We start from the raw sequence: 241,581 nt of genomic DNA on the forward strand, positions 1-241,581 counted from the left end.
CCCATTGGCCTTTACCAATCATGGCCTCCTAATAATCCCCATCTATGAATTGGTTTCATTACTCTACTCTCCTCCCCACTGATAGCTGATGTGTGGTGAGTGTTCTGGCACACTATGGCTGCCGTCGCATCATCCAGGTGGGGCTGCACACTGGTGGTGGTGGTGGAGGGGAGTCCCCATTACCTGTAAAGCGCTTTGAGTGGAGTGTCCAGAAAAGCGCTATAGAAGTGTAAGCAATTATTAATTATTATTAATTATTATTATTATTATTATTATTATTATTAAAAGAAGATTGGTATTTGCATCACTGCAAAGTAGTGTGTTCGATTGGGGGTGCCCATTTTGTACTCTAGGCAGGAGTTGATTCACAGCACATTCTAAAGGTAGTACAGACTCCGCAGGCTGTGCATTTGAGTGTTGGAGCCAAAGAGGTCTAGAGATCAGCGATCCCAACCACAATGCCAACCACAATACCCCAGGTCCCGGAGAGCCCAGTGCTGGCCTGCATGACTCATTCCTCAGTGCACATGTCACTCTCTCTGCTGTATAGAGAGCACAAGGGGGAGTAGCCACAACATTACACCAAACAGCACACTGACTGCCAAACACACAACAGAACTTGGCCTGCGTATCAGACATGCGCTTCAGCAGCAGTTGCACATACTCACACATTACCGCATGACACATACTGCGCTAAGTCTCGTGAGCATTGGAAGTAAATAAAAATGTTCAATAACCATGTATACACACGTTTCTAGATTTTTACATTTAGATTTCTTGGGTCCTTCCCCAACTCAACACACTTTTTGTTCTCTGAATATTGACCTTTGGATACTCACGCTCAAATTCATAAACAGCCACTGCTTTGAGCATAAGAAAAGTTACAAAACAGAAGGAGCTATTTGTCCCATCTTGGTTGCTATATTCCTCACAATCCAATAATTCAGCTTTGGGTGATGTTCAATTCTGGCTTAACATTCGACCCGCATGTGCAGCATATTGTCAAAATATATTTTTTTCACCTCAGAAATATCGTTGGACTATGCCCTATGTTATCACTAACTGTGGCTGAAAAGCTGATCAACATATTTGTGTTCTTCCGAGTTGACTACTGTAATGGTCTACTCGCTAGGGTATCTAAATCTACTTTGAACAAACTGCAATATGTCCAAAAGTCAGCAGCCAGGATCCTGACCAGGTCTAGTGCAAGTGATCACATTACTCCTGTCCTGGAGTCTTTGCATTGGCTTCCTGTCAAATTCCGTGTGGACTTTAAAATCCTCGTGCTCACCTATGAGGCTCTACATGGCTTGGCACCATAGTACCCTGTCTAAACTATTATCGCCCTACTCCCCACCTCGCAACCTTCCCTCTTCTAATTCTGGTCTTCTAACTGTCCCCCATGCCCGTCTACATTGTATGGGTGACAGGGCCTTCTCCTGTTATGCCCCCAAGCTCTGGAACGCTCTCCCCAAGGATATCAGAGAGTTGCCTTCTCTAAACTCCTTCAATCCAGACTCAAAACCTTCTTCTTTAGAAGAGCCTTTACTAAACTGGTTCCATTCTTTACCCATCTGCTCCTACTATACTTAGTACCACCATCCACGGTCTCCTCTGTGTATATTTTAATTGTGTTTTATCTTGTGTATTCTTTTATTTATTGTTGTTATCATTCTGTAAAGAGCTTTGAGAAGCTGCTTTTAAAGGCACTATATAAAATAAAGTTAATTATTATTATTTATTAATTCTTCCAAGCTGCTTATTAAAGGACTCCATAGTGTCAGCTTCAACAATGCATCCTAATTTTCATATAACCTTAACAAAACAGCCAAGCTGTGCCATTATAGTTCTAGCTTTTTATATGAGTACTAGATATCTCTGGTGTCAGAAAAAAATAATACTTAATATGCAGATTCTAGAAAGTTTTATGTCTGCAGGATACTACAAAAATTCTGCCAATACTCATTACAAGGATTTACTTTCACAAATAAAAGAAAAACAATGTCTGTATTTTACAATGTGGTGTCATGCAAATGTAAGTCTTCAGTGCTGTCTCTCCTTACAGCATGGAGCCTGATCTGATTATGAATGTGCAGAAGAAGCTGGCGAGACAGCCTCTCTCGATGGCTTGATCTCTGTATTCAGCTGACAGAGAACTGTCTGCCCGCAGGATGACAGGGTCACAGGTTTGATAAACACATAAAGCCCTGAAATTACAGCATGAAGCCCCTGGCTGCCCTTGGCCACCCCAACATGGCTGCAGGCTCTTCATTCCCACACCCTCTCTGCCGGTCATCCGGACCGGACAGTTCCCATGGAAACAGACTGTCACTCATGACTGTTTCGCATTCTGATGACAGTGTAGGCCTGGCTATCCAGAGGAGACTCTCTCCACTTTATCTCTCTCTCTTTCTCCCCCCTCCAAGTCTCCAATTCCTCCCCCTTCCACCATCACATTCATCCTGCCACCAGTGTGGACACGCCCCTACCCTGAGGAACCAGGGTGAAAATACACAATCAAAGTCTTGACAGCTCCATGAATGGAGTGCTCCAAGAGGTCACTGAGGGTCATAGCCGGAGCAAATTCATTCATTGACAATGTTCATGCAAATGAAGGCTGCAGGAACAGGAACAGCAGTCCTGGTAGTGAAGTTGTCAGGCTTTGTAAGAAGGTTTGGAAAATGTATGCACAAAAATGAAATTATCACTATTCCTATGTTTTACAATGGAATGTTAGTCAATCATAGAAGACAAAAACAGCCATCCACACTAAAATGACTGCATTATAATATTAATAATAATAATAATAATAATAATAATAATAATAATAATAATTGTGTACACTTATATAGCCCTTTTTTGGACACTCTACTCAATGCGCTTTACAGGTAATGGGGACTCCTCCACCACCACCAATGTGCAGCTCCACCTGGATGATGTGATGGCAGCCATAGTGCACCAGAACATTCACCACACACCAGCTATTAGTGGGGAGGAGAACAGAGTAATGAAGCCAATTCAGAGATGGGGATTATTAGGAGGCCATGATCAGTAAGGGCCAATGTGCTTTGTAAGAGCAGGTCTGTGAAACATTCTTCACTATATTAAATTTACCATGCTTTTTTAAAGTTACATAATCAAAATGAAACATTAGAAATTGTAGACTAAAGTTGGACTGCAAAATTAGGATCTTTAGAGATCATAGTCACACTTTATATCTTTGAATTTTTCATTGTCTTACTAAGAAATAGTAGTACAAGGATGTAAACTTATTGTGATGTTTCAGGTTTAGTCAATTTGGCACTCAGTCGATGCTTGGTCTTGTTTTTGAAAGCCTAGTTTTTACTGATGCATTTTACAGAAAGTTCAGAGGTTCCCTGAATAAGGACACTGGAAATGTTGCTTAATATTACCAGAAGTGTGAAATCTATTACATTTTTAACCATTGGATCTCAGGCAAAACAGTGTTCCAGCCAGGAGCTGGAACAGTCAAAAAGAAAATCTTTTCAACAGAATTTTCTAATGAAGCCAGATTGTACAACACACTGACTACTCAGCCTTACTATTGCACGGCTTGTTTGTAATCCAAGGCCAAATCCCTCTTGGGAACACGCTCTTTCCTGGAATTTTCTCCTGTCGATCCTGTGCCACTTAGTTTGGCCGTCGGGATCAAGTCGTGTGTTGTTGGAGGAGGAGGAGTTCGGCTCTCCCAAGCACCCCCAGCTCTCACTTGGCCTGAGGAGTCAGGCTCCTGAATGACCTTCCCTAATTAGCTGAGGTATTGTCCCACCTCAGCCTCTTTCCAGATGGCAGAACCAAAAGAAACAAAAATATTTATCTCCCATACACATTTACTCTGTATTTACTAATCAATATGATACCTTAAAAACTGATTTAAAAACCAATTGAAAATTCCACCTCTCTTTTCCACATCTATGGTGAATCTTGATCAATATTCACTTGTAAACACTGCATTTGTGATAAGAAATCTGTAAAGCAGCTTGTGTCATTACAACATCATGGACACAGTGACTTGAAAATCATTTCATTATTTACATTCACCACCTAAAAAGGTGCAAAGGCACATTTAAAGTAAAATACACTCAAATCCCTCAGATGTGCGAAGCTCAGCTGAATAGAAACAATCTTTTTATTTTACTTTTAATATTTTATATTAGAAACTGGGGGGCAGAGACAGAATATTCCCTACTGTGGTCAATAGGAATAATATTCTTAAATAAAGGCAGAATGGGATAACTTTGATTTTTATTGGTGCTACTGATTTTAAAACTCTTTCTTTGCATTGGCATTTGGCACATGAAAATATATTTTGGTCTACATAAAATAATAATACATATATGCATTTTTTGTGTACAGTAATTCAATACTGTGTAAAATAGTCAACGGCTCAGTTCTAGAGGGCAGACAGAAAAAATAATGCAAATGCCAGGTACATTTTTTTGGAAATACCTGCTAGATTGCTAGATGTTTCCCTCCAGAGAACTTTCATCTATGTTTAGAAAATGGAAACACCTGTTTCCATAGATGCTGATAGGACTGAGGAGGAAGACCTGAATGCAGATTTGTTTAGTAGAAAGGCCCAGTTGTTGCTGTCCTCTTGCACATGTCTTATCCAAGTGTGTAACACAAAGGGAGGAGGCAGCCTGGCTGAGGCTTGGGACAATTAGAAAGTTTACTGTGTTACGGTTATGGTGACATGAATGCAGCTTTTGAGAGTGTGTTATTGTTGGAGGTGAGCCTACAGCAGCGTGGGAACTTCAGCATTAAAATGAGAATGCTCTTAGATCTGAAGCCTGTTAATAAACTGTAGGTGAACAGGCAGAGACAGGGCTAGCCAAATCATGTGTTAGAAGCCCTGTGTTGCAATTCCTATACGAGATCTGAAAACATGTTCACAACTAAGCAAAACGGCTGCCAAGAAGTTCAGCAGTGCTAGAGTGTTGTCCGGCAGTGAAACAATTACATGTATCTTAACTAGGGTTAATCTAGATCTGTGGGTTTAAAAAGTGCCATCTTCAGCTGGCATGCCAAACGGGTAAAGAGCAAACAGTGAATGCAAGCTAGCAGTTCTATTGAACTTCAAAACACAGACATTCACGACTTGAAGGACTTGATTTCACCTGTGAAGAGCTGGCTAACATTCGCCTGCTTTCAACTTGGCAGTTGAAAGTGAAAGGTTTATTATTCAAAATCAGATTCAGAAGCAGGGACAACTGTCTCACCCGAGCAGTCAGAAGTCTGCTGACTTACAGTGTTTCTTCATGCCAGGCACAGTGGAGATTTGTTTGCATTACATGACTAATTCAAGCCCACATCATCCAGGAACAGAGTTCGGCTTGTAACAACGATCTTCACCCCCAACTCTGAGCTTTGACTAACTTGCCCACCATGCAGCAATGTGTGAGCAATGAGACATATCTAAACACAAATGAATAAATAAAAGTATTGAGAATTAGAAGAAATACAATATAGGGGTAGGGGCTGGGAGAGTGTATTTAAACCGAATTACATTTGGACAGTCTTCAGTACATTAAACTGACTATTGGAAAATTTAAGACAAAAAATAAAATATCAAATTAAAAAGGATGTGAAAATTCTGGAAGCTAAAGGAAAAAAATAGAAAAAAGTCCAAGAAAGCATTTTTTCCTGTGGAAAAAAGTTAGGAACTGTAAATGCACATCAAGGCAATGGTCAGTCGAATTTCTTTGACAAAGGAAATCCATCTGTCAGGTCTGGTATATTATTCTTAATCTTCAAGCCTGGCAGATGACCTTCTCCTAAACATTAAAAATGCATTTGCTCTTAATGTGGTGGTACGCTTAAGCCTGATCACAAACCTCATGCCATATGCAACAATCAAATTTTGCCACAACATTTTTTAAGTCCATTAAACTTTTCTTTAAATTATCAGAATCATAATGTGACCAAACCAGTGTGTTTGTAGCATGATAAATTCTTGTAAAATTATTTGGCTCTATTTTCAAACTGTTTTCCGCCAAATGTAACAAGAGCTTCAGCCAATGCTTCTTTTTCCTGAAATAAAAAAATACAGAATCTGCATTTAATTTGCATGGCAGTCCTTTCCTGGTCTTATGTTTTGCTAATTCAGCAAGTACTGTAGCCAAGCCAAAGGACTGTGGCTTGTGATACTTCATGCAGAGAATCAGGAATAATTTTAAAATTCCCCCTGCCAGCAAATTCATCACAACAAGCTCCTCAGTAAACTGCTCAAATCACACTTCTAATTTTAACCTTCACTCAAGACCCACGTCTCACCTGACACCAATTTGTCCTGATTTAATGATCCTTAAAAACCATTGCTATTAATTTTTGTGTGTCGGACACCAGCTTGATGAGATCTTAGTTATAGCAACCAAATAGTCAAAAGGCACCATATGGATCCATTTTGTTTGGAATCTTTCTTCTGTTCCTATTATAGTATCAGTCAGATTCAGAATGACCTTCACCAGCTTTCCTCCCTGTCTATATTGTACTGTCATTTTTTAGTGGCACACACTTGCTCTGTTTTTGCCTTATAATGTCTTCCAATTCTCTGTAGAACGCAATGTGCATCTTATTATTATGTGTCTCTTGTCTCTTTCCCTCAATCTAGTCTAAGCTACACCCTGTGTTTCTGCTTAGGAGTACTTTATCTGCATAGCTTAGTGCACAGCATGCAAGCATGAAGTTAGTCCAGCAGTAACTTCTATTTGCAAAATAACTGCAACAGCTCACACAAGCTCATGTGCTCTGGATTACAGGGATTCCATAACAGATAAAAAAACAAAACCTAGATGATATTCTAGGATCAATTATTTTTAGATTCTTACTAATAACCATATGATCAAGATTAATTAATTTATTACCTTTCCTATGTTCTGTGTTGAGAGAAATGGCAAACTATCCCATGTAAAATTAGGTTTAAAACCTTGTTGACATACTCAGACACCCAGGTTTGCCTGAGAGTGGTGTGATGAATTGGCTACATGGTCTTCTTCTGATCACCTAAACAATCGATGCACCTACTGTTTTTTCTGCTAGCAGTCCTTCTCTGCATCACCTTTCTTAATTCCTTTTGTGTAATTTGCTTTAGAGACGAGGCTGTGTACTCTCCTCTCAGGACTGTGCTAAGGTTTGTTCTGTCATGAGCCTGGGGTTCCTTGTAGTTTTCAGCTTCTTTTCTCCAGCTGTGAGTAACCATGTGAAATCCACAAATAAAAACAATATTTGTCTTTCTAAGCGTTTCTGCAAATTACTCAGAGCAAAAGTTGTAATTACTGGGTTGGCATGTAATCTGCTGTGGCCGTCACAGTGGGCTGTAAAACTGCAATTGTTCTTTTGCCCTTGAAAACAGCTCCTTAAAAAGCTTAGGAGTTAGAAAGTGTATTTGCTATAAAACAAAACGTCTTAAAACATGACACACCATTTAAGCCCTCTATAGGTTTTATAATTACAGTGCTTTAAATACAATGATGTAACACTGAGTTTAAAATATTTTACATTTTGTGGAGCTAATCAGGAATGGCAGCTCCACAGCTCCAGGCTGTCTTGGGCGTGCGAGCAGAGAGACACAATGTGTGACCTGTCTCGGCAGGAAAGGCCTACATTGCTCTCAGTCGTGTATACTGTACTGAAGTCCCTGGCAGTGATTATGTCAGCATGTCTGCTGCTTGGCTAACTGAGCTCCAGCTGTCGTAGCTCCACAGACAGACATTGACAATCCCAGGTTGATTCCCTTTATCTTGAATCAGGACTCTGTATCATTCTCACACCCAAATATCTCATTTAAGAGAGTTTTGTACTACATATAATGCAAAGGCAAACATTGCACATTTAAGTGTGATTTCAAGTCAGACTAGGGATGACATCAGCTTTCTTGGGAAATACTGACAAAAGATGAATGAACTCCTATATGCATATTGTATATGGAGGTTTCATTCTTGAAATAAGTTCAAAATTCAAATGTGAAAATTCAATGGAAACATTCAGTTGAATTCCCTTGAGCTGTCCTTTTTTTGCCATGTCTCTTTACTATAAAATTTAGTTTAATCCAGGCTGGGTTTAAATTTCATTGATCAATCAATCAATTAATAAAACTGCAACTTCAGAGCTGTATGTGAAGGTATGTGAGTCCCTTCTGGTAATAACACCTCTTGCTGCTGATTCAAACTGACTTATTAATCCGGCTATTATCCCTCTCTGAGTATCTACTGTATATACACCAGGACAGAGAGGGAATCCCACAATGCCTTCTGAAATTCTGCCAAGCTTCTCCCTAGGTAGACCCCAACTCACCACGTCACCATGACAACAGCCTGGCACACAGCCACACTCTCACAATCAGTGGCATACAGGGATCTATTGGATTATATTTTCTGTTAAATACATATCATATGACTTTTTGGTTTAGTTATTAAAACTATAAATAATACCCATAATGACAGCCTTTAATAAATGCAGTAAATGAAAACTATTTGCAAATCAGAAGATTCAAGAATGATTTTTAATTTGGACATTTTTGTACTCTGAATAATTAGGATCACCAGTTCAAAATCACTGTAGTTTTACAACTACTGTATAATCCTTTTACTGGTATGGGATGGAGGAAGACCAGGAGCTGCCCCAAAATGTGTGCTGTTATAATTCTCTGCCATTTCTCATAGTGTCAGTCACACAGAGTTAAATTTGATTTGAAAAGGAACACAGCTCTCACTAATGACACCATAACCTCATGAATGTCCAGCAAAGTCACATGATTGTTGGATTGTTGTTAAATGACAACCTGAAGATGAGTTGGCCAGTTCCTCTACTGTACAGGCCAGTTGGTCACCACTGCCTGAGTAATCCTAATCATTGTCAGCATTTGTGTAGTGCTGTTTCTGGCTGTCCCCTTCCTGTCATGAGACATCACTGGTGCTGTTTTCTGTGGTTTGCAGTGGCCAGACCAAACCAGCTTCTTTGTTGCACATTTTGATAAACTTTTAAAAAGGAATTAGGGTTCACTAATGAATGTGTAGTGTGTGCAATGTACACAGCTATCGTTCCATGAGTAACAGCAGTAGTTTATCATGATGAAAATGATGGCCGGATTAAAATAAAAAAATATATAATAGGAATGAACACTCAAGGTTTTTTAAGTATTTAAAAGATTACATTTATGCCATAAAATACAGTAGAAACAACTGCCATGGATTGTCAGCAGACTGTCACTGTCCAGCATTCTTCAGGCTCTGTGATGCTCAGGGCTGAACAGCTGAGGGAACAGGCCAATATTATTCCTCTGTCTTCAGACAGCATTGTTCAACTCTTCAGCCATCTTACACGATTTCAAATAACATTATTGGAGGTCAGAGCTATCTTCTTCTTGGACCAAGACAAACAGTGTCCTGGGCAGTCACTGTATTTTGTGAGAAAGGTTCACAGGTTAGTCAGTGTGTGGTGCAGCACATTGCGATGTGACTTTGTGTTTCTGTTTCAACCATTTGAAGTATGCCCTTCATTGCCAGTTTAAACTAGCATAAACAACCTTGCTTGTAAGTGGGTGCCAAGGTGAAGTCTCCAAGCCCCTTGAAATTCAGAACAAAGGACTAACACATTAGAATCAAACGATGTCTGCTTTTTTTATTATTTTGCTTGAGGCAGAAAGTAAACGTTGTTACATTGCTATTAGAATGAAAGTTATACAGAAAAGGAAGAATGTGAAACAGATTAGGTACTGATGTTTTTCCAGGTGTTGTTAATTCATCTGAAATTAACTCTGTTACTGCTTTTATATTTAATACAATATCTGAGGCAAAAAGGAGATGGCTGTGCTGTTGTGTGTGTAGTGTTGATTTTAGCGTTTTTTTCTTTTTCAAAACTCCTTTCACAGACTGTCCATAAAATCCATAAAAACAGTATGTTTTATGTTGATTCATATACAATTTGGACACTCAAAGTGGTAGGTGATCTACACTTTCCCAAGAATCTATCAAGATTGCTAACTTTTAAAGAGAATTAAAAGACACACAACATTACTGATTTATTAGGAGCCAGCTGAGAAGCAGTGTGTACAGAATTGTGGTGCTTCAGCATTTGGAAACATGCAGATGGCACTAGATGGAGGTTTGCTGAAAAAAGAAAAAATGACCGAGAGATTTCAAGAACTTGTTGGCTTGCTTGTTTAATGTCTAAACAGCTCTATTAAATATCTGTTTTCAAATTAATTATTATGGCCTGTCTCACTTTTCAAAAGTACGGTTTTCTGGTTAAAGGTTTTGACTGATAAATAAATAAGCAATTGCCTCTGTCTTGAGCAATGGCATCACTATATGGAGACCCAGTTATTCCCTTTGCTCTGATCTTGCATGTCAGAGATTAAGTGCCTGTGATTTTCTGGTATAACCCTCAATGAAGCGCTGCTCATTCATCAGCAGACTTTGATGTTATTAACCCAGCTGTGTCTGCCTAGCATGCACTGAGGTAAGGAAGGAAATGGAGTGGTACTGCACAAAAGTGTCTCAAATTCACTTATTACACAGTTACTCATAGTCATTGTACAATACACACACACAATGCTTTCTTAGTTCCTACACAAGTATGCTATTCTTAAAATCTTTTTGTAGCCAAAATTAAATCCAGGTACAAAAGTGTTCACTGAGTACAGTAGATATGTGATGATATGAGTTACAATAATATGAACTACATTCTGAAGCTTGTCAGCAGTATTCTGTACTGCACACAATGCACTATTTTCTTAACATCCCTCAGTGCTATAAGTTTTGTCCTTTCTGTGACCACTCCACCCGACTGGCAGGAATGTAAGAAGAGAATTCTTAGTGCTGGAGCCCCAGAAAGCCAGAATAAAACCATATTCTTACAATATAAAGGAACTTGTTATTTCTGCATTGCAGTCATTTCATTTACCATCATCTGAAGGAACCATTGGCATTTCCATTACTTCCACAAAGCAATTTTCATCCTTAAATGGAAACTATCCAAGTAAAACACCCCTGCTTTAAAGAAGCAATCAATTCTCAGTGGTAGAAAGCGGTTTTATTTAATCAAAACATATTTGCAATACTATACATTTGAGTACAGGAGATCAGGTCCGAGTTTCTTTTTGTTGAACATAAATGCAGGCTATCTTCATTACATTACACACAATTCTATTTCAAAGCCAAACCCACTGCCTGTGTTTTCCATTTAAAAAATTGCCCTAAGAAAACACAGAAAAAGTTGTGGAATTTTGATTTCAAGGGGATAAAATGACAATTTCAAAAGATTGGATTTTGATGGAAAAAGTAGGATTACAAAATGCAAAAAAAATGCACAGCACCAGTTTACCATATCTGTATTTGATATACAACTAATGTATCACTGAAGGCTAATTATATCAAACAACATAATCCCGATATGTCAACACTTTTTGTGTGCTATAATGTTAAGCACTTTATAATAATGTTATTTTACTTCTAGTTTGATTGCGGGTGTAGACAATACTCAAGGTTGGCAAGAAATTCTTCAGTCCTGTATGACACCTTATACAGTGTTTTCTTTCAGACATTGCCTGTGATTAATAACAAAGCCTCGTCTGTTTCTTCATACTGCTACATGTATATAGAACAGCTGTGTCACTCCTTACTGCCTCCGGTCCACACTGCTGTTCAAATGGTTTCATAGGTCATTTTCTGTGTTCACATTAGTACAGAGTGAGTTTCCTAAACAAAACACATATCAGCACACAGAGTACACTTTTTCTGAAGAAAAAGAGTATATGTTAATCAACACAAAAAAAAAACAATGCTACAAATACGATCAAAATTCTGCAGTTGGTCTCCTGCAGGTTCACTCGAAACTCTGAGGAGCTGGGGATCGTGGCACAACAACAGGGGCAGCCTGGCAGGGAGATGTGTGCCAACTTTCCCAATGAGAGCGGGAAGATGGCAGATGTCGGCCAGTTCAAAAGACGAGAGCTTTGATCTTTAAAAGGCTTTTTAATGACTTATATGAAGCAGCGATCTATGCACAACACTCTCTGGGATGGTGGGGCGGGATGTTCTCTCTTTGAGGATGCTCTGCAACAAACGGCACAGAATCATTTTTCAGCAGGCCTCAGTAGCTGCACCATGGTTTCCAAGCTGAAAGGATTCAAAGGGAAGAGAAGCCTTCCTTTCCATAGCTTGAAAAAAGATTCTTTGTACGCTTCCAACACGAAATTTGGCCAACAAAGTTATCTCCCTCTAATAAAACCCCATCTCCTCTAAAGGGGGCTTGCAGCATATTGAATCGCAGGTAGTTTTCCTGCAGGATGCCGCACTCTGCTAGGTAGAATACTTCTATAGAGCCCTCCATCCCTGAGGGCAATACAATTCAGAAAAAGCCTTTGATGCCAGGCTTGTATCTTGAAAGCGATATCGAAGAATAGCTATACATTCGCATCACTAGCCAGCATTGAAGTACAAAAAAGCCCCTCAAGGGCCTACTTTTAGATGAGAAGAAATACAGCAGCGTCTTTTTCATAAACCCGCCAAAGCAGACAATTAGGAAAAGTCTTTTTTCCTCCTGTTCATTAGGCACCAAGGCCTTGTTTGTCCATAGTCCCGTCAGTGTGACACCGTCATCATCAGTGTGGAAATGAAGGGCCGACAAAAACCCAAGCCTGCTCCTTCACTTCAGTCCCACAGATTCCATTAGTCTACATAAACACAGTTTCTGAAAGTCATCAGACTCTTTGGCACCAAAACCCACAAGTCCTCGCTGCACTTTTATTTCATTTTACATCTTTAAAGAGACTTGGGAACAAATTAAAATATGATGGATTGCAAAATACCCATGACGTGTTATGAAAACTGGAGCTATCATTAGACACAGAAGATAATTTGGATTGTATTGGCAGTGCAAGATAATGGATCCATCAAGTTACTAGAAATTCAAAGCACTAACAAAAGAAAACAATGATTAATTAACGTGACAACAGAAAATTAAATGATGGCACTCCTCATTTTCCCTCATTTTAGAACGAAAAGTATATATTATATATGGTAAGTGTAATCCCCAGGCTGTGTACAAAAGATCTTGCGTTTCCTGCTGCCCTTTGCATTTCCTATGACGTTATTAGGGTTCGCATGGGTGCCAGTACAAACACGCACATATACACTGTAAGAAAGGAAAATACACAAGTACTACATACTGTGCACAGATTGTCAGCCTTTAAATCTCTATGTATTCTCCAAACCAGGGAGAACCCAACAGGGGGAAACACAAGGCAAGAAAATGGATGAAAGAAAGAAGAATGTTGTTTTAGGATTTGAGTGGAGCATTTCTGTAATCTTGTCACTATGGTTTATGAGAGTTTTGGAAGAATGGGATTGTACATTCTTTACCTCTTCTTGCTTCTAAAAGGTATTTGTAAAAGAGTTGTAGATTAATGACCACATAGCACTAAAAATGCATCTAAAACTGAATTTTGGTGTTCAAATTAAAAACCATGAGCTAGACTTCATAAGTAGATAATTGAACTCTTTTTTTTCCAGATAAAAAATGCAGTGCAAGCTACATATGGGAGCAGAAGCTGAAGTAAATGGAGGCTCTGGAGTGTTAATGTCGTGCCTCACTGTTTAGTCAAGTGCAGCTAAAGCAATGAGACCGCAGGCTGAAAGGAAGTTCACTTTGAGGTTCAGTTAGCCTTGCACAGACCTGTCCTACCTTCCTGGGAAACTTGACTAGATTCTGCACCAATGTCCTTGCAATGTCACAATGTGGACCAAATTACTTGATAGTAACATTTCTTTGCTCTTAAATAGATGGCTTAAAAACAAAAACAACAGAAACTGCAGCAATTTCAAAAAAGAGAGGTTGAAATCGTAATGTACATCTGTACTTTGTCTGACAGGCTTTATGGTTCTTGGAGGACCCCTGCCAAAGCAAGAGACAGTCTGGAATGCACTGCACAGAATATAAAGTAAACTCTAGTACAATATTTGTACAGGAAAAGCAGATATATTTTTACTCTGAAGCCAAAGGCTTTATAGAAAGGATTTACAAAGACCATTATTAAAAATAAACTTCTAAAAACAGCAATTCATTTTCCCCTTTCAGAATCAGAATCACTTTATTTGCCAAGTACGTTACATGTACAATTAACAGTATTGTCTTGCCATTGATTTGGTTTGTGCCGTGCTCCTAAATATACAGACTTTTCCACATAATTAATTGCAAGGCTTTATGTTAGCCAGCATCTCAGTAATTCAAATGACTTTTAATGCTTCTAATTAAATTGCAGTCAAGTGATGCATTTGTCAGGGCTGTAGAGTGCTGGGTTGGTATGCAGAAGGACAGCAGGTGAGCTTGAGTGGATCAGATACAACAATCAAACTACCATTTAAAGCTGCAGCAGATATTCTATTAATATATAATATAATAACACATGTAATGGAGAATGGGTTTACTTTTCCTATGCATTCTCAAAAGAATGCAGAAGGACAGTTTCCAGAAGAATATTAAAATACTGTATAAAGAACCATAAAAATGTGAGAGATACCCAAGGAAGTATCTTACGGACAAAGACATAATGGGAGCTTACTATTGAGTACAGTGAACACAGAACACAAGACGCAGTGCTCTGACAATGTGGATTTTATTATGTAGCATATGGACATCGAGATGTACACAAGACAAAGAAAAAAACTGAAACAGAAAATTGAGGGCATTAATTGAGCACTGTGCCATTTCTTTTAACTGATTTAATATATTTGTGACTTTGGATACTCAAATGAAATATGATGAATTCCACAAAAAAAAGCTTTCTTGTTTTTAAGAAGTGCTATAAATTCCTCAATGAAGACAGTCTAAGCCATTGAACGCCTAGTGAGTCACATGCTGTATAGATTTCTTTGGTATCTTGGCTCCTTCTCTAATGTATAATGGCCAAGGACATCAAAGCCGCTTCAGTATTTTACCAGCTGGAGGTAAAATCCCTCTGTAATCTTCTTTTTATAACTTTTTTGTGTTCCATCCTCAGCTAAATCTTTCAACTTCTTTAAAATACCAACAAATGATCCTCTCTTTTTAATACAGAAATAAGTCTTAAAACAAAATTTGAGTTTTTCTTTAAGCAAAAATGAAGCAATTTTAGAAAAGCCTCTCCAGATTTGAAATATACATATACAGTATGGTGTCACCTACTCTGTATCACCATGGGTCTGGTCTGGTGAGGACATCTGGCACATATTCTGGGTGTACGAGGAGAATGATTTTCAGTCTGTCATATAAACACCTCCAACCTCCTTGTATGTAAGTAGTTCAGCACAGAGCATGTACTCTACTGGATGGTTTTCACTCCAGGCAGGTAAGTGGACAGCCTTTCTACCCAGCTCAATAGGTAGCTCAATAGCTACAGTAGGTGGGACAGCAGCTCCAAAACTAGAAGAGCACACAAACATTCTAGAAGGTACAGTGCCCTGCCATATTAAAATCATGTATTAGAAAAGGAGACAATGTTATTGGAGCACAGAATGTAGTGAATATAAACAAGTACCTGGTGAATAGGCTTTGTACACCACACAGAAAGGATGGATTCACAACATGGGTGTAATGTCAGTTTGTTTTTAGGATAAATAAGGATGCTCTTTTAAATTAGTTTAGCTCTGAATGGGTTTATCTGTCATGTATAAGGCTGGCACCTCCATCTGGTTGTGCCCTAGTCTTGTTCTAAACACTTAACTGCACTAATTACTACTTGATTTAGGGGAAGGTACAGGTACTGGCATCATTTAGCTTGAAATGGAAGGGGTACTTTTATAGCTCTTTATGGGCTTTATTCCTGCTGAATTAAACATTCTAACAAAACAGTCCTGAGCTGAACACTTCTTAAAGACTAGAATTTTCAAATTTTCATTTTTTTGGGACCACACTACATCAAAAGAGAGGCTGGCAAGCATTCAAACACTGAAACAGCTAATTAACCACCAGCACTGTCTCATCTGGAGCTTTCAGAAAAACCATCAGCTTCACTTTTTGGGGTAAAAACATTCTGAAGCTAGTTCTGAGCCAATTCTACTGGCTCCTGAAAAATGCTTTTTCATTTGAATTTAATTAAACTTATAGTCACAATTACTAAAGGTCTGGTAATTCGGCAGCTCACATTGAGTATCAATGATGGTTTCTTTGATCCTGAGCTTTTATGTGCAGTCTTTAAATCCAATGCACAGAAGCAGAGCATGTTCAAAGAACTAATGTGTGCTCCGACAGTTCTGACATATCAGGATATGCAAATTAGAATTGATATTTTCATATTAAAGAAGTTATCTTTAAAACGGTGTATTTGTTAATTGCTCTTACAGGAACAAATCTTCGACATGAGGATTACTACGAAAAGGTTACAAAACATTTTTTGTAACTCTAAAACACTGGAGATGCTAATGCAGCTTTGAACATGAAAAATTCTCGTCTAAAGTAAAAACAAAACCTGGAAGTATTTGAGAAAATATCTCAGTTATTCTTTAGGTATTTATGAAAACACAATTTGCCCTGCATCCATAATGTGGTGTTGGGAGAAAAAATAGCACTGTTGAGCTCTCTGCTTTTGGAAGGGTGTAGTGGACACTCAATGAATGACAGAGGAGGTCTCATTATAAAACCAGCAGTTCCACATAAACTTCTCCAGATGGACCACCTGAGAGGAACAGCAGTAGGTCTTGCTCGTCTGTAGGATGTGTGCTGGCTACTGGGATGTCATTGTCCTGCACTGACAGGCAGGGGTGCTCAAGGCCAGGCTGCATGAAAACCTGCTCCAGCTCTGCTCGTTTGCAACACCAGTTTAATTCGGCACTGTGACAGAAAACTTCCATCATGTTTACTTAAGCTTCCCTATGACTGCATTTGTTACACAGAAATTAACACAGTTGTAAAACAGCATCTCCTCCCTCATTTAGTTTCAGCCACTGAGAAAAACACCAATAAATACAAAACAAGAACCTAGGCCGGATCTGAATGTCTTTATAGAACTGACATTGTGCATCACTCAGACTTATGCAGCTAGAAGATGTCCTTTGACTGAAGCCTCTCTGATTTTAAACTAGCGTAAAGATGACCCACACACCAAATCAGTCGAAATCAAACATTCACTGTCCACGGGCGCTTTCTTTTGTATTTCTGGAATTGGTTCTCTCAACTATTATTCTTTCAAAATTATTTCCTTTTTCCATAAAAAATAACAAAAGGGAAAGCTAACAATATACCTTTAAAAAGCTATGTTCCCAAAGGAGGAAAAACAGTATTAACTGCTCCATAGTTTAAGAAGTGTTCTTTGCTCAAAATGATGCATTTTTTCATGTTTATACACTACTTATACTGTGCAGAAGACAAGTATTTTGAAACACAGTGGCACCAGGTAATGCATGTTCAGACACCTTGATTTAACATGCAGTAGTCTGCTTTAGATTCATGTGATAGAGGTGCAAGCAGCATTTGTGTCCCAGCAGGGAGTGGGTCACTCAAATAAAAAAAAAACACAGATGGGTGACTGATGAGGAAAAAGGTGAAACCCTAAGGAGTTTCCACAGCTGAGATCAAGCTCAAAAAGGTTAACAAAAGCTCAAGTGCCAGCAGGCTGCCCTGTACTTGCCTGGGTCTGTGTGAACACAGCTGCCTGACTGAACCAGCTCCCCACTGACCAGGCTCACAGTAAGACTAGCAACACTTGAATCAATAGCTTGACCTATATGCATCATCAGAAGGAAAACATCATAATACTCATTGCAGAAACTATAGAAATCAAATTATTCTCTGATAAAAAGATGTGGGTCCATTAATTGTGAGTTGCTAAATTGGAACTGTGTTTCTTTATTACTTGTAAGGTGAGATCACTGAAGGACGGGTTCGTGTGTCTATATATCTGCGAGTGATGATGTGGTCCGGGTGTGTGGAGGTGCTGGCAGAGACCGAGAGAGAATGCAGTACATATTGGTGATGTACATGCAATACAATCCGTGTGCCTTCTTGTACAGGTGACAGACAATCGTGTGGCTTCCTCCTTGCCGTCCCTATGCCCTGTAGAGCAGAATCCTCTCTGCGCAGACCTGTCCCACCAGCCCAGCATACTGCTGCACATCCTTCTCGTCACTGGGGCCCTTGCGTTTCCTGGCATAGACAGCGTAAGGCATGACGGTCCTGCGGTGGAGCACCAGTGTCCGGCCCAGGTCCCTCAGAGCCCTCTCATCCACTGCAACACAAACAGTGCCCCGTCAGCAGTGCTGCAGCTCCATTCACACTCCTCGCTGTACCACATCAAGTACCCACTTGGTGGTAGCACCTTATAAAAGCTATTTAAAAAAAAAAATCTATTTTAGAAATTTTTGTAGCAGCTCTGAAAGCTGAATTCTATTTCCATTCCCCCATTTGGCTGAATACCACCCAATTCCATTTTTTTGTCACCCCTGTCCCTAAATATTCCACACACCTGAGTAGACAGTTTGTTAAAGTAGCATGGCAGAGAAAGCCATTGGGATTATCATGTGAAGAAATATTTCTTAACTTCACATGATATGATACAATAATACTTTATTGTTTCATTTCTCTGAAATTTGTTGCGCCTCCAAGTAGCTATGTTTTACACACAGAGAGACTTACAAAAACATACAAACAGTACATATAAACATTACTTTAAAAATAAATATAACATTACATAAAATACATCAACCCATTCAAAGTCATGATGTACCACTCCTACGCCACACAGGAATTCACACAGGTTGCCAGGACCAGTAAGATTACTTTCCCACAGTCACCCTAAGCCCTTATAAATGCACCTACCCCATCATTTATGCACCACTAATTGCACATGCTCATGAACCATTACTCCTTTATCGTGAAATCATTTGTAGAGTAGTTTGATCGACTGTGGAATAAAGGAGTTCCTCATTTTGTTGTGTCTGCAGTGAGGACTATAAAATGTCTTTTTGAAGGCATCTGTTGGTATTCTTCATGAATAACATGAGAGGGGTTAGATGAGAAAATAACAGCTAGTCTCAACACACTCTTAATGTAAGCAATTTGAAAGCTCTGCTTAAGTGGCTGCTCCAGCTATCTCAGAACACATCCCCAAGAGTCTGGCCTTTTGTTGCACAGAAAAACTATTATGGCAGACATTCCATACTGCAGGGCACTTTGTACCACAGAACTGAAAGACATGGATAGACTCTGACTACTGGCACCAAAAACCCATTACCTGGAAAGAAAGTAGATTCACAGTTGTACTTTATTACAAATAAAGTCAACAGGTGCCAAGACAGATCTTGCCAGATATTTATAGGATGTAACTTGATTAATGAACTTATTATGAATTAGGACTGGGGAAGGATATTCATCCTGTTCAAAACGAAAGAAGATAATTTATTCTGTTTTTCATCCACTTCTGTATTTCCATTTGTTCATTTGTTGAAAAACAGAGTCTTTACAGACTCCGCATCATAGGATTAGGACCTGAACCATCTTTACATGCAGTTGATCACCATTTCAGACTTGTCATCGAAGGATTTTGTTTTCAAAGGCTGATGTTGTTGATGACTTGTCTTATTATTAATTAACCCATTTATCTTTTCTTTATTAAAGAATACTGAAGCTCTGCACCTCCCCAAGCAGACTTCACTAAGGGGCGAACAGAGGACAAGAAACCGCAGCAGAGCCACAGAAACCGTGCAGCATCAATCTAACATGTTACATGTTTAATAAACGCACACGTCAAAGTTTAATTAAAAAGCAAGAGAAAAACGGGAAGTCTGATGCAGTTAATTTAAAATAACATGGATGGCAAAAAGGTACAGTCATGCCTGAATAATCTGCTCATAATTTTGCTCACATAGTTTGTCTGATGCTACATCCCACACTGTTCTCTAACTCTCCAGGGTCAAAGAGAACAACCTTCTACATAAATTATAGTTTCATGCTGAACAGAAGACAAAACTGATACCATAATGTAACAAAAACAAGCTGGGTGTCTATCCATTCTGAAAATCACCCACTGTTCTTCAAATATATACATTTCCTGAAATTGCTGTTGTGAATCTAAAAAATCTCACTTAGTAGTTTCTCCCAGTCAGATGCCTGTAAAACTCATTTCACTGATCAAACAGGTTGCTAAACTATTAATTGCTTTGCTAGGGTGTACAATGTGACATGTGCTCCCTACTTGAATCCGACAGTCAGAGCCCTGCCACCCTAGAATCAATAAACTAGATGTGTATCTATCTAAACCACACATCAGACCTAGTCATGAAATTAGAAAAGTCACAATAAAAATTATTCATGTCAACATTTCAAAATACAAAATGCAGGACTGTCGAATATTACTGCTGGATCAAGTAGATTCTGAGGTCAACCACTGTGTGTTTTGTCATTGTACAACTCACAATTTAAGAAAAAAAATGTCAAGTTGGAGGTATTGAAATACAAAATGCTGTCACTTCTACAAATGAAAGCTGCTTGCATATGACACAAGTGCTTCACACTTAGGTACAATGAATACAAACAGAAGGATCATCCATCTTTGCTATTGAGGACAACCAGTGCTCCTCCAGACTGCAGCAGTGAGATACAGTTACAGCTCACAGACAGCAAGTAAGACAAATGAGAAACAATGAAATATGATGCAAAACAAAGCAAAGAAGAACAAATGACAAAAAACAGTCTGCCTACATCACAGTTGCTGTGCAGCTGTAAACAAATGGTACTATAGTGGAGAGCCAATTTTAAAGATGTTCTTTTTCAACATGGATTTTCTTTTGGGGGGTAAACACAGTACACTGCCACTTTCATTCCTTTCTGATGTAAACGAGACGCCAGCTACACTTGATATGATTATATGCAGTGCTTACAATCCTCCTTTGACAGCTTGGAAAACCAACGTTCCACATGGTTTTCAAAATCCTGAAGAGCACAGTGCATATTTATTTATCTGTTCTTTGTTTTCCAACTAATTCCACAGCGGTTTGTGGCAACATCAGAGAACAGAACATTGGCAGGGCTGAAAAAATAATCTGGAGAATGCGGTGATCCTTCCTGAGTTTCCAGTGCGTGCTTTTCCACTGCAAATAACACACGAAAGGCAAAAGTGTACAGTGCTCGTCTCCAAACTGATCACAGTGAGGATCTGTGATTTCGCCACACTGCAGTGAGAGACATAAAAGGGTAAACAGATAAGTGAACCCATGCAACCCATTTCACTGGAGGAAACTGGCACTTAACTGGCACTTGAGAATTGATGTCATTAAAGAACTGTTTAGTATTAAGGCTGTGGCAGGGAATTGTAAATTATGGTAATGGATGGCTCCTTATTTAAAACTACTGCAAAGAACTAAAATTAAACGTGTGCACCTGTGACTAACAAATGCTCCTTAGAGCTCTTCAAAGATATCCTAAGTCAAAAGTAAAAAACACAGTATGTTAATTAACACCATTAATATTACAGCACTACTGCAGTGCTGCAGGCACAGAGCTTGCAAATAAAGTTGATAACCAGTTGAAAGAATGAGAATGTGCATAATCCAGTTGGGAATTAGTTTTTCTGGGGGAAATTCTGGATTCTAAAACCTGAAGCTAAGTTTGTAATCCACTGTTCCAGTGTTCCTTAAAAAAATCAGCATGGTAAAACTGCTTTATTGATGCTAGCCTTTTAAAATTATACTAAATCCTGGTATTTTTTGCAGTGTCTACTGTATTAAATCATAGCGGTAAACATGCACATGGGCATCAATCAAATTAAATGTGCATGAAGTGTATGGGGGGAAAACACAGCACAATCTCATAATTATGTGGTAAATTCTCTAAAAGGGCTCCATCCATAGGAAGAATAAGGCTTAGCTTCAGAATAGCATAGAGACTTGGAAAGGACTGGCAATAGATACTCACTGGCACATAATGGCTGTATGGTGTTGCAGTGGCAGTGGACAAATATTCATAAGCAACAAAATAATGAAACAGCACAGGAGGGTGCATAAATCAGGAACACAAGAGCCTATCCCTCTCCATTTTATAGCATTCATTAGGATTGTACAGGATATCGCAAGAATCAGAATTGTACAAGACATGCCCCATCCGTGCAGAGTGGTTCTGGGATACATTCCATGGTGCCTGGAGTCTTACCAGGAATAAGCAGCTTTCTGGTAATGGATGCCTGGATATACTGCTTTTTGTTTCTGTAAAGGTGTTGATTTCTTAATAGACATAATAGAAAAATGGCCGTCTCCAGCACAAAAAATAAGCATTTTTATTACTTCTTACATGATTATAGTTTTAATGCATGTTTTTCCATTGTAGTGACCTTAACCTTGCCTTCTGATTACAGCTCTTAGTGAAAAGAGCCTAATAATATAACTGTGCCAAGTCTCTTTTTCTGTACCTTTTCTTTTTTTAATCCTCCAAGTTACAGGAATATGGGACTCCAGGGAAGTCCTCGGGAGAAGGTTTTCTAAATTTATTGTTAACTGATTGAGAGAATGTATGATACATTCAGCACAATGACTCCATTAAGCCTACAGGGTGGTTTAGAGGTCTTGTTCCTGGCTAAAACACTGTATTCAAGTCCTCATTAGCACTCAGTAAAAACAAAGCTTAACTCCCTTAGGATAACTAAATAAGTATTTGCAGCACAACGCAAACTTTATTTACGCAATTTAAAATGAATCACACAAAAGCTAATGGTGTTTTCACCCTCAAGAAAAGCAGGCGTTTGACTGCAGACAGAGCCTTCTTTTCCCAAAGATGGACAGCAGATAGACCAAGTGCCAATACACACCGACCCGTGCTTCTCAATAGACAGTGTAGCTTATATAGTTACCAGCTTGCACCTCTAACTTCTCCAAACTACACATATTTTGTTGAATACCTACATTTTCTGTACTATCTAGACTAGCAGTACCAAATTTGTACAGTATTTTTTTCCACGTTCCTGGAGGCACGACTGGGGTGGCTTTTAGTCTGTAGGCTCATACAACCTCCCACTCATCACAGTTCCTGACCTGATGCCTCTGCCATATAAGATGCAGGGCAATTGTAGGGGCCATTTTTGAGGGGGAATATGAATTTTCTACACCAGCAATTACATTGTATATCTACATGAAACTGATGATGAAATATAATGTACATCCATAGTTCAAATAAGCACTCCCAAACACTGTATTTGTCCAATTTTCTCTTCCAAACAAGACATATCTGTGTTGTAAATGTCAGTAGTTCAAGGAGGGAGCTGTGTCACCATGCCTAGGCTGCATAGGAACAAGTAAAGGTTTACTCTATGCTGAAAAGAGAAGAAAAACACAATGTTTCGGCTGTGGAGCCTTCTTCGGGTGTCAGCCTTTGCCCTCTCTGAATCATACACAGGGCCCAGGCAGTGAATTTCATTCCTGTTCATTCTGCACTTAGTTTGTTATTGCTATTCTGTGTCTATCACTACTGCTTGCCTTTATAAGAGTAATTAGAGATTAAGCAATAGGCAATTCAGTAATTATGAAAAAAATCATGACAGCACAGAAATGCAACTGGAGATTATGTTTCAGATGCATTTTTAAATATAAATTCCTGTTTTCTCTGTTTAGATTTCACTGAATGCAACTGTGCAGCCACATCTATCCTACACACCATGGTCCAGAGCACCCAGATGCCTGCTGGCTTGGGATGTAGAGGCGATCAGAGCTGCCACAGGTGAATGTCCACCTTGCTGCTTGCTAATAATTTAAAAACAAAGTATTTCAAGAAAGGCAAAACAAAAACAGATTGGGGCACTGAGCTCAGAAGAGGAATCAAATTATTATTGTTATGATTAGTGGGCTCCCTGTGAAGAGCCCATCTGGAGTCCAGCTGAGAGGACGACGATATAGACAATTTACTCTCTATCAAACACAGGGGGTCAAACTTCATTTACCATTCTTCAAATAGATCATTAACGCCTCCACACTCCCCTTTCGTTTTCAGGAAGGGCCGGCCACATGGACACCGAGCCCCCTTTTCCTTCCGGGCTTTCACTGAGCCATAATTGGCCAGCTGCATTCGTTTTCAGCCCAGCGCTGTAAACTGTAGAAAACCAAAGCACTCCATCAAAATCACATTAATACAAATTCTGAAATACTGGGGGAGGAGGGGAAAGTCACGCAGTTGGGAAAGCAAACCTGTCTGGGGTGTTTTTCTTAATCTGCAGCAAAATATTTTGCTCTACAAAGTTTCCATTGCCCTGCGAAAGGAAGCTGCTTGAAAGCCCTGAACGCTTTCTTTACTCTCTCGTGTTTTCCTCCTTACACGTCTCCATCCCCTGATGAATTCCCAGAGCTCCGCAGCATGTTTTATTAAAGTTTCCCAATCAGCCCACAGCAGTTAATCTGTCACCTTTTTGATAAATTATTTCTTAACCCATTTATGAAGTTTATGGAGATTCTAAATGTGAAATTTAGAATCTTTTCTGTAGAATTTAACCTGCCAGCTCTGCACTCCAGGATCATCAATACTTGAAACATATGGGGCAGTATGAGGAAACTATAAATAACCACTTCACACAACACATGCTTGGGGGCGCTTGTAATACAGGCTGGGTAGGTGGGGATGAATCGGAAAGGAATCTTCAGGGAATTCCCTTCGGAGCAAGGCTTGTGCACCACCTCACACAGCACAGCAGGAATTTGTTGGTGCACATTAGGCCAACGTGCAGAAGGAAAATAATATGGTGTGGATCCCAACCATTGTATCTCTGTGTAAAACTGAGTGACTCTGGCAATATTTTGTTTTTGTTGAGTATGAAATTGATGACTTGTTTGTATGAAGTAGATCAAAGCACATTCCTATCCACTCTTGGCAAAGAAGCGGCACGCATTTCTCTTATACCATACACAGCATGATGAAGTTAATGTTCTGGTTTATTTACAAATCAGCTTACTAAGCATGTATCTTTGTGAGAGTGGGTTTCTTTTTTGTTTCTCACTGAAAGGTGTAATCACTTTCTGAGCACGACGCATGTTTCAGGTCAGACCAGGCATGTGGAGCTGTGGTGCAGACAGGGCCAACCCATACAGGATGTTTTCAAACCTCTCTCAGTCTCACTTCTTCCTCCAATGCAATGGGTTTCTCAGTCACAGCTCTCCAACCATTAAAAATATTCCAGTTTATAAATAAAATCAACCAAGTAAACCTGAGTATATTTCTAACCTACTATTTATAGCAGGTATTAATGAAACCCTGAAAGTCAGGGTTTCAGAGTGTCAGAGTGTCAGCCATACATTCTACTTTGTTCCCTTAAAAATATGCAAGGGCTCTCTACTGTTTTTTTATTTTGTAAATCTAAAGCTATGCGTGCTGGCATTTGGCTTTTGAACAGACACATGGCACAGAGAGCATGGCAAGGAAAGATTACTCCCACCCCAACATGTTTTACATGGTAGCTGGTCTTTACAGGTCTGCCAATTAAAAACAAAAATACTGGTTTAAACAGCTCTGATAACTTTGACCAAAAGCTTTTAGCTGCCCAATTAACTCTGCTGATAAGACAGAACAGGAGCAACAGAGGCAGAGCTCTGGTGAACACAAACATCCGCTCATAATATAAACGCTCTCATTCACCTCGGGCTCCAGGGGGCGGGCTGCCCTGCAACTCCATGACAACACCTCCTGCTTGTCTGCAGCTAAGGGGTAAGGACCCATGTCTGCTGGATGAAGTCTAGCAGGCCTGCAGGGCAATGAATGAAGGCTTTCAAAGCACATAGGCCTCAGAGAAGACCCTTACAACCACACCATAGATCCAATGAATTTGATGATGTACAGAAAATAAATGCCTCCTATTTGAAATAGACAGCTAGCGTTACGTTCTTTTGCTCCGTGGTAAGAGAAGTGAGGTATTCTGCTGTTCCTCCACAAGCTACCAGGAAGACCGAAACATCAGAGAAGATTGCCTTTTTAATTACAGGGGCTTAAATCTGCAGCACTCATGGTGTTTACTGGGGATGTGTCTGACTCTGTGTGGAAGGGGGATATAATGGTTAAATCACACCCAGCAATTTTGTCATTACATAGAAGCAAACTGTCTGCTTAGGGTTTAAATTTAATGTGCTTCATTTCACATGTAGCAATTGTGATTAGGTTTGAGTTAGTAAATGTCTAACCTACTGCTCAATTTCAAACACATATACCTGGTCTAGAGAGCGGTTCCAGACTATTATCTCTCACTTATGAAGGGATGACAAGAGGAATGAATTGTGGCAATCGGATATTCTGACTGACACGCTGTGCTGCAGGCACACAGCACAGTCAGGCCAGATTCAGACAATGACAGGGAAAAGGCTAACTATGGGAGGACAAAAATTGGTTTTATCATGACATAAAGACTCCTGAGGGAAGAGCCATCAATGCTGTAAAGTACAAGTGAGGAGCCTTCAGTGCACTTCAAGATAGTAGTGAGTTCAGATCTAAACTAAACTTTATAATGAGCAAATACATAAATACATCCATTATTAGAAACCTTCTTTTACTGGTGAGGTTTACAGCAACCTGCTGAATATCCTGGATGGATATGGTGTAAGGTGACACTGAGAGCTGCGAAGTCCACTGCAAATCAACACAGAGAGGTGTAATTTAGAAAAGCCTAAAAAAGCCTATCCAGTCTTATTAGATTGATTAAATACTATGTGATTAATACTAAATAGGAAAATATCAAATGTTCTTTCTACAAGGTTCAAGTGCAAATGTAAAGAGATATTTAATAGCCATTAAAGCTAGTTAAAAAGAAGACTCTTGCAAAGGTTTCGGCCGCAGTTATTTAAGAAACCCTGATTTTTTCCCTGCCTGCCTGACGCAAGTTTCAGATTTCTTTTTTGACTCTGACAAAATAGTCACACTAATCTGCTCAAGCTGAGTATCACTTCATTATAACTGCGGTAGGAAGTGTTACTGGCGTGGCACCCTAAAAATGACACTGCTTTAATACATACATGTATAATATATTGGAGTCCTTCCCTGAGCCTCAGCTTGTGGTTATAAGCTAAAGTCTTGTTGTCCTTCTCCCTTTTTTACTTCCCAACCCCTTCTGGTTGCATTTCTCCTCTGTAGTTGAATATAAGCAGCTCTGGAAAGGAAAGTCGCAGCTGGGGTCTGACGAGTTAATACAGCCCTACAAAGACTGTTTGTCGAAAGAAGCACTCCCAGAGAAGGTCCCCCACGGAGCCTCTTTTCAGCCAACACTGACATTGTCCAGTGCCACCTCCTGTCCTTTTCCCTCCAACAGCAGCTCGGCCCATTCTGAGAGCCTAATCACGCAGAAAACCGCCTGACAGAGGCTTAGCACACAATCCCTCCACTCACCCAGGTCCATGAGCAATCCTTCTCTTTTTGTTAAAATGTGCTTTTTTCTCCAGCAGAAAAAAAACATATGCAGCTTTCCTTCAGGGAATTATAACTAGTAACAAGGGGAAAGGCAGACTAAAAACTGCAAAACTGTTGTTCCATGCCATCCCACTGTTGAATCAGTTGGGTCACTACAAGGGAGCATTAAGATAATTTTGACTAAAAGTGTATAACATGAATAACAATGATAATAAAAGTGAATACTGACAACATAAACATCAAGTGTTGCCTGTAGTACTGATGGTATGTGTAACTACTTTGACGAAACATTCTGCAAGCTATAGGCCTCAAAAGACCTTGGTGATAATTGATGCAAAGGGTAAGCAGAGCTCCCTGCATGTTGAGGCTGGATGATGGCCAGCCACAGCCAATCGCCTGTACTGGAGACCTCAAGCTTGTTGTTTTAGATAAATCCGAGTAGAGAAGTATTGAGTTAATTATTTAAAACTACATACAGTATTTACCTTCAGCAGTACAAATTGTTCCAGAACCTGCATCTTGTAAAGCCTGAAATAGATCGATCTGTCAGACTCTAGGCTTTATTTCCATTCCGAGGTTGTTCTCCTTTCAGAATGTAGCGAGTTCAGTTCATTCACCGCCTTTGGCTGCAGATGATTAGAGGGTCATAGAACCAATGACTCCACCAGGCACCAGGCACTAACTCCTTCACAGCTATACATCTACTAAAAACAAACAAACCACTACAAATGGTTCCCTCTGACTGGCAGCCTCTGTGCCCAAGCCACAGAACTGCGAGCTAATCCCACCTCTTTCATCTCCTGAACATTAAGTCTGCAGATTTCAGCAGAATACCAAAAATGCCTCCATGCATACTTGAGCTCCAAGAATAACAAACACAACACAGGCACCCAGAGAGAATAACAAAACTCAGACCACGTATTTGCAAGCAGAGCTGCCAGTTCCAAGCCAAGTGAGACCCCAGGTCTTCCGAGCCTGGCATTCCCAGACTCCTTTAGAAAATACTGTATCTCTTTATGAACTGAAGTACAAACACTGAACTTTATAATGTCGTCCACAGCATTAAGAAACGATGATGAAGTAGATCTGTAGTACCTCTCCTGAGGTGGTTTGAAAAACCCTGCATGGAACATGTTCTTTATATTATACCTAAACTGTGGTTTTCTGTGATGGCAAATGCCAAGACTAGTACTGCGCTGCACTGAATTATCTACCAGCTGTTTTTGCTTTCACCCATTTTCTGGCACACGTCAAAGATAAGCTTTTCCATCCACTTGTTTTATATAAGGCTAAGTAAAGAAAAATGGACCAGTGCACTTCACTTTATTGCTATAAAACACAACAAGAACAAGAAAAAGGAGTAAAAAGAGAAAGCTAAGGAGCAGCAGGGGCCATCCTTTATTCTTTGAGTTCCATTTAATAAAGTGCTCTTCTTGGGCTGTTTACCTTTAAGAGGCACTACCTCCAACTATGATCTCATGATGATGAACTTTGAAGAATCACTGATTAATGCTTTTCAAGATTTCAGCATTTACAAGGACCTTTGTAGTGTGAATCAGCTCTCACATCTATTGTTAAAATCACTGATCCCGACTTAGGATGCAAACATTGATGTTAATGAAAGAAGCTACTATAGTAAATCGCCAAAAGGATCAATCACAATCTATTGGTCAGCAAATAAGCAAGAGCTAACTGGACAGAAAGCAAATATTCTGATCACCATTCTTCTGTAAAGGCTGTTTCACATGCACAGTGAATTTAATTACATGCAGCTGTGTATTGTATGATTACAGTTACTGATAATCAATCCATCTATTTTCAATAAACACTATGTCCAATAAAGGATAACAGGGAGCTGGAGGCAGACAACAGGCACATGGCAGATATATACTATGGATGGGACAAGAGCAAATTGCAGGGCGGGCATACACACATGCTTACAGAACAGAATTTAGAGAGACAAGTACCAAAGACAGCATGTCTTTGTATTATGGGAGGAAACTGGAACACAAAACCCCTTCATTCACGGGGCAGAAATCGCACCCAAGTCTGGAATTGAACCCAGGACCAAAGAGCTGTGAGGTAGTAGAGCTAAGTATCACACTACTGTGTTGTCCCTTAATAACAATAATATTGAAAACTTATGCTCATCCTGAACTGTTAGAAAACAAAGATCAGCATTCCTTCTCTCAGAACCTAATTGTGCTAGACAGCAAAATGTGCAAGCTCAAAATCTAATTTTTACCTCTAGTTTTCAGTATTACTGAATGAGATGGCTACATTTTGATGAAAGTACTGAATCCTCACCTCTGACTTTATGTTTCCTTAAATGAAGAACATCCTTCCTGAACCTCCATCAGAACACTGAATCTAAAGGGTTTAGTTGTGGAAGCCAGTCAACCGATAATGGGCTAGGCATTTAAGCCACACAGAGAGTGGTACAATCGGGATGAAAAGTCATTTGGTCCGGATTACATAACAAAGCAAGGTGCAGTCATGATCACAGTATGCTTTAAACACATCTGACTCATCATTACCAAATACTGTACTTAAGTATTAGGCTACACTTCTCTCAGAGACAACCTACAATCTGCCTGAACCCGAAAAGCATGTAGCCAATTCACTCTCTCTAATCCCTTAAAACCACTTTAGTCATGCAGGGAAAACCCTAATCTACAGTGAAGGCAGAGACCTGGGGCTGACAATGCCATAGTACAGTGGAGATGTGAAGCATTAAGAGTGAAATGGCTCTCTCCAGTGTTGGCTAGAAACTGCATCAAAATGTATTTTTAGACCTGTATTTTTAGATTTTTAGAAAACAAAATATATAAAGTCATCATAACCTTGCCTAACATTGCTGTACAATTTACTCTATTGTTCACATAAAGACAAATCAGCAAGGACACTGAAAAAAATAGGCTAGACTGCAGCAAGAGGACTGACCTACAGAACAGGCAGAAGTGTACGTAACTTTAGTTTACGACAAAAGGTGAATTTAGGGAGGCTTCAATGAAGCCTTAATTCTCTGGTGCTCTGTCAACACTCTCCAATACTCGCCACAATAAGAATGTCAACCATTCCATCCTTACTTGAACAACATGCCTCCATGTCCACTGTAAAACTGTTTCAGCTCAGACAACACCGTGATATAAACCCACTACACCTTAGAAAAGTTCTTTTGATTTGTAAGACAAAGATCTGAAAAATAATAATGCATTGTTACCACCTTATACACCTCTATTTTGCTGCAGTGTAATATGATAAACACTCTAGTACTAACAGAGATAGCATCCCTTTTGAGATGCAATCTTTCATCTACCCATATCCATTTATAGAGTGTTAACATCTCGAAGAATGAAGGCTAAATAGTAACTTTGCTGTCAGCCAGGGTGCCCTTAAAAAAAGAGAGTTACTTTTCAGAGGCCTTCCATGATAACACCCTGAGTTTCAAATCTGCAATATCTGGTCAACCTGTTTCATTAATACATACCTAATAAAGACGTGGACTACAAGTCTGTCCTTCCCAAAAACTTCACTTTTCAAAATGAATGTTTCCTTTTCAATGAGTCCAAGTCCAGAGTGCATAAGCATGGTTACCTTGTGGGTGTGGGTACAGACATTAAAAATCTAAAGATACCTGAGCCAAGACAGAGGATGCTGAAGCACACCAAGCCAAGGTTTTCACTTTTTGTTCAAAACATCCTGACACTCGTGAAGCCGTGCCAGTAGTGCCACTCACCAAGATTCTCCAGAAGACAGTGGCATAATGACACAGCCCAGACTCTAGAATTCCAGGCTGCATCCTAAAAGCTGACTGCAGGTCATTACAGTATGAGTCACTGCTTGATCTCCATGTCCAGCAGACTGGATTCTGATCTTGAAGACACAGCAACAGCTTGTGGAGCAGCCATAACACATCATAGCAAAGTATTGTCTTCAACTTTAGTACACAGCCAAAAATAAACACAAGAGCACTAAACAGTTGACACACGCATTATTGTATATATTGTGTAAGACCCATCTGACAAAGAGGATTGAGTTCTGATTTATGCAGTTTAGCTATTTCCAGGATTCTCCTTACAACTTTCGGACAGCAGGCTGCAAACAATCAGCCATCATAATTGGGTTTGCGCAAACAATCATATTGAACTTGGAATTGAACTTCGGTTTCCATATGTGAATCATGGCTATTTCCTACTGTGCCATCCACTTCCCAGAACTTATATTAAAAGAAGGAAAAAAAAATGAAAGAAAATCCATAATAAACAGTATTGAGTTTTCATTCACTACATTTTTTCTTTTACACATCCGACTTCAATCAACCCACCTATTGGCAATTGTTCTTTCTGAACTTCAGAAACAATTATGAGACTGTATTTACCATCAGATTAAGGTTTTTCTGTTTAGACTACATGTAACTGCAGAAATGTAAAGATATACGTTACTTACATAACATCCACAAACAGATCTACAACACACACAGGGCATGATAAGGCTTGGCGCTGGCAGGAAAGTAGACTTGTGTTCAGAAATGGAAAAGTGGTTTTCTAAAAGCCAAACATCCGATCTCTGAGGCCTTAACCCAAGTCTTTCTCAATCCAATTCCCTGGGATGCCTCTGCCTTCTGGTTTTATGTTCTAGCAGTTCTGTTAAGTTTCTTAACTTTCACTTTTTAGTTAAGAAATTTCAAAGTTAACTACATTAAGTTATACTGTTATGGAGAAATCAGCAGAATTATAGGAGCTAAACACTATATGATGTTCAATTTAAAGAGGCAGGAGTTAAGACAGTTCAGTTGGAAAGAGAAAACAGAAGGGCCAGGACTGAGAATCCCAATCTGAAATCCAGTGTCAAGCAGGGTCCCCACTGAGAGCCAGGCATAGTACCTGGGTCCACAAGTCAAAAGGTTTCTCAGCCGAGGGATTTCTGACAGTGTTGTCAGTGTTGCTTCTGTTTTCTAACAGAGCTATTAAACAGTGTTGTCTCCGTGGCAGCTCGGTCAAAGGAGGAGAGGTTCCGATGAAAGAATATGGAAGGGGTTGTACCTCCCGACCTTCTTTTCCACCTTCACTCCCATCCTCAATCCCCATACCCCCCATGCGAATGGCGACTACAGACAGGCACTTCCAAAATTCGCAGTCTTCAAGGCTATAAGGTACTTTTCAATTAGCAACAGGTTAAGACCTAAACACAAAGGTGATTTAACATCATAACCAAATGATTTCAATTAAGTAATTAGGATCAGATGTGAAATGAAAACCAGTGCACCCTGAGGCCCTCGAGGAGACAAGCTGCCACTCACCCTTCCCTTTCCCCACCTTTCTCTTTCCTTACATCCTTTCCTTTTCTCTTTTAGTGTCCTCTCTGCCTCCCATCCGACTTCGACCCCTCTAGCCCCCAGCATATCCTCCCTCCCAGATTCCCCCTTTTGCCACACTACCACCCAGCTGCCCCTCCGTGCGAGGCTCCGAAAGATACCTGCTGCGGGGTCTTCGTGGAAACGGCTGTATCGGCTGTGATCCAGCCTGGGCAGACAGCGCTCGATGGGGACCCAGACGAACGTCTCTGGACACAGCAAGTCAGAGGGCCGGTACTGACCCTGAGATGGAGAGACAGACGGGAAGGTTAAACAACAGCATGCTGGACTGCAGGGGCCCCTGAGCCTGCGCTGGGCAAGGAACTGGATTCAATCACCAATCTAAACAAAACCAAGCCAGAATGATTATACTGTAAACACTAAATGACCTTGGCAGGCATTTCTGCACCATTTCAGAAATATAAGTAGGTTCAGCCTGTAAGGATCTGAAAACGGAATATGAGACTGTTGCTAAACTGTTAAAGATGTAGCAGTGCTCCTCTTGGGCTGACCCCTCCCCCACAAACCTACTAAAGATTTTGTCTATATTTAAATGATTTAAATGGGGTTCAGGCATAAGGCCACAAATCGAGGGAAAAAACAGGTTAAATAATTCTGTTTGGATAAACATTTTCTTTGCCTGGTGGAAACTGCATCATTTACTTCATCATTAACATCAAGTGTGTAAATAAAACTTATTATAATATATATGACACCCGAAGAAAGCTCCACAGCCGAAACGTTGTTTCCCTTCTTCTCTTTTCAGCATGGAATAAGCCTTTAAGTTGTTCCCTTGCTTCCTACGCATGCTGACGCAGCTACCTACAGTACTTGAACTATTATTTTTTAAATATAGTTTATTAATATTCATATATCTTTAAAAAATATTATAGATACTGCAAAAAAGTTCTGGTATTAGAAAGAAGCCTAGGTGCACCCTTAACCAGAGATTAGGTGTTTGAAATAGTCTTCTAGGCTTTACACCAAAAATAACTATGCTGAGACCTTCTTAAATTATAACAAAACCCATCAGACAAAAATGAACAAAGAACTTAGACCTTTGAAATAAGCCACCCTTTCTAAAATATACTGTAAAGTCCTGTGCCCTGTTTCTCTGTGATAATACAAACTTTTGATTTCTGTTTGGACTGACAGAAAACATGAAAAACTCAAAAAAGCACATGGTCCTCAGTCTGCTTCTCAAGCTCATCATTGCAGCTGAAGGTACTTCACAATTAAAACAGAGGATCACCATTAAGGAAACTCCAGTGTTTACTGGCACAGCTCACTCCCATTCCACAGACATACACAAGAGTTACAGTGCGTCAATTTATTTTCAAATCACATGTAATCGTGTTTATTTCACAAGCAAATCTGAGAATTTCAGCACCAACAGCATGACTACAAAGAAAAAAATGTGTCAAACACAAGCAACATACTTGTGATGAGAAATGCAGACCTTAGCTCTCCATGTGGAACATTTGGGACAGTGTAACCAGTAACCAGTAACCAAGGTTGAACTTTTTTCTTCTGTATTAACAAATGTTCATACCTGTTTAAGAGATTTATGATTGAGTATGTGAACCAGCAACATTTTCTTTCATACTAGAATTTAAAGAGTGATTAAGAAAGTTTAACTTAAATATTTTAACTTCATTTTTTATGATGCAATGAAATCATAGCACTTTCAATTTGTCACTACCCTCCAATGAAAATATAAACACTCTCTGTTTATATAACAAGCATGATGTAACAGAACTCGTTAAGAAATGGATCAGAAATATAAAATTTAACTTCAAAAACATAGGAAAACATGATAAAAACACCAGCAAGTGAGGTGGAATTTGTGTACATGCAGATAAGATAAGATACTGGTAATATGAACAGGATAGAGAAATAGAAAATTACTCTTTAGAAAGAATCTCTTTTACTCACCAAAAGCTACTTTTGCATTTCTCCCCTTAGGGGATATATAAAATGTATAAAACTAAAAGCATGGATAAAATTTTAAAGAAAGAAAATACATTATATATTAGTATTGCATGGTTTAGCCCCTTTAACCTTAAAAAAATAATCTATAATTTGTGAATAATAAATATTATTTCATGACTGGAAAATGCTGTAATGTGATGTGATGCTGACAGGGCAGTGAAAGGTGGAATCGTTAACACAATGTAAAAACAAGGAGGCGAAAAATAGCTTTTTAGGGTTTGATGAGAGAAAAGGACTGAGCTAGCCTTCTCCGAACACCATGTCACTCAGGACTGCAGTAACGGGTTGGGGCTTCACTCAACATCTGGGAGCTGTGCAGGAGTTTAACACCCTGGAACCAAACCACAGCCTCACTGAAGCAGCCTGTCCAGGATCTTCATTTCAGATTAGATAATAGGCGCTGTCGCAACTCAGGACCCCTGATCTGGTGGTTCATTGGTTTGTATAGGGAAAATAAAACCCTCAAAAAACATGAAACAAAATGTAAAGCCCTTTCCTCATGTGAATAATCCTTCCCTCACTTTGTCCATGGTCAGACAGACACTGTCCACGTGAATGATGGGCCAACTGGCTGCTGATCGCAAGCCTCATTTTGTGTGGTGTTGCAGAAGAACTTCTGAAAGAGCACAGATTCATGCCGACACCTTGGTACAGATAGGAAGGGTGTAGCGCAGTAAATCTGATTACTGTTAAATGGTATCTGATGTCCTATCTACACCTACACTGTCTTCGAAAGCACCCGCATTTGAACAGAGGGCCATGCCTACCTGTTGCCGAATTAAATATAGTGCGACCCTCGCCTCTTTCTTACCTCCTCAGACACAGCCCCAAGGCAACATGCTTCTCCCCTTTCCAGTTCATGTAAAAGCAATTAGTTAAGAGCATAAATTGTAGCTATGTTGAAGAGCTGGAATCCCATGAAAACGAACACCTAGTTTTTTTACACTCTTAAAATTCTTGTTTGTGCAGACGTAGTGTACCTCCTTCTTGAGAGTTTATAGCTCGATAAACAAAACCTTGAATGCCCAGGCCAATTAGAAAAAGCAGAAAAATGGTAAAATGTAGAATACGGGGGGTAGCCAAAATGGAATACATATTAAGGAAAGTGATAGTTTTGCTTTACTGAGACCTTGTTAAAATGATCTGGGTTATCCATAATGATAGCATTAAATAGGACATTCCAATGTATCTGCTCCAGAGTTTTCAGCATGAGTGGTAATTAGTGTACTCGGGAGACTGTGGCTCCATGTAAAATAACTCTGGTGCTGCACTGCTTCCAGGAGTTTTATCAGCGTGCTGGAGCCACAGGCTTGGAATTTGACAGTCTGCTGCATTGCAGCTATTCCCTCTCTTTCACAACTTCCTCACTTATCTCCCATCCTGTGGCTGTAACTGCAGGCCAGTGCTCCAGCATTAACCCAGCTTTAACTGTGGTTACATGGATGCAGCTAAACCAGGCTCAAGGCACAAAACCCATTTAGCTTATTAAAGAGGGGAAACCTCAACTGACTGACCAGTGACCTGACTTATAATGAGTCACTGAGCTCTGTAACAACACTTATTGACAATAAGGCGAATGGAAAGGCTGTTGTTCAGGAGAACAATTTAGATCAAGAATATTTGTAATAAGTAAAACATTAAAACAGTATGAACAGGACAGAGAAATGTCTTTCTTAAAAAAAGAAATGTGTTAAACGGGTCTACACAATGGTCAGTTACTGGTGACAGAAAGGGAATTCGGAACAGCTCTGAAATGAATGAAAGTGCAGTAACTGCATAAACAAACACTCTAACATGGGACAGAGGTTTCTAGCAGACATTAAAGTTCTTCATCGTTCAGCCTTCACCCTTGGTATGTGTATTTGTTCCTATGTATCTCACAAACACTTGGGTAGGTGATTTTCTTGTACACAGCAAATGTACAATTTTTGTAAGTGCATAAATCTTTTAAAGACTGAGTACATGCTTCAATGCCATGTTTTAAATTCTGCTTAAGAAAACATTCCAACTAGCAGATCTGATCAATCTTTCAGAGGCCTTTCAAGCAGAAAACAAGGATAAAAAAGCAGGATCGTATCTGGTCTTCTGGGTCCGGGGGTGAACAGGGTCAGGCATGATTCACTTTCACACCAGCGCTGTCAAGGAGCAAGGCCACATTTCTGCTCTGACAGAGTAATAAACAAGTTCAGTTTATTTAGTCTCCTCTTACAGGGCCATGTTTTTCTTCATCTAGCATCAGAGCTTGTGTTGATGGACCAAGTGAGTTTATAAGCTCAGACACAGTAGAGTTTATTGAGGGTCTAAGAGAAGCCCCAGTAACAGACATGAACAGGACAAACATACTAAAATAGGCAGACATTAATGTGCACAAACAGACAGAGACACATACACTGATTCAAAACACACAATGAACAATAGCATGTTCATAGCAAAAGAAATATCTACACAGTCTGGGAATTGTTCTGGCCAGGGAAGGTGATGGAAGTCAATCTCATGATCTTGAAATAATCTACATATCCACTGTTCCTAATATTGTGGCCAGTAAGTGATTATGAATATATGTACATTTTTTCCCCAATATACACACTAGTACTGACATTTCACCTTTATTTTCCAAAACATATGGGATTGTTTCAGCTGAATCACTAACACGTTAATTATGTACAAATATTTTTATTGTGTCATGTTACACTATTACACTTGAATTACAGGTCAACATTAAAGAAAGCCTTTATTTTTTTCTCAAAGCCTAAAAAAAGCCCTGATATAGTCAAAGAATAGAAAAAGACACAACCAAATCTTGAAGAAATAGAGCTGAAACCCTGTATGCAATGTGATATAGGGAACTACACCTCCCCAACCTCCCCTGCTCACCACAACCGTCAGGGGCCAGAACACCAGATGTTTACCCAGTTGTGAGGAGTCCTGATGGCTTTTAATTGTTTATTTAAAACAGACAGCAAGGAGAAATTAAAATCAAACAAATACTATTTCTCCAAACATTGCACTGTAGGTGGTCTTGTCCAGTAAAAACAAATTGTGCAGAACTATTTCTGTCAAGTTCTGGTGCAAAGGGGAAATATTTATTTAAGTTATAATTTTCAGAAACTGAAATTATGGGATGCTTGATAGCCAGACTGGTGTTTACAGTCACTGACAGTTCAAAAAGTTTATGTGAATGTGTTAATACACACGGGATGTGAACAATAGCTCATTAATACTAATGGGAAACAATCAAGCTGCTGATGTCTCAGGAAGAGAGAAGATCTTTGTGCATAGCAAGGCTCCTTACAAAGCTCAATTCACTTTGCTTTCTTGTTCTTACAAGCCAACGAGCTACAGACTTATCTGATGTTGCAGGGTTATATGACCTTACAGGATCAGCGAAGTATGCAAAGAAAAAAGTATGCTTTTTAAAGACGTCATTTTCAAAACATGCTATAAAAATGATGACAGATTTAAATAAACAATATTTTTTGCCCTCCTTTTTTTAAAAGCAAGGCTTTTCATTTAATGTTTTAATTTATCTTGCATGCTGGCTGCAGTCTCTCACTGCAGTGTCTTCTCCCTGCAGTAATGGAAGAGCTCCTGTGCGCAGATGTACATCTACTTGACCTGGAACATGCCTTTTGCAAATGAACCTATTAGGAAAATTTATTTTTTTAAAATGTATACAGCATTAAAGAATTCGAATATTGTAACCCTGTGTCTGGAAAATTCAAGACAAAATCAACACCACCAGTTGTTGGGCTGTTACACCAGTTCTATTAGCTTAGATGCCTAACAAGTCTTCCTGTTTTCACCTCCTGGTGAGTTCTTAATTACCCAATAATACCAATTGTTTGGTTAACTTAGTTTTTTAAGGCTGTAGAGATGTGATGTTTTTAGGGGAATCCAGGGCCAGAGAGCTGTATGTGTACTGATGGCATGAATCCCTGGTCATGAGAAGTCCTTTTATCTTGCTAGTCAGAATTCGGAATGTGGCTAAGCCTCTTTGATCATGCAAGGACTTTGCCCATGAGTTGCTGAAGTATGTTGTGGGGTAATCCCCTACTGGCTAGATATCTCTTAACAAGAAGTGTCTCCTTGGCTCACTGGATCTTATGAAGCTGCCTGCAAACTAAAAATTCAATATCTAGTGCTCTGTAACTTCTCTGCGTCTGTGATTAAAGGGTTTTGACTCTCTATGTAGATCGGAAGGACCTCCTCTAGAGGAAACATGGACTTCTGTAAAATAGTCCTTTTGTGCATTATTTGAAAAAGAGGACAAAAATGACAAACTCTTATTAATGAAACACGGCCCAAATCTCTCACTGTTCTGCAATATCTGTCAATGGTAATACATAGCTGTAGTATTAACCTTCAGGAATTCTTTGTTACATAAATGTGGGCAAGCTGCAGCTTCATGCAAGTCTGGTGAGGAGACAGCCTGAATAGCTGCGTCATGTGTATCCAGTCAGAGATGCCAAGCACCCTGCTAGCAACAACCAAGACACCAAGCTGGCTGGGATAACCATGCTCCAAAATCAAAAAGAATGTCAGGGCTTGGAAGCCATAGGTGCATCCCAGGCACTACTGCTTAGTGTCACGGCCAACATCACAAGGCTCTCTCACAATGCCTGACTGAGCCTCTTTCTGCACCATGCCCTCTCACAGCATCTAAGGCTAAGGCCTTTGGATTACTTGCCATATAGTCTACATTCTGCTTACACCTGCATTGTAACTACCTAAAAAATCCCAGTTCAAACAATGAGAGGGCAAGAAAGTCTGGAAAAAAAGTTCAACAAAAAGAGTCATTCTAAGCTGCAACAACCACCCACCTAACACAGAGCAAGTCTAATCCTGAACTTGCTGTACGGTTCCTCACAAGTTTTTACCTGCCACTAAGGCTCCAGCAAATACCTGAAGATTTGTACAAGAAAGGCACCGTTGTGAGAAACAAGTTGGCAGTACAAACTATCACAACACAGCCCCAGTCATGCTTTGTAACAAGCTCAATTTGCTCAGAAACACTGCTGACAGGGGCATTATCGTGGCGCCTCAGTGACTTAAATCACATTATTATGTACTTGTCATGTTGTGAAAACAAGGCCGTACCCTAAATTATTCCCAGCTTCCCAAACTTGATTCACAGATGATGGATAATGTGCTATCATGATAGATATGTCACAGGCTAAGAATTGCTCTCTCGCATCAATTAACGGTATAGTCCACAGGAATGTGTCAGGCCAATCTGCTTGCCCAGAGGAAAAACAAGATCTAATCTTTCTTTATTTTTGTCTTATTTCAGTGTTAAACCCTCTTTTGCTCCCCTGGCTGGAGAGGCTGGTTCCAAAAAGGCCTAGCCAGGGGGTAGAGAAAAGAGCCAGAGACCACTGTGTGTCCTCACACTACCCGCAGAGAGGAGGTGAAGTTTGAATACTTATCCCATGAACAAAACACTAACCCAGAAAATATAAAGTGATAAAGCATTCCAGCTTCTAGTTTGTCCTGCACTTCACCCACTCACTGCTGTGCCAGGTGCGTGTCAGAGGTTGGTCACTTCCCTGTGAATTCCGGTGGTAGGAAAATGTGAAGATTCTGGGTCCAACACCATCAAACACCTGGCAAAAGTTCCAGAAAGAATCTCTCTTGCTCTGCAACATGTCAGGCCCTGCTGCAATGATTTTTCTAAAGACTTTTAGACTAGTCCAAAGAAGGGGTGCAACAGGCATACTCTTTAAGAATAAGGGAATATAGGACAAAGCAAGACGTGAAACACCTTTCTCATGTGGCTGTTGTCTTATCAGTTGAAGACTCTTATCTGGTGCTTTTTTAAGAATCTCAACGAATCTGCACTGTATATTTTTATTCAGATATTCTTGATTCTTGATGTTACCAGGGAAATGAGAATCTGGCATATAACTACGGATGAGTGACTTTGAAATTTATTCTAATGAACACATACGAGTTGAATTTCCAGCACCTTAAATTAAAGTCTTTAAGCCATTAATAATAAATACTGTTTCCATTGTTTTGTTTTATTTTGTTCTAGCCTCAGGTACCTTGTCAATGCTTATCAAAACAGGTAGAGCTTCAATTAAATTATTTAGAATAGCCTGATGCTTCCCCATTCCTGAACGTTTACTCAATCGATTTCAGAAAAAAAGTATACTCAAGCTGAACAGATAAATCATAAGTTCTACTTCTGTAGTTTAGGGACAAAAAACTGTTCATTTTCTGGAACCACTGTAGAATTCAGAATATGCTGAGTGCTGAAAATCAGAAACACGTCTCTTAAAGATTTCAAGTTGTCAAACACAACACAGTAACATCACGAGCTTTGGAAGAATGGAGAATTAAAGGCTTTGTGAATAATAAATGCCCAGGAACTAACATCATAAGTGAAGAATCCTACTGCAGTCCTCTTCCCCTCTTTTTAAACAACAACAGTCAAGAATCCCCTGTGCTCAATGAAGAAGAGATTTGTAAATCATAGTCTCATTATATTTATTTTGCTGGTAAGCAACATACTGCTCTCACCGGGTAAAAGCATTGTTTTATTCTAAGCAACTGGATCAAATAGGATTTATGAAAAACTAGGAGCTCTCGCACTCAGAGCTAGAGCTCATCTGATCCTCGCACTGTATATTCACAGCAGGCACCCTGCTCCCCAGAGCCCTGATCTCAAACACCTTGTGGTGCTCCAGTGCAAAAACTGTAAACTATAGGCATGCTGCATACTGTTGAAACAGGGTAGCAAAGAATCGAGAGTGAACTTACACAAGATGGCACTGTGAAGACATTTTTTCTTTGGAAAATGGTTCATTTAACCTTTGACTGATGGTTTTTGGCAAAACATACCAATACTATTTGACACCAGTAAAGGTATGATTGCAGGGAATTCAATTAAATTACTGGGGCATTATTTCTGAATTATGCAAGCCATTTAACACTTTCAGATTCTGTGTTAAAACTCACTTTTATAATCTACCTTTTAATTGTTCAATTGACTTGATTAGTTTATATCCATCTCTACTGTTTTAATTTAAAGCACCTAAAGAGGATACCTCACGAAAGGCACTAAATAAAATAAAGATTTCAGAAGAATATAAGGAAAAAAAGCTACAAAGGCAGCTATTGGGATTGACATCTCCCAGATCATCATTTAAAACTCCAGTTACTTTAAAGCTCATTGTACTCCCTGTCTCACTACAGCCTCCTATACCTAAAAAAACAGACCTCCAAAATACTACAGCAAAACCAAGTTCTAGTTGAATGTTATCAGGCACTTTCTTTCGCACACCGTTTTTTTGGGTTATAATCACAATAAGGCATAAAGACTGGCTTAGCTGCTGGGGCACTGCTGGTGATAAAACACTTTCTCATATTGCTGGCACTAACTGTATAATAATAATAATAATAATAATAATAATAATAATAATAATAATAATAAATAAGGACACCCTTTCCTGTAACTAGACTATTGGTTTAAATGTGTCACACTTTGAACAACACCTTTAAATCCCCCTGGAGTCCTTATAGGTAGAACTGAGGGGAAGTTCATCAGGTGTTTTATGTAATTGGCCATCAAGAATCCATAAAGCTACCTATTTAACTTTTCTTTGCATTTATGAGAAGTTTGATAGTAATTATTTTTTCACATAATACATTCCTTAAGTAGAAAGCAGTTTCCCTGTCTCCAGTTTTCAAATATCATTTACTCCTTATTTGTGTAATAAGAACACTTACTGGGTAATGATGAGAAACAGATCCTTCTGTAAATCAGTTACTTCTCTTAGGAAAACTAGACGTTGAAAAGCAACCTAAAGGTGCTTCTCACCACAGAGTTAATAGGGTTTGAAAAGCCACACCTTCCACCTGCAGGTTCCTGTAATCTGTTGTCTTTCATATTAGCTCCACTTTCCTTCCAAAGGGAGCACATGCACTAACTGCACACCTGGCAATGAGGGGAGGCTAATGTGACAGTTTGAGTTAATCACCTAGTGAGAATGACATGCCTGACAACCGTTTCCAAAAGCAACATAAACACAGCAGCATTTTCTGCTAGTAAATCCAAATGTGGAACTCAACGGTTGATAAAAGCCTTATTTATTTCAGTAGGCACTCAATCGCTGAAACACTGCATTAAAAATCAGGGCTGTGCTTCTATCTTTACCCTGAGCTAAAATTGCTCCAATAAATCAACTTCAACACATCGCCAGCTTGCAGAGGCAGAATGTGATATTCTTTTAACATTATTTTTAACTGTTTTTCCAATAGTGTTGATGTGCACAACTCTTAGTGAACTAAATGTCTTTAAACGAACTGAATTCATTTGAATCACCTTTTAAACAGGGTAGTTTCAGTAACGCTAAACAAAACATTGGCCAGATTGTGTCTGCACAAATGTTTTACTGTCAAAGAGGAAAATACCGTGGATATACTGTACTGTATATACAGATATATCTGCACAAGCATTAATGTAAATATCCACATGATGGGTAACAAAGCTGAAGAAACTAAATTGTTGACAAGCAGTAAGTAGAGGTAAAATCCTGCTTTACTCTAAGAACACTTTAAATGCTTCTGAGCTAGAATATGTTCTTCTGCCTCAGAGATCAATCTGGACTAAATTAGTGCCTGGTTTTCTAAAACTTCCCACATTTAAGATGCACCAAAATAATTAGAGGAAAGATGTGGGGAAGCTGACAGCAACCAGAAATAGACCAGACACACTTCAGAGCCACAGAGTTCTAGGAGAAGCTTGTAAAAACCATTAGCATCCAAAAAATATTACCAAGTCATTAGACCATGAACCTAGACAAGTGATTTGGTTTTTGATTACATCACTTTACCAGTAAAACCTAAATTAATATAACATCTCAATGAGAAATCCCAGGCATCATTTGTCTTCATCAGCCCAGATGCAGAAAGGAATATTCTTATTTCAATTTTTGTAAAACACAAACCACAAAATATGTAGTCCAAACAACCTGAGCATGGTGAGTCCTCTGTTGAACTGTGCTTTTATTAAATATTAAATATGTTATACATCCTATGTAGGGAATTTTACAATCTAGTGTTTGTGTATGTTAATAAGACATATGCAAAAATTAAAAGAGCACAGCTCATTAATATAAGGTGACGAATCATTTACAGAAATCATAGATAATTATAGCACAATGGAAAATGGTTCAACGTTCAATGAATTTCTTTTGAAGATGTGACTTCCCAGTCTCGAGAGGGTTTTTCTAGGTTCATTACACTTGACTAAGCCGTTTCAGGGTACTGCTACCCCTGCAGGACACTGGAAACATCTGCCCCTGCAGCCTGCTCACCTCGCCCTTGCTCCCAGTTTAACAGCTGCAAGATGAGACACTACAGCATGCAGGCTAGCAGCCTACCAGCTATTGACTGAAAATGTGCTTGATTTTGCCTCTTCAAGCCCAGAATTGCAATCTTCAATTTAAGGATTTACAACTAACAAAGGACTTTGGTCAGCAGTGATTTTCATTTTAATTCTACATTTCTAAAGTACCTGAATACAGTTGGTTTAATTCAAGGAAGTGCGATTGTTCCAGGTATTTTGAACATTTGGTGGAGTTGAACATCCTTTTTACTGCACATAATCTCTATGGATTCAGAATAGCATCCTGACCGACCAAGCTACCCCCAATATGTACAGATAAACTACTGCAATAGGTATATACATCTAGAGGAAGATGACATCTATTGTTATGGTTTGGATAATTTTTGAAGAGCTACTGTGATCTCAAAACAAACAAAAACAATCTTATTTCAGTCACGGCATTTTTCCACAAGTACCAGAGTAGGTCCTCGTATCTCGGTGCAGATTCTGCATCTGCAGCCTGTCTCTATGATCACTGGCGGAACGTGTAGCTCCAGACTCTTATGAATCAAATGTCTGATGTCTGGCCTGGGGTCCTTGCTTGGAAGAAAAGGCCTTGTAAACCTGGACTGATCAAAGTCCGGACAAGTTTTTTAAGCACTGCTTTATTAGCTCCGAAGCCTATTATGCATACCAACTGGACTAGTTTTCCGAAGCAAGATTTGCACAGGTTTCCAAGAGTTAGGAAAAAATCAACTTCAAAGAATGGTTCTGCTCTTTTGCCCAGTAAAAAAAAATAAAAAGCCAAATGTATAGCAGAACCCATTAAACATTTCAGATCTCATAGCCAAAGAGATACCATATCAGGGGGCTTCCTCCGGCCTGTGGAATACCACTCGCACCGTGACAGAAAAACACAGGTTTACAGCCCCGCTCCGCGAGACAGAAAGTCATGCTGAACAGTGGAACAGCTCCAAGAGGGGCGGTGCTGAGAACAGTGTCTCTCCAGACACCGAGGCTGTGTGTGAGAGACACCCACACACACCCCCCGGCCCCCCCAGCCTGGGGACTGTGCCAGCTGCCACGGGGGTGCAGCCAACTTTCTCAGCTCATAAAACCCCTCCGTCCCACCTACAGCTGTCTGTGCTGGGGCCTAACTCCGCTGCACAGGAGGGTGAGACAGGGTCAGAGTAAGGCTAACTGAAACTACACCCATATATTCGCTTTAACAAGACAGGCTGCATCTTTATTTATTTATTTATTCATTATTAGATGACTAAACATGCCATTCATACTACTCAGAGCCTTAAGCACTTCTTGGCACAACAGCACACTCCTATATTCAGCCCAACTTGTGTACTGCAGATTAGGGAAAAAAACAACAACATTAACACATTTACTATATATATTTTACCCTAGTTTTTAAGATTACTTGGGTTATGACCTCAATTTATTCAGCTTTATTCCCTATCACTCAGTAATCTGAGTTATTCTGGGGAAATAAAAGTTCTGCCAAAAAAATGGGAAAAAAAGGCTCTGGGTGTGAGCAGGGAGTTTCGGAAGATATCAATGTAAACTGACTAGATAGCCTTTAACAAATACTGCACACCATGCCCTTACAGCATATAACCCAGCATTCTTGACTAGGACTGGTTCTTCAGGTACCAACAAGGAGCTGCCATGTTTCTGTGATACTAGTACACAGTTATAATGTGCTTCTAGCTCAAGATAGTCTATTTAGTCTTAAATGTTTTTTTCAGTTATAGCACTGCTTACTCAGCCATACCCAGAATGAAACAAAACTGGACGCAATGCGTTACTCTTAAACTCCAGTAGAGGTCTCCTTTTCAAGAGACCAAGTTCATATTTGTAAGAATCCATCTTAATACTGTACATCCTAATTTACAGGCAAAAACAAAAACAGGAGATAAACATTTCTGTCTAAGCAAGACCAGCACTTCAAGTGGCACAGAAGGGATTCATAATTTTAATAATAGGTACATCTCAGGGATCCCCAATTCTATTCCTGGATGGATGGTGTATCAAATGGTTTTCATTGGCTCATTATTGGCTTAATTAGAGCAGTTTAATAGCTTCCCTCTCAGCTGCTAGTGCTTTGCAGACACACCAGCCCTCAAGGACTAGGCCTGGAGTTATCCTAGTATGAAATATACATACATGGGAGAGTTAAGACTGGTGTTTTTTGTAGCATGATGAAGAAACTTCATTGTTTGAAAATACAGACATATAAAATGGATAATTATTCCAGTTTTTAATTCAATTGGTAAGCTTTTTTTTTTCTCATGAGAGAAAGAACTGTTTAGGAGATCAGTTAGAGTGTGATTTCTGCCCTACTGCAAACAAAAGTCTCAGAATCAATGCCTTTTAAAACCTGCTTCTCACTAGGGTGGGGTCAATCCAGAATTTTTGAATTTACTTCAATTCAATTCTCAAATGGGAATTTGATTTGAATTAATCCCAAGGACAGAGATTGGAATTGGAATAAACGTAGAATTTGATTCCATAATATTCAAAGAAATTCCATTCTTAAAACATGACTACTTCACTTATTTTGATAGATGTGTCTCAGCCAACTTCCAAAAAACATCTGTTATTCATCACTGCAAACAATATTGATTTTCAATATCATTCATACATATTAATCTACAGCATTCCAAACATTACCTTAATTAAAGCTTAAAGATTTCAAAACATTGTAATTGTATTTTGGTTTTAAATGTTAAAAGCACTACTGTGGTTCAGTATCAATTGTTTTCTTAGCTCGTTTCTCACATAATTGTTTACTTATTCACTCCTCAAGGACCATAATACCCAGTGTCAAATCACAAATAACCACAATATAAAATGTTTTTAGAAACATTGTTAGACCTTAAAATAATTTAAAACATTTCAATCAAAAGCTAACTTGAATTTAATTTATATTGTTTGCTTTATTTTAAATGCAACTTGCTTTATTTAAAGTTGTCAGTGTTCAATTCTTTTCACCACAAGTTCCTCAAATCTGTTATTTTAATTACATCTATGTGGCCTGAACAAACTTCCTAGCACGCTGAAAATTTGCTCTATGAGGGCAGATGATGGCAGAGTGCTTGCACACAACGTGTGCAAAGTTAGGTCAGCTGCTTTGGTTTTCTTTTCAGTTGACAATCAGTATCCTCTTGCATGGTAAGATGAAGTTGGCACTTCATGCAAATCTGGAACCATGAACCTTTGACAGCCATCAAATGGTTGTCATCTTTGGAAATAAAGAGGTGAGCTTATCTGTTAATTATGTGATTCTTGCACCAGCTATGCACCTGTCCAGTTTGAAAAATGGATCACGGGTGGCAGTCATTTGGACCTCTTCATGTTTACAAACACCTGGTGAGGTGTTTTTCTGTTGAGGTGATTCTATTGTTTGCTACTGCAGGTCACCCTTAATTCTTCCACAGCATGTCAAAGACTGCAAACACATGCAATAACATAACTACCTTTGACGAATTTCTCAGCCTGATGTTAATCTGGGTTCCTCAAAAAGCTCCAGTGCCTCTAAGAGTTTCATCTCATAGTGCAAGGGAGTGCTGCCATGACTACATTAGAGGATCATCTTCAACTGGCTATGCCAACAGGTGTCATTTTCCAGCTCGAGTATAAAACCTCCTCCAAGAGTTCATGGGGTTTCGGAGATGTGTGACAAAATGTCACAAATTTTGGGGATCATTACCATCAAGGACTTGATAGGGCCTGCTTCTTCAATTGCATCCTGGACAACAAGCAGTACTGTATGCATGAAATATGGGCTCTGTTCAAAGACAGCTGCCTCATCTCATCAGTTTCACAACCTGGGACCTCTAATGGGGAAAACAGAACAAACGCCTGCACCATGTTGGCGACATTATTAGTCTTGGTCACTGATACTGTCGTGCAGTGTATGCTGCAGCTTGCAACAGTCTGCTCATACACTACAGATGTTTTCTGCTGTATGTTTGTCTTTGAAGCACTGACATGTCAGTGGGAAACTTTGAAGAGAAATCTAGAATGAAGTAGCCTGTGATTCCAAAAAATGAGCTCATGTCCCTGCTTGACAACAGAGCTTCAGAAAAGGCAGATGTCTTCAGCTTTTTGCATTGTATCCCTCATATCATCCTATTTTTAATTTCTGGACATTTGACAGAAAATCATTTTTAAAAATCAAACATTTTAACCATGTTTCAGACATTGTCGGGAAAATATGAAATTGCAATTACAATCAATCAGCATTGTTTCTTGTGATGTCTAAAAACAAATAAGGCATTCATGTTTTTAAAACAAGTCGATTTTCATTGAATTTCATGGAATTAATTCAATTTCTTTCATTCCATTTCAAATTCTCATGTTGTATCCTTGAGACTATTTCAAATCAAATTCCAAGTCAAGAACTTAATTGGAATGCATAACCAATTTTCAGTTTAATCCAGCACTGACTGTGCTCTGCTTTCCACTATACAGTTTGGGAAAAAAAGCTGCTAGCTTGCCTTGATTACTTACCTATACTGTACATTTAAGTGTTCTAAGCTATAAGACCTAATAAAGACTCTTGTAGAATGCTGAGAATTATAAATATATAGTATATGATATCCAGTCTAGTTAGACACTAAACACATGGGAATCAGGTGGAAAGGTTGGATGATGCCATGACAGTGACTACAGTTATACTGGGCACACTGAATGGAATTCACTTATATAAATATACTTTCCAATCCTGTGTCATATCTTGGTAGATTTGTAACTATAAAAAATGAAAAGTACTTTTCTGTAACCAGGGAAAAAAACTTTTTTTCTGGAACAAAAGTCTTTGAAATATGCCAGACAAGATTATAACCACATGGTCCATTAGTGTCAGCATGTCACAAATAAAAACCCAGGTCTTCACTATTATAGTAAACCCTCAACATATATTATCAGAGTCCAATAATAGGCAGTTTAAACAAAGTGGTTAGACTGGATGAACAAATCAGAAACCACACAGAAGTCTGATGTTTTTTTTCTGGTGTTTAAGAGTTAGAGGCTGCTGCATGATGTCGGAAAAAACATTACACGTTTCTGAATTAGAGCAAATTTAAATGAAGAATTATGAATGGAAACGGGATGAGAATCTCTTGACAGTACCTTGGCCTGCAGATTCATAGCTATCCGAGAATAACTTATTCATCAATCTGCCCTGGGTCTAATTGCATAGATCAAGAGTTGTTTATTTTTGTTAGGACATTTTGTTTTCAGAGGAGTAAATTCAAAAGGCAAAGTCACAAGTTTTTGATGGATGCATTATTGGTTGAAGAATACCATCTGTCCCAAAATCTCATCAGATATCCTTTGTGAGTATGATCAAATTGTAGATGCATAATTCAGGTCCATATAAACACTCGCTAGCGCAGCATTTATGCCAGATTTTACCATTCATAATCATAGATAGTGTGAGGGTGTCAGTCATTCTGCCTGAGCAAGCAGAGGGCTGCTGCCCATGTGAACGTGTCACTGTGTTGAGGGAGACTGTCTCTCTGATAGATGAGAGCTCATGGTCACTGTGCCTGAGCACACTCTACAGACTCTCCTCGGATGAACTCACAGTTCACCAGCTCTCTATTAATGAAGAGAAAAGAGAAATCTGACATCAGTGTAAAAAGCCAAGAGAGAAGAGAAAAAATATTGACTTTAAAGTTTCATCCTTTCATTCTGTGCCTGGTTTTAAGAAAGGTCTGGATGAGCTATAGTGAAAGAAAAAGGTTCCGTGTTCGTCACACGTAATATCACCCACCCATATATTTAGCCTGAAAGGAATTTCTGGACAAAATCTGTTTTGTTTTTTTACATTTGGCTACCTGTCATTATAAATAAATTCTCTTGAGTGTTGTGTTACAAAACAGCAAATACAGTTACAAAATACAGCAGGTAGCTCTAAATAAATCAATTCATCAGTACTGACTTCACTTTTAATCAGCTGATAGAAGGCATTTATATACCAATGATCCACAAAACACATGGCAATGATGTAAGAAACCTAGAAGATAACACTTTTTAAGAGGCAATGGATCACTGAACAGAGCGTATCTGTATTGCATGGGAAACGCAGCCCTTATCAGTCTAATAGATGGAGAGTAAGGACACAGCTCTGGCAGTCTCAGCATTTCAGCCGAAAAAGATCAGCTGTTCTACTTCCAGTGTTAGAATAAATGCCTTTCTTTCCCTTCAGTTCATTTTCTCTATAGGAACCACAATGAATTAAGAAGACTAATATCTACTTTTACTTAACTGAACCCCCGTAAGTCTTTTCCATTTAAATTAAAGAGTGAAATACTACTCAGGAGGGCATGAACTGCTCCAGATGAGACGTGAACCCATGAACACTAATGTTTAAGACAGTAATGTGGCAAACAGAGTCTTTCTGGTGGCAAGAGGTCACAAATTAGACAGGATTAACGTCCCCCTTGTGTACCATTCTGCGGGTAGCTGGTCTCAGCAGGCTGTGATCTTGAATTAATCTTGCTGGCAGCTCTCCTCAAAACTGGTTGTCAAATTAGCCTCCAAACTCTGCGGCACAAAATCCCCCCCAAATGGGAACAGACCCATCACAACACAGCGGAATACTGAGGCTCAACTCCGTTCCCTGACCGGAACATTGAGAGTGCCCACCCTCGGGAAAAAAGGCATTCAAGAACAGCAATGTCCTTTCCTGGACAGTTTCACATACTGAGACACTTCAAAAGCACAGTGAGATGTAGCAGAAGTTGTACAGCCTGAGGAATTTCATCCCTTTCAGTACCAAAGCGCCACAGGGCAAGCAATAAAAGTGGATTGTTTTACAAAACCTTCATAAGCTATAAGTCATGAGGCTCCTGGGAGTTTCACTCAGGCTAGTGAAGTTATATGTCAGTAATGGCAGTATTTAAGGGTTTCAGGGCAGACAACGGGACTGATCAATAGCATAAGTGCAGACAGCAGGAGTCACAGGCTGACCAGAGCAAAGAAGCTGTTTACAGCTGTCACTGTTCTGCTAAGTTTGTTCATGACATAACCTTCATTCACATAGAGCTTGGCAAAAATAACACAGATGACCCTAATACATACCGTATAATACAAACTGGATAATTTCTTTTAGCATATTTGGGCTGTTTGTGTTCTGGTGAGTGGTGACATATACATATATACATGCATTTAATTTTCCCAGTACTAGTGATAATAATAATGTTTATTTTTTCACCAACATCTAGACACACAGTACCAGCCTTACAAGCTCATTTAATAGGGCAGGGCCTTATACATTTGGACATACATTCATGGATACATAAATTAAATAACTTATACCCCAAAATTTCTCTACTCTTGCTTCCTGCTTTCCTAACTTTAGACACATTCACAGAAGAGAAATTATCCCCAGAAATGTAACTGTGGCCGAATTATTTCTCCATACATATCTCCACCTCCATATGATTTATGGCCCATAACAAGCTGGGACAACATAGCACAAAGCTGCATGACTGTGTTTAAAAGGAGATTTCTACTGACACAGTGTGCTGGTGAGCCAGTGATTAATGAATTCTTGCTGATCCAACACACAGGAGACCAGTTGCATAATGCCAGGCTCAGCACAGTACTATAAAGCTCTAGCCTGGCCTACATTCTGACAATCCCTTCAAGACCAGCGAGATACCAGCTGTTTGTGAGGTCTGTCTAAAGACCAATGTCAGTGTAAATGGAAAATGGCCCCTTCAGCTGCTCTGAAAGCTACTGCTTTACTATTACGCCTTCAATCTTCCATTCTGATGTTTGTCAGCATTGCACTTTGAAGTGTAAGCACATTAGAGAGAGTCATGGACAAAAAAAACTACAATATAATATACCATAATATATCATTCAATCCTCAGCTAGCTGGCAAAAACGCGCTCCGTTCTGAACACATTTACAAATGTTACAAATGGTTAGAGAAACAAGGGTGAAGTTTAGTTCTTTCTAAGCAATTAACCCATTATTCTAAGCAATGATTCAGCCACCTATAAAAGCTTCTTGTTGCTGACAATAACTTTGAAGTAAAAATGAAGATTCACCCCATACTCCACTAAAAGAACAGACGTTTTTTCCCTTGCTGAAGTGTTGCAGCTGTTGGGTAGATGCAGTGGCCTCACTACACAGGTATCTAACCTTTTCTGTCTACAGGCTGTGTACCCAGCAAAGCACTGGAATTGCATTCAGAAACATTTAGCTAAATGACCATGAAATAAGTATGTACACAGACACTTGACAGCGCAATGCCCAAGTAACTCCGGTCAGTAATCCCAAATGCTCGTGCCATATAAAAACCATCTGGAACGGCCTGAGAGTTAAGTTTTCCCAACAGCATTTGCCCGTGCTTGGATCTTGAGGAAACTGGGTTTGCTAATCACCTATTCCTCCCCATGGGATAAAGGGAAAGCAACAGATTTCAGAAAAACTGGATGTTTCTGAAGGCTTCATCAAAGATGATGACTGATTGACATCTGAGGCTTTATTTTGCTTGCCTCCATTTGTTTTTCTCTGATATTTATAATATATTTACAATTGGCTGCTCAGTTGTTTCTTGGCAAGGTCTAGAGTTGATTCTAGATGTGGCATTTGCATCTGGAGTCGGTTGCTGTTGTCTCTCAACAGGAGGCCCAACATGAGTCATTGTTTCATTTCAAACCCAATGTGCTGGAGTACAGAGCCAAAACAACAACAATTGTGTCACTGTCCACATACTTGCGGACTGCACTGTATGTATGCGTATTGTTGTTATTGTTGTCGTTTTTTGCCTTTTCCGCCTGTGTACCAACTGCTGCTGTAAAAACAAATTGCCCCCTCAGGTATAATAACAAGTCTCCCTCTCTCCCATTATATTTATTGAGAGGTATTAAAAATGCAACAGATGAGTATAGGAACCTGTGATAAACTTGCCTGTGGAAGCTCAAGGAAGTATCTCTAAGGTCATAAGGTACTAGGAAGATGGAAAAATTGTCAAAGCCAAATTGGTTAAGCAAAAAAACTCAGGCATACAGAGAAACACAGGTAAGAGAAAGTCTAAGCATTTAAAGCATTTCTCTAATGGACAGGGCAAGACTCCACTCACTTTAGCCCTTAAGAGTCTAAATCTGTAGCTGGCATTCATTAAACAAATAGGACTAGTACAAAACAATGCAATCGCAGACAGACAAAATAATAACAATACAACAAGCGATGCTGACAAACCAGAATGCTGTTACACAGGCAAGTAGAAACATGAGTGTGTATAGTAGGTATGTATGTAAGGGTGTGTGCACAGACAATGACCTTACAAAAGGTCAAGAGATGAAGACAAAATGTTATTATTCATAACAAAACCAATATGCAAGTACAACCAATGTGTAGCATTTTTAATTTGTCTCAGTACATTATCTGCATACAGAAATAAATGTGTGCTCCAGGCTCAGTCCGAAAGCCCCCTTTTCCTCACCCGGCTATCAGCAGCGGAAGCAGGGGTAGATATACTACCCAGCAACAGGATGCCCTGTGCTCCTCACCTCTGATGGTGAGAACTGTGTGACCTACCCTTCCCCATCACACTCTATCTAACCAGGGCCACAGAGGTGTTAAATACCAAAGACAGCACCGTCAGCAGTAGCGGTAACCAAAGATAAAAAATAAAAACCTTGTGCTTTCAGGGACACATCAGAGCAGCGTCCCTCGCCAACTCTGAACTCCAGCCTGACTCCCACAGCCCCTTTGTGTCCAGTTTTAATTATGCACTTATTAACAAATAAACAAAGGATCTCCTTTCTGCCTCCATGGCTAACAAAACAAGCAATACCATTCCCTGAGTGATAACTTTATTGAGCACCCCGGAGGAAAAAAAAAGCCCATTTAGAGCTCCAGTACAGTGAGACCCATAGAAGGATAGAAGGCATTGGGGGCAATGAATGGGCTATTTCCTGCCTGATGCTGCCATTGAGCAGGCTGTGACAGAACTGTGAAAAGTTTCCCCACTCTCCTCTCCATTATCCAGAGTCTGTTTCTGGCACAGCTGCAGAAGGGAAGGTAGTGTGGTGGGGGGAGGGGTGGTTGGGCATCAATCAAGGCGAATGGCAGCTAGAAGATGTCCGAGCTGTGCAAGCTGGCCACAGACAAGAAGCTTTGTTATCCTGTTAGCTCCTGGACTGGATGGCACAGCTATACAGAGGCAGCCTGCAGCTCCTGTCTCCTCTGCAATGTATTCTCTCTCATTGCATGGCTCTGTCACTGACCTTTCCCTCAACTATAAATTATTTCTCCAGCCTTGAGCCCCAGATGGCTTTTACATCAGTTATTTACATTCCTTTTCAATAAATCAGCTGGTCCCAATTCAAATATTCTCAAACGTGCTTTGTTCCTTAAATCCTCCATGACCCATCGTCATTCTTTAGCACGGTGATTGCTTTATCATTTACCTTGATGACTATATTGATGTTAATTGATTTAAAAAAAAACACAATACTATCCTCCTTAGCTATTACAAGGAATGCCCAATCCCCCCTATCTATAGACACACCAAAGCTGGGCTTATGTGATATTGTGATGTGATTTTACAGAGGCTGAAAGTTTTGCTTCTGCTTGGCAAGTCCATGCCACTCTCTGAAAATACTGGAAACAGATGGAAAATAAAACTGATTGGATCTAGAATGGAAGAGAAACAGCTTCTTATTCTGAAAGATTGTGCTGCTCATACAGTGAAAACAAAGGTCACGTTGCAGGCCCATCCAAGCTTGTTCTGGACACACACTTCTTGCTGAATTAGGAAGAGAAAACACTTTCACTCCCACCTCACTATCACATGCGGTTAAATAGAAATCTAAAACATTTCCAAATCAAACAGCCCTGATCTATTTCTTAAAGCGGGGATGTCTAATTCAACTCCTTAAGGGCCACTTTCCAGCAAATTTTATAGGTCTCTGTCTAAAGGGTATTTTTTTTACACTGGTCAGGTGTCATTTAAAGATTGTATCTTGAGATTTTATCCTTGGCACCATAACTTGACTCATTATACAATTTCAAATAGACATCTAACTCCACTGATAGGTCTACAATGGCTCCTTTTTGAGTTAAACCCGAGTAGGCCACAAATTAAAAACTATTTTTGTTTCTATTATTTATAAGACTGTTCTTGTGTTTTTATGCTGTTAAAGGAGTTCAATAATGAGCAGCGAACTGAAGCAATATATACTTTTTTTAGATGTCAAAAATATCAAAAGGTGCTTTCAGATGTCCCTACTGTTTATGCTGAGAGAAACTGGAATGTCTAAATCTGGAAATAGTTTCAAACGGTGGTAAAGCAAAAAGAGGCTAGATAAGCAAAGAGAAATGATTCTCAATACTTGAGCTCACACCAAGACAAGAAATTGTTTCCAAATGCAGATAATTACTATACAAAGAGGGCCCACCACATTTATTTATACCCCTGATGAAAAATAACAATAAACATCAAGTAATAAAGATTTACAGATCAGATAATGTTTCTGATATAAATGTTATATAGTAGTGCACAGAAATCTTAATAGCATTGCACATAGCAAAGTCATATGTGTCATAAATATTTTAAATCCAGAAAACACGAGGGTCACAATTATTCACAACCTTGTAGTCAGTGTTTTGTAAATTTCCTCTGGCAGGGATTACACAGACTAGACACTTCTGTAGTGATCTATGTGATTCTGGCATATTATATTTATGAAATTCCTCCACATAAAACTGTTCTATACTCTTCAGAGCCTTTGGTTACAATTAGTAAACTGCCACATTGAGTTAGAATAATGTTAACAACACTGATTCTGTGCACAGTTAACCATTCCTTTGTCAATTTTGATGTATGTCTTGGATCATTGTCATGCTGATAGGTCTACTTTCACCCAAGCCTGAGCTTCTTGGCAGAAATATCCAGGTGTCTGGCCAAAATCTCCTGATACGTGATGTAGTTAATTATTCCCACTATCTTAACAAGGGCTGCAGGACCCATAAAACAACCCCAAAACATAACATACGTACTGTAGTTTCAGCAATATTTCACCATGGGCATGAGTATTTTCTTAACATGAGCTTAATTTTTTTAAGCCACACATAATGCGGGTAAGTAGGTAAAAAAATCTAAATTTTCACGCACAAGGGCATTGTTTCAATAGTCATTCATATGATGTTTGCCATGTTTGAGCCATCTGCTGTCAGAAGACACTTTTTCCTTGAGATATAAGTTTAAATGACACATTCATGCAGGTGACTTTGAATGGTCATTTTTGATATTTTGTACCCTGATGAGGTTAGCTTTTGTTTCTAATCTCATGGTTGCATGACACACTTGTGTCCTGTTTTGCCACTATATCTGTGGCCTTAAATTCCTTAATAATAAAGTATTATTACCAGTAAAGTATTATCTACCAGTAAAAACTGGTAGATACTAACAGTCTAACATGTAACAGCCTCTAACATGTAAAACCTGACTCATTTCAACTGTGTGAAACTGGTGAACAACTTAAGTATCAAGTTTGGCCTATATCACGTAACATGAATGACTGTAATAATAATAATAAACTTTATTTTATATAGCGCCTTTAAAGGTGGCTTCTCAAAGCGCTTTACAGGATGACAATAACAATGAATAAGAAGACTACAACAATAAATAAGAACATTTCACAAGACAGGACACAATTAAAATTACAACAATATAACAATAACAATAGAGGAGACCGTGGAAGATGGTATTAAGAAGAGCAGAGGGGTGAAGAATGGAACCAGTTAAGTAAAGGCTTTTCTGAAAAGGAGGGTTTTGAGTCTGGATTTGAAGGAGTTTAGAGAAGGTGACTCTCTAATATCCTTGGGCAAAGAGTTCCAGAGCTTGGGGGCATAGCAGGAGAAGGCCCTGTCGCCCATACAATGTAGACGGGCTTGGGGGACAGTAAGGAGGGCAGAATTTGAAGAGCGGAGGTTGCGAGGTGGGGAGTAGGGCGATAAAAGTTCAGACAGGTATTGAGGTGCCAAGCCATGTAAAGCCTTGTAGGTGAGCATGAGGATTTTAATGAGAACTGTAGATTCAAAATCCCATTATGTGCATGAAGTTATTGTGATTTTGATGAACAGTAATAAAAAGTTAGGAATTGTTGCAAAATTGAAAAGCCTGATGCAGGTCTAGAAATATTTCTAATGTTTAGAAACCAAGGAGTCCTAACACTCAAGACAGCACTCTTACATATTTTTCCACATGTCAAGATGAATGGTGAATCCTTGTGTTTTACCTACTAAATTATCCCTGGAATACTGTGTCTTAAACTCGGACTTTTTGGGACATTTTGGGATGAAATAAATTTCAGTCGAAAGTGATACTTCTTACGAAGAACTGCCTCCATTACCACTTTTTTTACCTCCACGGAAAAAGATTAATAGAATTATGTTTACACCAGAAGTGGGTTATTACTTCCCTGGCTATATAAAATCCAAGAAACGCCTGAGCATAAACAAACAGAAATGCCATTGCTCAAGCCAAGACCAGGGCTATCTCCACATTGAGGAGACTAAAACAGGATTATTACCATGCAGACAGCTGACTCTCCATACCTTATATCTCATCTTAGGGCAAGAGTGAATGTAGAAGCCCAGGTAGTAATAACAGAGCTTGGGAGCCTTCTGATGGAGCTGTCGGGTGAAAGCGATTTCCCTGCACGAAGAGATAAGAAAAAAAGCACTTCAGTTTCAATAGGAACACATTCAGGTCTCCCCCCCCCACTTCGTTCTTTTTCTCACTCTCTCTATTCATTATAGGCTTTCTTCCCCTTAAAGCTAGCTGCACTGGAGAAAAACACTTCTAGGTCAAACCTTTGCCAAACTGCAGCCCGCGGAAAGGGCAGGTTTCAACATTCCCAGCCCCCCGACAAAAGCAGACGGAGAATTGAAATGAATATGAATGACGAGGGAGCAGATAGAGGTGAGGGGGCCATTCACAAATCCCTCTGCCCCCCCCATCACCACCTCCACTGGCTGAATGCTGAAGCCTCTATTATCCAGGCATCGCCTCTCATTAAGAGGCTGATCTGAAATTCAAACAGAACAATTATATACACCCTTTTAAGGTCTCTTGTTAATATTAATATGCACATAGGAGCCTTTTCTATTACAGACACCAGCCTTTGCAATGATGACCAGCTGGGCTGAAGACAACAGTACAACAGCACAAGCGCTATTTTAAGAAACATCCACCCCCCAGTTCTAAATCTTTCTCTTACTTCTGAAAACCCGTGAGAGGCACTTCATCTTCCTCACCAATTCATATGCAAATATAGCTGCTTGAGAGCAGAAGAGACGAGCAAAGAAGGGTACGAGGAGAGGAGCCCAAAGCCTATTCCGTAGCTGAAATGACCAAAATCCACCCTATCCCCAGGTAGAATGGTGTCACCTCAAAATCCCAGTGCACTGCCTTTTCACTCAATTTCAGATACAGCTAAACGCAGACTAGTAAACGGTGTTCGATTATATTTAGTTTTTATCAGGAACATAACCTTCCAAAAATACTTCATGGCTCTGAAGTGAGCTTCGCAATTTTCTATATGATTTAAAATGTAGATTGGTTTTGTCTTAACAAAAAATAATGCCCCACTAACAATATCGTAACAGATTTACAATCCAAGCCCTATGTGTTACTGGAAAATGAAAAGGGATAAAACACTTCCCAGGCTATTACATCTAAGAAATGGTCATGCTCTTTCTGGATTTGTGCTGGTTCAGCAGTGCCCACTTTTTAAACTGCACACAGTGATGGGGGTTTTAAAAGCAGCAGGTACAGCTGTTTAAAAGGACCTGAGCATGATTAAACTAAAAATCACTGTCTACAAACAACCTGAGAATATTTCGTCCTCTTTTTCATGACAGAATGGGACCTCTTGTGCATATACAGAGAAGAGATTTAGGTTTGTTTCTCTTGGACAGGACTGTAGGGCCTGAAGTTAAGTTTTTGATGACTTGAGCTAATTTTTTTTAAAGTTTGAAATCAGCATATTTATTCAGATTGTCTTAATCAGGATTCCTACTTGTTGGCACAGGCACACAGCTTCCTTTTATAAGCAAATTTAAAAGGTAGGGGAAACTGGTAACACATCCTGGGGAATAGCTGTAGAAACACTGAGAATATACAGCCTGAATCACCCACACATGCAGAAAAATAACTGAAAAGGCTTTTTCATGCTGTAAAGTTAGACTCTTGGAAAGTCATGCCAAGGGTAACTTTCTTTTAAGGTAACAGATTAAACAGGCTTATACAAGGGTCTTAAACTAATAGTTCAGCAGCAGTTTGACATCTGTTAAAAGAAATGTTAAGCCCCACATAAGAAAAGCAGTTATAACTAAGCATCCACAGACTATATAAACTGTAGAAAGGTAAGAATATGTTGCCTGGAGTATTTCCTTTTTTTAACATCCAAACATTGATCACTTTTCCCAATAAGAAAACCACTGCAGACTTGCCTAATCAAAACTTGAGCCTTTTACATAAAGTCACGACAAGGAATAACTGTCAAGCAATATAGAAATCACCACACAATAAGAGCACCCATTTTGTTTCCAGACAAGCGAGGACAGCTATGATATATAAACTTCATATTTCAAGGAGCTTGCTTAAAATTTTGTGCTAGCAAAAAAAGATAAAAAACTGGGATTTATCATGCATATATAATAGTGCTCTACAGTTCTGGTCATTAAGGATCCCTGCTAATCAGGTTTTATAGATTTCTTCAAATCATTACTTGTTTTACATCTAAGGTTAAAGTGGTTAAATGAAGCATATAATTAGACTATTAACCTAATTAAAAATTACAATGAAATGAAAACCAGAGGAAACCTGGGTTTCAAGGTCCGCATTTGTGGAATGGTATGAATACTACATTCATAAGTTGTAAGGAGTGCTTTTTTAACCGCAAACATACTGGAAATCATCAAATAAATCATCAACATACCTCAAACTGAGTAAGAACAGTTCTCTATTGAACAAAATCGGGTAACTGAAATGAACTGTATATAAATAATTGCAGAAGAAACTTAAAATGCAATGTCACATGGTATTTAAAATATCCATGCCATAAAATTAAAAACTAAGACATTTTGAAAAATGAGACATTTACAAAAAATAACTGTGAATTTGGCCTTGTATATGAACTATCAACAGTTTCCAGAAATTTAAATCCTGTTAATTTACCTGAATAAATCTGAATAAAGGCACATTGTTAAAATAATAATTAAATATTCTTCAGTATAATTATATACAACAGCTGGGAGTTTGTAACACCTGAAATGGATGAAACTATGCAATAGGAACTGGGAAGGAAATAGGAAAATAGGAAATAGGATCCTGGAAATTCTGCTGGTAGCTCATGTGAAGACGGGGGTTCCCAGCATACTGACGTGTAAGTGTTTAGGGGTGAAACGTCACCTGAGGGCAGTGTAGGACCCCAGAGACAGGCTGGAGAAGTCTGGGTCATAGTACAGGTACACTGAGGACACACTGGTAGGAAGGATGTCAATCACTCCCACTGCAATTATTCTGCCATCCAGCCAGTACTGCTGATGGAAGGAACCATAGCCACAATCTGGTCCGTCTGGGGCACTTTCAGCCTGGGGAGAGAAAAAAATGTGCTCTTAAATCATCAAAGCATTTGTCATAAGAATACAAGAAAAGATAAAGACTAAAACTATTAGCCAGCAGCCATATCACCCTGCAACTCACAATTGGCAGCCCACTGAAGCTAAACAGGTGTGAGCCTGGTCGGTACCTGGATGGGAGACCTCCTGGGAAAAACTAAGGTTGCTGCTGGAAGAGGTGTTAGTGGGGCTAGCAGAGGGTGCTCACCCTGCGGTTCATGTGGGTCCTAATGCCCCAGTATAGTGACGGGGACACTATACTGTAAATAGGCGTAAAACCGAGGTCCTGACTCTCTGTGGTCATTAAAAATCCCAGGGCATTTCACGAAAAGAGTAGGAGTGTAACCCCGGCGTCTGGGCCAAATTTCCCATTGGGCCTTACCAATCATGGCCTCCTAATAATCCCCGTCTATGAATTGGCTTCATTACCCTGCTCTCCTCCCCACTGATAGCTGATGTGTGGTGACTATGTCTAGGTGTCCAGGTGCAGCATCCACATGGACAGCATCCAGGTGGATGCTGCACATTGGTGGTGGTGGAGGGGAGTTCCCATTACCTGTAAAGCGCTTTGAGTGGAGTGTCCAGAAAAGCGCTATATAAGTGTAAGCAAGTATTATTATTATTAAAACTGACCATCCAGCTGAACAGAGTATCAATTTTTTCCCCCACTATCCGTCACCACGTGAAGAGTTGTTATAACATATCCCTCATGCCACCTTCCACAAATGGGCTTAGCAATTTACTGCTGGTAGAAAAAAACGTTTTAGCTTTGGGATATAAAAATGCTCTTACCACGCTCTGTTATCTGCGGTTTCATATTCTGCTTGTTGGTATACTAACCTTAACTTACTGTAATCATTAAACAATTCAACTATACAAATCTTATGGCATTTCTTGAAAGCACAAGCATTACCTTGAGATTCCATTCTAGAATACAGTTACAGAACATTTCTGTGCTTTGGAAGTATAGAGCAGGGCTTTACTGAAAGACACAGTATCAGAACAGAAGGTGGAAACAGAAAGTTAAATCACACGAGCCAGAGCACCAAAAGTGCAGACTTTCTGTAGCGATTCAAGTAAGACTGTTAAGATTAATGTGACTTTGTTGACCTTGAATTCTTCACAGCTCCAGAGCAAATTTTTGGAAAAGCAAAGGCCACTTTAGTGCATGCCATTAGAGGAGGCATCTGCTGGAGATAGCAGCACTTGAAAGCATTCACAAACAGGAAAGCAACCCAAAGTGTCAGCGTTTTAAAATGAGATATTAAAATGGGTGGAAAGCCCTAGTCTTTACATCCATTTGATTACATTAATTAAATAAAAAGAGCAAGAAAAGGCCAAAGGAGAGTAAGGCAGTGAAAAGTTACTACCCCTTGAGAGAGACGCCATGGCCCAGGGACAGATGGCTGTTATAAAGATGGCAAAAGACAGCAGTGATGGCAGTAAGTAGTTTAGAGGTTTAAAGTAAATACACAAAGTCCTTGCTGTACTCCACTTTTATTGTAGCTGCTGGCTGCATGCTGTCTGCTACCCAGAGGAAATAGATCACATACATACTGAAATCAGCAGTGATCTCTGAAAGATTCCAATAACACTATGAAATATCACAAGAAAATAAGGATTTAAGCCAGTTTTCTTATTTGTTTAAGTGACACATGGCTAAGAATACAAATTGTAATCACAAAGTTTAATTTCTTGAGATTTAAGACCCCTGTCTCTTCTCTGGGGCACAATGATAAATGGTTACCCTCTCTGCAAGACTAATGGCAGCTGCTCTCAAATTTCCTCTCTTGCGCATTTCCCCATCCTACACTGATAAGAGAGCAATACAGGAAATTAACTGTTAGAATTTTCCTAATAAAAAGATAATATAGAGAAAATACCAGAAATAGACAAGTCATCACTTCCAAAGCTTTTTTTTTTAACTTGAAATAAACTAATTCACAAATGATATTGTCAATTCTATATTGTTACTTCTTAAAGCTGAACCTTTCACTCTTTAGAACTGCTTTATGAATCCTCAACAAGCTACAGTGGACAGCTGCCTAGAGTAAACATTAGGAACGACACATTAAATGTCTCTACTGCCAGATGACTGAAACATTATAGTACAACAGTACCGGGGCTGTTTTCTTCTAGTTTATAGAGATGTGTAGCAAGGGAAATTGCTTTCAAGAAATGCAGGCCTTATTCCCAAGAGGGAGATTGCAGCAGATTATGTCGAAAACAGCTTGAAAAGATGGTGAGATACTTTTTTTTTTAATCTTTTCTTCAAACTTCTGGATGAAGTGATTTCTGTATTGTCTGTGTAAGCAATCTCTACAGGCTCTTCACACCATTCACGTCTGCTTATCCAGTGTTGAGGCAGTCTGACACTGATTCTCCCTGCCACTTTGCACCTGTGCTGAGATCGTTTCACATCAGGCTCTGATAAACTGAGACTACATCCCCTTCATTAAGTGCATGAGAAATGGACGAGCTCTAGACAGCCTTAAACCACCTCAGACAAGCCAAAGACGGACGGTTTTTAAATTCCACTAAATGTCACAAGAAGGTAATGTAATTATATATTAAGATTTTATTAAATACATGGAGTCTGGGCAGAAACAATCCTGTCTGAGCCATGATGTCTGCATCCTTTATTGAAAGTAACTGGTTCAGCGTTATTGCCTTATCTCTCCATTTGCAGTTTGAAAAAGGAGAGATAAGGCAAGCCCCTAACATAGTTTATCTGTTGCCAATGTTAGCATCTGACAGCTTTAGCACAAGGCTTCTCTGTCAAAGTGATACAGTAGCCTGAACACATATTAATGGTTCCCAAATGCAGGGGTAGTATCCACAATCAAAGGGAGTGTGTTTTCAACTTCAACATCCATGAGACTGGGATTTTATTAAAAAAGGTTGTAGAATCTACCTCTCCACTGTTGTGTCCTCCGACTCAAGCCAGGGGGCTGCAGTAATGGAATCCAGCCCCCTCTTACCTCAAAGCCCTTTATAAAACTCAAGTTAAACCATTGTGAAGCTCATGTTTCACAAAGCTTTCTCTCACTTCTTGTAAGGTTACCTTATGGGGCCGCATAACCACAACTTCAAACACTGAAGCTTAAACTACAGAAGAGACTAAAAGAAATTTGGTAACCATTGTTTGGTCACTCATCTGCTTTTAATTAGACCACTGTGGATGAAACTCGTTAGAAGACTGACAGTATTTTGATATTCAGGGTGTGAAATACAATACAGCTCCCTTACAGATCAAACACACTTAGTTTGAACCATTGGTCTGGCAGTAGTTCTACTGAAGAAGGTAACAGTTTTCCCTCAGCCTAGATTTCCTACTGTAGAACACCTCCTCCCAGATTGTACTACATCTTCCTCAATAAAACCTAATAACTGCCATGTTCCGAGAGCTCAGGACAGAAGGACCAGCAGCATTGTGGTACCTGCTCTTCACAGCAGCCTTAAAGAAGGAGCCACTGCCTGAGAACCAATACTTGAATGGCTTGCATGCTGCATGTGGACCATATCCATCTTTTCTATTTAAGTGTTAAGTCTACATTGCCAATTGTGTTTCTAAATGGCAAGATTCAATATGTATCACTGTTCCATTTTAAGGTCTTGGAATGAACCAAAGAAATGCAATGCAATGGAGAGTGACAGATCAGAATGGCATGGAGGTGAATTTACTGAAACACTTCAGAAACCCAACCAGTGACACCTGCAGATATAGCAGCCTTCCAGAGCTGGATCTGGGTATCCCTGTCTTGAGTGGTCTTTGCATTGGGAAATCCTGTTGCAGAGTTCATACACTGTACATAGATCAAGGGTGCTGGGTTGATCATGAATGCTTCTCATCAGATCGTAGTGCTGATGGAGCCTAGTAATCAACCTTGGTACCATAGCAATTTTGTGAAGGTCCCATGACCACCATTCACAGAGTACTTGCATTACTCTACAATTATTACCCTTGTTTTTTTCTAAACTTCACATCATTGCAGAGTAATCAAAACCAGCAAAGCTATGTCCTTGTAGGCATGTATAAGATCACACTAAAAGGCTAGTTGCTTTGTATAATACAATAATTATGGGTGAAAACTTATATTGCATTTCTGAAGCATTCAGTGTACCAACAAGCAATTTTCCTTTAGTTGGTTTTTAAATAGGACCCAGGGATTATTATGCTAATTTCTTCACTTTACGTACACAGGATCACTCAAGAGGCAGAGGAATGATTATATGGCACTTTGTACAAGCAGTTAATTCATACACTTAATACATGTTGAAGGAATACCCTCTAATTGCTTAATGAAAAGCATTTAAAGCCACTCAGTGGTATAAATTTAGAAGTTTGTGTGTTTTGATAATGTCTGAGTTACACTGAGCTGGTCCTTGCCTCGAACAATTCTGATCGAGACTAAAGAGATCTTTTTAAAAATCTTTGTCACTGCAATATAAGTAACCTGACCCCTGACACATACAATCACACACTCACACCTCTGTCTGTTCTCTGGCCCTCTCATCTGGTCCTAAACACTTGTCTAATGTAAAAAACGTGTCCTAAGGCTAATGCTGCACCATTGATTTTACCTTAGGACTTGTCAAGGATAATGGGAGACTTTGTGAGGTCAGGTCAGTATCAACATTATCAGTATCAGTTAAATATCAAGGATTTAACTCCTACTTTTTTTGAAAAACTCCTGCTTTTTTAAATTGATTTTAAATAAAAAATTATGCTATTGAAGTTGTACATCAATACAGTTTTCTCAGGTGTATTATATTGGAAAGTGCTGTGTGGCTCAATCTTCCAGGAAACGCTCAGAAGAAACCGACAATCCAAGAGATACTGTGTTGTAATGTAATGCTCAAGGATCTCTGTTCACAGTAGAGTGCAAAGGTCGGGTTTATAGCTGACAGGGAAGACTGCTGCTGGGACTATTTTCACCATACAGCAGCTGGAGATCAAACTTTCTATACTAACAGAATTTAAATGAGCCCATCTGTAAAGAACTGCAAACATACTTGACTGCTAGCACCTCTGCAGCCTCCTACTTCTGTTCCAAATCTCCTGTACAATGAAGGACAGTTTTATAGTAGAATCAGATTGACAGTGAACCCCCCTGGACAGCTCTGAGTGTATCACCAGGTTTTTCTAAAGATGCTAAAAGTAGCATTTAAAATTATTAATTTTCTGTATCTTTACAGAGTTGCGAGCAATTTTTGCCAAAATGGCATTAAAGGGGAACTACAGTCCCAATTTCTCAGAACGGTTATTTAATCTTGGTAACAAAATAAATGAATTGATGTTAAGCACAAAATCCTGAACTTTCTGAAAGTACTGGATAGTCGCCATATTTGCAAACCCCTGGTCTTGCCACGATAGAGAGGGAGAGTTTGTGAGAATTGCAACGTGGTGCTGCCCTTCCTGCTCACTAGTCACTGTACTGACTAATGCAATGTGATGTATGAGCAAGTAAGTACAGGTTGTGCAGCCGAGATATTTCACCACAGAAATGTTCCAATGTGATCTGCATGCAGAGTTAACAAGTAAGTGGTATTAGTCAGCAAAACCGTCTCGAAGTCGAGAGCGATATTTCTATTGGATTAAAATAGATAGATACTTTATTGATCCCGTGAGGGAAATTGCAGAATATAAAATATATGCATTCACAAGCCTGCTCTTTATGATATAATATGACCTCTTCGCATCACCAGAAGTTTTATTGTCTCAATCTCAATCATAGAATGTATACCTGGGAATTTAATCTATTTTGTGATGCAAATTGGAGGTTTTACAAGTTACTGTGTAACTTTTACTTTTATTGTGCTCTGAAATACACTCGGCAATGTATATTCTTTCCAGACCTGAAATATAAAAATAGCATTGCAGTTCCTCTTTAAACCTGCAATGTATTTTGTTTGTTTACTGCTTGCATAGGTATATACTTCAAAGAACAGCTGAGCGGCTAACTGCGTCATCAATTTTACTGAAGACTTCTCCTGTTCAGAGCACAGAAGACCAGAGTAAGACTGATTTGTAAGGTAAAGATGCAGAAGACGCATATAAAAAAACAAGCATACATGCATACCACCCTACTTCTCTCATTTGTCAGCAAAATAGAGTTCAGCTTCAACATCACAACTCTTCACAATATATAGTGATAGACCAAAACATTCAGATGAATTTAGCTACAAAGAAAAAAGTCAGATATTTTGGTTTCTTCACCATCAAGTGTAAACAGTGTCATTTTGTCATATCAGTCTGTGAATCGTGGCTTTCAATTCAACATCTGAGGTAACTCAAACGGACAGATACAGTTGCTGTCATTACACGAAAAAAAATATTTTTATTAGTTATTAAAGTTATTTAGTTAGGATTGAAAAATTAAATGGGTTGAATACTTCTGCAATTGAGAATCTTCTAAGTTTCTTTAGAAATATAATTTACATAATACCAGAATGTTTAGCTTTAATCTGTAGATTGTTTAGACTGAAAATATAAAGTCTTATTTGAACGCGCCATAACTGCAAACTCAGGCATCAACACAACAGAGAAATTTTGCAGGGGGGAGAATAATTTCACAAGGCACCATAAGTCATTCAACTTACAGGTCGAGGGCCTCCAGTAAAGGCTCTTGTTCTGGGCTCTATGATGGCAGGTTCAAGCCTGGGTCATGTAAGCATATCGCAAGCAGCAGATTACAATTGGCTGAGCGCTGCCATGAGTTGGGTGGAATTCATCTGCAAGGGTTCTCTTGGTTTTTACAGAATGTGGGCTCATGAATGCTTGCAGGACATTTGTGCTGTTGGCCAGGGACACACTTCTCCGGTCAGCACTGAACCTCTGGGTACGGTGGCTATGACATGTTAAAAGATTGGCTCAGAAGTGGAAAGGTCTGAGGAGTGCCTAAATTTCCTCATTCTGTCCCCGTGTGCGGTTACCAGGTTTGTAGCTGTGATCTGACACATGAAACACCACAGCAGACTTTTCCAAATCAGGTGAATATATGAAAAATAACTGGAATTTTTTTTTTAAATACATACATAGATAGAAAAAAGAAAACATGAACAGGCACCTCGGGATATTAAAACAAGAGGAAAGGGAGACATAAATAACGGGATTCCCTTTTTATGGCCTTTGGTGTAGTCATAAGTTCTACTGTATAACATATTGCTGTGATAATAAATATGAACTCCAGTGGTGAAGTCTTTGATTTTGCACACAAGACAAGGAACTCCTGTCTAGTTGTTCAGAAAGCCAATTTAAGCAGTTTTCTGTACTGTCTATAAAATCTGGTTTTGTGACATTTTAATGAATGCTTTTTCACTGCAAATTTTCCACTGCAACACTGCAACTCTCAGGCCACCCACTAATTGAATCCAAAATGAGAAAGTAAATAGAAACCTGCTTGAAACAAACGAATGTCCGAAAAAAATTGAAACATCTCACCTGCAGCTCAGACAGTAACATTTCCTCTGATACAGTGTCTAGACCTTATTTATGTACCCTTTTCACTGCTTTTACAAGTCTTTTAGGGTAAACAAATTCCCTGCTGGGATTAAGTAAATAAGTCCAAGCTTGCAAATTTTATAGTAATAAAATACAACTGAAAACCAAATCAATACAATAGCATGTGAAACATTTTCGCCCTTCACACAGCTACACCTTCTGATGATGGCATGTCTCTGGAAGAAATTGAAGACAGCCTCTATTTACACAGGCAGGCTGTGACCTTTCGGCTCAGCTGTGCCAGAGAAAAAGAAGACAGCAACTGACGTGAACCTGGACGACACAGCTGTATGTGATCTCAGACTGGTTTGTTATTGCAGCTCACAACTGCACCCCAACAAGACAAGCTAAATCGCATCATTACACATTTTCACAAGAAATTAAAATATCTGAGATGAAATGTCTGGGTAATGGTTGTTAATCGCCTTGGCTCTGAAAACACTGTCAGATGTTTTTTCCACCAGATAAAAGCAAGTCTGTTCTCGTCAGCAGGCGCACAGCCTATAACGTGTAAAGTATTTTGGAAGCGTTTTTCCAACAGTGAAATTGGACCATAATTTGTTTGGTAGAAGGGTCAAGGATGAGGGCTGTGCATCAATTAAGCTGGCCTGTGTCCTTTACATTCCTAGCCTTTGTGCGTTCATTGCACTTCATACTACATAACTAAAACATTTAACACAGATGGCTTGAATTAGCATTAGAAGGTTAAATGTCAGGGACGAAGAGAAATAGGGCAAGCATGTTTTCTTTTGATGTAAAGGGCTACTGGTGTAGTTAGATATCTGAAACCAAAAAAAAACTCTACAGCAGCCAGGAATAGTAAATGAGTTTTACAAAAACCACAAAGTAGGTGCTATAGTAAAAATCTTTCCATATCTCAGAGGAGATTTGAGCAAAGAATAAAACCACTATGCTATAACAGGTGCAACTTGTTATAAAGGTGCTTATAGTTTTGGAAGGTTCCCACTACATAACTGAAACAAAAACAAATGACAGTAGGTGTGGCATCCTGAAGTGTCATTGCTTGGGTGAGTTGAACAGTATTTCTTTATCCTACCTTTGTGGTCATTTGTGTCTCGAAAATTTACACATCTTGACATCTAGGACACTTTGTAATTAGAGGCATAAGAAGACAAAGGTTATAAACAAAAGGAGGATATTAGGGCTATCTGGGTTATTTGGTTGGTAGTAATTATTTTTCCAAGATTCTCAACATAATAGTTTCAAAACAAAATGAGGCTCATGAGTTACTGTTCACATAGCAATCAAGGCAAGATCCCCTCTGTACAGAGTGTAATTCCTTGATCACTGCAGAAGGTGAGACTATTCCTGATCGACTCAATGTGTTGAGTTGATGGACAGATGGTGTCTCTACCCATGACAGATTCAGCTCTCCTGTCTAGCACCTCAGCCCCCAGGGAAGATCAGTGGTCAGAGAAGCTAGCTAACATACAGTAGTTACACATAGCAACTCTGACTCTATCAATCACTAACTTTATGATAGGAAACTCACTAGTATGTAATCAAATGTAATAGAAAACGAATATATAGGTAAATTTTTTAGCTTAAACTTAAGAGAAAAAACATAGTTGTGCATCACATTTTAGTAAAACATTGCCAAGTTCTCCTCCCCACTTAACTAATATTTAAGTGCATGAAATAATAAATAAATGGTTTCTGAATGTAATTTAAGAATATGATTTTTAGGTAGTTCTTTATAGCACAGTTTTAAAAATGAAATGCAATACAAAAAACTCATTTCGGCACTTCAGCAGAAGTTTACTGGTCATTAACACAAGAAATAAGATACTCATTCTGGCTCATGGTCCGTGACACTGGATTCAGAGATCTCTAAACAGCTGACAAGGAGACTTTCATAATTACAGGAGTCAATGAAGGGCTTCTTTAAACAGTGCCTGTACAAAAGATGAGCCGCCTTACTGTGCAAAGGTCCATCCACTTGGCTTTGGAGTGTCATTAAAAGCCGGAAGGTATTGGGGCTAACTCCCTGGCGCGTGGCCCAGTCGGAGCTGAGCTGTCCACTGGAGTCTTCCAGCTCTTGGATGTTAGTGAAGGGGGGGAGAGTTGGTATGCTGCACCACAAAGTCATTTACTAGCTTCTCCATGCCGAATATGTGAAAACAGGATGCCGTCTCTGATTTGAATCAGATCATTCAGTGTAGTGTGCTCTCTGTATGGTATTGGATTTCACTGGCTCTAGGGCTGCTGCCCAGTACAATGATGCAGCATTGCATTTAAGAAGATTAAAATAAAATAGGGAACCCCCACATGATCCCCAATCCTCCGGCTACTTAAAACCTCAAAATAAGATACAGAACACAAGTCCTGTTGATTATTGATATCAAATTAAGATGTTCTTCATCATTACCACCAGTAAACATAACGAAAATTCTGTGCAAACTTATAAAGTTCTGCAAAATCTTTCACCTCCTAGCAACAGTGTCACATTTTAATGCATTCCAGGTAATATAAATATATACTGTATGTGTGTGAAAGGTGTGATGAAGTAGATTATCAGCAAAGCCTGCAAAGAAAAATCAAAGTTTTAAGTAAAATCTAAGTCAGTTTTCTAAGTCAGTACTAGGTAGAAGCAGCTTTGACTACTGTCAGTATTTTGGAAAGGTCTCTGCCAGCTGGTATAATCTTCTCCATCAGTCCAGGCAACATTGCTCCAGTCCTGACAAGTTTATGGGGGATAGCTGATGGACTACATCAAGCTTCACTATTCATCTTCTATTGAATTTAAGTCAAGACTTTCACTCAAGAACATTAAGTCTCTGCTTCTCAGACCACTTCAATGTGCCATTAGCTTTATGCTTCAAGTCACTGTACTGTTGAAGTGCAAAGTTTCAAACCAGTTTGCAAAACCTCTAGGATTTGCATGTGATGTGCACCATCCATTTCCTCTCAATCCTGACATGCTTGCCAAACCATTGATGAGAAGTAATCCCATAACACTACATGGGCACCACCATGCCACAACACTGGGATGGCGCTGACTGTTTGATGTGCCATGTTGGGTCAGTTATGATGGTTTGCATTTCATCCAAAAATATCTATTTTTGACCTTTCTCACGAGAAAACCTTCTGCCATGTCTACAGCATTATATGCTTTTACGCAAAATCTTTTTCAGTCATAGCTTTGTTCTTGCCACTCAAATATAAAAGCCAGTGTTGTGTAGGCACTGGGTTATTGTCTATGTATAAACAACTCAGACATGGAGCTACAAATCTTTTAATATTACTGTTAGGCTCACAGTGGCATCCCTAACCAGCTCCTCAGGTTGGAAGGGCACTCTCCTCTGTGATATGATGCACATTCTTAATAATTAGTGACTTTGAAATGTTCCTGTTACCTGCTCCTGATCTGTACTTGCCTAGCAGTTTTATCCCCAAGTTGTTTCAAAAGCTCCTTGATCTTCACAGTTGGTTTGTCAGAATCACTATAAGAGATGTGGTTTGAAACTTAGTGTCTGAGGGAATACAGACAGCAGTACACTAATTCTGTGACCTTTCAGACGAATCCTTTTGCATCAGAACTTATTTTGCTACAACAAAGAGGCTGAATAAGTATTCAATTGAGATTTTTGAAATTTTATTTTAAAGTCGAACTTATTTATGTACTATCAGCAATTTAAGCATTATCAGTTTAAATAATGTCCTGAAAATGCCACGATTGCAAGTTTAGATAGCAGCATGATGTAGACATTTTAGTGGGTGGTGAACACTCCGCAAGGCATTGTATCAAATGATATGTGTCTTATGTGAAAATGATTATGTGCCTCGCCGTGAAAATCAGGTTTGTTTGAAAACTGACCGATGTCCAGTATGCCAGAAAAGACAGAGCCTTCTGCAGGCTGTAGCTGGAAGCTGTGCTCTGTGGCTGCCATCATATCAAACAGAACACACGAGTCTTTACCACAAGGAGGTGTTCTCTTAGTGAACACAAAGTTAGAGCAGCTGGGTTCACTTGCCTCTCTCAGGCCGAGTGGAGAAACTGCAGGACTATTAACCGAAGGACAGCCTTGAGTTCACTCTGGTTACTGTATGTCAAGAAGACAGACTTGAATGACCTACTAAAAAAGCTGTTTGCATTGCTTTATATAGCAAAATAAATAAATATGCAACATTAAGGAACTTCTGCAATGTGCTCTCTAGATCTTCAGGCTTGCCCTATTAACAGCAATGTCTCAAACAAATTACATGAGAGAGTTTGCTTGTTGAAATTTAGATCTGGTTAATGTCCTTAAAAATCTTATTACAAAATGTTCCTCCAGACAGAAGGACATTAATGCAGTAACTAGAACAACACGTTAATTCCCACTGTAATTCCAGGAGCAACAGTGTTTCCTATCTGCCAGCAATCTGTATGAATGCTCTTTAATTTGTATCCAGTGCAGCTTTGCGTAAGCGTGAGGATTACTAATTCTCCATTAGAGCCTCCCCATTAATTGGGAGCAATGGCATGGCTAGTTTCAAAACCAATAAACACAACAAACAGATGCAACTTATTTTCCATGTAATACTGAGGCCCTATGTTTGCAGAAACCCAAGAGTTCCTCTGGCTGAGGATACGGATGCCTTTTTTGTTTAACTGCATCTAATTGGAGACATGTGGAAGTAAAGCCACACAAAATTGACTTCAGGCTTGGAAATGTCAATAAAAGATGGCGGGGAGAAGGCGCCCTGGCAGGGCCCCAGCGGGGGACAGGGGAGTTACATGGCCATCGCCACACAGGGCCGGGGCCAGTGCTGATTTGCTGCCCACTTTGACGAGGTGATAAAAGCCCATTTCCTATAAATCCTAATGAGCTCCATTAGTCATGAGCGTGCAGGAACGTGAAGGTACCAGGAGAGCCGAGGAACAGAACACATGTCTCTGTTCACGTAAAACGCAAAACACCAAATTACTGGTGTAATTGCCATGACCTGACAATTTCATTACAGTCCCCAAAGCCATTGTGGCTTTCTAGTTTTGTTTTTATTCCTTTTTTTAACAAAAAAACATGATGAACATAAATCAAAATGATCTAGTGCGATCCCCTACGTTAGAGATATACTGCATCTTCATTGGCTTTTGAGGTGTAATACTTTATTCCAGAAAAGATCAATCTACATGACACATGACAGTACATTTCTGTGCTATTTTGCACAAATATTTTTAAACACATCAGCACTGTAAGGATTATACTCCATACTCCATAGCCATTATACTTATTCAAGGCATGATGTGGGTCAACATTAGAATGTAATTTACAATTAGATATCTTATGATTATGGGACAGGTGTGCTTTGCACTACAAATTCTGTATAGTATAGTTTCCCAATTCTTAAGCAATCATAGGTAGGTGAAAGAACTGAATGTCTTTCACCATTACCTGATTCAAAAGTGATGCCAGAAGCCAGGATAGACAGAGGTAGTTATCAAAGTTCTTTGGGCTAGTTGGATGAGCTCTTGAGTAACAGGGCTCGATGCACCTCTCTATACAGGAAAGTTGTGACTGTGCAATCCAGGCGGAGAAAGGACATCGGAATATGACCAGAAAAACATCTTGCTACAGAAATAAAGTGGACCCAGTATCTCATTCCACAGGTTGATAGAACAAAACAAATCTGGATACCGTAGCATTCTTTATGAAAATTTCAAAGTACTACAAGCCCTTTGCAATCAATACATCCAAGGACAGGAAGCTGATGTGCTGCTGTAGGAGACTTATAACACAGGGAGAAGACCCCAGACCATCCCCATTTCCTTGAAGTTTCCAGACCTGTGCCCTACTTCAGTGATCCACCCACGCTACCTTTCACAGCCTAAGCCTGCAATTGAAGGAAAGCAGTTCTGTTTGTGAGGGTGCTAAACAGCTGAAGCCGCTTCCTAAACAAATCAGGCGTCGGCCAAACTCCTCACGGTGGGGTTCATGTTTCCCTTGTTGGCACACAGAGCCCTAATTCCTCTAACTGCCTTGCTGCACAGACCCCACATTTTCAATGCCCTGTTTGATTCCGGTGATGATCTGTTATAGCCATAATCACTACTACTCTTCATCACACACAAGTAAATATTTAAAGGAAGGATTGAGACTGCAGTGTGGGATTGGAGTTGAAAAACTAAGCAAGCAGAACATTTGCGACTCACACATCTTGCTGTCTGTTACATAATCATACAGACACAACATAGTCTGCTCATGTTTGTACATATGACTTACTCCTGTTAAACTACATGACTTTAATTTGTTAATATTTCTCATTAGAGAACATAGGACTCCAAACTTCATCTTTGAAGTTTTGCGATGGACTTGCTTCCTGTCAAGGGTGCAGTCCAGCTTTGCATCCTCGCCTTACAGGACAGTTTCTGGGTTGTTGAGACCCTCAGAAGAAATAAGCAGCTTTCTGGTTATGGATGAATATATCTTCAATGACGGTATGACACATACAGTCTAAAATCTGTTTGTAAGAATGCTTGACGGGAATCCTGTGAGGAATACCTTGTAGCCCTCTGCTCAAGTGTTCATTCTGATGCTGCGAGCTGCCAGCAAGCTTACAGTATATGTCAGCTTTGCATATCTTGTCACCAGTGTGTACTTTTTCTTGGGGTCAAATATTGTCTTGCACACATAAATCGGGAGTCGTTAGATCAGAAGCATGGAACAAATTAACAAAACACAAAAACCATACAGCAGGGTACATCATGAGCTGGTACAGCATGACATTCAGATAAGTACGATGGATTGATTGCCATAAACCTTTCACTTTGTTTTAAAAGTGTGTCATATCTTTTAACTGCAGTATTCCAAATTCATAAAGCATAATAGAATATAGAGGTTTCACAGGCAGCATTGTTATCTGGTTTTCTAGATGGCATGCATCATCTTGTGTCGGCAAAGCACTTTTAGCCATTCAAGACATAACTAAATTCATGATATCCAACTAAAGTGCTGCACGGTGCATTTTACTTCTGTATTCATACCTTTGGTTCAAATATCTGTCTTCTGCATGAGAATCTGCATTAAACCAAGCATGATTCACAGGGTCATGCTACTAGTCTCTGCTTATTTTTATCTAGTTGTGTTTTTATGTTATTTTTCAATACATCTTATACTCTAGTGCAAAAATCGAAACAAAAATCTTTATAGCATAAGCTTACCTGAAGTGGCGAATCACAGAGAAATCTCCTGAACTGTTGTCGTAAAGCACATGTCCAAAAAAAGAAAAAAGACAGGCACAGTTATTAATGGAAAATGCTTTGCATGCATAAAATCGGTTTCTGTATGAGATATCTCAACAGACCTGCTCTGAAATGATTTTAACACAATTCTTAAGGAATGAACATCAGCAATAAAGGACAATTTACAGAGCATATTTCACACATCTAACCACCTGCCACCCCTATCAAAAAAGAGCAACTGTTATATGTTATATATATAGATTCAGAAATGTTTTGGTAGTTTTATATACAGTTCTTGAAAACATCTCTTTGTGGTTAAGATGATCAGCTGAAATGTTCTGAGTCTGAGTGAGTCAGTTTCATGTTTGATGTTTTTATTTACCATTTTGTTAGATCCAAGGCATTCAAAACCACTGGCAAAAACCTACATTAAGTATGCTTTGATGGTTTTTCTTGTCCTGTGACGCTAATAAAATTCAAATTAAAAAGTCATTTTGGCAGCAAACCTGACACCATACAAGTGCTAGATTAAACAAAAAAAAACAAAGTTTTATAACCACAATGTGTACAGCAACTAGTCAGACAATATCACATTTTCTTGCAATGATAAATGCTGAGCCTGAATCGTTTAAACCAAAGCTTTTATACGTTTTTTTAAACAGAAAATTTAAACCTTTCTACAGAACTGTAATATAGACTGTAAATCAAACACTTACAGTGAATACACCAGTGGAAAGTATCTTTAGTCAAAGACTTGATTACTTACATTATAACTTAAGATATTAACAAATAAATGTAGGAAAACATAGTAACTAATTAGAAACAGAAGGACTTCTGGTTATTAATGTACACAAACCTCATGGGCCTGGAATCACTGCAATAAGACCTACTTTTTTCAAAGAAAGTTTCTTCAGATTATTTGTAATTAATTTCTGAGGAGAACCATCATTTGAAAATTCCTCAGCTGTGGCTACCTTTCCCAAAGCGAATCAAAATAAAACCATACAGGAGACAAGAAAGCCAGACAGTGTGGGGAGGGACAAATCTTAATTCCATAAAACAGGAAGTATTTATTTCTCAGTTTTAGTAAACGATTATTAGCCAAAGGTTGTAGTCATTACCATGGCTCTTTCAAACTCTCCACTCTACAGGTTTATTCAATAAACGTTTAAGAAATTCATTCCAGCCTTAGAAATAAGTGCTTCCTGGCTGGAGATTTCATGGTCTTTCTTCTCAGCATTTTGTTGTGTTGTTTTAACTTAAGTCACGGGATAGTACACTGGTCTATAATGAAGACCAGCAATGCGTTACTCCAGTCAGACACTGGGGGCACCTCATTGCACGAGATGACAGGAGGAAAAACAATATGACGTGAGACTGAAGGATTCTGTGTACACATGTGTGCGTCAATGTATAACGGTCACTGGAGGGGTCTCAGAGGGAACTATAATCAGAAAATACAACTAAAAGACTGACAACATACATCATATGACTTACAAGATTAGAAATAAAAATAAAAAAGTACCTGAAGGTTGACAAGCACAGCAATGACTGCTTGAGTGTCATATCTTTCTTAAATTTATAGTATCTTTCAGCTGTCTTTAAAGGAAAGAGTGCCTCCATGTAGCACACACTTGAAGAGAGATCTAAGTGTAGAGAGATCTACACTTCAAGTCCTGAAGCGGGGAGTATGGCTTATTTCAAACCTCTGAATCAATCATTTTAGCCAGTTAGCTATTTTTTGGAATCTCCTGGCGCCAGAGCAGTTGCAATGTGTTATTAATTTGATGTCAGGAGACCCCCAGGATTCTGCAGAGCCTTTTTGGCTTGAGTTCTAGCCTACAGGTCAGTGAACCAAGCCAGGCTACTGTGGAGACAGCTCTCCAGTCTTCTGAGGACAAGGATATCTCCTAAGCTGAAGAGCTGCCTGTCGGTCTTAGGACCCAAATTCAACAAATATTGACTTCAGAACCGTACAGAACAGTATGTTTTATGTAAAACAGTGAGTCAGGAATCCGTTACTTGGCCATTATTTCTTTCAGCTCTGGTAACTACAAAGAGGTAACTAACCCAAACAAGTATCTACTCTGCTGGAAAAGTACAGATTTCATCAAAAGCAGCTTAGCTGTACGCACATTAAAGCCATATGAAGATGCATTTGGTATTGCTTTTCTCCTGTTGTGCAGGAAAAACGGAAAGCAAAAACAAAAGGGAAAAGATCCCCCAGCTCTTGACAGGACACTTGGCTGGCCCCACAGAGCCTAAACCATATTTAATGGTTTGCTCTTTCTAATTCCAAAGTTTACAGTCCTGCAGGACTACAGTCCTGATTAAATGTCCCGTTTTGTAGAACAAGCACATACTGTATACATGGCTAACATTTGAGTATTTTATTTTCAAACTCTTAATGCAGAGCCCATGAAGCTATAATTTCAAACATGAGAAGCCTGTGTGCATTTCCTGGGTGGAACCCTTTGGCAAAAAGCAAGATTGCACTAAAAGCAATCCAGACACTGCATCTACTGTACTCAGAGGAAGTCATAACTATTTTGTGTTTGCACTGCTTAAAAATTGCCACTTACTGTTGGCTGAATGTTTTGCAGGCAAATGGTCAGTCTATTAATAACACTAATTAGAACTGCTCTAAATGTTAAGATGGAAATTATGTTTTGCTGGTTGGTAGGGTAACAAGAAAAATTTTTGAAAAAAAGAAAATCTGAGCTCACCACATTTTATACTTTATCAAAACACCCTTGCACTACACAAAAAAAAAAGAAATGGCGGGTTTTACTAGGAATTAAATCTTTCTTACTAAATTAAATTGCTTTGCTAGAAATCTTTTGTAGATAGTTGGGGTACATTACAAGACTACGTCAACTTAGAAAACCTGCTTGTTCAAACTACATGTATTGGAATAGGAGAACACTGCACAGTTGCAATTAGAAAAACAGCTAAACCACAAACCAACATCTAATTACTCTATGGAACCAAACAGCCCTGTAAAACACCTAAGTGCCTTCTGTATTGTTTAAGACAGAAACCAGCCTGTGACATTTGCAAACAATTTACTGCTGAAATACAACAGATTTAATTACTGTATTCAAGAGATTAATATAAATCCTCATCCATTATTTAGGTTTACAATATTTTATTCTTTTAAATTTGTTTTATACAACATTATGCAATAGCCCCCTGCCATGTACCACAAGCGCCTCTTCTCTATACTTCCTTCTGCTCTTTTAAGAAACCCATGCTATCCTGATCAACTGGAGATATCTGGCAGAGGCACTGTAGCCACAGCAGGATTTCCCTTCCTTTCCCTTCTCCTGTCAATCCTGTGCCTCCTGCTTGCTGCCAGGCAGAGGACTGTGAGCTAGTTCATTGTGGTAAGTCATGATCAGAGCACTGGGGCTCAAGTGTGCTGAAGCAGTTCCCCAGCTGATATTGGCATTTCATTCCTTTCAAATCAATAATTTGCCTTCTACTAGCATAACATCTCTGCCTTCCAAAGGTCTGGTGACATGGACACTATACTGTAAAAAAAAAAAGGTGCTATCTTTCAGATGAGACGTAAAACCGAGGTCCTCACTCTCTGTGGTCATTAAAAATGCCAGGGCGTTTCTTGAAAAGAGTAGGGGTGTAACCCCAGCATCCCGGCCAAACTTCCCATTGGCCCTTACCATTCATGGCCTCCTAATAATCCAATAATCCCCCTCTATGAATTGGCTTCACCACTCTGTTCTCCTCCCCACTGATAGCTGGTTTGTGGTGAGCGTTCTAGCATCCTGTGGCTTCCATCGCATCATCCAGATGGATTCTGCATTTGTTGGTAGTGGAGAGGAGTCCATATTACCTGTAAAGCACTTTGAGTGGAGTGCCCAGAAAAGTGCTGTATGAGTGTAAAGAATTATTAATATTATTAAAATATGGTTTATATGGGTTTTTAATATATGCAGACTGACTAATGAGCTGAAGTATTAATCTAGTTGAATGATGAGAACATGTGATCAGGGTGGTGTATGCTGTGCTTTACTTAAGATATAACCACTCAATAAAAGATACTCAGGTGCCCCCTGTCAGTCTCTGCAATAAGCTTACTAATAGTTCTTCATTTATAGGGGCAGGCTAGAAGATACCTCATTTACCATCTGAATCTGGTATAGGCTAATGGGGAGTTTCCAATCCCAATGGCTTCTCACACAGCAGGCCAATTAGAAACACATTCTGCAAAGCTCTCTTACAGAAAGCTGTGGGTTCAGTGACCACTCTCCCCTCCTGCTCTCAATTATCTGCGAACACAAGGCGACTGTTCCTCTGCGTTCTACGCTGGGCATCCTGTCAGCACTTGGCCAGACATCGCACTGCTCTACATCCACTATCCACTCGCCTTCAGAAATCCTGGCAGCCTGCACAAACCTCATCCTCCAAGACAATGTGGGTTATATCCAAACAACTCCAGGCTGACTAATGGAATCTAATAAAACAGGAAAGAGACTGAGGGGAGCAAGGCTGACACCACTCAGCAAGGCCACGACTCGGTACTGACATGATTTGTGCTAAACTAAGACATCCCTGCCTTGTAATTCTGAAATTAGGTTTGGAGTTGCCTTAATAAAGGCATTGAAGATAAAGTAATATTCTCCATTTTTTTTTTTAATTCCCAAGTGCACACTCCTCTCATGACCCTATTTCTCAACAGCTCATTAGCCCCATAGAGAATCCAATTATTGCCTTTTATTGTGGGATTCAAACTAAACCAACCATAAGCTTCCCCGCTTTCCATATCTGCATTATAGATGAACACAGAAGCATAGGCCGATGGTGGTCCAGATGGGCACCATTCAGCTTATTTTTCCTTTAATAATTTATAAAGAAAAAAACACTGGGAACCAGATTAAAGAAAAAACAAAATAAATAAAGGTTTCTGCACTATGGTTCAAAGACCTTAAAGAGATGGAGAAGTCCCAATCCCACTCCATTTAAATAAATATCGCTGGGCTGAATGAGAAATACCTGTAAGACTTCTAGGAAACATATTCTAGGGGTTTCCTAAAAAACAACACCTGAGTGCAGCAAAAGGACTGTGCTTAGTCAGTGTTGGTGAAAACCAGTTACTGTACCACTGACCTTGCAGATAGGAATTGCAGTGTTAACACTAAGAATAAATCCAAACACAAGCAAGTTCAGGCTAGATTAATACTGGAACGGAAGTGGAGACAAAAAAAAACACTTACTTGTTGGCACAGAAAGAAGACACCTAAATGTTTCAGGACTTGAAGTAATACTATCTCAAATCCTTTTTACATCTGTCAAGCTGTTTAACAATGCACCTGGGGGGATCAGACCAGCACAGTAAGTTCAGAGTCTCCTTCTGGGAAATACAGCCACCAGAGGCAAGACTGAAATTCTACACAGAAAAGGACAAATTAATTTTAATTAGCCTCCCTTCCTAGGCAGATGCACAAAAAAGAAAGCAATGACTCACTCAAAACACAAACAAAAAACAAGAGCACAACCACTGCCCTGGTCCGACAAAGGTGGGTATAAATGATAAAACTGGAATCCAACAGCAAAACACACAGATCGACAGGAGTGAGCGCTGAAGACTGAACTGGGGTGCTGCCAAAGGAGAGGGGCTGTAGTGACAGCAGGATCTGGAGCGATGTTCACTGCGGGCTGCACAGTTTACAGCCATTTCCATTGAATTGGATTAGCTGTAAAACATTTGACAAGTTTCATCAGCTAAATAGGTCGGAGCTCTTCTGTGGGTCACTAGCAGGGTGATGAGGCTCCCGGAAGCTGGTCTGGGTCTGGCAGCGTAATAATTCATATTAATAATAATAATAATAATAATAATAATAATAATTATTATATAGCACTTATATTACACTTATATAGCGCTTTTCTGGACACTCCACTCAAAGCGCTTTACAGGTAATGGGGATTCTCCTCCATCACCACCAATGTGCAGCATCCACCTGGATGATGCGACGGCAGCCATAGTGCGCCAGAACGCTCACCACACATCAGCCATCAGTGGGGAGGAGAGCAGAGTGATGAAGCCAATTCATAAAGGGTACTAGGGGTTATCCATCATTGCCAAATAGAAGAGAGCTGGGATGAGGAACTTAAGGAGAGTTCACTCTCTCACATTCTGGCACTGGATAAACCCACACAGGACCACTGAGCTCACCTAGCCAAGCTGAAAAGAGCACTACATCACCAACTAAAGCTAGGATGCCATAGCATTGCTTTATAATAAGCAACTATAACATTGTTTTTCCTGATAAACTGTTTAAAGAGTTTCTTTATATAATCATTAGGGGGACAGATTCAGACTTACAAGGAATTTCTAATTTGTTAAGAGAGAAAGATAGGTCATGATAATGTACATGTCCTGTACATTATTTAAGCCTCTACTATACAGGTATTTCATTCCCAATCTAAACAGATAAAGATTACAATGGGGTCATAATTCAAAACAATACTAGGACTTATCACATTAACAATATCAATCATCTCTTGAGCACAATACACAACTAAAATGTTACATGCCCTAGGTTTCTCTCACTCTACATTGGAACAACATTCTTCTTCATATAATTCAAGAAAAAGCAAGATCAGAAGTAAATTAAAGACTCCAAGGTCAACATTGGGTAGGAAGAGATCCTTGTTAAGGCCTGTTGTCTTCATTGTTGCGTCTATCTCACAGCTGTTTCCCTGACTGGTCGATTGCAATGCTGACGGAGGCTCACGCATTTTACTTGCAGTAAAACCATTAGATACTTTGTACCCGCAGGCCCTAGTAAAACGATACTGCCATTAAGAAAGTAAATGTGATTTTAACAAGATTTGTTTTGTTGCAAATTACTGCCACATGTTCAGGAACTTGACGTGCAGTCATAGCTCAAGTCCATCAGATGAGTGTGAGAAGGGGTGTAGTAACATGGTCACCAAGCAACACAGCAGTAAGTGGTCTTAACGCCACAAAATAATTTAACAGTCATACCTCATCTCAAAAGATCAGTGCCTTTCTAATCCTTTGCAATAGTTTGTTGAAATTAAGTTTGTGTTGTTCAGTGTTGTCTAACAAGAAAATCAAGAGCAATAATTCTGTTCAGCTAGTCACAGATTAATTGCGCCAAACTATGTGAGACAAGCTACCTTAAAAATGCATTCCCTTCACTTGTTTCTTGGGGAGTACTAAGACAAACATCTCCGCATCCAAAGTACACCCTCTTTCCTCTCCAGGGCAATGGTGCTGGCTTGATGGCACTGTGTGCTTACGATTTTGGTTTATTAATGACAGCTACGGTGTTCCCTGCCAAAGAGCTTCGAGCTATCTGGCAGTTTTTAACTGTTACCTGGCAGCTCTTTCCACTGTGCCCAGTAGGGGCCCCAGTGTAAACTGTTTGTTCTTTCTCAGAATGCTGCAACATTTACAAAATAATTATAGAAATAAATGATCACACTTCCTCATAATGATGGGCACATACCACAAATCTGAGATAACAGTTTTCAAAAATTTGCATTATCCTTTTTTGATCACCCTTTCAATGACAATGAGAACTTCCACATGGTGCAAGGTGAGCTGAAGCACTGCGGAAGGGGTCTCCCTCCTTCTCCCCCCTACCACCTTCTCTCACTGACTCACACACACAACCCTGCATACTGCGCAGGCGCTCCTCTTGCAAATACTGTGCATGACTATATCCTCAGAGCCCAATATATCTCTGCTCTCCCTGGCTCTTTACAGCTTTACTCTGGCAATAAGCTTGGTAAACTGGAGCTCTCTTGCGTGCTAATAGGCTATTTTGCTGAGAAAGCTGTATAGATAAAATAAACAAATGAATGAAATGAAAGTCAGAATGTATAAAATGGATTTTAATTGAGTTGCATTAAGGCACCATGGCTTATTCTTTATCCCATACCCCCTGCAGGACACCGTCCCTTTTCATTAAAGCGCTCTTTTTAAATTTTAAATAAATAATTTAATCATCTCTAGAATAATCTGCGAAGGATATTCAAGGCCACGAATGGTGAAACAGGACTTGAAGCTAGCCCAGAGCTCGCAGTTGCTGAATTCGTTTCCAAAACACAGAAACACATTCCTAGCAATCAGGAGCAATAATGCTAATGTTCAGGTATGAGCATTATATAACATCAGCATTTTAAACAAATTATTTTTTTACATTTTTTTGGGAAATCAGATAGGCTGTTTCAGGTTTATCAAAGCACCAAAGGAGCCAGAATGGTCTGGAATTACAGATTTCCATATTCAAGCCAAGCCTCACCTACTTCACAGACCTCTTTGAAACAATTGTGGTGTGCGGAAGTCTATCTTTCACTTCGGGACTGCAGGAAAACACTAGATTAATGTCCCGTCAGTCTGAACTGCCAGTTTATTAAACTTTGCAGTTCATTATAAATCCGTAAAATATTCAGTGGTTTCTAGTAAAAAAAAAGTTTTTCAGTTGTTTGAGTAGACCTCTGGGAATTTGATTGAAATTTCTATTACTAATGACGTACTGTAGCAGCCACCACCACTGGTACTGGTTTACACACAATCTGTAAGCTTCAACAACTCACCTACTGAGTTTACTAATAAGAAAAAAAGGCTTTTGAGCAATAGTTCATTCTGTTCATCCATCAGTGTTGAAATTAAAAGCATCAACGATGTTGTTCAACACAAGCCTCCGCTCTTGTGCCAGACGGTTGAGCTCTGTTTGATGTTCCTCACCAAGGGAGGGTCATGTTACTGTGAAACCCCAACAATGAGTCAGTGTGTGGGACTCGGTTATTACCACGTTCCATGAGCCCTTCTGTAAATCTGTCAGCCCTGAAATGGCTATAGCTTAACGCTCCACGACAGGAAGGACTATGTAAAGAAAAGCCTGTCTTGCAAGAGGCGTGAAAAAAAGCTTCATTTTCACTGTCAAATGTCTGCAAGAAGTCTTAATGCTCAGAGACATCAGAATAAGAATAGGGAATGCAGCATTGAAGTTTTCAAAGCATCGCAGCTGTGCAGTTTTAAACACAGGTTTTGAGAACACAGCCATAAAGGTTTATCCTTTCTCAGGCTACTGCGCAATGTCCCCGACAGACAACAGCACTTATTCTCCCCCTAGGACCAAACTGTGGGAAAGCTGCCCACTCAACAGTCAATGAATTAGGTGAGCAACCTACTTAAAGTTTTCTAACAGGGAAAACTTGCCTGCTCCTCCATGTTGTGTAGCCAGTGTTCAATAGAAGCTTTTCCATCACCTCAATCACTGATCTGCAAGAAAAATCTTGTTCTTACACTTCAGTCCCAAGCAATGGCTGAATCTAAGTCGTCTATAAATGTTCTGTATGGGTGCAAATTTGCCACTTTCACTAACCTTAGGTCTGCACTACATTTCTCCCAAATTTTGGCAAAACTGGTGGAATCTTTTAATGCCAGCAAAGGTCTTAATCCAAGGTGATAGAGTTTGACACCCAGGATTAATGCCACAAGCAGCATCAAAAGCTGATGTGCAAGGTGTAAACCACAACACAGGCAAGAATAATCTTTTTTTATTCCTTGCATTTTTTTCCCCACTCAGAAGGTCCCATGTCTTTCAAATGACTGACAGCCAAGGTCAATATTTAGCCAAGCAGCAGGTCAGGGCTGGGAAGGCGGCACTGAGATACCTTTATACAGGAAACACTAGGAGAGGCTATTTCTGTTCTGCACACAGGACCCCAAGCACATGTATCTAACCAAGTCTTTAAATGTCCCTCAATCAACCAGAGGCACTAAAACACCTGGCAAACATAGCTGTTGGTGGGGAAGAAGAAACTGCCTGGCTTACTGGGATTGTTTACAGACCAGTTTACAGCTCACACAAACTTTTAAGAGCTGTTACACCTGGCTACCCTTTCATTTTATATATTGAGGCTATACTTTACACAAGTAAACAACCTGTATCAACTTCCACTCATCTTAAACTCACAATATTTCCATCGCATTCTAGAATTAGCTTTTTTGGGTTTCTATTGTATTCATTATCTTCTCTTCTAACAAGCTCCAACAAGCGGAAACACAACTAGTATAAACAGACTGCATATACGAGGTGTGTATGACACTGTACAGTGTGTATATTGTACTCACATGTGCATTACAGACATTGACGACTAACAGATTTTTTTATCTTAAAGGCAGGCGATTCAGATTAGTCATGGAACGTAACTCATTTTGTTTGTCCTTCCTTGCAGGTCAGTACAATTTCTATTTGGCTTCACTAAAGATAACTACTTATAAGATTAATGTAATAATTACAGTGAAAGAAGCACTTATCATCCAATTGAGTCTTAAAGCTATGTAAGATGGAAATGTGGCATTCGCCCCAAATGTCATCCCAATATTAAAATCCATCTAATTTGATTTTTTTCACAAACAGATGCCTGTGCCTTGATGACATAGACAAACCTTAGCAGCAATGACTCACATGTTTATTTCAAGCAAGATAAACTGCATATAACATATTGCTGACAAAATAAGTGCCGTGCACTGGCATGCTAAATAAAAACAAAACAAAAAATTCACAGTTATACTCATTTCAATGTGCATATTAAAAACAGAAAGAATGGTTCTGGTATAATTACGTGATGGATTGCAGGGTAATCTTGAAGCTCATGGCCCATTCAATGACACGACATCTTCAAATTACCAGAGGAGGACTACAGCAAATACAAATGGAAACAGAGTCGAATGATGTTCTGAAGAGGATGTAGGAAGCATTTCATTATATCGATCTTTACATACGGATAATGTCTTTTACCAAGTGAAGCTATGCAAATTAAAATGTTCAAATGTTTGTCCAAACACAAATACATTTGACCCTTATCCAGCTCATGGGTTACATTTCTCCACACCAGCACGTTAGGTTACTAAACACCTCCTGTAGTAAACAGGGACACGTGAATGATTAATCCATTAATCCCTATTACACACTAATGAAGAGCTTTATCTACACTGAATTGTGTATGAAATGAAAACTATTGTAAAATAAAAGCATATTTACTTTTATTCCCCATATGTAACCATCATTATTAAACACTTCCTAATGGTAAAATTTGCATTTCACACAACTTAATCAGAATGTTTACTTTTTCTGCTGCTGTCATAACGTTACACTTTCAACTCCGCTTTTAGGGCTCTTGAGCTATGGTGCCATGCAGCCCCTTAAGGGTATTAGCCAAAAGATGAGTCCAAAAAAGGTCCAAATGGCAATCGCGTCTTCACAAACTTCTTGCAGTAACTGTGCGCAGGAGACAGAGAGGATGGCATATGGCGGTGTGGGAGTTTTGTGAACGCGCCGGTAAGATTATAAAGCATTCTCTGAAACTGTCCAATCATCCATCACGTGTCTTAATTGGAGTGCATCAGACCTCCCAAAATGTGTTTGTATAACATTTTCCCCTTGTGCTAGCCAAATAATTCTTACGCTGTCATCTGAGAGCAAAATCCAAAAAAAACAGTATATTTATGCAAGGGCAGCAGGTACAAAGGCTTTACCTTGAAAATCCCCATCTCTAGTAGTCGTATCGTGATACCTACTATACAGACCTAGTGCCTATAGAAGAATGTGCACTGGTGTATTTTTCCAATGTCCAAAGAAAAATACACCCCAGTCTTGCAGAATATTTTGCTGGTACTGTTTATTATGATCCTTAAAACTTGAGGCCTCTTGTAAATAAGCTCCTCTTTCAGCATAGACAAAATAGAGGTGTCAAAATTAAATGAGAAAAATACCAGTTTATATGGTGAATTTCAAAGGTATCACAAGGCACTCTAAGGTTAGACCTTCAGATAAATCAAGTTAAAAACATAGTATAAAATATTATAAATTCAATGGCAAACACGCCAATTTAAATCAGGACATCTCAAATTATATGGAATTTCTAATACTATTTGGTGGGGAATTCTGAAGTTGGGGTGCATTAACAGGCAGCACACTATCTGCCTGGAGTTTGGTACCACTAACAGGTCACACAAAGAGGAATGCAAATTCAATTCAAAAGACAAGTAATGTATGATCACAAGATTTAATTCTTCTAAGAATAACAACAGCTGTATTCCGAGCAGTGCTGTAAGAAGCCTCAAATGTGTCAAGCAGGCTGCAAAATGATGCAATGATGAAATCCAGTCTTGAGCATTGAAAATGCATGACTTAACCTTTCAGCAGCTAGCAGTGTCAAAAATGGACATTAACAGGCAAGATTACTCAGATTAAACAATCTGTCTAGAGATTAATCCATAGTAACACCACATATCTGAATTAGGACCTGATTTTATAAGTTACTGTGTCATGGGTATGTTGGAGAAATGACTCAGGTAGAGTTGCCAGCAGTTGCCAGAAGTCCTCTTTAGTGATGAATCAAGGTTTTATATAAGCTACCCTATACTGACATCACTAGGTGTGCAGAATACCCTAACTGATGGGTACTACAAAAAATTTAAGGGAGGTCCAGGTGTAATTATCTGGGACATCGATCAAGACTAGGGGCCTCACTTGCTGCCATTCCCTCAAACTCAATCCGACACATCAACATTCCAGCAGTATAACAAACACCTGCTTTGCAACATTAGCCTCCTTCCCAGATGAGAATAACCAACTGGATAACTAACTTTATGTTACAAAATATACCAGGAAACTTCTGGATGTTTTGGGACATCATGTAGCACCTAGAACCCAGGAGCAGGCACATGCTTGTTCGGGCTACACAAATAGAAGAGGACACAATCCCAAAAGACTGCAGCCTAGTGTAAACATGCGTCACAGACGTACAGAATGCTTTGATTCCAACAATGACCAAACAAGTGACTCACACCTGGCTGATCAACCCTGTGGATAAAATATGTTAATCAGCAGAACTGTTTACTATGTCATGTTTGTTTGTTAAAAGGGTCTGTGCACCTGCTACAAAAGATAGTCATTTGACCATGAAAACTGACTGGAAAAAAATATTTTCTGTGCATTTTCTGCCAATAAGTGATGTTTCTTTTGATGCACAGTATATGTGCCTTTTTATTGCTATAACTGAGCAGTAGTTGTGTATGCTTAGAACACAGTCATCACCGTGCCTTACCAACATCAGCTCATCTCCATGACCTGGCAGCAATTAGCCTAGCTGGGGGCACAACATGGAAATAAAAACAGCAAGCAAAAATTCTAATAATAGCCCCTTATGGCACCAGGAAAGAATCTGTGACTACTGCGACTGTAATTTTACAACTAGGAGAATTTATTTAGCTAAACCCCATTGGCAGTCACTGAAAGTTTCCAGACCTGAGGACAAAGGATTACACATTTACTGGGAACAGTCAGGAGCTGCAGTTTTGCTAAAGTTTTTCTCCTGCTCCAATGAGACATTAAATCTTACCACTTGAGTACAGGAGAGAAACAAATGCAGTAACATTTAAATTCTCACTGAAATAAGAAATCAACAAATATATGTATTTTTTTTAAGTAACAGGGTGTGAAAACAAAAATAGCACAGAAAAATCCCACAGAAAATGTATTCTGACATGAACAGCAGATGAACAGTTGTCTATAAAAGTTGTCTATAAATTACAGAGATTGAGAAATATACTTGTCTCTCCAACAATGTATTTAAATCACATAACCTTATGATTATTTAAGTCCTTATAATGCAGGCAAAGGTATCACTTTTGCTGTAGAATTGAAATAACTGGCAGACGTCAGTCTAGGAAGCACACCAAGATGGGTGCTTAGGACACCAACAAACGCAAGAAGAGAGCTCGTCAGTTTCCAGAGCTGGAACTGCATCAGTAGAATACAAACTGCCTGGGTAGTTACCAAGCTTCATTCTGGAAAAAGGACAAGAGAAAAATGGGCTGCCTCACATAAGGCACAGACCCACATTTAAAAATGAACAGACCCTAATTATGGCCACTCTTGAATGTAATTCTGTTAAACCACGATCCCTACTATTAAGAAAAGAAATAAAATTGTTCTTAAGGTAAGAAGAGACGGGCAAAGGCATTCAGCCTGTCTGCGGTCTCTCGCTCACACAAAGTCCTGGTGCCATTCTGTCCACAAGCAGCCTTCGGCCCCTTACTGGGAGAAAGAAATTAGTTTGAAATCCTGATATCTGAGCCCCTGCTCAGTTGGCTTGTGAAAAAGGACAGCTTTTTTAAACGGAAAGCAAGTCTGTTCGCAATATACAAAAACAAAACCGTTTCTACCCTTAAAAGAAACAAACAAGAGTTACAACGTGCTTTTACTTTTCACTCTGGAACCATAAAATCCAGTAAACTTTACCCCCATAAACTCCCCATTATTCTCCAAGATGATTAATAAGCAACAAATGTCTGGTAATCGGGTTTGGCAGAGTTACTGGTCTGATTAGTCTGCCTGTAGTAGAGGCACATAGCAAGTCTCATCAGCAAACTCTTTGCTGGCTTCAGACGTTCACGAGCTGTAAAGACAAACTGATGGCAAACTTGCAAGAGCCCTCCCCAGTTATCAGTCAGATGCAGTCAAACATATACAGTACTCATACTCAAAATACGTACAACATTATAAAGTATGTCCTGGCTGGCTGTTTAAGGAACATTTCCTTTACAAAAACATTAATGGTTCTATAATTTAAAAATATAACAATTCAATTTCATATTACAATAATAATACAATTTCATTTATGAGTGCTTTTCAGGAAACTCAAAGCACTGTTTTGTTAAGTATTGCTTTGAGCAAAAACACAGGGTCAAGGTAGAGACCTCTGCATTCCTTCACCCCCTAAACTCCAAGCAATAAAACTCACAGAGAGGTAAACAGATATGGGTACTCTGAAACTATCACACCAAGAAAACCCTTCCCCCACTGTCACTAGTTCTCAGCAAGAGAGCCTAGTCCTGACCTCTGAGGTGACCCTGCTGCCCTATGACTGGTCACTGGCAGAGGCAAGGCTGAGACTACACAGTGCCCTCCTGTGATTCCCAGCCTTCTGACATTTCATCAAACTAGGGCACCTCCATTGGACAGTGTCTTACCACGCTAAAGTAAAAAGCCTTGACACAGATTTTACACCTGCTCAAAACAGATGACTCGATGTCTCCAGTTCAAGGTTTGGCCACATCACTAGCTAACCAGGAGTGAGATTCCTCAAACAGTGGCAGATAACACATTTTTTCACCACATACCTCTGCTGTTTTGTCTTTTTATACTACCAATAGAATGGGGAAACAGTGCAGAGAACCTCTGGGGAACTTTGATCCTTAGAATATGACAGTAATGAAAAATACTTTAAAAACCTTACAGGTGAAGTCCATAACAAAGTTTCCATGTTTTAGAAAAGCAGACTATGATAGATATGGAATCAGTAAAATATGGGTGGCAGCAGCTTAAGGCTATACGTTTTGAAGCACAGAACAGAATTATGCCACAAATAATTCAGGCAAGCAGTGGTCCAAAATGCTAAATAAATCAAGAAGAATATAAAAAGAAAGAAAGCACTATATAAGCCTTCAGCAAAAAAAATACATTTAAAAGGTATAAAAAGTATAATGAAATGCAAGCAAAGGTGAAAAAGGATACTACAAAGGCCAAGAGTGTGAGATGGGGTAGGAATATCGTGATGAAAACTATATTTTTTAGAGTTATAATAGCTAAAGAACAGCAAAAACTGAAGGTGTGTCAGAAAACTTCAACATCACAGCAAGGTCAACGTACTTATATTTCACTCGGATATTTACCAAAGAGGGAACTAACAGCATGCCACAGGCTGTGGAAAGAAAGTTTCATATTCAATCATTTTTGCACAGAAGAAGCAGTTTGTAGGCACTAGAAGCACTTAAGACAACCATTGGTCCCTCGAGATTTGTTTTGCAGAAAAGATTCAGGTGGTAGGTTTTAAACTAATAGATATACAAAGAACACTGGATAACTGACAAAAAACAGGTTACAGTCAAGGGTAAATGCTCCAGTTGGGGTGATATAATTAGTGGGGGTACCTCTTAGATCTGTATTAGGACCACCGGTCATCCTAACTTACATCGAAGATCTTTATTTTAGCAGGCGCAGTAAACACTGTATAAGCGTAAAAAAAAAATAGAAAAAGATTTAGAATAAATTCAGAACAGAGCCAAGATCTGGAGATGATAGTTAACATAGACAACTAGAGGATGTTGCAAGCAGAAAAAAATATAAATTTTAAATATATAATAGGAAATGCTGAGCTTGAAGAGGCTACTTATAAAAAAGACTTGGATGTTTATGCAGACACATCATTTTCATCTTTCAGGCAATGTGGGGAAGCAATAAAAAAGGTAAACAGACAGTTAGTCTATATAGTTAAAAGTGCATAATCCAAATAAAGCTTGTGTTATGTTGTAATTGTACAATGTAGTACCCTTCACAGGGCACACACATTTGTTTGTAGCAAAGGAAACCCATGTGAGGGGAGAACATACAAACTCCACACAGATAACACCACGGTCAATATGCCATCATAACATAATAACAAACATAGCAGTATTAAGACCTTAATTAGGACGCTGTCTAATCACTGTTACAAAAAAATGACCTACATGGATAAGACTTAAAACATTCAGTTCTTTTAGCCTAAATAAAAAGACTATGATGGGGACATAATTCAGGTATTCATAATCCTAAAAGGCATTAACACATCACCCCTGTGGTATACTTCATAATTAGCACTGAGACACAAACCAGAGAACACAAGTAGAAACTATGCAGGAGCACATTCAAAACTAAGAACAGGAGGCACTTCTTTAGCCAAAAGGGTTGTGGGAATATAGAACAAGCTACCCTGCCTTGCTGCTGAAGATGATACCCTGGCTCCTTTCAAGAAATAGCTGGATGAGAACCTCACATGAATTAGCTACTAACTACTAAATGGGCTAGACGGGCTGAACAGCCTCCTCTTATTTATAAGCATTCATATGTTCTCACAATGGAACATGCCAGCAGGGCAGGAATGGAACTGGTCTCCTGTGAGATAGTGCTTCAAGAATGGTCAAGGACAAGTCGCTCTGCAGGTGGGCATAATGATGGAACACATCACATCTCTCATTCTCTCTTGAGTGGTATAGCAGTTGCAGCTATTTGGGATAGTCATTTACCATTGACAATTCCAAATTAATTGGGTATAAAGCCAAAAAATTCAATCCAATTCACCAAAGTAAGAGCACACGCAAACATACCCACAACTTGTTACATCGCTGTTGACACCCTAGGGTACTGTCATACTGTCGTAATACTTGACAGGTTCACAATTTCAGAGTACACGTGAGTCTGTGGCTCTGTATTTTAATTGTTTTCATAGCTTATGAAAAGAGTTAAAGGGTTTGGAGATCACACAACCAGAAACAAAAAGTAAAAGCTCCTGCCAAGTCTCTCAAGTCACCCAGTCTTTGTTATTTACTCACAGGTAAAGAGGAACAGACTCTGGACTTTTGGTAAACAGGAGACTGAATTCCAATAGTGCACTTTGCACAATTGGACTGCATTTCACTTGCTTACTGGAGGCAGGCACAGGACATCTACAGATTTTAGCCCTAATCACTATTGTGCATACTGCAGCTGTGAGGGGAATCTTCAGCTTAGACTCTGGGAGGGAGCTAACACAGTGATGTCAGCTCTGATTTAGTCACTTTATAAACAGGGGGAGTTAAACACCACACCTATCTATTCCACAGCAGGGTTTCAGACTTAACTAGTCCTTTGATTTCTTCATTAGCTCAATGTTATTTCAAGAACAAGGCTAAGCATCTTTCACTTGCAGAATCATGCACTGGGGTTGATAAGAAGGTGCAGCATTTCAACTGTCAGTTTTTCACTATGTGGGATAGACCACAGGTGAGTGTGGAGGTGAGCAGGCTGTGCCAAATACTCCGTGCACATGGAGAATCCCTTGAACACATGACAAAGATCAACTGAAGAAAAACAATTAAAATTAATAATAGAAGCTCTGAAGCTATTTGTAAGAAAAGCAATGATGATTAATGATGCATGCAATGAACTGTACCTCAGACTCAGAACATTCAGAGGGTGCGTCCTTGTGCACTGCCATCTGATACCTGGCGTACAAGGCCGCAGACTGGCTGTAGGACGCAGTGAACTCGGGGTCATCAAAGCAGACCGGCACTAGCTTCACCTTCAGGACAGCGGGGGAGTCAACAATATTGAAGAGGTTTAGACAACAATCCACACAAACCAACTGCTACACACTGAGGTGAAGCCAGTGCTCGGTCTCCCTCGCCCTCTCCAGGACAGAGCCCTAACAGGGACTGAGTTACAGCAGGTCTCTCCACCCCACACACCTATGCACTTTCTACAGTTGGAGCACCACAGAACAGTTTCGACCGTGCGCACAGATTCCTCGATTTAATGTCCTCAGATTTCCAGTCTACAAGAGTTTTTGTCTTTCATCCCAGGTGACTCAGGTGAGCATTCCTGGTTCTCACAATGAAACAGGCCTTTTCCAATTAACGAAGTTACTTCATTCATTCAGTTACTTCAAGTAAATAATGAAATATGGGATTTAAGCTATTACTCATTTCAGGATGAGTGCCAAGCACAAGTGTAGAGACGATGCTAAAGCAAACAACCCTACAGCACTATGTAGACTGTTATTCTTTTTAGATTTGGCAAGTGATTACCTATTCTTTTCCACAGTCATGTCAATGTGGCCAGATCTGCTGCATTTAAGTAAAATTTTCTAGTACATGACTCAGAGAATTTACCTGGAGTTCAGGCTCAAGGAGCGAGATCACTCCTCCGTACAACGGAATGGGGATGAATGCACTGTTCTGCAGGAGAGTGCATTAGAAATGAGCTAACAGTACACAGACCTTTTAGCGGAAATGGCACCAATGCAGGCCCCCTCTGGGGCGTGTGCAGGGTGGAAAAGGAAAACCCACCTCTGAAAATCATGTGCCAGACTGTGGCACCTGCTGTAAGTCATTCCAGTCTGCTTTGCACCTGCAGAATGTCTGCTTTATTGGCTTTAATTAAACCACTCACTCTCTCTCCACTCTAGTCTGTCTGTAAATGAGCTCCCCCATCTTCCTCATAAACCTCAGAAGCAGGGAGGGCCAGAGCAGGAGTGAGGTGGAGTAGATAGCATTACTCACCTGCTTGTCATTAGACAGTGGGAAGGGACTGCAAGCCCTCCCCTCCTCTGTCAGCCCTGCCCTAATCACTCCACCTCCCCCCCCACTCCGCTACGATAACAGCAGGCTGACCTGGCTTTCAGATGGCTTGTCAGGTGGGTCCTTGTGGATGGCCATCTGGTAGCGTTTATAGACTTGGTAAGACTCTTGGAAAGTGGATTTGAACTGGGAGCTGGGAGGGTTGGACCGCACTAGCCTCACCTTCAGGGGAAGTTAACACAAAGACCTGGTTGTTACCGTCAGCGCTATGCAATGTGAAAACACTTATCCATTCAAAAAAAAAAAAGGTGCAAACTTTTGACTGAGCTTCAGATTTCCACTGCCACTGGGCCCCTCTCGAATCTCTCATGGCAACATTGGATACAAGTTTCAGGTCAATTTTAAAGATGATCAATTAACACCAAGATGTGGTTTTAAAAAACAAGAAAAGTAGAGGCCCAGCTTGGTTTGAGCAATTCCAGCAGTATTGATGGGCAACAGATAAAATAAATATTTTCTTGGGAATGGGAGTAGGAGCAATCTTCCGTCACAGAATTTGGCCTGGGTGACAGCAAATGGGAAATTCCAGGCAATTTTAGATATAAATATGTTTCCAGGATCCCACTGCCCAGATTCTGGGGCTTAATTTCAAAGCTGGAATTTCTGATCAAGTTCGCCTACTGTACTTGGAAGAGATTCACCACTACAAATGAACATTGTGATGTTAATATTATTAAAGTATAAATTAAGTCAAGAAACTATTAATTATTACTTTACTACTTATAACTTATTTTATCTGTTGAATAAAGCTGTGTATTCATATTACATTCATATTTCTTTTTTATATGTGCAAAACAAAAGTTTTGTTCTTTCTTCCTATTAATGTTAATGCAGTGTTTATTATTCAGTCTATGAAGTTGTAACTAGTTAAATGCAATTAATGCTTCAAAGTGAAGCCAGTTTCAAGAAAATACATTTGCAAAGTTAAAGGGCCAATACAGGCCTTTTGCTTGATTCCAAAAACAAGAGAAAACAATAGATCTAGTTTTATCTAAATACACTGATTTCACAGTTAATGTGGGCTGCATGTTATGAATGCTGTATTTGCTGGATTGTTTTTACTCTAAACCAGATTTTTCCCCCGATTTAAACTGTGCAGAAAACAAGTCATAATTTAATAATGGAAACCGGAAGAAATGTATATTCCTTTGAAATGGTAAAACATTCATCTGCATTGTGGGGAGCTATACCTATAATGTTGCTCTCATACTGAGGTTGTCTCTGTGCCCACACTACCCTCTGCAGACCATCTGTGCACACTGCAGGGACATGACCAAGCCACATTTTCGTGCTTCTTTTTAAACAAGAGCTAACAATCATTTCCTGAAGAGGATAAACATATTTTTGTTATGTATGACATTTCAAACGTGTGCTCGAGATTATTTCACCATGACTTTGAAACTGATCTTCAAAATGTCTTCCCAGGGTTGCTCCATGTCTGGGCAAGACCTACTGTAGAATACAGGGAGCAACATGGGATGTGTGTTTGTGAGCCAACTGACCCGGAGAGAGACTGGCAGGTTTACCTCCACCTGATGAGTGGCATCTGTGGGCAAGGAGTCAGTGACGAGTTCCTCCAGGGTGCGGGGCTGACTGTTTTGCCGGGACTGTGGCAGATGCTGACCGTGGTCCACAGGACACCCCCCCTGCTGTCTCTGCAGCTCCTTCTGCAGCCTCCGCTCCCTGCGCAGCTCCTTCGCCTTGCGGCAGGGAGGCCTGTTGGGGTCCACTCCCAGCCCTGAGAGAGATGAGCAGCACAAGCTGGTTAATTATGGCAGCGACGCCCAAATAACGCTACTTGTCCAGTGGTATGAATACTGCACAAGTGTATAATTCACTCTGCTTCCCCCAACTCCAAATAAACTTCAGTGAATATTCCATACCTCATTTTAAGAGAAAAAAAAAAACATTTCTCTTTTCCCATCTTGCCACGGACTAGATTTTCCACTTTTACACTCCCTTTTGTTAAAACTGTAAGCATTTTTTATCTGGTGCACAGATCGCCCTGCATGTCTTTTTCGGGAGTTTAAAATACAAGAGTATGTCATATTTATTATAACAAGTATCCAAGGAAAGAACAACAATAAGGAACACAAACTATTTCAATAAAGAGCAATAGGAGGTCACCGTCTGAAGGACTGGTTTATTTAATGTACCACTATAATTCTTGCTCTCCACTGGACTGGAGTCTGTAAGGAGAGCTAAATACCCTTGGCTCTTGGGTTGTTTGGAGAACAGAATGTAATGGCATTTGTTTTCCAATATTTTGAAAGGATGAGTCACTTCTCAATTCTGTCTACAGAGTCCTGTTTAAAGAAATTAAGGTTCTACAGTGCTTTTGAAAAATTCCATTGTGTGCTAATGACCTCGTCTTCCAAACAAACCCAACAGAAGGGGTTGTGGTGAGCAGCCCCCTGCTGAAGACACAGGATCTGTCTGTTACTGACTGCCTGCTCTCATCAACAAGAGCACTCACTTACAAAGGCCAACAGTCTTGCACTGCAAGCCCTGGACTTGCACAATGTAAATATATTCCAAAACTCAGCATATACTTTAGGTATTTGACAATGTACAGCTGTGCCGTTCTAAATAAATCATTTTACAGTCAAACATAGAGGATGTGTTTCGAGCTTATGTTTCAACTGCCTCTTTAATTGCATGCGGATATGGTTTAAAACGTGGATCAAAAGGACCTTGGTATATAATCCTATACCCACATATCTGCTTTCTGTACATCAACCACAGTGGAAACATCTCCACAGCAAAGTATTAAAAAAAGGAAGCTCTTCTTTCCACCACAAGCACATATTCTTAGAAACAAAAACAAATGCTTTTCCAGAGAAAAAGGAACCAATCTGTACACTGATCTGAACAAATCTAGTGATGGGGAGCCTGTACAAGTCTGTCCAAAGAGGGTTGCTCCCTGAGAGATTCTGGCATTTAACCATCTCTGACAGGGGCTGCTACAGAACACCACTAAAATATAATATTTTCCAACCACCAGTCCATAATTTGGACCAGGAACATTCTTATGGTTACAAATAGCAAATACATTTTTTCCCCAAAGTTCTGTAATGGCAACGACAAAACATAATAATGCCTAACATACACTACATAATATCATAAATGATCATGAAATCATAAGGAACCAAAATCTGCATCACAATAACAGACTACTATTAATTCAGGTACTTTAACCCGAACCAAAACTGCTGTTTACAACAACACTTTATCATAAAACACACCACATGCTTTAGGTTTCATGTGACATGAATACCTACACAAAATGCAGAGATGTCAAAGGCAATGGATAGAAGCACAGTTGAAGAACGTAACCATTTCTACAAAACTATTTTAGTTGTGTTGACAGAATGCTGTAATTCATGATCAACAATTAGAAAGCAAATTCTACAGCCTTTAGGAATATTCAACAGTTCTGGCTACACATACTGAATGAATAACCAGTTTAGATTTCCCAGATTCATTTTGGGATTGCCTGTGTTTTGTAGCCAGAGAGCAGGGCAAGCCCATCAATGTCCAGCTCCTGCCTGCATCCCTGCAGCATATTGGCCTAGAAAAGGCAGCTTGCATAGCCAGAACACTATAGTTAACATTCCTTAGTCCAGATATAGAAAGACATTTCCTCCCTTTCACAGAGCTGGCCCCATTCCAGGCCCAAAGTGCTGGCATCCAATGTCAATAGTTTACACGGTTACATCCTGTTTGGTGCAATAAGGAAAAGGCTGCTATTTCCTGCATTTCTTCCTGACAGCACCACTAACAGGCTATTATGTGTGACCTGAGTGCTTGGACTGTACAGCTGGATGGAGAGCAACAGCAACCAGCAGAGAGGTACAGAGAGCTTGGGGAAGATCCATTTGTGCAGTGAGATCAGACTGAGATGTAAATAAGATATAAATATGTCAAATACATAACATAGAGATCTACAGATGCCAATAGTGCAGAGTGACACGGTTTCCTCCAAGATTCCAGCAGCCTACATCTGTAGAAAACTCCATATATCTCAAAGTTCAACCACATTCACAGAGAGAGCAGTCAGAAATGCATGGGCATCATCGTGTTGTAATTAACAGCACTGCTACTCAACATACCCTTCTTACAATCCACTCCAGTATATTAGTACATACAGCATTTCATGATCTTATTTATCAATGAAAGAAACAAGGTTCTAGGCATTAAAAAAAAATCTGAAAGAACAGATTGGATGGACAAAATGCTGCCCAGATATACAGGCTGAGTCACATCAGAAAAGTTTTCTGAAACTGCTTTGCACACAGCTATCATCATTAAAACTGTGACTTTGTAAGCACCTCACATGCAAGCTCAACTTCAGTGTGTATTCATAGCCTCACAGAAAGCACTATGCCTGTCAGTGTGGATCAGGGGGCAGTCTGGGTCTCTGCATTGTGAAACATTCTAAACAGGTAACCAGGACTCATTAGTCAGGAATCTCACTGCATTGAGCAACAAAACCATGGCTGGGAAAGTGGACTTCTCAGTACAATAACAAACATCTCTCAAATCACCACTACAAAACAACTTCCGAAAAATAACTAGTCTCTTTAATGTTGGATTGTATATCTTTCGTTCTCTTTTCCCTCTTAAAACCTATTTTTGATGACACAGCTTAAAATGGCTCTTATGTTTATGCTGAAAAAACACACAACAAAAAATATTTTTTTTCTTTTTCACTGTTTTTAATGTTCGCATGCGATACTTAAAAATGACTTCATTCAGGCATAAGCTCATCCTGTGCTTAAAGAACAGTAATCTTGTTAACATTTGCACAACTTTATTGCTCTCTAATGCACTTGTTTATACAAGAACCACATTGCTTCCACTGAAACAATGTATTACATATTGTCACATCAGTTTTATAACACAATCTGTCAGAACTTGCTCTGTCTTTGTCCACAAAATGTATGCACTGTTCATAGAGTGTTAACCCTTTGTGTGGGTTGTCTTACGGTAGACAATAACTTCTCATCCCATCAGAAAAGGACATCTCTGTCCTGAAGTCAGAGAATCAAAGTCTTCCAGGGAAATGAATTTGCACCTGTGATACACAAACGCTGTCAGTGGACAGAAACATCCATCTCTTTGTAAAACTCTAAAATGCATACAAAAAGGGCAGAACACAAGCACTGAAAATTAAACAAATAATGGTAAGAAATGCTAGCAAGTTTTGATTTCCTTTGTGACTACCTTGCAAAGTTCTGAGACAGCAGCACTGCAATGGAAATCACTGGAAACCCAGTGTTTAATTACACTCAGGAGAGGAATGCCACCTTTCTATTTCAATGTTACTCCTGGAATCATTAAACAAACAATACACAACCATGGCAGGAGCCAGACTGAGGAGTCAAACCACATTGCACCACCAAAGGGCTCGCAAAGTGGAAAGAGGGACTGCATCTCCTAGGAGGCTGCCAACATTGTGTTACGATCCTTCACTTTAAAAGTTTTTCCAAAGGCATAAATCAAAGACACTGGTCTGCATTACTATAGCTTCCAGGCTAAACACTTTCTGCACACCTTTTTACTGTGCAGACAGACATATATTTCAGCATGTCTGTGCAAGATCAGACATACTGTAACTCTCTGCTTTGGGACAAAATCTTCTGAACATACTGTCTCCCAGAGAGCACTTTCCACTAGTGAGAAAGTAAAGACAGGGATGCAGCTAAGAATGCCCTTTCAAAAGGGCATGGAAACAGTGAAAAACATATCCATTACATGGGTCACCTATCTAACTGTGATCCAAAATACAAAACCTTTTATCTTCAAGAACCAATAAATTGAAAGTAACTAAAGAAGGTCCTAAGATAGCAATTTGTCAGTTGTTTCTCATCTTAAAGAAATAATGTCATGCATTAAAATGGTAAACCAAAACCACAAAGGTTCAAGATTGTTATACTTGTCCACAGAGACAGAAACCCCTGCAGGCATTGTCGAGAAGGGGAAGCATGCATTCTGGCAATCAAAAGCCTCTTCAATAAATTCTGCATTATGATCTCGACACATACTAGGAAAGAAGCCGTCCGAGTAGCTGTGTGTGCTTCAGTTCTGTTGAAAACATCCTTGAACTGCAGGAAATTGCACAAGTGAAATACTAATCTCTCCACAAAAAAAAAGATTTCTGCCTCTGGCTTCAACCTTCTTTTTTTCTGTCTTTCTCAATTACCTCCAGGAAACAGCAGGTATAGTTTGGATCTGTTAATTGCACGTTAAGGACTACAAGTATTCACCCTCATATTTAAGATAATACACAGTTCTCAATGCTCCAGCACAAAAGTTCTGGTTTGCTATACTCTCTCAGGGAATTCCTCATTGAGACAGATTGGTTTAAAGTTGAAACAAGCCCTTATTTAAAAACAACTCCAGGTGTTTCATCAGATAAGATACAACAGTTGAAGACCGTGTTAAATTAGGTTTTCTTGTTTTCTTTCAGAAACTGCACTGATACTTTCTGTTTCTTCACACATTAGGAGATGACTTATTCCCACAAACTTCAACAGATTTACAGTATCTTGAGGTCAGTGCTATATGGGCCTCTTTTTCTAATCAATGTCCATGGCTCAGAAAAGCCTTCTGTTACCTCTGTCCTATTGGTTTTAGATAGTTAAGGATTTAAAGATGATTTATCTAGCAGTGGATGCAGACATCCAAGAAGTCTGTTAAGAACCTTTTTTAGGATTTCTTTCATACTGTAAGAAGAAGGACAAACAAACAATACAAATAGGTACATGAAGAAAAAGATCAACTAAGGGGGCACTTCTAACTTACTCTAAATCTCTACTGAAAGCTGACTTGCCAGAAAATAAGAAAACGTCTTCACACCCAGCTTTGCTTTACTATACGTCGAAATTACGTCCCTGGATCCGAGAGAAAAAGGAAAGGTCGAAAAAGAAACTCCTAAATGCCTATCTGATCTACAGTGTTAAGCCAGCTCTGTCAAACACTGACGCACTTAGTTTCCACAGTGTTTCAATTACTTCCTGTGTTTCAGGGAGTTGCTATTTGTGTATGTAACAGTGTCCCAGTATCTGTGTACAGACAGTACACTGTCAGTGATGAGGGGGAGAGGCAGAGTGCCCTTTCCCCCCAACTCCCTGACTACATCAACAACTGGAGACACTGATGCCCTCTCAGCATCAACAGCCCTCTCTGCAGGCAGAACACAGTAGCCCTCTGCTGACACCTGCTGTCTTCCCTGGGATCTGCAATGGAACGTGGCTACAAGGGGTTCCTGAAGCCAGCCAGCCTTTTTAAGGCTTCAGAGCTCAGGTGGCCAGCTCTGGCCCTTCAAAGCCAGGGGATACATTCAAGTATCAGGCTTAATCAGCCTGTATTTCTATCTGATCCACTTAATACGCAGTTAAAAAGTTGGACCCCCAACTGGATGAAGCAGTTAGACAATGGATGGATGGAAAATAATAACTCTATTCTGGCTGAACCACACCAGTAATCGGCATATATACAAGTTGATATTTTACATTTAAATTTAAATTGTGGTTTGTAAACTTCATCTGCATCCTCAGAATGGTGTAAGACAGCTTTGCACAGCAGGGATAGCCAACCCTGGTACAGGAGAGAAACAATTCAGCATGTTTTATGGCTCACCCTTAAATAATCAATCCCTTAACACTTGGATCAACTCTTGACCACAGAATCTGGTGATCTGGTCAGTTAAGTGACTGAAAATTTAGTAGCTCTCAATGACCACGGTTGACCATTTCTGACTTAAGTCAACAAATTAACTTTCTAAACTGATCAATCCTCACTTGTCCTGCATCTTTACAAACTGATTATTTAAGGGTGACCTATAAGATGGTGGACAGTGAATCTCCAAGACCAGGGTTGGACACTTCTTCTCCACAGGTTTTTGATGCTGTACCATCAACTTCTGACACCATTAAATCAGTCACTCGGGCTCAGTGATAGTAACCGACGTTAGCAGGTGTCACCTGGCTTGGGGCCTGCTCTGGTGGAGCTGGGTGCCGGCACTGGGGCCGGCTGCTCTGTCCTCTCCCGAGGCCGCTCGCCGGAGCCACCTGTTTGCAGCGGCTCAGACTTGGACACTTTTGAGGTGCCCTCCGGTGATGGCGTCTCTTGGTCAACCACCAGCGGTTCCTGGACAGACGCGCTGACCTCTCCCAGGCAGTCCACTGGGGTCTCTCGGGACCCCTCCTCATCACAGAGCGATTCCATTGGCTCACCTGAAGAGCAGCAACATGACATTTTACCACATCAAGTCCCTCTCAGCTCCTCTCTAATACGTTATTCAGTGTTGCATTTGGAAAAATTGTAGCAAATCTCATATTAAAAAAAAGGGCGGAGCATTGGCTCTGTGGCTAAGGATCTACGCTTGTGGCTGGAAGGCTGCCGGTTCAAATCCCGCGGCCGGCAGAGGAATCCTACTCCGTTGGGCCCCAGAGCAAGGCCCTTAACTCCAACTGCTCCAGGGGCGCTGCACAATGGCTGACCCTGCGCTCTGACCCCAGGCTTCTCTCTCCCTATCTGTTTGTCTGTGTATCATGGAGAGCAAGCTGGGGTATGCGAAAAAGATAAATTCCTAATGCAAGAAATTGTATAGGGCTAATAAAGTGATCTCTCTCTCATCTCAAATGAGCACAGAAGAACTGACTTTATAATTAAATCCATGCACTAATTATTGTTTTTTTCCCCAATACTTTACTAGTTTTTCTGGTATGCAAACACAATGGCTGTACTGGAAATAGTTTTTATAGTATCTCCAGTGCCGACTGTCAGAAAGACTGGCTAAAAGAAACACGAAAGGGAGCTGCTTTACTATTCACTCACGATCAAACTGGTATTCGAGTGCCTCTTGGTATGAACAGGCAAACTACCTACCACAAAAATAAACACGATATCCAGCATGAATTTCTCCAGTTACATACAGATGTAGATTTATAACTTTCAAATTTTATAAGAATGAAAGTATGTTGAATATGCAGAGCTAAACTGCTCATTCCCTCACCATCGCACTCTCTTGAAGGCATTTCACCTTTGGACAGGAATTTATTCATTTTCTTCAAGATCTTCTTGTGGGTTTTGGAGGGCTGAAAATGTAGGGCATGGCACCTTTAACAAAAACAGAGATAATGGCTTTACTCAAATAATTCAGGTTCTCAGGTTCAGATACGGTTAAAAAACGAAGTTAGGTCTACAACGTTTATGTAAACTGTATGTAGAAACAGTACCTTATAGTATACTGAGGACAGCAGGTCTTATTCATTATAGGTTTGTAAACATACTTCCCACTCCTGTGGAGAGAAAAAGCAATGTAAGTGTGGAACCCAGATGACAGATGCAGGAGAGTGAAATGCATTGGCACTGTGAAGTATTAATGTGTTTATGCTCCATGTTCGGGAATGTGGTCTCAAGTGTAAAAAAAGTCAGATAAGACACAGTTTACGTGTGAAAAAAGAATGGATTTTTCCTCACTTAAGCATTGCTTCTGTACATCATTCATATTTTATTTTAGGGATGGAAAAAGCAGGCAATCTATATAACAGTTACAAAATAATAAAAATAGAAACTATGTATAACTGATGTGCATTTTAAATCTCACCAGGGTATTTTCTTTGAGCCCACATAAAACCACGGAATGCTATAAGCAGGTCCTACTGAAAAGGGAAAAACGTTGACACCTTCTGCCAGGTGTCTGTCTGAGCAAAACGGATGCAGTGCAGGGCACAGTGCTATACCTTCTCCAGCCTCTGTCGATCAGGTCCTGGTAGTCCTGTACAGTCATCGTGTGAGACCACATTCCTGAAACAAAGCACATCAGAACAGTTACCACAAATAAGAGGAGGCCGTTCGAGTCATGTAGCCTGGAAATATATGCCAAAGAATAGAACAATACGTTAATACTTCACACTACTAAAAATAAAACAAAATAACAGACACTTTTCAGACATATTGAAGCACTTATGAATAGGAAGTTCAGATTTCCCAAAGGCTCTTTCTGCACTGTACCACTATTTTATTGTTTAGCTCTGCCGCAATAAAAAATAACACCACTAGAGGGTACAATTACAAAGTTTTCAATATTAAAGAGCCAGGGAATCTTTAAAAGGAAACCTTGAGTAGTGACCGGAGGGCGGTGAGGAACAAAGTGTTACCTCACCTACAGCTCCTGAGAGGATTGTTATTCGCAAGTAAGAGTATGGATGTTTACCCCAGTGCTAAATAATGCAGCCCTGCGTCACCCAGTTAGGTGCTGCTGCACTTTAAGGGGAACTTCAACGCTCTTTTTATATTTCGGGATTAGAAAGAATCGGCATTGATGAGTGCATTTCAATCCACAAAGAAAGTAAAATGTACACAGAAACGTGTAAAACCTCCAATTTCCATCACAAAATAGACAAGATTTCCAGGTTTGCACAGCGCCATACTGCCATCACTGCCTGATATTCAGAATGAGGCAAAAAAACCTCCAGTGAGGTGATGCGGCCCTATAACACCGTAAACAAACAGGCTTGTCTACACATCTCTTTTAATCCAATGCAAACACTACTCTCCACTTCAAGACAGTTTTGCCAACAAATACTATTATTTGTTAACTCTGCATGCAAATCATGTTGAAACTTTTCTACAGTGAAATATCTGCTGCACAACCTGCACTTACTTGCACATCACATTACATTAGTCATTACAGTGACTAGGAAGCAGGAAGGGCGCAACATATTGCAATTCTCATGAACTCTTGTTCTCGCCCGTGGCAAGACCAGGGCCTTTGAAGCAACATGGCGATGATCCAGTACTTTCACAAAGTTCACGATTGTGTTTAATTCGGAATTTGCAAACTTTTGTGATGCTGTCAATTAATTTATTTTGTCACCAAGATTTAATAACTTGTCCGAGGAGCTGGGACTGCAGTTCCCCTTTCAGTAGTGAATGAAGTGGTTTCCCTCCTATATGCAAAGCATTTGGGGATCCTTTCAGGTGAAAAGCACTATCTAAATAATAATTATTTATTCCAGTTTTAGTATGGATTATCAGACTGATATTCAGATACGGTTAAGTTTTCTTCTTGTACAAAATTTGCTCCAACCTTTCCTTTTCCAAAGCACAATCCCAACTAAAACTTCAAACTCATAAAACAGAAAAAACAGGGAAACACAAACCAGAACAAAAGCTTTGCTCTTGACATTTGCTTTGAACTTTGATCTTAAATTCTGCTGCTGATGTAAAAGCCACTGCATTCCTCGGAACTGTTTGCTCAAGGGATTTAGCTTAATAAAAAATAAAACTGTTGCTCAAAGAGACAAAGGTAGTGCTGAGTGTGAAAGGGTAACTGATATCAATCCCGAATACCTACTCATCAGAGAAAGAGGGGAATCGAGTATAATCTGCCCTGACAGTTAAAGATTTCAGACTGGCTCCTGTCTCTGATGCTCATAAGAGGCACAGAAATCTCTGTGTAGTAGACAGAGTCTGACCAAATGTCTTCCTGTTCCCACAGTCAGAGAGGCGACATTAACTCAGGCCACAAGTTCAACACCACCCCCTCGCCACCAGCAAGATACCAGACCTCAAGCCCACACTGCGCACAACCACACTGTGCAGCAGCTTACCAGCCACTGTGTGTGCAGGTGCCACAGTGTGACTGAGAAAAAACAGCAAGCACCTCTAACAACATACTAGGAGTCTGCTGACCATTCCCATTTGACTCACTTTATCAGACCATCTCAACCACTGAGGACATTCAGAGAAACAATCAACCAAAAATTCTGGCCCTTGTAACCTTTTTCAGGAAGGAGTTGGGATTTTCAAAAATGTATCATGACCTCCGATAGAAACTGTGATTTTTAAATGCTGTAAAAGTGCCTACAGACCGACGTTTAAGAAGTTATGTGTTGTTTCAAGTTAACTGCTAAATGACAGAAATTTAGAAAAATAACTGATAAATCCAAGAACTTGAGTTACATATGGTCCACCTTCATTTCCCTCACAGTATGGTGCACATACATAGACTGATCACCTTTTGTCTAAGTGTTTGGGAAATAATGGGGACATTCCATTAAAGGAATAATATGTGAAAGAGGGGTAAGGTTGGTGGGCAGACAGTGATAAACATTTTGTGATATACTGTAACAGAGGCAGAAAAGTCCCCCCCATGAAGAGAAGAGAGGAAAGGGTAGAGAACTGTCAAATGGATTGTACGCAGAGGGTAGACCATTAGGATTATAGACTAGAATTGAGACGGTCAGAAAAAGGTATGAAGGGATGAAAGGAGAAGACGAGAAGAAGAATGGAGGGACACTGGTCCAGAATGGAAGAAAAGACAGTACAGAGAGGAGAAACTGCTGAGAACTGAGCCAGCAAGGGAGAGTGGTCCACATTTCATTGCCTTAATGCACTACTGGGTGCATGTTTGGACTTCAGTTCGCCTGTTCCTCACACTAGGCTTCATAATTAAATAATTAAGTAATGCCGGACACACAGGGATTTACCAGGCAGAAATCACTTAAGATTAGGAACTGCATCTACACAGATTGTCCCTAATAAGACGGAAAACCAAATCACTATTTCTAGCCAATTAAGACAGTACACTGTACAGGCCTAAAAAAAACAGGCTTGTCCTCTAAATCGTAAAAGGCTATTCTTTGCAGATGTGGTTTATTAATGGTTTCAAGTATAGCATAATTGAAATTCTTATGAAAAACAACATATAATCTTAAAACTGTTGACAACATTTAAATATAGCACATAAATAATGAGACCTGATTGTGCTTTTTTTATTATGCAGCTTTTTACTGTTAAGTCATAATGTATTATGTGTCACTATTGAAGCCATCAGACTACAATCACTTCCTTCAATCCACACCTACCACCCAGACAAGTTTCCTTTTAAATGTCAGGTACTGAGCTCTAGACTCACATACTATAGGCATGATAAATGCAGTGCCATATATTTATTCTACCCACCTGCCTCCCCACATCACGCAAAGTTCAAAGTGGTCTGAACTGTTTAATATTGGACCAACTAATATTAAAATTCCTAAAGAGCTTCCTGTGACCCCAAACTTATCCTTCACACACATCTCTTTTTTACGATGCCAAAACTTTAACTTGTTTTCAGTAAATGTTTTACTAACATGGCCTACAGGGATCTGTCTTTTGTCAGTCAGCCTACATTTTTCATTTATCCTCTGCCCGTGCTCTAAAAGGAAGGGAGCTGCAGATATCACTTCATCAGCAATATACAGAACTGCAAGCACCGTGGCACACACCTGTCTGACTGCAGGTTCTGTAATCCCCTCTGAAGAAAGCCAGACCCTTTGGCACACCTGCTCAATACAGACCATGCACAGCCGAAGAACAACAGTGCAAGGCAGTTAGCCAGTCATTAGCTGAGATGAGAGATCTGTCAGGCTCCTTTTCAAAGAACCCTGCAGAGCAGCTGGTCTTCTATTCATGGACTCTTTCCATATTGTAAACCACTTAGCTAACCTATACTGCGTCCTCTGCTTTTCAGCAAACAGCCCCGAAAAGAGAGAGCAACTAATTAACTGGTAACTTAAATTCCTAAAGCGTGTGGTGTGATATTTCCCCTGTTTTCTTTACTTTCAACTCATGCATTTTCCACACCGCCAATAAACAATATCTCATCATAAATTAATGATGATAAATCCTAAGATGGTATAGCAAAAACGTCAAAGTCAACTACTTGATTGAAGGCACATCTCACAACTGTCATCAATGAAACAAAGAAATAAAATGCAGAAATAAAATACTCCGTTTACTCTTTCTTTTTGCCATTACTCCAGGTGATTCTGATGCAAGACACTAAGTTAAAGAAAACCAAAAGTAGATATTTTTGCTTTAAATAAACTGCTAACAGGACAGAGTCTAATTATATCACTGTGCCAAGTAGGCACTATTGCTGTGCCCTAGCCATAGGCTCCCAGGCCACTACACATTCATACACCACCGCGCAGTTCTGAAACAGTATACTGGGTGATAAAGCACCCGGGGAGAAAACACATGCCTCTCTAGCCGTCAGCACTGCAGCAGAAATATTCAGTCCTTATCCAGAACTGGTCACACAGTTCACTGCTACATGAGCAGTACAGTTAAGGGAAAAAGGGAAACAATTCATCTAGTGGAGCAAATCTGAGTGTTCTGTTCCGCAGCAAGACAAACCCAAAAGGAAGAAAACAGACGTCATGCAGTGTAGACTCTGCATGTACAGTAGATTCACAAAACACAATTAGTACCAATACATGACATGACAGCACGTATGTTTTTTTTTACTGCAAGAGGAAATCAAAGGGATAAATCAAGGGATCATTTAAAAGCTACTCCAGAATTTAAAGTGGAAATCTTTCAGAGATTAAAACAAGGTAACAACGCATTTATACAGTTCATAGGGCATAGATCTAATCACTATCTTGATAAAGGACTGGAACCCCAATCGTAATACTGACAACAACAGAGTGAACTTCTTCATGAGAGCGGGATTCCACGGCTCAAGCTGAGATTCAAAATAACTTTTCAAGAACAACTTTTACTTTCTCTCTCTGGTGTGGTAATGAACCTTGTCTGTTGTACTGCGGATAACAGCAACCCGGCTACAATGACCAGCCATTACGGCGATGTTTATATAAACCTAAACACATAAAGACAACATATCTTAAAATACTAGAACCATCAACACATCCGTTTGCTCTAGCACAGCATCTCAACTAACCGGCACTAAACAACTCCTTAGGGGCGAGAAAATGGTTATGAGCTGCAACTTGCACGTCCTGTACTCTATAATGAAAACACTTAACCAAAAAATATCCTAAAATGCACAGTAAGCATAATGGCAATGCACTAAAGTCCTGCATGTAATCTTTTACTTAAATCACAACGGAGCGGGTCGGGCGCAGCTATCATCAGGACCATAATAAATTGCATAAATAAATTACTCCTGTGTGCACATCTCTTTCTGCTCTGGTAGAGAAGCTACAGAACTAAACAGAAGAGAAAGTTAAGAGGGACGGCAAAGCTGCCTTACCATGGGAGAAGTTCCCATGCTCGTTCTTGCAGTAGCCGCACCGGTAGCCATCGTCCCCTCCGAAATACTCGACTATGGTGTAAGAACTGCCCGCTGCCATTTTAGCCGATTGTTAGCCGATTCTGACAACCCGGCGAACTTCCTTATGCGTAATGCTCGCTTACCTACAAATACCACAGACACCAAACCGAATAATTATCCTATTGGACTCATTAATATTTCCTGTAGCGCCATCTTCCGTTCCCTCCGCGTAAAGACTGCTGCGACCTGGGAAAATCTTAAAACGACAAGACTGGTTTTAAACTAGAGAAGCTCCTACAGCCCATGTTTCCGTTTTGTTTTCAGTAGTGAACTGAACCAAGTATCAGCTTCAACGGCATGGCTGGACAGCTCGCTCCATATTCCCATGACCCTCTGTGTTACAGAAATGCCCTCGGTGTTCTCAGTTTCAAGTGGACTTCCACAATTAAATTCCTTGGATTTTAATTGGAATTTAAAGTAGAAAAAGGAATTCCACTTTAAATTCCTTGTCATCCATATCACCGAGGACCTCACATGGTCTCTCAACACCACCTGTCTGATCAAGAAAGCGCAACAGCGCCTGTACTTCCTAAGACGGTTGAAGAAGGCTAAGATATGTCCCCAGATCCTCACTAACTTTTACAGATGCACAACAGAAAGCCCACTGTGTGTGGTATGGCAACTGCAGTGCTGCTGACCGCAAAGCCCTACAGCGGGTGGTGAAAACTGCCCAGTTCATCACTGGGGTTACCCCCCCATCTATCCAGGACATTTATGACAGACGGTGCTTGAGGAAAGCTCTAAGCATCATTAAAGACCCCACACACCCCAGCTACAGACCCTCTACCATCTGGAAAACGGTACCGGAGCATTCGGGCCCGGACTACCAGACTCAGAGACAGTTTTTACCCCCGCACTATCAAACTATTAAACTCCCAGCCTCTCTCACTCTCACCTCACCTCTCACCTATGATCTGAACCTCACAGTGCCTTTTCTTTCTTACCAAAATCCCAAACACACATTTAAAATATACCTCTATCATACATGTCAAAAGGTCACTCCCCATAATTTCTATCCTTTCATTCTGTTAATGAATGTTTTTGCACATAACCTGTTACCTTTTTGTTGTTTTGCACATTGCCTGTTGTCTCTGTCTTTCTTTTGTTATACAATTGAATTGTTGTTGTAGTTTTTTTTTCTTTGTACTACTTATGTCCGAGAGCTAGCTAAATAGCATTTCGTTATACCATATACCTGTATATGAGTATAATGACAATAAACTTGAACTTGTAACTTGAACTTGAACATAGCATCCTCTTGTGTCCTGTGTTCCGTGTTCTGCCATTGATCTTAAGGAGTCAATTGGATTAGATTTCCTTGGAGAAATTGTGAATGCCTGAATCAGGTCACCTCACAGCTTTCACTGTTCAAGAACAAAAAGGTGAAATAATTTTAGTCCGTGTATGACACTCCTTTGAAAGCAGGAATACATCTGATTGCTCTTTTCTGAACCGATTCCAGAGCAGCAATATTTGACTTGTACTGTGGTGTTGGTACAGTTTTCTAACTGAGATCTTAATAGTGCATTGGACGGTTTAGCACAAAATTCCTTGATTTAACTATTTAAAGGCTGCACAGCTACCTATAAAACCTAAAACATCTGTGTGACTTTGGGAATTCAACTTTTTCAGTGCATTTGCATAGACAATTTCAGTGTCACTTAAAAAAATATAATTTCTTTCAGTCTGATCTAAAATTGCGTGACAATGCAAGAAGGAGCCAGTAATCCAGACACACAGCCAGATGCTCCTGAATTTATCCACAAATATTGAAAGTCTCTGCATTGACAGAAACTACATACATTAAACCAACCCTTTCGTAGCAATTTTCAGCAAAGACCAAAATGCAGCAATTACGACTATCAACAAGGTCTTTTTTATTATTCAAACATCAGAATATGAAGTTCTACAGGAACCGTACACAGGAGTGTGACCCAGCACATCTAATCCATCTTATCTTTTTAAATATCTGACAGGACCAGCTCTTGTGTTTGAATTAATAGTAAATTTCAGTAGCATAATTACAGTACTGATTGTACCAAAGGCTAGTACATGAATGAGCTGAACGATCTAGTTTAGACCCCCATCTAAAGCTGTCCAGCCCTGGAGCGCTGCCTTTCTGCATCTTCGGGTCTTCATTCTGATATAACTCGCAGTTACTCATATAAATCCTCCCAAGGCTGGAGAGTTGAAAACAAAAAGAGAACCACTAAGTTCTCACTAAGATTACTGCTGGCTCAACTGGAAAATAAAGTGCACGGATACTGGGGTAGGCCAAGTTCAGCATTTGATTATAATAACTCTAATAATATTCACATTTCCCATGAGCTTTATGGGACGTTTTTGAATATTCAGGGAGACCGAATTTCCCCTGCATTTTATTCCTGAGATGGTGAGATGCGGCAGCGGATTAAGACTTGTAATTCCGCCTGTCTGTCGCCAGGTGGAGACAACGCTCCAGCGGAAGCTATAGCCTCTTCGGACTTCGGAGAGGGACCGGCGTTTGATCAGCTGATTCTTTGACTTGCAGAATATACAGGTAGTGGAAGTTATTGTCTCGCCATGTTTATTTTTGCATGACTGGAATTTAGCATAATTAGACAATATAAAAAACGTTCAGTCTTTTTATGGTACAGTACACCTACTGGTATTTGTATCGCACAATTCGGTGAATATACCACAGGTTTACTGTAACACTCAGGTCCCTTTTTTAATAGAACACACACCTTTATCAAAAGCAGCCCCATAAGAAATGAGTGATCGGGTTCAAAGAAATAACTAAACATAAATTAGATGTATTGTAACGGGACTGTTAATTAGCCACGAGTTATCAAACAACTGTGTTTGGTGTATTGTTTTCCACTGTACTCGGCTGCAACCACACGTACTGCGCATCATAGTTCGTCTGTACTTACTAAAAGAGACCTTGCCCTCACTGGAGCCGCAGTAGCCACAGCTGTAACCATCCCTCACTCCTCTGCTCTCTATGATTGAGCACATCCTCGCAGCCGCCCGCCGCCCAGACTGACCGTCCCGCTGCAGCCCAGACCCGCCGGCGAGCTTCCCCGACGCGCCCGTAGCCCATTGCTGAGCCACGCTCTTGCGACACAGTCTTGTAGTTTCCCAAGTAAACTTGTGTCAAGAAGCAGTCACATGGGGGCAATCAACTACAGTATCTGCAAGAAGCCTCCCTTGTTGAACTTTAATATAATTTAATGCGTTACGAAAACTGAACATCCAACAGGGAATTGTAATATTGGTTTAAATTATGTATTTTCTATAGATAAATTACTAGTAGTTTTCCAGAGTCCTTTGTGGACAGAAGTATAAATTACGATGAAGTGTATTTATAACTGATAACACGGGGCAATTCTAAAAGGTATGGCCGTGGGAGACGAACAAGTGACCAAGACAAAAACGTCCACTTGAGATCTGGGAAAATTACCTACTAAATACCCAACGGGTGGGATGGATGGATGCCCTCTTGCTCTTGTAATATTTCTTAAGGTTTTAATTTAGGAACCTCACTGAACGTGTTCATTTTTCCTGCTTTGAAGAGATTAAAGACGAGTTTCACTTACTTTGTTAACGTGAAAAGGAGTTCGAGTTATTTGCATGCTAGAAAATGAATGTAACGGCAATTGAAATATATAGATAAAACAGTATTTGAATGTGGAATGATTTTACGGTTAATAACGCATTCTGTTTTGCATCTTTTTTAGAAAACGGCGTTTTTATTTACATTTTGTGAAACGATTTTGGGGAAGTCATCTAAAATATGTATTACTGTTTCTGAGATAAAGACCAACTGTTGTCGTAAAATAGCAGTGTTATTACGTGGAATCACAACAATAAACATTTGAAAAGATAAAAACAAAACGATACATGCTAGTCTGTGAAACCATGTCATGCACAAGCAGGAACCCTTTACGGAGAAGAACAGGGGTTGTTCCGGACGATAACACGATCGCGTTTTACTTCCGGTTCAGCACATAGACGTCTACTTGAAAACATTGGCGGCTGGTGCACGAGAATAAACAAACCGAAAGTTTAAAAAAGTAAGTTTAATCTCATTGAGAATCCGGATAGGTGAAGATGACTGTAAAATCATAGAGATGTACTGTGTTGTGTGAAAGAAGCAGTGTGTCACGCCCTGTGGTTGCGCATTGTGTTGGTTACCTGTAGTCATGTATGACAGATCTTCAACACGTAACATTATATTGTAATGTAGTATTTATGTAAAAAAAGTTGATATTCTCACTATGGCGTTTTTTTACCACATTTTGAAAGGTGATACAAGGTTGTAATTTACCTAAGAGAGCAAGCGACAATCTAGATCTGTTTTGATTTCATATTTCGATTGTGATCAGATCGTTAAAATGTTTTGACTAATCACTAAAAAATTGGGATTTGTGTAAAATATATTAAATTGGTTAATGATGTCGTTCCTGTTCCAACAACATTTATCCAAGTGTAAATAATAGGTATTTACTAGATATATGCAGGCGCTGAATGTCCTCTAGCCTTATAACACGTCCCTTCATGTATTGAAGCAAAAACCCCACGCCGGTTTGTGTTGTGCACGTTTTGGAGATGAATCGCAGGATAAATAAAATAGTATTTCAAATTGAGTTAAAACTAAACCGTGAAGAGTCACGGTTTTAATCATAAGTAAGGATAGAAGGCAGACTTCCAAAGTTGTTTGATTGTTTTATATATATAGTTGGGCTAGTTTTAGGCTTTCGTGCACAACAAACTTTCGAGGGGAAAAACTGATTATTTTTAAGTAACTCCGTATAGTTTAACTCTAAATGTCTATGTAAGTATATTCATAATAAGATATGACTTACAATGAGAGAAATATCCTGTGTAAGAGGATAGCTTGTAATAGAAAGAGCAAGAGGGCTTAAAATCTGAATGGAAGTCTTTCATTTCATCCATAGTAGTAGGACCTGGATGATTTATGTTGCACTCATAGAGAATTTGAAATGCATGCAATATAATCTGTCTACACACCACCATGGCAGGACAATAATTGCGAGGGATAGTGTGAACACAGCCCATTGAGCCTGTCCAAAACAGATCTCACAGAATCAAACGAACAGGAGGAGACAGTGGATAAGGCAAAGTGGTTTTGTTTTTCCATAGTCCAGACTGCTCCGTGCTTTATTCTCTGTATTCTCCGTCTTGCACAAACTAAAAGATGACATCCTTTTTTTTTGCGCGACCAGGCTCATCTCTGTAGCCTTGAGGCGGGTTGTGGCTATTGAGGTGCCCCACAGGAGCCGGCAGAGATGTCTGAAGCAAGAAGAGCGAGCCACAGGTCACAGGAGGCCCCTGCGCCACCGCAAAATGGCGTTGGGGTTCAGAGGCGGGCTGGGGAGGACAGCAATGAGGAGGAGGGCTCTCGGCCAGGGGGCTCCAACATTCACGAGGAGGATGACCCGGCCACTCGCCGCCTCATCAGGCACCAGTACAGGGAGCTCATCAACAACGTGCAGCGTGAGTGCTGTGGGGCGGGAAAGTCAAGAATGAGCAGGAGCTGTCTTTGTGACCTTCCTGCGTTATTACAGGTGTTTTAATATGACAAAGTCCGATACAGTCAGGACACAGCTTCTCCTAGCCATCAAACCCAGAGTGGAGCACACACAACCACGTCAATATTTGAACACGGGGCTTGATGTGTCTGACATACAGATTGCCATAGGCGTGTACTGTAGGGCATTGGGAAAAGTTTGTTAATTTGCAAGTTTACCTTTTAATTTTGGGACACCTGAAAAGGGCTGGGAGGTGTTTTTTCTCTTGCCTGTATGACAGTAGTATATGTGTAATCCTTCTGAGTCTATTACTAGTTAGTCAGATTCATTTTTTTTTATTTTCAGAATTAAAAGCTCTTAAATAACACATGTACTATAGTCTTTACATGCTATTGGTGCATGTGCTTATTTGTTAGTAGTGGTAATATTGTGAACATTAGATGTTTAAAGTTCAAGTATTTTTAAGTTATATATGTAAATAGGGCATCACAGTGATCAGCATTGCTGCCTTGTAGCTTTAGAGCCCTGGGTTATGTTCTTGGGGTGCTATCTTTGTGGAGTTTGTTGCTTTTCCCCGTGTTTGTGTGCGTTCCCTCCAGCTTCTCCAGTTTCCTCCCATATTCCAAAGATACACTGGTAGGTTACTTTGCTTCTGTGAAAAATTGCCCCTGGCATGAGTGTGTTCATGTTTGTGACTATGTGCCCTGTGGTGAACTGGTGTTCTGCCCAGGGTGTACCCTGCCTTGTGCCCTTTGCTTGCTTGTCCTCCGGCTTCCCTGCTGCAGCCCTGTATTGGATAAAGCAGACAAAAATAGATGGCTGTATATATAATTCTGAGGGGAACATTTTGGGGCGGAGCGGTGGCTCTGTGGCTCAGGATCTGCGCCTGTGGCTGGAAGGTTGCTGGTTCAAATCGCGCAGCCGGCAGAGGAATCCTACTCCGTTGGGCTCCTGAGCAAGGCCCTTAACCCTAACTGCTCCAGGGGTGCTGTACAATGGCAGACCCTGCACTCTGACCCCAGGCTCTCTCCCTGTCTGTGTGTCTCATGGAGAGCAAGCTGGGGTATGCGAAAAGGTAATTCCTAATGCAAGAAATTGTAAAAGGTTAATGTTATTATTATTATTGAGGGGTAACTTTTTATATTTGTTTCTTATTAATGGAGTTTGTAAATTGTTGCTGTTTCTTCCAGAGAACCGAGAAGATATGCTGAGTCCCAACAACAACAAGCTCACTGAAGCTTTAGAGGAGGCCAATAAGCTTTTTGTAAATGGTAAGGTTCCCGACTTACAGGCACCTTTATATGTCTAATCATTAGGACATGCAGAGAGGTGGATTTGGTACCTTAAATACTTAGTTTCAGAGTCTCATATAAGCTAATTTAGAATTAAAAGGTTGCTTTTGCTTAATTACATTGATAATAAGAATTAATTTTTATTTCTTTAGGAGCAGACATGTACTTTACATGTTTTTAGTGTAAGAATATGATACTCCTGTTGTACTGAAACTGGCTGCAGGGGTGTGAAGGCTGCTGCTGTGGTCATTACTGCTCAACATCTGTCTAATCTCCCTTCTTTGCCATACACACCCAGTGTCCCGTGCCATCCAGACCTGTCCTGTCACTTTGTGTCCGCAGTCCGCCAGGCACGCGAGGCTGCCCTGGACTCACAGTTTCTGGTGTTGGCCACTGACCTGGGCAAGGAGAAGGCCAGCCAGCTGCACGCCGAGGGCACCATCTTCGACCCTTCTGCCTTCGCAGAGCACCTGGTGAGCACAAAGACTTCCTTGGGTTTTACTGCTTAGCACAGCTGATCTCAGATTGGCTTTGTACTTGTCAAAACATAGAGAGTATGAAAATGCTGTTATTGCGTAGCCTTTAGCTTCAGATGCCCAAAAGCAACTTTTATTAGTGTCTTATGAAGTTATTGTAGGATTAAAGGCAGAAAATCTTCTGTAAGCTAAATTGGAATAGATTTTAGTATACAACTCAACTCACTCCAAGTTGCTGTATTGACCTGGTCCTCAAAACCGGGTTGTATGGTGCAGGGAGTAATCTGCCAAGTTGAGGTGTGTTATGTGTCTTTCCAGTTGTCGTTCATGGGCCTGAACCGGCTGGAGGAGGAGGAGGATGACAGTGATGAGGAGGGGGTTGCTGGAGGCTTCCTTCCCCAAGACGCCTGGCACCAGCTGGGCAGGGAAGCAGAGAAGTGCTTCAGAACATCTCCTTCTTTCCATTTCATGTAAGGGACTCCTTGTTTCTTAACTGCCATTCATTTTAGTAGTGTGCTGCTGTGCGACTGGACCTTTGGACACTGAGCTGCAGTGTTTTTTTTATTGGCCTAGGGCTAATATGTGCACCGAGAGTCACAGAAGATGTCCTCAGAACAAAGTGCAGATCACTGTTTTAAAAAACACACCCTTGTGTCGTTTTGATCGTTCAAACATGCTCATCTGTACTGAGTGTAGAAACAGCCCTGAATACAGAAGGAGTAATGTTTGGGTTAAAGGCATTACCACCTCTTTAAATTTTTGTTGTGAAGTGAAGAATTCTAACGGCGTCGAGCACAAAGTGCTTTGTTACATACTGTGATATGAGGCTGAAATCCGTGGCCAGCAGTCAGCAGTGTAAAAAGATGAGGGCTGCTTGTTTGGGTGTTGAGGGTTGCGAGGTGAGTCGTGTCTTTGTGTCTTTGGCAGGTTTGGCTCCTTCCTTCCAGAGCCCCCTCCCCCTCGACAGCGAGTAGAAAGACAGAGAAGAGCTCCCACCAAGGATGTGCGCAGGATTATGCCCACACAGGTCTGCCAGGAAAACAACTGCCTTGTTTTCATGCTTTTTAAGTGTGCTTCTTTAAACAATTTTGTCAGAGGGGGGACGAAACAAGAAAACTGAAAGGAACGTGAAAGATAAAAGGAGAAGGTTGCTGATGGAGGAAATGACCGTGTAACACTTGTGCTTTCTGGGTAATCACCCCATAGTTTTTATTCATGGTCATTAATCCTAAAAAAAATAAATACGGAAATTATTTTTTACAGTTTCACACATAAGCAGAAACCAGTGGCTAAAATGTGTAGATGAGGAAGAACTAAACAGGTTTGAAATTTAGATTGAAACAGTGAAGAAATCTGGCGTTTCTCAACCTTTGCAATTACTCTACTGAATTATAGGTAGGTAGGTTAGGTCCCCTCCTCAGGCCATAAAGGCCCTTTTTCCTCAACCATCTGGCACTGGAGATGGAGGTGATGTGGTCGGCATCACGCTCCGGCCGGCCTATTACCCCAGAAAGATTAACCCCCAGTACTCATTTGGGAAGCAGGCTGGGTGCATCTGGAAGGAATTAGATGCCCCTACCTGGGATTGAACCCGGGACCTTCCAGTCAAGATCTAGACGCCCTTGCTGTCTGAGCTGCCACGGTTCCACTACTGAATTATATCAATATAAAACAATTCCAGCACACAGCATAGTATCCTTCTTAAAAAAACTGACAAATGACAGATAAAAACTGTAATTAGACAATAAATGATATCACAGATTTACTTAGAATCCTTTCTTTCCCGACCTATTGTTATATCCTTCTAATCCCAAAATAATTTTGCATTACATTTAACAGTGGGATGGAGTAAAAACATTTTGTTTTTCAAAGCTACTGTAGATGAGCTTTTATAAATTAGTGACTCATCCCAAAGAGCATTTTTTTTATCTGAAGGGTGCTTGTGTGGTGTCTGACAAATATGCTTTCAATGGGAAAAAGTGCCATTTTACCCACATTGTCATTACATATACTGCACTACAGTGAGTTACATCAGGTTTCAAAGAGTTGGGCATTAATGAATCATCTCCAACTCTGTGATGGTTCAATTAATATAAATAATTTCAATGCTATGTTACTGCCCTGAAAAGGTGGGGGGGTGAAGTAAAGTACAAAATATGTGTTTTTAAGTTTAAATTATGAAGCATACCTTCATTTTCTAGAATTATAGATTTACTCTGAAAATTCCTTTTTTTGTCGAATGCTCAGCCATTGAGTTCTGGATTTTTTCCTTTTATTTTAGCTGAAGAAAATGGAAGAATCCTACCAGGAAGCTACAGAAAAAGAGGTGGAGAGAATCCTTGGTTTTCTACAGAGCTACCATGACGACGATCGTAAGCACCTGAACTTACAGATGTTTGCTCTTAATGGGAACGTGAGGGATCTAGGACAACAGCGCTTAGATCCATTTGAAAACGGAACGTCTTCTGTAAAACGTGAAAAGGACATAGTGAATATTTTGTAGTACAAATTCTTATATCTGCTGTAGGATTGTCAGTATATTTCACAGGTCGGGTTGTTAAGGCAGCACTGTGGAGCAGTGGTTAGAGATCTGTACTTGTAAATGGAAGGTTGCAAGTTCAAAAACTCAGCTTGCTTCAGTAGGATGACATGATGACCAAATATAAGTTACTTTGAAACATCAGTTAAATACACTTAGAATTATAAACTTATTAGTTTCTTTTTTGTCTACTGATCTAGCTCCCTTTTATTTTAATGTCAAGGATTAGAGTCTGCAAAGTTGGAAAGAAATATTTTTTGAGTACTTATTTTTAATCACCTTTTTATCTTAATTTAAATGCATAAAATAAATTTCATAGGGTTCAGTATTTATCATAAGTATTAAAAAATGTCTGGCTACTGTTTTATATGTAATTATGACTTTCTTTTGTGCAAAGTAAGTTTTTTTTATTCCATCTTAAAATGGTCCATGTTTTATTTAATTTTTCAGCCACAGTTCCTATTTCTTACTTTGACTTTGTGATTGATCCCAAATCCTTTTCTCGCACTGTGGAAAACATCTTCCATGTGTCTTTTCTGGTCAGGGTAAGTGCTGTCCCTCTTATTGTCAGAAGATGTAAACTGGTTTCTCTAGTGTGTAAATGAAGCTGGGAGCTCCACTGCTGAAGGAAATGTTCTTCTCCCCTTCAGGATGGCCTGGCCAAGATCGAGCTGGACCAGTCCAGGCTCCCCATTATTGGTGAGAACCTTTGAACACAAAATATCCAGGAGTCAGATGGTCGGTGAGCCAATGTTGAGGTGGACCACACTACCGCGTCACAGTTCTTGAGTCTCTGGTTAGATGAATGGACTTGGAGCTGTAACTAGACTAATTAACTCAAAGTAGCTGAAGCAAGTTCACAAAATTGTCATTCAAAAAAAGATAAAACTGTTAGCTAAATTAATCAAATAATTGGCAAATAGCCTTGTTTTTATTCTTTGGGTTTCTTTTTTTACACTGTGTGCTGTATTTTACTAAAGTCCCTGAAGCAGTGTCTGTCAGTTCAACTTGCAATCCAGGGCCTTAACCAGTATTATATTTTAGATGGTGAATAGCTTGTTGCTAGTTTTGCACCAGTAGACTCGTACAGCTAAGTACAGAATTCATTTTTACAGACTGGCACACAGCAAACATGAATGAATGTATCTAATTTGTGAGATGTTGATTGTAAGGTAAATCATTTGGGAGTTGTGCTGCATTGTTTGGATTTTCTGTGATTGGTGAGTTTTCTTTGTTGTGTTAGATAGGGTATAGTGTATGTTCATTCATGTACATCTGTGACGAGTCAGTGACCCTTTGTGCAAAGTGATCAAAGTGGTTCTGTTCTTGCAGCTCCAGTAAAGGCTGAGGAGGATGCGGGCAGTGGGCCAGGGCGGCAGCAGTGTGTCATCTCCATCAGTCCTCGCAGCTGGAAGGTGAGCTGCCTGAACTGTTTACCTTACTTGCACTCTGCTATTCTGTTCTTGCCTTTACCCGCCCTCTACTCCTCTCCTGTCTCTGCCTTTACCCGCCCTCTGCTCCTCTCCTGTCTCTGTCTTTACCCTCCCTCTGCTCCTCTCCCGTCTCTGTCTTTACCCGCCCTCTACTCCTCTCCCGTCTCTATCTTTACCCGCCCTCTACTCCTCTCCCGTCGCGGTCTTTACCCCCCCCCCTGCTCCTCTCCCGTCTCTATCTTTACCCGCCCTCTGCTCCTCTCCCGTCACTGTCTTTACCCGCCCTCTACTCCTCTCCCGTCTCTATCTTTACCCGCCCTCTACTCCTCTCCCGTCGCGGTCTTTACCCCCACCCCCCCCCCCCACCCCCTGCTCCTCTCCCGTCTCTGCCTTTACCTGCCCTCCTCTCCCATCTCTGCCTTTACCTGCCCTCTGCTCCACTGAAAAGGTGAAAAGGATTTCATAGGACAGTGAGGACTCTCAGGAACTGAGTTTGAAGTCCGTGATGCACATCTCTTTTCCTGGCCCTCTCCTTTACTAGGGAAGCAGAGAGAACCTCCTAGATGTTTTGAGATTAATCTGCAATATCCAATGTCAGCCCTCAGCAAGCACTTGATATTTCAAGATAGGAGCGTTGTTTTTAATAAACTAGAATATATACAGTTTGAATTCAAAATAATGTGAAATATAATGCTAATAAACTATAAAGTTTGTGCAAGAAATCCTGGAACTAATAAATCCTGCAATACAAAATGTCATGCTACTTGAGTACCACCTGCTTCTCTACTTACTGAGTTTTGCTTTTGCTGTTTTTTAGGAAATAATTGAGACTTTTGAAATTAAAGAAGCCTTAATAACACCCCCGCCAACAGCTAAAGAAACTGAGTCTTGATAAGAAGAGACCAGAAGAATCCTAGAAATTAAAGGCTGACCATACTTTATGCCCAGAACTCCTTTGATAAGTTTGTTTTTTAAATACTTTATGCTTCAACTTTTGCACCACCAAAGAGCAAATGTTTGTCTCTTATCCTCAAACCTAATTGGATAACCATTTCTTAAAATATTTTCGAGTGACTTTGTAATGAAAAGTGTAAAAAATCTTTAAACAGCTGTCTTTATCTTAATTAACCTAAGCACACATCTGCTGAGCATGTGCTGAGGATGGTGACCGTGTTTCATAGCTTTAGTTATTGTCTTCAGACAGTTGTGTGACTCGTACTGGAGACCCTACAGTGCAAAGCCTTGCACCAGGGGTATTTAGCTTATATTTATTTTACAACCCGTTATTTGTTTGCAAAACGTGACATGGAAATGTGGGCCGTGGTCTAACACAGTTATTTTAACTCCAGAATATCCCCCCTTAATGTTTACATGTATGTTAGTAGTTGGTATTCTCTTGATTAGTTTAGAGACATACACAGTACTGTTTAAGTAAAGGGCTGGTTCAGCAGCTCTATCAGCATGATGACACTGAACAAGAGCCTACATGAGAAAAGGACATTTAGCATGTTTTATTTTGATTTAATTGATCTGTAAACTGACTAGCATAGAGGGTGAGGTGGTAAAACGTTGTATAATTGTACTGTTTTACATCTTCATTCTTCATCTGGTTAATACCTGATGTTCACGTGCCCCTGTGCACAGATGACACAGAGCCACAGATTTTAATTGGTTTTTATAGATTTGTTTTATGTATTAAAGTGCCTCGAAATAAGGGATGTCTCCAATAACTTTACATTTTTTTAAATATATTTTTCTTGTATTTTATTCATTCAGATTTGTAAAGAGTTTTGTTTTCCATTTGTACATTTTGATTAAATATTTGATTATATATTTACAATGTGTATTCATTTTTTCATTTTAATCTTAACTCATTGCATTTGAGGCCCCTCGAGACTCGGTACTCAGCCCTTCCTGTTAATGTTTGTCATGTCAACATCCTTCACCTGATATCTTATATAAGATTGCTTTTTATCTAGTATTACATTAATTTTATTGGCTCATGAGTGTCGATGATGGACTTGCCTTTTACATGAATGATACATTGTGATAGGTGCCTTTTTATCCATTCACCAGAGAAAGTATTACCTTGGAAAAGAGGAAAGGTTCTATGAGAAAAGACAGAAAACCACTTAATTTAGTAATGCAAAAACAGTGTTCTTAAGTTTTTGTGAACTGGCACTCATTGAAAAATATTTATTTTAACTGACATTTATTAGTTTTGCAGTTGCGTTGGAGTTTGATATCACTAGCTTTGAACACACTTTGTTGTGTTTCTTGTCAATCAAAAGAAGTGAAAAGGGCAGTGGTGCTTTCCTCAAACTCATAGTTTAGTGTTAGTCAAAAAGGTGTTACAGTGGCACAGTGTTGAGTAAGTTAAACCAAATATCCCTTTCCTCGTCAGAGAGTTACAATTTATCTTGGGGGATTCCCAGGTATTCTCAGATCAGATAAAATATATAATCTCTCTTCTATGTGACCTAAATTGTCCTGGGGATATCATTACCGAGTACCTGAATTATCTCAGTTTGTTTCTTTCAACAGTTATCTCAGTCAGTTCCATTGAGCAGTTTAACACTAAGGTTCTCCCCAGTGAACTCTAGCGTGTTCTGCAGGGGTGAGCCCATCAATCCAATGGAAAAATGTCATTGCAGTCTCTTGCCTTCAGTTTCTCCCTTTCAGTCATTACCCAGAGCCCATGACCATAGATGAGAATGGGAATACAAATTGTGTTGTAAACGTAGAACTTTGTCTGCACCTCGGTCCACAACTTCATAAATTTCAGAGCTGGTAGGACAGCAAATACTATACAAGTTCACAAGCCACTAAGGACAGGGCAATAGCTCTCTCCATCTCACCTGCTCTTTTCCAGGAGAGACAAATGACCTTGTATTTAGATCTTCTCTTCCTCGTCCCACTTCACACTCGCCATTGTGCATCGGAGGATATGGTAAGATAAGGTAAGTAAACGATTATTTGAAAGCAACAGATGTGCCACCTATATTAGACAGCAGGGTGTTCATAGGTTTACTGATGTCAGGAACTTCTACCCATTTGGGAATGAGTGTGAAATAAATTATTTTTGTCAAACTCACCTGCCAGAAGTAAATCCAATCCCAAGCTCCTGTATCGGATTCTATAGCTTGTCTGTTTTGTATGCATTATGGAGTTTCCCTTTAACCTTGAGACAGTGTTTAGGGCTTATTATACAGAAAATAAACACAATAAAAATGTCTTTGGAGGTTTAAAAAGTCATTTAGATTTTCAAGGGATGATTAAAATAAAATTTTAATGAAAGAAGGAGTGATGTTTTAATATTGCATGGTTGCATAATTTAACAAAATGTCACGTTTCTTCAATTTCTCATGGAGACATTGTGGAAGAATACTTGAAAAAGGGAAAATGAGAAATAGTTTGAGAGATTAGGTTTGACACAGTAATAAAAGCAATTCAGTAGCCAATTCCTCCGAGTACCAATTGTACAGTTTTAAAATAGGTTGACCGCACAAGATTTTTTAAAATCTATTTTTCTTGCACAGAATTTTGTGGATTGTGGGGTTGAAAGAAGGCCATATGCAGACAGATAACACAATCTGGGATTAAGAGGCCTCTCATTTTATCTGTGTGACACATGACGCTCCCTCAGGGATTGTCATCATCTCTCAGTCAGTCTAGACCATGGTGACTGCACTGCCTTAGGACAGGAGCCGGAGCAGCTGTCTTCAGGTCAGTAGGTTGCTCTGTGCGGGATATGCAGATTGTCATTTATCGTAGTTTCAAATTATTGCCATGTTTTTTTATTTTTACTTTTCTATTATAGTTTTGCCTTTCTTTGCCAATGCTTTTCTTTCTTCTGTATTATTTTTACTACGATTGAATGATATCAGTGTTTTACTGACCTGTATGGGAGAAAAACATTCAGTAACACTGTTAAGATGTAAGAGAATGGGCTGTTTTGTATAGAAAATACAATGTATTGAACAGATGAGGACTGAGACACCTAATAATGTCTTTATTAAGCTTTTAGCACAGAGGGAGGCAGTCTGAGACTAAGCAGTGTTTTTTTCTTAAACAGCTGTGAAATAGAGAAGAGAAATGTTTGTAGTACTCATGCTTGGACTTTAGTCCTAGCATTAGTCCACATCTGCTTAACGTTGCAGAATTTTAAAGATGCTGACTTCTGATCATTGCCTGTAATCCTATTTTATTCTTTTGGTGTTTGTGTTTGCAATTGAGCAGTCAGCGTTTAACACACACATGAAGGTGGATGGGATTTGCCATTTTTTGCACTACATTCCCATTTTAAACCTGTTACATTCTTTACAGTGTGTTATTTCCAGAACATGCTGGTTAAGCAGCATCATTTTGTTGCAGGAGTGTTCTGGAGAGGCTGTTGACATGACAATAACTTCTCAGGGCAATTCAGTAGTACAGTTTAATAGACATTTAAATTAACAAGACTTGTTCTGTTCTTTTTTCATTTCACATATGCATGTATACCCTGATATTATTTTAACTGGTTGAGTCTTTTTCGTCAGAAGAATGATGTCTGGTAAACAAGCACAATTGTGCCTGTAGATGCTGTGTGCACATAAATTGGCTTTATGATTACTGGCTCATAATAATGGCCTCACATCAGTCTTATCTCATCATGAGGTGCTTCACTCAGCCGTGTCGTATGGAAGTGCAGTCATGCGGGGAAGAGCCTTTCTTTTTTATTGTAGTTCAGTCTTATATAACAGCATTTCAACAAGTATGTTAGAGGCAGTAAGTGGGATACAGTGCTCATATATGTAACTGGTGCTGTGTTGCAGTAGTGACAAGCTATTAGTCACCCATCTGTGATATTATGGTCGATTTGTAATGCTGCATGTGGTACAGAATATTTCCAAATATCATTTGTTTACATCTAAGGAAGAAGGATGGAGCATGTTAAACAAACCAGCTATGCTGTTGTTTATAACCAGGTAAAGAACTGCAAGGGGCAGCATGTCTTTCAGTGCTTCCACTATGTCTAATTTCCGTTGTTGTCACAGGCTGTGAGGGCTGCAGGGGCTGGAATTTGTGAAAAAGTTCGCAGTACCAGGTATGTGAAATTGAAAATTGGGTCTGCAGTACCCATATTTGATGGTAAAAGAGCTAATGAAGATTTTTATGAAGGCATTAAATTGCGCAAAGTCTTTGAGTAAGCGATAAAAATCAAACTATTTCAAGGAAATATGAACCTGGCGGGCGTGTCAAATAGTTTCCTTAATCAGTGAGAAAGTAAATCAAGGTTTACTGGATAGAGCTGGCGAATAGGTACTGCCAGATAATTCTGCATGTTTCTTTTAAGCTACTGTATAAAAGAGCTTGCACTGTGTCATCACATAACAAACATCACTGACTGTTTTTGTTGCTTCTGACACTCACTGGTTCTTTGAGAATATGAATATTTACCTGGTAAGTCTGCTGTCTGCTGCAGTTTGCTATCTTTATTAATTACTATCTGTATTATATATCCGTTAAAATTCATGGCTTCTATTTAACTAGTTGTGTGGCACTGAAGGTTTGTTTTCATTTCCATTCCACATCTGTGCTATGCCAGGGGGTTTGGAGTCAGAAGGGAAGCCCAGTGTGGGCATTGCTGTGCTGTTTCCATGGTCCTGAGGCTCATGAGAAGGCTCTGTATGGGTCCTTGTGCTGCTTAGGGCTGTAGTTAAGGCGCCAGACCAGCAGTATGTGCTGATGAATGAGAGGAGGCCATTCGGCCCATCTAGGTCATTTGGTTGCTGGTGACAAATTGATCTGAGGCCATCATGCAGCACAGGTTTGCCACATAACCTTTCGATAAAAGAAGCCATGTTATCTGTATTTTCCTTACACTTTTGCGAAACATTTGGTTTGCTGATGTGGTTGTCTTTGGCATTCATCTTTGCTGTACTGCTTAGTGAACATCTTGTATTGGTTGATTTGGCTCTCCAGGTTTCATCAGATTGTAGACCAGGCTCATGCCAGTTTTGCAACAGCCAATTACTGCACCTGAATTACAAGAAAAAGGAAAATCAGAAATGAATAAGTTAATCTATAAGGCAATCTATTAACACTGCAGTGGGGCCGCTGTGCCCTTTGCTGCAGCAGGCCTGTTTTCCTGGCCCTGCCAGTTTGTTTACAGGGTTACCTAGAGCCTGTCAGCTCCAGCTGACTCCCAGCTATTCTGATCTGCCAAGGAAGTATTCCCACACAGTTTGACGCCATCCACTATGGCGGCCCCGACTTGAGTTCCCTGCCCCTCGAAGCCCCTCACGGAGGCTGCTGCACATTTATAGAACACCTTTCCTTTGCGCTATCCTCAGAGGAAAAGGACAGCACCCAGAATAAACATCATAATTGTAATCACACAAGCAGGAGTATTAACTGGACAGCTTTACCCTGAAGAGCAGTTCTGGAAGCAGGGAGAGCTAACTTTTCTCTACTTGAGCGATGTGCATCAGCAATTGGTGAGTGGATACCTTTTGGTCACTCGTTATGTAGCTGTTGAGCATTTTAATCTAGCTTAAACTGGTCGATTCCTTGAAATACACATGATGTTGGGTGATTATTTCGATTGTGGTTTGCCTCGTAACATTGTAATCAAAGGAGACCTTTCCTGCGACTGCAGTGATATTCTGTTAGTAGCCACACAGGGGCCCAGTGTCCCAGTAGTGGTCAGCAAACCCTGGTGAGGTACAGGTGTTTTAAATCCCCGTGTGCCCATCCTTTAGTGTGACAGGTGCAGTTGACATGGACCCATGTCTAACTGTACCTGATTCCCACAGAGGTTTAAGAGTGGCTCGGATAGACTTCCAAAGTCTAAGCAGTGATACAGAAAGAGAAGAAAGAATTCCAGTTTTTGAAATCAACAAGGATTCAGATCCCACTTCTTGCTGTCAGGAATGGACTTGAAAATATTAGTATTCAAAACAGTTTATATTGGTACCCATTTATACTTCTGTGCATTTTCCTGAAGCAGTTTTAGGTAAGTATCTTGGTCAAAGCAGCTCATTCACTTCACTCGTGTTCAAGTATATTGAATTATTTTATTGATTCAATTTATACTGTAGTTCTAGTGCATTTGAAGGTCATTCTGTTGTAAACCCTCCACACAGCCAGTCTAGTTGACATCCGAGCTGTTGTCCAACCTAGGACAGGGAGACATTATAATCTATTGTCCAATGTTTTGTGCATTTCATTTTGTTTTGTTTTTTGTCATTTTATGTTAGGACAGGGAGCTGAGGTACTGCTCACTCAAGATTCAGCTCAATGATCAGTACTTTGAATACTTCTGATATGGAAGTTACCAGAGACTGGCATATCTCATTCTCCGAAGGAATTTAACAGCAGTTCTGATTAAGTTTTTAACATTTAACATTAAAACTTCTCTATTTTAAAAAATATTGATAAGTTAGAGTAAACAGTTTTAGATTTTAAGTTCAACAACAGTATTGATAGTTGCTATAATACTAGAATTGATAGTATTCATATTATTATACACTATTCATATTAGTATGTAATACATACAGTAAAAACTATCAAATATATTTATATAAAAAGTAAATATAAATATGTAGCAATATTACATGAATGCCTTATTTTCCAAACGAAAACATAATACAAGTGACTAAGTAAGGTCTGACATCGCAACTGGTGCTGCAGTGATGAATTGGAAATCTATTTTTAAACATTTCATATTGAGGTCAGTGGATCTATCTCGCTGTTACATACTTATACCAATATGTCACCAGCCAATGCTGTCACATGAAAAATAAACACGCCATCAAAAGGTCTTTATTTCTAGCCTGTTTAATGGGTAAGACAGCAGTGATGGAAGCCTTTAGAAATCACCAACATTTATTTCCATTTTGTTAGTTCCCTTGCATTGATTTCAAAGAGCTGTGAACAACATAACAGCTCTGCCTGAACCCATGGTTGGTGGTGACAGAGAAATCCCTGGAGGATGGTACTGACAGTCTGAACAATGTGCCAAGCCACTGGCGTTAAAGAGGTCTCTCTAAAAGCTTTTAATGGCATTCTAGGAACAATGCCCTATGGAGCAATGCCACTCCAACCAAATTCCCTCCACTGTACATGTTCGTTCAAGTGCAGTTCCAGATTCTCCAATTTCAGTTTTTTTCAATCAAATAAGTCAATTCTAATTCAAATCTAATTCCCTGTCAATTTTTAATCTGGAATTTCAGTTCTCCCTCCTGTCCAATGAAATATTTTTTTTTCATTAAACGAATAGGGATGCTCACAACAATCATTTACATGTGCACACCTCAGAAAACACAAAATGAAGTGCACAAAACATTGGACTGTAATTATAATGTCTCAAAAAAGAACCAAGTCTTGGATTATCTTATTGGTTATAATTAAGGATAAACACACCAAAAAAATGAAATTCTAACTTTAATTTTTTAATCTAAAATGTAGACATTCATGATCTATATTCTAATGTAATAAAATCGGAGAAACTGTATGACAATGTAACTAGCTTTCATTCACACCGAGAGGACTGTCTTCATGTTTGCATATTACACCAGTTTCCCTCTTTGTCACCTTCACTGTGCTCTCAGTAATCAAAGACTGTAGATAAAATAGCAGAATAGTGTAGAAAGTCAGCCTTAGTTACAGGGCATATTTAAGTAGAATTTAAAGATATATTGAATATTCAACATTTGTTGGGTATTTTAGATATATTTATATATAATCATAAGTTACATTTTTAAAAGTAATTTTAAAGGTACTGTGGCACTTTACATAAAGACAACGTTTAATTTATAGGCCGAAGTTCAATGTCAAATGGCAATAACAAAATGGTATTACTGCACACATCATCCAGAACAGGGTTAATCACACAATTAGGGCTCTTTGTTACCCATCCAATCCAAATAAATAAATATAAATTGTAAATAAAATTAACTTTGTCAGTCAGTCCCCTCCGCAGCATGATGCCCTGGCATGTTTGCCTGACCAAAAGATGTGTCTACACAGCAAGGGTTGTACCATTCATGCCAGTGGAGTATTAATGAGAGATAGAAACACTGTAGCTGAGGCTTGTTTACATAGTCAGTAATCTGATCAGCTCAATATAAATAGTGCCAGACAGACCCTGTGACACTCTAGCCACTGCAATCTGTCAATCCAGTCAATCTGATTAGGCCTTCTGAAGGCCTGTCGGCTGGAGTACAGTCATACTCACACAAAAAGCAGACTTCTTAGCCCCCTTAGGAGCTAAAGAATTAATCCAGCATTATCTAGAGGCTGAGGATACTGGCAAGAATAGAGTGTCATGAGGAATTGGTGCCCCCTTTCAGGGTCTCTTCATGTAAACTGCAGTGAAGTTTGAGAAAGAAGGAGCATGTCTTTGCAAATATAGACTGAGATCTATGATAGTTATCATGTCTGTCAGCAACCAGAGCTGTGCTAATCAATCTACCAATGGTGAGATAACAGCAGGTTAACATAACAACAGTAGGATAACACCATTGTTCTCCAACAGACTTCTGGGAAATGAAGTCCAGGTACAGTTTTCTAGGGAATGTAGTCCACACACCAGTTACCAGGTGTGTTTCACTTCACAACAGGTTCACACAAAGGTGTGACAGGTTTTATCTGTTTTGACACAAATAGGTCAGAGCAGTTATCAGTGTGGATCTCACCAAGTTAAATATTTTCATTTCAGTACCTTATCTGCCTAATAGCTGATAAATAGATAAAAGTAAATAGATAAAACAACAGAATAGTGTAGAAAGTCAGTCTTAGTTACTGTGCAGATTTAAGTAGGATTTAAAGATATCTTGAATATTCAACATGTTGGGTATTTTATATATTTATATTTAATCATAAATTTAATTTTAAAAAGGACAATTACATGTACTTAACAAAAATACATGTAGTTAACAATAAATAGTTTTGTATTGCAGTTACAGTACATGTTCCAAATAGAAATATATCTGTAGCTAAATATAATAACCTTGCTTCATGCACAATTGTTGTAATGTAACTACACTGTAATTACATTGTAGATAATGAACCTATATCACGTGTTTCCCAATATTCTGATTTTGTGCCATTTCTCTAAAGCATATAGATAGGAGCTAGCTAGGGGTTGAGGTCTGTCTTCAGGAAGTTCTAAGTTTCAGGGAGCTAATAAACTCCCCCAGTCACTTTTCACTCACACCCAATCTGACCAGCATGTGTAGAAACTTCTCTTCCTCCCTCCTCTGCATCTCAGTTTACGACTGTGGTTTTTCTAATTTCTCAAGAGAGAGATTTCATCTGCCAAACATTTTGACCATACTGTAAAACGACACTGAGAAAAATTATCCTGCAAAGGAGTTCTTGTGTTTATGGCAACCAAAAGAAGACAAACTTCCTCTTTCCTACCACACTGCACACAGTCGGTCAGTCGGCTGCCAAATACAGTTAAATATATTAGCGCTGTTTATCAAAGTTTCATGGTGCACTGCCTCAAATAACATTATTTAACCAAAGGAAAAATAAACACAGAAAATAAAAATATGTGATAGAACTAAACAAAAAAAAGGGTATGGAGTTAGTGTAATAAATAAAAAACACTTTAAATACAAAAATAAATCAAAGATCTCATCGGAAATATTTTAGCTATATCATATAAATTAATTTTAGACTATCCTCCTAAGGAGCCTTCTGTATAAATGTAGGCAGAACATGTTCCTCTTCTCATTTCACCTCTGACGGCCACGACCACACTAATCTCTCCGTCTGTGTTCTCAAAGACGGTTTTCCGAACTCATACATCAGAAAGACCACCGAAACTAAAATTATTCTGCAGTTAGGATCACACATTCTCCCTTCCCTTAACGACAGATTACTGTTCTTTAAAATTTTCTCCATTCATTGGAAGTTTCATTTCACACCTCTCTGCACCCATTCTGACTTCACACCTCTTGATTGGCCTCTCTTTCTGTCCCCTGCTCCCGCCTCTCACTCCTCCTCCCTCCCAACCTTTGTTCTCCCGCTACTTTACCTTTGCCTACTGCCCTGTCTCTCTCACACCTGAAGAAGGCTCCACGGCCGAAACGTTGTGTTCTCTTTCTTCTTTTTTTCAGCATGGAATAAACCTATTACTTGTTCCTTTGCAGCCTACGCATGCTGACGCAGCTACCCACCTGAACTACATGTTCCTCTATGACTAATTTAAAGTCTTGTACTAATTTGACCCTTTTTATGACTGGTCCAGAAACCTACAGTACGAGCAGTCAGGGCCCAAGCGATAATTGGGTGGTTAATAACACTGTACACAGATACATCTATAAAATATTTGCAAAAAGGGATGCTTCTCCATTGAATAATCAAACTTTATCCCATCCCTTTATATAATATTTTCTCAGCTGAATAACAAAAATGGTTTTGCTGCAAAGGACCACTTATACACATGTAACTGCATAAATGTTTCAAACCAGTGGCTTGTAAAGATGAAATTGAGCAATAAAATATTTCATTATGGGAGCTTTAGACTTTACTTAGACCATGTGGTTTGAAAATGCATTCATTTAATTATAATGATGACTTTATTTTGGCAGGCTAAGTCTGCAATGTTATTGAAGTGGAACCCCAAGTCATTTAAAATTTGTGAACATACAGCTGTTGCGTTTTAATCTTTTAGTTTACCTTCTCTTCTTCATGTGTTGCTCATTTTGAGTTGTCATAAAATACGCTGGGATTATTTTTTGAAGCTCCTGACAGAGTTCAAAGCTGGTCTGTTTAGCATCAAAAGAGAGGCTGCTTTTTCACATGAGGGAAAGGATTCCAGGCTGCTACATACGTGCTGAACCCAGAGGACACGCTGACAATCATGCCTGGAATGAGGTTGAGGGCTAGCCTGAAATTTGATGTATCTGATACACTCTACCTCCTCTCCCAGGCTGCTGGAGTACAGTCCAAATCCTTTGTCCAACGGCCCCTTTAAACACTGCTGTTTTAATAGTATTTAATAGTCTTCCTGAGTGAAAGGCACATAAAAGGCTGCACCTTGAATCCATAGCCAAGAGCTAAGCAACCTACCCCTTCCCAATTGATTCCACTGCAGTACTTTTATGCAGCCATTACTGTAGTTTCATATTAATCTCTAGAGTAGTTGAGGTAAGTTTGGTTGCTATTTTCTAAGCTATGTCTATGAACTCCATGTGTCTTGGTTTTTGGTTTTGGACACTAGAACTTAACACAGTCATCTAGAAGTGGTCTGTCTAGGGAAGTTTTAGCAGAACCTCTTGTGGCTTGTACTGTTGGTTGCAGAAAAAGCTGTGTTGTTCAGAGCTGGCAAGGGAGAGAGAGCCTGTCTCCTGCACTGAGACCAATTCCTTATTGGGAAACATCTTTCTGCTCTGCCTGGGGAGCACAGTCAAACAGAGCATTGGAAAAACCGTTACGTTCTGCAACCTCAATCTGAACTCATGACAACTGCTCTGAACTGTTCCACCTTCTGTATGTATTTAAAATCTATGCATTTTTTTCTGAGCACTTCGCTATTGTTTTTAAAACCACTTGTAATTTTGTCTTCCCAGTTCTACTTGTTAAACGCGATCATTTCGTACAGTCTTGTGGTATAAGTTGACAAGTTGTGCGTGTCAGTGGGCTCCAGCCCTGACAGGATGGGGAATGAGAGCAGCGCAGAGGAGAGGCGGGTAGGTGTCTCCTGGAATCTCCCTTCGGAATCAAGAAGTGCATGAGCTTGCAGATACTGTAGGTGACCCTTTAAACAGGTCGCTTTAGCTCAGTTAACTCAGCGCTGCTAACAGAAGCACAACATGCATGAGACTACTAACAGCTGCATAATCTAATAAACTACAGGAAAACTGATCTCAGTCTAAGAAGATGTTTGATACTATTTAAAACGAACTCTTCAGCGTTTATGCATTGCTGGCTATGGGAGTCTGGATTAGAACATACAATATTTAAAGATTGTGAAACACTGAACCTCGATCTTTATCCAACCTTGGACATATTATAGGTTGAAATAGGTAAGTAAAAAGTAGTGTTGGTACTGTACATTCTACAAACAGTCCCGTTGTTAAAAGTGGAAATTTTGTTATGGATCAGATAAGAATCTGACAATGCTTCAAAAAGTTCAGTTTTTGTTTCTTTTCTACAAATATTTATTTTACTCGGCTGTCGTCACAACCATTGCTTGCATTGTATAAATAACCATTTTCCATTTCCATGGTACAAAGTAAAAATGCCTCCTCCATTGACTGTATTTTTTATAAGTTTAATTTTTTCCATTGATGTCCTATAGTTTTATTTTTTGTGACATAGTCATCTGTAAAGACAATTAAAACTCCTTATACTGTACATTCCAACGTATCTTCACATTTAAACCATGGAATATCAGTTTTCTTGTTCTGTGAACATAGGAAATGCAAATTAAAATACTATAAGTAGTCTCAGGACCCTTTAAGGAGGGAGTTAAGTGGGTAATTTGTGGGCAGATCTGTGTCTTTAGGTATTTTTCAGGTGAGCAGCTGATCAAGAGGAAAAAAATAGGAAGAAATTCCATGGAAGTCACCAGCTGCCTGAGTAATGAATTCCTTTCCTCCTCTGGCAGTTGATCTGCAACATACAACTCTGGACTATTTTAATCAGATTTTTTTTTTGTACTTAGCTGTTTTTAATGTTACAAAAATGTAAATGTTGAGTATTTGTCACAGCATTTTTTACCACTGCATCCTTCTACAGTCACAGACAGAACTCCCATTCCGTCGTGTTAATTTGTGCCTTTTCTTTTAGTCAGAAGGTGCGAACACAGAAACAGTGGTTTTATTTCCCCCTAATGAGGACTTGGAGAGGAAGGTATTGTACAGCTATTGTGAGGCTGTGGCTTTGTGCATGGCTAGGGACTGTGGAACCTGGCTTTCTGTTAACCCACACAGCATTTAATTTGAGGCTGACGTCTCCATCAAGTCCCTTATTTGTTTCTAATTATTTTCACTCAAATGCTGTGCTGGTTGTGTTTGGCATTCCTGGACGTTCTGAAAATCTGTTTTCACGATGTCATGTACTGTATATGCTGCCAACATACTAAACAATTCTAGGGCATCGTTAAGTACATTTATTTAAATTCATAATTTAAAGTTTCTGAAGCTGGGGTTTGACCCATTTTCTTTGCTGTACAGACTTTAAAGACCTTAAAGACCCTTGAACTAATTAGAAACTTTCTATTCACTGGAAGAACAAGCTGAGAGATTAGAAAAATAATTTGAGGCTTTGTCTCTTTGTTCATGTTTGATGTGTAATATGAAAACACCTCTCTTTGTCCAGCTGTCAAAGAGTTCCAGCAGGGTTCCCCGATAACCCCCTCTCCCTCTGTTTTGTGGAACTCAGCCCTGTTTTTTCCCTCTTTTGCTACACAGAGAGTGGCATGCAGTGTGCTGGGTTGTGGCTGGGGGTTTGGATTATTTCCATCATCTTTGGCATCTACCCTTTGATCACATGACTTTTGTTAGAATCATCTTCTTGGGAACACCCTTTATTTTAGCTGGCCTTGCTGCCTTATTTACAAAGGTCACACCTCAGAGAAATGTTAGAGAGGGTGTTGTTGCTTGCTTAAATTTGAGGATTTACGTTAATTAAAAAACTAGTAGATGGCTAGTAGTACATACAGTTGCAGTGCATTGTGGGTTGGGACGAGGGTGAAGCAGAGATTCCCATCTTCCTGATCCATCCCCTCCAAGCCAAGCTGCCAATGCTTATTTTCTCTATACTTGCTCTGGAAAGGAGGAGTGTCCTGAAAAATGCAGATGCTGCCAGGAAATTCTTGGTTTTCACACATGCCTTCTGCACATTCACAATATTGTAAAAGAATGAATAATGTTGAACCAAACAAGTCTTTATCTTCTAAATAGGCTAAGTTTTGATTACTGTATTTTGTTTTTCTGTGTATTGATGTTAACTCTGTGGATATCTCTATGTTGTTCCTGACTAACTGAGAAGCAAATGAGAGAGGATAGGGAGGGAACGCTTTTGCAGTCATATCTTACTGTGTGCGGCAGGGAGCTGGGTTATAGGGCTGCATAGAGTTGGTGTGTGTGTGTGTAAGGCAAGCAGCGTCTCTGTGTCATGAAAATGCAGACCTCCAGGCTCAGCTGTGTTTGACCAGGTTGGCAATCCCGTCTGAAACCTGATCCCTAGACGCTATGGGGGTGACCTTTGGCCTAATTCCCAGAATTCACCTGCAATGGGATTGTAGTATAGCCGTTTCTTGGTGCAGGAAGTGGCTGAGCTCCAGAGTGTGGCAGTGAGAGAGGGAAAGAGAGACAAGCAACTCTCTGAAGAGTTTGCGGAGAAGTTACAGTACCGTATTTGCTGGCTCACTCACTTGGCAGTGAAGGTAAGGCCATTTCAAAAGGCTAAGCCTGAGCCCAGGCTTCAATTCCAGCTACACAAATATTTCATCTCTGAAATGAAAGTATGGGGGCTGTATCAATATTCCAGGAAAGTAACAGAATATGCTAGGGCATGTTGTAACTGCCAGTTAAAATGACCTAACTCAATCTGCTGCAGCGCTGATTTCCTTCTGGGTAGGTTGTGGAGCTACTGATTGTTTTTGGAAGGTCTTGTTTTTTCAGGATCCTTTAACTAAACCTAGGTAAGTCTGCAAAGTTTTTTTCACAGCACAGACTCTTTATCCTGGCCAGCTAGAGTTTTCCACAGAGTAGGTAACAGCTGCCTTTCTCGCTGTATCCTAACACAGTGACTGCTGTAGCTAGGGATGGACAGCTGTAAGCAGACAGAATAGTTTAGGTCTGCTTAATTAGCTGTTAATGTTTAGAGGAGATGACTGGTAAAAGACGGTGAGGTGACAGTTATTATAATGCATGCAAATTGGAAGCTTTCACTGTTGATTTCATGGTATTCTTTGGATTTTGTGTAACCATGTCTTTTTTTCTGATATTAATCTGAAGTATTCACCTACTATGAGAGACTTTTTAAACCCTGTTTTTACGTGAAGGTTCTTATCATAATTTAATCTCCTGTAATGACATATTTAATTTATTTATATTCCAATGAAGTAAATCACTTCAGGCCTGGGTTTCTCTGGGTGGTCATGTTGCCTTTTCTCATAAGTTCAAAAACTTTGAATGGAATCATGTCTTTGATTTCTAGGAAGCCTGCAAATACAATATAGTGGTCATTAGACGTTAAAAGCAAGACAGTATCTGCTGTGATGACATTTTAGAATGCGTCTGTTGATCTTTTTATTCTAATCCAGGGTAGTTATCGGCAATATTTTTAGAAAGCAGATGGAAATGATGTAACTTGAAATTATTCAGTAGCCTCTGACAGAGGTTTTCTGGAATTGAGAGGTAGCCAACAGAGTCTTGGTGTATTACAGGCCAAGGGGGAGTGCAAATGTCTATTTTAAGTCAGACACACCAGCACCTATTCTGTGACAGTCAGCTTGCATTGATTGTCAGAATTTAGAGCCAGAGTAGTTCAGACAAAGATAATATAACCACAAGGGTATTATTCCAAGACATGTACCAAGAAGGTTGAAGATTCAACCACAGGTCTGATAACATGTAATGATTAATATAGATTCCTCTTCTTCGTTCACCTTTCAGTTCATGTTAAGTAATCCCCAAGAGAGCTTTGCACACTTACTTCCAAGATAAGGTGGATTTGTATCATGTATCGGTAGATGTTCCCCTCATTCCCTTCTCTACAGGACTGCAACACAGACAGCTAAACCAGAAGCACAAGCTTTCATGACTCACATAGGCAGAACACAGAGAGACAGTTTTAACAGTGGCCTATTTTCTGACAGCTTAGATGAAACGTGACACCACAGCCTGTTCAATGGAGGAATACAGACTCTGTGTTTTGTTTGTTCTGCCATAATGTATCTGCATAGTTATAACTCAGTACCCTGTTTGTTTTGTATGCATCCAGGCATGGTTTTGTATTGTCCGCCTGTATTTAGGCTTTTTAATAAGTGTCATTTTAATTTATGATTTTATGTCACTGCCCTGCAGTGTTGACAGAGTATCCAATGTTTCATGGCAAATGCTTAATGGCACTGGGACACCCTAAGTGCGCTGATGTCATTCAGTTGTAATCTGAGATGAAACAGTAAAGTCTGTCCATTCATTTGCAAGACTTTGTTTTCAGGTTTTAAACAGGAACAGACTAGATCTCTGTCGCTAAGTCAGTGATAGGTTCAGATACATGAATAGTGCAATTCATTTGAAAAGCACTAGGTTTCATCAATATGAGTTTTAGTCCTGCACGTCATTTTGTTGCTATCTGGAGGAATATGATGTGAAAGACTGATGGACTCTGGCATGCTGAAGTACCTTGGTACTGCAGTCCCCAAAAGTGCCAACTTAGTGGGATTTAATTGCTCTGTGCTGATAGTCTGTCTTGAACACGGCAGTTTGCCATATCTTGGAAATAAAATTTAAATTCCAGATATTTACTCACAGTCCAGCTACAGACTGGATCACTGGATGTAGACCACCCTCTGACTGCAATGCTTGTGTTGTCTCATTGCTCAGGTCACCCCCAACCCTCATGTCCAGAGTGAGAGTGATAGTGTTATAGAGCAGAGAGGGACAGAAGACAACAGGGGGAGCCAAGTTGGATCTCCCCCCACACAGCTGGGACACGAGGCACAGGATATCCCACAGATCAGCGAGCCTGAGAGGACCCCGGTTTCGGCAGACTCACTCCTCCTTGCGACAGAGCAGCGCACTGAATTCTACCCCTGGGACAGCACACAGCCTGTGAGGTAGGACACTAGTCTGTAATTTCTCTCAGGACTCCTTCTGCCTGTTTGGTTTTATGCTGAGTGTGTTTCATTACTCATTTATGAGCGTTTTCCAGAATTATATATGAATTTCACTTGATTTCTTAGTTTCCTGATCTGCGATGGTCTCTAAATATTATTTTGTTTATTTATTATGTCATAATTCGTTTGCTTTATAAACACATTTTTTAATTAACTGTGTAAAGTAAGATTGCCTGTTACATTTTTACTTATAATTGAATCACATGTTGAATTGCCTTTCGCTGCAGTTCATATACATGGTTATTCAGCAGGCTGTACTACAGGACTGTGAAATATATCAGCAGTCATGAATCACAGATGAGTTTAGTTCACTATAGGAGAGGAATAAGATCTGCTTACCTAATGCATTAGGATAGCAAGATAGTTTCTGCATAAGAGAAAAAGGACTTAATAATATCATGTTAAGAATGAGAGATCCACTAAAACATAGTGCCCTTTCATATAGGTTTCCCAAAGACTGCACATTTTGCAAAAGAAAGAATGTATTTCATTAATGTTTTAGATTGCGATTAAATAGTGGGTGGGTAAGGCTTTTCATTCATAACTGAGGAGTTGTGGGTTTAAGTCCCTGCTGCAGACACTTCTGTACCATTGAGCGACTTGCTCCAGTCCTACCAGGTGTATAAATGAGGATTAGGATTGATGGGGGCTAATCCCTCTGATGGGCTGGCGTCCCATCCAGGAAAGATAACATGCTCTGTAGACCGCTTACAGAAACCGCTATTACAGAAACCAGGACGAGATCTGGCTGAAGCACTGGTTTACCTTTACCTTTCAGTAAAATCCAGTAGAGCTAAGCCACTCTTTACCTTCAGGCTGGCAAGAATTATATTTATTTGGCAGCTTTCAGATATCACTAATGTATTAACAAATTGTAAAGTTGAATGTTCTCAGAGGACTGGTCCCTGAAATGCTGTCTGTCCCAGGAAGTGCAGCAGTAGTATTATGGTAGAACAATTCTCCCGAGAAGGAGCTTTGTGCAGGCTCTCAGCAGTTTGAACACTGTAGAAAAATTAATAACACTAGCAATAACTAGAAGACTCCACGAAGCAACAAAAATAGAAGAAAAATAATGATAGCCCCATTTTGATACTGTAGTGAGCTAACCACACACCTGAGCCTGATAATAAAGTATGATATTGAGGAGCTCTCACTAACCGACTGCAGCCCTGGAGTTGAGACCTACTGCACTGGTCACATGAGGGAGAGTGGCTAGGAAGTCTCTCATGACCAGGTTTCTTAAAAAGCAAAAAGAAAGTGCTTTAATTGACAAGCCATTCAACTTGCCATTGTTTGCTGACAATGTAGACAAAACCTTTGGTTGCAAAAAACATGTCCTTTTATGTCTCCTGTTTACTTCATCAACAAGCACTGAACTTTTTCTTTCTTTCATTACTCCTCATTACATTCTGCACAGAAATAATTTATCTCATAAAGAAAAAGCCTGATGACTTTACTGACTCTTCTGTAATTCTGTCTATTCTGTAATTCAGTCAAGTAAGAACTCAAACAATGAGGCCAAAATTTTGCTGAAACCTAAAGTAAAAGATTGTTTTTCATACCACATTCAAAGTGAAATTTCCATAATAAAGACCAGTCCTTAATCTTTTCCCATGAAGAGACTCAGTTTATCCCCAAGGAACTTTCCAATTTTTGGGGGGGAGAGAGGAGGGAAGTTCAAACTTCTGGCATTAAGGGCAAGTCTGCCTTCATGGGACACTGATGTCAGACAGGGACTTTCTCATACTCTCAGTGGATTGGTATGAGGGTTGCACTTGGGGAAACAAAACAGTTGACGCCTTTGAATTTACTTCTGCACTAAGTTTTTTTCCAGTTGATCTCTGACCTGATGTTGCTGAGGGATTGGAATATGTCTGTGTTTGAACTCTCTGTCCTGCCCTGGCTTTTCTCTTGATGTGCAGAGATTTGCACTCAGCTCAGCTGCCACACAATGCTAAGACACAGCATAGTCCATCTCTTTACATTAATACTGCTCTAGTTCTTGCTCTTACTGATCTATTGAACATTAAGACATTATGTTCCACTGGGTGTTGCGGTGGTTCTGTGGCTAAGGATCTGCACCTGTGGCTGGAAGGTTGCTGGTTTGTATCCTGTGGCCGGCAGAGGAATCCCATTCTGTTGGGCCTCTGAGCAAGGCCCTTAACCCCAACCGCTCCAGGGGCGCTGTGTACAGTAAATGGCTGACCTTGTGCTCTGGCCCCAAGCTTCTCTCCCTGTCTGTGTGTCTCATGGAGAGCAAAGTTGGGGTATGAGAAGAGACAAATTCCTACTGCAAGAAATTGTATATGGCCAAAAAAGTGATCTTATCTTATTCACTTTACAAGAAACTAGTTGTTGCTGTAGCATAGCGAAGCATTTCACAGATCTTTATATTTTCATTTTATTGTTTGCCCCATCTCATTTCAAACTTTTTATGAACAAAATAGAAGTAAAGACTGAAAACGAAGTAATGAAATGAAACAGAAGTAAAGACACATTAGGCTACAGAAGTGTGTAGTGTTACTGAGCTGAGGTCACTTTGTGAGTAACTGTTATGTGTGTGTGACAGTGCTGCAGCAGAGACAGGGTCAGTGGACAGTAGGGGGATGAAGAATGAGCCAGTGACAGCTGGCACACTCAGTGCTGCTAACCCCCTGCTGGCTGGGCTTCAGCAACATGAGGACTTGCGCCCTCCTGTGCTGGGGTTACAACAGAGGTACTGCAGTGTGGGAGAGTGCCCAGTGTATGTGTCTGAGTATGGGCAGATGGTTTGCAGTGTGTCTCTGATGCATGTGCAGCACAACTTGATGTTGTGAAACGCATTGTTTTTATGTAGCTCATTCAGAGATCATGACAGCTGTAACTGTAGTCCCAAATCATCACACCATAAAAAAGGAATGAGGCATTCTCAGCAGTGGATATTCCTTCAGAGCTTTTAACAGTGTGTTTGCTTGAGTTGTTTTCTGAGGCCTGTCATCTCCAGAGCCCATGCGTCCTGTTTCATTGATTCATTGTGAGCATCTGAGAGAACACGACCTGTTTGTCTTGTCTTTTATGAGGTAGTTTGTCTGCTGTGTGTGTGTGCAGCATGTGACAATGATTAACTTAATAAAATTATTAAGTTATAATTTTATAACTTAATAATTTCTTACACGTATATAAAGCTTTTCTGGACACTCCACTCAAAGTGCTTTACAAGTAATGGGGACTCCCCTCCACCACCACCAATGTGCAGCCCCACCTGGGTGATGTGATGACAGCCATAGTTCACCAGTACTTTCACTACACATCAGCTATCAGTGGGGAGGAAAACAGAGTGATGAAACCAGTTCATAGATGGGAATTATTAGGGGTCCATGATTGGTAAAGGCCAGTGGGAAATTTGGCCAGGACACCAGGGTTACACCTCTACTCTTTTCAAGAAACACCCTGGCATTTTTAATGACCACAGAGAATCAGGATGGTTTTATGTCTCATCCGTAGGACACACGTTTTTATATTATAGTGTTCCTGACCCCCTACTGGCCCGTCTAACACCTCTTCCAGCACTCTAGCTTTTCCAGGTGGTCTCCCATCCAGGTACTGCCCAGGCTCACACTTGCTGAGCTTTAGTGGATTGCCAGTTGTGAGTTGCAGGGTGATATGGCTGTTGGTGATAATTCTCTCTGTCTTTCAAAGCCTCATCATCCACATGTAATATAAAACAGAAAAACAATGCTTGCGTTAAAGACATCAGTCTTCGCTCAGTATGTCACCTGCATTTTCTCATCGTACATTAAGTGAACTATACATTTTTGATTATAAATTAAAAGGAATGCATGGGACTGAAGCTTGGTCAAGGTATGGCAAAACAAAAAAAAATAGTCCTTTGATGAGTGCAAAGTCACCAGCGAGTGCCTGGACCCTTCAAGATAGAAGTTGTGATTGAAACAGATTAATATTTCCTGGCAGAAAGTGGAATCTGTGTAAATATTGTGTTGTTCTCTATGAAAAGAGGAAAAGAGATCAGAGGGAGTCTGAGAATGGGAGGGCACTCCATAATGCTGCATTCAATCCATGAGCTTCACAGCTTATTTTATAAAAAGCATTCTGTTAGATCTGTTTCAATGACCGCCTTCTGATGACAAACAAAGCAATGTTTTGTAAGTCTTTTGTGACTTAAACAATGAAGACCAGGAACTACAGAGGAATATTTAATGCAAAAGGGAATTGTTTTCCTCCTAGTAAAATATTTAGGTTATCAATGAATCATTTTGTACACATAGAATACGATATGGTTTCTTGATGCTTCACCTCTCTAATATATTATCTGATCTCAGGAAAGTGAGGTATTCAGATAAATGATGCAGCATGTTGTAACTTGCATCACACGCCTTGATTTGCTTGTATTATGGGTGGTTTTGTTATTCATGCTCAGCTCAGAATGTGTTGAAAGGCTGGCAGTCTGTAGAAAGCTCTAGATTTTATTACCTTCAGATCTTGTTCTTTTTTGAAGGGTGTGCCTTATATCAAAGTATGCAGACTGGCAAGGTTAATAATATTCACGTATCTCTGAGGGCAAAGTTTGTGCTGTGAGTGTAAACTGTTCCAGAGCATGCAGTGTTTTTTCTAACCCTGGTGTTTAGGTGTCATTTTTGTTTTTGTTAAGTAAAATGCAAGGACCGTTATAAACACATTTTCATTTCTTGTTTAATTCTCTGAGACTTGATTTAATTTAGACTTAAATGTTTTTAATACAAAATATTTTAAATAATATACTCCAATAAAGGATGCAGCTAAACTCCTTTGAACAAACAGTTATGTTTTTTGTATCTAAAATACAAATGTTTTTGGCTCCACAGAAACTGCTTATAATAATCTGATGAAGGAGAATCTTGTATGTGGTATAAAATAGAGCAAGATCCCTGCAATAGTATTCCAGCAATATTCTTGGAGCACTTCTCCTCACATATAATGAAATTAATCATGGGTACAAATTTGCCAAGTGAAGAGATACAGTCTCTTTTGCTTCAGTGTATTTGGTTTGTGCTTTTTGTTTTGTAGTGTACTGTATGTGTGTGCTGTTGTCAGCCAGACTGGGTTTTCCTGCTTGAATATGATTAGAAAGGAGGTGGCTTTGTGCAGAGGATGCATGCTGTGCACTGTTTTCTATTTTTTGCTCCTCACAGCATGGATACGCAATGCAGAGTGGCCATTGTTATTATTCAGCAGTCGTGGCACATTCTAATGCATTTAAATTAATTTCCACTGTTGGCAGCCCTATCACAGACAGCGCTAGAAGCCCAGCTCCTGCCTCCACAAACAGCAGTCCTGCACTCTCTCCCTCTGCTCTCCTGGACAGAGAGCTGGCTGAGGCATTTCAGGAATGCGAAGCACAAGTGGGATTGCTCCTCATGCCTGGTCCCCCTAATCCCACGCTCTCGCACGAGATAGACAAATGTATGTCTGTGCCACTGCCTGAAGACTCAGATGAGGAAATCACGATTGTAACAGGCTGTCAAGACGGCGTTTTTCCACATCCTCCAGCAGACGGAAATTTGTATAAAGGTGACCCTGGGAAAGACTTTGTGAAAGCAACTGCCAGGGAAGAGGGAGAGACCAATTTTTCCAGTTTCAAAGAATATTTAACAGGCATCACAGCTGCTAAGGAAGATGGACAGGAGTGCAAAAAAGAAGAAGAAAAAGCTGATAAAAACACAAGGCAGACGGAGTTTAACTCCCAAGACCCTGATTGTGCTCAGGAAGCTTTGCCACTAGCATTGACAAAGTCATTAGGTTTCTATGAACAGCTGAGCAGCAAGGGACAGCCAAACATCTGCTCCTCGCCTCCTGCTTCAGAGAATGGGGATCGTCTTACTGCTCAAGAGAGAGCACCTGACCTGGTCCTGCCCACTCTGCAGCACAGCGAGCAGACAGATGCAACAAGAGGCACAGATGGCTGGAGCAACCCGATATTAGGAGGTGAAACCCTAAACTTGAATCACCCTGAAACAGGAGGTGCAGAAAATGGGAAATATGTGACCATGGCATCTACCAAGGCCCTGATTGATAAGACTCAGATCATGAATGACCAGGCTTTTATCAGTGAAAACGCAGATAGTGGGAATAGCCTTTGTCAAAGAGGATTGGTGGAACCAAATTTATTTGAAGAGGTGTTACCAGCAACTAGCCCTGAAGTTTCAGAAATTAAGAAGGAGGAAGGAGGAATCTCCTGGGTGCTGGAAAATGAGAATGGCAATTCATCTGAAACTGGAACAGAGCACAGAGAGTGTAAAGGCACACAGGGGAAATCTGAATTCAACACTGAGTTTACAGCTAAATCCTTAAACGCTTTATTGAGTTGTGAAGTAATTGGATCACTTTCAGCTACAGAGGAGCTAACTGTGTTCTCAGCATCCACAACAGAAGCAGATGTGCACCTGAGTTATAGTGTAAAACTACAACAAGCATCTGCTAAAGAAGAAGAAAATAGCGCACAGATAAACACTTCAGGAACTGCTGCTTGCACATATGCTGCAGAGTACACCTCAGGCATGGAATCAAAAACAGAAGGATTTTTTCCTGGGTTACATTCACAAAATGTAAGTTTTGGCGTTAAAAATCCAAATGCAGATATTATAGAAAAAAGAGAAATGAACAAAACTGGTAGTAAAGAAGACAGAGAAGATGTGAGTTTCTGCAAAGGCCTAGGAGCTGCTGACAGTGTGATATCAGAAATAGAAAGTGCAGAGCGTGTAGATGACCTCACCCGAGAACAGAATGATTCCACACCTACAGGCGATGCAGTCCCATCAGATTATCTTGACACTTTGTCAAGCGACTCTGTTAAAGGAGCTGTGCATCCCCAGAGCTGCACAGACAAAGTACGCCCACAGAATGCTTGTGATGCGACTCCTTTCCGAGCAAATCTTCTTGTGCCAGGTTTTGGAAATGATACTTGCGATGCCGAGGAAAAATTACAGAAAGAGCCATTAAAGCACTTTGAAAAGAACGCAAGCACTGAGCCTGCCCAATTTCTGCCTCCTCCTGCTCCTAGAGCAGCTGCTACGGGATCTCAGACTATCCATCTTGCTGCGGACATGAGCATTAGCGTTAGTGCTCAGACAGGTCTCAATCAAGACAATATTTCCTCAGGACTGGCATCAACCTCCAAGATAGTGGAAAATCAAAGGGCATCTACAAGCTTTTCTGAAGACAGCCACAAACATGGACTTGAGTTTCCTCAGTATCTTGAAACTCACCAACTCACAGAAGGCCAGAGAGAAAGAGAAGATCTAGGACTGCCACAACAGGAGCACATGCTTCTGACTACCCCTTTTGAAACTGCTGATCCTGAAACACAGAAGTCTTTGGAACCGAGTTCTCAGACAGAATACTCCACAAAAAATCAGGAAAACATGCAGGAATGTGGTGTAAATGACTCTTTCAAAAGGACTGTTGCAACTGATGCAGAAAGCCTTGCGACAAACAGCAAAGACCCCTCTTCTATTCCAGGTAGTGCCTCATTACCACCGCTAACTGTCCATGAATACTTGCACCACCCAGTCTGTGAAAGCAGCTTTAACTATCATGAACTTTATAGTGATAAAAACGTACTGCTAACAGCAGAGAAATTGGTTAACGGAAAAACTGAACAAAAAGGACTATGCTCAAATGTTAACAAAGAAGAACCGAAGACTGAACCAGAACGGGTGTCATTATCCGGGCCAGGAATGGTCCCAAATCAAGTAAAGCTTTCATCTGAGAAATCGCCAGACGGTAAGATTGAATCCATGTATCCATCTCAGCCTGGTAAAAGGGTAGAAGGGAATGACGTAGATACTCTGCCAGTGGTCACTACAGGAACTAACAAAAAACATTCAGACACAATTGTTGAAATGAGTAATGAGCCCCAGGGAGGTGTAAATACAGCATGCATGGTCAAGCAGAAAGAAATAAATACCGGTGAAAGGAATGTGAATAAGTCACAGAATGGGACACAGCTCTTTTCTTCAGAGGTACAAATGGAATCAAATCTGATCAGGCAGAGTTCAGTGGGATTAGTTGACAGTAATAGGCAGCAAGAAACATGTCCAGATGAAATGCTGGGAAACGTCTGTGAGCCAAACTTGGCCAAGGCTGAAACGGAACTCTCTGTGTTATATTTAACTGCTGCCGAGGCTCCCAAATTGTCTGCATATGACACGTGCTTAAGTGAAACCCTAGACAGGATTGAGAGCAGTTTCACAACACAGCTATCTTCAGGAACAGGGAATGACAACAGAACCCAGAGCACTTCGATGCAGAAATCATTGGAAATGCAGGAGGGCACCTCCGGTCTACACACTTCTGCTCCCCTTTTATCACTATTTGCGTCATTAAGCACAGGTGATAAAATGAGCAATTCAACACCAGTCTCTTTTAATGCTGTTGCTGAAAATGATGCCATTTTAAATGATGGTGTGCTTGAAACCCTTCCTTGTCAAAATATTCAATGTAGTCAAGATCAACACCAGCAAGTCCTGGCCTTTTTAAATGATGATGGCAAAAGCACTACAGACGAGACAGAACATTGTGTTGCTGTTAAAGGAGACTCTAGGAGTGACACCATCCCATTGAGTAGCAGTATATGGATTCCAGCTAAGACTACTGAAATGCATGCAGAAACCCTGGCCAGAAGTAATGAAGAGGATGTATTGCAAAAGGACAGCACTTCTCCAGCTTTGTCAAAATATGAGGCACATCCCAGCTTAGATGATAAGAAGGAATTCCCTCATTTTTCTAAAGGTGTCCCTTCAGAGAATCTGAAAAGTGTCTGTGAACCTGCCTATCCCACAATCAGTCTCAAAATATCAAGCAATGGACAACTGGAGGCATATAAAACTCACAATTCAGGAGAGAACACTGATTTCCAAACCCCTGATGTTGAATCAGAATCAGCTCAACCAGCCATAACTATTAAAAGTGGTGCTTCTGAAACAATCAAAGTCAGTGCTGAAGAAACCCCAGCTGAGAGCAAAACCAGTCATCCCCCAGTCCAAATCATTTCACACCAGCTTCAGAACAACATCAGTTCATCTGCTGAAAATGAAACAGCTTCTTTTTTCAGCGGGCAATCCATTGCCTCCAATGAGTCATCTCCTCTATCAGATAACAATTTGGAATCTAGTGACACCATAATGCTGTATGCAAAACCTATATCATCTAGGAATGATCAATTGTTTGATGTCAGTAGCCTTGAACTGGAGAAGGATCTGTGCTCAGTGGCAAGGAAAAATCAATCTGACCTCCAGCCTCTCACTGAAAACATAGAATTACAAGAGAGGATTCTGGCATTAAAGTATGACACAAAAGAGAATGAATGTGGTCAAAGCCTTTGTGAACATATTGAGTCAGAAGATGTTCATGATGACAACAATCAAGGTGACATTTCCATCTCAGAGGTACTGCTGAATTTACAAGATAGGCAAGACTGCCTGGAGGTTTCAAAGCAACATGAGACTTTATTGGAATTCGGATATGTTGCTAAACAAACAGACTCAGAATCAAATGAATGTAGCAGAGAGTTGCAATCCTGTAAAATCCAAATTGCACAGCAGAATGTTAATGTACAATTCACTGTTCTTGAATCTGTTCAGGCCAGTCAAGTAGGAAAGGAAATGCTTTCTTTAAGCTTTGCTAATGACACTAAAGAGAGTGTTCACATTGGTTCCCCTGCTGCCAAAGAAGCTATTTCAGGAGGATACAGTAGTGTGTCAGAGGACATAAAACTCAGTTCAGACTTCAATGTTTCAGCTCTGCTGACATATCCTACAGAGGAGGAGCTGAAAGCTGGAAGCTTTGTCCACAAACTTGAAGAGAAAAGTTGTGAGTTCCAACTTCAAACTGCAGATCCTGTCATATTAAACCAAGACCAAGAGTGTGAGAAAATACCATTGTCAGTTTTCAGTGATGAAAAGCAGCAGGGTTTAGGGTATTCTCATGAAATATCTGTGATAGACAATACACAATACACTCTAGACAATACTGGAGACATACAGAAAACTGGTTCTCTTGAAGACCCAAGTGGCCTTTTTAAAAACAGTAACAGCTCACAATACAGTTCAAAAGACTTAGTGCAAACACAAAGAAGGAATGGGAGCATCTGTGTTGATGCACAGGAAATTGTCAAAGAGGCTCCAGAGGCTCTCGTTATTCCAGGAACATCAGCAGAAACTCAAGACTCTAGTCATTCTATGAACAGTTTCCCACATATATGTCAAGCTACACCTTTCCTTGTAGAGACAGTTGATAATACTGAACAACACAGCTTCCCATATCATGAAGCCGCCAGATTGATCCAATCTACTCCTGAAAATAGTGAGTTTCCATGTATGGAGGCTCAGGATAGCAGTCAATCAGAGGTGAAAGATGACTCTCATTGGCCACCTGAAAGCAAACTGACAGGGGCTGCATCTGAAACTAGCTTGTTCAAAGACAAACTGTCCAGTGAGGAAGATGCACAACTTAAAACAGTGAGCACTAAGGACACCAAAAAGCAGAAAGCCTGCACAGCGATTAGTATGACCCCATTCCCTGAAGTTAATACACAAGACCTTATCATCTCACAGGACACAATGGATCAAGTGTTTCAACTGCCGGAGAGAGTCTCGCATAGTATCTCAATTCCTGAAAAACAGCAGGATGTTACCAGTGAAAAAGATGGCCTGGAACAGGGTTCAGAGAGTCATATTATTAGCAAGCAAGAGAAGCAGCTCACAGATTCTGCAGGAGACAGTGAAGCTGTCCCTTTAAGTTCTGATGTATCAAACAACTCTGACTTGCCAAGGCTCATAGAGACCCTGGTCCAAGATGAAACCCAATTGTCTCTGGGCCTTCCTGCTGGTGAGAAGAACCTCTCTGCTGCCAGTAAACTATCACCTCTTGGGCTCCAGGGAGATGGAGTTGAAGAGGCAGCACACACAGAATCCTGCCACTCTGATAAACACCTGGAGAGGGAACAAAACTGTATGGAGCAGGAGAATGTTACAACTCTGACTCCGTCTGTTGCACCTCCACATGAACTCACTGAGAGCCCACTCATGTCAAACAGAAATAGCGACCAGACTCTGACAGGTAAAGAATCTACGCCAGATGTCCCGCAGGAGTGTGGACACTTTGCATTTCTGTCTGGGCTGCAGGACAGGATGGATGGTGCAGCACTCAGGTACACCTTCATTGTGTTCTCATCATCCCATAAACTGTGTGATATAAAGAAAGGGTAGTTATGAAAGACAAAAAGACTAAGGCATTCACTAAGTATTTTTATTCCATAATGTATTTAGCAGCATTTTTAGAATGTATATTAAACATTGTCCTGCAGGAAGAGTTAAATGTATGAAATTCACTGAAAACATTTTTATTTGACTGTAAATATTTGTTTTACAATTAGCTACACAAGTGAACCCATGCGATATCATGAAAGGAAAAAGATGCTATTGGATAGCTGAAAAAACAAGGGATTCTCCTGGTGGAGTCCTCTTCACCCATTATAGTAATGCCTGGTAATGGTGCTTTGAACATCTCAGCCAATCACTTTATTGATTAAAGAAATTCAGTTTAATAGATATGCAAAAAACTTGCAGTCCATATTTCACTGGCTTCCGTTATTCCTTAGGGGTTAATTAATATTTATTGCCACTATTACACAAAAGGTCTAAAATATTTACTATGTCTCTGCACGATAAAATGAACTTGTGCTCTTTAGGCAAGAATAGACTAATTCATATTGAACCATGTGTGACGTGGGGTGTGGGATGAATAGGGACTGACAAAAGGCAAGAAAATGTTCCCCCCTTGGGCTGTTGCTGCTTTCCACATAGACACACATTTTGTTGTGTTGGGAAAAGTCACTGTAGTATTTAAACAGTGTGTTAAAGGTGCTGTATCCAATTGATTGACTTTTTTTTGTTTTAGTCCTTTAATTGTTATAGCTGAGAATCAGGTTTTATTAATGTATGCCATTTTAGAAATCTGGATTCAAAACTAGTTACTTGTAAAGGCCACTTCTCCAGTACCACCGTGCTTAGTGTTCTCCATATTCTTGGATAGCTCGTCCTCCTGCAGCCAAGCTGGCTAAATTGTGTGGCTGTCTGAAACAGCAGATACAGAAACAGGCAGGCAAAATATTCACAGCATTTATACAGCCATGCTAAACTCACCACTCTAAAAAATTTCCCTAAAATTTTAATAACACAATGAAGTACAGGAATGTTACATACCCAGTGGATTTTGGGAGCCTGGAACAAGCTGCCCAGGCATGTTTTTGAGGTTGGTACTGCTGCCTGTTGGCACAGACAACAGGTCTTCAGCACCCTATGAACTCACTGTAGTGAGGAACATGTAAACACTTGGCAAGGTTAACTGTAGGCACTTCCCACGGCAAGTGAAATAAAGTCTATAAGTGAGATAAGATCCCAAACATATGTCTAGAAACAAAATGCAAATGTTAAATTGAAGGAACTTCTTAGATCAAGAAAGGCTTCAGTTATCTAATGAAGGTGGAACGGAATGAAAACCAGCAGGTATGTGGTAAGCAGGACCAAGATTGAAAACCACTGTTGTATACCTATTACAGTTCCAGATCAAAACATCAAAACTATTTAAATGTTAAAAATATTATTTGTATGCCCATGCTTCCTCAAGGACATGAGAAACATTTTCTTTAAAAACTTCTAAAAATGTTGTTTGATTTACACTTTAAAGAAAAACAAATATTAACATCTATTTGACTGAGTTTTTACATCAGTGCTGTGTAGTTTTAGTTTCCCTGTGGGAAACACATGTAGGTGTTGAATACAAGGGCGCCTTGTAAAAAAATACAGTATATATTTTTGACACTGAATCGACAGGAAGCTGAATAATTCCTGTAAAACTGTGAAACATGACACACTTATCAGGCAAAGCACTAGGACTGTTAATGAACGAGAAAATGATAAAACTAATTGCAAATTTTGAGTTATAGGTGGTAAAATGCATATTGCTGCTTGCATCTTTTTCCAGATTTCCAAGTAGACTGCTGATGTTAATTAAATTGGATCTAAATTATATATAAAATGTATCTAAACTAGTTAGGAATGTGGAAATTGTGTATTGCCACTGACAAATAAATAATTACAAGTAAATACAGATCCAGAAAGAATGTGAGAAATAGTTTCAGTTTTTGTCACTTTAATAGCACAGAAACTAACACCACATTGAAATTTCAGGGATTGCAGATATTGTCATTGCTCATACTTGTGGTAGTTCTTTTAAAATATCCTTTCTTGGGTCCTGAAGTTTATTGAAGTTTATTTTGAGTTTAGTCCAGCTGAGGTTTGTTTTCTTACAGGATTAAATTAACATACTGTACATTGGCACATGTACAGAGCAATAAAATCTAACTAGATAAAATGGCATGAAACTGGATTTTAACTCATGAGGGTGGCTATGGAATTCAGCCTCATATTACCTAGATATCAGATATCAATCAGGTAGCAGATATCAATCTTAGTTTTCCAAGGGCTAACAAATTGCATAGTTTTATGTGCATAGTTTGTTTCATGATGGCCAATGAATATTTCCCGTTATTTTCTTAGGTTGAGTGTCTTATTCTCATGTAACTTATGAATGCTTTAAATGCAGTGATTTTAAAGTAATAATTGGTTTTGGTTCAATTAAAACCCTGAACTGAGGCAGGAAAGGTTATTGTAAAGTGGTGTTTGTTGGTTCACCATTAGAGGGTGCTCTTGCCTTAAGACCAGTGACCCCCCTCTCCCGCAATGGCTTAGCATTGTGGTAGAAGAGTGAGATTCAGTAAGAAGGTTATACAGCAGTTTAGGTGAGCCATTACCTCAAGCCTCTTTTCCTGGTTTCCCAGAATGTACAGTATTATGGCTGTGCTTTGGTGTTTGACTTTTCCTTTGTGGAGATTGTTATTTAGGGAAGCACGTTTAAGAATACCTTAGACAGGTCACGTGGATGTATTTCAATCAATATTTTGCAGATCGGAATGTCAATTTTTAGAAGTGTCGTGGAAGTCCCTGAAATTGTTTTGGCCATGGAGACACATGCCCTGGGCTGTTCTTAGCTGATGCCGAGACCTTTCACAAGTATTTACAGTTTTGAAAATCACATGTCTTCTCTGAAAACTTCCTTGTAAAACGCAGTGTTTAGCTCTATGTCTGGCGGTGTCTGTCTTTAATTAGTCTCTAAAGGAACAGCTCGATAACAATGCAAAGTCCTGAGGTTGTTGCTCTTAGTGGGCCCGTATGCTTGAGTATCATTGTGCCCAAAAGGATGTTGTGCGTCTGTTCTCTCTCTGCCTCCCTCTCTTCCTCTCCTTGTTTTCTCTGTCAGCCCCTCTCCCTTCTTGTTTCTATCTTGCCATGTGTCCGGTCCCTTTACTATCCCTCCCCTCTCCCTTGCACTTTCTCTCTCAGTTTCCACTCGCACTCTCTCGCCCACTCTCTCTCACTCCTGCTCCCTCTGCCTGCGGAGGCCTCAGGAGCCAGAGCAGATGCCTTTGGAGCACTTGCTGCCTGTCAGTCACCGGCGCTGCCCTATCCCTCTGGAGGAGCTGTGGGGAGGGGCTGGGAGAGAGATCCGGCCCTGCAGTCTGCCTGCTCCGAGTCTGTTTCTCCCGGGCCTGCTTGCCCCCCTCCAAGGGGCCTGTCCCTCTGCCAGACCCTCACCCTCGGCTGCCTTCGCACGGGACACTGCTTAGGCTGACGTTCATTCTTCACAAGGGTCAGTTTTTCCCAAGGATTTTCAATGAGCAGTCATTCCAGGGCCAGGAAAAGCAAGACAAAGAGTTTCAAAAGTTGTTGCACTGTGCGTGCCTTCTGCATCACTGACATTCAAAGAGGATTTAAAGTGATTTGCTTTCATCATGGTGAAATCAGCCTTTAGTAACTGATGGCATAAAATACTGACTCACAGGGGTAAGTGTGAAAATCAGCTGTTCGTGGTGCTGAATGTGGTTTAAAGTTTTTTTTAAGTTTTCGGGCTTTTCCTAAAAATCTTTGTATGCTGTCAGTGACTCAGGGTACGACCTGTTTTTTCCTGTTTTGTATTTTTTGAATTTTCTCATAAGTTACAAATATTAGTTATGTGCAGTCAGGCTGTCGCACTTAAGGCAGGACAGGGCAAACTGGAATTAATGTGAGAAGAGCAGAAGAACAAGGGAGGTCTTTCACTGAGGAATTTGCTGGCATTCTGTCCTTCCTGCCTGCTGTTCCCAGCAGTGTTCTGGCTGCGACAATGGGGAAGTGCACACGTTGTAAACAGTGAGGAACTAAGGAAAGACGGTACTTTGTGCTGAGGTGCTCTTTGGTGGATGTTCAGACGCTGTGTGTATGAGATGGGAGTCTGACAGTTGCTGTGCTCGTCCACGTGCAGGGGTTAGACAAGGGAATCTTGGTACAGCTGGAGAGAGCTTGGACTGCTCCATCACCTCAAGAGCACTCTGGCACTCTGGCTGCCAAAGTAGCCTGGCACAGCTGGCATTGTGAATGGAAGTGAGATGAAAGCACTTCAGGGAAACTCGCTTTGAGGCAGGATATTATGTTTGAGAGCAAACCCACATCTTCTCTTAAATGCACTTCAGCAGTTTTGCTCAGAAAAGTTTCCATTGCTGCGTTGATATAAAAGACTACTGTTAATATATGAAAAAAAGAATATACATGACCAAAAAGAAATATCATCCTAGAACATGTGACCTAAGGGGTTACTTTTAGTTAAACTGGAAATGTTTTTGCTCTATCAGAAAGCTTTAGTTTTCCTTGTCCAAATAACTTTTCAAAATTGTGGTAGTATTTGGAACTGTGGATATGGTAGTTAGCACTGCTGCCGTACAGCTCTTGGGACCTGATATCCAGACTGGGATACCTGTAGTATAGAGTTTGCATGGTCCTTCATTGTCTTGTAGATTTTTTCCTCTCACCATGTTAATTGGTGTTTCTAAGTTATGCCTGTGTGCCCTGTGATGTACTGATGCCTCCTTCATAGTGAAGTTAATTCCACCTTTCACATTGTGTCTACCAGGTTAGGTTTCAGCTTTCTGAGAACGTCCGTAGCATGAATTGGCTATGGATGATGTATGGATTAAACAATGCCTAAGCCCAAAAAAATTAATGCAGAAAGAAGAAAGATTGGTGTCACGATAAAATGTTTGAGCTAATCTCTCCTGTATATTTACATTAGTAGAATTAATGCTTCAAATTCTAAAGTGCATCAGATTCAGGAAATTACAAAAAAAACTAAATATGATGTTTGCTCTGTGGAACTACACACTGTACAATATATATTTTGTTTAAATGTCCATTCTTCTAGGTGTTGTTTTGCTTTAATTTACTCCTCTCCCCACTTGAACAACACATACAGAACTCTGAACAGTCTATGATAATCCCTCTGTTGTTATATAATAATGTTGCAGTTACAAAAAAACTTTATAACAGTTATCACCCTTCCATATATTGAGGAAGCTAAAAGTACATCTCCAGCAGCAGTATAGAAAGTGAGTGCATCTTTAGTGTTGCTAAAAACAGCATGTTCCTGTTCTGGGTGATCTTCCTTTCTTACACAGTGTTTAAAAATAATACGGACACAGACCAAGCTGTTTGTCAGAGATTAGATGTATTTATTCCTGTTAGGGGAATTGTATTTATAATGCACTATTACTGTATCTACACAGCACTCTTCCTCTCCTTCTACAAGGCTCAGTTACAGCACAAGTACAGTTTGGTCAGTAAGGACAGAATTCAGTTTGCTGAAAACAAATATCAATAATGATAATAATATACAGCATACAAGCGTAGAAACTCCCACACAAGTATACGGGAGATGCCAAGGAATGTGGAAAAATGTCTTTGAATAGCATGCTGGCTCAAACGCGAAGGTTACGTCATTTGTCTCTCTCCCCTCCTCCCATTTGTCCAAATTGCAGCTGTTGTTTCGATTCTGGCTCCCCTGTGCTCATCTATCCTGAAGGTTTAACCCACTGAAACCCAGATGCACACAGGCGTCAACATGTAGTGCAACAAGATAACCAATGTCATAATGCTATTTTCAGTATATGTACAAGGTTTGAGAACCGTCTGCAGGACAATTTGTTTCATATAATGGGTTATATTGCTGTTCTGTGTGTGGAGGATATTTTCTCTGAAATTCTTGCACTGCAGAGGTGCAATTAAATATATAAATATACTGCTACTGTTTTAACTCTGTAAGTATATCAGCCTGTAGCAGTATGTAGTAATTGGGTGATTACCTTATATAGTAACTTCCTGTGATTCCTGATTGATGTAAAGAATTTGCACTCAAGAAATCATTATAGCCTTGCAAACAGTGAGACAAATTTCATCGGATCTCTTTATACTCACCAAATGATTTTTATAATCAAGACATTTTTTTTCTTTTGATTAGGAGTCACCAGCTCAACAACATTCCATTGTGACTTGTCTTTTTGTTTTGCTGGTTTTCAGAATGTGTTAAAAAGTGTATTTTTAGAACACGAGATGAAACAATAATCCTAATGCAGCTGCCTGACAGATTAGAGGTGCAGTGTCTGAGCTAAGCCCTTAATGTGCCTTGGGCTGATTTTGTCAGACTGTTGCCATAGCTGCAGACCAAAAGTACAGTGTGGCCTGTCGAATTGTAGAGAGCCTTTTCCTGTGACTGAACTGGACACATTGCTTTCAGTAGAGGACAACTGGAGCGACGTTTCCCATTGTGGGTATAGCTAAGTAGAAGCTTTGCTTAAATTTATTTTAGGGTAGATTTCCTCAAAGAGCAGCAGCTGATTGGCCTACTGACACTTCATAATTCACTTATGAGGAATTTCTCCTTCCCCACTTTGGGCAGGCCTCAGCTTTCTACTGATATTGCCCAAGGCCAAACCCAGCCCTGCTTTACTGCTTAGGAGAATTACCTTATGAAACAACAACAATAGAAATGAAATGGAAAACAAAAACAGGTGAAGCATTAGGACATACAATCTTTAAACCATGTGTCACTCATAAACAATTAACCTGCTTTTCAACATAGCTTTTACTTTAATCACAATGAATAATGAGGAAACTGTATTTAAAAGTGTTAACAGATACATTCTGTTTCCAGAGCAAATAATGAATGCTGTAAATCAACCTGAAATAATTATCTTTGAAAAAGTGTTTTTGGATGCCAGGTTCTCCTCAGGTCCTGTTTTTTGCATCTTCTTATCACGGTTGTTATTTTAGTATTCGGTGTGATTGATTGCAGGGGCTTGCTGATTTCCGTTTGACCAGTACACCCACAGTGTAGGTATAATGGTACAGTAGATTGGTTTCAGTGTTTGCTAATACTTTTTCTCCTGCTCATTTACACTATTTAATCATCGTCATCAGTGGCTTCAGCCACTGAAATATAAAAAATACAAATTTGGTCCATCCATTTGGCAGTTTAATACTAAGTTAATCTAGAACTTTGAAGTATCTCAATTTGGGCCTCAACTACCTGACTAGGACGCCTGTTGCACATTTTCACAACCATTTGTGTAAAGAAATGTTTCCTATAACCCTACATAACCCCTTAGAATTTATATACTTGGGATAGATCTCCTTTCAATCTCACTTGATCTTGACAGCTCCTTTAACCTATCCGTTTATGGCAATGTACTGTATACCCTGAGAACAGAAATAATTATTGTTGCTCTTCTTGGAACTCTTAAAGGCTATGATGTCCTTTTAGTGTTGTGGTGACCAAAAACTGTTCAAAAGGTTCTAAATGAGGTATTACTAATGTTTTTTTAACCAGAGCACAACATCCCTTGATTTAAACTGTGTGTATGCTTCTTGTGTGTATTTCTCACACTATCTTCATAAGGACAGAGAAGAATTTATAGCAACTGATCTTTTTCACAGGTATTTTACTTCACCTTAGAATAACCTCTCCAATGTACTGTAGACTGGATGTAAGATGTATTTTGCTACCACCTGTATTAATCACATTGTACTTAGTAATGTTAAATTGTATTTTCCATGTGTCTGAATCTATACAGTAATTCTCTTGCTGTGTCTTCTGTGTTTACCACACCCACTTGCAACTTTGTATCACTTGCAAATTTAAATAGTTTGCTTACGGTATCAGAAACTGATTTTTATATATATAATCTTAGGAAGAGATCTATATCTTCCTCTTAAATCACTGCCTACATCTGTCAATTAGAAGTTAATGCACTTTAAGATGTCATAGTGTTTCCTGATTGTGGACCAATTCTTAACCATTATGCATACAGTACATTACCTAGGGTTCCTGCAACTTTAAATTTAAGAATCAATTTTTTACGAGAGACCATATCTGGAAAACTAAATATGTTACATTATTTAATATTGTCATTTTTCTGATTCAGTTTTATCTTCCTGTAGTTAAAGTATTGGTTTATCATAAGGAGACCTTGTGAGCAAAACAGACATTTCATAGATCGTCTACAGAGCAGCTATGAGAATATTAATGTTATGTCATCATCAACAGGTGTGCCCTTAACAAAGAGGCATCCACGTCTCCTGAGAAAGAGACTTCCCTGCTGGTACCTAGCCCTCCAGAAGAACTCACCCTGCTCCCTCCCCGACCTGCGCAGAACTGCACGGAGACCCCCTCCCCCCTTCTGCCCCAGACAGATGACAGTAAACAACATCCTGCATCTTCTGTGCCTGCACAGAAGGATTACTCTGAACCCTTAACTCCTGAGCATTTTACAGAACAGTCTTCCTGTTTTCCTGGACTGACACTAGAACCCAGCCCAGAACTGCCTGTTGTCTCCCCATTTCTGATACCAGAATCCACCTCAGAACTCTATTCTGTCCCCCCAGTTCTAGCACAAGAACCCCTTCCAGAACTGCAATCTGTATCGCAAGTTCAGACATCAGAACCCAGTACAGAACTAAGCTCTGTATCACAAGTTCTGATACCAGAACCTAGTCCAGAACCGTGCCCTGTCCCCCCAGTTCTGACACCAGAACTTAGCCCAGCACTCTGCTCTGTCCCCACAGTTCTGACACCAGAACCTAGTTCAGATTTACACTCTGTCCTCCACGTTCTGACACCAGAACCTAGTCCAGAACTAAACTCTGTTCCCACAGTTCTGACACCAGAACCTAGTACAGAACTATTCTCTATCCCTCCAGTTCTGACACCAGAACCTAGTTCAGATCTACACTCTGTCCTCCCAGTTCTGACACCAGAACCTAGTCCAGAACTAAACTCTGTCCCTCCAGTTCTGACACCAGAACCTAGTCCAGAACTAAACTCTGTCCTCCCAGTTCTGACACCAGAACCTAGTCCAGAACTAAACTCTGTCCCTCCAGTTCTGACAACAGAACCTAGTCCAGATCTACACTCTGTCCCCCCAGTTCAGACACCTGAACCCAGTGCAGAACTGTGCTCTGTCCCCCCAGTTCTGATACCAGAACCTAGTCCAGAACTGTGCTCTGTCCCCACAGTTTTGACACCAGAACCTAGTCCAGAACTGTGCTCTGTCCCCCCAGTTCTGATACCAGAGCCTAGTCCAGAACTGTGCTCTGTCCCCACAGTTTTGATACCAGAACCTAGTCCAGAACTGTGCTCTGTCCCCACAGTTCTGACACCAGAACCTAGTCCAGAATTAAACTCTGTCCCTCCAGTTCTAACACCAGAACCTAGTCCAGATCTACACTCTCTCCCCCCAGTTCAGACATCAGAACCCAGTCCAGAACTGTGCTCTGTCCTCCCAGTTCTGACACCAGAACCTAGTCCAGAACTGTGCTCTGTCCCCACAGTTCTGACACCAGATCCTAGTCCAGAACTGTGTTCTGTCCCCACAGTTCTGACACCAGAACCTAGTCCAGAACTAAACTCTGTCCCCCCAGTTCTGACACCAGAACCTAGTCCAGATCTACACTCTGTCCCCCCAGTTCTGACACCAGAGCCTAGTCCAGAACTGTGCTCTGTCCCCACAGTTTTGATACCAGAACCTAGTCCAGAACTGTGCTCTGTCCCCACAGTTCTGACACCAGAACCTAGTCCAGATCTACACTCTCTCCCCCCAGTTCAGACATCAGAACCCAGTCCAGAACTGTGCTCTGTCCTCCCAGTTCTGACACCAGAACCTAGTCCAGAACTGTGCTCTGTCCCCACAGTTTTGACACCAGAACCTAGTCCAGAACTAAACTCTGTCCCCACAGTTCTGACACCAGTACCTAGTCCAGAACTGTGCTCTGTCCCCACAGTTTTTACACCAGAACCTAGTACAGAACCGTGCTCTGTCCCCTTAGTTCTGACACCAGAACCTAGTCCAGAACTGTGCTCTGTCCCCACAGTTTTGACACCAGAACCTAGTCCAGAGCAGTGGTCTTTCCCTCCAGTTCTGACACCAGAACCCAGCCCAGAACTACACTCTGTCCCTACAGTTCTGACACCAGAACCCAGCCAAGAGCTGCCCCTCTACCTCCTTCCTTTCACTGTTGAGAGCTCTGCAGACCCTTCTTCTGTCTCCCTGCAGGACACTTGTGTCAGGTAACTCTCTTTTCCTTTATATTTTTAGTCCCTTACATTCCTCTATGAGCATATCATAGGCTTTCGTTTCTCAAATATTTTTTACTGTGTGTGTTTTTGCTGAATGGAATATTACAGATCCAGATTTCAACATCTAAAAGGTTGATTTAAGAAGGTTTGAGTTGTTTGAAGTCCCAATGGCACTGATGTCAGAAACATTGTTTTAGTGCATGGTTTTCACCTCTTTTAGTGTTGAGCAAGGTCTTCATAAACAAGAATGTAACTCATTATGATGTTCCTACTGTATGTTCTAAAGGTGTTTTAAGGCTTTCATAATTATTTTATTCATATAAAAATAAATCATTTGATACCAGGTATTGATATTTATGCTGAATATTAAAACATTAAACTTTTATTTTATCATTAACATTGGCATTTAAAATTAACTTTGATGTATAATTAGCAGTGAGATTGCACTGTATTGAGTGCTCATCCTTAAATCAAGGCACTTGTGTGTTGGTAGTGCTAATCCTTGAGCAGACAGCAGGGGGAGTGAATGTTCTCCCGTTCTCAGTAGCTACTCCCCAGTGTAGAGATTGGAAGGAAGGAAAATAGATCTAATACTAAGGGCATTTATTTTGAACTAAAAAAGAAAGATGTGGCATTTCATAAATGGAGAGTGAATATGCTGTGCTGAAGGATGGGTTTTAATAAAGTCTGAAATATTAACAAGAAGCTGAGATAGTTATTGGCTTTTGGTACCTGTTGTATATAATGATTATATACACAGGGTCTAAGCTCTATACTTGACCTGCATTACCTTGCTGTATGGTTCCTGGGTTTTGGGTTTGTTGCTTAAATTGTAATGCAGAGAGTAACTTCAAGGAGACATTACATCAACATACTAATACATCTTTGTTACTCATTTCAGGACACAATTGATAGCCAAACAGTTTTAGCACTGTTAACAGAAATACATTGCTGTACAATAATATTTGAAATGTAGAATATTATCTTACAAACAATCCAGAGTTAAAATATATGGATGTTATGAGCAGGAACTATCCACTAGGATAAACTAGCACACCCGAAGAAGGCTCCACAGCCGAAAAGTTGTGTTCCTTTCTGCTCTTTTCAGCATGGAATAAACCTTTAAGTTGTTCCTGAACTATCCACTTGTAACTTCCAGTATATAGGAACTTTGACTTTTTTACTATAGCTTAGTTTGGGGGAGAAATAAAACAAGCTTGCCATTTAGCAATCTTAAACTCATATTGATCAGAAACTTCAAAAATCTGATCATAAGAACTGAATCTGACCACTGTAGTGACTAATCCATCATATTTACTATCCATCAATCCATCTATTTACTAATAAGATAAAATTGACATATGTCAGAAGTCAGGTGAACTTTGGGGTTTACAAAATTTGTTCCTCTCTATGCAGCTATAAAGGTAAAAGGCTACAGAATATAAATGTAACAGGATTAATTTAATCTTGAAACAAAATGGCTAAAATGTCACTTGAAGATCACTGTAGAAATTAATTTCTTCTTAAGGAATGAACACCACTGAGTGAAAACAGTAGAGTATGCAAAATGATTAAGGTTTGAACAGCTGTGTATACAATTTGAACTAGATCCCATGTGCACATTGACTAAGTCTATTGTGGTTCTTTGTTCATTTCTTGTATTTAACGGTGAAATATCAGTGGTAAAACAATTTTAAATAATCACACAATCACACCTTTGTAAGGAATTAATTCCTGATTCAATCTTATTTTCGATCTGCTACTGCCAGTGAGAACTGGAAGCCTGCAGGGAGATTAAGTGAGTGTGACAAATCTGCAGTGATGTCCTCCTAGTGCCACTGCCACTTCTACAGGGATGACAAATGGGGATCTGTATTCAGCAGTCCTCCAGGGATACAGCATCTCATCAGCCCTTGTCTCTTATTTTAACATGCTGAATATTAAAACATTAACCCATTAATATACTGCCAATTTAACCACAGATGCTTTGTTACTGACTTGTCCTTTACCACAGGTTGGGTTGGCAGAGCACATTGGTTGATCTGTGGGATTCTAAAAAACACTACCTCAGTCTTCTTCACTGATCAATATGGAAATTTGTTGGCCATCCCTAGGGTATGGCTGAGTGTACAGAGAAAATCGTTCTAATGAGGAAAGAAAAGATTCTTCTGGTACCTTTGCCGAAAGTCTAGTTCTAACATTTGAAGGTTTTTGCACCAGATAATGGGCACAACCTGTAAAAATGACACTGAGATGTCTGAGTACGAAGGTTATAAAACTATTTCACAGGAAGAATGTATGACCACTCTTCTGGCTTTTCAGTGGGACAATCACACCAAGCTTCAGTGGAAATTGCACATTTGGTTTGTAACCTTACTGTTACATTACATTGAGTGCCAATGATTTTTTGAATAAAATTGCACAGTCACAGTCACAAAGTCTTTCAAAATGCTTGATGGCGTTAAATTCCAATGCAGTGTCTTTCCTAAATCACATCAACACTCGCCTTGAGAATTAATGAACATTTAATGATGAGGTGCTCCTCTTTATCTGTGCTTCTCCAGCACATTTCATTATAAGCCCTCTCACCATCAGTACTGATAAACTGGGTTGCAGGGCTGCAGGGCTAAGTCCATCTCCCAGCCCTGTCATAATTTCCAAGGAATTATTAGATTATCTGGTGGCAGCTGTTAATGGAAAATTGCTTTGCGATTTTTATACCTATGTTTTCTGTGCCTTTGGGGCATGACTTAAACAGTGTCATTATCACAGAATCAGAGAAGACAGGGATCAGCAGTGAAAGAGACGGACCTTCCCCTTTATATTCTTGTGATACACAAATGAAAATAAAATATAAATCTGATGAATCCCACACAAAGATTTTTTTTCGTATCAACACAGAGCTGGTGTTCTTGTAATGAGTTGAAAGCGTTGTCGCCCTGTTCTGCTGATATAGTTGGTGCGAGCTATCATTTCATAACAGATGGTAGGGCAGAACACGCCATGTCTGTGTGCAGACTGCTGCCCTTACTCAAAGTGCAAAGTGCAGTGCTTGGCGACTGGAGTTCGCAGGGGGCTGACAGCACAATGTCAGTGATGCAGCCGGCTCTCGGAGCTGCCGAGGCGGGGTGAAATGACCCTGCAAAGGGGGGCTCTTGAAGGCTCCCCTGACTCTACTGACCTAGAAACCTCGGTGTATTTGCCACATCTTCACCCAGCTAACCACTGGGAATGGGTTAAGAGCTAAAATGGCGTGTAATGGCATATTAATTCTGAACTGTACTTAAAAACATCAGAATTATTGGACCAGATAGTACAATGATTTCACCCAAATTCGACAGGGCTTACTGCATTATTTTGCCATATACGTCTATTAAACATTATTGTCAGATTGTATGCTCAGCCTGTACATTTAAAGATACAAAGCAGATAAAATAGCGACATTATAGTGAGGTAGGCTGATCTACAGCAAAATAAAACAAAATACCCTCATTAAAAAAACACTTGTTCATCCCGCCTGCTGTTATCTCTGTCGCAGCCGCTGAGCCAGCTTTATTCAGGAAGCACAGGCAGGCACATGTGAAATCTGCAGACATCACAGCATGGGAAAAAACAGGTCGTCTTATCTTGTCCTTTTCCTTCACTTCAATGGTGCTGTAAAAGTCATTGCTGTAAGTGAAATGAGATCGCTTCTGTGAGGCTGCTGTTTTCTTCATTATTTTGACATTAAGGCGGACATTTGTAAAGTTCAGGCAGCAGTTTCTGAGCACTAAGTCAGACATCGAGTGGCTCATTACACATTAGCCTATGGCCAAGGCTCTCTCAGGCTGTGCCTGGTTCCACCCCTTAAAAGGACCTCACACTTGCACAAGCCTGCATCTCTTAGCCTATCTGTGTGATCGTCCAGGTGATGAAACAGTTCTGAGGCAGTTCAGCCTACAGCCACACAGAGCAAAAGTTCTCTACTACTTCCTAAAGCTTGTCTTTGGGCTTGTGGCCAAGGGCCAGTCTGGACTGTGCTAGGCCCCAATGGGGACAACCATGCGTATGTCTCCCCAGGCCAGAACTAGAGCAGGCCTGGGTTTCTATGACAACCGAGAATCGGCTTTCTTTTTTTTTGGTATGTGTAGGGGGGTTTAAGAACCGTTGTGCTACCCGTTGATTTCATAATGAAACAATTGCTCAGCTAAAACACAGGAGCACACATCCCCATATATTTTACAAACAGCCTGTTCTTTACATTGTAAAACACATAAATGTAAATGAAATAGCCCTTATAATATGTCTCTGAACAACTGCCAGTGGTGTGAGACTGAATGGTTTAATTAAGAGGCACGGGGGTCCATCATGGATCCTGTAGAGGGGTGTTGCAGTATACACTGTAGCTCTTTGTTTTTCTTTCCAAACTATGTACAATAGATTTATAATCCTTCCTGTGCAGCATCTAATAACTCCAACCATTTGATTTAGACTATGAATGCTCTGTTATTATTGGCATCATATTTCTATTCTATGTTGTCAAGGAGCTGACTCGTTTAGCCCTTAAAATATGTGTTGTTCGATGTGAGTGACAGCAAATTAGGTTTTCGACAAAAAATTGGTGCCCTGAGGCTAGACGGGACCACACAATTAATTAAATAAGATTGCTCATACAATAGGGTTTCACAGAAACTATGGTTTTTGAAAACATTGAACTGAAAATGTAATAATAAACTGTTCAATCATAAAAAGCATTTTACTCTTATTTATTCAAATAATCTCATATTTTGGCATAATGTTGAAATCAGTGAAATGATGGTGATGTTATTGATGAGCGGGGTTGTTATTTGACCTTTGAGCTCTTTGAGAACGGTGAGCTCTCTGTGTGAGAATGTATGGTGTCTGCTACAGGGCTTTGTTTACCTTTCCTCTTCTGGCATTGCTTGTTTTCAGAGCTGGAAGGTTCCATTAGTGGGAGGGGATCCCCTCATGCTAGCAATGGTGCTTTTTTTAGCCCATTTTTTATAGAAATGGAAATTTTAAGCATGCATACAGACCGTGTCGCTCAAGAGGGCCTTGGAGCAGACAGGCAGCCCTGCAGGGGGTCAGCTATTGTCTCCCCACCTTTCAGACGGGAGAATGCAGCAGCCCGGGCCAACCTCCACACATGGTCTTCAGGGAGATGTGAGGCAGAGCACTGAATGGGGAGGTGCTTTGTGCATCATCCACTTGCCTCTCTCATTTCTGCATCCCTCAGCCACAATCCTGCTCCCGGTAGCAGCTTCGACGAGAGGCCTTGCCTGCTTGCCTGCCTGTGCCGTTCGCTGGAGCCACAGACAGTGTGCTTGCAGACACAGCTCGTGCCTGCCATGTAGACAGAGGAGAAGGAGATGCTTTTGGCAGCAGTTCAGAGAAGGGAGAGGGGCTGCATTCACTGCTGCCACCCCTGCTGCTGTTGCTGCCGCTGCTACTGATGCAAGCAGCTGTTTCCATCTGCAGTGCAGTAAGGCAGTGCCTGGATTGCAAGCTCTCGCAGTGCTTCTCCGCGCACCGAGCCGAGAGGAGGGGGAGGTCGGCCCTGGCAGGGACTGGAGGGCAGTAGATGAGGATGGGAGGGACGCAGTCTCTGGAGCAAGGACAGGCCAACAGCCTGACTCGAGAGCCCGCAGAAACCATGTGAGTCTGAACCTACATTTCCTGTAGGACAAGGCCCGTTGTGCACTTAGACATTTCGTTGCTGTACGTGTGCGGGGCTGCAGACTGTGCGCGGCTGGAGGCAGGCTGCTCCAGACTCTCTGGGCTGCCGTGGAAGAGCCAGATCAAGGAACGCAGGCTTTTATTTCTCAAGAATGAGTATTCAGCTCTCAGCACCGTTTCATTCCTGCACTGTGTTGTAATGTGAGAACTTGACTCTGGACTTGAATAATGTAGATGAGGCTTTTGTAAGGGGTTTTGTTAACAGATCTCTCTGCAGTGCTGATCGCAAGGTAGCAGCAGCAGCAGCATAGGTTCCGATATAGCATGGGCTCTGGTGGTTAATGGTGTTTCGGGGAGTCTGGTGATTCGCAGGCTGTTTTCTGGGTTGCTGAGGAGAAGACAGGGCGAGAGTTGCTCAGGCAGAGGCTGTGGACTGGAGTGGGGCCCTGATCAGGTTTTCCTGTGATACATTTATGAGATCATTGTAGAACCAGATAGCAGCACTATTATTTTACGTTGTGTGAGATGGCGTAAAGATGTCCGTGACCTCTGTGTGTTTATTTACCACCATGTCTGCATTTCCCATGAAGGCTCTTGTTGGGGTTTGTTTTAATTTGGACAGATATTAATTTTGCATCTAGTCACATGCTTGGTGCCATGATATCACATTGTTTACATTGTTCAACCCTGTTACTTAATGTGAAATGTATTACCTCTTAACAACAAAGCTGCAATGATAAAGCATGCAGTGCATTCTTATATCTAAATATTCAGAAAAACAAATTTACATGATTCTCTCCCCAGTCCTGAAGGAACTAGCAGAATTCAATACAATTTCCATTAGTATTAGGAAAAGTCCTGCAAGAGCAATATCCTGCCCAGCCTAATTCAATCGCCGAACACTGCTCCAGTTTAACAACAGTACAGCTAAATAATTATATTAAAAACTAATCCTCTTTATCAATTACCCTCCCGCTTTCTCAGAAGCATTGTTAAGTATCAAATTCATCCTGTAATGGAATATTTTAGTATTTGTATGTTTAACATGACTTTGTTAAGATTTTTCTGTATTGGTACTGTATTCCCAGTTGTTTTTTGTAATGTAGCTCTATTATTAACACATTGCATCCTAATTACTTTCTGTCTGTCAGACAAACACAAAGTGGAGTTCTGAGGAGAGAAAACATGGACCGGTAACACTGTCTAGGGGTACTCCTGCTCTCTGAAGTCACACCTTGGAGACCGTGTACATAGATGTGCACTGTTACTAGTCATCATTATTCACATCATCTGTGAAGAGGGAAGTTGAAATGCATGAAAAATATAAGAAATAACAGTTTACAGTCACCAATCCCTGGATGTCTTTGTTATATTCTCTTCTGTGTATTAGTCTGGTATTGTTTTTTTTGTTAACAATAATCTGGTGATGCCTGACGCTTTTTTGTTGTTCTTAGTGCGGTAAATGAAGCAATATTTATTTGGTTATATCTGTATTATATACAGCATTAACTGTTGGGTAGGGTTACTGTAGATCCTGTGCAGAGACAGCTGTGTATCATTCATTATAAATTTGGAGTTCCAGATGTTCATCTTTCCCTGATGCTGTAGTTCCTCACTAAGTGAACAGTGCTCTGCTTCTCCTTTTGCGTGGGCTCTGTGATTTCATTGATGTCATTCTGTAAAGACCACAGAATAAATGACAAGGATATGTTTTGCATAACTTCTAAATCTTTCTTATGATACACAGGTGTGTGTTATATGTACTCTGATGTGCCATGTAGAAATATGTTCTACAGACAGCAAATAATTTCCATACAAGTAATTGAGACATAAAAATATGTTTTTATAAAATACATTTACATTTCTGAAATTTTGTGCCTTTGTGCAACACTTCTGTGTACAGTAACTAGGCTCATTTGTCACTCATTAGGGTTTAAGTGGCTGTTAGGGCTGTTCTTTTATTCTCAATAGCTGTGCAGAGTCCCAGAGGCTATGCGGGATATCCAGCTGTGCAGCCCCTGCCTGCTCACTGCCGCTGAATAAAGAGCAGGCACTCAGGGAATGACAGGAAATCGTTGTGATCACAAATCTGTGGCAAATGATCTGAAAATTGTATTCACAGGGCAGTTTCCTTTGATAAAGCAATAGTGTGTTACACATGTGCTGGATCAAACATAATTCTCTAAAAAGAAATCAATAGCCCCTCTTTTTTGTTCCTGCTCCATTGTATTTGTATGGCACATCAGATCTCTATTGCCCAGTGTGTCCCAGTACGGAAGTATTATAGGTTTTGAAACTTCTGCGCTAATAAAGAAAGGACTGGGCAGCTTAGGTTGTTTGAACATGAGGCTGGTATCACCAGGGGCAGGATATCAATCATATTTGATATGAGGACTGGGCACCCCTCATTACCTGGTTATGAGAAGAATGGTGCCTTTCTCCTATGACCTGAGATGAATGAAAAACTGTACACACATGCACACTCTTATAAGGATCCTTAGTTTAGCTAAGTCTACCTTGACAGACCCATTTCCAACTTTTAATATGATGTTCAGGATTCTGATATATATATCTACTCTTATACTGTAAACCAGTTTTGTGTTTGAAACCAATCTTTTCTGTGATCAGGGCCCAAGCAACCTGCTGATGTTGTCTAGTAAGGATAGTGTTCAATTAATACAACGCTAAACAAAACAGCAGACTAATTTTCAAAAAGCATCTCTGTTGTTCCTGCTGTCTACATGGACAATTGTGTGAAGTTATGTAGAGGTTTTATGTCCTTGGTTGTAACCCCCTAGAGCAGCTGCCGCCAGACTCACCAGACTGGCTGTTCACACAGCAGAGAGACACATCAGCACCTTTCCACACACAACGCTGTGTGTCGAACTGAAAAAGGGAACGTCTTTATCACCTGATAACAAATTTAAGCAGGAAGAGATGAGGAATATTGCGAGAGCAGATGAAACATTGATCTTGAACAAGCAGCTTCCTTCATGTTTGATCACCCTGATGATAAAGCTGCTAAGGTGTCTTTTTGAAACATGCAATTAAAATCCAACCCCCTTAATGCCACCAATAGACATTTTGCTTCCATTGTTTCAGAGCTCTACATGTCATTTGCTGTTTAGACTCTGGGCTTCTTTCAGATCTCAAACTAACACTGGGAAACCATGGGTTCTGTTCTGTTTTTCCAAGGTCGGGGAATGCCCAAGCCATACCAGATCTTTCTGCACTCGGTATCATCTCTTTCAATCCTGTCTTAAAATACACTTTATACTCTTCCTTTTAATTGTATTAACTATTTTAATTTGAGCATACCTGTTCATGATTTGATTGTTTTATTGTTCCGTGCCTTGAGATGATAATACCATGATTGATAATCAACAAAAAAAGGTTGTTCTTATTATCATCCCTTATTAGTCTGCAGAGTATTGGCCCTGGAGTTACTGTGCTGTTTCAGTACACATTTGGCCTAATGCTTTTCAGATCAATTTCTTTTATAAAAAAGTGGTAGTCTTTCAAGAAGGATGTAGTTTGTAACAAATGGCACAGGAAATAGGATGTCCTCCATTGTTTAGTACTTTGATACACATAAAATTGTATGAACTGTGGATTCTTTGCAAATTGTCCTGACCAATCAAAAAAGGCAGATATTTTAATATTATATTAATTTTATACATCAGCCAATTTTAATTACATTAATAGCTTAAATTATCCAGAACTAGGTCCTGTATTTTATAAGAGCCCACAGTTCTTAAAAACCTAAAAGTATTTAATGTAGTTGGAGACCCCTTTGTTTCTATTCATAGGTGTGTCAGGTCCTTGTAAAACAGACAAAGGTCCAATATATACATATTAGTCAGAGTAAATCCAACACCAGGCCTTCAGATACATTCCAACACAATTTTTTTAGTTTTTCTACCTTCATAATTAAACAGCTGAGATCATTATTAACTGTCAACAAACTGTCAAGTTGATGAAAAGGCTTTATTTGTATAGAGAAATGGAGATTTTCTGTTCAACAGGCACATGGAAGCTTTTGCATTTTACAAAGATGCTTTCTTGATGTAGTGGTTATTTTTTAATGATAATAATTGTGGTTGATATATATTTCTTATGTATTTTCTTTAAAATACATATAGAAATTCACTTTTAAAGTTTTTATTAGAAAGCCTGTTTTTTTATTAGAAAGATAATTTTTTTAGACTGGATTTCATTTCTGTCAGGTCTTATGGAAATGAAGCTCATGATTAGCAATAGGATTTGATACCAGCCTGTGAATGTCTAAGAGAGGCATTTATAGTAAATCAGGATTGTGCTGTAAAGTTGAAGGGAATTAGAAATGTGGATTAGTAACACAAACCCTGCTGTCTGTCAGAAATCCTGCTACCATAATTCATATGGCAAGCTGAGACGCTGGAGACCTCCAGGAGTCACAGGACAGGCGTGGAAATGAACATAGCAATCTTCTGGATGAGCATGGAGCCCAGGGAATACTGCTAATCTCATGCCTAATTTTAATACTGCTGCTCACCTCTCTCTCGCTGCTGCTACTGCGGAGAAAATGGCTGTGGAGGATTTTGGCTAAATAAAGAAAAAGAAGGACACTGCCTTTTTCCATTGCTCTGCTCTTTGAGATTCAGGATACCGGTTTTCGTTCTGTAACTTTTCATCGGTATAGCACTGAAAAAGAGCTGTTCTCCACAACTAAACTAGCAATCTCTGATTAAATGTCCTGACTTGTGTGAAAATAATGTCTAGGTCAGAATGCAGCCTGCAGTAAGTTTTCACCACCCGGAAGCGCAGCAAGATTTATTTATTATTAAGTATATATCTCTGAGCTGCCGTTCTCTCACTGAGAAATTTTCTCTTGCTGTAACAAATGGTCCCTGCATTAGTTCTTCCTCCTGCTTCCCTGAAGCATTGTCATCAGCCTGCCATCAGCTAGAACAGTCCTTATAAGATGAACCATTATATTGCTCATTGTTCTTTGCAGCAGGGACTTTCTGTGGAACTTCTGTGCTTGCAGGAATGGCTCTGGAAACACCACCAAAAGAATAATAGAAAAATTATAAATTGCTATTGTTTAATCTAGAATAATAATTAGAATCTCTTTACTATTTATAAAGTGCAGCTTTATTTCCATATTTTATAATTATCTGTATCTTGAGGTTAACTAATTATTGTTTTCAGTTGGCTGGAGACAATATTGCTCATTACATTCAATTTCAGAAGGACACATCATAAGCACCAACATAGCATGTACTGTATCTGCGTAGCTGTTTAACAGGCATGTCACCTCAATGTGAATTCTCAGACAGTATCCTTCTGTTTCTGTTGTCCAAAATTGGAATTTAGTTCTCACAGCTCTCTGGGTGAGCACCATCTTCCCATACATAATTCATACTCGACTCTATCCACTCCCTGCTTTACCTCCAGTTTCAGTTCAGATCTCTTTTCAGAAATCCTTTCTTTCACTCCTTTTCCTGTTTCTGATGGCTCAAAATTGATGCTTGACCTTTCCTCCCTCTCCATTACTAAGTGCCCCAAGATGCCTTGATGCTTAAACTGATTTTGTTGCCTTTGAACAGATTGGATTTTTATTGCCAGCACATGAGTGTTTGTCTTGGTCTTGGACCCATTCAGAGACTCAGATGGGTGCTGATAATGTTCCAGGGTGCTTTTATTTTCACCAAGACAGGCATTATCTAACTCCTCGGAAATTAAAGCTACAAACAAAGTAAGTGGGTCAAAGCTTTTGTGATCCATTTATAGCAGGTCTTTATCAGCTCTGATCGATAGTGACGTTTCTATAATTTATTGCTCGCTTACTTCTCTGGTATCGGACAGTATCCAGGAGACTTGTAGCATAGAGGCTCACCAGCTCTGATCACCCTTTAGAACACTTTTTACTTCTCTTTACCGGTTATGTTGCTTTGTAAATCAAAGGACCTGTACCTCATTCTGCTCTTCCTTACCATTTTATTGCTGCTGCCCTGTGAAATTATGGTTTTGTGCCTTTGACATCTGCAGTACAAGCCAAATCAATATTTTACTACATAGCTTTGATCCAAACTACCTTTGCTATCTTTACTGTATGACATAGTCCTAACTAATTATGGCAAAAATGATTTATAAAGCAGCAATAGATAAGAAACACAAAGAAAAATAACTTTATAGTTGTGCTGTATTTGTAAAAATGGAAAAGGCATATAGGAGAATACCAGAAATCCAACCCATTATACAGTAACTACTTGCATGGTTTATTTCAGTAACTAAGTGATGTTTTTGCCCCTGGTGGGTGAGCTTTGAGACAGAAGAGAGATGTATTTATGCTCTGCACCCAGGTGTCAGTGCAAGTAGCGCACTGTTGTGGGAGGGGGTGGAGAGCTTCAAGAGTGGGTGGCGCTGTGCAGTGACAGTGGAGCCGCATGCCGAGTCCTCATTAGGATTCATTGCGGAGAGAGCAGCTCAATCTCATCACAGCCACCGAGCTGGGGCTCCCAGGCCTGTGAGTGTCCAGTTTCTTCGCAGAGGCTCTAAAGCTTGCTGACCGGTCAGCCCAGGAAGAGCAGAGGAAAACCTCTTGGAGTGTGTGTGTGTCTGTACACTGCTGGGGACTGCAGAGCTGTTACTGCTCAGAACTGGAGCCTGTGTGTGTACTGAACAGACAAGCAGCAGTACACAGAGAGGCCAGTGGAGTCCCTGAGCTGAAGTCATGGCTCTCAGCAGCTGGCAGGCTCTCTCACCCCTACAGTGGGCACGCTGGGGCTGGGCCACCCTCACTCCCCACAGCTGGAGACTCCTGCACAGGCTCACAGGGATCACAAGGCAAGAATGGGCTTGGGGAGCAAGGACTATGCTCTGTGAGATGGGGCTGAGCTCTGCACTTTTCAGGTTATACGTTGGTTTACTTGAAATCGGTATTGATCGACTGAGGAAAATCTATGCATTGATTACCTGTGTTAGATGGCAGTTGTCTCCAATTCAGTCAAATAGCAATTTATATTTTAATGCATGCTTTTGGGGCTTAGAGAGAGCTGCTTTACAGACACTGAAGCAGAGCTTGGTGTGAGAGGACAGAGGGAGTTTGAAATCAGTGTTCTGTGTTAAAGGGAGCAGTGAGAGATACCGAATTATGAGCATTTTTGTTGTTGAAGACAATACAACTGCACAGCAATTCAGTGTTCTCAATAGCAATATAGTACTTATGAATTACTGTGCATTAGTCTTCAGGCAAGTCAATCTTGTAATGCAGTTCAGTGTAGCATAGTAATGAATAACATGCTGGGTTCTGTGTTTTTGTACATTGCAGTATCAGCATTTCCATTTCTTTCTATAATAATCCTTCTGAAACATGAATTGAAAACTGAAAAGATAAGGCTTTTTCATGATGGGCACGGGACTTGTAATAACATAACAATTCTATTGTCTTATATCCACAGAATCATTTTTAACTGCATTATTTAAAAGCTCTATATTAATGTGTAGTCAATTATTTGTCCACTTGCAATTAATTACAATTGTTGCTTATGTGTTGAGGACATTATGTAAATAAAATATTAAAAGGTTTTCTTTTTTTAAGGTGGAGGCATGTCGTGTGATCCTGGGACTGTGTGACAGTCGTCCATTCTTGCTTGATGAATCTGTTTCTTTCATTACTTGTTGATAAGTGCAGGATAATCAACATGCAGCACTTATACCCTCTCCCAGAAAGCGCAGTACATGTTAATATCTACAGCCCCCAATAAAACATTTTTACAGCTCCAGTGCTGTGATGGAAGAGAGCTGCAGAGTGAACTCAAACTGCCTGTCTATTTCAGGAGCTCGGATTCTGAAGGAGCGTTTGAGACCCCTGAATCCACCACCCCAGTGAAGGCAGTACCCCCACAGCTCATCCAAGAGCCTGAACCCCAAGCACAGCTCTCCTCTGAGGACACAGGTGAAGAAGGGGAAATGCCTCTTACAGGATAGAGGTCATTCTAATTTGCAGAAGGGTTTTTCTGAAAAAAAAAGAAAGCGTTTAAAACAGCAAAAATGCAATAACATTTTATTTAAGAGTACCTAGTGATTTCTTAGAAAAAATAGACCTAAGTGCCAAATAATTAAAAGAAGAACTTATTTATATGGTATACTATAGAATCACCTTCTGTAAGAGCCACTAATGCCTAGGATATCTAAAATAAAATTATTAGTTTTCTAACAAACTAGTTATTTCCTTCTGTAGGCTCATAACGTCTTCTTTTGTAACAGTTATGAATTTATGGCTTTACAACAGCCAAACTACCTTAAAACTGAAAAATAATTGTTCAGGTAATGGATGTTATATTCCAAGTTTATTATTAGTTTGAAGCAGTTTGCAAGATGGAGCGCATGAAAACGGACTTTCAAAACGGACTGAAAAAGTAAAGATGGCAGTTAATCTTCCGGTGCAAGTGCAGGGTTTTGAGGGGGTGTAAGAAGAGGTAAATCAGCTCTGATTGCTGATTAGCATTTTCTGACAGAAAGGCCCACTGTAGGGTCATAAAGTGCTCTGTGCTCATCCTCTGTGCTCATCCTCTGTGCTCAACACAACGCTATGTAGTCAGAGATGTTGTCTGAACTACAGCCCTAAATTAAGTTCTAAGTTTTTATTGCGAACCACAAATATAACTACATGAAGGATCTTCCTGCTTTGTTGTGAAGCTTTGACTACTATAAGCAGCACTGATTTTACAGTATATCTGCCCATGGATACAGTAAAAGTTCTATAGCTCAACGATACCTTACAGAAAAAAAAAATCACAGTACAGAAATGCCTACATTCTTTTTCTTAACAGTGATTAATGTTAGTAGTGCATAGTACATTATATTACTATGGCCTACTGCCCTGTCTCTCTCACACCTGAAGAAGGCTCCACGGCCGAAACGTTGTGTTCTCTTTCTTCTTTTTTTCAGCATGGAATAAACCTATTACTTGTTCCTTTGCATTATATTACTATGGTCGTACATAGTGCCGCTCCTGTGTGCAGCTTCACTCATTGGTTTATTTTCATTATATGTTATTTTTCCTGCTTGGCTGTGGCAAGTGCTTCAATTAATAATTTAGTGGTTATTAATTAATTGTGTTAGATCTTTTGGAATACTGGTTGTGCATATTTCAATAACTAGTGTCCAATCGAGCCATAGAGAGAACATGGAAAACAATTCCCAACAATTCAAAGTGTCCTGCTGCATCACTTACCATAAATGCCTGCTTCCCAAAGTGACCTGTCTCACTGCTGTTTACGGAGGCACCCCAGTGCAAATATGTTTTCCAGATTCAGGCTTTGATGATGGTCATGTTACAGTACTACTAGGACAGCACTTACAATATATCCCACAAATAAAAACTGCAATTGTATATTGTCTATACATATTGAACTTTCATTATATTTGTCTTATTTTTTTTCTTTTGAAATTCTATTTGATTGCATTCTGTTAAATGTTAAAAAGGAAGGCACTGTAGGGTAATCATAAGCACACGGAACACAGATTGTGGTCATAGTTGATTACTTGACCTCCCATTCCATTCCATACAGTATGTTGAGTGTGTTCAGGTTTGCAATTTGATGCTTTGGTGACGATGTGCCTTGTAATATGCCTTTACAGGCTTCTGCTCAGACTTTGCCTCTGGCCCTGATGTTACTCTCAGCGAGCCGGTCTCTGAACCCCCCTTCCGTCCACCCTGCCGATCTTTCTCCAGTGTCTTTGATGAGGACAAGCCCATAGCCAGCAGTGGCACCTATAACTTTGAGAACCTTGAGACTGTTGACCAATTTCAGATTTCCACGCTTTTCCCTGGTTCCCCAGACCAGTACAGCTCTGATCCCAAGAATCACAGCCGCCGGAGGTCCACAGACTCCCTGCCAGTCTCCAGGTGCCCCTTGACTCGTTCTCTTAGCCTGCAGGCAGGGGAGTTCGACGGGGCGGGGAAGGAGGACGTTTCAGGACCGGACAGATCACAGCTCCGTGCTGAGGCCTTCAGCGTGGGGACAGAGAGTGCACCCGGTACACTCAGAAAGACCAAGAAGCCCAGGCCTGCATCTCTGAAGAAGAGACCCTCAGTCAAACAGAAGGTCGAAAGTCCTCCACAGAGTCCTCCCGATGAGAAGATTGTCCCTGACTGTGGCCTTGAGGGCTCTGGGAAGAAGAAAGCAAAACCAAGGCCCGAGAGTCCACCCCAGAACCGAGAGGAAGAGAGTTTATCCCCTGCTAGCTCGGAGGTATCTGTGAAGAGGAAGACCAAGACAAAACAGAAACCTGAAATCACTCCCAAGACGGCCGAAAGCATCACTGAAGTAGAAGGGTCTGGTGCCGAGACAGTAAAAGCAAAGTCGGAGGAGATACAGTCTCTGCCTCCCCCTGAGCAAGCCTGTCCTTCAGCCAGTCCGCCAGTCCCAGACGAGGATCTCCCTATACCTCCCAAAGCCACATACAAGTGGGACCCTGACAACTTTGAGGAGATAAATCCATTCTGCACAGGAGGCAGCAAAGTACCCAACTCACCTGTTGCTTGCAGGAAAGGGATAGCATTCAGTGCAGCTTCTGAACCTCCCGAGGCTCCAGACAATCCTGTTCCTCCTGCAAGCATAGAGGAGACTCCTCTGAACAAGCGGCAATCAGTCAGGCTGGAGTTTGACTACTCAGAGGAGCGTGAGAGTGGAGAGACGTCACGGGACGGCACCCCTCCTCCCAAGAGACTGGGAAAGAAGCCGGGTGCCAAGATGCCTCTAAGGAAGCCAAAGTTAGGGGGTAAAAAGCCCCCTGCAGTGGATAATGCTCCGCCCCCACAGTCCACTGATAGTGATGAGATCCCTATCCCAAAGGTCTCCTACAACTTTGATCCCAGCAAGTGGGAGGATCCCAACTTCAACCCTTTCTCCTCAAACAATGCCATCCCCAATTCACCCAAGCAGATCCAGGGCAATTATAACTTTGACCTAGATACTTTTGATGACTCCATTGACCCATTCAAGCCATCAAACAAGTTGGGGAACTCTCCTCCTAAGAACTCTGCCTCCTTTGAGGTGCCCGCCAATGACAATGAGACAAATGGGATCGACGAAGCCAATCAAAACAAGCCTGTAAAGAAAAAGAAGACTCCAATAAAGACGTAAGTAGAAGCTTTCTGACTAATTCATCTTCTGTTTGCTTTTATTTGTTTTTGCCTTGTGGCTTTATGTAATAGAGAAAAACATCTTTCCTGTGTGGTTCATGAAGTGTGCACAGTAGAGGTATTCCTGGTGATGTCACATAAGAGAGGTCATCAGAGTTTACTCTCTGGGTATTGGTTACTCAGACCTTTTCATATACTCTAGACTTTAGCCCTATGACGTTTATTGTCACTAACTACTCAGACAACACAGTATTGTCAGGTTCTCCCGGATATTTTCCTTACGTGATTGTACAGCATATAAAGAACATGCACAAGTTCCATGGCATAATACTCAGCATTAAGATTTTTTTCTAGCTATTTTCAAGACTTTGACTTTGTGTAGTCTGTGTGTCTGTCAGTGCAACTCCTTTGTTAGTGTCTTCTGTCTGTCTGTCTGTCACCTCTCTGTGTGTTTTCGTGTGTCACAGGATGCTCGCAGATGTGATGTCTCTGTGTTGTCTGTTGTAAGTACCTCAAATCAAGTTCCACTGCTGAGAAATATATACAGTGACTAGGCTTAGCATGCCCTGCTCTCTATTCCCTGCTGTGGCTTTAGTTAACTGCAAGCTTCCGTCCCTAACCTCATCGCTTTTAATGGAAGACCCTCTATCCACCACCCCTGCCTCACTGGCTTGCAGTTTTACAAATAGATAGTTAATGGTCTAAACAGACTGCTAAAGGCACAACAATAAATGAGCTCTTCCCATTACTGCAGCAGTGTAATTAAGTGCCTTCTAAATAAAATATTTTTTAGTAGGAGAAAGGCAGAGGTCTCTGAACGTACAATGAGGGTTAAACCATGATTGTTAATATTATTGCATTAAGGTAACTTAAATAAATATGGCACTTTGGTGTGTAGCACACGGTCATGACAAGGCATGGAGTATTCGTGTTTAATGAATCTGGAAATTGATGGCAGCAGGGAGGATGCGCAGTTATTTCCCCAAGTGGTGATGAAAAGCTGTTCTTTTGTCCCACGTCGTCTCCCCTGTCAGATTCACTTGGCAGGGGTTTATCTCTATCACCATTCCAGTCTCACATATTCTCAGCATGTTGTCTTGGAGCTCAACAAATCTGAGGACGTCTGGTTTTCAAATGCACTACAACTGGTGCCTGTACAGCTCTAACGAGAGCCTGCCTGTCAGAACTCATGAATATTTATTGAGTACATTTCCTTTGGAGAAGCCAAACACCATCTTCATAGGGCAGGCTTTATTCACTCTCTGCAGGCTGTTTGTCAAACAGATTGCTGTTTGAAATACACATTGGAAAGACCTAGAGCTGTTGAATGAGTGTGAGATGATCCGTTGTTTGTCTTTGTCCCAGCTCTTCCTGCTTTGAGTGCCAAAAAGCAACTGTTGTGTCTTCTTTAGTGAGCTAATGTAAACACCACAAACTGTTTTTATTGTTTATGTTCTGCATGATTCTAAAGAAAAGAGAGGATTGAATTAATGTGATAGTGTTTCCATGGTATATATTGAGTAGTGACTCATTATAAGAAATCTCAGTTAAACAGAGCCCATGAGGAAAGTCAGTTACGTTGCAGTTACATTTAATTTCTCTTTTGTCACTTTCCTTGGATTTTGTTAGACTGCTGATGAATGAGACACTTTCTGCCTTTCCATAAGCAATGTTGAGTCTGACTTCACCAATCAGTGGCATTAAAGAAAACAGAATTGTTATAAATATAACAAGAAAACACTTTCCATGCTAATTAGTGTATTACACTGACGCTTGACTGCCTTATTACACATAAGAGGGAATGAGGTCACTGTGCTCCAATGTAATTACTGCTATAAACCAATTTTATGATGGTGTTGCCACATCTGTATAATTAGGACAATTCACATTGAGTCTGTAATCATCTCAATAACAATCCTTAGTGATAAAATGACTGAACATGTCAGGAGGTTTCATTAGGAAAAGTTTTTTTTAATAACCCCTTTTTAGTAACTTAAGTACAGACCTGCAGTCAGGGCCATCAGTGCAGTAACCAGTCAGCCCCCCCATGCTGGTATATCTATCCTCTTTATCTTATTAACTCACTTGTGTCCTATCATTAAGCACATTAAGGACCCTCCCAACAAACCAGTGGTAGATATGAAACTCAGGAATGAATCCAAAGGTCTACATAACATTCTCAGTTTTGACCCATTACATGGTTCGACAAGCTTCAGGTTCTTCTACATAAGCGGACATTTTCGATTCGATATTTAGTGCCTGTTACCTTACTTGCAGCAAATTTGCCAACACAAGTACGAAGGGTTGGAAAATTAAAATATGCAGAATTTCTCTTTCATCACTGAAGTGTAAAAGGGCCTACAGCCTGTAAAACCTGAAAGTGGTCAATCTGCTCTGCAGCTGGTGCCTGATTGTCATTCCTGATGTAAAGGAGCCCCAATCTCAAACGCCCAGCTGCAGAAGCTTTAGTGGATTGAAGCTTGAGCTGACAGCAACACTTTTCAGGCTCTGGTCACAGCTGTATTCCTGAAGAAGAGGAGATGAGAGGGCTATCAACATTCAATTCCTTTTTCTCATCTGTAAACACAGGAAACTCCTCTTTATTCTGTGTCAGCTCAGCAAGGCACTGCCACCATATTAGCCCACCAGATTTCATTTGAAGTATGTCAGAAAACTTGTCCTTTTTAAATTTACACGCACATATATTTAATGCATTGTACAGCATGATTGTGTCTATTATAACTGATTATATTCTTATTGACATACATATATAACTGTTGGCTTTCAGGCACCACCGAGTGCCCAGCCTCCACTGCAAACACAGGAGAGCAACAAACCCAATAAACCCAAAGGCTGGTCTCTTGCCGTGGATGGGTTTGAACACTTCTGGGAATTCTGGGAAATATCTCCATATTACAGTATAATACAATCTCTTCATACAGTACACAACCCAACACCAGCCCAAAGATATGGCAGAGTGCAAAATTCATTGCCATAGCAAAAACTGGAAAAGACCCAAACTTTCCATCCACTGCCCGATTCCCCTATTGTCAGTCCCTGACAAAATCTTTGAGCACTTTATTTTCCAACACGTAACACCAGATGTTGAAGAAGTCCTCAGTGTGGACAAGGCTGGTTTCTGCAAGGAATGCAGCACAACAGAACAGGTATTGGTTTCTCAGCACCTTTGAAAATAGCTTTCAGAAAAGCCTGAAGTCAGGTGTTGTGTTCCTCGACCTCACAGCAGCTTACGGCACAGTCTCTCCGATCCTCTATTGAAGCCATTGCTGAGCAACAGACAATACAGAATTCACATTGGACAGGAAGTAAACACATGGGGATGACAGACAAATGGAGTCCCTCAAAGATTGATATTGGCTCCCATCCTGTTTAGTCTGTACATGAATGAACCCCCAAAAACCACATCCCAAAATTAACATTTGTCTGGCAACACAAACCTTGAGTTATGGTACCTTGAAACAGGTCATAAATGAGAACACATCAAAACTTGAACTGCAAACAATGTTGACTCAAACCGAGACCTGCAAGAATGTATCCAGTCTATTCCTCTTCCACAATTCTAAAGCTACAAAGAAACTCAACAGTCCTACAGAGTTGCAAAGAAATTAAAGCACCATCCTACTCCAGGATACCTTGCAGTGACCCTAGACAGGACGCTGACCTTCCGTGAATACTTAAAGACATAAGCAGCCAAGGTTTAAAACAAGGAACAATCTGATCTTCAATCTTGCTAGTACAACATGGGGCGCTTCCACTACCACCCTCCAGACCTCAGCCCTTGCACTGGCTCTGTTAACAGCAGAACACTGCGGCCCTGCTGGGTCAAGATCATCACATACCCACAGAGCAGACATCCAGCTGAATGCCACCATGCTCAACATCATCACTCGAATGTTTGCTCCACTCCATTCTCCCTGTTTTACCAAACATTAATTCTCCACCCACAAAATGCTCAAAAAAGTCCTAAACGCTCTTTACCTGCCACTACACTAGGATATATTTCATCTACCAAAGACATATCTGTCTTCAAGAAAGCCAATCTGGAAAAACCCTCCCCAACAATATTTCAATGTAGAGTCCACCTGGTCTCCAGATTGGGAATCACTTCACTTAACAAACTATCTATTTATGTCCTACTCAACAACCTTCCGGCTTTCACCTTCCAAGAACAGAGTGGTCCACTCTGAACCGCTTTAGAACTGGTCATGGTCCATGTCTTGCCAGCCCCCATAGATGGGGAATTAGTGCAAGCCCTCTTTGTTTCTGTGGGATGGAGCAAACTATGCAGCAATTCCTAGAAGACTGCAGTTGAAGATGGTCATACCAGACACTATTACAGTACCCGATTCAGGAATTTTGCATTCATGAAATGCATTAACATATTTATATATGTTTTACATAAGATCCTTAAAGCAGTAGTATGCCACTATTCTCCTTTGTTCTCTCTTACATGGTTAAACAACAACAAGGTGGCTATCTTGGGGTTCGATACAAACACAAAGTGAACATAGATATAGGGAGGAATAGTTCATGTCAGAGGGGCAGTAGAAAGAATGTGAAAGCCTTGCACTGGTATGGAGCTGTGTTTAATTTGTCATGCAGTGAAATCCCCAATATTTATTGAAACAACACCCTTGGCACAGCAGTGCAGTGCAGAGGTGAGGATGGATCTATTCATCAATCTGAATGAACAGAGGAAAATATGTGGCAGGCCAGTGTCTGAGGTACTGCAGCATAGTTTTGGCTGTTTTTCAACAACTGTTTTTGTTTTTTGTTCCCCATTTCCTCCTTTCTCTTTCCACCTCTTTCTCTGTTTTCTTACTGAACTAATTTAAAACCCAAATCTTGAGTAATATCCCTTCCCTGAAAATCCAGCTGTTGCTTGCATTTTGGTTTCAGAGTTGTAAATGGTCAGGGAAGCCCAGGGCTCATGTGGTGTCTGCTGTACTTTTTCAGTAATACATTCAGAGTGAAGAAGTCCCCGAAGAGGTCTCCCCTGTCAGAGCAGTCGTCCCAGGTAAGTGCACACTGTGTCCCCTTCTCCCCCATTCCCTTTGTCTGCTCACATGGTGTCTGTCTGCCCTGTGTTCTACTTCCTGTATTCTCAGGCTTCCTGTGAATATCTTGTGATGTCTACCTCTTCTATGTAGAGCTATACAGTTGGTCTGTCTTACTTTCAGCCTTCTTAGTTCTAATATACATTTTAAATGCTGTATGTATTCATTAAAGGATACACAAAGGCACTGTTCAATCATACGTTAAAGTGTCACATCATGAGGTTTAATATGACTGTCACCTTTGTGGCAGTGCTGTGATCAGAGGGTGTGCTATGTGGTCTCACAGTCCACTCTTTTCCTGTCCCCAGGATGCCACGCCCCTATCCACGCCTGATGCCCCTCCTGTCATCCCCTCTGAGGACCATGCCACCGATGAGGAGAAGCTTGCCTCCTCCTGCAATCAGAAGTGGACATTTCAAGGGGTGGGGACAGAGCTCGACTTGGACACACAGGACTACCCCCAGCCCTCCGATCTCTCCACCTTTGTCAATGAGAACAGCTTCCCCTCGCCAGCTGATGGTAAGACCTGGGATAGGGGTGCAGCACAAGCTAGAGGTTCTTTGGGGAGAGGCTAAGAAGCTTAGGGTAGGGGTGAGTAACTTCTCACGTCCAGTGAGTACTGGACGTGTTCCAATCAGGGCTTTAATTAGTTAATTGGTCATTAATTTCTTACCTGTTTCTGGCTTTTCCATTCCACTACCCTGCTTGGAACAAAGACTTGAAGACTAATGGAGTGGAAAACTTAAGGTATCTTGCCACATACTAAAGGTTTGTATCTCTTTGTTCACTGTGAACAGGAAAGATACATTGTACCAGAAACTATGGTTGATGAAATGTCTGTCTATAAGCGTGGAATTGTGGCGAAATAGTTCATGAGATTAAGACCTGTCTTGACTATGTCCATAAAATTATGACTACTGTGCCATTTCCTGCAGTGGAGTGGAGATTGGCAGTTGGTACAGTGAAGTTTGTAGATCGTTCTGCGCTGCAGTGGTCATTTTATACTACTCTGCATCCTGAACAAATTGGTGTTAAGGCATTCATTCCCATAGAGATTACAACTAAAACCTCCCCTGAGAGCAAAGAAGTGTGAGTACACTCTTTCATTGCTACATGTTAATTGCTCTTCTTATACATTATACATGTTCTAATGTTAATGAGGTTGAGAGAAAGTGGTGATAGATTTAATCTCTGTTAAAGAATTAAATTCTCTATTATTTACACGCTTCCCCAAGGAATAACTCCTTACCCTTCCCCCCAACAGATGGAATCTGACAGGCCTAAAGGCACATACATAAAGATTATTGCAGTAATCATGGAGCAAAAGCCATCACAGGAGTCATTTTAAAATGGAATCGAACAGGTTTATGCAGCTAAAGTTCTGATCTGCAAATTATAAATTGAACAATAAATCTTCATCCTTAATGTCATTGTTCTTTGATGCTTAAATCACTCACTAATTTAAATTATTTTTTAGCATACAGTGTTGTCTTCTTAAGACACAAAGTTGATGTTAATATTAAGACTATGTGGAATCAGTGTGTAGCTTCCCAGCTTTCTCACAGTCCTTGAGGCATGATACTCTTCATGCCACACTCAGGTGGCTGGTCTGTATGTCAGGTGGCATGCACTCTGGAGTCCTCCCTTTATTATCTCTTTGATTCCTGCAAATGCTCTGTGAAGAGGTCTCCTGGTCATGCTCTGTTTCAGACCAGAGTGCTCTGTCTACATGTACCCAAATGTTCTTTAGTTTGGTTTTTCATCTGTCAATGAGTTTTCTTGGTGCAGATCTTTTGTAAATTTATGTATTGTTTAACCTGAAAGCCACTCCTCTACCTGTAAGAATGAAAATCTGAATCTATTTCAACCTTCATGTAGATAAATATTCACAGTGGAATAGTGCAGCAAAAGATCTGTTGTTGGGATTTTTGGCATTTTCCAGGCTGTTTGTAACTGAATGCTGAGAAATAATGTACTAAAGAGTCATTCCATTGTTTTCCGTTGTACGTTATTGCATCTGAAAGCTGTCTCCAAGGTCTGTGCTGTGTTCAGACACAGCAGAGATCACTAGTGTGTGCTGTGTGAACTGACAGCAGCAGACTGTCATTTTGAAGAATGACTGCTGTGTCAATCTGTCTCCCAGCTCAGTCTGACTTCACTGTTCTCCATGCCTGGACTCTGACCCAGACCTTGGACTTAATACAATATTCATGACAGTAAATGGAACAGTTAATAAAATGGTACTTCCCTGAGAACATACTCTTCTTATTAGTGGTAACTTTCAGTAGCTGCAGATGTATTGTGAGCATTATTATTCATACTGTATACTTTGTTTGTTCCCCAGTGCCAGACTATGAAATTGAGTACATGGAGAAGATCGGCTCTTCAGCTTCAGTGAGTATCAGCCTGATGGCACACCCCGTTCCTAAAAGAGATGTGTGTTGAGTGAAAGACAACCCTCTCCCCTTCATGAGTGAGAGAAACATGCTGACAGGCAGGCAGGTCTTGAATGTGCCATCAGTGTGGAGAAGCCTGCCTGCCTGGCAGCTGGTCTTCCAGCCATTGAAAGGGGGGTTGCCTGCCAGAATGTATTATTTACTATGTATGATTAGGGCCCTGCAAAATTCATAGGGGAGCTGGAACAACCCAACTAATCTGGTCTTCACTCAGAAGCATTATGATGCCTGTCAAACCTCTTCAGTAAAACTCCTCTAAACCTTAATTGAGCAATCATCTCTTAGTAATTGCCAAATTATAAATCTTCCCGTGACAATGAGGGATAGCAACGGTCATTACTGAAAGTGATGTGTGAAAACAGTTGGACAACAAGTCCTTTCTTGTCTTTATGATGGTTTATAAATATGACAGTGTCAATATATTGTAGTTGTTTATGCAGCTATTTAATGACCAAAACTATCTCTTTGTGTTAGGAGAAATTGAAAAGCAGTTCTCTGATTCTGAACCTACAGAGTAACTGGAGTTGACACAAAAGAATGTGTCTTGTGAGAACCTGGAAGTGAAAAGAAGAGAAAAGGATGGCCTGGGTTGAATAACAGGACTGACGGACATGTTTGGGAGCAGGAGTTTTGAATATTCATGGTTGAGAACAAGCAGAGTAGCAGTAGGGTCATGGTGGTCAACATGGTGTCTGTCTTTGTTTCTGCAGCAGACCCTCTCTTCAGGGAAGAAGCCCCCTATGTACCTGAAGCTGGACTCTGTGAAGGACAGCCCCTCCATGGGCTCATGTGTCCGGGCATCTGAGCCCTCTACCCCCTGCTCAGGGTAAGGGCCTTGCTACAGGCACAACTAGTTCCAGTAGCAATGTGTGAGGAATTCTCATTCAGAAGCTAGCATTTAAATAATCTTTCAAAAATGACTCCCCTGCTTGTCATGATTTAAAACTAAATTTCAGAAACATTAAAATACTTTTTGAAAGTTATTCAAAGATCACTAGTAGCAATATTCTTAACCTGATCATAATGACTATTATATACAGTAGTATCATTTTCTTTCTTTAGTGACTATGGCTTGAGTCTAGTACTGCGGAGGCATAGAGACTGAGGTCTTGCACAGCGGCACCTGTCTCACAAGTCATCATCACCTTGGTGTGCAACATCTCTTTCTTTCTGCTCCGGGCAGGCTGAGTTACGAGGAGGTGGAAGCTCAGTTATCCAGTGGGGTGAAGTCCCCTCTCTCTGCCAATATGGTCCTGGATGTCATGTCTGCTGAAAAGAGCAATAACCAAGAGAGCGAGCTGCTGAGCTCAGCCACAGCCAGCGACAGAGAGGAGGTGGTAAGTGAAAGGGCAGCAGAACGGTGTCTCAAGGGGACTGGTGGCAGTATGACAGCAGTGGAAGGGGGAAGGGGTATGGGTTTATAAAACAGCATTCTGAAGGAGAAGGTCAGATCACACAAAGCTCTATTCACAGAACTATAATTATACTGGAGAATATGAACTTTGACTCTCAACCTATCTTCCCCCTGGAATACTCAGTGTCCAAAAATGGAAGTAAGTGCTGTGCATTATTCCTCGAAGGATGCAGCAAAAGAGACAATCTGTTTTGTTGAAGCTCTTAGGTACATTCAACACCTTAATTACTTAAGCAATATATAATGTAATTAAAAGATAATTACTCATACAGTTAAAGAACTGTTCATGCCAAGCACTTGTAGCGAAATGCCTAGCAAGCTCTAGTGTAGCATTTTACTTACCCACTTACACACTTAGGCTGACTATACACAGTAGAGGAAGGGCTGTGAACATATTACAGAAAAGTGCATTTCTGCTGAATGAGTTATTACCATTGTTTACATGGTTGATTCTCTCCTGGAAAAAAATGATGTAATCTTGTGGTTTCATTTTCAGTCTAGCTTGAGATTCTTTGCTGTTACCACAAGAGGACAGTGTTGGGATATTTGTTAGTGATCTGTGCTGTGGAAGGCTCCTGAGGTTAATTCCAGGACAGGTCTTTGTCACTGCGAGCTCTTCATTGATTTTGTTCAGTACCACCTGAAATATTTGTTTTTTGTGTTGGAGGAATGAAAGTGTTATGACCTTTTGCTGTGCCAATGAAACCTGTATCAAAATGTGCCCCACATTGTAAATAGTGAGTGTTGTGCCTTCAGCCTTCTCCCTCTCCTCTTCCTGTAGTTGACTTTGTATTCCATGAGCCCCTGTCCTTCCCTCCCCCTGTAGACTCCCCCCGAGGAGCTGGCAGACCCTGACTGCACTCTGTTAGATAGACTGTCCCTCCACACTGAGCCCAGTGCACCTCTCCACTACCTGGAGCCCGACCTGGCTGAAACCAACCCCCCAGTCTTCGCTCAAAAGCTGCAGGTGTGTATCAGAGCAGAAAGACTAGATCAATCCTTAGGATACCTCCTGCTGCTCTCTGGAAACTACGCTGAAAACACATCGCACAGTTGCATTTATTTGTGTCATTCTTTGATTTAATTTTCTTTAGGTCCCTGCCCCTAGTTTTCTATCCACAGATGTGGAAGGTGTTCCTTAGACATTCATACAGAACAATGTTGTGATTTACCTGAGTAAAATTGTTTAGGTTAGCATTGCACAATCCTTTAAATATTTACTAGGGTAAATCACATTGTCACAATTTAGAAGCCACTACATTGGTGTACAGTGAATACATGATAAAAAACATACGAACGTGTTGCACAATCAAGGTTAATCACAAAATATGAAAACCAAGGTGAAAGTAAAAAATGACGCAGGGTAACTGCAGGCAACTAAGGTCAAGCAGGGAGTATTTGTGCTCTAACCACCTTTCTCCTCTATAAACACACACCTCCCACCTTGGTAGGAGGAACTAGTGCTGGCAGCAATGAGGATAGAAGCCCTGAAGGTAGCCAATCAGATCTCCCAGTCCTCCTCACGCTCCTCTGTAGACAGCGAGGTACTGCATTGTGCCTTGTTCTGGTGTGTGTGTGTAACCCAGTGAATCCCGCCCCTGAGTGGCTTGTTTACAGGTGTGCTGGAAGCCATGAAACCTTTTGGATATGGCATAGCCCCTTACATGAGATGACTGCAGCAACATTTGCATCTCGTAGGGCCACCCTTAATTGAGCTACTGTTTGCGTTTCTTTCTGGTCAGCCCTTTAGTGACTTGCATGCTACTGTACCTGCCTGCAGTCCTGAGGGAGGATATAAGAACATCAAGGTGACTTGGGATATTACACTCTGGACTGGATTATTAAAATCCCATAATTCCTCACTAAAATTGACAGATGAGCAGGCCATGGAATTGATAAATTGGTTTAATGAAACATCAGACTGCCCTGCTATATCACTTAAATATCTTCAATGTCTAGAATACGGATGTGACAAATTAATCCCTCCAGCACTGGCAAACATCCCATTTCGCCCTTTTGTTTTCAGATGAATCCTACTAACCATCACTAATAGCAGAGTAACAGAGTACAGACAGGCCTGCATCTTTAATAGGGATTAATTATGTGTTTCTCACCTGGCAGTCCAAAACTCTGGATTCCAGAGCAACAGGCTCTTTATTCTCATCCAGGATCTCATTCACTTCTTACTAGGTTCCTTTCTTCGTTCTCATACTGTGATATTTAGCACTTTAGCTCCATGTGTGATTAAAAGAGATGTTCAACGAACAGATTTGTGGTTGGTATGAAATCCCCGTTCATATTCTGTAAATGCTTGACTCTGTTTTTTTTGGGGCATTACCTTCGCACATTGTGCTGTGAGCTGAATCATCCTTTCTTTTTGACAAGATGTACCCTTTAGTGACCGGCAGAATAAATGGTTCTGTGTTTAACTTTGAACAATAGTTTATTTGTGTTCCCTCAGTAAATATCCCAGTGTAAGAGCTTTAGGAATTTGATGATTAAATGCATGCTTATTTGAAATAGTCAAAATTTAAATAATAAAACAATAGCATCTCAACCCTATTCATTACCCTGGTTCTGGTGCAGGCTAATCTGCAGTCCTCATTTGACTTTTCTCAATAGTTTCTGACTACGTGAACTTTGTAAAAAACACGGAAACACAAATAATTCTATTAAAAAAAAACAATCAAATAAAAAAAATCAGGCTGTATTTTGTCCAAGGTCTTCGTCACATTGAGGCAAAGGAAATTCCAAGTGTTTTCGGAGGAGTAGGTGACTTCATTTAATCAATTAGTGAATTCAGGATGTTTTGAGAATTCAGCAAGAGTGATAACTGGAGTAGTCCCCATGGACCACTAATTTACGATAAGAATCTGTGGTGTTTTTATTGAGTGTGCTAGCCTTTGATAGAGGTGTCTCAGAGTAGACGGCTTGCTTGGCGAGGCAAATAGTGCTGAAGTGGTGTTGTGAAACAAGGGAAGAGGAGAGCTGTCGTTGTATTCTGTGGTACTGAAGTCTACTCCCTGCTGACGGACTCACTGAGAATTACAGATGCCGAGGGGATTGGCTTGGCGTGTCTGATTAGAGTTAATCCTGCCAGTCACATGACCACCAACCAACAATTGAGCTGAGAGCTGGCTGGTGCTGAGACTGTTGGAGGACTGCAGACCCCATCACAGGGCAGGAGGCTAGGCACACAGTGCTTGTTTGCACTGAGGCTCCCAGATGGATTCAAAGCCAAGAAGCTCTCTGAGGATTATAGGTTAACTTGATGAATACTCAACTGAGTCAAAACTGATGTACCAGTAGATGTTCCTCTTATCCCACTGACGACTGTCATTACTATCATATGAGGTCTACGTCTTCTTGTTAGATTAAGAAAAAACATTTGTGATCATCAGTTATACTTCTTCCAGGAAACTTCAGTTTCTTATTGACTTGCAAATGTAGTATACAGTATATTCATTATTGAAGGAAATGTCTTGAAAATAGTGCACTCAGTGCAATAGTACAGTATACATTTCAGACTCAAGGAGCTAAGTTAGTGTTCATGCACCTGAATTCTACTTGCAATGAAGAATTTAGTGGCTGTCAGCAGTGTAGATTCTTGTGCACATTCACTGGAACTCTCTCAGCAGCCATTGAGGGTGACAGAAGCCAGAAATGGATAGGCTTTATGGCTGATGTGAGGAAGAAAGCATGTCTGGTGTCCTGTACCTTCTGTGAGAACACAGACCGTATCTCAGGACTGTTCCAGGTTCTTCTGTGTGCACTGCAACTGCTCGAGATATAAGAAGAACACCTGAATAGTCTGCATAGGTTGCTGTTCTCTTCTCCCAAGCCCTTCATAACAGTGCTGCTCATTATGAATTCTGTGGTTAGTTATGCTACAGTGCAGTGAGAACTAGTGTTGTTTCATTGGCTCCCTTAGTTTTCCTGCCCATATGGTATATGGTATGCCTGATGGTATAACAGGCTTTTACAGTAAGTCCTCTCATGATTCGTGTCCCAAGCATCACCACCTGCCTTGTCTCACATATTCCAGTCCTGCCGGAAGAAGCCAACCATGAGGAAATGGAAACCGGATAGTTCACAGGCAATAAAAGTAAGAGAAGAGACCCTGCCCCCCCCCCCCCCTCTCTGTGGATTGTTCACCCCACACAAACATTCCTGCTTCCCCACTTCCCCACTCCTTGCTAGTAAGAAAGGCTCTCCTTTTTATTGGCTAAATGGACAAAACCACCACAGAACACTGTGCATTTGATAGTCATCATTGTGGAGTCTAGACATGACAATGAAAGGGCAATGAATCTGTTGAATGCTGTTTTGCACACTTTGACAGATTCAACAGATGCTGCCTGAGAATGGCACTGCCATCTTACTTTTTAAATTTAGAACAGAACACTTTAAAGAATGCAGCCAACAGGACCAATACAGAAGCCACTGAAGCATTGAGAAGGAGGTAACAATGCCAAAGTCTACCTTTTCACCCTGGATATCTTTGCCATCCCTAGCTCTTAGCACATTTCCTTGCAAAGGACATGTTGTGCTGAGTATATGTTAGTTTCTGTAATTCTTTGATTGCTTCCCAGAAAGCAGTGAGTGTCCCAGCTCAAACAGGAGCCAAGCTTTGTCACAAGACGACTTTCTCTTCAAAGGTATTTCACTGTAGTTTTCCACCACCCACATTCTGCAGTTCTACAGATGAGGGCTGTTTTCGCCATTTCTGAATTTCCAGTAACACTGAGCTGTGGCCTAACTGTGGAAATATTTTTCAAGCTTTTTTTCTCTAGTAAAATTAATCCTCTGGTTCCTAGTAGTTTTATTTTTGCTATTTCAAGAAAAAGCTAAAACAACAATTACATTCAACTTTGCTGTGTGTGAGAACAGTTTTAAGCAGGACAAATTTTCCACCAATGGGCTTTCATCTTCCTATGGGAGGGCTGGAGAGCTGCATCATTTTCCCTGATGTACTGCATCCCCATCCACATACTGTAGGTTACTGCATAAAGATATTGTTGGTTTAGTCCAATTAGTTCCAATCCTGTTTCAAAGGTTACATTCACCAAGCCCCATATTCTAATCTGTTGTGTATGCAACATCTAGGGTATGTTACGTTATTATCCACCTGCAATTCCTTAAACTTATTGTGCCAGCCAGAGTCCAGGTAAAATCTGATGGCAAACTAAGCCCAGGTGAACACTGTTATCATCCTAAAAAAAAACAGCCTAGTTTTTTAGTAATGCGTTAGAGCTTTGATATTAGAGGGTATAAATCTCTGAAAACTCTAAGGAACTAGCATCCTCTTGGACAGCTATACCACAATATTTACAAGACACACTCCATTCTTCTAAATGCTAGATTTAACTACTGTCATGTCTATCTAATTTAAATACTGATTATTTTTGTTTTATTTTCTTATAACGTAGCGCACACAAACTGTTCCAGTACTTGGAGCTCGTAGACTGAAGGTGCATAACGTATAAAATGCTGTTTTGTGATGAAACAGCGTTCATTCTGTCCATTGTGCTGTGCCCAGGCTGTGGAGTATAGAGTGCTGCTCTATAGGTTTCATCTAATCTTTAAGTTTTCCTCCACTCCTTAGTAGGTGTCTTACTCTTAACTGATGTACTCTTTTCACACTTCCTGCATTAGCTGCATTTAAGTAATTCTAAGGAGCATTGTAACTTGCATTCTGTAGGTTTTCTGAGTCTGGAGTTGATAATTAGGTATATTTCAGAGACTGCTTGTTTTATTAATAATAGGATACTTAACCCATCCTTTAGTGAGGCCTAATGTCTACTAGACTTTAGAAAAGATTTACCACTCTGTATCCCAGTCCTCACACTGATTCCCTTGCCCCACTGTGCATGTCTGCAGAGCAGGGAGTTTGCATTCCTAACACTGTACCTGCATTGTCTGGCCTCCTTTACATTCTTTGCTTTAAACCTCGATAACAATCGATAGTTTACAGTTGCTAGACAATATATTCAATATAAGACACCTATATGTATAAATTAGATTTGAATTAATTTGACTTAAATACAAGCTCACATTCCTTCAAAGGTGAGAAACTGTGAGAGTTTTGGATGTATTAACGGTATAAACCATCCAGACATTAAATATTAAACGCAATGCTGGAATATGGAATTGCTTTCAAGCAGACATGCCTTATGTGTTGCACTATAACACATATATATACACTATACAGATTTCAGCTGACAAGCACAACGTTCACACTTCCATGATTCATGCTCAAACAGAGGTGCTGTTATACTCATTTCTGAAGTTGCATTTTTACTGGTAATCCCAGTGTGAAAATTGCACAGGTGAGCAAACTTGCAAGTTAAACTACTATTCATTCCAAATTGATCACCTCTCTTTGAGTTGAAAAGGCACAGACATAAAAATGCTATGAAAACCAATGAGGAGATCAAGTCACAATATTGATATTTATTTAGGTACCCAAAAGATCTTTAAAAATCACCTTTCTTTTCAGACAGTTTTTAGCAGGTTTGTAGACAGCTGCAATTTATAGCTAGATGCTTTTGATGGTATAGTTTCATCTTTCATTCATTAGATGGATGACATAGGTGGTCTTCATAAGCAGTGCAGTGGAAGTAATCTTCATCCTTGGCAGACCTATCTCTGTAACAAACATTGTACTAGCAAAGAGAAGCCTGCAAGCTTGATGCTGAGCTCTCCACATCTAACCCTGAGGTGTCCTCTCAACTCTACCTCTTGCATCTTCCTCACGGTCCCTCTGTGTGGTGATCCTGCCTAATGCTTCTCTTGTGTTTCTTCTCTGTGAGAGCAGCAGAGAGAAGCCCTGTCCCCAGCAGACAGTGCAGTGTCCAAGAGTTCCCTGTACTCCAGGACAGGATTCAGTGAAGGAGAGGGAAGCCCGTTCAATGCCCGGGATCTCGACCATTCATTGGAAATTGCCAGGGAAGAGGTAAAATGCATCCTTTCAGGAGCACTAAGGTTTTAACAAAATGTAGGCAAGGTAGTTTTCGATATGTAGTATTCATTTATCACTGAGCAATACATGTGCCTGCTTTTATTCATGACCCCAGTCAAACCCTCTGCACAGTTTCCTCAATGAGTGAAATAGTCAGGACTCCCCAAACCGTCCAGGTGGATATTTGAACAGGGACTGTCAAGACGTGAGTCTAGCACAATCTCTTTTTCAATATCTTTCTCTTTCTTTAACCTAATAAAGAAGCAATGCTTGAAGCAGGCCAGGGGTGCCAGAAGGTACCATGACGTTTGCTCAACAGCAGTAACCTGACAGTGAAAGCTTTACCCAGAGCTCATACCCATAGTGAAACCAATTAGCCCAAGGAAATTCCATATCCTCTGACTGCAGCTTTATTAACATGTGGAATATGAATTCAAACTTTTGCATTCTCAGACACTGAGGTGTTCTATTGTAGATTGTTGCCAAGGAGAAGGAGGTAGCTGAATGGCAAAGGAAGTATGAAGAAAGCCGACAGGAAGTGGTTGAAATGAGGTAATTACTTCTGGTTTGCTTAGGCTTAATGAGAGTAGTTGTCTTCGTGCACATGTAATGCACAGTATTTTCTATTAAACCACTTTAAAAAACAAGTGTGTGGTAGAAAGCCGATTTTGTTGGGATGGATGTACAGCTGGCATGGATTATGACGAAGATCAGGAGCCTCTTTCTTGGACGCTGACTGTTTCTTCTAATTAGGATATATTTTTAAAGCACAATGGAGTAAACCTTATTTACCTAAAGCACCTGAATTTCCTTAAAGATTTCCATAAACCATCAGCCGCCTGGAGCTTTGAGCGCTGACCTGGCAGCAGCAGGCTGTGGATCGGTCCAGCTGGCCAGCCTTCTATTAGTGTAGATAAGGCTGTTCTTATTTCATTAGCATGATTTGGCTCAGGATAAGAGAGGCTAAGACGCTCTCTAAATCATTATTAATCTTCTTACTGGCCTGGCAACCTGCTTTCAAACAAGTGCTTAAAAAGTTTCATCAATTAATGCTTAAGTGGTGTTTTAAATGTATTTACTTTAAAAATACACAATGCAAGCAAAAAATAAATTAAAGCACACTTCAGATAAGGTAGAATGGGATGTAGTAACAAAACACAACTGGTATATTGAATCATTTGATTTGCTGTTGTCATTTACAGGAGGATAGTTGCAGAATATGAGAAAACCATTGCACAGATGATAGGTAAGCACTCAAGCTGCTTGTCAGTTTGTTCTTACTGTGAACCACTAGACTGAGCTTGCTATAGTGGGACACATTCTTTTCAGGTATCTTCTGTCACAGCTTCTTGAAGCTCAGCATTTGACTACTTCTAGGGTTGTGTCGAATTTAAATCATGTTCCCAATTAAGGTGTTTTTAACAAATTTGGAGTTAAAACCCCCAAAGTAACACTTCAAAGACTTCTCAACACATGTCCACTGTGTTCTGTGATCAGCCAGTTCTTGGCAACCGGGGGAAGAATGCTCACTCACAATCACAGATTCCTATGAGAACATTGACATCTGCAGGAAAAACACCAAGATACATTATTCGGGCAACCAATCTCACCTCCTCCAGAAAGCCCTGTTGTAGATGTTTGTAGTTTGAGAAGTACATTCATTGGTGAACCAATGTTGAATGCTTTCAGCTTTTCGAGTATCTTTCTAAATCAAAGCCTTGGCAGCCTGCTTTCAGTCAAGTGCTTGGAAAATGTCACCAATAAATCAAGAATCACGACTAGTGCAGGTGCCATCTGCTGATGAGGGCAGTAAGACTGAGTTCTGCCGGATGTGTGAGTATTATAACACCAAATAAAACAGAGCCCTGTAATGGAGAGGCCAGGAAATAAAGCCTGCAAACAGCGTGGCTGCTCTGATCAGAAACAACTTTTGTGAATTAACCCTTGCTATGCTAACTCTTTCACACATCATTTTATCATTTTGATGTTCTATTTTGTAATTTGAAAATTGCTTTTCAATTCATCATCTCTTTTTGGATCCATTTCACTCCTCTTTTTTATCACGAACAGTAAGGATGTTCTCTTTTTTTGCTGCCAGATCTTATTTTTCCACCTCATTTTTTGGCACTTTAACCTTCTGTGAAAGGGCAGCATGAGCCCAGCTCTGTCCAGTGCTCCTCTCACATCAGTGCCTTTCGGCTGTACTTAATGCGATCCCTTCTTTTCTGTTCTGCTCCCATTTTTGCTCCTTACTCTTTGATATACCAAACAGGCATGCCTGGTAAGTAATGTTTTTATGCACTATGTGCGTCTTAAAAAAACAGAACACTTTCTGTGTAGTCTTCATTTTTTTGTTGTTTTCACTATGGAGTGGTGACATCACGCCGTATCAACTGAAGGGACTGTTTTTCACCAAAGTGTTTAATTTTTGCATTGTTGAGTGTTTGTTTGGTCTGCATGTTTCACTGTCAGTTCTGCTGTGCTGGCTTTTGAGCAGACAGTGGTCTGCTGGCATCTGACCCTTCAGGACTGCCCACTGTCCATTCTCCAGACATCAGGGGAACACTGGACATGCTGAACATGCAGTCGGTTCCTTCTTATGATGTTTAAGCTTTTTTATACAGTTTTCAGTGTCCTCAAATGAGTTAATAGGCCATTTGAAAGCAAACAAAACTTACACTGTGACTAAAACTAGGTCCCCTTCAGTGTACAACATTTAGATCCATATAACAACCTTCTTTTGGAATGACAGTCTTCTGATTTTTTTAAACCAAAACGTGCTTTTCCTCTCAGGACTGTTAGAAGCTAATAGGTGTTTTATCTAATGTCTTGTTAGGAGTAAGCAAAGCACCTGATACAGTCTACAACCAATCCCCTTTCAGATCATACTTCCTAATTTGAATATTGGCCCTCTGTCCCTATTTTGGTCTTTCATACACAGAAACACTTAACACTTGTGTTGGAACCCAGTGGAGCTACAGGTGCAACCCACATCAGCTGACACAAAACCAAGCCTAGAAGGGTATTTAACCATGTATATTCAGAGCACTAAGATCTAATCTTTGTAGCTCAGAAAACACCGTTTTTTATTAATAATACAAGCCAAATTACAAACTGAAAATGGCTAACATTTACAGAGCTCTAAAGTAGATACATATATGTGGAGGTGAAAAGAAAGTGAGTGGCTATATATATTTATAGTGGCTATATTGTTTAAGGGGTATCTGCCTGATTGTCTATCAGATATAACCAATGGGGAACATAGGAAAGTTACAAATGAGGAGTCCATTTACAAATGAGGAGGGTTCATCTTGTCTGCCTTTCATCCTTTCAAACAGGATGAGCAGCCTCTCTGAGTCAGTCAATCTGTAAAGCAGAGAATGAGGAATGACAGTGACCATGCATCTGTCTGACAGCCACAAACAGTATCTGTATGTATGTGTAAATTTGCCAGCTTGTGGCAGTGTGTATCTATGTCTCTGCCTGGTCAAGTTCAAATAGTGACAGCATGTGTATGTGTCCATCAGAGGACGAGCAGAGGGAGAAATCTCTGTCCCACCACACCATCCAGCAGCTGATTATGGAGAAGGAGCAGGCTTTGGCTGACCTGAATTCAGTGGAGAAGTCCTTGGCTGACCTGTTCCGGCGCTATGAGAAGATGAAGGATGTATTGGATGGGTTCCGCAAGGTGGGTGTGGAATCAAACATGCAGGCTGCCAATCTGAACGCTTAAACTCTCTCCAGCAATAACCCAACATCTGCTGCTCCTGCTGGTTGTACACAAGCTGTATTTCAGAGTTAGGCTTAGGGTTCAGGGTAGGTTTATATTTTCGGTTAGGATTAGACATGGTGAAGCTTAGGCTTGAGTATAAGATTGAGGGCAGAGGTTAGAGATGGGTATGGATTTGAAAGGGGAGATGTTTGATACTTTGATACTTCTGAAGAGTTTTCAGGTGGATGAACTGGGATTGTGTATCAGTGATATGGGGTGAACTGTAGCTATTTTTTTACTCATTTACTTGTTTTTGGGAAGAAGAACTTTTAAATGCCTTAGACATCTCTCTATACATGAAACTTTATAAGAGGCTGCCTTAGTTTGAAGTTACATTTAGAGAGAGAGATGTGTTTCTCCTTCTCCTATCTGTGAGCTGTCATTGGGAGTGAGCACTTAATCTCAGCAGCTCCACTGACCCACTGTGCTCTCTGTCCAGAATGAGGAAGTGTTGAAAAAGTGTGCGCAGGAGTATCTGTCCAGGGTCCGCAAGGAGGAGCAGAGATACCAGGCCCTGAAGATCCATGCGGAGGAAAAATTGGACAAGTAAGTATACTTCTATCTCTGTCCCCTGCACTTAATAACTCGTATGTTCTGTCTCGTTTAATAAATACCTCCTTTTCCTCTGCCACCTTCACTAAATAACCCACTTCCTCTGCCTGCTGTACTAAATACCCACCTTGCCTCCCCTGTCCCATTTTATTAAATGTCCCACTTCCTCTGTTTGTTGTATTCTGCTCACGAGAACTTAATAAAGGGAGTTTATCTGTTTCTATTTCAGTTTCTTTGACTCAATTTCAACACTAAGCATAACATTACTGTCTAATTAATAACACCGCACAAACCTTTTATCTTTTCTGAAAAGCTAATGCTAATGTTGAGTGTGACAGTCCTCTCAACATACAAGGTTCTCCCGGTGTAAGAAGAACATGGATGAATTACACACTACTGACTCCCCATCTGTTTTTCCATTACTTTCAATACTTGGCTTGTGTGACCACAATAGAACTGATCAAAGTTAATTCACCACATTAAATCATTAGTGTAACTGAAAAGCATGAGCTTCAAAGCAGTTTATTTTTATTTATTAATGTTGTAGTTGTGGTCTTATAGTCTGTCCAGCGCAAGTCATAACGACGTGTCTGTGTGTGTCTCCTAGGGCAAACTCAGAGATTGCCCAGGTACGTGCCAAAGCCAAGCAGGAGCAGGCAGCATATCAGGCCAGCCTGAGAAAGGAGCAGATGAGGGTGGAGTCACTGGAAAGGACCCTGGAGCAGAAGGTAGAACGGCAAACTGTTTCCCTCCCAGTGCCCCTCTAAATTAATCTAACTTCCTAATTTCAGTGAGACAACATCACAAGGTCCTCATAGAATATCAGGGTACCCTGCACCTCAGAAAGATGAAATACACAACTATATATGTACAGCTGGCACAATCTGCAATTTAAACAAATCAAATTCTAACAGCAAGCTCAATTTTATGTACACACATTATGTATCACAGTAAATGATTTAAATATACTTGTAGACCATTTCATGTAATGAGCTTCTAAAAACAATTAAAGGAGTCTGGCCCTTAAACAGTTAAGCACCTTGTTTGCATTAGCTGTTCTATTTTTAGCCAACATAGTCTGATCTCTGTGTGAATACAGAATTCACAGCTAGACTAATCTTCACGAGTCCCTCTCTGTATAGTGTTAGATCTCCCATTTTAGTGCTGTAGCTACTCAAAAACCAGTACTAAGAAACTATACATTGAAGCCATGTGATGGTTTTGTTGGAATGTCAAAACAGAGGGATCATGATTGTAAATGCTAGAAAGCTTTCCCAGATACACTTGTCATTTGCAGTCCTAAGCTTTTGATGAGGAGTTAAAAAGATAAAATAACAATCTCTGAACACTGCGGTTAAGAGCATACATGGGAATAGATTGGTAAATTGGAATGTTATTCCAAGACATACATTATAAATAGAGTTACTTGAATTACAGTATGTTACCATTCATTCCTATGTGACTAACCTCGCTGCTACAGGGTCTAAGAATGCTTTGCTCAGTCTAGATAAAGACTTGGATCTTTGGATTAATGCTTATATGATAGTGCTATTAATGTATTTAGAAACAGCATTCTACACATTTTAAAGTGAATCCACTAAAACATCTTGCTGTTTTCTCTCAAAAGAACAAAGAGATTGAAGAACTGACAAAGATCTGCGATGAACTCATCTCTAAGATGGGAAAGAGCTAACTGCCACCCCTTCTCTTGGACTCTTTCCATTTGGGGTGGGGAGGAGACAATCAGGAGAGGAAGATAACACCATATCATCTGTACTTCCACAGCTGGCAAGTTGTGAGCACTGAATGGATGTTTTCCCGTAGCCATCTGCACTACTGTATTTTGTAAAGGAGACTGTTGTGTAATGCCCATGGAGAGGAAGACCCACTTTGATTTTTGTTTTTCGTAGACTTCAAATTTGTAGCAAGTTTCCTGCATCAGGGGTCTTGTGAGGTGCTGGAATGAATACTGTGTTGCTGACACTGGCACCAGGAGCCCTGAAGTCGGGACACCCTGCCACTGCCACCAATAGTGCAGGACTTTGGAAAGGCTTGGCACAGCCTGCACAGTGATATCCCGCAGCAGTTCAGAAGACATAGGGCTGTGAGAATAAAAAATGAACAAAATCCTAAATGCATGTCTTAGATGAAAGAGTACCTTCTTATTGTAAATAAAATTTTGGCTGACAAAAGGAAAAATAATTGCAATTTTGGATTTTGATACGTCTATCAATTCAAAGGTTCATGTACTTTGCAGATAAATTGTGTTTATGCTTTCTTTTTAAAATCTGGGAAATTTCTTTTTTATTTTACAATATTTTTTTTTTGGGGGGGGGGTGCTGAGTGTCTCAGTCCTGCTATTATTGATGTAACATGACTTGAGAAGGAATCCAAAGAGGCTTCCAGCTGGTTTCAAGCACCTGCTTTAAGTGCAATAAATATGGCAATAAAGATGTTCAGTCCTGTAGTTCTTGAACAAGAGCTGTTGTGCAGTGCATTGTTGGACATGGCTCTTTTTAGCTGGAATGTGATGTTGGGACACATGCTATGCACTCCATTAAGTTTATGGTGGCATCAAGTACTGGATTAATCATTTAGCACACAGCTGACAGTTTTGCCTTGCATCCAAAATTGGATGAGTGTCACGTGGCTTCCGATACTGCAACCTAAATATATGACACAACATTCTCACAGAAACCCAAATCATTCAATTTTTCATGCATTTCAAACTTCTCAGATTAAAATACACAGAAAGGCATTTGTTTCTTACCTTCCTTGTTGCTGGCTTCAACTCACACAGGTCATGGTTGTAGACATTCATTTTAGTGGGGGTAGGATGATGTAGGTCCAGGACCCCTGACTAAGCAAGTTGACCCATGGGCACGGGGGGGGCAGGTGATGATAAATCAGTGTAATTGTGTCAACACAAACTCAAACATGATGTTGGTCCCGGATTGCAGTTTTTCAGATGACAGTGTTGTACTGGTTCCAATCCACTATGGCTAGCTGTGCAGAAGAGCAAAACCTTAACCTTAAAAATAATTGTGAGATTCCCTTCTGACATGAAGAAAGACCTTTTCAGTCTCAAAAGGGATTTGTTTTTGTAAAAGGAATTTGTAAAACACTGCCAAGTAGCCTTGAAATATGACCATACTACTTGGACCTTTCTCTTTTTCTCCAATTTAAAATAAATGACCCGCAATAGTCGATTAGCTCAACCTAACACGCCGTCACATAGGGGGTTGTAGCTAAACTCATTACTCAGAGCATCATTTGGCAATCCAATACTGGCAGCACTTACAGCCACCCTAACCTAAATTAAACCTTATCATGACATCTCTGCTGCCATTTGGGAGCAGAAGCCCGTGACTAGTGTAACTACTGTTAAAATGACAACATTGTCTGAAGAGGGGAATCTAAGAGCTGAGAATCAGGTTGCACTGTTGGCACTCGGGCTCTAGGTTCAAATACTTCTTGCTGGTGTTTTGTTATGTACTATATTCAAGCAGTGTGTTGGTGACCAGGGCAACTGAGGCTTGAAGAGACTGTCTACGCTGATTGAATTAGAAGGGATGTAGAAGTAAGCTCTTTTCTTGCTTTGGTCTGGCACTTTACAGGCAGAAAACGTGACTTCAGATACACTGACTCATTCCCACAGTAGAAACATTCTTTACATCATCATTCAGTGATAGTAAAAATGTATACAAACAGCTTGTAAGGATGTAAATGTACATAATTTTGAGCAAGACAGTCAGTACTTGGAAGATATGAACATAAAGGATTTTATAAAAATCAGACCACAGTTCTAACATAAATGTACTCAAATTACTCAAATTTCAAAGGACATTGTAAATGCAGAATATTGCAATTTCATTAGCTATGTTCTGTATAATACCTTAGTTACATTACAATAAACTCAGAATGTTGCCCTATGTGGGATTGTTCTCTGTGAAAAATTACAGGCAAGATTGAAATCTAACAGGTCAGATTCTCAGAATCAAGCAGCTACTCATAATGATTTTCGAGTAGATGTTTTTTTCTGTGATTCATAATGCATTGCTTTTGTTAAACACTTACATTAGTCACGCAAATACTGTAAGGCATAGTACACAGTTTATCATTGTGTTAAAAAAATATTATTATATGTTGTTCTCCTAACAGTAATTCTTACAAAATACTTTCAATTCAGGTCAGTGTTAGTTAATAATTGATGCATGCCACTGGTTGCATTACGATCCTATACAAAGAAAGGATCAACTTGTTGTGTAAGTACATTTCAGTTCAATGGCAGTATTCTGAAAAGGGCTTTCTTGGCAGGACTTACACATCTATTTTATTCACAGCATCTGCAGATTTTTGTGAGATAATAGACTCCCTTTCTTTACTGAACATGCTGTTTTATGAAGGAAGAGGGGTGGGCAAGGGCTGCTTTGTGTTTTGTGTAGTTTCTCCTCTTCTGATTTGTAGATAGAGCAGCATTAAGAGTTTGTCCAAAGTGGCCACTGAGTAATCCGATTGTCCTTCCATGCAGGGGAACAAGCCTGTGATAGCAAAGATTAAGATCAGGGATTTAGACACAAACAAACTGCTTTTCATTGTCTAATAGAACACCCAAGGATCAGCATCATGAAAGCTGTCTGCTGTTTTCTGCTCTGCACTTTGTTAGCTCTACAAGGTATGTTACTTTTTCTGTGTTTTTACAATCTGCAGCGATGAACAGTAACCGCTCATCATGTGTATCAATGGAATGTATGAATAGTGTTTAATTTACGTTTAAACTCTCCTTTTAATCGTTCTCAGTCAAGGAACACTGGTCACAGAAAATTTGAATGTCACTGTCAAATCATATGTTCTGAAGACTGCTTCCATGAGAATAATGTGTTAATAATGCTGTGGGCTGGGAATCCAGTGTAATGGTGAAATATGTATCTATGAGCTGAGATTGTGACAGTATTATAGTATTGTGACTCTGGAAATCTGTCTCACATTTTATTACATATTGCTAACAACGCAAAATTTTGCATTTTAACCGCATAGAACATTAGGATTGACAGCAGTGACAAGCAGTAGATATAAAAAAGCAAGACCTAGTCAGACCCGTTTCAGTTATTCCTTAGGTATATTATTATGTGACCTAGTTATATAAACAACAAGATGAATTACTATTTAACTTTGTAGTCATTTTTAATTTGTTTTCAGTACAGTTCAATGGTTTTAATTACTTGCAAGAAAACACTAATATGTGAGTTCAGAAAACAGACAGTGGACCCTAATGTCTCCTTTTGTTAAAGCCTTCATCTCTGGTCTCTGAAAGCCTTTTGTGTATTCTAGTTGTACAGAGAAACGAATAATTCAAAATAACATACTATACCATAACCCCTGAAATGGTTCCTTCTTCGGTTTACATGTATGTTGTGTTACAGTCCTGAATGGAATCTGGTGTGCAGGTCTTGACTGTGAACAGGATAGAATAAGTGTGAGGATTTACAATATTCCCTCAATAGTCAGCTCCCACTTCTGCCGATGTGCAGTGTGGAACTGCATCATCTGGAACAGGCCAATCCCTTCAGCCTGTTAAAATATTTAATCCAGGACTTACTTAGACAACACTTGGTGAAGGATCGAGATGACGCTCTGAAATGATCTGACAGAAAAACGTCTCTTTGTACAATCGTTAGAGAAGCGGAAATCAGCAAAAAACTCAAAACATTAATATCTTAGAGTATGTGTAAGATACTGCAAAACATCCAGGTGTAAATCTTCACCTGTAAACTCAATATATCTGAAACAAAATGTTAGTCATTCCTCCCTTTAAGGGTTTAGTGTTAGCAGTTGCATTTGTTTTGTTTTAGTTTTGCAATATCAAAATGCATAAAATGGCCTCTTCACACACACTGCATGATTTAGATGAAATAAACTCCTTACCACCGAGGCATAGCAGAAGAAGCAGGTGGAGGTGTGCCCTCAGTCATTCTGTCTGGTTTGCAGAGTTACCTGCCCTGGCGCAAGTGTTGAACGTACCATGAGAGGGGTAAACACATCTGGCTTTGTAATCCCGTTTTCATGTGTTTGACGTTCTGCTTCTGTTGAGGGTTGGAATTCCTATGGTATGATGGAAGGTAGATTGATTGTGTGTTCTGCCTTAAGAAGAATCTCGAAGAAAACAATAATGCAGATTTAACCATAGGTGCAACATTGTTTTTCAAAAACCATTAGACAGTCATTATCAAGATTAATAATTATGGGTATTTTTGCTGAGAAAATAAATGAAACAAGTTTGTCATATAAGTCTTAAAATGAGGTCCAACTTTAAACCACACACAATGCATAGAATCCCTTCTCTTTACTGATGAACAACAATTTTGCAGCTGGAAGGCCAACCTCTTTTCACCTCTAGACAGGAACAATAGTGGCGTGTATCACTCGGATCAGACCAATAATTGTTTTAACATTGGAAAATGATATGCTAACAGGTTTCAAGAGGAACTGTATGTATACAGTACATCGATTGCAGGAGTGAAGACCAGAGCTGAAACTATAGATTGGTCATGCTGCAGAGTTGAACTGCTGACAGTAGCTGCTTGTTTTAGGTGAAGCGCTGCGCTGCTACAGCTGTGTGGGTTCCAGTGATGAAGACTGTAATCGCCAGGGCTCCCAGCAGTGTCCCAGCCACTCTGATGCCTGTTCCATCATCAGAGGACAAGCCAGTGAGTGCCCAAACCTGACCTCACACACAAACCACACAGGGATAATCCCGCACAGTCTCGCTTAACATGATCAGTGACTTATTTTCATTGAATGAGATCGATTCCTCAAACATTTGGCATTGTAAGATACAGCCTACTCTGAGCTGGAGCATGGTGGTAACCATTTTACAGTCTCTCATCACAAACTACATCACCATTTAGGACAATTAGGAGGACAAAAACGTAGCTGAGACAATCTTATAATTCAGCTAAAAAGAAGAATCAATTTAGGTGACAGGAGATACTTTACTCATTTACTCCTCGTCAGACTAAGACTTTGGGATGCCTGAGTGTCTATGACAGGGCTGGCTAACACCTGCTCTCAAGACCTCCAAAAGACCCCAAATAAACAACCACATTATCATGTTTTCCAAACTGACTTGATTTCACAAGCAGTGGAGCAAAAACAATGGAAACATATTGGTTCTCCCTCATCTAAAAAAACAGGATATTTTGTAAATTTCTTTTGGACGTAATGTAGCTTTGGCTTCAAAGCTATTGGTGAGATCCATAGGGCATTGTCCTCCCAGCTTAGATTTTAAATGACAAATTTCTGGATTTAGTGCTTCCTGAGTTGTGGAGCTCAGAAAACCTGTTGGACAGTTCCAAATCCTGACCTCTGGTGACCCCAGATGATGAGACAAAGGGTAATTGGGACCTCTCCTTAGGCTGTTGTATAGAAAACGGTCACGGTGGGGAAGGAGCAATAAACAACTGTTTCTTCTGATCTTAGTATTTCAATTTCAATAATAAAAAAAACACAACCTATTAACACTCCATCACAGATTCCAAAAAACAAAATAAAAGGTTTTAAAACCATTCTCCATTTAGACAATGGGTACATACAGTACAGTCTGTCTGTTTAGGGTTTTCTGGCAGGTGGTGCTGTAGTGGGGAGGTGGTTTTGAGAGTTGATAGTTCCAAGGATTCTTTGTAATCAGATTACAACCAACTAGGGATTTGCAGACCAGGAAGGATGCACACGGGCAGTGAATGGTCTTGTTAATAGGCTTTAAACATTCAAGTTATACTGTATGTATTTTTTGCCACCCTTCTACATCTCAAAGAAGGGAACTCTTGCTGTAATGAAGTGTTTCTGAGCGTGAGAAGCAGGAGGGCTGACTCTGAGTGTGTCCTGTTCTAGATGGCGTTATGAAGTCGTGCTCGTACCGCTCCTTCTGCGAGCAGGCTCGGAGGGAAGGTTCCAAAGTCGCGGGGGTCAAAGTTCACTGCTGCTACTCGGACGACTGCAACAGCAAGGGCCGTGCAGCCAGCCACACCTACAGCACCAGCTACCTCCTGGTGCTGGCACCTCCACTTCTGCGCCTACTGCTCATCTAGTGCCCCCGCACCTCTGCAGGCCCACAGCTGGGTCTCACCGCCCCACCCCTTAACCCCAGCTCCCCCCGCCCCCCACCACTCCCCCACACCAGAATGAGCTTCGGGACTTGCAGACTGACTCCTCCTGCCAACTAATTCTATTACCCGACACACCAGGGGGCAACTGGCAACTGAGGGGTCTGATGAATCTTGCCATCGTTACACCTTTCACTCACGAGTCCAGTCCAGGAATGCAGTTTTCCAGATGTGTCCCCTGGTCAAAACTGGTTCAGGTTGAAACCGATTTATACCTGCACTGGCATGTTCAACCGCCTTTCATTTTCCAAAGAGGCTTTCCCCACATGGAAGGTAGGGCACAGCAAAGGAAAACCAATGGGGAGCAGTTACTGTGCATAGAAAAGAACTGCCATTCAGGAATCACAGAGAAAGACAAAACAATATTTCATTTCACATCTTCATTTTAATATTTCATTTGCAGCTAATTCTGTAGACACTGGACTGTTGTAGAAGCATTAGACATTTTAGGTCAACACTGCAGAAAAAATAAAAAGTGACAGACAATACACAAACATAGTTATGTCGGGGGTGTGTACAGAAATAAACTAGTCCATTTCCCCCATGTTGACCAAGTGGATTAAGGTGAATTAAGGTGACCAAGGTGGATTAAGGTGTTCGGGGGAGGGTGGGGGAATAGGTCCCCCTAGCGGAAAATATATTATATGACTTAGCACATTCTGTTCTAAAACCAAAGGGAATGAAGCATGAAATTTTAGGCCATATCTGTCTGAAATGTCCAGTTACTTGATTTGTATCTTTGAGTCCAAGTCATTTCTTCAGTACAGGTTGCTGGAACTGTCCTGGCCAAGCCATGTGTGATACATGTGAAGACGTTATGCTTAGGTACATAGAGAGCCAAGGTACAGTGAAGCCATATACAGTAAGTAACTGTCCACAGCATACACCTCATCCTCTCCTCCTGGGTGGAGGACTGGAGTCTCACAGGCCATGTCTTTGCATGTTTTCTCACTCTAAGGAACTCAGACCATTGCCAGCTGGGCCCTGGCCCAAGAGTGCCCAGGCCTTCTCGCACAGCGCTACCTTAGCTCACAGCTGCTCCCGCCCAGTCCTCTTCAGGGAGGAAAGCCAAGGATTCTGAGCTTTCGCATGTCAATTCGCAGAGTGTAGCTTGGCAATGCTATTTGCTGCTATTGGAAAGGGACAGAATTAAATAGAAATATGTCTGGGAAGAACTCACTTTCATCCTTAAACCAGTCTCTGTCCAAATGCCTTGAGCAAAGAGCAAATGACTTTCACATTCTGCGGGTGAGATCCACAGCACTGGACTGCAATCCATTCACTGCACAGCATCTGTTGGAGGGTAAACCAGGAAGGGAGTGTACTGGGCAAGGATACCCAGTAGGACTAGCCCGTAGGTGTCTGGCCCAGCCATAGCAGTTTTGAGGTCCTGGTTTCTCTGTATTGCAAGAACTGGGGCTCCAATCCCACAGCCCAGGAATAACTTTATCCCTACAGATTGTGTTGTATGAGTGGTGTTTGCAGTAGAGCAAAAGGCAGCAAAACAAACTATCACCTCCACCCATATGCTCCCAGTGCTTTGCACTTCCAAATTAAACTTATTCTTACCAAATCTAGTTGTTTGTTTGTACTTGCAGTAAATTTGTGTCAAAGTGACCCTATTGGAATATGTGGAACAAACACAAATAGGGTAATGCTCTCTCTTAAGAGATAAGACTTAGTCAGTGTAATGTGAGGTGAAAATATGCTAGAGTGCACTGTAAGCTGTACTATAGCACTGCCTACCACTAAATGCCATTGCTCTGTCCAGGCTTATCAGTTTTCCAAAGAAATTTCTTTCTCTTTGTCATTGACACCACATCGAAAAGCTGGGATTTACTTGTTTCCAGTATTAATTCAACAGTAATTTGTTTATGAGTAACCAAAACTCTTTTTTTTAGTAATATGTAAATACCAATAATAAAAGGCATTTTTTCTGTATTTTATATTGGTGTTTGTTTTGTTCAATTACATTACAGTAATTGATGAGTGTTATGGGAAAAAGTATTTATCAAACAGAAAGTCTATAAAATGATATACATTAAGAAAGCCACCTTTCAATTTAAGAATCTACAAAAGATTTTCATCCCTTCCTCTATCATTCCTCCTGACACAGCCATTTGCTAAGTGTTGCCAGTAGAGAGCGACAGAGGCACAATTGTCCCTCTAACAAACTTCCTTTAGACAAACTGGCAGTTCACACTGAAGTGAGCAGGTAGACCAGTACAATTACTTCAACTTCACCATCAAACAATGGAAGTAGGCCTGTGGTTGAAAATTACACATGAAATACTATGCAAATGTAATTTCATGTAGAGTTAACAGTGCCATTTCAATTATAAAAACAGTAAGGTATCAGGTCTGACCTTAAAAGCAGCATTTTATAAAGATGCCACGATAATTATGGTTTTCATTTTGACTATTCCACTTGCACCTTCCCTCACTCCGAGTAAGAAGGCCTGTCATGTACTGACGGAATGCAGGAAAATTCCACCAGGCTGGGTTTCACTTTCCAAAAGCGAATTATGAATCACAAGAGATGAACACGTTAGTTCATCACCTGTAATCTGCAGTACAGTTGACAGTAGTTAATGGCTTTTACCTGTAAAACATTTATATGTGCCTGACATTTGAATAAAGCTCCCATTATGCTTAATATTTCATATTTTTAGATTAGCAAAACAATAGCAAACAGTTCTATGGAATTGCACCACCACAGTAAGCCTCAGAAATGATACATTAATCACCCAATCTGAGTTGCTGATGACTCGTCTCGGTCTATCCCATGCGTATGCCAGCTCTCACATAAATTATAACATACTATAGATATTAAAACTATAATTTAAATCTCTAGTGCCAGCAAATGGGAAGCATTAATGTCCCCTGTCTGCACTGTTTGCTGATTTTATTCACAGTTCAGTGACATCCCATCCCATCCCTTCAGAGATAAGGAACCTCACCACACAAGATTAATGAGCAATTCCCTGCAAAATCATATAGAACGTCACTTTTCTGTCATACCTCAAAGAACAAAACAACAGTTGTTCCCTCTATTTCCATTTATTTATATTTTTGGTGAAACAATTGGCTCTGAAAAAAACATACAGCTAGGAAAAACTGCTTAAATACAAAAGCACAGAAGAATTTTGCAGAGTATTTCTTTGGAAGATTGCTTGACATTTAAGTTCAAAGAAAAAGTTAAAAGAGTACATGAAATTGTACTGCACACACAGGGAAAAGAAACAGGCAGTAAACACAAGATGGGATGTTCTGTGAACCTGGGTTGAAAATGAAATGTAGAGTGTGAAAAATCAGCTTCACAATGGTGAAGAGAGTGCTGCTCCAGGAGACGAGCTCTGTCAGGAGAACAGCGCTGAGACCTGAGTGGAAAGGAGTGCCACAGAGCCCTGCTGAACTGCTGGGGAGGCTGGCTCTTACAGGTGTGACAACAGGCCAGGGGCCATAGTCCTGTAAATTAAAACATAAAACCTATACAACCTGCACCATCAGTTTAAGTTTTGTAATTGATTAAATTACATAATTAGAATACCTGTTTCACCTGTTTCAAAATAACATTTCCTAAAGCCACTTAAAATCCAAGATGATATGTAAATCAGTGCCTGTCCCTTTACACATAAAGGTAGTGCACTCATTGTGAACATAAGAAAGGAGGCCACCTGGCCCATCAGTCCAATTATGTTGTAGAGAAAGCGGGCACCAAACAGTGTTGGCATAAACACACAACATACTCCAATTAGGGTCTCACTACACTCACTTTCACTCATGAAAACACACACTGCAACTCCAGGTACACAGCTTTTTGTAATTATTAAGATGATCATCTTAGAAAGTCCTTCATATCCTGTCACTCTTTTGTGTGCATATTTAATATTGATACAAAGAAAGAGTATTCTCCAGAAATTGACTAAAAATCAGACCCTGTTGTGTTCTGTAAAGAAAGCCTGATATAGTGAAAACAAAATCCTGTGTCTTTTGTACTCACATCAGAAAAACTCAGCCATCATCTTTTTGTTTTGAAGAAAAGCCCTGCTTTGCTGGGATCTGCTATGAAGATAATTAGGTCTGAGGAATACACTGCAAGAATGTCCCTTTTGTGCTCTGGACGGACACTGCAAGCTTTACAGGGTTCCAAAAGAAAAGGCCAATTCACTACATAGTTTTAGGGGCACGGCCGCTGTTCATAAAAAGATATCACATGAGTCCAGACTCTTCACCTCGGGGTTATGCCAAATGTTTTTTTTTCTTATTTTATATTTATTTTTGAATAATCTATTTCTGTGTATGAAATGTTCAGATTATTTGTACTTGAAGAATAATACTTCCTCTCGTAGTGGCTTGACAGACTGAATGAGCGTGGAGTAGAGACCCAATGTCCCAGTCCAGCTCAAGTTTGGGATTTCAGAGGCAGTTCTTGAAAAGGCGGGGGTGGACCTTGTCATACCTTTAGATCCTAGACATGAGAAGGTACTTGCTGCCATTAAAATCACCTAATGGATAACAGCAACACTGTGTAAGACGCATGGTGTCTTTACTTCCACTTGTTGATTCTGCGTAGCTGAACGTAGGCCATCAGCATGCAGACGATCATGATGCCGAGCAGCGCAACCTCGTTCTGCCAGAAGCCCCAGGGACTGTAGTCGATGCTCTGCTGGGTCATGTACATCTCCCCGGTCACTCTGAGAGGAGATGGAAACCACATCATAGCACCTTTTTCTCAGTTAAGGAACACATCTAAATTTCCCAAACTATTTCAGTGAAGAAATATTCGATTTCTCGTCTGCATTCCTATATGTATTTTACCGGAACTTGTCAATAGTTTGTGCTGTGGGACAGAGTGATCTCCCCTGGAGCACTGAAGAGAATTGCTGTCACTTATCTGAGATGATGGCAGTAATGCTGCACAGCATCTTTCCTATCACTGGACTCGAATACTATTATTGTTTGCAACTATCAAAGGCAGACAGAAAGACTGTACACACTACATCAGCAACCCAGAGGTCTGTGTTCTTTAAAATGTTTTTTTCTGGAGTCCAAACTTATTCTCTGTGAGTTGAAAATATAGAAAAGCACTGAATGTACAAGAATGCCTATTGCTCTTGACAACAAACACAGGAGGCTGAAATATGAAATAATAGCTTACATGGTGTAGTTGTTGGTAAACACCTGTCCCTTCATTTCATTGATAGTCAGCGCCTTTAGGAACAAACACAAAACAATTTGTGAGAACAAAAGGAAGCGAAATGATGCTTTGAGGTCCCATTTGAATGAATCACAAATGATGTATGCATCATTTGATTTTGATTTGCTGTTTGTGCTGACAATTAACTTCTATCACGGGTAACGTTTCAGTTTAAGCAGTTTAAGTTTAAGTTTTGATTATAAAATGAGTAGACATCTGTTGTAATTCAGCAAAATGGCACATCATTGTAAGTGATTGAACACTTGTGCAAGGCACTGAATACAGATGTACACCAGCATACTGGCAACATTGTTTAGTTTAACCAGATTCCAAAAAGGATCTCTCTCCAAGATTAACATTAAATAGCTCTGGTTTAGAAAAGGTCAGGAATCAGATTTTAACCACATAATTTAGACTAGAATGGAAATAAAATCTTTCTTAAATCCCTCTTAAACTGCACACAATCCTCTATGGTCCACTGCAAATCATTCAGGATTAGTTATAAAGTTTGTGTCAACAAAGATTAAGTACTTAACCGCAGCCAGGAAAATGACAATCCAGAAATGCAGTTGGACAGAATTTCTTCCCTGAAGTACTTACATCCAATCCGTAGCGGAAGATGCTGATCCACTTAAGCCAAGACAGCCAGGACAGCATGGAGTTTAGGTTGACAAGGAAGCCCCCAAACACCTGCCAGGTCAAGAGGGCAGCGTGTCAGAAATGGGTCACCGAAGGGGAACATTGCCCCCTGGTGGCCATGGTGATGTTATTGTGTGACAATTAATACAAAGCAAGCCCAGAATCTCCTACACTGTAAATATATAGAATCTACAGTATATACAGACAGACCTCTATTTACAGAAGAGTTTGGTTCCAAAAACCACTCTGTAAGCTGTATTTCAGTCTTGAGCAATACCTCCCAAAATAAATGAAAAAATCTATAAAGCTAGGATTTAATCAAATAAAGATGATATAAAAGGTCCTAGATAATATAATGTCCATATTACAGTAAAACATTCAATCCAAACGAAACCAACTATGTGACTTTCAGAGCTTTTTGTTCCAGAGCAAAACACGTTTCCTGTGTTCTTAATCCCTGAAATGTGAAATGCAGGAATGGGAGAGTGTCGCAGCTCACCATCATGAAGACGTAGGGCAGGGCGATCAGCACGTTGGCCACAGCGAAGGAGCCCACACTGGCGCTGACCAGGAACGCCAAGCTGACTGCGGCCAGACTCACAAGGCTCATGGTCAAGCAATACAGAAAGAAGGCATCTGTAGCATTCTTCAACCCTGGGCACACACAGTGGGGAAAGGCCAGGCATGGTTATAAAACTGAAAAAGTGCCATGCTTTCCTTTATAGATACATCTATACATGGATAAATGTTTTCTGAATAATGTTTATTCTGATTTCATTTACTTTTTGACTTTCTATTAACATGTATTTGTAGTACTGTACCACCGTCAGTACAAAAACAAATAAACAGCATAAACATTTACATTTATGTATGAAATAAGTATTGCACAAATATACTTTGACTGTCATTACATTTGTAAAACTATAGCAATGAAACTTACAGTATTTCCAAGTTTCCTGGTTCAACAATGGTACATAGTATAAAGTTATAATTTTTACAAAGCAATTCTCAAAAACACAAGGTTTTTCCTGGGTAATGGAACAGGGCCAGAAATTGATGAGGTGTCAAGTTAAGATCAATGTTGGAGTAAAGCTTTTAAAATGCTTATTTAAAATTACTGCACTTTTGACTGCATAACCACTTAATTTAGACCTTTTTACATTTCAGCTCACAGCGTCAGTTTCGAGAGTACACAGGGAGAATGAGGACGGGCTGAGAGGTTCCCCCAATCTGCCCTTGAGCCCGTCATCTTTAGAAAAGCCACAAGCTAAAAAGTGCCTCACAGGAGGCTAAGTGCATCTCTCAGTGACATCACTGCAAATCTGCACAAACCCTGGAAATTGCAGGAGTCACAGTAACACCAGTCAAGAGAGGCCTAATCAAATATACAATAAAACTTTACCAAGAAACTTTTTTTAATAAGCATGAAGAAAACTAAAGATCTTCCTCATTATCAAACAGCAGCAGTAACTATATAAACTGTGAGGAATATGGGTGAATGTCTGGATTTAACTTTCTGAAAAGTGACTTTAAAAACCATCCTTCAGGGTTCATATATACTTATAAGCAAGAGGCCTGTAAACAGGGAATTCTTAGCTAATGGAATAAAATGCCCAACCATGCTTTAGTGGCTAATTTAAATGGGAGGCTCCTACATACCCATCATGTAATAAGACACCCCAGAGAACAGGAACACTGGGACAATGCGGTTTGGGATGAGGTCAGCAAACACTTTGGACAGGAAATACACAGAGGTGCGGTAGTAGCCACTGGCATTTTCATGTCTGAAAAAAGACAAGACCATTGCTAGGGCTGCAGCACAACAGATTGTAACACATTGTACCCCACAATCTTTACTTGCAGTTCTCTCTTTACAGTCTGTTAAAATCAACCGAACGACATCCCTTCTCACTTTCACATGCTCACCTTGGATTACACTGCAAGCAGCTAGCAAATGTAGGGGTACCCAGTGGGTGGGACATGAATAGATTTGGATCATTGAAAGACTTTAAGACAGTACTGATTTGGACAGATTTGTAAGGCACAGTTGAAAAGAAGGTAAGAAGAAGCTTGCCCCTCTTGTACCTGATGACCTTAAGTCTTCTAAAAAAATCCAGTATTAAAAAAACACTACTTTCAAGTACTATTTCATTATATTTTATGATAATGCTGATAAACAAAACAATACCCTGAAGTATTGTTCTGAAGTGACAATGACTATTTTACAACTGTAAAATAATTAACTGTGAACAGATATACATATATATAATTGCAAAACAACAATAATCCCTGAAAATGTTCAAAGTCCTTTTTATCACAGGATCACATAAGTGGTTCTAATTTTAAAACAATTAAAACACTTATACAAGTTTTATTTGCATTTTTCCAATAAGGCTAAGCACTAGGCACCTCCTAGCTGGAGTCCAAGAAACTTTTATCTGCCTCTAGTGTAGTCGACTATCTCACTTTCTTTTGTCTCTCGCCCTTCCAGGTAAGACAGCTTTTTTTAAAAACAGGGACACAAATGAGCAGGTTAACTTACTTAATGCTCATAGAGAAACTTGCTCAACTAACACTTAAAGGAGCATCTCTTCAATTATTAACTCTTTGAAAAACAGGAAAATGTTCTGAATCTAATATAACAGTATTACAGCAGTGGCACAGGGAGAGGTGGGGTGTGTACTCACATGAACAGCACACGCTCGCTGATGAAGAGCTCCACTGCCGACAGGTTGCCAAAGATCATATTGATGACCAAGAAGAAGAAAGCCCCGATTCTGTAATTAAGAGGATAAAGGGGTTAAAAGATACCGTGTTCCCTTGAAATAAAAAAAGAAGGAATAATTAAAGTTTTCTGCTCTGTTATACTAAAAAGTAATTAAAGTGATCAGAGATCCAGCTCTGCGTACACACACAGTACCTGTTCTGCAGGGCTTCAGGGATGGTGTTTGGGATCTGGTAGTAGATGAGTCCCACCAAAATCCCAAAAACTATGTTGAGGGCAAGCTGGGCATAAGAGGTCTGTGGATTTCTCAGGATGTTCTTCACTGTCCGTCCACAAACCACCATCAGCTAAGGAAAAACACACACAGTCTGCAAATTAGATGGCAGAGAGCAAATGAACATGCATCTGTAACACACCACTCAGTAACGACTTGGAATGAGTGGTGTACTGTACTTCGCCTTTCATCAAACAAGCACTTTTACCCCTCCCAGACTGTATAGTTAAAGAGGGGTGCAGAACATTGTGTCAGTATTACAGCCAAGCTCACATTGGAGGATTGTCCCTGTGAGACCATGGGCCATATTATGCATCTTTCCCACAGCATCTTTCACTATATTAAATTAAATATTTTTTAATTGAAGTGAAAAACACAGTTCTAGTTTAATGAAAATAATAAATATAGACTAATCTTAAAATGGCCGAAAGACTTATTTGACACTCTGTAGCATTTTTGTGTTACAAAATTGCATTAGTAGGTGCTTTATGCATAAGCCCTGGATTCCAACGGGGATAATCAGCACCATGGACAGAGCAGGAGCCTTCAGTGGCGGGCTCTGAAAGGTTGAAGTCCTCACACCAGGCTCACTGCTGCACCTCCTCCTTTTTCAGGCTTTCTGGTGCCAAAATCCATGAGTGCCAGAGTGCAGAGTATTTTCATTTACTGTTAATCATGTGTATCTTGAACAACAGCAATTCTCCTTTTATCATATCTAGAGATAACTACTGCTGTTATGCTCACCATGGAAATGGTCTACTCCCACACAAACTGTTCAATTCATTTCCCATTCAACACATACCTTTCTATTATTTTAAACATTACTGTTTACATCACATCACAGTGACTGCAGTAAAGATGTCAACAGTGGAACACAGGTGATAAATGAAATCCTAGACACTTTAACAGGGTGGGGTGTGTAATTTCAGTGTCAGGCATATTGAGGCATTTGTTAAGACTGCTTCAGAAACACATGCTCAGGGGGAAGTCTTTATTCTCGGTGAAAAAACTAGAAAAATGACAAGGCATGACGAGACAAAATAGATCTTAAATTTCAGGGATATCTGATGAAGTTGAAAATGAAGAGGTGGGGAAATATAGCCTGGCTTGAGGCTCTGACCTGGTAATGGAAGGGTGTGGCATAAGAGGCCCTTATGTGGACTGGTGTGGCACTTGGGTCAGCTACCTGACCCATCTGCTTCAGCTGCTCCTCCACCTGGCTGCAGAACTCCGACTCCTTGTAACAGAGCGCCAGGGGGTTCTTGTCCCCAGACAACATGCCTGAGGCGCTCTGGAGACCTGCACAGGGACAGGAGGGAGAGGGAAGGAAGAGGGGACATGGAATGTACTTCACACTGTAGATATCTGGACAGACACAAGCCTGACACTGAAGGTTCCAAAAATGAACTCAAAAACAAGTTCAGAATATGCAGAGCAATTGAGCGACCCTAGACAAACTGCTCCCTGAATCCTAAACCTGGAAAGAGTTCTGCTCCCTCCTAACCTGGCGTGGCCATGTCTGTACAGGGGGCGATCTCTCCATTGGTGATGTCCAGGAAGAAATCGGCAGGGTTGTTAAAAGGTTCACACTTGTATCCTGGCCAGCAGAAACAAAACAATCAGAGTCAGTCACAGGCACAGAACTAATATTAATAAGTTACAATTTATTTAAGTTTCCTTATAATGACCTTTTAAGTAAGCTTGAATTCTGTGTTCTACTGGTATATCCGTAGCACAATCAACCATATTTTTGTGAAATTAGCTATATTTCTGTTCTGATCTGAATAAAGGCCTCACATGCTCTGTCTATGTTACTGTTGTTGTAAGATGATCTCATAGACTGTAACCATTTTTTAATTATAAAGAAAGGTTACAAATATTTTTTAGAATTAAATATCTTTTTACAAAAGATATATTACATTACATTGTTTGCTGCTTTCAGTAATTCTGGCATGAAAGGACTGAACTCATTCCCATAACATCACAGTTTTTCCTAAGCATGTTATTTCCAATACTATGCATCAGTCATGCTTTTTTAACATTTCCATGCTACTCAATGTTTATTTCGATTCACTTACTTTGTTGCAGTGAACAGACAGCAGAAAGTCCACTCGCAGTCATGAGACATTTAGAGTAATGAGCTGATCTGCCTGCCTGCCTCTGCTTACCACTCATGCCCTTATCCAGCCACATCACCATATGAGCTTACCCAGCCCCTCGAAGTAGCCCACTGCCTTCTCGGCAGGCCCAGCAAAGATGATTTCGCCCTTGTTCATGAGAGTCAGGTGGTCAAACTGGCGGAAAATGGAGTACCGCGGCTGGTGGATGGAGAAGATGATTGTCTTCCCGTTTCGCGACAGCCTGAAGGGACAACACTCTTTCAACACCACTGAATGGACATTGCAGCTCGTCTGCCCAACAGAGTCAGTCCATCAGTGCTCGGGAATCAAAGAACCCAGACCACCATGGTTAAAACGAAGGGATGCGATATGTAAGAATGAGCACGTAGTGTTGGTGTGGTACAGACAATGCAGATCACTGAAAACAGTGCCAGTGCACTGTATACGGTAAAAAACCTGCATCTACATGTATTTCATGCAGTAAAGCCCAGGTGTGCACCATCTAATATCCACGAAGCAGGCAGAAGCTGCGGCACCTGTGTGGTACCACTGAAGCAGGTGGAACCTGTGTGATACCTGTGAAGCAGGCGGATGATGGAGAAGGCAGTGTTGGCATCCAGACCGGTGGTAGGCTCGTCCAGGAAGAGAAGGGAGGGTGAGGTGATGAGCTCCATGCCAATGCTACACCTCTTCCTCTCCCCTCCTGACACCCCACGGATGAACTCTGTGCCAATATGTTGAGGAAAAGCACAAAAATGCAAAGATAAGTACTTGCTTTTGCTTTCCAAACTGCTTGTGTCACATTGCCTATAGTCCATGACAACCTAGTTCTAACAACGATCCATGCCTGAATCTCACAGGAACTAGAGGGGTGAAGGATCATGCAATATTTCCTCCATCAATACCTTAAAAAAACAGCATTTCAATTAATCAAACCACAGACTAAACCACTAAACCAGATGTCTCCTCAGGACATCTCATAACAGAATCTCCTTATCTGCCACAATTTGCTGCATCAGCTACTCATACACATGTATGATCCAATTCCAGCAGTTAGATTACATGCGCTATAGTAACTCCAATGTTATAAGTTAGGGTAACGTAAGTAAGTGCAATGCACTAAAATGCACCTTGGAGCACTGTAGTCAGTGTGTGATGAGTACCTTGGTGTCAGCGCAGTCTTGTAGGCTCAGTTCTCTGATTACAGCATTTACTTTCAGCTTCTTCTCCTCCGCGGAGAATTCCCGTGGAGGCAGGCGGAGATTCGCTGAGAATTCTAGGTTCTCCTTGATTGTTAGTGTGCCCATCAGAATGTCATCCTATAACACACGTTGAGTCAGGTGACTGCCAGTCCCCACACTATGAGTCATTCATGGCACTGACTGAGCCCACATGCCAAGGCACGCGACAGTCTAACCCTGGCCTGCATTTGCAGAAAGCATCTGTTCCCTAAGGAAACTACTGTACCAATACAATCCAAACAAACAGTACAGAATGTCAGTAAACAGTATAAAAAACAGAAAGAAAGAAAACAAGTACAGTACATACAAATAAAGCATAAATAATAAAAAATTAAAACAAAAAAGGAAATAAATATTTTCATACAGCTGAGCAAACGCTGCTCACTCATGACTTTCCTACTCTTTTATAATGTGTTCAATTGCACAATAGTAATTTTAAAAATAATTCAGTTTCATTCACTGACCACTGTTTATAGTCCTTCTTGAAAGGTTGCCTCATCAGCTTCTCCTATCATGTTCCTAATAGGAGACCTAACGACACGTTAGTCACAAGACAGGAGTCTCATCTACTGAGGGTCAATCACCACCCCCCTACTCCCACATCCTGAAACTTCACTGACTGACACAGAAAAAACACGTGCAACACCCAAGACCAGAGGCAGTATAAATCCCAGAATTTCACACTGGCCAGCCCAACGACTGCAGAACGTGGACACAAACACTCAGTGCATAGCTGGATTAAATGATAATTAGCCAAGTTATAAAATGCAGGAGGCTGCTGTTAACGTATTGTTTTGATTTGGCCTAATAAAGCTAATCGGGTCTCTTTGAACATCAGTTCATCGGTCTAATCACTGAAATTAAAGCCTTAATGCTTCTGTAATTCACCAATGCCTCCTGAGCAAAGATTAAAATAAAAATGGAAGAACTGCCTTTCATAAACCTGTCTTTGCTTAATAAACACAAGACACTGCTGACTTATGTCCTATATTACTTAAACTGTCTGTTACACGGAATATATTTTAATCTATCAGGTGAAATCATAAACCAAAGTGCATGTGTTGTTAGATATAAGAAACGTAATAAACCTTTACTTGTTCCTCTGCAGCCTACGCATGCTAATGCAGCTACCTACTTGAACTACAAGAAACGTAATGTTTAAAATTAAGTTACTCAGGGTTTTATCATTATCACACAATAACAATATAAAACTCTGATCTCTGATTGGTCAGCTTGGGACTGGAAACAATTTTTCTTCACAGACAAATCCTGCAAGACAAGGCATGTGTGCTGGTAGAACATCACCTCTGGGGTATCTCAGCCTGTGGCCTTGTAAACAAGCGTGACATCACTCCAGCGCCCATCGCACATTCTCCTAGTAATCAGCATCTGCAAAAGTTTGTGGGCCCATGGCTGCCCTCTCACCTGCACCACGTAGGCAGATCGTAGCCGGAGTTCAGAGGTCATGATCTGATTGTCCACCAGAACCTGGCCCGAACGGAGCCCCCGGGGGTCCTTCCTGCCGGCGATGACATCCAGGAGCCTGTGGGAGGTGGAGGGACACAAGACAGTGTCTCCTACGGCAGCACAGACACAATGTATGACACGACAGGTTTCTAATGTCATGACTGTTCACAATAAGAATCCAACCCTACGCAACTCCCGCAAACGAAACCGCATTGTTCCTAACCTATTCAATTCCTGCAAACGCCATCGCATTAAAGAATCAACCAATCAGGCCTTTCCTTTGTCACTGCGCCCCCTACCTCCCGGGAATACTTAAGCCCTCACCACCTTTGCCTCAATGCTCAGTACTGGTTTTCACCAAGCGGAGCTCCTTGTCTCCGTTTTGAGATTTCCTTGTTTATTACTTGGCTTCTGAACCTTTGGCTTCCTGACCAGTGAACCCATCTTTGACCACAACTCTTGAACCGGTAAGTACACTCAGATTTTCCTTCTAAGTCCCCTTGCTTTCAGTGAGATCTATAAGTCACTGCATTGGGTCCTATAATTCATCTGGGTTAAGTGCTGGAACATCTAATGTCTCTCGTGAAACATCCCAAGCACTGCTCTTCACAGAAACAACAATGCAGTTAAAGAGAAGAATACAAAGGGAGGGTAATGAAAATTTAGAGAGAGCGAAGAGAGTAACACACTGAGGGATGGCTCTTTGATGGCCTTGTTGATGGTGGCCGGTCACATGAGGACAGAAGTGAATGACACTGAAGCCGTGGGCTTTATTTACCAGCTTTGAAGATTGTGTCAAGCTGTTGGGCAAAGGGTAGATGAGGATACCAGTGAATCACTAGATTGCATCCACATTTTCTGGACAACATTTGTATTTTTTGTTTACTATTTCCCTACAGTTCTTTAACCGTATGTGCCTCATAGTCACCTTTCAGTATCCGAGATGTGCTGAAATTTTTTAACCTCATAAGAAAACTCATAAGACATGGGAAACACATGTACACAAGAACCTTTGGGATAGGTATGGTTTCATGGGCTGTAATGCAAATGATTATGTTTTAACCTATATCTTTGTTTTACTAACTGGGAAGCTTTGTTATTCAGTATTCCCTAGTAAATACTTTTTAAAGCACTTTGAGAATTACCCCTCAAAGAAATATGCAAAAAAAACTAAATTTCTAAAACTTTCAGTCTGTTGGTTATAAAAGACTATAAAACAGTGGTCAAATTCGGTATCTTCTAACATGCATTTATCTGAGCTCTCATTTACATAACTTGTCTAAATTTGGTCTAGTTGACAGATCACAAAAAAGTCAAGTACTGTGCATCAAATTGCATACATCTTTCAAATAACAAATTATTGAATTTTGAAAAGATCATATACATGTACAGGTGAAGATAAATATTTCCAGAACTATTTCAAGTAAAGTAAAGATGGCTTCTGTTCATTTCTCTTTTCCCAAGTGCATTGGTTTTGGCTAGATCAATTGAGGAAAGAAGGTTTGAATACCACTCAGCAAGTTGAGAGAACTGTCCCAGACCCACGGGGGTGACGAGGTCAGTCCTGAAACCCTGGTCAACTTTAATGCCCCACCTGTCCACTCAGCATACTCACGAGGTCTTTCCACTTCCTGTCGGGCCCAGGATGGCGTTCATGCCCGGCTTCATTATCCCACTGTTAACAAAGGAGCAGGAGTGTCACACTGATCTGTGCAGATCTGATACACCTGCATTTCTGACAGGCCGTTCTAACTGTCTGCCGAAATGCAGCAGTTGCAAAGGAGCCCAAAAGTTTTCAGTTTTTTGAAAACAGGAAAAAACCTGATAATTTATAACGTCATTCCGTGAAGCTCAAGATTGATTTACGCTGAAGTGGTTTATTTTCTTCTTGGGATTATAAAGCAACAGTTGTTCATTTTAGGATACCATGTAATACTTGGTATCAGTGTAGTCTGTCTCATGGCGCATGCAGTGTTGCACTAGTCGGGACTCTTGACCTTGTTTGATTTTACTTCATGTGAATGAAAGCTCTGGGCCGGAGTGCAGACGGCTAAGCAAAACTTGCTGTGCCTCAGTAAAAATAAGACTGAGACTAATATAAATCTTCCTAACTCCACACAACCAACACAAACCCTCACCTGACATTCCGGAGGATCTCCTTCTCCTCAGCGCTACGCTGCAGCAGGTTCTTTTTCACACTCACACAGTAACAGATGTTCTGGAAGGTGATCATGGGGCCTGGGATCTGGAAGTACACGGCAGCCTCCTCTGCCTCTGTGGAGGGCTCGCTGTCCCCTTCCATCTTGCTCTTGGGGGAGACTCAGTGGCCCGCCTGAGAATAAAGCACCAACACCAGCATTTACAAGGCTCCATAGAATTTGAGGCTCTCCTGTACTGTTCCTTTAACATTAAACTTGCTGTAGAAAATGGGAGGAAACATTCTGCTACCAATTACTGCATAGAGCCCATGGGGGAGGTGGGGACTGGGCTGCCATCAACTCTGAGATATAGAAACTTCTTTACGCACAAACATCTGCTGCTTTCACTTAGTCCAGCACCGAAACCAGTTGCCTTTTAAAAAACTTGTGACATCGGTTAGAGACTTAATCCAATATTCCAGTGCACAAAAGTTACGCTAAATAAAGCTTGTTTATTCCACTCACAGTAACAAACACATCTCAGAACAAACAGCAAAATAACAGTCACTGAGGCTACAGTCCTGGCATACAGCGTTGCACAAGGCTGGTCAAACTCTGTCATAACATCAACAAATTACAGGGGTTTAAAGTGTCATATTATCTCCAGAGCTCAGAAACAGAGTATGGCTGGGTCTGCTCAATAATTATTTGCTGTATCTGTTGTCGGTATACCAGGTGGCACTCTTCCATTCAGACTACCATTGCCCCAGTATGGCGAAAGGAAAAACTATCCTAAAGCGGACAGGTGTTATTAGGATGAGATATTAAACTTCTCCACATGATATACTACAGTATGTGCTGCTGGTACAGAGTCATAGTGCACCACGTTGGTCCCCTTATCTATATGATGTGCTTTATGATTTCCTGGGATAAAATTTGCTATTAATTTACAAGGAATTATTTATTATTAGAGCAGAGTTCAAGGAAATAAATAGCTACCATTATTTTAACTTAAATCTCATCTATTTTTGCAAATAATCTGCAATAATAAATTACCTCAAAACAACAGCAAGCACCAAACATCCCTAACCAGATGCTGGATTACAAACTGCAGTTTCACACACCTGAAATATTTCAAACTGCTATACAAAAGGAGTCATGCTTGGTTCTCGGGAGTAACAAAGCCAAAACATATTACAAAGATGGCAACACAGTACACTAAGAAGAGACAAACTGAAACATGTTTCACAATGTAAATAAAGTCTTCTGATTTGGCACTCTCAGCATATTGTTATTTTCCAGTTTCCACTGAAAAAGCAGAAACTCCAAATGTACAACTCCGGTCAGGTTTACAAAATCAATTGAATCTCTCCTGATTTAAATGACTAATCTGTACTTGATTATTTAATAGTTTCTATTACTGACATAAGTTTAATAAAGCATAGTAACAGAAATCATTATGCATTTCTAAGTTTAGTTAAACTTAAATTTAATTAGTAGGGACTTTATCAAACTCACAAATGAGAGTCAAATTTCTCAAAAGCTCTGCTACATAGTCTAGATTCAGATAGTTTCACATCAATTGATCTCCATTAGACAAACTCTCTCACACATCATTTTGATAAAAAGAAATGCAAAAGAAAACAACAAAAACAAAATCATTTCTTCTTTACTAAAGTCAGTTTTAGGTTTCTACAAGTAGGATGTACTCGGTTTAATTTACTGCTTTTCACACTCAGGTTCTCTCAGTGAGGCTCTGCATTGCCTTAACTGCAAACCATCTGCTAGAAAAGCAGAAAAAGATAAGATACCCTTGTTCAGGAGCACAGAGTCCACATTTTTCAGAAGAAATGAATGTTTTCCCTATATACAGTATGTGTCCACTGCTACAAGTTTTGAGCGAGGACTGCAGCATTTTTAAGACCACCAATCCTCCAGGATTGATGTCGACAACTACATCACATGCAGCACAGCCTACAGACCACACAGTACAAAATAAATACATTTAAAAATAAAGAAAATGAGTACAGTATGTTCTTACATAATTCAAGTTGCGCCAGAAGCAAACATTTTAGTAAATCAGTCCAATGTGCCATCAATGTGTGAATTAAACTCATTAAATAAATAAAGCAAAAGTTATTGTCTTTCAGTTAGTATTTTACTAACTTGCAGCCATGATGCTGAGGCTGTTTTGGTTAGTAAGCAGTTTTTATTTAGCAGCGATAATAACTGATGGGACAGTGTGAGAGAGAGACCAGAGGAAGAACCTGGCAAAATTTAACACACACAGGTCGAGTGGCATACAGAGGCCCAAGCACAGATACTGCTTTCCCAGGAACACCTGTCCCTCTATTCTCACAACTGAGGTAAAAGTATTTATTCCAGTTATGACACAATGCTTGCTTACACTGATGAAAGCTAATACTGACTTATGCATTAATGCAATCATACCATGCAATGGGATTCTGAAAATACATCAACAATTTTAATAAAGCATTAGAATCTAGTGCTGCATAAGCAGTGATTCTAAGGTGCTTTTAATGTGAAAGTGGGAAGTCAAGGCCTATACTTAAAGACATTTTCCATATTTCTTATTTCTTACATTAATTTTAAAAGTGTGTTCTATAAAGGCATTTGTATCAAGTGGTGGTGTTTTGTTACTTATTTTTGTACACTCCTATGCATAATAAAACTCTTATATTCAGATTATTATTGTAAGACAAGAAAACTGACCCACGTATTTTATTTAAAATTATTTTTGCAAAATACCATTAGCAAGTAAAAAAATAACAGACTGCTGCAATCATGCTGTAGAATTGAATGGCCTTCACTGAATTCTAATAACAAAGATATGATACTTTCAGCTGTCAGTGGGAAGCACTTGTACACAAATGCTTATCCCAAGTTATTAAACAAACATAGATTGATTAGTGGTTTGGGACTGGAGGCTACTAGGCTAGTGAAAAGCAGGAAATGGAAAAATGCCTTTGTGCCACCAGTTGGGTGACATATTAATGTCTGACCCTGCGCTCTGACCCAAGCTTCTCTCCCTGTCTGTGTCACATGGAGAGCAAGTTGGGCAATGAGAAAAGACAAATTCCTAATACAAGAAAAGCCAATAAATTCTCTCATCTGGGTTGTTTACAGCTTCTAATCTGGCACAACTTGACAACCAGACAAGATCCACTGATCCACCACACCCTGGGAGACCACAAGAGTCACCCAGAGAGAGAGACAACACTTCAGAATGATGGACAGCGAGGTTCAGGAGTGTCTAGTCGCTGCAAAACGTCACTTGTAATGACTGATGGCAACCTGACTGCACAGTGTTACATTAATCAACCTCACCTGCAGCCCTTTCATAGGCTGATTCCAACACGCTACTAACCTGTGAACTCATAGTAGATCATCTGCTGATTAACCCCGTTGATGACAAATTTCACTCATTATAGGAAAATTCATGTCATCCTGTCAAAATGTGAGTTCACTTGCTACAGACATATATTCTAGAAAACAGTTAATTTGTTTAAGCTGTGAAAGCTGTTTTCAATGCTCAGTAAAAAGCATACATCTACCTGTAGTTATGCTATTTAAAAGATTTTAAAATCACCTTAAAGATGTTTATATTGTCTAGTCGCAAAACGATCAAAAGCCTTTCACATTCCAGAGAGTGAGAATTGGTCTGCTAGCCTGGGTTAAATGGGAAACAAGTTTTTAACTGGCACAGTCTGCCAGTTGTGAAATCTAAACATCATCTAGTCAGTGCGCTATAAGGCTACGACAAACTGTTTTATAACATCATTTTTTTCTCCTAATTCCTTTTGGATTCTAAGGACAATATGATTATTATTAAATTATAGCGCACACCTCAAACGTAAAATAGAAATGTTAAGACATGCATTTGTATTTTACATCGGGCACGAGTCTGTAGTTAACACAGGCTGAATCGAACAGGAGCTTTTCTAACGTAACAGCTAAAGGATGACAGGGAGACAAATGTGACTGCAAGAACATTGTTTTTTCCCGTATCGCTGTGCAATATCGATACAGAACCATAACCCTGACCTGCACATTTCGGTATTTAAGAACACAAGAACGATTACAGAACAGGTGAGAACATTCAGCTCGTCTAACGGCGAAGTGACTATCTCTTTTGCAATTTAGGATATTATGCATACATATACAGTATACGTCGTCTACTGACCTAGACTCGTGTCTTGCTGACTGGACTTCCTTCCCAAAACCGTCCTTGGGTAAAACCGCACCCAGCTCCTGCCTGCACGCTACTATGCGAGCGTACAATGGAGTAATGTATATGGACCACCCCCTCCGTCATCTCATCGCGCTGGGCTCAGCACTGCACACACCGGCTTCAGGGGGAGGGACGACGACAGCTCTTCTTACGTACCCTGGCATGTACACTTACTCCTATTTCTGATTGCATAGACAAACTCATATAGTCAATAAGATTATAAAGACACCAGAACAAGGGGATATGATTTTACATTTAGCTTCAGCTAGACAAATCAATATACAGTATAAGAAGCTTTCAGCAGGGAAGGAGTAGGAGTAAAGCCACCCTATTTTTCAAGGTTTCGGGCAGGACAGGCATTTCAAAAACTCCAGCATGCAATTACCTGAAAGACGGGCCAACTGAACTTAGAGCATTGCCATTCACTTTGGTAGACATGGAAACAGGCTGGGGAATCAGGCAGGTCACTCCCTAGAATGAGCTACTGCGTGCTACCAAAGCTGACTTAATGATTTAGTAAACAGGATGAGAAGGCTCATCCAACAGACGGTATTTCACTGTTCGTATGAAGTTCTTCATGGATGGCCCTTCTTCAAACCATCATGGCAGGGTGTCGGTGGGGTACACACTGCTCATCCACAGACAAGATTCGAGCTCCCAGTACGTATCGCTTCTCTGAACTATGGTGAGGCCTGGAAAAAGGCAGGCTCCCAGGCATGAGAGGAGAACTCAACAGCAGCATAAGAACATAAGAAAGGTTGATAACCCAAAGAGGCTTTTTACCCCCTCTTGCCTGTTTGGTACACAGTAGCTAATTGAGCTAATTTTTAATTTTATTAATTTTTCACTGGTAAATTGATATATTGATTATTATATACTGATATATACATATCAGATATATACTGATTATTATAATTATAGAGCTGCAATCAAAAACAAAATGGTTTAAATGAGAATGAGGATGCACATGCTAGGTTCCCATGTAATATTTTAATATTTAAAAATGTAAAACAAATAATTAAAAATGAATATGAAATTACTGGTAAAAGCATGAACCCCTTCACCCCTCAAACACAGACCAAAAAATAAACTGTGCACGGAGAAACATATTGCTGAGGAATAAAATACTATAAAACAACCTAATAATAAATCAAGATTCCCAAAACAGTGTATACACCTCAATCATCAAGGCACTTATTTATAACTGTATATCATCTTGCTCTCCAGTGTCAAACCCAGGTCTTAAGATCAATTCCTATGACTGCTGTTGACCGCGGGTGGATTAGTCCATTGCTTGGCAGGGTTCTGGTGCAGCTGCCATCTGAAGGTTATTACAAAGATGGGTGGCGTTGACCTCTCTGTCAGATGCCATTGTCACTACAGTGGACATCCTGAACATACACTATTATGGCCGATATGATTGGCATTGCAATGTCTCAGGAGCGTACTAAGTGCCAATATGATACAATGGGACACATGGTGTTGGAGCATACCCACAGGCAGACCTTCCTGTTATAAATGCATGGTTTCTAGAGATGTCCTCTGCAACAAAGCTAGCAGGCTGCACGTGTGCCAGATTGCATTGTTTACTTTGCAGTATGTGAATGAAAATTAAGAAATGTTCAGAAATCCACCATATTTGTCATGCACGGTTTCTTTTTTGGGGCAGTTATGGATAAAAAAAAGTGTCTTTTCTTTCCGCTCCCCTGTATGTCTTGAGCACCCCTCAAACATGCACAGTGGGAGACAGGCTTCCTTCTGAGGCGTTATTGCAGGCTTCTTCTGAAACTGCCCGCTCGGGGCAGCATCTGGCTGTGGAGTGTAGCCCAGGGGACAAGGCCGGTTAAAAGATATACCTGTAAAAATACACGAGCAGACATGGGGAGAACCAGTCCGCAGTCTTTAAAAGCGAAGGGGCTCTAGTGTTCAGATGCTGTGCACGATGAGGATGGAGAAGGCCGAGCCGATCGCTAGGCCCAACATCAAGAAGAAGGACATGACCACCCCGGCTGCCTCCGCCAGGTCACGCCGCACCACTTTGGGGCCGTAGATCATGGGCAGGGTGCCCAGGTAGCCGTTGGTCAGGCCCAGCAGCGAGATGAAGACCACGGGGTAGACGTCCTGAGCGAAGAACACGGTTTGGAGGTGGTCCCGCGGCTGGTAGTTGCAGAACATGAAGAGCGGCACGAGCGCGGTGCGCAGCAGCACCAGGGAGGGCAGCAGCCGGCTGCGCGGCCCCGGCACCTGCACCCACGCCGTCGCCTGCCGGCCGCAGAAATCCGCGGCGTTGTACAGGAAAAAGCTGGTGAGCGGCACAAAGTACTCGTTGGTCCAGGGGCTGCCCGACTCCTTGTGCACTGACTGGATCCCCGAGGAGATGGCCGGAAACACCATAATGGAAATAAAGAACACGTAGAACACGCAGAGCCCCAGTACCGCTGTCTTCTTGAGGATGGGCCGCAGAGGAGGCACCCCTCCTGTGTCGCGCGCCTGCTGGTCTTCTGCACACGCGCCGTCGTTCCCCGGCACACCACAGGGGGGCGGCAGCATATAGTACCTGGAGGACAGAGGACAAGCTAGCCGTCAGTCGTGGGGTAGGAAAGGTATCACATAGCTGTGGTCTCATTTTCTGTGAGGAACAACCAAATCAGCACATTGCAAATCCTTAGCTGATCCAGACTATCAGGAAATTATGAGAAAGTAAATAAATATGTGGTTTCAGTGCAACTTATGTTTGATCTATTTATACATGTTTTATACATTTGCTGCCACCTAGATGTAAAGATGAGCTGTGCAGCCTGCTCCTCTGACGTCACTGAGTGTTGAAACTCCCCCCCTTCTGTGATGTCTGGGCTCTGCTGATTTGGAAGCAGCTCCTCCTACTGTGGGAGTGAGGGCAGGAGATACTGTGATGAAGAAATTCTTCTGCTCCCAGAGACTTCCCATAAATCTTCATGATCATAGATTTTCAAGCATCATAAGCATGGGAACCTGAAACCTAACCTAACCTCAAAATACTTAATGATCACAAGAATGCTATATTATAAAATGCATGTAATGTTCTGCAATTTCCCTCACGGGATCAATAAAGTATCTATCTATGTAAATAAAATCAGTTCATATCATAAATAATAATCCTCCTGAAAAAATAAAGAGCACACCCCCCTGAATTGCTCACTTCTCCTCCACAGCTTTCACAATGGCCTTTAGGTTACAGAAATCAGCAGGAATGCTGACAGTGCAGAATAAACAATAACCACTATCTAAGCTGTGGGCTTTCCAAGACATTGCTATACTGACAGATTTCTGTTTTTCTTTGATTTTTCATTTCCCACTGAAAAAAGTATTTAAATTAAAGTCTGCTTTAATTACTGGGCTTCAGCAGTTGAGTCCCATGACATTTATGACAGACGGTGCTTGAGGAAAGCTCTAAGCATCATCAAAGACCCCACACACCCCAGCTACAGACCCTCTACCATCTGGAAAACGGTACCGGAGCATTCGGGCCCGGACTACCAGACTCAGAGACAGTTTTTACCCCCGCACTATCAAACTATTAATATCCCAGCCTTTCTCACTCTCACCTCACCTCTCACCTATGATCTGAACCTCACAGTGCCTTCTTTCTTTCTTACCAAAATCTCAAACACACATTGAAAATCTACCTCTACCTTACATGTCAAAAGCTCACTCCCCATAATTTCTATCCCTTTATTTTATTCTGTTGATGCATATTTTTGCACATAACCGGTTACCTTTTTGTTGTTTTGCACATTGCCTGTTGTTGTTTTTTGCACATTGCTTGTTGTCTCTGTCTTTCTTTTGTTATACAATTGTATTGTTGTTGTTGTTTTTTTCTTGTACTACTTATGTCCGAGAGCTAGCTAAATAGCATTTTGTTATACCATATAACTGTATATGAGTATAATGACAATAAACTTGAACTTGACTATGCTGTAAAGTCAGTAAGATGGAACTGGGGCTGAGAAAGGAGGACTAGGTTGTTAACGAGAGGGGTTTACACACAGCAGCTCATCTGTCCCTGCCTGGGAGGAGACCAGCGTTTCTAGAGTTAAACTCGAGGACCTGATGACAGTTTCAGCCACACTTCCTGGGTTTCGGACAGACTGTTAGTTTCACTCATCTCTGTAGTTTCACTGTGGTTTTCTTTTCCCTATTTGTGGATGAAACTCAGCTGTCATCTGGAACATGTGTCATTTATCTCTTGCACAGAAAGGACGGTCTAGTCACTGAGAAATCAGGAATCTTAAAGAAATATGTACACTCTATAGACCTTAAATCACTGCCTGTCATTTGGATCCAATTCAAAGAACAATTTCACACAGAATAGAACCTACTGAACTCAAATGAAACATTCAAAGTAGTCAGCTTGTGTCTCTTGAATATTTTCAGCCTTTGTAAGGGGATTCCTTCTTAGACATAATTCCACACATTAAAAGTAATGCTGACCTAACTTACCCCCCATACCCATTAAGAGAGGAGATGGGGTAAAGTTGACTTCTTAAGAAATTAGTTATTGCAATGTGAAACAAAACTGCCAGATGGACTGTCACAGACTAATTGGTCAAATACATTTAGAGTTAAAAGGTCTTGACAACTTCTGAGTTCACGTCCAAGGATAAGAGAGCCACCTACTGGTCAATTCCATCAGCAGTCAATCCAGGTAGTTACATATGAAAACAAGCAGCTGTGGGTGGGCAGTGAATTTCTAGTGCATGCAGAACCAGGTAGATACACTCCCTCATTAGGTCCAACACAGGGAACAGTAGGCAGTTATGCAAAAAGACACTGACCTGGAGTAGTGCAGGTGAGGTAGCAGCAGGTATGCAAAGATGCAGAGAAGGATGAAGACATCAGCAGTCAGGAAGTACGCCAGTGCGCTGTCTGTGATATCATGGGCTGCTGCCAGGTCTATCAATGAGGCCACTGCACTGAGAGTACCACCCATCGCCTGGCCTGAGAGAGAGAGAGACGGAGAGGGAGAGAGAGTGGCAGAGTGAGGGAGGCAGAGGCAAAGCACAACATTCAAACAGAGGGAAAAGGAGAGGCAGAAGTATGAAGTATGTAAGAGATACATAACAGAACAAGAGGGATGAAGTGTGAGAGGAGAGAGGTGTGACAGAGAAAGAAGTGCGAGAGTGTGAAAGCATGAAAGAGAAAAACCAGCTGCAAACACAGCTCTGACAGACTTTTTTTACACGCTCAACAGGAACACCTCATTAATGTAGCTACTTATACTGTCACAACATCCTGAAGCATTTCACACTGACAGTCACTCGCCAAAGCCAAACTCGAGAGAGCTTCAACTCAGAAGAGACTATGCAGGAGACTCAATGTTTCTTTTACGGTGCAGGTTGGGAGCCTATGAAGGAACTCTGTTTCAGGGAAAGTAAGAGAACAATAGGATGTGGCAGATGATTGTGTAAAAACGCTTACAGGCAGGGTCACATGACCTGCCGTCAGTAACCCTGGTAACACCAGTTGGACAAGTTGTAGTCTTAGTGCCTGTCAGGCAATGCTACAAGGGGAAAACACATTATTCTGGAGCATCAGAAAAATGGGGCATGACCTGGGCTTATTAGAGGGGTATTCTGGGATGAAAAGAGGCTTCGCTGTCACTCTCTGTCAGAAAATTGATTTTATCCTGCTCAGTTTAATCCTGCTCACCTGCAACCCATCTGGGAGTTTGATATTTGTAGCAGGGCCTTGATTTAGCCTCAGCAAGTGTTCTACTGCATGTTCAATTAATGTCTGACATACAGTTTTATTTTGAATAAACTATGCTACCTTTCTTTACAACTGCTTTGACGTCCTGTGTTGGAGTTGTTCTACAGCCTGTGTGACTGCCAATAGAGATTACTTTTATACAAGCTCCTTGATGCCAAGGAATTCAAGAGAGATACACAATTATAACAGGTGACACCTTCTCAATCGACAAAACAGACCAGTAAGTTAGTGTGTTTTTCTGACTAAAAATCTAAAGCACGCGGCCCTCACCAACTCCAGTAGGGCAGTCACCCACAGCAGTGTTTGACGTTTCTTTATCACCACAAACTAAACAAAGTCAACACTCCATGAAAAGATGCTTTACTTAAATGGCTATTATCAGAAAGGCAGAGGTCAGGTCAGCAAGACAACTTGTGTATTCCAAGCCTCTATCAGTGCAATAGAAAAAAAATCACATGGACCTAAGTATAGAACAGGTGTCACTTCATTAATCGCCACTTGCCAATTGCCAATTGCCAATCACTTAAATCATTTAAAATGCAGCAAACAGACTGTATAGGAGCATTGACTTTCATCATTTTTCCATTAAGCATTTTTAAGTTTCACCATCCACAAAAGGTTCCACCAGTAGAGTTTATTAATGTTATTTCTGGTGGGTAATTTACTGTACAGCTCCAGTGGAATGAGAACATGGACACCCTGTGACCCTCAAGCAGAGAACCAGTGTAGAGAACCCGAGATCTACAGCTGCATTCTACTGGTCCCAATCTCAGCTGCCCTGCTGCCTGACCATTTACCCCTTTGCCCACCTGCCCCCTAGGCTCAGTCCTTTAGTGTGTTACCGGAAATGAGAGCCTGCGAGATCCTCATGGGGAAGCGGCCAGTCACTCCGAACACACTGCCGGTGAAGATGTTGGAGGTGCCACTGACCACAGCCACACTGACCAGGGTGACCACAAAGAACTCCTCCCGCCGCTCTGTGGTGTCTATCTTCACCAGCACTGTCGTCACCATGAACACCAGCAGGATCACCGCCAGGGAGCTGAGCACACGCACTGCAGGGGACACTCTGACACCAGGGAGGGGTGGAGGGGGACAGGGAGAGAGGGGTCTGACTGCTTTGTCTGCACCATGTAAAGGCGAGATAGTGGTGGAGAGAATCCAAGACTAAGGAGGCTCCACTGCCGTTTGCACAGAGTGTGTGAGATGCAAACAAAGCCAGACCTCAGGGAAACAGGTACAAATTCACACTGAACAACAACACATTGGAGCACACATCCAGCTACACATATCTCGGTCTCACCATCAGCTCTTCCGGGAGTTTTGACCTGGCAGTGAAGGCACTGAGGGAGAAGGCACTCAGGGCTTTCTACGCAATAAGAAGGAGGCTCTTCAACATCAACCCACCAACAAGAATCTGGCTCCAAATATTTGAAAGTGTAATCCAACCCATTGCCCTATACGGCAGTGAAGTTTGGGGTCCCCTCACAGACCAGGATTACACCCAATGGGACAAACACCCCACAGAAACTCTGCACATGGAGATCTGTAGAATCATCCTCCGTGTGCAGAGAAAAACTCCTAACAACGGGTGCAGGGCCGAATTAGGCCAGTACCCACTATTGATAAACATACAGAAAAGAATATTAAAGTATTGGCTACACCTAAAAAACAGTGACCAAAATTCCTACCACCACAAAGCCCTGCTGAGCCAAGAGCTGAGCCCAAAACAGAGCCCCCTGAGCCAGCTGGTCCTGAGGCTCACCGACCTGAGCCACACCGACACTAACCAGCATCAGGACAGCACTGCTAGAGCACCACAACCCAGACTCAACCACATCACAGCACAGATCAAACAGCAATATCTCACACACTGGGACACACACACACAAACACAACATAAACTAGAATGCTACAGAACCTTAAACAGACAATACACACTAGCTGAATATTTGACCAAAATAAAAAATAACAAACAGAAACAGACCCTGACGAAGTACAGGCTCAGTGACCACAACCTGGCCATAGAAACTGGGCGACACAGGCAGACCTGGCTGCCCAGAGAGGACAGGCTGTGCTCCCACTGCCAGCAGGGAGAAATAGAGACAGAGGTGCACTTCCTACTGCACTGTGACAGATACTCTGGGATTAGAGAAACATTCTTCCCGAAATTCAGAAATCTAATCCCAGAGTTCCCACACCTGCCAAAACCACAACAGGTCCCAATCCTACTGGGAGAGGGAGGAGGGAACTCAGTTGATCTGGCAGCCCAGTATGTGATCTCCTGTCACAGCCTGAGGAACAGTGAGTCTGTCTCCCAATAATGCTCCAGCCGAATACAGTATATGTCGATATTATATAATATGTCTTTGTTGTAAATGTCTGTAACATGTCTGTAGATTTTATTTTACTTCTATTTTTTGTTTTGTTCTATGTTAATTTTATTATTTTTATTTGCTTTGGCAACACTGATTGTACCTATCGGTCATGCTAATAAAGCACCTTGAATTGAATTGAAATTGCAAACAAAGATGTGACTATAGAGAGAGAGAACATACACAATTGTTTGAGAGAGAGATTTCTGTGACTCTCTCATTGTATTTGCAAAGGAACAGAACAACAAGCTAACTAATACAACAGCACAGCGCTTATGTCGCTCTATGTGTGGAATTTTAAAACGACATATTAGTGCTCGGTTTTAGCAGAAACATGTCATTTTAAATTTTGAATAAATAAAGTGACAAACATCTAGAGGGTCCATACTTGTTGACCAGGAGAAAGTTGAGCACTAGGCAGAGTACTGATGGCACAGTGGAGGCGATGGACAGGTAGCTCTCAAAGTAATCCTGAAAAACAAGAGCACACTGTTACAGAACCAGGCTCATTCCCCTTCAAGCAACTTTCTGTTCTTTACCGCACATCAGAGTCATGCAAGGAAAAAAGGACCTACAATTTTTAGCAAATTAAACCACAGGAAAAACAGCTTAGAGGTAACAAGTTCCGTAGTCAACACAATTCCACAACAGATCTTCTCTACAAGGACAAAACCAGGATTAAACAGTCTTGCAAAAAAGTATATGGGAAACCTGCTTTACTGTGAACACATGCTGGGTGACTGTGAGAAAACCTAGGTGGAGTGTTCTTATTGGATATCATGTGTAAATAACTAACACAGATCAAGCACTCTTTAACTTAATAAACAAGGTCTGTTAGATTAGCTGTGATTTTAAGAGCGCATACTGTTCTTCAGAATCATAAGATCTGCCTGGCATGGAGCTGATAGAACCCTGCTCACAGAAAATAATGAGACTCTGTTCAACAGATAGCACAAGATCCAGCTCCAGTGTGCCTGCACAGGGATGACCTGAGGTAACTGGCAGGCAGGTTATAAAATACAAGCATAACAGAATCCCCACAGCTCTCTTGAGAAATCATTCCATGAAACAATAAGTCATATTTTAGACAAGCCAGTAAAGACACAGACTTCTGACTTGACTGGTGGCCAATTCAAAGAGTGTGCATGATGATGAGATGCACACAGTCAAAGAGCATAGGAGAGAAAGAGGAACCCCAGCACCTCTTACTTCAGGTTTTCTATCAGGAGAGAGATCTGAATAAGACTACAGCTGCATTCTACTCAACACTACCATGTCTATGGAATAAATATCTTTCTTCAGCAGAAGAATGTGCTTCATGCAAAGGGATAAGATACCTGACACTGCTGTTTGAGTGCGCTCAGTTTTAGGAGTTTTGTCTCTTGTATATATATCTATCCTCCATGTCAAAACACTCTATTAATGGAAGTTCACTCACACTAAGGTTAGAGCGAGGCACCTGGCCATCTGTTTGCCCAGAGGCATTTGTCAGCTTGTAAACCCAGTAGTGTTTGGCTGTGATAAAGAAGTTCCAGGGCAGCAGGGAACCCACTCCCAGCAAGAAGAAGATAGCATAGACCAGGTTGTAGGAGTCATGCGGCCGTTGTGTGCCAGGAAACCGGGGGCTGGCTTCAGCCTCACTAGGAAGCAGGGGATCCTGATCGTCATCCAGGGACTCTGCTGCATTCAGGTAGGATGAGTTCACACTGGCCTGCAGTGTCTCTGATCCCTCCATCCTCAAAAAGAGAGTGGAAAGGCTGTCCTGTCAGCACTGAACACCACCACCTGCCACAGACAGCACAAATAAAACATCCAACTAAAATCCAAAACTAGCACAATTAATGAGACCTTCCAATGCATTTCTATATACTGTATACACTGTTCACAAAACAGAACATAATGAAGTCACTGATTTCACCAAAGACCTGTATTGAATTCAATGGCTCTTTAATTAAAGCCACTGTCCATCTGAAGCAGATGCTCAAATGGATAAACAATTGTTTTATCCAGTTCTGTTAAGACTGCCAACTGTAATTTGCATTCTCCTGCCATGGTCTTTCACCCACCTCAGGTGGATGTACGAGTCCTGCACCTCTCCACTTTTCAGGTGACGTGCAGGGAGTGATGAGGTATAGCCTCTCCTGCCTCAGAGACCCATTCTGGATTAAATGGGTCAACACAGCACAGAGTCAGCAGGACCTCGTTACTATCGACCTGCATAATTTAAAAAAACTGGCTGCTTAATACTGCCTCCGTTCCTTATGTGGAACACTTACTTTAAATGCTGTTCTCTTTCATGTTGTGCAGAAAATTTCTGCCTCAGGCTCTTCATCAAATGTATGAAGTAAAAACACCATTCAGAAATATTGGACAGGGCATTGTTTATAGGGCAAGTCTGGAATGAGAACCAACAGCTGTGTGTTGTACAGTTCCAGATTTTCTAATAAGCACATTCTGATGCTTTTCACAGAAAGTGATTTTAGTTATTCATAAATAACTTTCTCTTCACATTTGAAAAATAAGCTCTGATACTCATCACAGAAACAAAGTGCTTTTAGTTCATTGCTGCCACTGCCCTTCCAGGCAAGAATTTACAAAAAAGGAAGCAGGTCTGAACTGTCAAGAAGCATTGGATATTGATCTCCACTGGCATCTTCATTGGCAGATATTGCAAAGCACCACTAATCCTGCAGAATTCTGAGATGACAAACATAGATGAAAAAATTATTATATTTTACAATAACTCGATTTCGATTCAAATGCACATTGACTTACAATATTACGATCTTCTCAGTAGGCTTTAAAAGAAAATAATGTAACTACGGTTAAAGCACTAAGGTTTATGTTTTAAAATTAGGGTAATGTAGTAAAACTTTTTAAATTGATAATATATGACATAAGCACAGTATACGTCTTGTCGAAATGTAACTTCACATTTATTGACCTGATCTGGCTGTACGTTTTAAACGAATGTGTCAAAGTGAGGAAAGATCAGCCTTTCACCTTCGAGCACAGCGAGACGCATACCGTACGAGAGCCTCTCAGGGGCTCGAGTAAATCAGTTTACAGTACACAGAAACCGCTAATGTGATTCTGGTTGTTTACAGATTGGCACTTTCATACCCTTTAAATTGGAATTAAATTAGTGCTAATTTGCGGGTATTTAACAGCTTTTCTCACAGATTATGAACAAGAACAGCAGGCCTTGGACTCGAAAACAGGGAAATGTAGTTCACCTCAAGAGCACACGAAAACATTGTTCCTGGAAAGACTGTCCGTCTTAATGCTCTGGTTTTCTGCCCAAAAGGTCTGGTGCCGTACAACTACAAAACTGTACTTGTGTAAGTGCAAATACAAAATGCATAGCTGTTGAACATGTACATTTACTTTTCACAGAAACCAGTCTACTACGGCGTGAGATCAGCGGCGAGGGTGTCTTCAACTGAGCCATTAGCGCCTCTGAGTACATAGGATCTTCACTTTTAACCCACCTGCGGCCAAGAGTTATGTTACCTCAGATACAAAACAGTGTGTCTCGACAATGTTATCCATACTTGTGAGTTTACTGTATTAAATATTGAGTTTTAACAAAAAAAACAGTTATTATTGAGTGCCGAGACTGTATCCCAAACTCAGCGATTTGTCACATGACAGTTCCTTTTCAGCATAACAGTATAACATTAACTTAACACTCTCTTTGCACGAGTGAATGCTAGTTTGTCGGGATCATATTACTGAATGTATATTGCAAGAAAAAAAATAAAATAACATTAACTTAACAATAGTCATATTAAGGAGGGACGACAGGCTTCGGATTTCCTTTTTAATACAAATGTATAAAGCTTAAGAATAAATATCTTGGTAGTGGATTCGAATAGAATTAAGAATTTTCTGCATATATAATATATATATGCAATTTATTTACATATTAATTATTTTCAGTTTCAATTTAGCTAGATTACTGTTTACGTACTTGATCGAATGAAATTACAAGCATTGCCCAGTTGTCATTCAGTTTTGTGCTGGTCAATGGCTTTAAAACACAAGTCGCTGATTTAAAGCTAAACAAGAACAAAAAACAAATTTGTAAAAAACTATTACTAACCTGTGCGATTGGAAAGTAAGCTACAGTCCCGCTGAGCAATATAACGTTGTGATACGTTCACCAAGTGTCCTGTCATTTCAAGATGAAACAAAACCAAAATCGCAAGAGAAAGAGTCTGGATTGAAGTGCAGAAGACAAGCAACCGGAGATGTAAAGTCAATGTTCGCTCCGACGAAATGCCCATTCTGGACCGCACTCTCTGCGGTTCCCAATTCCGGCCTGTACTCCCAGCCCAAAGAAGTCCAGCGCAGAGAAACTCGATCATCTGAAGCTCTGCCCTCCCCTTCTTGCCTGGGGGCGGGGAGTCACTTTTCTGGATCGGCTGCTGGAAGAGGTAGCAAACATGGGCGAGAGCCTGTAATATAAATATTTATTAAAAGACTAATTTGAATTGGTCTAATTTTATGTAAAGCTTTATTTATTTATTTTTAGGCACCAGTGCAAAAGAGACTACTTGTAACGCTTACGGCCGACAGGCACTGTGTAAGAGCCGGCGTACCAGAGCAGGTGACGTCACCGCCCTTCACTGTGATAGCAGGACTACAGCTAGTGGGCTGAAGAGAGATCTCTCTTTGGCTCACGGGGCTGGGTCACTGTAGAGAGACGCGGGAGTCCCGGCTTCGAGCCCCCGACGGTGGGGGGCTGACCTAATGTGGCAAGGGTGCCTGCCTGAGCCCCCATTGTGTTTCATTGGTGTTAGCAGTGGGATGGGATAGCCCTTTGCTGGGGATGGCGATTTAAGTGGGGGAGAGTGTAATGCTTATGGCCAACAGGCACTGTGTAAGAGCCAGCCCTTCCCTGTGATAGCAGGACTACAGCTATGGGGCTGGCCTGCCTGAGCCCCTGTTGCATTACATACTGTTATATTTAAAGTTTCAGATGAGAACCTCCAGAAGCAGGAGAAACAGCATTGAGGCTGTACTATGATCATAATAGACTGTCTTGTATTAAAGATGACATAATTACACGTTCTGTATCGCTGTGGTGTTTTGTTGTAATAAAAGCCATTAGCACGGATTATTCACTTTTACATCTAAAACTTTTTAGACAAGAGTGGGGATTGTATTTTTAATTCTGAGCAGGAAATACAACGGTACAACGATTAAGGAATGCTGGGCTTGTTAAAATGGACTGCGCTCAGCGTGATCTCAGTGTTTCTGTTCTGTTTTCTCTGAGGTAAACCACAAGGTTCACGCCCTTCAGGGGCTCTGTGGGGTAACATGGAGAGTTATGCACCACGGGCAAGCTAGACAGAGCTGAGGTCTTTTGAACTTCGGGCTGGAGGTACACAAAATAGCCTTTGCCCTTGCTGAGAGACTTAGGGGCTTCAGTGGTACTGTATATGCCGAGAACGCTGTTATTTGTTTCTGTCCCTTTCTTCATCCCTTCTGTCCTTTTGGTGTAATTAAGAGCAAACAATGCACTCTTTAAGTGTCTATTGCGTCATGATGCCTGAGAACTGACGCGGATGTTAGACGATGTTATAAACCACAGTGCAGACTATTGTGCACAATTTCACAGTGTTAGGGTGGTTTAAACTGTTTATGGGCACTGTGAGTCATCTTTCTGTTGCTGTCATTTTCAGCAAGAGCACCGATATTGTCTGGATAATTCTAGAGGGCCACGGGTGTTCTGGTTACCGTTTAACTTCAGCTCTTAAAAGTTAAATTGAATCAGTAACCCCTCCTGTCCATAAACGCTTTGCACTGACCACCTCCTGAAAAATCAACAGATGCTTGTGTGTGTTTCAAAACCTTTCTTTGCACTGCGCGGCTTCGATGGAGTTCATTAAACATTATTGTTCTATCAATGTATGACGTGGTGCCGACTTCAATGATCTCAGTTCTTTTTCCATTCCATCCAGCAGCAATATCACCTTGCAACTCACGACTGGCAGCCCACTGAAGTTAGGTGTGAGCCTGGCCAGCACCTGGATATGAGACCTGGGAAAGCTAAGGTTACTGCTGCAAGTGTAACCAGTAGGGAGCGCTCACTCTGCGGTCTGTATGAGCTCTAATGCCCCTAGTATAGTGATGAGGACACTACACTGTAAAAAAAAGGCACCGTCCTTCGAATGAGACGAGATGTAAAACCTGGGTCCCGACTCCCCATTATAATTAAAAATCCCAGGGCGTTTCTCGAAAAGTGTTGGGGTGTTAACCCTAGTGTCCTGGCCAAACTCCTTAACCGGCCTTTACCAATCATTGAATCCTATCAATTAAAATGAATGCCGTCACATTATCCAATTGGGTGCTACACATTGGTGGTGATGGAGGGGAGTTCCCATTGCCTGTAAAGCACTTTGAGTGGAGTGTCCATTAAAGCGCTATATAAGTGTAAGCAATTATTGTTGTTCCCTTCCGATTGACCATTCTGTAATTAGCGAATGGTAATTGTAATACCATTCTGCAACGGAAGAGGCCACTGTGGAACAACATTTTGGCTAAGGCTGATAAACTCTTTCCCTGATTTTTTTTAAACCGCTTTCCCCAAATGTTATTTCCTTGAAATGGCCTTGTTTCCTAAGAGCTTGTCCGAGGTGAGAAAAAAAAAAGAAATGGATGCATTACATTATCTTTACACAATTATTAAAACAACTTTCCATTGAACCATTGTGTTCAATCTAATCCGCAAGACAGGATGCTATAAAGCTTTCCCTAGACACTGTTTAAGGAGGATTATATTTCAGCGATTAAGACCTAGATTTATACATCTCTACCCCTCTGGCTCCATCTTTCTAAGACTACATCTCATCATTTATATAAAATCTCTGTCTTCTCGTGATGTCCACAACCAATAAAGACATATTTAAGAGTAATTTGTAGATTACAGGCCTGGTAAAAAGCTTCATGGGCACATTTCCACCCTTAAAGAGCTAAAAGTGTGCAATTTTTAAAATCCTTTTTATACACTGCGCTGAAATGGAAAGGGGAGACGACTCACTGTCAATACCAGATATGAATGCTGCTGAAATACAGCACCTGAATGATCAAACCTGTTATTAACCTGTGTATTGTGTGAGCTGTGCCAGATATTATTGTTTAATTGTGCATATACTAATGTACAGCAGATTGCCACTAATTGGCGGTTATCTTGTGAACAGACAACGTTTCCTTGCCTGAGTAGAGAGATGTACAGCCTTTGTAAGCCTGATAAGACGAAAAGATTCCCACAGCATTATCTGTGGTCGTTTGACAGCTGCTGATGGGCAAAATTCTCTTCCCAGTAAAATTAATGCCTATGTTCTTTTTCTTTTTCAGATAAACCCATTACAGATTGACGCTAGTACAAGTGAAATGTGCACAAAAGGTGGGGTGGGTGACCTCTCTACACATATAAAAGATTTACAGTAGCTGCTGTGTTTATTCATTTTAATTGTCCTTCTTCTGGGTTCTTGTCTGCTGTGGTGCTCCAGTATGACTGGCCTATTGAAGAAGTGAAGGATTGACTCAAAAGATTAACTGGGGGTTAAAGATTGACAGTTAACTATGAATTGAGGAAAAGACGTAGGAGGAGAAGAGATGAAAGAAGAGAAGCAGGATAGAGATGAGGAGAGAGGAGGGACAACATCACAAAACAATGACAGAACTACTGAATGTATCCCTACGTCAGACAACCCTATAGCACTGTAACCAGGTCAACACTTGACCTCACACTGATATTTGGCACGACTGATTT

General features: G+C 40.4%; 6 protein-coding genes across 21 annotated transcripts; 3 read left to right on the forward strand and 3 right to left on the reverse strand.

Annotated features, from left to right (window-relative positions):
* Positions 1-14,626: 14,626 nt before the first annotated feature.
* On the reverse strand, positions 14,627-112,878 carry LOC102683106 (arginyl-tRNA--protein transferase 1). 6 transcript variants are annotated; one of them, XM_015346789.2, is made up of 13 exons: positions 112,668-112,878; positions 104,369-104,432; positions 103,862-103,924; positions 103,639-103,742; positions 102,605-102,856; positions 96,143-96,354; positions 94,650-94,778; positions 93,431-93,559; positions 75,374-75,406; positions 60,496-60,677; positions 57,636-57,735; positions 32,833-32,953; positions 14,627-18,223 (listed from the first exon to the last, which is right to left on the reverse strand). In XM_015346789.2, exons 1-13 carry the CDS (start codon positions 112,750-112,752, stop codon positions 18,045-18,047), a joined length of 1,653 nt encoding a protein of 550 aa, XP_015202275.1. In that variant the 5' UTR covers positions 112,753-112,878; the 3' UTR covers positions 14,627-18,044. The 6 variants fall into 6 exon arrangements, with proteins under 6 accessions (XP_015202275.1, XP_015202274.2, XP_015202278.1 ...); XM_015346788.2 differs by lacking the exon at positions 112,668-112,878 and adding an exon at positions 109,672-109,838; XM_015346792.2 differs by lacking the exon at positions 94,650-94,778.
* Positions 112,222-122,869, forward strand: nsmce4a (NSE4 homolog A, SMC5-SMC6 complex component). Of its 2 annotated transcripts, none has more exons than XM_015346793.2 (11): positions 112,222-112,291; positions 114,984-115,254; positions 116,480-116,560; positions 116,924-117,054; positions 117,376-117,527; positions 117,985-118,084; positions 119,339-119,429; positions 120,047-120,141; positions 120,247-120,295; positions 120,929-121,011; positions 121,847-122,869. In XM_015346793.2, the coding sequence occupies exons 2-11, from the start codon at positions 115,047-115,049 to the stop codon at positions 121,919-121,921; spliced, it is 1,065 nt and encodes a 354-aa protein (XP_015202279.1). In that variant the 5' UTR covers positions 112,222-112,291; positions 114,984-115,046; the 3' UTR covers positions 121,922-122,869. The 2 variants fall into 2 exon arrangements, with proteins under 2 accessions (XP_015202279.1, XP_006630611.1); XM_006630548.3 differs by lacking the exon at positions 112,222-112,291 and adding an exon at positions 113,705-113,810.
* Positions 122,870-127,294: 4,425 nt separating this feature from the next.
* tacc2 (transforming, acidic coiled-coil containing protein 2) lies at positions 127,295-199,908 on the forward strand. 7 transcript variants are annotated; one of them, XM_069189036.1, is made up of 25 exons: positions 127,314-127,508; positions 133,596-133,715; positions 134,818-134,880; positions 138,585-138,817; positions 141,447-141,593; positions 144,135-150,062; positions 158,384-160,402; positions 173,911-174,029; positions 175,718-177,221; positions 182,202-182,262; positions 182,611-182,821; positions 184,647-184,696; positions 185,469-185,584; positions 185,942-186,095; positions 186,999-187,139; positions 187,624-187,716; positions 190,218-190,277; positions 190,765-190,830; positions 192,990-193,127; positions 193,609-193,685; positions 194,336-194,379; positions 196,661-196,821; positions 197,345-197,451; positions 198,065-198,185; positions 199,085-199,908. In XM_069189036.1, exons 2-25 carry the CDS (start codon positions 133,683-133,685, stop codon positions 199,148-199,150), a joined length of 11,712 nt encoding a protein of 3,903 aa, XP_069045137.1. In that variant the 5' UTR covers positions 127,314-127,508; positions 133,596-133,682; the 3' UTR covers positions 199,151-199,908. The 7 variants fall into 7 exon arrangements, with proteins under 7 accessions (XP_069045140.1, XP_069045141.1, XP_069045137.1 ...); XM_069189039.1 differs by lacking the exons at positions 141,447-141,593; positions 144,135-150,062 and adding an exon at positions 191,602-191,643 and having other exon boundaries at positions 127,295-127,508; XM_069189040.1 differs by lacking the exons at positions 141,447-141,593; positions 144,135-150,062; positions 158,384-160,402 and adding an exon at positions 191,602-191,643 and having other exon boundaries at positions 127,302-127,508.
* A 100-nt stretch (positions 199,909-200,008) lies between these two features.
* ly6pge (lymphocyte antigen 6 family member pge) lies at positions 200,009-207,560 on the forward strand. 2 transcript variants are annotated; one of them, XM_069189043.1, is made up of 4 exons: positions 200,009-201,815; positions 202,064-202,132; positions 204,048-204,164; positions 205,348-207,560. In XM_069189043.1, exons 2-4 carry the CDS (start codon positions 202,084-202,086, stop codon positions 205,542-205,544), a joined length of 363 nt encoding a protein of 120 aa, XP_069045144.1. In that variant the 5' UTR covers positions 200,009-201,815; positions 202,064-202,083; the 3' UTR covers positions 205,545-207,560. The 2 variants fall into 2 exon arrangements, with proteins under 2 accessions (XP_069045144.1, XP_069045143.1); XM_069189042.1 differs by having other exon boundaries at positions 200,009-202,132.
* Positions 203,377-225,767, reverse strand: LOC102683720 (broad substrate specificity ATP-binding cassette transporter ABCG2-like). 2 transcript variants are annotated; one of them, XM_006630550.3, is made up of 17 exons: positions 225,628-225,767; positions 221,424-221,617; positions 220,901-220,960; positions 219,244-219,361; positions 217,741-217,896; positions 217,154-217,311; positions 216,667-216,818; positions 215,962-216,054; positions 215,578-215,756; positions 214,379-214,530; positions 214,146-214,235; positions 213,118-213,242; positions 211,958-212,112; positions 211,420-211,509; positions 210,781-210,833; positions 210,173-210,316; positions 203,377-203,559 (listed from the first exon to the last, which is right to left on the reverse strand). In XM_006630550.3, exons 2-17 carry the CDS (start codon positions 221,585-221,587, stop codon positions 203,448-203,450), a joined length of 2,001 nt encoding a protein of 666 aa, XP_006630613.3. In that variant the 5' UTR covers positions 221,588-221,617; positions 225,628-225,767; the 3' UTR covers positions 203,377-203,447. The 2 variants fall into 2 exon arrangements, with proteins under 2 accessions (XP_006630613.3, XP_015202477.2); XM_015346991.2 differs by lacking the exon at positions 203,377-203,559 and adding an exon at positions 208,661-209,087 and having other exon boundaries at positions 225,628-225,766.
* An 879-nt stretch (positions 225,768-226,646) lies between these two features.
* On the reverse strand, positions 226,647-238,209 carry slc29a3 (solute carrier family 29 member 3). Of its 2 annotated transcripts, XM_015346492.2 has the most exons (7): positions 237,904-238,209; positions 235,865-236,012; positions 235,237-235,583; positions 234,187-234,269; positions 232,266-232,492; positions 230,490-230,652; positions 226,647-228,232 (listed from the first exon to the last, which is right to left on the reverse strand). In XM_015346492.2, exons 3-7 carry the CDS (start codon positions 235,531-235,533, stop codon positions 227,602-227,604), a joined length of 1,401 nt encoding a protein of 466 aa, XP_015201978.2. In that variant the 5' UTR covers positions 235,534-235,583; positions 235,865-236,012; positions 237,904-238,209; the 3' UTR covers positions 226,647-227,601. The 2 variants fall into 2 exon arrangements, with proteins under 2 accessions (XP_015201978.2, XP_006630614.2); XM_006630551.3 differs by lacking the exon at positions 235,865-236,012 and having other exon boundaries at positions 237,904-238,202.
* Between the last annotated feature and the right edge of the window lie 3,372 nt (positions 238,210-241,581).

Source organism: Lepisosteus oculatus, chromosome 4 (genome assembly GCF_040954835.1).
Source record: "Lepisosteus oculatus isolate fLepOcu1 chromosome 4, fLepOcu1.hap2, whole genome shotgun sequence".
NCBI classification, from domain to species: domain Eukaryota; kingdom Metazoa; phylum Chordata; class Actinopteri; order Semionotiformes; family Lepisosteidae; genus Lepisosteus; species Lepisosteus oculatus.

Excerpts from the sequence above, each read along its gene's own strand:
- LOC102683106 (XM_015346788.2), bottom strand. The coding sequence starts at position 109,771 with ATGGCAGCGGGCAGTTCTTACACCATAGTCGAGTATTTCGGAGGGGAC. Across the intron at positions 94,779-96,142 it reads ATGCCACTCATCAGGTGGAG|GTGAGGCTAGTGCGGTCCAA; the intron begins GTAAACCTGCCA and ends CTTCCCCTGAAG. Across the intron at positions 75,407-93,430 it reads CTGAATGTTCTGAGTCTGAG|TTCAGGAGATTTCTCTGTGA; the intron begins GTACAGTTCATT and ends TTACGACAACAG.
- slc29a3 (XM_015346492.2), bottom strand. The coding sequence starts at position 235,533 with ATGGAGGGATCAGAGACACTGCAGGCCAGTGTGAACTCATCCTACCTG. Across the intron at positions 234,270-235,236 it reads TGCCTCGCTCTAACCTTAGT|GATTACTTTGAGAGCTACCT; the intron begins GTGAGTGAACTT and ends CTTGTTTTTCAG. Across the intron at positions 232,493-234,186 it reads AACTTTCTCCTGGTCAACAA|AGTGTCCCCTGCAGTGCGTG; the intron begins GTATGGACCCTC and ends CCCTGGTGTCAG.
- ly6pge (XM_069189042.1), top strand. The coding sequence starts at position 202,084 with ATGAAAGCTGTCTGCTGTTTTCTGCTCTGCACTTTGTTAGCTCTACAA. Across the intron at positions 202,133-204,047 it reads CACTTTGTTAGCTCTACAAG|GTGAAGCGCTGCGCTGCTAC; the intron begins GTATGTTACTTT and ends TGCTTGTTTTAG. Across the intron at positions 204,165-205,347 it reads CATCATCAGAGGACAAGCCA|ATGGCGTTATGAAGTCGTGC; the intron begins GTGAGTGCCCAA and ends GTCCTGTTCTAG.
- nsmce4a (XM_015346793.2), top strand. The coding sequence starts at position 115,047 with ATGTCTGAAGCAAGAAGAGCGAGCCACAGGTCACAGGAGGCCCCTGCG. Across the intron at positions 116,561-116,923 it reads CAATAAGCTTTTTGTAAATG|TCCGCCAGGCACGCGAGGCT; the intron begins GTAAGGTTCCCG and ends TTGTGTCCGCAG. Across the intron at positions 119,430-120,046 it reads GAGCTACCATGACGACGATC|CCACAGTTCCTATTTCTTAC; the intron begins GTAAGCACCTGA and ends TTAATTTTTCAG.
- LOC102683720 (XM_006630550.3), bottom strand. The coding sequence starts at position 221,587 with ATGGAAGGGGACAGCGAGCCCTCCACAGAGGCAGAGGAGGCTGCCGTG. Across the intron at positions 219,362-220,900 it reads ACAGGAAGTGGAAAGACCTC|GCTCCTGGATGTCATCGCCG; the intron begins GTGAGTATGCTG and ends CACCTCCCACAG. Across the intron at positions 217,312-217,740 it reads AAGACTGCGCTGACACCAAG|ATTGGCACAGAGTTCATCCG; the intron begins GTACTCATCACA and ends TTTCCTCAACAT.
- tacc2 (XM_069189036.1), top strand. The coding sequence starts at position 133,683 with ATGGGGAATGAGAGCAGCGCAGAGGAGAGGCGG. Across the intron at positions 187,140-187,623 it reads TCTTCGCTCAAAAGCTGCAG|GAGGAACTAGTGCTGGCAGC; the intron begins GTGTGTATCAGA and ends CCACCTTGGTAG. Across the intron at positions 190,278-190,764 it reads ATAGTTCACAGGCAATAAAA|AAAGCAGTGAGTGTCCCAGC; the intron begins GTAAGAGAAGAG and ends ATTGCTTCCCAG.